At 40.5% G+C, this 256,719-nt stretch overlaps 16 protein-coding genes across 20 annotated transcripts; 6 read left to right on the top strand and 10 right to left on the bottom strand.

The window, feature by feature from the left end:
- Positions 1-13,230: 13,230 nt before the first annotated feature.
- On the top strand, positions 13,231-36,347 carry tbl1x (transducin beta like 1 X-linked). Its single transcript, XM_083908314.1, has 15 exons — positions 13,231-13,467; positions 29,249-29,354; positions 29,865-30,010; positions 30,130-30,349; positions 31,215-31,347; positions 31,517-31,658; positions 31,756-31,819; positions 31,948-32,045; positions 32,549-32,609; positions 32,735-32,856; positions 32,939-33,013; positions 33,120-33,247; positions 35,265-35,430; positions 35,533-35,634; positions 35,722-36,347. Exons 2-15 carry the CDS (start codon positions 29,297-29,299, stop codon positions 35,746-35,748), a joined length of 1,542 nt encoding a protein of 513 aa, XP_083764440.1. The 5' UTR covers positions 13,231-13,467; positions 29,249-29,296; the 3' UTR covers positions 35,749-36,347.
- Positions 36,348-39,728: 3,381 nt separating this feature from the next.
- gpr143 (G protein-coupled receptor 143) lies at positions 39,729-46,476 on the bottom strand (the record flags this gene model as incomplete). Its single annotated transcript, XM_083908906.1, has 9 exons — positions 39,729-39,832; positions 41,561-41,813; positions 42,842-42,959; positions 43,481-43,589; positions 43,699-43,808; positions 43,994-44,086; positions 44,414-44,508; positions 44,778-44,887; positions 46,221-46,476. 9 exons carry the CDS (start codon positions 46,474-46,476, stop codon positions 39,729-39,731), a joined length of 1,248 nt encoding a protein of 415 aa, XP_083765032.1.
- Positions 46,477-51,177: 4,701 nt separating this feature from the next.
- LOC310942957 (ankyrin repeat and SOCS box protein 9-like) lies at positions 51,178-55,670 on the top strand (the record flags this gene model as incomplete). The annotated part of the gene is made up of 7 exons (XM_083908431.1): positions 51,178-51,265; positions 51,382-51,461; positions 51,758-51,865; positions 52,755-52,905; positions 53,114-53,251; positions 55,240-55,431; positions 55,543-55,670. The coding sequence occupies 7 exons, from the start codon at positions 51,178-51,180 to the stop codon at positions 55,668-55,670; spliced, it is 885 nt and encodes a 294-aa protein (XP_083764557.1).
- A 2,988-nt stretch (positions 55,671-58,658) lies between these two features.
- mospd2 (motile sperm domain containing 2) lies at positions 58,659-72,458 on the bottom strand. The gene is made up of 15 exons (XM_083908905.1): positions 72,341-72,458; positions 72,168-72,225; positions 71,492-71,647; positions 70,123-70,209; positions 69,851-70,005; positions 68,786-68,846; positions 68,617-68,655; positions 68,386-68,510; positions 68,095-68,268; positions 64,240-64,355; positions 60,700-60,793; positions 60,268-60,364; positions 59,865-59,985; positions 59,638-59,740; positions 58,659-58,823 (listed from the first exon to the last, which is right to left on the bottom strand). Exons 1-15 carry the CDS (start codon positions 72,371-72,373, stop codon positions 58,671-58,673), a joined length of 1,572 nt encoding a protein of 523 aa, XP_083765031.1. The 5' UTR covers positions 72,374-72,458; the 3' UTR covers positions 58,659-58,670.
- Positions 72,459-72,945: 487 nt separating this feature from the next.
- On the top strand, positions 72,946-80,671 carry fancb (FA complementation group B; the record flags this gene model as incomplete). Its single annotated transcript, XM_083908430.1, has 8 exons — positions 72,946-73,866; positions 74,090-74,245; positions 74,970-75,056; positions 75,520-75,648; positions 76,781-76,953; positions 77,928-78,379; positions 78,457-78,697; positions 80,266-80,671. The coding sequence occupies 8 exons, from the start codon at positions 72,946-72,948 to the stop codon at positions 80,669-80,671; spliced, it is 2,565 nt and encodes an 854-aa protein (XP_083764556.1).
- Positions 80,672-86,416: 5,745 nt separating this feature from the next.
- On the bottom strand, positions 86,417-97,325 carry glra2 (glycine receptor, alpha 2; the record flags this gene model as incomplete). Of its 3 annotated transcripts, none has more annotated exons than XM_083908564.1 (9): positions 86,417-86,698; positions 87,926-88,075; positions 90,161-90,375; positions 90,450-90,587; positions 90,676-90,758; positions 91,775-91,998; positions 94,579-94,781; positions 96,620-96,738; positions 97,240-97,325. In XM_083908564.1, 9 exons carry the CDS (start codon positions 97,323-97,325, stop codon positions 86,417-86,419), a joined length of 1,500 nt encoding a protein of 499 aa, XP_083764690.1. The 3 variants fall into 3 exon arrangements, with proteins under 3 accessions (XP_083764690.1, XP_083764692.1, XP_083764691.1); XM_083908566.1 differs by having other exon boundaries at positions 94,714-94,781; XM_083908565.1 differs by having other exon boundaries at positions 94,579-94,646.
- A 19,312-nt stretch (positions 97,326-116,637) lies between these two features.
- gpm6bb (glycoprotein M6Bb) lies at positions 116,638-146,764 on the top strand. 2 transcript variants are annotated; one of them, XM_083908874.1, is made up of 7 exons: positions 116,638-116,773; positions 139,423-139,609; positions 140,384-140,540; positions 141,475-141,643; positions 142,721-142,794; positions 143,004-143,069; positions 146,070-146,764. In XM_083908874.1, exons 1-7 carry the CDS (start codon positions 116,770-116,772, stop codon positions 146,217-146,219), a joined length of 807 nt encoding a protein of 268 aa, XP_083765000.1. In that variant the 5' UTR covers positions 116,638-116,769; the 3' UTR covers positions 146,220-146,764. The 2 variants fall into 2 exon arrangements, with proteins under 2 accessions (XP_083765000.1, XP_083765001.1); XM_083908875.1 differs by lacking the exon at positions 146,070-146,764 and adding an exon at positions 143,471-144,740.
- Positions 146,765-148,785: 2,021 nt separating this feature from the next.
- Positions 148,786-155,980, bottom strand: ofd1 (OFD1 centriole and centriolar satellite protein; the record flags this gene model as incomplete). Its single annotated transcript, XM_083908429.1, has 20 exons — positions 148,786-148,860; positions 148,974-149,203; positions 149,413-149,541; positions 150,315-150,406; positions 150,512-150,668; positions 150,826-151,551; positions 151,844-151,955; positions 152,509-152,639; positions 153,271-153,460; positions 153,582-153,673; positions 153,751-153,824; positions 153,952-154,071; positions 154,158-154,264; positions 154,387-154,560; positions 154,643-154,779; positions 154,873-154,980; positions 155,068-155,095; positions 155,193-155,261; positions 155,344-155,547; positions 155,885-155,980. 20 exons carry the CDS (start codon positions 155,978-155,980, stop codon positions 148,786-148,788), a joined length of 3,051 nt encoding a protein of 1,016 aa, XP_083764555.1.
- Positions 155,981-156,616: 636 nt separating this feature from the next.
- Positions 156,617-158,601, top strand: trappc2 (trafficking protein particle complex subunit 2). 2 transcript variants are annotated; one of them, XM_083908302.1, is made up of 5 exons: positions 156,617-156,652; positions 156,940-157,043; positions 157,243-157,391; positions 157,972-158,053; positions 158,154-158,601. In XM_083908302.1, exons 2-5 carry the CDS (start codon positions 156,951-156,953, stop codon positions 158,250-158,252), a joined length of 423 nt encoding a protein of 140 aa, XP_083764428.1. In that variant the 5' UTR covers positions 156,617-156,652; positions 156,940-156,950; the 3' UTR covers positions 158,253-158,601. The 2 variants fall into 2 exon arrangements, with proteins under 2 accessions (XP_083764428.1, XP_083764427.1); XM_083908301.1 differs by having other exon boundaries at positions 156,621-156,652; positions 156,937-157,043.
- A 64-nt stretch (positions 158,602-158,665) lies between these two features.
- On the bottom strand, positions 158,666-161,173 carry rab9a (RAB9A, member RAS oncogene family). The gene is made up of 3 exons (XM_083908255.1): positions 160,843-161,173; positions 160,382-160,501; positions 158,666-160,273 (listed from the first exon to the last, which is right to left on the bottom strand). Exon 3 carries the CDS (start codon positions 160,231-160,233, stop codon positions 159,625-159,627), a length of 609 nt encoding a protein of 202 aa, XP_083764381.1. The 5' UTR covers positions 160,234-160,273; positions 160,382-160,501; positions 160,843-161,173; the 3' UTR covers positions 158,666-159,624.
- A 988-nt stretch (positions 161,174-162,161) lies between these two features.
- Positions 162,162-170,052, bottom strand: egfl6 (EGF-like-domain, multiple 6). Its single transcript, XM_083908257.1, has 13 exons — positions 169,974-170,052; positions 168,631-168,737; positions 168,232-168,324; positions 167,908-168,027; positions 167,671-167,790; positions 166,673-166,807; positions 166,463-166,585; positions 165,943-166,005; positions 164,959-165,213; positions 163,449-163,523; positions 163,268-163,363; positions 162,893-163,155; positions 162,162-162,696 (listed from the first exon to the last, which is right to left on the bottom strand). The coding sequence occupies exons 1-13, from the start codon at positions 170,042-170,044 to the stop codon at positions 162,589-162,591; spliced, it is 1,629 nt and encodes a 542-aa protein (XP_083764383.1). The 5' UTR covers positions 170,045-170,052; the 3' UTR covers positions 162,162-162,588.
- An 11,531-nt stretch (positions 170,053-181,583) lies between these two features.
- Positions 181,584-182,764, bottom strand: tmsb4x (thymosin beta 4 X-linked). Its single transcript, XM_083908271.1, has 3 exons — positions 182,656-182,764; positions 182,042-182,154; positions 181,584-181,957 (listed from the first exon to the last, which is right to left on the bottom strand). The coding sequence occupies exons 2-3, from the start codon at positions 182,139-182,141 to the stop codon at positions 181,932-181,934; spliced, it is 126 nt and encodes a 41-aa protein (XP_083764397.1). The 5' UTR covers positions 182,142-182,154; positions 182,656-182,764; the 3' UTR covers positions 181,584-181,931.
- Positions 182,765-183,826: 1,062 nt separating this feature from the next.
- On the bottom strand, positions 183,827-186,661 carry tlr8a (toll-like receptor 8a; the record flags this gene model as incomplete). Its single annotated transcript, XM_083908428.1, has 1 exon — positions 183,827-186,661. The coding sequence occupies one exon, from the start codon at positions 186,659-186,661 to the stop codon at positions 183,827-183,829; it is 2,835 nt and encodes a 944-aa protein (XP_083764554.1).
- Positions 186,662-188,678: 2,017 nt separating this feature from the next.
- LOC310943087 (toll-like receptor 7) lies at positions 188,679-191,819 on the bottom strand (the record flags this gene model as incomplete). Its single annotated transcript, XM_083908598.1, has 1 exon — positions 188,679-191,819. The coding sequence occupies one exon, from the start codon at positions 191,817-191,819 to the stop codon at positions 188,679-188,681; it is 3,141 nt and encodes a 1,046-aa protein (XP_083764724.1).
- A 3,029-nt stretch (positions 191,820-194,848) lies between these two features.
- Positions 194,849-221,519, bottom strand: LOC310942839 (FERM and PDZ domain-containing protein 4-like; the record flags this gene model as incomplete). The annotated part of the gene is made up of 17 exons (XM_083908282.1): positions 194,849-196,074; positions 196,734-197,942; positions 198,433-199,413; positions 199,497-199,629; positions 199,783-199,965; positions 200,094-200,183; positions 200,427-200,553; positions 200,767-200,903; positions 201,071-201,190; positions 201,691-201,822; positions 202,156-202,263; positions 203,283-203,387; positions 204,381-204,426; positions 205,825-205,927; positions 206,220-206,380; positions 211,824-211,940; positions 221,479-221,519. The coding sequence occupies 17 exons, from the start codon at positions 221,517-221,519 to the stop codon at positions 194,849-194,851; spliced, it is 5,019 nt and encodes a 1,672-aa protein (XP_083764408.1).
- Positions 221,520-236,175: 14,656 nt separating this feature from the next.
- LOC310942953 (rho GTPase-activating protein 6) lies at positions 236,176-252,523 on the top strand (the record flags this gene model as incomplete). Its single annotated transcript, XM_083908427.1, has 12 exons — positions 236,176-236,322; positions 244,437-244,596; positions 244,976-245,044; positions 246,131-246,393; positions 246,566-246,761; positions 246,875-246,930; positions 247,011-247,161; positions 247,252-247,400; positions 248,698-248,874; positions 249,319-249,416; positions 249,520-249,767; positions 251,970-252,523. 12 exons carry the CDS (start codon positions 236,176-236,178, stop codon positions 252,521-252,523), a joined length of 2,268 nt encoding a protein of 755 aa, XP_083764553.1.
- Between the last annotated feature and the right edge of the window lie 4,196 nt (positions 252,524-256,719).

Genomic DNA, 256,719 nt, shown 5'->3' with positions numbered 1-256,719 from the left:
AAACTGGGTTTTCACTTCAGTCAGGAGAGAGGAGTGAATGACAATGATGTGGTGATGATGATGATGATGATGATGATGATGAAGTTAGTTTAACACTTTCAGTGGGGAGATGCTGAGAAGAAATAAGTCCCTCCTTGGTGATGATTTGAAGCAAAGGTCCCCAACATGGTGCCTGCGAGCACCTGGTAGCCCGCAGGCGCTTCACTTGCATGCATCCCTGTGACCACTCAGTAGAATATCATTGATATTGTTTATAAAAACTGTGATAATCATTAGGAGTAAGCACTATGCAATTGAATGCATAATATTCATAATTTAAAGGTGCATTATGTAATAAATCTAAAGCAACTGGCCATAAAAATCCTCCTAATATGTCACAGAGACTCAGGAATAATGTTCATATAACAAACTGAACTCACCAACAACAACAGTACAGACAAAATATTTGCACTAAAAAAATTTTTTTGCAGACTGCAAATCATGTTTATGATTTGAAATCATGTTTTGGCATGTGGCGCCACCTACCGCCATCTACCAATCATTGCAGTCAGTAGAGTCTCAGCTGCCGAGCAACCACGGGTTGCCAGTTATGTCAGAAAACGAAACCTAAAAGACCGTATTTTGAATTTGAATGTAGTAACTGTTTTTGGCCACATTCTCATTCATTACTTATGGCACCTAAATGGTAAATTGTATAAAATGTTATTATGGTAGCCCTCCATATTCAGGTAGCTCTCAGTCTCAAAATGGTTGGTGACCCATGATTTGGAGGATGAGGACTGTTGGATGGAGGGTATATGTGTCACAGCAGCATGAATGTCCTCAAGCAGGAGGAAAACAACCTATTTTAAAAGGGCATCACTAAAGTGATGGTGTGTTGCTCGCTCATGAACAGCTCATCACTCAAGTGACAGCCACAGCAAACACCATTGACAAGGGCACATGCATGCATTAAGGAGATAGAATGGATAATAAAGGGAGTTTTTCTGACCAAAATTATGCTGAAGAGTCAAAAAAGATGCTTCAGTGGTTTAGGATTACACATCCTTATGATTGGTTGGCTCCCGGAGATCAATTAAATTAAGAATGGGGGGGGGGCAAAGCAGAGCATCTCTGATCTGATTTAATGCCCTTAGTTTTCAAACTCTACGCCTCTGTTTTTGTAACCTAGGCTTAATATCAAAGTGTCAAAACAAACCTGAGGTTCATCACGTAACCCTGATGACGGCACTGTGAGCTGAGTCTTTGTGAAGCTCCCTGCAGATTGACTGAAGTCTGCTATTAGAGCTATTAAAGGGACACATAAAATGCAGATTTTAGCCTTTTTGAATTATTTAATCACATATTTGCCACAACCTCATTATGCATTTATGCCTTTATTGTTTTCATACTATTTAGGCGGTTTATTATGTTATTGTTCATAAAATCCAATACCAAGCCAATATGTGCCTATTTGTTCCCATGCATGCAAAAGTTTAGATCCTCTGCTATCTACTGATGACATCACTCATCAGCATAGACAGGTTTTTTTTTTATAAAGCTCTGTTATAATGGCCACGGTGGTGATGCTTGCCAACATCCCAGGGAAGCCCTTTCCCTTTAGCCCTAATCTGCCAGTTTAACGGTAGCTTGGAAAAACAACTCTGCATGGAAAACTATTAAAACCATCCGGACTAAATTCCTCAACATGGACTCCCAACTTCTGGCATCAGTCTGTAGCCTCAGGTGTGGAGAAAATATGACATGTAGGAAAAGCCTGAAATCCTTATTGGAGGTAAGGAGTGAGTACTTAATTAGGAAGTGCCCTCGAGGATTTACAAGACACTCCTGCTTTTGTCAGCTCATGCAGTACTTCCATGAACCCCATTACAGCAGCAGCATAATGGAGTTTAATAGGTGTTGCTGTTAAACTGTATTCGGGGGGGGGGGGGTGAACTCACGCTTACACACCATCATTAGATTTGGCTTTAGTCACCATCTTTGCCTTGGGCGAAATTACACATTGCACCAAAGTGCTTGACCTGTGCCTCACCACTGAATAATATATGCCCATATTAGTACGTCCTAAACAACAGGCGTGTTCCCCCCCTGTGTCATGATGTGGATCATGAAACCCGTCATTCATAAAGAAATTAATTAATTTTGTTCAGTGACTATAAGCGCGGGCCTGTTGAGAATTTGCAAAGATATCGTTCAATATCACCTCACAGCTCTCTAATCATCAGATGGATGTGCGTTCATTTCCCTGGTGGTCTCAGACATACAATGTAACTCCGGGGTGAGAGATCCCTTGCTCCTCTTAAAATATTTAAGCGCGGATGTCTGTGTACCTTAAAAAAACGGCGTAATGGCTTAATTTGTCGGGCTCATTACAGCCATGTGTGGTGTGGGGGGTTGGGCAGCGGGTTTATAGTTGTGCAGAGAGGGAAACGCACTGTGTCTGTGTGCGGTCCTGATGTCTCCTGCTGCAGCCGGAGGGACACGACGTATGCCTCTGACGCCATGCTTTCATTGACTGGGGAAGGCCTCTGCTGATGGAGAGCTCAGACTGTAAGGCGAGCAAAAGAGCATCGATTCACGCCTTTATTTACATCGGGTCTCCATTGGAAACGTGTGTTTACCTTCATAAATAAGACATTCATGTGGATAAACTGGCTCCTGAGCACATGCACATATGTTCAATGCAAGTTTTTGCCTGCAAGGTGCACCCAGTCTTATCCACGTGGCTGATGTCGACTCGTTTCCCAAAACCGTCCTTTAAAGTTCAGTCACCTCTGTAAGCCCACCAACAAACCACCTCCCAGCCACAGAAACACAAGTCTCTGTCACATGATCTGACACATCTCAGGAGATAACAGTGCAGTATCAGTTTTCAGCCTGCATATATACGCTGCCCCCCCCCCCCCCCGGAGAAGAATGTGCACGCCGATCAAACGCTCGACTCGCCGCTGATGCTTTAAGGCGCAGGTGGACGTTATTGTTCACGTCTTTGATGACGGAGCCGACCGGATCAGAGATGACAAGAGGGAAGATTAGCTGAGAGAGATAAAAGCAGCGGGTGTTTACTTCCATTTGTGCGACTTAAACGGATTATTCTCCCATATTTTTTCAGGACAGTTTGAAACGTAAACAAATAATCCACTGTATTCAAACCTTTTTCATATACGAGCTCAGACAACGATGAGTGTTTAGATGTCGTGTCGCCCTGTGACCGTATACAGGAAGTGATTTGTTTTATTTCAAAACAGGGAAGTAGAAGTAGTAACAGCAACATTGCGATAGTATTGTAAGATAGTAACACACCAAAAAATTATTTTGGTGTGTTATTATTCTGCTCAGTCAATGTGTTCAGTGGTTGACAGGATAATCCTTGATAAAACAAACAAACGCTCCCTCAGTCAGGTCTGATAGTATTGCTTCGTTGACACATCATGCAACTAATGTTATATCATTACTGTACACAAAGACCGAAACAAAGGCAGGATAATAAAATCAAAACAACACACAGCAGCTTTAATAAAGAGCTGGGAGAGTTTATATTTTCACTTGGTGCTGCATATTGTTTGAAGAAATTTAAAATCCATCCCTAAGAGCAAGTGAAGTCGCGACTAAAGCAGACAGCAAGTTCAAAGACCTCCCATGTGATGACAGCACAAACTGTGCTGCCTATAATTCCACCGCAGATGACATTATCACCATTTGCACAGACTGTGAAGGAGCACAATCACATCTCTCCATGTTAAAAAATGGCCTCAGGCTAAACGGCAACCAACTAAACAAAAACACATGCGATCCGTCCCCGAGAGCAGAGCTACCACAATGACATCACTTCAACAGTTATCATGGGCAGAATCGTAGAAGACGCAAGTATACAGGGACAAAAAAAAAAACACTAAAAACTCAGCCAAGTCAATACTCGCAGAGCGGCTGATTTAACACCTTTCATCCTGTGCCAAGTTAACAGAGGCCGTCGCTGTTCTTGAAGTATCGCAGAGAAGAAGATCAATTTAAACAATTAGTTTTGTTTATTGATCCTCTGTGCACCCATTAACGAGTCAGTCAAGCAAACGTGTTGTGGCAGGACACAGTTTCACTCTGAACGAAGACAGAATAATGAGCTCAGGCAGTGTCATGCTCCTGACATTTCACTGGCAATAGCAGGAGAACGTTAAAGTTAATTGCAGGTTAATTTTCCATAATCTTCTCCAGTTCTCCATCCCAGTGGCAGATTTATTTAGCGTCGATGTGCGAGATACAGAACAGAAAGAATGTGAGATAGACGTTGCGTGCGTCACTTGGGGATGAGAGAAGGGCTGAAAAATTGATTTACAGCATTCTTTATCATTTGAAACACAAGCTATACGTTTTAATTTTAGGGATGGTTGTATGTAGCCGTAATGTTCATATTAGTGATATATTAAAGGTGCATTACGTAATAAATCTAAAGCAACTGGCCATAAAATCCTCCTAATATGTCACAGAGACTCAGGAATAATGTTCATATAACAAACTGAACTCACCAACAACAACAGTACAGCCAAAATATTTGCATAATAAAAAAAAATATTTTGCAGACTGCAAATCATGTTTATGTTTTGAAATCATGTTTTGACATGTGGCGCCACCTACCGCCGTCTACCAATCATTGCAGTCAGTAGAGTCTCAGCTGCCGAGCAACCACGGGTTGCCAGTTACGTCAGAAAACGAAACCTAAAAGACCTCGGTATTTTGAATTTGAATGTAGTGACCGTTTTTGGCCACATTCTTACATATGGCACCTTTAAGCAGGTCAAGGTGAAACATCTTCAACCTAAGCTAGACTAGTTGTCTACAACTATGACTTGGACAAACCTTCACAGACACATACAGTCAGTGCTTAATTTGGTGTATTTTGTGTTTGTATATGTATATTTATATACATATTCTTTCAGGTGATTTATTAGATGTCTTGAAACTGATGAAATATAGTGTGTATGTTATTCTTTGACTTCTTTATAGTATGTTTTTTTTTGTCTTTAAATAGACTCAGCTCAGCTGCACAGCCACCTTTAGGTCTATTCATGATTTCATGACTGTTCACCCCTGGTGTGTTCACAAAGAATGTCGAAAATTTGCAGTAAAAATATTTGTCTTGTGTATGCGGTTGGAAAAAAATCGACTCAGTGTGGAAAACTTCTAAATAGATGCCTGTAAAAAACAATTTCCCCTCTCTTTCATGAATCATGACATCCCAAAACAATGCAGCGTTGTGCAATGGTGAGGGGGGAGCTCAGTACAAGCTGTTATTCACATATAAACCACCCAGTCAGAGATGGAGTTCCATTTTTCTCTCAGTTTAGACAGTGACGGCTGACTGACACCTCAGTGTCCCTCTGTGGTCATTAACAGGCTGGATGGGAAAACTGCAACTTGTTTTTTTTTTTACAAAATGGGTGTGGTTGTATTCTTTTTTTTTTCTTTATTTTAGATCTGATTAGATAAACAAACAAAAAATAGATTTGGCAAACATCTCAATGAGCTGAACCCATGCAATCACACTGAGAAGGATCTTCATTATTTTTTATTTTTGTGTATTATAGTGCCTTCACACCACTAGATGGCAATGTGTCCACAGATACAGTGTGGTGTCGCTCTCTCTCCTTCTCCCTCCCTCTCTCTCTCTATCACAAGATTTTCCAAGAGATGATCCAGCATTACCCTCCAACAAAGGAGAATTTAAAAGGGGGATTTTTTTTTTCTTCCTTCCCCGCTCTCATCTTAAACAAACAATTATCAGATATGACAGGAAATGGAACATATTCTGAAATTCAATGTCATCTCTTGTTCTCTTTTGTCTGTCACTTATTATGTGCTCTCACACATCAAATGCAAATCCAAACGCTTTTTTACACACAGCTCTCTGACACTGTGGCAGGATTTATCTGCATTTTATATTATCTCATTTGGTAGGGAAATGTTAACAGGTGTAATGCCCTCTGAATCATTTTTTTGTTTTACATATATATCAGATCACGGAGGTGCTTGACATCATATGAACGACTTTAACATTGGCCGTGTAGGTTTTATCACACGTGTATAATCCGTGCTACTCTGTGTCATCATCCTGTCAGCCATATTTAAATGTTGTTGTCTGAACCTGTAGTTGTGGAGGGTGATTATGTAGCGCGGCATGTCGCGGTAATAATGCTGTGTGGAGCTCGGTTTAGGCCCATTAGACAGCATTATGTTGCTATGACAAAGCAGAAGGCTGAAATCAGTGAGCCACTGCAGCAGACATGTCCACCCCCCCAACCCCCACCACCACCACCCAGCCTCCAGCTAAGTAGTATGTGTCACTGGGAGATCGCAGCTCCTGTGAGATTCTCCTGGCTGGATACATACAGTACAAGAAAGAATGTTAAACCACCCTCGGGTTGTAGGCTGAAAGCTAACCCCACCCTATTTTTTCAGGGAAACAGCTAGGTTTCTTTATTGACTCATCACATACTAAAGAAGAAGAAAGGGAAATAGAAAAAAGTGTAAGATAAGCTGTATTGTCATATGTTGATAAGTTGATCTTTCTAAACATGGAGGTGTTCTGGTTTAATACACTTTGATGAATATTTCCCATGAAGGAAATGATCTTTATTGTCATTATACAACCAAAATTCGTCGATCAGAGCTGCACTGCACCACAAGGGACCAACCTGACCGAATGTGTCTCTCTTCCAGACCTATAGTTCGATTGCTTTGGTCTGCACCAGTCAGAAAAATGGTACAATGTAGCAAACAGACGTGGTTATGGTTTGCTTTCACATATGCAGTTCTAAACGAACCAAAATAGACCACGTAGACAATCGGCACCGGAACCAGAAAAAAACATGCCACTTTCATGCATTAAAGGCACCATATGTAAGAATGTGGCACAAAACGGTTACTACACTCAAATTCAAAATACCGAGGTCTTTTAGATTTCTCCGCCATTGTAGCTCAGACGTAACTGGCAACCCGTGGTTGCTCGGCAGCTGAGACTCTATTGACTGCAATGATTGGTAGACGGCGGTAGGTGGCGCCACATGCCAAAACATGATTTCAAAACATAAACATGATTTGCAGTCTGCAAGAGATTTTTTTTAATGCAAATAGCAGCTGAGACAGGAAGCTATACAATGCCTTTTAAAAAACAAAAAAAAGAAAAAAAGATATTATGCATGTTAATTAGAGGGAGGTACAAATCCATGATTAATTCATGTCGATTCTCAATCTCTTCCTTTTTTTTGTTAGTTTTCCCTTCTTTTATCACAGAACGCTGTATGCATTTGCCAGCTCAGGATAATTGGTTTTATGCCATGACCAATTTCAATTTTAAATTTGTATTTCTAAAGATAGGCTTCGTGGCATTCATGATTGATGAGTTTTAAAATTCGGAGCGCTGACTTTGTTGTCTCTGTCAGGACTATAGCTGCTTCACCCCAGTTTCAAGTCTGCAAGCGAAACTGGGCAAAGACGCAACATATTTAATGTACTCGAGTGTTGGGATACTACCTTTCTAAATGTCCGTTGTGTTTAAAATAAAAAGGTTTATAAATTGAGTATTTAGTTCAATTTTCACATCCACTGAAGCTTCAAAAATGGTGAAACTGAGTTTCAACATGGCCGCGTCTACAGATTAAGAGGGAATTTCAAAACTGTGTTAACTGAAAGATTTAAATGTCCCTGCGAAAAAAAAAGAAAGAATTGTCACTGACTGCCATTGTGCTGGAGGACAAGGAGGATGAGGAAAGGGAAGGCAGCCCTGCTGGATGCCCAGGTCACCAACCCTTGACCTCTGTCCTCGACCTTTGAATCTATGACATCTGTCTGATTTTCCCGCCTTCTGCCCCTCCCCCTCTCCCGTCAAAGGAATTTTATTTTGGTGGTGGAAGGGGAGCGGGGGGGGGGGGGGACAGTGGCTTCCTAAAGTAGCATGCATTTTTTTAAATACTATTTTAGAAAAGGTCACGTTGTGATATTTTTCACATATTTTTTTCATCACACCTCCACTTTGGCAACTCCTAAATGTGCTTTTTTGGTTACGTTTAAAGGTTGGATCATTCGCACCGGAAATGTGATTTTTATTTTTTTTCACTTCCAATGATCTGCTTGGATTTAGTCTCAAAAAATAGGTCTGTAGGTTATGACATAACAGTGTTTTACAGCCTCCCGCATCTCTCGCTCTCTGGTGTGGACGGCTGCAGAGGGGGAGGGGAGGAAGATGTAGTGGGGGAGGTGTTGTGAACAGTGAGTACACAATGCTCGCCTTTTCTCTCTAATGCCACGTGCTCTTATGCGCACACACACGTACACACACACAGACACACACACACAGAGGTTTCTACTGTTTTTCTTCTTAGAACACCGTGTAGACATAGCATTCATTCAATGCTATTCAACAGCCTAAATAAAGTGTTATTAACCAGTTAATGCCTAACCCTAACCATAACATAATCACACATTTCAAATCGTAGCCTTAAACTCAGCCAATTTCTCATTAATGCCTCAATATGACCTGGTTTTAGAAACAAATTAACAACACACACACTGTATCTATAGTAAAGCCTTTTACCAGTGTGAGTGTGATGGCCCAGCCCCCATGCTTATGCTGCCATACACTTTACAGTGTAAATAAAGCAGCAGGGCTTAAGGGACTAAATCCAATATGTCAGTGGACACCAAGGCACAATGAGGAATTGATACCCCATTGGACATCCCCCTGCTACAGTCTGAGCTTTCCCCGCTCTTCCCGGGGCCTCGGAACGCCACAACAAGAGTCGTGTGACTCACAGCGCCCTTCCCCCACCCGTACATATTACCACTGCTCCTCAGTGCTGTCTAGAAAGGTCATGTGACCCTCATCGGCTTCCCAGCTTGGGGGAGGGGAAGCAGATTGAACCTGTTCTTTGTTAGGAGGTCAGACCCAGCTCTATGGCAGGAAACACTCTTACCGTACACCATGTATTAGAAGTGCAAGGCGATGGCGAGGTGAAGCAGTGGAGGAGATTTGGAGCATTTGAGTTTAGTGTCGGTGATCATTTGACGAATTCAGAGCCAGCGGTTCTACAATGACAAGAGATAAGGAAGAAAGTTAAAGACATTTATTATATTTGCCTTTATGTACAGTGTGTAACAGTTAAAAGGATGCAAAATATGTTTGTATTAGGGGAAATAAAATGAAAATCATATAGTCTTTATAGCCTTGGTACATGCTTGACAGAGGCAGCCCAAAGAAACTACCCAGCCAGAGCATGCATTTCGCACTATACAGTAGGGGTGGGGGAAACAGTCGACTCACACACAAGAATCGTGATTCTAATCATACACAATTCTGAATCGATTCATAAACTTCAACGTTTGTGTTATTTGGGTACAGTTTATTTTTGTAACTTTTGGGAGAAAAAGGGCAGCTAGTCTAAGCTTTTATTTATGCTATTTATGTTATTTTCTTTGTACGTAAGTTTTTATTTGTTTTGAATGAATAGATGTTAACTTTTATCTTAAGTTTGCCGTGTGATTGTTGTGATCATTGGAATCAGTTTATTTAAAAATCACATTATCTTATACAAACTGTATTGTTTTGATGCCAATTTGCCTTAACACACTATGTATAGTATACATTTTTGAATCGAGAATCGTTTGAATCGAGAATCGATTGTGAATCGTGAGACACCCAAAGTACAATAACGTTATGGCGCTTTTCCACTATACAGTTGTAGCACAGTACAGCACAGCTTGGCTTGGGTTAGGGTTACTTATTTGCTTTTCCATTCAGGATAGTTCCTGGTACCTGGTACAGTTTTAGTAATCTGCTCTGGCGAGGTTCCAAGTGAGCTGGGCTGAGTGACGACACTCTCTGACCAATCAGTGACCGGCAGTTGCTGACCTCACATTTTAGTATGTGAGTCGTGAGCGTGTCGTTCAACCCAGGAATCAAACCGAATCAATGACATCTGTTAAAAAGTCTTAAAAATCGTGAGAACATGAAGACATTTCTAAAATCTCAATATTTAACAGATCACACCCCCTTCTGCTGTCTTTGAGTTCGGTGACTGTGTCAGAGATAATTAACTAATTCTAATGATTCAGTACACCAAAAACAACTGATCTGTGTGTCGCGTATAGACGTCACGGCAGCTTTGTGCAGCCACGCCAAGACGAGCTGTGTTCCAACTGTACAGTGGAAAAGTGCCCTTAGTATTATTTCAACAAGTGTTTATTTAAGTAAATGGAAAATAAACAGTTGTGTAATTATTCAGAATTTCCACTACTAATTGCAGAGGACTTTGTCCTTCTGGCACAAACTGTAGATCTTTGGCAGGGATGGGATGAGAATCAGCGCTTCAAAAATTCCAGCGAACGGTTATTTTCAAGGGAAAATTGGAATGCTCCAGCTGCATGGGGGGGAGGGGGAGCAGCTGTATGAAATGCAGGTATCTATTTCAACTAGGATGTTATAATCGGGATAAAATGGGCCTTGAATAAAAAGTTTTATTTGAAACATGATGCTCAGTTATTCACCTTATTTCTTTGTGTCTTTTGGTGTTGGTCAGGGTGTAATTGTTGTTGCTATGACAGTTTTTACAGTGTCATCCTCTGAAAAGCAGAAACACTGACCCACTGAACTGCTTATATTTTGTTATGTTAAGAATTAGGTAAGAATCCTTGGAATCCAAGGAAGAGTGTAGTACTACGATGTGAGGCAAACACCACCCTGCACACCCTGCAGCAAAGCAACCAGCAAACGACTGATTGAGAAACATGCAGTGAGCATGAAAACACAGATGGGTTATATATATATATATATACTATACACGGCCAGATGTGTGAACTCAGCAAAATCTCGAACTTTTCCTTTTTTGGGGGGGGAAACGACATGGCTCAATTCCTCGCTGATATCTAAATGACAATTTGCTGTCAGGCCAGGGCTGTGAAAGAGTTATTTGGCCCTAGCGATAAGCTGAGCTCATATGTATCTGCTCGAATCAAATATGGATCGCTCCAGAGAACAGCTTGAACAGGACACTCGCTGCAGCATATGGTCCCACAACATCTGCACATCGGAGACTGGCTGGATGACATCTGCGTGTTCTCTGCTGTGAACTGTTTTCATTCCATTTATTTCATTCTGTCTCTCTCTCTCTCAAACTGTAATACCAAGCTTGCATTCTTTGACGTAATACACTCTGGAAACTTTGGACCTTTACTGATGACCTTACACTGTACAATACAGAAATGTAAGTTCTCATTTAGCAAATACAAATAAATGATTTAACTTTATCCATCAATTTCACATGAACAGCACAGATGGAGGATGGGGGACATTTTCAAAGTTGTTTTCTTCTGCAGCATGTCAGACTCAAATAACTGCAGACACAACATGCAGATAACATAAGCGACTGCAGTCATGTCGTCTCACTGAGAAGATTAAGGCACTAAACCATGTTGGTGTGTAGCAGCATTAGGGATCTTCTGTGCAGCAGTCGCCGACAGGGCCAGTGGCTTTTATTTGGCCATTAAAGTTACTATGCACATGGTTCAGGAAAGGTTGGCTCTGTTCCTAAGTGCCCCGAGATGTGTGTGGACTTTTAAGATGGTGAGGAAGTAAAGTAAAGAAACAGATTAGAACACTCCACAGTACTGTATGACGCAATACCACTGCAATTAATGTATGTAGGCAGTGTTTTCAACAGCATCACATACTATAGATTAGTCCTATATGTGACCCGTAGAGAGACATGAAAAGCTTCAGAAGTAAACATGACAGTTTATCAGGTGGTAACTGCAAAAAAAAAAAAATAATTTAAAGGCCTCCTGTCCCTGAGACACGTGTCAAAGAGAAAAACCGGTATGTCTTTTGTGTTATGAGGCGGTGTCGGTCGTCAAAGACTACAATCTACGTCGGCATTTTTACACCAAACAAGGAGCCAAGTATGCCAAAGTTCGCCTTCAAGAAAAACAACAAATTGTCAAAGAATTCAAAGTCAAACTGTGATCGCAGCAGAATGTCTTCACAAAAGCCATAACTAAAAACGATGCGGCGGTGTAAGCTAGCTTTATTGTGGCTGAAGAAATCACCCATGCTTCAAAGTCTTTTTCTGAGGGTGCTTTTACTTTTAGTTACATTTATTCTATCTTACAGTTACATCTGGACCTTTGAGTGCAACCATTATGCTGATGTGGCCCTCAGTGAAAATGACTTTGACACCCCTGCTCTAAAACATCAGCGGATTGTGAATTTTCAAACAAACTGTACTGTCACAGTATCTTTCTATTTTTGTTACCACATCTGTATGTATTCTACACATAAGCTGAGAACCTGCAGTATGTATACATTTTCAGCTGAAGCAGCTTTAGCACAGGAATATGTGCGTGCGCATTTACTGCCGTGCGTACGGTAGCCAAAGGAATGTGTCACTCCAGTGTAGAGCCGTAATGATGTCAACTTGTTATTTACTTTCCAAATCTGAATGACTGAGCAAGGCGAAAGGAGAATTAATCAACCGCTGTGTGACCAGGCAGGCGAAAAATAGCCGGAGTGAGTGTGTGTGTGTGTGTGTGTGTGTGTGTGTGGGGGGGGGGGGGGGGGGGGAGGGGAAGTGGCTCAAGAGGTGCAGAGAGAGGAAACATGCACCACTGTAGTGTGTGAAAGTGAGTCCACTGCTCACTCTGGAGCACAAATATCAAAGTAATATTAGTCATGGCGTTTTCCACGATTAGCGCTATCAATAATGCAACGCGAATGCGGGGCTAAGATTAGCTATGTTAGCATACAATAGCCCAGGGTTTCAGGCGACGACATCATGTATTTGTCTCTGTATGTGTAAACAAGTAATATTTAAAATTATTATAATTTTTTTTTATTAATGATATTAAGCTAATTAGACGCAGCCATTCGTAGATAAGCTAATGATACAAGAAACTACTAAATGAACTCAAACCGTTTTTATGTTTTCAATATTCAGGTTTAAGGTCAGCTAGCTTTTACCCCTCAACACATACACCCCCCCCCCCCCCCCCCTCCTCCTCCTCCTCCTCCTCCTCCTCCTCTTTCCCCATTCTCTCTGTCTACGTCTCTGTCTTCCTCGGCTGCTACTACTGCTGCTGCTGTCTGTTCTCGGTGAAACTCCCGAGTAAACCCGCAGCCTCAGCCTCACACAAACCGGGCTTTATTTTCCTCCTCCTCCCCCCCTTTCTCCTCTTCCAACTTTACCGCCTGTTGTCGGTGTGTGTGTGTGTGTGTGTGTATGTCTGGGCGAATAACGCCTCGTTTGCGCAGTGAATTAGTCGACAGTGAGTCACAGCAGCAGCGGTCGGAACTTGAAATATGACGAGAAGTAAAATGGGAGGAAAGTCGTCGCTCGCCTGCTGAAGTTGGAGGCTCTCCTTGTGGAAGAGGAAGAGAGGCGGCGGCGGCGGCGCGGCGGAGAGCACGAGTTCACTCACAATAAGACGGTAAGCGAGTCCAAAGAGAGGGAAAAGTGGAGTGTTGTGTATGATTTAAGCTGCGTTGGTGTTGTTGTTGCTGCTTCTGCGTGTGTGTGTGTTTTTCTACAAAGAAGACAGTGACTTCCAGAAAGTGGCGGTTGTATGGCATTGATTAGGAGGTTGCCGGCACAGCTTACTCACCCATTGACTCACACGTGTGTTGAAATGACTGCATGCGTCTTTTAAATTTCCTTTTTTTGTCCGAAGTACTTTTCTCTCACGGTCTGTATTCTTCTGTCACACACTTATATTAAACACCAGTTTATTGCGTTGTGGACTACTTCACTAAATATAGTTAGTTTTACCGGGTGAAGGTTGTCCCATTTTTTTTTGATGGATGGCTTGGATATACTTTGTCATAACAACAACACATTTGAAAACATCCGCCACACGAAGTTCCTCCAATGCAGCTTGACTTATTTACTCCCTGAGAGTGAAATATGAATGATTATTTATTGTATGTCCCCTTGCAGATTTTGGAAGCACATGAGTGGGGGAGGGGAGACATTCAACTGTACTACATTGCCTTTAGTAGCTAAGGGACAGCTCATGTTACTCTATACCTCCAATGTTAAAGCTGTTTCCTGACTGTCTGAGCTGTGTGCACATCAGAGACCAGACACTGTGTTTGTGCACGACTTATCCTCATGAAGACATTCATACGTGTTGCGTGACCTCCAAATTCTGATTATGTGCCATTTAGTAGCTCTGGTTGTTCTTGGTATTTAATGCACTAATGTAGGGAACAACGTGTACAGACACATTTAATATGTCTCACCTGGCCTTTGGCCAATAAAGTGTTAATTATTTCAATTACAGTGAGATGTGTGAGGTGATGACCCTATTCTCTGGTTGAACTTGTGGCTCTTGGTGTGTGTGCCCTTGTTGTTTGTTTACACCAATCAATGTCAGGTAGCAGCTGAACTGATATCAAGGGTATTTAACAGATATTGATGAAAACATCTAGTGAGAAAATACTGGCTGGACTGGATTTGATGTTATTATTGTTGCTGCTCACACTATTTTTTACATCAAAAAAGTACATCAAAATAAGCGAGTTGACCCATTTATTTCTTAAATGGAGGAAATCGATTCCTCCACAGAGTCGTCTTTGACATTTCAACATAAACAACTGATGTACAAGACACAACAGAACAGAGGACCGTGGAGAGCACTGTCGTGTCACAGTGGATACAAATTGATATCTTTTTACGAGGTAATGGATAAAAATTATTGCCAATTTACCAAGTTTTTGTTAGCTTGAATGATCTCTTTTTCCTTTTGAAATTGAAAGTGCTTGGCCGATTAAATGCGATTGAGACACTGCTACTGGTGTCCATTTGGGGTCAATCACACAGTGACTTGTCACATAATAAGGCGGTTACTTCAAACACACCTTGGGAAAGTGTGGAGCTGAGCTGTTTTTTTTGATGAGTAGGAGGTAAATGTTCATATAAAGCAGATGATTTGGGTTGTTAAGCTCGCCTCTTGCTTTATTCAATTGGCTGTAAGTGTGACATTAATGAGCGCCGGGGTTGTGTGCCTTGCACTGAATTTTGTCACATTTAGAGTGACATTTCTGTGTGATCACCCTCTAAATATTGCCTAGATCAAATTGAGTTATATTCAATTTAAAAACGATTGATATTATCATGTTAAATGTGCCAAGTCTCACCTTTTAATAAAGAACCGTGTGGGAGATATTAAACAAGGGTTCAAAAGTAATTGGACACTTGGCTACTAAATTATTCTTGGGAAGATGCGTGTCCTTTCAATAGTTAATGCACATAAACACACCATTCCACTATGTAGGTGTACTTGTGTTTTTGTCAATGATCAAGAGAAGACAAAACCCCAAGATGCAAACCCCAGGTAAATCTCAAGCACAAAAAGCCCACGTTGAGGTTCACCAAAAAAAGTAGAAATTAATCTTGATCGGCATTATGAAGAGAAGAAAACATAGAGAAAATGAAACCCACAATGGAACACAATGGTGGCTTTCTGTAAAGGCTTGGGCTTGTGCAGTATATCTGCCAAAGGAACTGGCACACTGGCATTTATTTATGATTTCACTGCTGATGAATGCAGGGAGTTGTGCTCCGATTCAGCAAAATGCACCAGCTCTCACTGAATGATGGTTCATCATTCAATAGCACAAAGATCCTAAATATGTGGCAAAAACAACCAATGAGTCTGCAGACAGTTGTGGACGTGTTCCACTCACGCATACACGCCTGTGGGTTCATTCATTCTAATCAGGGTTTGGGTCAGACTGGCATTCCACACACATGCATACTTTATCTTCCATTCCATTCTATTTTGAAGTAACGTGAGCATGCACAAAACTGTTCAGTCTGCACAGTCACACTTTTTTGGGTTACACATGGATGACTGCATAGGGTCAGCGAGTGCTTAAACGACATGCACATCATGCAGACCACAGCAGACATTTGTGAACTCGGGGATGCAGAGAGTATGAAGTAGCCTTAACTGCAGATGCTACAACAAGCTGGAGAGATGAAGGTGGCTGCAGTGAGGCTCAAGGGAGATGCATCACCAATTTTGATACTCTCTACTGATTTCTTTGCATCGAAAACAAAGACTGTAATTAGCCATTTGTCCGTGGCTTCTCCTCACTTTCTCTTGCTGGGTTCTCACATGAGCTCACTGGAGACTGTATTAGGGAGCTGGCAGGAAAATCTCCAGAGCAACTTCTACGGACATATGCATTTACACTCTCCGAACTTTCTTCATTGGGTCTCCAGAGTTTATTGCATCTCTGAAATGTATTTTGCACTAATTAGTTAATATCAGGCTTTTTGTGACTTCATGTGTATCTGCCATACAGGGGATAGGGTGAGATTGAGGCAGATGATTTGCAGTGTTGACCCCTAAAGGGAGAAGCAGGGAAAACATGGCACTATTTGTCGAAAGGGCTACTCTGTAGTTTTTATATTTACAAAAGCTGCTGAAAGAATATCTCTGCAAGTACTGTATAGTGGTAAACCTGGGCCTATAATATTAAAAACAAAACACACACTTCATTCGTGTGGTGAATTGTAGTAGCCCCTGGTTTTGCTCAAATGAGTTATTGATAAGTGATTCAAATGTGACTCCTGCACTTAACACAGAAGAGACAACAGTAAACCCATTGTACATTGTGTCTAACTGTGTGTTCTAAACAGAAATCTGTCACCTGATCATAAGTAGGCCAAGGAAGTCCCTGAGAAAGGCCATGTCAGCCCCCTTGTGCTGCAAAGTTCTGTATCGAGTTGTCCAAATATTTCTTCAGTGATATTTATTTATGGTGTGTTGCGGCAGGAGGTGAACCATTCTCTCCCTCCCTCAACAAACTTGCGCCGTTTGTGGGCTTTTTGCCAACTGACAGACTAGTGGTTTCTCTGAAATGATGGTCATACAAGTACTTGGTAGTCAGTCCAAGGCTGCAGTTATTTTTTGTTATTCAGTTTGGATTTAAGGTGGCTCTGTTTATCATTGTTTGAACTTGTGTCTGTTGTGCCCCTTGCCTATTGAAGGTGTGTCAAATATTGTCCTACTGTCTTGCTGGTAGATTCTAGTTTTACTGTATCTGCTTAATGACCCAGTTTCCTGTTTTATAATCGATAGAATATGTTAATTGTGTGTGTGTGAGTGACTGGTTGTACGTCTCTGGATGCTGGTCCTGCGGTGGACTGGGGACCTGTCCAGGGTCCACCCCACCTTTTGCACTATGTCTCCTAGAATTGGCTCCAGTTCCACATGACCCTCATGTGGATGATAAAGTGGTAGTGCAAATTTATGAATGTTAATTGCATTTACAGAACATCTCGTCACTGTCAGGTTATGTGTATTCTCAGTCGGTGAACATAAACATCATCTCAGTACTGTAGTATTCCTCTGAAGTTGGTCTGTAATTGGGAACCTGACAAAAGTTGTCCATTGTTCAAAAGGTTGTGCAAGCACATGTCAAAGTGAAATTATATTTTGCTTAAGGATGAGAGATGTTTTTTTTTCATTTTTTGGAGCCCTTAGTCGGTCTTTTCACTTCCTGCTGATTCAGCAATGTAAGAGGAGGAAGAAAATTGTAATTCAGTGTTGCACATTAACATGCAGTGAACACCAACAAGGATTTTGGTCCTTTTCATGTGATTTCTTTGGTTTATCTGACACGCGGCTTTATGAAGTTATTTCAGACTCTTGCTAACATTTTGTTAGCATGTAGCTTGTCACGTGATCAAATGTCCCATTGCCAAAGCTGCTTACAGGATATCTGTGATCAAAAATCGAACGTCCTTGGGCAAGACACTTAAAATAGAATAGAATAGAATAGAAATACTTTATTCATCCCCAAGGGGAAATTGTTGTGGCACAGCAGCAAAATACAATACAAGAAAAGAATTCAACATAAATAAATGAGTGTACAAAAGTATGTAAAGAAAATAGTGCAAAAAGTGAAGAATGAATGACCCATAGGATCAGGTGCAATGACATAAAGGAGAGACTAATGTAGTCTGTCCAATATATTAATATAAAGTATACACTGTGCTGTTGTGCAATGGAGCAGAGTCAGTTTTACAGGGATGAGTTGTAAATCCTGATGGCTGATGGCAGGAATGACTTCCTGAATCTGTCCTTGTGACAGCGGAGCTGTCTGAATCTCCTGGAGAATGTGCTCTCCTGAGCCTGGAGGATGTGGTGGAGAGGATGATCAGAGTTATCCATGATGGATAGCAGTTTGTTCAGCATCCTCCTCTCCACCACCGTTTCCACGGTGTCCTGCTTGCAGCCAATGATGGAGCCGGCCTTCTTAATCAGTTTGTTGATTTTGCTGGTTTCACCGGCTCCCATGCTGCTCCCCCAGCACACCACAGCAAAGAACAGTGTGCTGGCCACAACAGACTGGTAAAATAACTCCAGCATCTTGCTGCATACATCAAAGGATCGCAGCCTCCTCAGAAAGAAGAGCCTGCTCATCCCCTTCCTGTACACAGCACTGGTGTTAGCCTTCCAGTCCAATCTGTTGTTCAACCTCACACCGAGGAATTTGTAATCCTCCACCATCTCTATGTGCTCCCCCAGCACCGTCAGCGGTTGTGGAGCTGTCTTCTTCCTCCTGAAGTCCACCACCATCTCCTTGGTCTTGGTCACATTCAGAAGCAGGTGGTTCTCACTGGCCCACTTCACAAAGTCAGCTACCACTGTCCTGTACTCCCCCTCATGTCCATCCTTTATACACCCTACCACCGCAGAGTCATCTGAGAACTTCTGCAGGTGGCATGACACGGAGTCATACTGAAGGTCTGAGGTGTATATGGTGAACAGGAAGGGGGACAGCACAGTTCCTTGTGGGGCTCCTACATCACTAACCACCACATCAGACAAACCACGACCCAGTCGGACGAACTGTGGTCTGCCTGTCAGGTAATCAGTGATCCAGGAGATGGTGGGCATGTCCACCCCCACCTTCCGCAACTTCTCCCCCAGTAACAGTGGCTGAATGGTGTTGAAAGCACTGGAGAAATCAAAGAAAGTGATTCTCACAGTGCCTCCAGCACCATCCAGGTGAGACTGAGCTCGATGCAGCAGATAGGTGATGGCGTCATCCACCCCCAGATTGGGCTGATAAGCAAACTGAAGCGGGTCCAGTGAGGACTTAACCTGCGGTCTGAGGTGAGACAAGACCAGCCTCTCCAGCACTTTCATCACATGCGACGTCAAGGCCACTGGACGGTAATCCTTGGGTTCACATGATGATGACTTTGTCTTGGGGACAGGAACCAGGCACGATGTCTTCCACAGTGCTGGGACCATCCCCTGTTGGAGGCTCAGGTTGAAGAGGTGCTGCAGGATCGCAGCCAGCTGGGTGGCACAAGCCCTCAGTAGCCTGGGGCTGAGACCGTCCGGGCCCGCAGCCTTGTTCTGCTGCAGTCTCTCAAGCTGTCTTCTGACCTGGTTGGTTGTCACTGAGAGGGGTGGGGGGGAAGAGGGGAGGGGGGGAGGTGAGACTGTGTCCAAGCAGCTCTCCAGGGGGGGCAGAGGGTGGAGGAGCAGAGGCAGGGGGGGAGGGAGGGAGGTGTGAAATGTGGAGGAGGCAGCAGGGGGCTGTGTTGAAGTCTGTGTGCTGAACCTGTTAAAGAAGAGGTTCAGCTGGTTAGCCCTCTCGACGGTGCCCTCTGTCGGTTTCTCCTTCACGTTGAATCCGGTGATGGTCTTCATTCCGGACCACACCTCCCTCATGTCGTTCTGCTGGAGTTTGGACTCCAGCTTCCTCCTGTAGGTGTCTTTGCTCTGCCTCAGCATCTCCTTCAGGTCACGTTGTACCTTCTTCATTTCCTCCCGGTCCCCATTTCTGAAGGCCTCTTTCTTTTTGTTGAGGAGGGTCTTCAGATCCCTGGTGATCCAAGGTTTGTTGTTGGGGTAGCAGTGGACAGTCCGGGCAGGGAGAACCGTGAGTTCACAGAACCTGATATATTCCGTGATGCAGTCTGTCATGGAGTTGATGTCCTCCCCATGTGGCATGCAGAGCGCATCCCAATCTGTAGACTCAAAGCAATCCTGCAGAGCCATGTCAGCCTCCTGTGTACTCCTTCTCACTGAGCGGGTGGCAACAGGAAGCCTCTTCACTACAGGAACATACCTGGGAGTCAGCTGGACCAGGTTGTGATCAGACATGCCAAGAGGGGGAAGGGCAGTAGCTGTGTATGCATCCCTAGCATTAGCATACAAAAGGTCTATTGTTTTATTGTCTCTGGTGGGGCAGTCAACATATTGGTGGAAGGTTGGTAAAACAGAGTCCAGGTTGGTGTGGTTAAAATCCCCAGTAATTGTAATAAATGCAGTGGGATGCCGTGTCTGTAATCTGGACACAGTAGAGTGGACACTGTCTACTGCTGCCATTGCATCAGCTGAGGGAGGGATGTAAACAGCCACAACAATCACGGAGGTATATTCCCTGGGGAGGTAGTATGGGCGCATTCCCACAGCCAAAAGTTCTATGTCCGGGCTACACAGACGCTCCTTCTCACAAACATGTCCGGGGTGACACCACTTCTCATTCACGTACACAGCAACGCCGCCCCCTTTCTTCTTACCGCTCAGCGCAGCGTCTCTGTCCGCCCGCACAGTCTTAAAGCCCGGTACTGCCACGCTGTGATCGGTGAAGTGTGAGTGCAGCCATGTCTCGGTGAAACACATGAGGCTGCTCTCCCTGAACACCCAGCTGTTCCTCACAAGCGCGCAGAGCTCGTCCGTTTTATTTCCCAGGGATCTCACATTCCCCGTGATTATTGCAGGTACTGCTGGTTTGTACCTCCTCGCTTTGGCTCTCCCTTTGGCTCCGGCTCTGCAGCCCCGCCGCTTCCGCTGCAGTTCCTTCGGAATTTCAGGCCGTGCTGTGATCAGGAGAGCCGGCTCCCTCAGCGCGATCAGCTGGTCGCGCGTGTAAACAATGCCCTCGCTCCGCTGTGCGTCTGCCACGCCACCAAAAAGCAGGAAAAAGTAACAGACGAGCCACATAAACCGCGCAAAATTAGCGGAGTACATGGCGTAACTGTTAGAGAAGTGTCACTCCTAATGCGAAAAATAATAAATTAAGAAAAAGGTGCTTAAATTGAAGAAGAACTAACACAAACAGAGAGCTGCTGTATCAAGCTGCCGCTAGCACGGCGCCATCTTTGTGTAAATGCAGCGCCTGAGCAAAAAGAACTCTTAAAAAAACTGTTGAAAGTGCCCTCAGTGCTTGGACTCATGCTTCTCCTGTGACACGAACACAAGTAAATAACAACTACATGAGCAGCCCTGTCAGTGTAATCAAAGCCAACAACTTTATCCTTTATCACACCACATCTTCGATGAACTATAACTACACACCAAAACCACTTAAATAAGTTGAAGTGATTATTACTAACGAGCTAATATGAATGTGTGAAGATATTATTTGTTTAATATGCTTTTGATAGGGCCGCAAGAAATGATAATTTTCATAGTCAATTAATCTGTTGATTAATTTCTCGATTAATCAGCTGGGTGTTTGGTCCATAAAATGGTGTTTCACAAACCTTGAAATGATGACGATCTCAAACATCTTTTATTGTCACTATTTAGGTGTAATCATTTCTTTGTTGTATGGTGCAGAGAAATCAGTAAATACTCACATTTAAGAAGCAAAGAATTCAGATTAATTGACTCGGAAAATCATTCAAACGGATACCTTGATTATGTCATTGCAGCCCTAACTGTCGCACATTATTTTTGCTGCTTCAGACACAAATTGCATATATTGTAATGTTTTGAAATTGGGGGTTGCGTTTTAGTTAGGACTGCTTTTGGAAGTCCAAAAAAAAATCGGCTGTGCTCATAGCTACCAAAATATTTCGGCTCACGTAGTTGTGGTTGGAGCAGAGAAGCACTGGAGATGCATCACATTTACACCTCCCGAGGTGGTTTGGCAGATCGGATAACGATATATCCTCGGGTGTATTTACACCTGTACTTACAAGTGGTCAGGTGCTTTCTGATTGCAATCAGGTCACAGAAAAAAGCAATTCAATGCCAGGTGTGAAAGTAGATCAGTTTTGTTTCTAATTAGTGTGAGGTTAGCCTTAGAGAAAACCCTGTACTTACACATTCAGCAGGACTATATCAGATGGATCTGACGTATCAGATGGAGGGTAGGTTCCAGTTAACTGTTAGCTACCCTCAAATGAATTGATGTCAGTTTGGTGGTCACTCTTGAGGTTACCTTGCATGATGATGAAGGAAGACAAGAACAGTAAATATTTATCATCACAATATTGAACAATGTTATCACACATTGCAGATTTTCCTCACAGCGCGTAGGCTTGGTTCTTTTACGGAGTGCAGTCATGAGTTATCAGTGTGACGATGTGTTCAGGCAGGCTGCAGGAGCAGTAAACTTTAAAGTGTGTCAGCGTTGTACAACATACTGTGATTAGCACGCACCAATAGAGTGCATGGATCTTTGACAACTGCACTACATACATGTAATTCAGGTACCATAAAGACATGCTTATCATTATGCAGTTTATCTACAACAGCATATAAGTAAAAAGAGTTTGTGCATGTGTCACTGCCTTAAGAAATGTTACAAGGACATTTTTTATGACCGGAGATTATGTTGTATTTTTTGCCTCCTCCTACATTTGATCTTTTGTGTTCATTAAATGAGGCAATTAATGTGCAGGAATTAGTATATGTACATGCGTTAAAAATGTTGGCACTGGTAAATCCATGATTGTCATTAAGTGTGTGTGATTCCATAACACAATGATCCATGCATATTTTAACTTGCTGTTGAAATCTAGAAATTTAGCAGACACATTTTGCTATGAAGGGCAATCTTTTATGTTTTTTGTTAATGTTGTATCAATGCTCGGATATGTCAAGGGACGGCTTAAAATGAAGATCGGTATTTCAGCCCACTTGTCTGCTTTGTTTGTTTGTTTGACCCTGATATCAGATGGAAAGAAAGCTCAACAAGAGTGGGGGGTATTTGGGGTGGCATGAGCTGCTATTGACAGAGAATCAAGATCTTCTGGTCACCATAGCAACACTTGTATTGCCCACACTGGTTTGTCGCTGTGTTTACAGCTTATTTGTTCAACCCCCATCTCATTGAAAAAAATAATTGCCTGGTGGAGGCCTTTTATGGTGTTGTTTTCTTTCTATTGAATAAGCATAGAAATATAAATGTATTCTCAAAAGATGAAGGCAGTCAGTAGTTTCCCTCATTGTTCAATTTTCGGTTTTAATGTACAGATAATTTAATCTCAGAATTAAATGTAATACACAGGAACATTGCTCGTTATCATGCAACATGAAGATGCACAGCAGAGTACATGCACACGCACACTGGCCTAGATTTGAAATGGTCTAAAATGAACAAACAGTGATGAGTTTGAATTCTCAGGTTCTTGATTAATTAAAGTCGGTCAACAAAGTATCATTGAGCAATCTTTATTTATACATGTAGTATTATGAGTACCAAGTCAGAGTATTGTTTGTTGGATAACACATGACATGTAGACAATGTCACTGTTTTTTTTTCTTCTTTTATTCCCACAGTCTCATATGTACTTGCCAACCACCCCCACTCAGGCTTATGCATGTACATGCTCTGCTCTGCAGTGACTAGTTCTTTGTTTGCTTACATTCAAATATGAAACCACATTTGTGATATGTTTAACAACTGCCTGGCGATTTGGTGTTAAGGCCAGCACTATCACTGTGTTAAAATCTGTGTGTTTGTGTACATTTTGCTACAGGTTCAGGGTGAAACTACACGCTTTAGTTCAACGACTTATGAGTCTATCCTAGTGCATACTTAGCAGCTATGAGCCTTCTACACAAATGTGATTGGTTGTTGTCTTGAATTAGGATGTTTTGGTTTAAGATGAATTGGAACTCATTGTTAACTCTGACAGTGTGTAAAACAATTTCCTCTTGGCGTCTTTTAAACTATATAATGACTGCTTATATCCCTTTTGTTTCCACTAAGAATACAAAATGACACCAGTGGGCAAGTGGGAGTTGTAAATTTTATTTGATTCTAATGGATTTAGTGTGAGTGTGGATCTTGAGTCTTGGTGTCCTCCTTTTAAAGGCCACATTATACTTCTCCGACTGCGTATGCGTTATCCGTCTGCGTCACCACGGAGACGCCTCGAGCATTTATACTTCTGCGTCGTGGTGACGGACACTCGCTGCAATTTCCCGCCCGATCAGTAGGGGTCGCTGCGCAAGGTTGTTGTGCTTCTGGCTACAGTGAGCAATGGCGTCCGAGAAAGAAAGAGAGAGAAAGACTGTTGTTGTTGAAAAAGTGGCCGTTTCTCACTTTTCTGTGTCACGGAACGCAGTTTTAAGATAATTTGAGGCGAGAAATTGGCCATTTAGAGTCTAAACATGTGCTGTGTGTGTTAAGATATGACGTATTTATAGTTCGGCAGCGGCGTTATCGGCGGGGATCTGCTCCGCCTCTGTCAGGACGCCCGGAGCGCACCGAGAGCCGGCACAGAGCAGCTTAGCTCAGCCTGTCCTGAGGACCAATCGCAGCTCTTGCCGTCTCCGTAGTCCCTTGACGGAGTGACGGACACTTAAAAAATATTTCGTGCAGACGGAGACTACGCAGAGGCTCTTCGACAGTCTCTGCGTCGACGCAGAGTCTCTACGTAGCCTACGCAGAGCACTTTACGCAGAAGTATAAATTGGGCTTTAGATGCTTTCATGATAAATCCTTTCATCGATCTTCTCTAAACATCTCCCAATTATTCCCCTGGGAGAAAATGGAACTGATGTTGGGGCATATGAACATGCAGTTCTCTGGAGAGATAAAAAAAAACATGTAAATAACACTGATATTGCTGAAAGTCTGTCACGGTGCATATTAGTATATACGTGTTGCACTGGACTGCACTAATATGTTGCCCTCCCATGACCTAATTGATGTTTAACTGCTGGGGGAACCATTAGGGTAAGCCCTCCAGTGTGTAGTGACCAGCCATGTGGCTAGACTCCAACGGATCACTTCAGAAGATAATGTCACGTATGGATTCTTATTCTCTACCTAAGGAGTGTTAGTCAGTGGGGTGGAGCTGGAATAGAAAACCTGCACACTATTGTTTTTCTTGGCACACAGTTGGCAACCACTGGTTAATAGTGTTGCAACCCATAGGAAGCGTGGGAGAAGTGTTTCCCCCTGTAGACTGAAGTCTACCATCCCCCATCGTGTGTTGACCCACCATCCCCCACTGTATGCGACCTACATTGGCTGCCGCTAAGTGACTCATTGAAAGAGCCAAGAATAATGCTCAAATGGTTGTTGTGATTACCTGTGTGGGGATCATTATTTATCACCCTGCTCCCATTCCACCCCCCCCCCCCCCCCTTCATAATTCCCCTCCCCCATGGCCCTCTCTCTCCTTCCCCCTCCCCCCTCAAGACTGCAGCCCAACCAGAAGCTTCAAAGGCGGGTTTTACTCAGCAGAGCAGTTCAAGAGAAAATGGCTGCTGTTTCCAGGTCTTGTTTGCACATCTGTCAGAAGGTGACTGTTCAGGAGAAAATGGGGTCCCTGGTATGCTGTTTTTTTCACATAATTCTTTTCAAATCGGCATGTCTAGGACTTGGGTGGTTGTTGTTTAGTCCTCTTAACTCCATTACTTCTGAATGATTAATGTTCAAAAAAGCATTTCAGCCGATTAATTTCAGCGATGATTGGATGATTACACATGACGAGCCTATACGAGTGTGGGTGTCTGGGAAAGATGATGTCGGTGTCAGTCTATTTAACATTTAATTTAAAGTTGATCAAGCACAGGTTTAATCTATCTTAGTGAATATTTGTAATGAACAAGCCTTTAGTTTAAGTTGGTCTCTAATCAGATTTAGAGCAAGCGATCATTTGATCTTCCGCTGGGTTTTCCCTGTCACATTCATGGCCTAATTTATACACTGCCACGCAGGGTTGTCATTTTATTAGAAGGTGCACATGGACTGATTCATTGCTTGGCTTCAGCGCAGTTTATAAATGAATCATACTATCTGTCTGTATCACATAGCTTTGAATAGATTTATTATGCAATCATATCACAATAATATTTAAGTTCCAGGTACATTGTCTAAAGATGGGGTAATCATAGTGATGGTTGGTTCAGGGGCTATTCAGTTAATATTTTCATTCAATTAAACTAAAGGGTTTGAAAGTGCAAGTGCTTTTTAAAGATGGCATTATTGCATGCAATTGTTTCTAGCTTGAATTAAAAGAACGCACTCTGCGGCAGTTGTGTAGTGAGAGCCGGTTGTCCGTAATAGCTACAGTTCTGTCCGTGTCTGTTTACACTGACAATAATGAGCCACCGTACTGCTGTGCACTCAGAAGTGACAGGATTTACAGCGCAATACACAGTCTGGGTAGTTCAATGTCAACTGTGTGAGAGAGGCATTTGTTGGTGCATTGCTTGGTGTTACAGTATGATGGGTTTTTTATCATTCCACCACAAGTTTATTGTTAATAAAAACTGCAAAAGTACATTACATATCCTAAAGATGGTTGTAATGAGCCTGATGACAATAGATTGTTTACATTTAGCACTGCATAGTAATACACTGTGTGGGGCTGCAACGAATGATTATTTTCTATAATGATTAGAATTGATTAATCAGTCTATTTTTTCTTTTGATAAATCGTTTGGTCAGAAAAAGTTTGATCAATTTTTTTAAACGATGCTTTGTTTTGTCCGCAAAGCAGGTAATATTCAAATCTAAGCAGCTGAATGATATGAGAACTTGTTTTATTTATAACAAACCCTCAAACGGTTGAATCAATAGATCAAAATAGGTCATGGTTAACTTGGTAATTGATTAAAAATTGATTAACTGTTGCATCCCTAATACGGTGTATGTTGATTGAGATAATTGATGAAACTCTCAAATGCTTCAGTATCATTTTTGTTTTGATGTCTTTATGGGTTCACATTTTGTGGTCATACCAAAAAATCCAGTTACGCTAGGATATGCGTATGTTTTCATTCATCCTCATACAATATAGTACATTTGAAAAATATAAAAGTGCAGTAATGGATGACGAGTACATCAAACATTCTGGGTAATTTGTTTTACCCCTAATATGCTGCCACTGCACAGATGCAGAATTGTCCGTGTTCACATCACAATGCATCTTAAAAAAAACAATTGTTTTCAAGACCTCTTGCATAAACACGTGTTCACTTTGATGTTGTGTGGGCTTGAATGTGGAGAAGCGCTTTCTCAGCTGGGGCTCATCTGGCTTAAATATTCACTTAATGGCTGTGGTATTTCTGTTACCTTAAAGGCATTCGGCATGATTCATTTGCCACAGCAGCTTCATATCAGTGAGTGAGTTGTGTGGGGAATCGTTCAGGTTCTTGTGTCTAAAAAAAAATATTTTAATGGTTGATTTATTGGTGTCCAGGTCTAATATTTTGTCCAACCAATATCAATGAGGACTGACTATGGCTCAATAGAACATCATACTAAATGCCATGAAATGTGTCCATTCATCTCCAAAACCTCATTAAATCTTTCACATCATCACAATGACCACAATCAAGGATGTGTGGTTTTGTATTTGTATGTCCTTGTGCATAAACTGTGTCGTGGAAAGTGTTTTTTTTCCTCTCATCACAGCCACAGCAGCAGAGGTTTGCACATTTGCTGAATTGTTGTATGATCAAAGGCTCTGATGCCCAGTAAGTTGGTGATGTAGCCATCATTGGCCCATCTGTTAAAGGGATTATTTCTCCTTCTCTGCACACTGACGGGACCAGGGTCCCTCTAGGCCGTCTGTTAATTACGTTTCCAGTTGTTTGCTATGTGTCTGTCATGGCCTTGGGTGCAGCGGCTGCCTACCTTTTGATGTGGCTAGCCCTGCCTAGTCCCATATGTAAGCTAATTAGCCAAGAGTAACATGGTGACTGTGGTCAAATCAGGGCACATGGGCCAACCTTTTTTTTTTTTAGGAATATTAAGATTATATTTGATTGAAATTCCATTCAGTTCTTTCATTCAGAATCTCATTTCCATCACAGTATGGCTGCACCATGTTGTTAGAACTCCAACCCTTATGTACAATAAAGGCAGAACGCTATCTGAAAGAATATACCAAGGTGAAAGTGAATAATTCATGTTGTGTAACATGTTCAACCTTCCTGGCTCTGTGCCCACTGGTAATTGGGACAACGCTATTCTCTGTCTATTTTTTGCGATCGCTCTTGTTGCTATGCTACCAAAGGGAAACTTGAGTGGACCTGGACAGTGTTTGAAATGAAAGTTGGATGGCCATGCGGTCTTCATACATGACACTGACTCACTCCCCCTTTATTCTTATTTTCAGATAACCGTCTGTCCCTTTATTCTCCCTGTTGGAGAGCAGTTTCAAACTAAATATAGTTTGAAACGTTTATTGTTATGACTCACTGTCAGGTTGTAGTATGTTTCTTTATCATTTTATGTGCTTAAACCTGCACACAAGACACACACTTGAGTTTATTCACTGTATGTTTACCTCCTCGTGTGAGTGGGGATGTAAATTATCTCATTCCAGCTTTATTTAACCTTTTCTGGAAAATTGAAAGCTTGTATCTGTGGAAAATATGTTATTGTTGCATTCTTCTATCAGCCTGAGGATAAAAAAACTTGATGGAATTTAAAATGTAATTGAATTTTTGTTTCCTTTGTTCCCTTTGTTTGAAAATGGTCTCAATGTTGAAATGTTTACACAACCTCTGTTAAACATGTCAATTTGTTGCAAATGACTCAGAAGGGAAGGTCGGCCTGGCCAAATCATTTGGTTTGCGCTCTGTAATTCACTAGATGGGCTTAGATTTGGCATTTGCTGTCCTTAATGCTTTATTAGCACTATTTTTAATTTAGCTGGTTAAGTGGGTCACTAATGAGAAGCACCATTCATTTCTCTGTAGATGTCACTCTCATTAAACCAAATTTTGCTGAAATTCAGTACTAATCATGTGATTTGCAGGATAAATGATCCTAGCTATTGACTTTGTCAAAAGGAATTGTGCAGCAATGAGCGAGCATGTTGTACGAGGGACAAGAAAACAGTGCCAATGTGTTTGTGTATAGTAAAATACATGAAGGTGTAATGTATTTATTTTTTGTTGTTAAAATGTCCTAAGAATGTGCCATTTGCAAGATTACAGACCTAAATATGAATTGTTTTTATTTTTTTGTTTTCAGGAGTGAGCCCAGCCTTACAACATACCTCCTCCCTTTCACTGGGCTAAGATGAGTATTACCAGTGACGAAGTGAACTTCTTGGTCTACAGATATCTCCAAGAATCAGGTTTGTGGGCGACGAACACTAAAATATAAATAGCTGATAGCTGTCAGTTCTGTTGAAGCACACTTGTTTGATATGTGTCTTTTGTTTTGAATAAAACACATAATGTGTATGCATATTTAAACGGTGCATTGAAGATATTTTCCCTTCACTTCCATTTACCCTGTGTGTTGTGGCTGTATTTCTTTGCTCCTTACATACTGCCATTGCTGTGCTTTGAAATGATTTGAATGTTTGATATCAATTGTAGCTGCTGTGTTTTATTACTGTTTATTGAGAGCCGTCTGGCAGAATAAGAGTTACGAGCAACTCGGAGGTCAACACTGACATTGGCATGCCTCACTATTCTCTCAAATGTCATTCTTGTTATGCCACTTGGCTTTCGTGTGTAATTACTGTAAGCTTTGTTTGGTCCAGACAAGACTTTTCTTTGAATATTTGTGTTTTGTGTTTGTGCACATCTTATGCTTGGCACCCAGCCATTATTGAATGTGAATGGTGTTTTGTTTTCAGGTTTCTCCCACTCTGCATTCACCTTTGGCATTGAGAGCCACATTAGCCAGTCAAACATTAATGGAACACTAGTGCCCCCTGCAGCCCTCATATCCATCCTGCAGAAGGGGCTCCAGTATGTGGAGGCAGAGATCAGCATCAATGAGGTGAAGGCTGATAGCTGCTTGTACTGATTCAAATGTTTTGTCTGTTAAGTGATAATGATAGACCTCAGGAATACCACCAGAAAACTGTGCTTAATCTTTGTAATTTCTCCTAACGACAGGATGGTACAGTGTTCGATGGTCGACCGATCGAGTCGCTCTCCCTCATCGACGCGGTGATGCCTGACGTTGTGCAGACACGGCAGCAGGCCTTCCGCGACAAGTTAGCCCAGCAGCAGGCGGCTGGTACCATGGTGGCTTCAACCTCCGGACACCAGTCTAATGCACCAAAGAACGGAGAAGCCACTTTCAATGGGGAGGAAAACGGCACACACATCATGAGTAAGACTGAGCTCGACTTTAATACAAGTGTCTGAGTTGTCATCATACAAACTGACAGAAATCTATGTGGTCATTAAAAATATGATTATTACGAGGGGTTTAAAGAAAGACAAACAAACACAGATGAATGTAGATGGCTCCACTTGCAGTGTATATGGAAAACATTTACTCTCTATATACATAAAACAACCTGTTTTTTCAATATATCTCATTTTATTAGTGGTCACCGACTACTAACTTGTCCAACTCCTCATGTCTCCCCAGTTCTGACTAAATCAAACATTATTTCAAACTATATGAATCTGTGCCAGCTGTGTGGTTTTCACACAATGTGATATTATTAGCAGCTTCTGTGAGTGAAACCAGAGAGGTGTAGATCAGGTGGAGCCCTGGACAAGGGGAGGAGTGGTTGTTTTTTGTCATTGTGTCCCTGAGGACCTTAATGTGAAGGTGTAGATGGCAATAGGGAGAGAGCAGGGTGTAACAAGGGGGGGGGGATTAACATGGTAGACTTGAAATGAAAGCTCACCAGCTTTTCCCCCCCGTTTCAAAGTCTGCATCCGTTTCTGCACCTTGGTTCTTATCATGCTGTGATGTTTGTGTGCACATTAACCGGATCGGTTTCTCAGACTGAGATGAATATAAATAGCACCAGCAACAACATGTTATTGATTTTCTTGGGTCTCTCTCTGTCATTAAAAGGCTACACTTCACCCCGTTAAACATTAATTTCCAATCAATATTCATTAGAGATGCATTTTGAGGTTTATACCACCCATGAGCTTGCTGACTATTTATGCTTGCAGGTTTAAGTTGATGCATATATGTGCAACTGACCATCTGTCTGTGTGCTGACTTTTCTCAGATAACCACAGCGAGCCCATGGAGATGGATGTAGATGTCGCGATACCAGCAAGTAAAGCCACAGTGCTCCGAGGTCATGAGTCTGAAGTGTTCATCTGTGCCTGGAACCCTGTCAGTGATCTGCTGGCCTCTGGGTGAGTCTCTCTCTGTGCAGAAATAAATCGCTAATTTGTGACACTGTGTGAATACACTTTTTTGGCTCTCATTTTTAAAGATAAATGGCTTTATAAGAATCCTCACTGACAGCTTGTAGTCCGACAGCCTTTTAACCCCCCTCTCCTGCGGCGCTGTTATTCTGTTTAGCTCGGGAGACTCCACCGCCAGGATCTGGAACCTGAACGAGAATAATAGCTCCAACTCCACCCAGCTGGTGCTGCGCCACTGTATCCGAGAAGGTGGCCAGGATGTCCCCAGCAACAAAGACGTCACCTCACTAGACTGGAATGTAGGTTTTCCAACCATCAATCCATATACTCTTTAACATTCACCATGAGCAGCTGAGCCCAGTTACGTGACAGTTTTGCTATCTTGCCGTCTTACAGAGTGACGGGACTCTCCTGGCCACTGGGTCGTACGATGGATTTGCCAGGATATGGACAAAGGACGGTATGTTCTCCATCCTTCCAGCACAGTGTGGTGTTGTTAGGATTACGCCATTGTTATAGTGAATAATGCAACTGAAATTTTCTGAAGGATCTTTTCTAAAAGAAATGGATATGGCTCTTATCCATTAGGAAATCTGGCAAGCACCTTGGGGCAGCACAAAGGGCCCATATTTGCACTCAAGTGGAACAAGAAGGGGAACTCTATTCTCAGTGCTGGCGTAGATAAGGTACTTTATGAAGTTCCCTGAGCATGGACTTACAATGTAATAATAATATCCTCATGTTTTGTTTTTTTACCAGTCCTAGGGCTTAAAATAAAAGTTTTTCTCAGATCAGCAGCCAAAGTGTAAATCTGTAACATATCATTTTCCTGGTTTCCACAAACTACAATCCGCAGGTGTCCAGTCGAAACTCATGTTGTTCAAGTTTTTTAACAATAATTTGTATAGCTGCAACTAAAGATTGTTTTCTCGATTCATCTTTTGGTCCTGAAAATGTCAGAAAATGTGAAAAAAAAACGTTGATCAGTGTTTGTCATACCAGGAAATGATGATGTTCTCAAATGTCAATGTCAATTAATGACTTATATGAGCTCTATCAGTTAGATTTTTAATTTCAAGCCCTATCAGTCTGTTAGGAGTACATTTGGAAGAATGTGTCATTTGTTAGGTCATTTATTAAAAAGTTTTTCAGTTGTGGTGGTGATGAAACTCTTGATTTTGTTTCCCAGACGACAATCATTTGGGATGCAAACACAGGAGAAGCCAAGCAGCAGTTCCCTTTCCACTCAGGTAACGTGAGTTCACTACAAACCCGTGGTGCAAAAATGCATCCTGCTCAGTTCCGATCATATTTGTGGGCTCATTAACCACCTGTCCGCCTTTTAATAAGTGTAGACTATTAATATATTCCGCAGCCCCAGCTCTGGATGTGGACTGGCAGAACAACACCACCTTTGCCTCGTGTAGCACAGACATGTGCATCCACGTATGTCGACTTGGTAGCGACCGACCTCTCAAGACCTTCCAGGGCCACACGGTAAACAAATAGCTTTGTTCTCTCGACTTGACCTCATACCACCTTTTCTCCCTCTGATGCTGATGAGTCTTGTGTTTTGCAGAATGAAGTTAATGCTATTAAGTGGGATCCATCAGGGATGCTGCTCGCCTCCTGCTCGGATGACATGACATTAAAGGTAAGAGACAACTCCTCAGTCCCAGAGATTAAAGAGCACAGTCCTGAGTGGTGATGTCATTTTATATTCAGTCGTAATTTACTCTTGCTGTTTTTATTTCACACAGATCTGGAGTATGAAGCAGGAGTCTTGTGTGCATGACCTCCAGGCTCACAGTAAAGAGATCTACACCATCAAGTGGAGTCCTACAGGCCCCGGCACAAACAACCCCAACTCCAACATCATGCTCGCTAGGTGGGAAACCTTTAGAGCTCCTTATCGATTAATCGTTTGGTACATGAAATGTCAGAAAATGTTTAAAAAACATTGATCAGTGTTTGTAAAACCTGGAAATGATGATGTTCTTGGATGTCTTGTTTTTTCCACAAAACAAAAGTGATTGATTGAACAAAGAAACAAAGAAAATATTCACTTTAAAGAAGCTAAAATAATCAGAAATCTTCTTTTAATCATGAAAAAAAAAGCTTCAAACAGATTATTAGATTAATTGTTTCAGGTCCAGACACCTTTCACATTCCATACACGGATAACCACCTGCATCACCTGGTTTTGAGAGAAAAGTCGATATTTGTGTGCAGTATATGTGTTTAACTTTTGTCAAGGGTTCAAACCCCTTGAAATCCTTTAAAGAAAATTTCAAGGCCCTTTTGAAAATGTCCCTAATTAGACTTGGGTGTGCTGAACTGCTTGAAGTTGATATTTAGTTAAATGTCTTCCTTGTTTGTTATGGCACCACCTACTGTTTCATGCACCCTGCATTGCTTGTTGTACGTAGATTAGGCCTAAGAAGAACAAATGTAGAGTCATAATTACTAGAGGCATTGTGGACACTGTACACTCTCTCTCTGCTGTTGATGTGAAATTCCATGCAGAACAATAATCAAATAACATTAAGCAAGATGGAGCAAATTATGTAATGCCTGGGAAATGCATATTCAAAGATCTACCAAAGAAAATGACAAACACTGGTCTGCTCAAGATACCAAGTACAATCACTTAGCCAGATGCAGAGCGTGCTGCAAATCAATAAAAATTGATGCCATGAGCTGAGTGGCTCTTACAAATTGCCCTCCCGTCTTAACCCATTGGCTGCCAGCCATTTTCAGCCCCATACTGCCAAGCGTTTTACAGCATTTTGACTGATGTAAACACCAAAACTACCAAAAGAAAGCGTAGACTCTCTTCTTTCATCAGATGTCAATGGCAGTGAGCGGTTGTATTTGAATTGACGTCATTGGCACCCAATGAGTTAAGCTGTATCGGAACATTCAGTCCTTGAATTTGAGGGAAATTTGTCCTGGAAAGTCCTTGGAAAATCCTTGAAAAGCCCATGAATTTGATGTCAAACCAAGTTGTGGGAACCTTGCTTGCCATAAACTGGCATTCAGAAGAGACAATGTTCCAGGCACAATCTCAGCACGAGTAAATGTCAGTGGCCCACAGCCTCACCCCCTGATCCAGTTGTGCGTGAAAGTTAAAAATCTTCTTGTTCAAACGTTGCTAAAATTTACAGCCCTCACTGACGACCCCAGCACACTTGCCTGCAATTCACAAAGGACATAAAAGAGCCATTATCATTGCAGTCATTTAATAGCCATAATAATTTGTAAATGCTGTTGTTATTCAGTATGTGTGAAGATATTATTTTGGGCTTTTTGCCTTTTTAATAGCTAGGAGAGAGTGAAGTGTGAAAGGGGGCTGACGCGCAGCAAACTAGGCCTGCAGGTGGAATCAAACCTGGGTCACTGCAGTGGGCCCTTTGCCCCACGGGTGGCAGCTCTGCCAACCGCCAACAGCACCCTGTGTGCAGAGTATTTTTTAATGACATTCTTTGTGCATTTTTATTATGTCATTGATTATATCCTTGTGATATAGATGAACTCTGTCTATTAATACTTTTAATTACAACGTGCTACTTCTCTGTGAGGTAGACGTGTTAATTGACATCAGCCTCTATCAGCACTGTCTCAGTTTTATGATCGCATGTTTGACACCGTTTGGCTTTTTCTGTTTTGCTATGAAAAGTTCACACGTTTTTCTATTTGCACTGTGTTGTGTTACCGTTTTTAAATGTAATGGAGGGATTAATAATTCATTAAGTTTTCAGGATCACTTCACTGCATCAAAAATGAAGTATCATATTCAGTAGCATCTTGCAGACACGACACAGGCACTATGTATATAGATTATCTTTTATGTTACAATAACAGATGTTTATGACGGTGGTCTCACATCTTTTGTCTTTTCACAGCGCTTCTTTCGACTCAACAGTGAGACTGTGGGATGTTGAGCGAGGGGTTTGTATTCACACACTGACCAAGCACCAGGAACCCGTCTACAGCGTGGCCTTTAGTCCTGACGGCCAACACCTGGCCAGCGGTTCCTTTGATAAGTGTGTCCACATTTGGAACACCACGGTAAGCATCTGACGTGTGTTTACAATGTTTGTAAAAGCATAGGAGAGAAGATTTCTGTGTTCCTCAGATGGAGTTGGTCATGTATTTGTCCTGCTGTTTCAGAGTGGAGCCCTGGTGCACAGCTACAGAGGCACTGGTGGTATTTTTGAGGTATGCTGGAACAGCACTGGGGATAAAGTTGGTGCGAGTGCGTCAGACGGCTCAGTAAGTATTAGCCTTCTTAGTCTTTGTTTTTTTGTATTATGCTTCAAATGTGTTATTAATCAATTATCAAATGTCTCCACCTTCTAGGTATGCGTTCTTGATCTCCGAAAATAGCCGACTTGAGACTTTGATTATGAATCCTGGAGCGTGCAGCACATTGCATCAGCAAACACACTCTCTCTCTCTCTGCTCAAGAAGAGCTGATAAAGGTGGACTGAAACAGAACCTTCACAGGATTAAAACCACATGACTGCAGCAGCTGCTGATGAGCCGACACCAAATGAATTCAGTGCACCTTACAGTCTGTCAACGTGTGTTTTATGACCGACCTGTTCCAGACAACGGAATCAGGTTAAGAGAGATCCCCAAGATTGGATCGAATCCAAATCCATGGGCACGTCCGTGTTTTTAAAAAAGGTTTCGAGAACGAGGGCCTGCTGTCGATTCCCTCCGGGCCGTTGGTCCAGATGTTGTCGGGTTGTAAGGGTCGGAAACACAAAGTTTTACAGAAAGAGAAAAGTGTTACTGAGACACGTGTTGAGCTGTAAGAGGCAACGATTAATGAAAAGAAAGGTTGTGGTTTCAGAATTCCTTTTGTGCAAATGTTACTTCATGTCCAAACAACATACTCTGTGACATGATGAAAGTAACATCAACACTGAAGCACTGCTATTGTCTGTTGACAGTGTGCTTAACTTCTCCTCAGTGGAGAACTGTCTGTTTTCAAGAGTACTTCTTGGATTTTTTTTTTCCACAGAGGGACTCAAAATCGAATGTGGCGATACGAGGTAGTTCTTAGCTCGCGTTTAATATCAGGTCAACATCAGGAAATATAATTGCCAAGAAATAATCTCTTATCTCTTAAAAAAAAAAAAAAGACGACCTGCTCCATTCACATGAGATTAAAAAATGTCACTTTGTGGACAAGATGTGAAAAGTGTGGTTTACAAAGAGAATTTTCTCCCTTTTTGGATGTAAATTTAAAGAATGTAAAGATATGTAAATTAGATTAATACACAGACTTATATACTGTGTATATATGTTTATATACAGTACTCTTTATTGTCATCCTGTAGGGGCTCATTAACGGCAGTGGAGTTGCCACATCTTTTACTGCTAACGTGTGACGAGGCCTCTTTTTAAACAAAGTGCATGTCCCCATCAGCTTATTTTAATACGGTCTTTTTCACCTCCAACAACCAAGTAGTTCCCCCTTTTTTACACTGATTTACAAATGGCATGAAGGCAGGCTCATATTCAGTGAAAGCCGCTGCCGAAATGTGCATCTTGTTGCCTGCATTTAGGAACTATTGGGAGCAAACGGGTCATCACAGTTGCACGTAGAACACAAGGTTTTAAGGAGAGTACAACAACGAATCCCCACCTGTGAGACCTCCTCGTACAGCTTTCATTAATGCTGTAGCTTCTCTTTGGCTCTTTCCTCTGATGGAGCTTCTGAAAATTCAGAGCACATTGTGTCCACAAGGGGGAGGTCTAGCAAAATTCCCACGATTGGCTAATAAAACTTAAACTAAAAACAACAGTCATGATTGGTCTTGTTCAGTCCCCATGAATGCTGCCCATTGTTTGTGGGTTAAGCTTCAAAAGTGAGCAGTAAGTCTACCTCCCGCTTCATACTGGGATCTAACGTAAAAGACAATATCTATAAACTAACACAGCATCACTTTGATTTGCCTTTTATTCAGTTTCTTTTCTCTTCGTCTTGTTTTTTTTTTTTTTTAGCCAGAACAACATGAAGTGCACTTTTTGTATCGGCTGGTTAAGCAAACATTCAGGAAAGGGCCAATTTATTTTTGTCCCGATCTTATCTCTCGCTCTCTCCGTCTCTTGTCTTTTTTTAAAAGTCACTCTTGGATGTTGTTTGGGTGGTTCATTGTGTTTTTTCATTCATTTGCTGAGAGCCAATATTGTCTGTGTCAGACTGAGAATCAGGCTGTGTGTGTGTGTGTGTGTTTTGGTGGCCATCGTTGGCTTTGCTAAAGGAACCCAGTATGGAAAAAGTGCTGTGATGGCTACTGTTTCTCCGACACACCCTGGTCCAGGGTGCACTCGCCTGTTTCGAGGACAAAAACTTTGAAGTTGTTCTGTGTCGCAAATAAATCACTCTATTTTGATATCAGAAACAATGAATTAATTGAGTTATTTTCAATTCCTCCATACCAGGCTATTGTCCGTCTGATTGTTGTAAACATGATCTCTCAAGAACACCATTTGGTACAAATGTTCACTTGGAATCAAAGATGAATTAAATAGATTTTGATGGTCAAAGGTCATGGTCGGAGTGACCTTTGGTTGAGTAAATATTAGATCTGCAACTAATGATTATTTTTGAATCGATTAATATGTCGTTTATTTTCTAGATTAATTATTTTGTCCAGAAAATGTCAGAAAATATATATTTTTTAAATGTGTCAACCTTGGAAATGATGTTCCCAAATGTCTTGTTTTGTCCACAAAAAGGAGACATATGCAAAATCAACTTTTTAATCATTTAAATCCTTATATTTGGGACTCTTGGGATATTTGGAGGTCCTATCAGTTGGCAAGTGTGAAAAAAAGATGACTCACTCATGTTTTTGTGGTCCTCCTCAGTCTAAGTAGAGGAGATGAAAGACGCAATGTTTACTTCCGTGCTCCTTGGGACGTCACAATGCGCTAAATTCCTGGAATTGTTGTCTCGCGGAGCTCCGATTTGTCCGTCAAACACACGAGTGCTGGCGAGGGCAACGGTTTCCGAAAACCAGAAGTCCGTGAAAAGTTCTATTCTTGGCTCCACAGTGCAGCACAGAGTTCTACACAAACTTCCAGCATCAGAGGATTTATCTGTCCAGTAGATGCATGTTATATATGACGGCAATGTGTCTGCTCGAGCCTGCAAATTACCACTTTTCCAAATGCTAACTGCTGTTAGCTCCCAGTAGCCTCTGTGGCTGAGGTCAGTTCCTGTCCCTTAAGTTTTGCTTTTTTTAAGGTGGACCCAAAGAAATACTGTTAACCAAGCGTTCTGAACAGGGCTGTTATGGCAGGTTGATTGAACTGCTGTGGTGCTTCATCCTTATGGTATTTGGACCAAAGCATGTCACAGACATGTTCATTAGGACACCAGGGAACTAGTTTAACTTGGAAAAATAGGGTCCAATATGACTCCTTTAATTATTTCTTTGTAATATAGATCAAAGAAACAAAGAAAATATACACATTTAAGAAGATAAAACAATCAGAAATCTTGTTTTAATCATGGAAAAAAGCTTCTAACCGATCAATTGGCTGGTCAAAGGACGGAAGTTCACACAAAGATTTCACAAAGCTAGTTTTTGGCCTGTTGACTCATTGGCTGCCAGTCATTATCAGCACAGAAATGCCTGTTTTACAGCATTTTGACTGATCATCCAAGAACCCCCAAAACAGTGTGTTCTATGTAAACACCGAAACTACCAAAAGAAATAGTAGACTCTCTTCTTTTATCAGACGTCATTGGCAGTGAACGCTTGTATTCTAATTGACGTCCAGAGACGTCATTGGCAGCCAATGAGTTTTAATAGCTAGTCCTTTAAAAAAAGAAAATTACTTCAAGAAAGTCTCACAAGCAAAAGCTTAAGAAATATTTTGGTTATTTAATATTAAATAGATGTGTGCAAAAATACAAGGTGGACAGCTGGAAATATGACCTATTACATTCTTTCATTACATTCACAAATCCAGCGTGCATTCCTCTAGCATTTAAGGCAACGTCAAAGCACGGCTTATTGAAAAATAAAATCTTATTTTCTTTAAAATGGTATTTGTTCTGTGACTGACTTGCGTGAGACTGCAGTGGTCTTCTGACTGATCGGTTGAGGACTGTGTGGAGCAATAGTACGCTGTGCTGCAGACAAGATTTAAAAAGCTTAGAGGTAAATGAAAACAAAAAGGCTTAGAAATAAGGACAGGACTTATATCGTTGTACCAACTAATGAAATCTTGATCAGTTTAAACCTCGAGAGCACAAAGGAGATTACGAGGAGACAATGTTGGAACAGAAGTTACACAAAAGCACAAAAGCAAAAAGGAGGCCGGTTTGTTGTTTGTCGTATCTAGTCCCTCACAGAGTTCTCCAAGGATTCTCCGTCAGCGTCTATATCCTCATAGTCTCGTAGCTCACTGGAAATGTTGATTTCAACTGGACTAGAGTCTGAACCTAGCAAGACAAGATAGGGGTAATTACTGAGTGTTTCTGCACACGACAAACAGCAGCTGTCTACTCAATAATGCACTGATGCACGACCTGAATCACACTCGTATATATACATATGCATGTGCATATATTGGAAAAATGTATTTTGGGAGTTGGAAATAATGTACAACTTTATAAAAGTGACCTACCTCGGATCGATTTATGCTTGTACATGATGAAAAATAGATTGAGGTTTATAAAAAAAAACAAGTTAAAGCAACGTGCAATCCTTTAAAACTTTATTTCAATTAACTTAATTCAAAGGTACTGAACGGTGACACACACACAAAATTGGATAGCCTTGCACAAACAAGTGTATCAAATAATTTACAAAATCATCCCAAAATACATTTTAATAAAGGCCTTTTCATATCTGGTATTTTGGACAATGCAGGTGCATCTGTACACGTGCCACTTTGTGAGGTGCAATTACTAGTAGTACAATAATTCAGTGAGATTCAGTTTAATACAACAGTTGAGAGTGAATCTACGACTTAATGTTGTAAGCATAAAATGGCAAATGGATGTATTGTATGTATGTAATCCGTAAAAGTACCAGCATTGTTTTTTTCTTTACATATCATATCGATAATGATATTTAAGAGTCCAGTGTGTAACATTTAGAACAGGCAGAAATTCAGTATACTGCCCATAATCGCTCTAAAATAAAGAAAAAGTAATACCATAGCATCTCCACAAAGATGTTGTCACCAGTTTCTTAAAAGAGTTTGACTCATAGACTGTATATAAAAAGTGGACACAGTCTTCCATCATGCCAGATAAGAAAACCCTGAAAGTGAGAATATACTATGTACTATAATATACTGTAAACATTTGCCCTGAGGAGTTGATGCTTTTAATCACTAGTTTCAGGTCTTCTCCAGTGAAGCTTTATATCACTCTTGTTTCTCTCCATTTTGGAGAAAGGTAGTTGATAAAGCATGGGCACACATTCAGTAAGTGGACACCAGTGTGATTGACAGCTGGTATCGTCCAATAGGAGCCTGGTGTCAGGCGAAAACTGATGTCAAATGATTTGTTTATCTTCACAAAAATATCATATTGAGTTCAGAGGCTTTTATTCTGAAAAGGTATGAACTCATTCAGATAGATTATGTTGCTAGAATTGACAGTTAACCTACACTGAATGTTTGTTTTGAAAAATAAAAGCCTTGGGGAGGTTTGGGGAGTAAATAACTACCTGCATATGTTAGTTCTCAAAGAAGGAGCAGTAATTCTTAAAACTGAAATGACAACGTCCACATTATTGTTATCTTAAGGCATCAAATGTGGGTTCTTGTTTCAGAACTGAAGATGCTTTAAGGCACTTTGCCTGATCAAGATACGACGTTTTGGCCCAATATTCAATTGCGTACAAAAAAAAATGAACTAGCTGATCCCTTTTGTGCAGTGCAATGCTACTGTAATGATGGAAAAACAAGTTTGCAGGTGCAGTCGAGACCTTTTAACTTTGCCCAACTCATTCAAATCAGTATCATTACAAAAAAAAAAAAAAAAAAAAATTCCTCAGTGGTTGATATCGCATCATAATGAATGTGATCATAGTAAAAAGAGGCAGGGGTCCAGCCATAGCATCAGGAGTCACTATGTCTGTACCACAAATGATGCTGATGATGCGTCACCAGCCCTGATACATAGGTGAGCTGTTACTGCCACCTAGGGTCCAATTACCTTCTGAGAGGACACTGATGGCGTCCGAGTGGTGCTTTCCATTGACTTTGGTCTTCTTGGCTTCCTGGACGTGACTCTGGTAGAGCAGGTCGTTCCCCACTACTAGGTTACCGTTTGCCGGGTGGGCCACTGACGTAGACAGGGAATCCCAGGCCAGCTCCCTCCTCCGCTGCAGGCTCAAGTCAACGCTGAGGCCCGTCCAGCCGTGGAAGGCCAGGGTGTTGAGGAAAGCCTGCATGGGGTTCAGGATGCCCTGAAAGAGCCGTGAAAGAGCAGTGTCAGATACTGATGAATCCCCAGCTAGGAAGCAGGCGACAGTACATTAGTGTCATAATAGCTGTGTAATAGGAAAGCAAAATTATGGTAATACCATCTTATTTGTTGAATTAACTTGGTAATAACAAAGGTACTTTTAAAAATGGTAATTATCAGTTTGTTGTCATGTCATTCGTCTGTCTGTCTGTCTGTCTGTCTGTTGGCAACATAACTCGAAAAGTCACAGACGGATTTGCAGGAAATGTCAGCAATGGGAACAACCAGGAACAAGTGATTAAATTGGGCGTGATCCATACACGCTGTGCGCCAGCATGGTGTATTTTGTAGTCACTGAGCTGCCTTGGCGGAGGTCTGCGCTCTCCAAGTGCTTTTCTAGTTAATGTACTGTAATGTGAAATGTGTTGTCCTGAAAACACGAAACTGCAATTTCAAAACAACACAATTAAGAAATTGAATGCGACTACAATTTAATTCTTAAATTACCTCTGCCAAGGAGGTGGAGTTTGTTTGTCTGTCTGTTTGTCTGTTAGCAACATAACTCGAAAATGCTATCACTATTTTTATCGCTATTTTGTAGGCACTGAGCTGCTTTGGTGGAGGTCTGCGCTCTCTGAGTGCTTTTCTAGTTTTTTTTCTTATGCAAATAATTAAAAAATACTTGAATATATATATATATATACATATATGTATATATATATATATATGTATATACATATATGTATATACATATATATATATATATATATCTATATCTATATATATATATATAGATATAGATATATATATATATATATCTATATCTATATATATATAAATAAACCTTTAATATACATGTTGTAAACAATTGGGATCGTTTTATCTTGTATTGGCAATAGTAACATTTTGCAAATTATTACACAGTGAATACTGAACTAAACCATGACTTAATTCTATAAATTCTATCTCAAATCAGGGAAAAAGGATGCTAGATTAGATTAGATTAGATTTAGATTTAGTCCGACCCACCATGATAAACCATAAGATGAGGACTGCGTTTCTGACATTCCTCAAACTGCTGTCGTTGATGTCCGTCTGCATCTCCAGGTAAAAGAGGAGGATCTCGTTGATGATGTTGGGAGCCCAGCTTCAAAAAAAAAAACATACGATTATTTTCGCAATAGATTCATCTGTCGATTATTTTGTCGATTAATCGTTTGGTCCATACACGATGTTCTTGAAGTCTTGTTTTGTCCACAAACCAAAATGATTGAGTTTGAATGATTTCTTTGTTATATGGAGCAAAGAAACGAAGAAAATATTCACATTTAAGAAGCTAAAACAATCAGAAATCTATGTTTTATTCATGAAAAAAGCCAAACTGATTAATCGATTATCAAAATAGTTGACTGTAAATAACATTATTCTTTTCAGTATATGAACACACTGAAGCTTTTGGTGTGTTTGCATGTTTCAAGCCATTTTTTACTCAGTTACACATAGTTTAGATCAGAGCTCAGCACAGCTGTGTTCCATCAAAAAACTTAATTTGTTCCACCTTTTCCAGCATCTACTGGTTCTCATCATAGTTCCCATTGTGTTTCTGATTCATCACAGTCTGTTACTCACTCTTAACTCAAGAAAAAAGATAAAAGTATCGTGACGTACCAAATGAAGAACACCAGCATCATTTTAAAGAAGCGCAGCTTGATGTCGCTGGCCAGTCGCCTCTCGTTCTCCGTGTAGATTCCTTGTCGTCCTTTCAGTAAAGAGGTCACTAGACGGAAAATAAAAAATAAATAGATAAATGTGTGGTTGGTTCTGCCTGTGCTTGTTGTTGTGGTGAGATGAAGTCTACAGATGTGAGAGAGTGAGGAGGAGCTGACCTGCAGATACGGTGCGGTTAAAGAAGATAGGGTTGGCTATGAGGACGAGCAGCATGGGTGCATACGTGGTGACATAGTGAGGGATGGCGTGTAGGAGGCCTTGCTCGCAGCTGCGTGGGAAAAAAAGCGTCAAAATTAGGCTAATAATTATCAAAAAAAGGGAATAAATGTCCCTTCAGAAACATGATAGCTTCAGACTGTTGCAGATGAAACAAACAAACAAGCAGTCACACAGTAATCTGGATATTTTTTTTTTTAGCACATTGTGTGACATGGTTTGCGTGGAGAGTCTTACTTGGAAATGGATGGATAGTAAAGCATGGTGACTCCTTCCACACACAGCAGCACAGCCAGACCCCATGTAATCATGTGGTAGAGAATAATGGTGCTGATGGGGGGGTGGGGGGTGAGAGAGAAACAAGTCATGAGACTGAGATCACAACACATTCTGCAGCTTTGTGTCTTGAGGATGACTTTTTTTTTTCTACTCCAGAACAAATTCACTGCACTAAATCAAGGCAGATTGAAACACAAACAGATTTCAAACACGACCTGTGTCTAATTAGTGAAGCTTCAGCTTTCAGGAGGAAAAACGCATTAGCAATGGACAGTGAAGCGAAAGTGAGAGAACGAGGTTGTTCGGCTCAGAATAAAACTCTGTCCTTCAGGTGATAATGAAGTGTGAGAGGCGGAAAGGTGGTGAGGAAATGAGCACCTGATTCCTGCAGATGTTTTAACCACGAGGAAGACGTCGACGGCGTAGCAGAAGGTCCACCAGAAAGAAGCGCTGTAAAACAACTGGATCCACATCTGCAACACAGAATTTTGTTTTTTTCCCCTTTGTTGCCCTCACGGCTACAAAGGATGAATTGTGATAGATATTTTCATCGTCAGCTGTTCACGTGCTTGTGCTGAACACATCAATCCGTGAAATTGAGATTTTCTGCGCTCACACATGATGACATGACTTTGGATTGTGTTTCTGCCGCGGCGCTTTGCCTGAACCGTATCTGACATCAGGCCACGCATAAACAAGTTGGTTCAGCTCACTTTAAATGAGCGTTTTATATGATACATACTGAACTGCCGACGCAGAAGACTTCTGGCCAGACGTCTGTGCCGTTGACCACTGAGATGTTCTCCACGATGTTCGGTAAACCCAGCCACACTGACGACCTTATTGCGATACCTGCAGGTGAAAAAGAACACATGTTCTCTAACTGCAGAGCGGAATACATGTGAACCTTAGCTTACAGATGTGAAAATTAACATTTAAAACTCTCCTAAATGCCCTTTTTTTCCCCCACTCTCTCATTTCTATGTGCATGCATTAATTACAATCAATCACCGTGACCTTTAAATAGCAGTTATACATCATGGAGCTGCCTCCACGTGATTTTTATGACTTTTATTTCACTGCATCACAGTGATGTGGAAATGCAGAAGCTCACCATTTATGCCTGCTAATGCATTTCATTAGTGATCTGTTAGTTTGCAGCAGAGGCTGAATCTCATACTGGACACAGAAACGTGGCCTTATCTGCCCCAAAAGTTGTTGTTTCTATAGCATCTGGACTTCGTGAAGATGTTTCCTCTCACGCTTTACATTACATTACAGTACAGCAACAATATGGTCATAGTATAGAGAAAATGTCAACATAAGAAAGTATGTTGTGTTGACACAATCTTATTTCTATAGTAATTGCCCACAATCGTTTGGTAATAACAGTGGAAAACAAGTGTGAGACAAAAGAGAGGGTGGATTTTTTTAGACACTGCCTTAATCACCTTCACTGCCTATTGGCCTGTATACTTTTATTATGTCTCTCTCTTCTTTTTTTTGTTTACTTCCTTTTAGCTTTTATATTCTGTTGTGAGTTTTATAACTGGAATTATTTTGTCTCTGTAGATATTCTTTGTGCTGTTATCTTGACCAGGACTCCCTGGAAGAAGAGATCTGGTATCTCAATCTATGGGAACTTCCTGGCTAAATAAAGAATAAATGAATAAACAAACACATAAATAAATAAATATATATATAAATAAATAAATATAAATAGCAAGTTATTACCTGTATACCTATGGACATAACTGTCCCATTGTCTTTGTTTCATATCACTATTGCCATTGTTATTACTACAAATGTCATTAGACATAATGAATGAATGAATGAATGAATGACATCTGGCAATTACAAGGATTTGTTTAAGAATGAGGAATTTCACAACTATGTCACTTATCTACAGATTGATGAGTCTCTGATTATCATTTACAGTTTGCTACCAAGTTTGTTATTAAAATAAAAAAAAGTGAATGCTCCTTTAATAGATGTTTTACGTGCATAATGTGTGATTTACACTTCCAGCTGACAACTGAACTCTTATTATATATATGAATATTAACTATAGAGCAGACAGTGGAATGAAGAGCGACAAAAGGGTTAAGACGCGTGCGCAATTATAGCGTCAGCAGCCACACTGCGCCATAAATGGTTCCATCTACTTTTACAGAGCACGGTTTACCTGCGCATCCCAGAATGTCACAAACACTGATGATGAACAATATCCGCGAGGAGGACGCGGGTCGCGGCAGAGGATGCTGTCCCAGTCTTCTGTAGCCGTTGCTTTTGGGCAACATCTGTAAAACGGCGAACAGGAGGCTGAGAGCCGCGCTGGTCACACTCAGAGCCCCGAACAGCTCCGGCTGGAAGGTCAACACGAACTCTGTCGCTGCGTCACGGTTTGGACAACAGAAGGTCTCCAGCCGGGGAGACGCCATCACAGACAGAGACAGAGACAGAGAGACGTGTGCTGCTGTGCGCCGTCAGAGAGGGAAAAGAAAGGGTAGAGGAAATGGCTGAGTCCATGACCCAACAGCCTTAGAAATCACGGGGCTGAATCGTCATGTGCTTCCATTTAATCCCTGCAGTTATAGCTCGACTGTGCCACAATGCACGAGACCGACAAAGGGCTGCTGTGTGGTAGAAGTTGGTAGTTTGTCTCATGTTTTGGTTTGGTGATTCTCACAATCAACTGTTCACCAAGGCCCAGTGTCTCACTGCACATGGCCTGTGAGGATAGAGTAAACACACACACGTAGTATATATATATATATATATATATATATATATATATATATATATATATATATGTATATATATATATGTATATATATATATATATATATATATGTATATATATATATATATATATGTATATGTATATATATATATATATATACATATATATATATATATATATATATATATATATATATATATATATATATATATATACTATACTATATACTATTGCACCTGTTTTGAGTTAACATGTAACAAACTGTCATCAGAACAGCTTCAGGTGAAATTAACAACATATTAACATACAATTCACATAGAAAATGTTTTTTTCTGTTCAATATACAGAATATTCAAATTTACTATGGCACATGATAGATAGATAGATAGATAGATAGATAGATAGATAGATAGATAGATAGATAGATAGATAGATAGACTCTTAGAAATAAGGGTTCCGATTCCAAAAGTGTTCTTCTACCTGGAACCGTTTGTTTTTCAAGGGTTCTTGGTAACACTAATGGTTCCAATAAGAACCATTTTGATCCAGAGAACCCTTTAAAACCCCTTTCCTGAATAAAGGGTTATAAAAGGTTCTACCTGGAACTAAAAAGGGTTCTCCTGTGAGGACAGTACCTTATATGGTTCTAGGTAGCACTTTTATTTCTAAGAGCGTAGATCACATGTGTCAAACTCGAGGCCTGGGGGCCAGATGCGGCCCGCCACATCATTTTATGTGGCCCGCGGGGTCTATGCTGCTTTAAGGCGTGTGTTGACCATAAACTACATTTCCCACAATGCATGGTAATGCCGATACCGTGTATCATTGTATACAATATTGTATCGTCAAAGACTACAATCTACTTCGGCATTTTGACACCAAACAAGGAGCCAAGTATGCCAAAGTTAGCCTTCAAAAAAAACAACAACACATTGTCAAAGAATTAAAAGGCAAACTGCGATCGCAGCAGAATGTCTTCACAAAAGCCATAACCAAAAACGATGAGGCAGTGAAAGCTAGCTTTATTGTGGCTGAAGAAATCACCCGTGCTTCTTAGTCTTTTTCTGAGGGTGCTTTTACATTTAGTTAAATTTATTCTATCTTACAGTTACATCTGGACCTTTGAGGGCAACCATTATGCTGATGTGGCCCTCAGTGAAAATGACTTTGACACCCCTGTATAGATAGATAGATAGATAGATAGATAGATAGATAGATAGATAGATAGATAGATAGATAGATAGATAGATAGATAGATATATAGATTATATCTTTGAAATGACTCAGCACAAATGTGTTGTTAACCTCTTCATAGTTCATAAAGTGTCAACAATGGCTGTATCGGTCTCTCTCTGATCTCATTGCACGTGTCACGTCATCATAATCAGCCATTTTGCAAACAATGCATAAACTGTGTAATAATTGCTCCGTTGCACGCAACTATTTTGCTTTCATCTTCTCTTATCTGACCACAAGTCCTCGCAGTCGCCGCGATCGCAGCACCACTGTGTTCCAGCCTCGCTCACATTCTAGTCACACGGCATATCAGTTCTGATGTCAGCAGTGAGTGCTGTATCAAATAGATTGATAGATAATTAAAATGCAAAAGAAACTGGGACTGCACGCAGTCATGAATGGACCCTCACATTCCCTGACCTCACTGTCTCTCTAAAGTGACCGTAAAGCCACAGAATAATAATAATATGTATAATAATGTAATATAAATAATAATTTATACGTGTTGAGGGTCGGTCTCTTGTGTCACCTATGATGTTTCGAGGCAATCGGTCAATGTATGGCGCAGTTGCAGAGCACTTCCTGTTTGGTGGCGAATGGTCGAAAATTGGCCAGACTTCCGTGGCCACACTCTTTTGAATACGCAAAAACTTATGAAAATGTTTTGCCTTTGATGTGTCTAGTATGTCTAGTACAAATCGACATGTTTTTTTTATGATGGTAGCCTACAATAAACACGCTAAGACGAGTTTGTTAATTTATAAAGCAAATTACAGGGAACTTCCTGTTTCAACCGACTTCCTGTGTGCAGGTCATGGCATGCAGCAATGCTCAGGGCGGGCGCTTGGTCTCACATATCAAGTTTTGAGCAGTTACAAGGCACTTCCTGTTTCACGGCTAAATGGTGGCTAAATTCAAAATCGGCGACTTCCTGTTGGTTCAAGTTTGTGTCCGTAGACGTGTTTGCACTTGTTTTTTGTATGTCAGATACGAAGTTTCGAGACAATCGGTCAATGTATGGCAAAGTGATCGGGAACTTCCTGTTTGGTGGTGAATGGTCAAAATTAGCCAAAATTCCGATGGTTGCTGTGGCCACGCCCCTTTTGAATCTGAAAAACCTTTCGACAACTTTTTGCCTTTGATGTGTCTGGTACAAATTGTCACATTTTTTAATGTCTCTACAATCGATAAACACGCTCAGACTAGTTTGTTTATTTTACGAAGCGTGCAAATTTGCAAGATGAACTCCAAATTCAAAATGGCCGACTTCCTGTTGATGACTACTGTTTCGGCCCCTGGCGTTCATGCATTGGCCCTAATTGGGGCCTATCATTTATAAATTTAGTTGTTTTTTTGTTTGAGCAACAAAGAGCTCAAAGTCAACAAAAAAATCCTAAAGCTTGATAATAAAAGAAGCTCAGCGTCATGTGGTCCACTTCATTACATAGTCTTGCACTAGGATTTATACGAAATGTAATATAAGCAGTGGATGTTCACTGTGACCACTGCTGCTGGAGATTTAAAAGAAAACATGAAGAGGTTTTATCATTTATACCCACAGAAAGGGCATCATTCATTAAGTGGTATCCTAATCTACATCTTAATCTTAATTCTTCACTGGCATGGCACAAAGTCAAATGTATGGCGAGGGTTGAAGCCTGTTTTATTGACTGTTTTGGTATTTTAACATTTTTGCTCTGTTGCTGCCCTCTGCTGGTTTACAGAGAATGTGACTGTGGCTCTCTCAGTATTTACTGTATATTTGAGTGAAATTCACACAGGGTTTAATAAAATAACATTTGTTTTGCTCTTTTTGTGAAATCATATTTTAGATTTGATTTGAAAGGTTCAGTCGAACAAAGATAAGTGTTTATCTTCCATCTGTTGAATGTGAATCTAAAGGGTTGATTTACCCTTCAGATGTAGAAGTTCTGCACGCTGTTCTGATGGTGAAAATCAGCAGAAAAGAGAGGCCTGCCATTGAAATTGAAATTAAAAACAGTTGTAATTTGAAGTGATATTCATGATGATATTCCACAAAATGTCAGATTAAAAGTGTAAAAAAAAAAAACATTTATGATGCCAACTGAAATGAACTGTAAACAAATACACACAAAAACTAAACATGCTCATATATATGTATACTTTTACATGAAATACATTCAAAAGTATGATTCATATATTACTATTATTATTGTTGTTGTTGTTATTATTATATTGTTCACTGTTCATGACAATAGCTAACACTCATATTAAAGGTGCCATATGTAAGAATGTGGCCAAAAACAGTTACTACATTCAAATTCAAAATACAGAGGTCTTTTAGGTTTCGTTTTCTGACGTAACTGGCAACCCGTAGTTGCTCGGCAGCTGAGACTCTACTGACTGCAATGATTGGTAGACGGCGGTAGGTGGCGCCACATGCCAAAACATGATTTCAAAACATAAACATGATTTGCAGTGTGCATAATATTTTAATGCAAATATTTTGGCTGTACTGTTGTTGTTGGTGAGTTCAGTTTGTTATATGAACATTATTCCTGAGTCTCTGTGACATATTAGGAGGATTTTATGGCCAGTTGCTTTAGATTTATTACATAATGCACCTTTAAATATATTTTGCATAAAATCTACTGCAGGTCAATAGGTCATGGGCCAGTTCTCATCATAACTTGATATTTTAAAATCAAGTTTTCCTCAGACCTCTGACTTAGTTACCAATTTAAAGGTCATTTCTTTGTAGGGTAACCGATGCTATCTTAAATCAAGAAAAGATAAAGAAGAAATAAAGCAGATATGGAGTGACGACTGAGTTTTAAACAGTAACATGATGCATTTAAAGGGCCACAGCTTTCCATGCAGATGACTAATTAATTTCCCTTCATTTTACTTGAACCAACATCCTCCCCCTCAACCCTCTTGCATAGGCGTGGGTGTGTGGAGTCTCAAGTTACAGACCTGCTCCACAGGCTGCTCTGCCTCTGCCTCTCTTTCCCCAGTTGAAACCCTTTGGCTAATTTCAACCAGCCTCCTTCCTGCATGGCAAAGACCTTTGTGTGCGAGGAAATGACATCACAGCACCGAGTCCTGCCACAGCCGCAGTGAAAACAGATGAGGAGCAAAACTTCGTTCTTTTGGGAACAACAACACAAGGACAAGGACAATGTCTGCTGGTCACAGAGAGACTCTGCAAGACACTACATGTCAAACTGGAGCTGCTGCTGTTTTTCTCTCAAACCCTTTGATGAGCGGTGAGTCACGCTGCAGCTGGAAACTATTTACGGCTTTACACTTTCACCATGTCAGTTGAACTCTTATTTATGTGATTGAAAAGTATGCGCCATTGTTTTTATGTGTCTTCACCAAGATGTGGAATCAGACTGGTCTCCTATTCATGATGCAGCCTTTAATGGACGAGTCCTGGCTCTGCAAAGACTCATCACTCAGGTGGGATTTTCAAGATAAAGTGCATCATAACATGCAATTTACACACACACACACACACACACACACACACACACACACACACACACACACACACACACACACACACACACACACACATATCATTCAATAGTTTTGGATTATGAGAATGAGAAGGTGTGTCCAAACATTTGACTGTATTAAAATATGACTTATGTTATAAGCAAAGATATTGAGATGATAATATCTTATCTGCTCTTGTAAACTTGTCCTGTACATACATACAGTTTTGGTGAAACTACCATGTCCTCTGTCCTCAGGGTAACTGTGTGAACCTGAACACACTGGACCAGGTCTCTCCCCTCCATGGAGCCTGCACACAGGGACACCTGGCCTGTGTCAAACTTCTGATGGAAAACGGGGCAAATGTCAGGATAATGTCATCAGCTGGTTATGCGATTTTATTATTGTTGTTGTTGTTGTTGTTGTGATTGCAAATTCCCAAGTCAAGCTCTATAGTTTGGATCAGGGGTCTGCAACCTGTGGCTCTAGAGCTACATGTGGCTCCTTGTAGCTTTGAAAAAAAGGCAATAAACGTCCAGTGTCTACATCAAATGTGAGATTAAAAAGCCTTTAAATTAAGTAATGTGTACATGAAGAAGTACACATGTGGAGCCACATACTTAAGAGAGGTACATGGACTATACATAAAATCCAAATATTGCTTTATTTATTGTAAAGTGGCTTACTTTTTAATTGTATTACTCAAAAATGTTACACTCTTAGAAATAAAAGTGCCAAGTAGAACCATATAAGGTTCTTCAGCTTGTCCTCATAGGAGAACCCTTTTTGGTTCCAGGTATAACCTTTTTATAAAGGTACACTAAGGTACCAAGAACCCTCTTAAAACCCCTTATTCAGGAAAGGGGTTCTAAAGGGTTCTCTGGATCAAAATGCTTCTTACAGGAACCATCAGTGTTACCAAGAACCCTTGAAAAACAAATGGTTCCAGGTAGAACCTCAGACCTTGTAGAAGAACACTTTTGGAACCTTTATTTCTAAGAGTGTATAAACCTGTAGCTGTTGCAGACCCTTGGTTTAGATGAGATAATTATTGCTGGGTTTAACTTTCTTAAGGTGCTTTTTGGGTAAGAGATTAACCTGCTGCCAAGTATTTGGACTCATCCATGGATGCACAATAACACATTAACAGTCAAAAATGTCCAGATACGAAGTCCAAATTGCTGTAACACTGCTACTCTATGACTGTGTATTAATCTGACTTAATCTGACACTTCTTCCTCTCTCTGGTATCAGTTAAACAGTTCAACTGTGGACGGACAAACTCCTCTGACAGAAGCCTGCGCCCGAGGCCACTTGACCTGCGTCTCGTTACTCCTTCAGCACGGAGCGACTCCTGTGGGGACAAGTTCTACCACTTCTCCGATCCATAGAGCTGCAGCCAAAGGTGAGGCATTCACATTCCTCTGTACACGCTGATGATAAACGCTGACCCAGTACAGTGCCGCAACATCAAAAAAAAAAACACCAACTCTTTGAAACACAGTATTTTAACAGAGCATTTTGTCAAATACAAGCGGGATTTTCAAAGCAGCTGCTTTTCAAAGTGCATCGTTTCTCTGTGTGGTGATTAGTTTTTTTTCCCCTGTCAAAAGGTCACCCACAGTGCATCGAGCCTCTGGTTCAGTACGGCGCGGATGTGGATCAGCACATTGATCAGTCGGCGGGTTCCCCTCTCCACGTTGCGTGCTCTAATCAGCACCTGAGCACGGCCAGGAAACTGCTCCAGCTCGGTAAGAAAAGCTCTGACCTCTGACCTCTCATCAGAGTTCAGTAACCACAGCAACTGAGCGCACGTTTCAGAATAATGTACATGCATCAGATAAGAACAAGGTCACTCACACTATCAGTATCTAGTGGTGGAAGAAGTCACTACACAAATCTGTTTTTACTGTAAATAATAATGTAAAAGTGCCTCATTTACCCGTTTCAGTTCGACTTTTAATTATGTCATTACTATTTACTATGATAAGAAAAACACGTCTTAAATGTACGCTTGTAACCTTGAAAAGAAGTGTATCATTTTAAAAAAAACAACATTCAGGTCTCTCTTGTTTTGTTTTTACAGAACTTTGAGAGTAAACCAGATTATGTTTTATTGATGCCTTCAGTGTTACAGTGTTTCCAGATGGAGGCTCGGTGAAACCTAATCATTTGAAAAGTGGTTCAATATGAGCTTGTGAACAGAGAGAGTGTTATCTCTGCATCTGCTGCTCTGATCCCCATTATTTATGAAATGTAACTTCACAGACAATAATGCACAAATGCACTTCTCGAGGAAAATGTTGCCTTTTTTTTTTTGCACGACTTAACAGATTTTCACCTTCAGTTGTGTAACATCTCTGTGTGGAGTTTGCATGTTCTTTCTCCGGTTTCATTCTACCATCAAAACGTGTATGAATGTTTTTGACACATTCAGTCACAAAGATGCATGCTGAAGCACCATGTAGAGCGGTAAAAACATGAAGTGCCTTTGGCCCCATGGTTGCACTTAAGCGTACTCGTGGCACCTGCCTGACCCACTGCGGCACAGTAGGTGCTCTGCCCTTCCAAATGTTGGACACCCTAAAGATTACTTTATTGTCATTTCAAATATTGTTGTGTAAAGATAGAAGATAATATATACAGTGTTTGTATATATATTGATATAAATTGTCTATACCTGGGTTCGATACCCGTCAGACCAAGGACCTTTCTGCAGTGAGTTCCCTGTGTGCGCGTGGGTTTTCAGTCCAAAAACATGCAGATTTGGGGATTAATCTGGCAATCTGGTCACTCTAAATTGACCTTATGTGTGAGTTTGAGAGAGAATGTTGTTTGTCTCTATATGTGGCCCTGCGCCGGGCATGTATATTTATGAACGAATAAATTGTCTATACTCTGAATGAGCAGGAACAAAAGCTTCCGTGCTTGTTTCCGACTTCTCACCTGAAACATTTTGACGTCGCTCCCAGTTACAGCTTCTATTACTTTGGAAATGACATGATATTACTATGAAATGATCTGTTTATTACCTTTATCTTGTTATTACCAAGCTGCACTAAATATAAGATTAGACCGTAATACGTACGTCATAGCAGTGTACTGTACTACACTGCCGTTCAAAAGTTTGGGGTCACTTAGAAATGTCCTTATTTTTAAGGAAAAACACTTTTTTTTTCTTCAATGAATATAACATTAAATGAATCATAAATACACTCTATACATTGTTAATGTGGTAAACGACTATTCTAGCTGCTAACGTCTGGTTTTTAATGGAACATGTACATAGGTGTATAGAGGCCCATTTCCAGTGTTCTAATGGTACATTGTGTTTGCTAATCTCGTTAGAAGGCTATTGGATGATTAGAAAACCCTTGTGCAATGATGTTAGCACAGCTGAAAACAGTTTTGCTGGTTCTTTGACGAAAGGGCAAAATGATTGACTATATTTTCTATTCATTTCGCAACTCTTTTGATGAATAAGTGTGAGTTTTTATGGAAAACAGAAAAAAATTGTATAGGTGACCCCAAACCTTTGAACAGTAGTGTATATCTGTCTTTATTTGCCTTTATAAACCAATATAAAGAACTTGAAAGGAAACACCATAATACTACATACTATAGCCATACTGTTACTGTGTGATGGTGAAGAAAAGCATTCATTTCACAGTCAGAGAGGCTCCTCACCAGTTATGTAATGTGAGGACATCATCCCTCATTAGTCTCCACTCTCCCTCAGGTGCTAACGTGAACAACAGCGTGTCCGGTGACTTGCCCTTGCACATCGCCGCACGTCTGTCCAACCCCGAGCTGGTGTCTCTGCTGCTCGACCACGGGGCCGATCGCTCCCTCAGGAACCCGGAGGGGAAACGGGCTCAGGACCTCGCACCTCCCAAAAGCCTGGCAGAGCGACTGCTGAGACAGTCGGGAGGTATTCAGTGACTTTCATCGTCTTTACATTGGGGCTGGTGCCAGTCGCTCATAATCAAAACATCTTTCTGTCATGGTTCCTCCTCCTCTCCTGACGTGCGGGCCCCTCCAGGAGTGTCCCCTCTAATGCAGCTGTGCAGACTGAACATCAGGAAAACTGTGGGCAAACAAAGGCTCAGCAGGATTCATCACCTTCACCTGCCCACAGAACTCAAACACTATCTTCTCTACCTGGTGTGATCATGCACTGAAGAAGTCAGCAACCTCTACCTCACAGTCACTGCAATTCAGGAGGACATCCACAGGGGGCAGACTTGCACAACTTTACTGTGAGATGACAACAACATGGCTCATTCTCCTTTATAACAGAGGAAGACCACTGTCTAAAGCACTCTTTACATGGAGCAACATTTGATCATTGAATATTTCAGTGTTTAAAATGAGAATATGAGCTAAAAAGATCCAATAAATGTTGGATTTTTATTTTTTTTACCTCAATATACTGTCATTATATCAAGCTATTATTGTTTTCTGTGACATTAACACTGAATGTTTGTATGTAGGGATGATTTGTACACTTTTATTATCATTTTACACTGCTGTTGACTTTTTAGCCATTTTTATTTACGAGTTTGAACTTGTATGATGTGCTAATAAAATCCCCCTGCAGAATTCCCTGGAATTTTTTTGTTCGTGGTCATGCTCTACCATTTTCTGAGAGCACAGATTCACAGAAATCATATTATCTAAGGAAATGACAGCAACAGTGACTCAAACCATTATTATACCATGACATGAACTCACCATCACGTACATTCACTTTTATTATTATTGAAATATATCAACCATTGTAGACAGATATGTCCATGTTTCATAGACGTATGTGTGCGTCACACATACGTCTATGACATGTATAATGTCTTTCTGAAAAATCCAGACTTTTAGATAAACAGAACCCATGGTGCAGCATTCATTGCACACACACTCCATCAAGGTTTTGAACTGCAAAAAAAAGAAAATCCCTTCAACTTATTCTTTTGTTCTCTTTCTCTTTCTGTTCATGTTTTCGGTTTTCAAACGCGTTTCCCCAAAAGAAGTATGTGTGACGTGGACATTTAAGACAGCATCGTATCCGGAGAGGAAGGGAAAAAAACAAAGAGTCTAACGTGTTTGTGGTTGCGCAAGGGCTATATCGAGATACCGTGCAAAAAGTTCTGAGAAGAAAATAGCCGTTTCCCAAGAGTCTAGATTATATTTTCAAAAAACAAGCACAGCAAAACAAAACAAAACCCCGCACATGAACACTGAACGCAATGGGAATTCGAAGTAGACCAATAATGTATATACATGAAGCTTAGCTTCTAATTTTAACACCTTTATTCTTCATATAGAAATCTTATTATTGTTATTATTTCTTTCAAGTCCTCTCATGTCTTCTTAAATATCCCCTTAGTTCTGTCCACACACATCCTTATGGAGTTAAAGTGGGTGAGACAGCCTGTCAGCTGTCAACATTATGAACTAACATTTATAAAGGACTCACTGACCTTTGACCTGTGCGTTAGTCTGCAGATTCTGTCAATAAACTCACTCCACAGGGACAGGAATGCAGGGGAAAAAGAAGAAGATGGAACATTTCTAGGGCATGGAGAATATAATCTACACTTCCAGATAATGATTTTTTATTCATGTCACGACTGCTGTGTTCCAAGCATCGATTCCAATCTGTCATTAAGAGAAATGATGAAAGAGCGCTGCCAGTGCGGTTCACTTGGCGAAACATAAACGTCCTCTCCACGGTGACAAAACAACAGTCGGGGACACCCTTCTTGTTAAATGCGGCACTCATTAACTTCCCATCGATCTGCCCGTCCCAATTTGCCGTTTAAACTAAATCATTGTCCCCTCAAACATCGCACGAGTGCAGGAGGGGGGTGAGGAGGGAGGGAGGGAGGTGCAGCCACACATTGAGCCACGTTTTTCGATTTAACTGGTGTTGTAATGTTTAATCAATACTGTGGAGGAGCTTCTAACTCCAGAGGCGGGCTGGTTATAAAAAAAAAAAAAAAAAGATATAGAGGCGGTTACTGCCAGTAATTATCCACACACACCTAGACAATCAGGTGAGACAAGTCTGTCTGGAAATGACACGAGTCACATGATTGCCAAATAACTTTCCCCTTCAGCCGCTGCTTTGCTATTTGAAGAGTATCTGAACAAGCGCCCAGGTTCAGTCAGGTGTCGCTCTCACATGCACTTATGCATCCACCCCCCCCCCCCCCCCGCGTGATAGCAAAAGCTTTTACTTTCAGTCTCGAGAGGAAAAATACTCCATTAACCCTCATCCTCTTTCACTTCACAGGCACTTACTGTCCAAAATGCCTTTCTTACTGAGGGTTGTGCAAGTTTTTACTTTAAATTGATCCTTTTTTCTCCCTTCCACAAGCAGCTTTTAATGGAGAGGTTTAACATGAGTTGCAGAGTGAGAGAGAATATGCTCTTTTTATGCAGCATAGGATTAGTTTACTCATTATTATCCCAAATATTTCTAATTGTCCTTTCAGTGCGAACAGTCACCACCTACTACAGAAAACAAGCAACAAATGTTGCAGCCAGCCAGCCAGGCCCCTTCTGTGCAACTAATAACAAAAGTGTAATCAGGCCTATTGCGGCTGCTTGTGTCCTGATTGCTGTGGGCTGGATCTTGTTATAGATATCAGCGATTCCCACTAAGCTACGAGTGAGTTGAGCCACTTCCTTGTACTCGCCAGTAATTGCTTTGGTATTTTTAGTTTGCGAGAGTCGGGGTAATTAAAACAAATGAAGGAGATGTTGACGATGGAGATCCACCAGTGCAGCAAAGTTTAGTTAGGTCATACATAGGACAATGTTTTCAATTTGATACCACATGCAAAAACTTTTTACATGAGAAGAAATCTTGTCAAATGAAATAAGTTGGAAAAAAAAGTTTATTTTATATTCTCTCGATTTATATAATGTAAAAATTGTACATCGTGATCCAAAAAAATAACTAATATTCCCTAAACAGTGCAATAAATACCCATTTATTTTTACATGATCGCTTTTTTAAAAAAATACATGAATTATAGATATCACACTGACAACAGTGTCTGTTACAGAAACAGTCAAGTACACAAGTCCTCTACGAAAGCAGGCTGTGGGGGGGGGGAGGGAGGACGTGAATGATGACCATCCCTCAGGTGGTCAGACGTGGCGAGGTCAAGGCGGCCGCGGGGTCGCGCTCAGCAGGTGAAGACACAGCAGGTTCAGCATCACGAGGACCAGCACGAGTCCGGTGAGAACCTTCTGCAGCCACAGACTCGTGTTCAGCTTCTGCTCCAGCCGGGAGTTGTAGGCCATCATTCGCATTAGCTGGGCGGGGGGACAGAAACAAAACAATCAGTCAGGCTATTAAGAGTTATTTAGGAAAATGAAGGAATAGTTTGGGATTTGGGGAGATGAATATGAAACAGACCGGAACCTGGAGCAAGAAGACAACTAGCTTAGCTTAGCATACAAATTGGAAAACAAGAAGAAACTACTACTCAAGAGCAAACCGAGAATATATTAGTGCATGTTAACGGCGTTAACGTTAAAACGCAGTGCGTTTCCATGACGACTGACCGGAAAAAGACGCATGTGACGTCATGTTTGCGTGACTCGGGATTGTCAGAGTCTGTAAAGTAACGCAAAACTTTAAAAACAGAGGCACACATACGCAGTACACAGGTATGCTGGTTATTTGTAGCACTGCTCTTTTCATTTAATAAACAGACCGCTCCAGTTCGACTGTAGGTGCGCTAACAGCGCTAAACAAGCTAATGCAGCTAACGGAGCTAACTGGTAAACACTGACTGGACTCTGGTATCGCGGCATGTAAACATGATGCCACGCGCGTCTTTTTCGGCTCAGTCGTCATGGAAACGTGTCACGTGTTAATCTAGTGCCCAGCACTACTTTTAAATAAAAATAATTTGGTATTTATAGTGTTAGAATGCATAATGTGTATTTTGCATTTTGAAGAGGAAGTTTACGACACACTTAACTTTTTGTTTGTATTTTTATGTATTTCTTATTGGTGCATTTCTCAGATGAGACTGGGGATGATAGTGCCACTATCATAGTGGTGTTAAATACATCTGAATATAAATATACACTGTGAATTGTAATAAGCACTCAAACTCACCACCGTGTCTAACTCTGTCTGCCCGCTGGTCCCTGTATCCACAGGACTGTCCCTGAGACATCCTGCTATTGTTTTACTGCTCTCCAGAACATGGCAACGTAATCTGTGGGAAAGTACAGTTACAGTATATTGATTCACGAGGAGTCCACCGTCACAACTGTGATAAGGACTGTACACAAAGAAGACATCACCATGGGGTGACCAATACAGAGTACAGACGTGCGTACCTGTGTTCCATGATCTTAGGTTTTGGTACTTCTTTCCAGAACTGTGCAAGTTCTTGTGATCCAGCATTGTCCATCTCTGCAGCCATGACCAAAAATCTGTCCTGTGGTGAGGCCTGAGATCCTGCAAAAAAGGACAATAAAATTCAGTCAAGCAAATTAAGACATTGCTGCTTTAAATGCTTGATGGATAGCCTATATTGTTGTGATAGAAAAATTCCTTTGAATGCAAAACAAACAGAAAAAAAAAGCCTTATTGATTCAGTAAATATGAGAGAAGGATTTAAGCTGCGAACAAACTAAAGCAGCTGCTTCAAAAAACCGAGGGTCTACATGAAGAAGTGTTCGAGCTGATTATTCTTTGATTGTGCGTTTGGGAACATCTGCTGAGAGTTGAGCGAAGTACCTCCATGTAAGGACACCACGATGTCCACTGAAGCTCCAGGTTCACAGCAGCTGCTGCTGGGCTTCACTCTGTACTTCTCAGGTGCTGTGGTCCGTACCTGCAGGAACACCACAATCATCCTTTTGATTGATGTGTTCATTTACTCATAAAGTCCATGGAGTAGGACACAGGTCAAGTTGACATCAATATTAAACCAAAATGAATTCAGTATAATGATAATGAATGTAACATAATCCTCACTCTTAAAGTGAATATCTGGTAATTATACTTCACAAAAGATTCCAATGACAAATTACTCGTCCAAATTACAGATCAATTAGCAGAATCCAACAATGGCATCGTGTAATTATCATTATTTTTCGATGTGCAGCAATCATCGTGTCAACCCAGACATCCTTCACATACGAGTGCCCGGTTTGCCTTCACACTCACCTTGAAGGCCACTTGATTTTTGGTCACATTGCTCAGGATAATGAGACATTTCTTCTCAGTCTCTCCTGAACCAAAGCTGAGCTCCTCTGCAGGGCTGGAATTTGATGGAAATCAGAGATGTTGGTCTTGAACACATCACAGTAATTCTGCGCTATAAAACGTCTGTAAATGTATGCACTCCACAACTCCCACTGAAGTAGCAACATGTGTCTCTGTTTTATACAGCGTATGGATACAAATATGCCGACTGTGATTTATGCGCCCTGCCGTCTGTGTGGGCTACTATTATTCAGGGACTTGTTGCTTTTCCTTCGGCACATCACCTAAAATAAGAACCATAGCGAGTCTTAAATAGAGGATGATGTTCTTGCAGGATTCTCCAGTGAAAATGTTCTTTTTCTTGTACAGTAATTACATTGAGATCGAAAAGTCAAAAAAAACCCAATACAATTAACTATCTGGAAGTGCTGGTGGATGAGTTGCGGCAGTTTGATTTAACACCAAAAATCAGACGTCTTTGATGAATCACTTCAACAGATAATTGATTTGCACAGCGTCTGTGCCGCATTGATCGGGTCAAACAACAGTATAGTGGATAGCACTGTTGTCTTTCTATGTCCTCCCCGTGCGCCATAGGTGTGAACGTGAGAGTGAATGTTTGTTCGTCTCTTTTACGTCTGGGGACCTGTCCGGGGCGTTAAACCCTGCTGCCTTTCACCATATGTCACCTTATATTGGCTCCAGCATCCCCACGACGCTCGTGTGGAGGATGAAGCGGTAGAAAATGACTAAGTGAGAGTGTTATGTTACGGTTGCAGATCCTGACCCTTAAAACAAATTTCCCAGCCTGTGATAGCACAGGTTAAGTTCAGTAAAACCCAGCTGAGCTTCCTTTAAGACTCAAATAGGAATGTAACAGTATTAGCACCAGGTTCAAGCCAAACCCTAATCCATGATTTCAAGAAAAATATGTCTATTGTTTATATTTAATGAGGGGAAGAGGAGGAAGGGAAATAGATGTGTATATGATTGACTGATTGACAGCAGCAGAGCATCAGACAATAGGTTTTCATACTGTTTGTTTTTACAGAACACCATTACCCATCAACCTATTGGCTTTTAATCTCATTGAATTCAATAAATGAACGCAAAACGTCTTCATCTTCTTAAACTCTAGATTCTTTTTGGGTCTCATGAACTTGACGCGCTCAATGAACAATGTTTATAATTCGATAGGAATCGTGTGTAATTGATTCATTAAATTTTTGTTTTCCTTATGTGTTCTTTTCTTTGATAAAACATCTTTAGAGTCTGGAGCTCAGAGTGAGTTTTCCAACTCTAAAAACCTTTGGCGAACACAAGATCAAAGGGCCAACACAGCTCAGAAACATAATTGTATTTAAGGCTCATTTAAATCTGTTTATCAGTATTCTTCACAGCCCACAGCTGTCAAAGTTCTCACATCAAAGCTTTTACTCATATTAGTCATGAAGATGAAGAGTAACTTCACACGCTGTATGGATCCGATGTTGCACCAAAATCCAAACACATTACGTCTGTGATCGCCGCTTTTGAAGTCGATCATTGGCTAGAACCTCTCGCTGATTACCGTGGCGCCATTAAAAATTAACACCACCAGCTCATTTCTTCTTAATGAACAATTGATTGGTAGCATCCTTAATTCCAGCCTGTGTGCGACCAGATCAATTGAGAGCTATAAAGGGACAAACACATCAATAATGACTTTCTGCTTTAAGCCGATACACAAAAAGAACACCTTAGTCAATATGTACAAGGCAATTTAAGAGTCTTATTGCGAAAGGCTTCTACAACGTACATACATACACGCAGGGTATATTTATTGCACATATTGAAATGGTGTAAAGTGAGCCACAGTGTAGCACCTCAACAAGCTTTGAGATGTCTTGTACCAATGCAGGGAACAAAGGATCATTCACCTGTTGGGTGAATAAACCCTCACTTCCTGTATTATCCTGTCCAGGCTTCAAGCCTTTATGTAACTCAAACAAAAACAAGTTCTAATAGCAGTGATGGAGTTACTAATAGGTGAAAAAGAAAATATAAAAAAAAAATCGATTGATCGTGATTTTTCGTCCCCCAAATATCATATTTCTACAATCTTGATGAACAGAAAGCTAAAAGTAGCAGTTGCTATTTTACCTCAAAAAGTATCCACAGCTGTGTTCATCAGTGTTGTCTGCGCTCCAGGGTTTTGAAAAGACCTTTTCAGTTTCATTTAGGCATGTTAATTTGATGGCTCACATTTGGATTGTGCCTTGTTTTGAGAGGTTCTATTCATGTTTGTCCCAAATTGTTTTCAACTTTTCTTTCCTTACTGCTAGGGATGGGACTTTTTTGTCGACAAATTGACCGACAATCGACACGTGCGCACCTCGACAATTTTTTTTTAAAAAAGTCGAAGTGTCACAAACACGTAAAGTTCACAACCACGGAGGTTATAGAAGCTGTGCACGAAAAGGTGATCCTGCTGTCCAGGCTCCCTGCGCTCTCAGATGATGGTGCACAGGCTCGTTCTCTCGAGTGGCTGTGCGCCTCCAAGCGTGTGTGTGTGTGCGTGCAGTGCGAACGAGGTTGCGCTTAAGTTTAGGACAGGGGTGGGGGACATAACACAAGCGCTACACAAATGAAGACGGCATCTCACCCAATCAAGATCACTGTTTTTCACTCTGGTGGACACCTAACGAGCGCAGGTGTGCCGTTGACAAAAAATTCGACACGTGGACCTCGACAATCGACTATAAAAATGTGCGAAATTCCCATCCCTACTTACTGCCCTAGTTAGCTCAGTGACCATCGATTAGGCAAAGCTAAAAGGATTTTCCACTGATTGTTTTTATTTTATCATTGACTGGCCGATTTAGATCTATGACTGGGAGGTTATCGTCTCCAGAAATGTATCATTCAATTTTGGTTGAACAAGGACAAGAAAATCACAATTATTGAAACTTGAAAAGCACTCGGAGAGCACAGACCTCCGCCAAGGCAGCTCAGTGCCTACACAACAGCGATAAAAATAGTTATCGCGTCAACGGGTCATGCCCCAAAATTGAATCACTTAGTTATGTTGCTAACAGACAGACAAACAAACAAACAAACTCCGGCGAAAACATATACCTCCATGGCGTAGGTCAACTATCAAATCACAATACTTGCACCCAAGTATTGTGATCCAATGGAATCAGTACAAAAGCATATTGTCCTTGCCCCGTCAACCACTATTAACAGAATCAAATCAAGCCAGCCACTAATGGAACCAAAGCTGACATGTTATTATACATCAGAAAAAAGGTTCTCCTTTTGAAACCAGCCCAAAACAATATTCAATAAAATGCAGTAAGTCCATGTGTTCTGTATAAATATGCATCAATATAGTTTAAGGCAGCTGCACAAACTGATTGTTCTTTTCTTTACTTCTCTACAACATGGCCATGATACGTTTTAAGTAAACACATACCTGAGTCAAAGATAACAGATGGAGATATGAGCAGGGTGACATACCTAACATCCAGTAATGGGCCTTTAAAGGTGGTCAGTGGCTTTCTAGCTCCTTTGATCCTCGCACTGTCCCCTTTATCGTTTTCCTCTGCTTTCACATTATCTTCCAGGAAATTCACCTGAAACAACAAAGACCACTTAATTAGTAAAAAAAAAGGTACCACTGTATACTGTCAGTGTAATCACATGACCCTCATTTGGTTCTTTTTATGAAAACCATCCAGCAGAAGTTATCAGTTAATGAAGCCATCGACCTATAGAATGATTAATCAGCAGTTCATGTGATATAGTGCGTCAATGAAACAAGCTCTTTCTCCCAAACTTTTCTCAGAGACCCACGTGATGATCAGGCAGCGTGTTCATTCGGAAATGCAGAACAAAATAAGCTGTGGACTCATGACTTTTGACAAAAATAACCTTGGTCGAAAGTCGTTCAACCAGGTCAAAGGTCATGGCTAAACCTTCCCTTCAGCACAACTTCTGCAAACCTTGCCACAGATCATGTGCAGACAGACCACATGGCTGTATATCATCGAAGATAACGGACATTGAGAAACATCTGTATCAGTGTTTTTTTATTTTCTCATGAGGAAAGTTGGTGATTTGGGGATACTGATGCTTTCACGTTGAGGATGGCAACATGTGTGTAATCACATGCAAGATCATGAGTATCGTGGAGGGGGAAGTAGAGCGGGGGGAGGGGGTGCAAAGGGAAGTGGACTGTAGACTAAGAAGTGCAGGTTATGTAAGTGATAAGTAACACAACATGTCATCTTCATTTTATGGCTGAAGGTCAAACTGCAGCTGCCACAATAAAGACATCAGGAGATAATTAGCTGATGATGAAATGTCTCTATTTATTTGTCATTTTAAAGAGCAGGATTAACACAATTAGGTGGAAAAGAAAAAAAACAAGTAAAAATCAAGCTCAAATTTTAAAAATGGACCTTGAAATGCTAGGTTGTTTTAAACAAATATCAGATTTGAAAGAAATGCTTTTGTGAGAAAAACAATGTCAAACATTATTGATTAACAAAGAACAAAATCAATTAATTTTGTTAAACAAAATTTTAAAAAAAGCACAATCAAGTACAATGCAATAAAATGGACCATAATAAAACACTACAGTTAGAAAATGTCTTAATAGTTTCTAAGCATCGTGTAAAATGGAAAGAAAAAAATATGTCATCAGTCATCATTCTATCAGAAATGTTAGAGAAATGCTCAAAATGAGGAGTGTTTATTCATTCGAAATAAATACATAATTAAAAAAAGAAAGAAAAAAAAAAGGGCACAACCCCTGGTTGTTATTAGCAATCTCCAGGATCACAAATCTAGTAAAGACAGTGTTAGTCGATAAGGCACAGGAAGGCTTTTATTAAAAATGTGCCTCAAAGGCAAACATGGTTTAGTGCTTAAGTCTACTGTAATAAACAGTATAATTATCTTGGTAGTTGTATAATGTGAAATAATAAAAGAAATGTTAATGGTAGTAGTGCTGAGCTTACTGCACATTTCAGCTATAATTAAACTGAAATGAGTACTTCACTTGGTTCAGTTAGTGTAAAATGTAGACTATCCATCATTTAGCCTATATCCTTCTCTTTTGTGGTTTTTAAAAACATGTTTAGTTTAGAAGATGAAATTAAAAGTATTTAGTCCAGGATAGGTCAAGGAGTGACAAATGTCAAAGGGTTGGCGAGGACATCGGTTGACTGCGAGGGAGGTGCACTCACGAAAAAAAGGTTTGAGTGCACCTGCCTTTCCAGCCTGTAGAAATCATCCGGACACAAAGCTCCTTGTGTGGGTGTGATCCTACACTGCCTTACCACCTCCAGCCCTTGTTTCAAAACAGAGAGAGAGGCAATTAGCTTTCTGGAGCCGTCACATTTTCAGCACAGCGCTGCCTGGAACCGAAGAAGAATTCAGGTCAGGATGGGTGGTCGTGGTGGTGGTGGTGGTGGTGAAGGCAGAGAGTCTCTTGTTTTTTCTGAGAAAATGGGATCAGCTCTTGACGCGAGCAGGGCTTGATGTGAAGAGTGGCTGGCAAGTTATTACAGAGGTTTAATCACAGCAAAGGCTACGAGCTAATCTAGCTCATCTCATCGTATCACTGGAAAAACTATGTGCACGTTTGTTCAGTTTCTATGGTGATCTTAGGTAGTAGATAGCATCTGGCCAAACAAACGTTGTTTTAAATGCGATTAAATATGATACACCATTCAAAGTTACAGTTTATATAGAAAAGACTGCTGATTACTGCTATTACCTCGCCTCGGATATTCCTCAACAAGCCATTTACTTGTATTCAGGATTAATAATACAATTACTTACAACACATCATACCACGCTCAGTGTGTGTGGACTTTCAAGATCCTCCTCCTCCTCCTCCCCAGAGCTGACTCAGAAGTGTTGATATATAGCCTAACACCTCAGGGAACTGTGGCGCTCGTTATAATACAGTTATACAAAGGTTTAGTGTCTTGAGATGAAATTAATCCCTTTGCTCCAATACAGAGCTTTGCCCCTTTTCTCTGTGGTTATGCAGGGCAAAGCGCAAACCTACTGTGGCCAAGCATGTGTGAAGCGATCCTGTGTTTATATTATAGCACAGCAAGAACCTTGGCAAACCTCACATGTGTGCCTGTACTGTATTGTTCAGGCTAAATGACAGATTTACATACCTCTGCTTTGTCATTTTTAATCTCTTGTGCATGACCGATATGTTATTTGTTGACAATAAGAACACTGTTTATTTGTTGGGATTAGGAGGCTCAATGGAGTAGCTCGAGTGACACAGCACTGCTAGGTCTTTACTGTAGATGGAATTTGTGTGCTATAGACTAGTTATTTATTAATCTCACATTAAATATGGTTTAAATCCAAGTTCCCTGATAGGACAACATATTTGTAAATAAAAGCTTCAATAGTTAACACTAATAATCTAAAACCCATGGTTGAAAACAAGATGTGTAATAGACATATCCTGAGATGACTTCTTTACCAGCCATCCATTCAAATGCAGGCTTCCTTTGCATGCTCCTAGCTAGAAAATAAGCCAAAAGGATTTTGAAGTGAGGGTTGCTCTGCAAGTATGGAAGAGAATCTGTGACATTAGCATCATTCCTACTGCAAAGTAGGTGAAATGCATTGACATCAGAGAGAACAGGAGGCAACGGGTGCTGCAAAGATGAATCCTGTATCTCCTGAGGGGGAAACAGAAATCCAGCAAGAGCAGGGAAAAGCTTAAGTGACAGACTTGACAAGCTCTGTGGATCATAAGAGAAGCCGGGAAGATGAGGGGAGCGGTGTGCTGACTGTGGTGGCATGGGTTTTGTTGGCAGAGTTTAATTGCAACCAAAGACATTTTTGAGTCACCTTCACACAGACAATGAGCGAGAGCTTAACGTCGATCAAATCCAGACACTGCTTGCCACTTCATTCACAGTTGTCTTGTCAGAGCGGCCTGATTACATGGTGTAATCACAGGCTCCATTTAAAAAGGAAAGAGGGTACACAAGGAATCTTTGACCATAGGACATCTAATTTAACTGCAAGCAGTCAGAGGAGGACACCACCGCACGAAATACCCAGAATCAGAATGGCTCTTTGCTCAATCACTCTGAGCTTATGTTACACATAAGCATAACTGCAACCAACTGTAATTGTTTTGACATCAGCAATACTTATTCTCATACATATTCAGATGACAATGAATCGCATAAAGAACCCATGTGTGTCCTATCAAAGCAGATACACAACACACAAGAAACAGTCCTACTCTATTTTGTGTTGAAGATAGTAAAAATAGGAATAATAAGATGATGTATAAGATTGAAGAAAGGAAAGAAAATCTACCTTCTTGGGCTTCACTGCAATCTCAGAGTTGAAACTGGACTCGAGCGTATCTTTGCTCTCCATTTCACCCTCTTTGCTCTCCGTGTCATCCTCACTAACAATGGGCCCGTTTTCACAGATGGGTGTTTGGAAGTCGTCATCAGGCAGTGGTGGGTAACTGTACTTGAAGGGGTCCTGGGGTGATATCAGATACGTTCAGTCAATATTACAAATTCAGTGCATCATAAAAAGTCTGTAAATCATTCAATTACTACATTACATATTACCAGACTACTTTGAGGAACTACATACCGTTCCACCCATGTGCAGTGGCAGGTACTCAGGGCCAATAAATGTCTGGACCTCTGATCTGGATGCAAATTTCAGTTTGCTGATTGCCTCGGGACCCAACCACGACCTCACAATCTTCCATGCAGCTGAAATAAAGTAGTGTTTTACATATGAGCAGAATAATATGAATAGATAAGTTACCAATGTACATAACACATACACATTTGTATGGAGTGTTTGGCTCAGTCTTACCATTCATGATCCAAGGCATATCCACAATGATCATTTTGGCTGGAAATGGTGAGTGAAGACAATTTAATATCATTAAATTGACTTGAACAGAACTGAAAATGACTATAAGTTAATGTAACATACTGGATAAATGTTTATTGCATTGCATTTTACGACATTTATTACTTACACAAAAACTTTGGATAGTATACTTTGAAGCAATTAATAACATACTTCACAAACTCCATGTCCTGAAAAACAGAAGGGGGAGACAGTGATTTAAAATGAAGAAGAGCTCAACTATAAAAGCTGCTTTATGGATTTTCAGCACATTTTCACACTTAACCAACACTAGATGTGACGTGACCTACTTCACACAAAAGGAAAATAGATAACAGCCTTTCCGTGACCCCTGCTTTAGGACTGTATCATAATTCCTGTAAACAACTTGAGAATATCATTTGGCTATCCTTTTCACTTTTATTTTGACGGTCACTATTTACAAAATAGATGCAGTGTTGTTTTGTAATGATTTAACTACCTACATCAAGCAACTTCTATCTGTTTGAAGACAATCTTCCTAAAAAACCCTTTTGTGATAAAAACAGAATTAAATCAGCATCACAACCTTATCACAGCTGAGAGATAGCATTCATATTGTAGATCACATTAACAGAGGCAGCCCTTCTATCCTGACTGAGCTTCATAATTGACTAGAAGCCTTGTTGCTATGCAGGAACCTTACTCCTGAGCATTAATGAGATCATACTGGGAGCTCTTACTCCCGCTCCTACTGTGGTTCAACAAGCCTCAATAAGGCTGCTTTCAATACCGATCTATTCATTTCATATTTGGTTTGTGACGCTATTCATCCTTCCTACCTTGGTTTATTTTTATCTAATTGAGTCACTTCTGCAGGAGAGAGCAGAGCCAAGCAAATTCGCTCAGACAGAAAATGCCATCAAGGAGCTAACGCCTGTGACACAGCGAGTTTACGGATTAGGCAACCCACTCGAATTGACCAATTGGATTTAAAGGTTACTTTAATCTCTGAAGAGCAGAACCATTAAGGGTTATCAGTCCCTGCAAGTTCACAGCTAAAACTGCAAGAGATATAAGGACACTTAACAGCATTTCTATCACTGCAAATAAATGATCTGAGTGAAGCTAATTAAATGGAAAGTAAAATATATATAACTATAAACATGTATTAAATAATAACAAATGTTTTAAAATAATAAAAAAAATGACTTACTATATTGCTGAGGCCAGACTCACTCATGTCAAATATGACAGTTAGTGGCATCCCAGGTTCTTTATTTGCATACCGCTCCAACCAGAAGGCGACGTACTTCTTCTTGTCAATAATTGTTTTTGCATCCTTGACGTGTAGCTTGACTTTAAACCAAACTAAAAACAAGAAACAAAGTTTTATATAGACAAACACTTCATATCTATTTTAAAATAATAAATCAAAGTTTGATTGTTTGAAGTAAGTTTGTTAAAAAATAAAAAACGTGTACATACACAGCTTGTTGCCCTCTTTGTCATAGCCATGGAGGTAAACAGCACCCGTCTCAAACATCCACCTGGGGATGGAGCTCTCGGTAAGATCTGAAAATAGAGGTAGACGTTACGTAGTTAACTGATGTTCTTTAAGCATGACTGTAAATAATGGGACGTTGTTGCACAAGGGTACACATCTTCACAGTTTCTACAACATTTGTTATAAAACTTTGCTGCCATAACCCCCTTCCAAAGCTGAAAATAAAATTCATAATAGAAGGAGCTAATAAATAATCATCAACATTTTCACATGGTACCTGAGCTAACTCCTACCCCTGGATAAATATGCCACATTTCCTACAAACTAATGAAACTAACTAAAGTTAAAGACCCCAAGGTGCCACCAAGGGTTGACAAACCTGGGGACTCCCACACGAAATTAAGAACTTCAACAACCTGACAGAGGCCCTGTTGTTTTTGTTTTTATCACTTAAAGACGACAATGATCCGGATTTGATGAATGAAAGAAAAATCAACAGTAAACAACCAAGACTAATTCATCAGAACACCAAAACACAGGGGGCTGTTTTCTCAGGGTCAGTCTATGCATAGAGATATGGGTGTTTAACACACAATGACACACTGTGTGTGTGGATTCAACCCAGAGCAACACAAAGGCAACCAGTTATATGTGGGTTGCTATGTGACACACAACTTAATATGCTTACGTCTACATTTGCTGTTGTGCAGTGTTTTAATTCTGGTTATTTGTGAAGTTGTGATAGCTTTTTTAAAATGTCCTACATGTATGGCTTCCAACAATATTAAATGTTCATTATTTAGAGATTTTGGTATACATCTTTGATGCAGCTCTACAAAAAGCAGTGTGGTGATGGCTAACACTGAAGCTGCTGCTTCAGGTTCCCAGATGCCAGTCAACTTTTGGTTTCCACCATGCGAGGCATTTTTTATTTTATTTTTAATGCAGTTTTATGTTTTGTCTGTACGAGTCCAAGAACACAGCAAAGAAGCTTTTGCTACTTGTCCTCTCTCAGAAAACAGTGGTGAGACAGCCTGTATATAAATGATATTTCATGAATTATGCGGTAATAATCATCTATTACTGTATTTATATGTTTAGCCTGCTCTGGGATTTTTTTATTTTGAGTATTTAATCAAATTCAGTTTGAATATGAATTGTATATTCTTACACTTCAACCCAGTAATTACTAATTAATATGTTGCATAAAGAAACTTTTTTTAAATGGACTAAAAATAATAATAAAAGTATTGAGTTACTCAGATATTGTACCATCGAGGACCAAAACAGACTAAATTACAGGTAAAGTCCAATTGGCATATTACAACAATACCCAGCATGACTTCTTACCATTCACACTGAACTCTTTTCTCCACTGAAGACTCTCGTCTATCATTTTTAAGGCATCATCAACAACATACAGTCTCCATGTGAGGTAGCCCTCCACCAGAGAATCTTCTGTTTGAAGCCTCTCCACATCTCGGGAGTCGTATTTATCTGTTGAATCTGTAAACACAAGACGTATGATCACACAAACTGAAATGCATGACATTCACATCCACACCTTTTCACCTTGTCACACCTTACAACTGTTAACAACTCCATTTATGTCCTATTATTTCACATACCTGCCCAGTTACATGGTGCAATGCATCCTTTATTGTTTAATAAAAAGTTCATGTTTTATTGTGCCCTGTCTGAATAATACATACTACTCTAAAATACTGCTGGACTGACACTGTTGTGAGGCACTGTGATACACCTGAAGGCCATAACAATATATTAAAACGCTGCATTGAGTCTCAATATGTGAAAATACATGGCTCTTTTTAGCTAGTGATTTGTTGTGGCTTATCTAGACTCCGATCATGTGGGTCAACATGACGTAAGGTCGCAGTAAGTGAACGGTTAACCTGTCACATTTGAGTTAACGACACAAAATGACAACATTCAAGCATGTGACTGAAGTCAAATGAGCATTTTAAGATATTCTTATCCACAAGGATGATGATGTGTGTGTAGTCACCTTGGAGGAACTCATTCTTGAATCTCTGTCTCGTGTCCTCAATCTTCTTTTCGAGGTCCTGTGGTGAAAACAGAGTTCCTCTAAGTTAGAAACGTCTTATAGACGTTTAAATGAATACATAGTTAAACATTGTAACAACCCGAACTGAGTTATATCAGTCTTAAAAAACATACCTGCTCTCCTTCGTGCTGGTCAAGTTCAGCCATATTCAACTGCCCCCCTCTTGCAGATCTCTGCCTGTCTAGTTCCTTGTTGCGCTAGTAGCCAGTAGCCACCTAGCTTAGTAGCTTACGAACGTTTCGATGAATCAGTGCGGAGTGAGAAACTCATGCCCTTATAGTCGCCATTTTGGCTCCGACTGTGGCCACGCCTCTCTGCTGTGCCGGTTGTTTTTAGGGGAAGAGCGAATGCAAAGTGTGTGTGGTTTAATTAACCGCTAGCCACGTACACGCTTAAGACAATTCAAATACAGACACGCAAGCTCACTGTATTTCAATATTGTCAACTCACTTTTGTTTACCAACTGTCACCCACAATGCACCTGACCGGAAGCTTCGAATTTGTGTATTGGCGCGCAGCTGGAACGAGCGAGCAGCAGCGAGGCAGTTCGGCGACAGTTGAGTTCTCCCTTGTAAGCAAATATTGTGAGTGGGCATGACATTTTACACTCCGTGTCTGGAACGGGACAAACTAGCCCCCTTTTCTTCGCGTTAACGTTCAGTCAAGCTGTCAATGTTGAGGTATCTGAACATATAACACACATTTTCTCTGCATTATGATGGAGATATCGCACCCGGAAATGCTGTATCGAACTCGCAACCGGCTTTCCCTGTGCGGGAATATAATCTTGTTTAACTCCAAACCATCTTCAGGCACGAAAGACGGTGGTGAGAGAGGTGAGCTCACATTCTGCAGCCTTTCATTTGAACCGGAGAGAAGCCGGTTTCTGCAGGCAGCGGCTGGAGCAGCTGTCATTGGCAGGAAAACATCCCCTCAAAGTGTGGAGATAGTGAAATGTAAATGTGTCACTGACTTTCAGAAGAGAGTCACCTCAGCGTGTGTTTTGGTGACACAGAAGAGTGTGAGGAGAGAGAGTTTCAAGTATACTCTGCTTACACTGAGCAGCTCTCACCAACTGGAAACACGTATTGAGTTTAAACTGCCTTATGAACTAAAAGGGGATGATGTGTCCATCCTCCAGGGCCCCTCTGTGTTATGGAGCCACGCTGGCCATGTCTCCTATACATCTGTGCAGGCAGGAGAGGTGACACAAATGCCTGCATGGTTCTCCCATGGTGTTGTTGGAGAACTCCCCCTCCCTAAACAACAAACATTTGCTCTTCAGGTGCAAACAGAACACAACCTCACCGGAAGCCAAACCCCAGGCTACTTTATTCAGAGTGGACATGAGTTTGATGGCACCCTGATCTTACCTCACCCTTATGTTTGCATCACAAAGTGCATGTTGGTGCTGTCAGCTGACAGAGTAGAAGGAGCCCTGAAATCTGCTGTGGTGGTCGCAGCCACTTCTAATCAACAGTTAGTTTATGTCCAGAATGGAATAGTAAAAGACGTGTGTCCGCTGCCTTTTGAGGGACCAGAAGATATTCAATTGGTCAATGCTGGCGGGAATGGCTGTCTGTTGGTTGTGTCCTTTCACCAGGGACATGTTTGCGCTGTGTGGAAGGAGACATTTCAGGTTTGTAAAATAAATTCAATAATGCTTCCTAAAGCTATCCAAGTTTACAAGTTTTAATAAGCCTACTTTACTTTGTGAACCCCCCATTGTTGCTGACATCACATTTGAATGAAACTGTTGTCTAAGATCTGAATGCCCAAGAGCTGCTAAACTGTCATTTGTTGTTTGTCTGTTTGTTTTTTCCTAACAATGACAATAAAGATCTACTCTCCTCTTTTCCCAGATTGCCTCCCACTGGTCAGGTGTTAGCTCTGTCCATGTCGATGACTTCCTGGGATGTGGAACAGACCAGATACTATTGATTTTTAAGGATGGCAGTGTAACGGGGCAGCCACTGGAAAGTTTCCTCATCACTGATCTCTGTGGTATTTTATACTCTGTAAGCCATACCTTGATTAGGGCTGTACTTAATGGAGTTTTATTATCAAATAATCTGTTGATTGTTTTAGAGCTGGAACAATACTCGATAATCGATTCATCGGTTTGAAATTTTTTTCCTGATTAAAACAAGATTTCAGATCCTTTCGGCTTCTTAAATGTGAATATTTTCTTTTTCTTTGCTCCATATAACAAAGAAAACACTAAAATGAATTATTAGTTTATGAACAAAACAAGACATTTGAGAACCTCTGGACCAAACAATAACTTGATTCATTTTGAAAGTAATCAACAGATTAATCGATTATGAAAATAATACTAAATTGCAGCTCTGCATTATTTCATCTATTCCAGTAGATTCATCCAGAAAATGGTACAGAGTGTTTCCCAAACATCAAAATGAAGATGTCCTCAAATTTCCTGTTTTGACAACAAACCATAGATAATCTGTTAACCATCAAAGAGGGTCAGAGAAGCCAGACAATATCCACATTGAAAAAGCCGAAATCTGAGAGCATGTTTTTTATTTTTTTATTGTAGGGAACCGACTCAAAACAATGCATCGATTATCAAAAGATTAATTTTGTAGCTGTTCAATAATCAATTAATTGCAAACTGTTGCAGACCTAACTTGTTATTCACTAAAATCTGATCATTCATAGCTGTTTTCATAGTGACACTAGGTGAAAGTGCAAATGTGACTCATTGGAAATACATGTTTCCAGCGTGGACGGGACACTGGTGCTCCAAAGAAATCTGCTCCACCAGAGAGTAATCTTCTCACTCTTCAAGCCTTAGAGTCCAGACTACAGGTGAGCATCCATAAACTATCACTGGATCACGTCAGCACAAGGTGTTAATTGACCTCTGCCACGAGGTATATGTTTTCGCCGGAGTTTGTCTGTTCGCAACATAACTCGAAAAGTCGCGGACGGATTTGGATGAAATTTTCAGGAAATGTCCGCAATGGGACCAGGAACAAGTGATTACATTTCTGTGTGTGACCCGTATATGCTGCGCGCCGGCAGGGTGCATTTTGTAGGCTCTGAGCTGCCTTGGTGGAGGTCTGCGCTCTCCGAATGCTTTTCCAGTTCACCATTTGAGTAACCATATTTCATCATGTTGTGTTTTTTAAATTCCTATAAATGATTAATGAATGACGCACAAGGAAAAGATAACACAAGTCTGTGAAAGTGTTGTTCAGTTTGAAACTAAATTGGTAACTCACTGACTGTAAAGAAAGTTGCCATCAGTTCTATATGATCTGTCTTTCAGAGTGGACTGACCGTGCTTCAGGAGCTTCGAGGAGAAGCGAGAGTGAAGGAAAGAGTCTTACAACAGTCCGTCCAGGCCTTGACTGATGCAGTCTCAGACAGAGAGCCTGTTCTCACGGAGCCCATGCAGGTACTGTATTTAAATTTACATCTACATACAACCAGCACTTTATGCACTTTCTTTGTGTATTGCAGTTAGTTGTGCTTTTAGAAGGCTGAGGGAATACACTGGGGACTTTTCATGGGACAAACATTTGGCCTCCCTCTCATCCTGAGGTAGAAAAATAAGAAGTCTTATGACTCAATACTGATAACATTGAGATTCTCATTTTAGCTCTTTGTTTGTTTTTAAGAAGCAGTATAATAATTGTTGATATTGATGTGCCTGTTATTCAAATCCTCAACCTAAAAAACAGGGAATTGTATGCACCAATTATAATTTTAAGGTCAAGCAACATGTTTTTGTTTTCCTCAAAACACTGATGTGTATTGCTTCTAATCCTTGCCCAGACACTTGGCCACGTTTAGTTCCAGCACTTCTCCCTTGTTTGTCAAGTTGTCTTGTTTGAAATGCCTCATCACATGAGACTGAGGCCACGTTGCAAATGCTGCCAAGGGCACGGAGGAAGCAAGGCCAACATGTTGGAAATGAAAACAACACGTCACAACTGCTTTCTTGTCTTCTGCTTTGTTGCTTTTTGTGTCATGACATCATTTAGATCCATGTGTTCTCACGCTCACAGTAAATTGTGTAAATGGCCTAGAGCTGCAACTAACGTTTATTTCCATAAAGTATTAATCTGTTGATTATTCTCTCGAGTAATCGTTTGGTCCATAAAATGTCAGAAAACTTTAAAAAAACGCTGATCAGTGTTTGTCCAACTTGTAAATTATAATGTTCTTGAATGTCTTGTTTTGTCTCCAAACTAAAATGCTTCACTTTTAATGATTTCTTTGTTAAATGGAGCAAAGAAATTAAGAAAATATCCACATTTAAGAAGCTAAAACAATCCGAAATCTTGTTTTCATAATGAAAAAAGCTTCAAAGCGATTATTTGATTATCAAAATATTTAATAAATAAAATAGTAATGTTATTCTGTACTATATCAATTGTATTGGTGCAACACTGTTTTCAACCTGCGTTTTAAAGGTCCATGACAGTCCTACCTAAAGGTCCATTGTTATAAACTGAAATGTCTGTCACTGTTTTCACGTAATGTGTCATTGCTGGAAAGAAAAACTCTTTGCCCTTGCTGTGCAGGAAGGCCTCGTTGCTCTGTGGGAGTGTGACGATGAGTCAAAGGATGAGGCCTCCGATGAGAAGATGCAAGACACGCCAGCAGGGTCTTCCAAACCTCGCATTGACAAGCTGTGGCATCGCATCGCAGACGACCGAATAGTTGTGGGATTGATACTGACGACTGACAGCTCTGTGTAAACAGTTTTTTTTTTATTATTATTATAAAATGAAACTGTATTTATTTTTCTGCCTAAAAACTGCTGCTTGTCTGCTTCATTTAGTGAGGCATCAATCTTTCTCAATGGAGGAAAAGCACAGGTGTTAACAATTACATTAACAATGGCTTTATTATGTTCAAATAGTTGTGTGACAAAGAGCCAGTGCGCACTCTGACACAGAGTTAGCCGAATGGAACTCAGCCATCGTTAATTTTATTATTTACTTAAGTGCTTTTTTTCCCCATCACCTGTCAAAATAGCTCCAGTGAGTCACGTTCTGTAAACGCGTAACAGGGATTCTTCCAAAATTACAAATGTGATTGATGTCATGTCAAGCATAGGTTCATCTGGTTTAAGTGGACCCAGCTGTGCGTGATAAAGATACAGGTGGGAGGTGCTGTGTTGACGAGCTGTTGGACCTAATAATTGCTGCCTCATTAGGTCACAATTACTGTTGTGTTGCCAGAAATTAAAGTGATGATTTTTCTTTCGCTGTCAGTGAGGCAGTTGTTTAAAAAGACTCACAACATAGAGCCTTTATCAACAAATATCACAAATTAAGGATGACATTTGCTTTGATTACCTATTCTGTGCATATTCATTAGATGGTCACCATGGCAACATGTCCTTAATAACGTTCCCAGTTCAGTTTATGGGAACAAGAAGCGACCAGTTCCCTCCATCCACTTGTAAGTGTTTTTAATCTAATGTGGAGGAGATGGACTTGTGGCACGACTGCTTCTCCGGAGCCTGTGTTTCCTGTCATGATTGGCGCACTTGTGCAGCTGGTGTCATTTAGCCACTTGCTGATGTTAGTTGGTGTTAATCGGTTTCCATACTGCCACACATTCATTCACACAATACTGTCGACTTTTGTATCTGATTCCCAGTCTGACTGCTCAGTGTCTGTGTGATATTCGATTGTTAGTGATGTTTTATTTTTGTTCCAGACCAGCGGCCAGTGTGAGCTTATCCATCCTGACAGAGACGGGCCAGAGCTCAACGCCCGCAGTCATCCAGACTCAGAGCCAAGTGTTGTGTCTCCCCACACCCTGCCCCTCCTCCTCCTCCTCCTCGTCCTCCTCCTCCTCCGCTGCCTCCTTCTCATCCTCTGCCTTCACATTACCAGAGCCTGCAGCCAAAAGAAGCAAGCAGCACAATGCCAGCACACCCAATGAACTCACCACATGCAAAATGGCTGTGACTGCAGTGACCAGGCTGAGTCCTCTGCTGAACTCTGGCTGTGTCAAGTGCCATGTCATGCTTCATTATGTCCACAGACAAGGTACTTTTTCCTTCATGAGCAACCCAACACCAGTTGTCCTGCATTGTGGTCAAGTAGCTGTGGATATCCACGGCGATTTCCAAACCCAATTGCTGCGACACCCCAAACTCAAAACAGGTAAAGTCACCCAGATTTAGTATTTGACTCAAGACGGTGTGGTTATAACAATATTGTCCTGTTTTCTTTGTGCGCAGATGAGGTTCAAGAAGACTTGCTGAGTTTGTTGACGCTGCTGGATCGATGGGTTTTCCACATAGACTCACATGATCAGAGCTTAGGTGATATAGATGGCTGGATTCAGAAAAGAGTGGGTTGTGAGAGGATAGATGTGAGCCCTCAGTATCTGCTTTTAAATTCGGTGAGACCATCTTCTATCATGCTGCTGCACTGGCATCAGATAAACCCTTTCTGTGGGGAACTGTCCGTCCACTCCAGGTATTTCCTTTTTTATGTATTACTGACCTCAGAATTGTAGTTTTTTGTTGTTGCCATAATCATATTACCAGGTCATGAAGTAAAGCAACATTCTGTGTATCCCTGAGACCTAACAGTGAAGGGTTGCAAAGGGGTGGAAAATGCCCGGTAAATTCCCAGTAAATTTCCAGTAAATTTCCAGAAACTTTAATTTGGGAATTTAGAAATGTTCCACTTTGGGAACTTTCCACATCAATTATGGGAATTAATGAGAATTAACAGGAATTTTGGGATAATTTTAAGAAACTGAGTCATATTTATTTGTACGTATAACTTTAGGAGCCCTTCATTCTTTCATCCAACAATCAATTCTATCGCTGGAGAACAACAAATGTGATGAATGAATGTTGACAGGAAGATTTAATACAGCTCAACACTCCCCTCCCATCTAAAAAAAATAAAGCAGCTTTACCCTCCCTTTGGCTCAAATGTGTAGCTTCAATAGTGTGTATTTGTGGGCTCAGAAAAGTACAAAAAAAAATCCAGTTTATTCTGGCTCACTGTGTTCCTATGTGTGTATTAGAACAAACACAAGAGGGAGCCACTCTGAGCAATGAAATAGAGCGACCAGTAAATATGGTAACATTTTATAATAAGTACACACGATTAAGCATTAGTCGAGCATTAATAAATATTGAATTCATCATGTATAATGCATGAATACTCATTATTATGTACTCAAGCAGCCAATCAGCATGCACCTCCAACAAACAAGCTTCTTGAGCAACTTCACAAGCGACTGCTCTCTCACCTCTCTGTGTCCAGCAGTCGCTCAGTACATGCCAACACTTCAGCACGCTGTATATGTAATTGGCTTGCTTATAAATGACAAGTAAAACATTTATAACTGCGTTTATAAACTACATACTAATGAGTATTTATGCATTATAAATGATGAATTCAATATTTATTAATGCTTAATAGTGTGCAATTATTATAAAGTGTTACCCTAAATATTTCTACCAGGCTGCTAACACCTATATTTGTTCATATCTCTTTGCTGCTTTAAGTCTTGCATGGCTCTAGCGTAGCTCCTTTACCCAGGAATTGCAAGAGTACCTCAGACATGTTTAACAATCGGGGGAATTGCATTTTCCAGGCAGTTGCACCTCCCAATAACCTTATATTATTTGGGCTCTCTTTGTTTTTATTACTTTGATTATGAAGCACTCTGACTTGTGTAGGTGAAAAGAAAAAGACCTTTATTTCCTGCCTACAGTGCCTCGCTTACCAAAAATAAGTTAAAATGACCTTTTATAGTCTATGCTCTGAATGTTGTTTTGTATTTATCACTAAAATCTTCCTTTTCATGTGAGATGCTGCTTGTGTTGATAGTCAGTTGAATTGTGAGAATATTATACAGAAGCCAACAAGGATCTGGGTTCAATGAGGTTGCATGCCACTGATATTTTATTGAATATCAACATATGAAACAGCTAATAGATGACTAATACCTGTACATAAACATGAGGAACCTTCAATACTCAATGTATTGTATTGATCTGCACATTTTCACTCTCCATTTGCAGCCAGCTACAGACGCTTCAGTTCCTGGACTCTCTCTTGCCTTACCTCCCTGTGTCTTGTAATGTGCAGCCTGCTAAAGGTACAAGATGGCAAAATGCAGCTCAGATATTTTCTCTGGCATTGGAAAAAGAGGTGGTGTCACTCAGAGACTGCGTGTCATCGCTTCTGACTGAAAAAGAGCAGCAGGAGGAGGAGGAGGGGGACACAAAGTTCCCTGAGCCAACTTCTGTAGAGGGGCTACAGAGATGTAGAGATGTTTGGCAGCAAGACAAGAAGAGGATTAGGACGATGTTGAGCCACCTGGTGGATATGGGGAGGTATCGTCAGCTGATCCAAAGCATGTGCAAAGTCCAACTGGATGGGGACACGGCAGCTCTCTTAGAAATACAAAGAGCTTCGCTCTATTAATCTGTAATTATGGCCAAATTTCATTGGTCTTACTGGGGAGAAAAGATATTTTATCATGTTGGTTCTGCACATTTTCCTCTGACTGAAGAAAGAGCTGTGCCTGTTGCTGGCTTGACTCTTCTCTGAACCATGCTCCTCTCCTGTCAGGAAGCCTCTTGGGCTTCATATCTTCTAAGTGCCTGTTGCCACTACCTATTTTCCTGGGATCGCCTCTTGGGTTTCACAGCTTGAACGTGACACTGATGCAATAGTGCATCTCTGATCAACTTATTCCTCTGTTCACTTCCCATTAGAGCCTGTGTTCAAAGATCTGTTTGTTTGCTTTTCATTATGAGACGGATCCCACTTTCATCCTTGAGTGAGAAACTCTTTGTGTTATAAATTAAGACACAAAATGACAGCAGTACAGAGGCTTATAGGTTTCCTCACTGGGTATAGTTAACAGAGGGCTTTCAGTGTTATTTCCACACACTGATCAGTTCTTTTTCTGCCTGTGAAACGATGTAAAGAGCTCAGTAGCTGCACAGGCTGTCGATGTGAAATGCCATTTGTCCAAGTAAACATCAAATGGCACTTAAACGGACCAGTCTTTGCTGGGTACATAAAGTCTGGCAGATTCAGAAGTCATGTTTACTGAAATGGCTTTTTTGAGTTTATATCCCAGAGGGGGGAGGCAACGAAGATGTGCTTTTTTTTGATTGTTTGTTTGTTCCAGAAATGTGTGTGTCTGTGTGTGTGTGTGTACAGTATAGTACTCGTTCATTCCAAGGAATCAACACCCCCTCTTTTACACCTTTTAATCTCCGTGCTTCACACTGGTCTCACTTCCTGAGTACTCCCCTGAACAGAGCTGTAACATAACTATAACATGATATTGTAGTAATGCGCCCGGATGACAAAGCACTATAAGCACTATACAATCTTTTTTTTTTATGTTGTGATATCTCATCTTTGCACCTCAGTTAGCTTTTTTCCCTCCCGATTCTCCTTGCACCCTTTTTTCTTATTACAGCTTCACATACAGATACAAATCTCCCCTCAGTCACAGAGCTATGTCACCGCGAGCAACAAAGAAGAATTGTGAATCCCATTTGGTAAATAACACCAGTAAATGGCCAGTGGCAAGGTAGATCACATGTGAAAAGAAAAAAAAAAGTCATCTGTATTGGTGTTACCTCAGAGCCTCCGACTGCCACGCGGTGTAAAATATAGGTTTTGTCATCCCATTATTGCCTGTGAAGTTCTATTAACTCTGAGTGGTGGAAGTCGGCTGCAGGGTTTCTAGCCTTTGCGGAAAACCTTCTCGTCTTAATGGGGAAAGAAGATGTCGTAGAATAATAATAATGTCGGTGTTGTTATGAAGCATCTCAGACATTTAAACAATTACATCTAAATGGGCTGTTTATATGACTCACAGGCAATTTGAAATGTGACAAATTGACATATTTGTTGTCTTGTAAATGGAAGAATATAGGAGCCGAATGAGAATATCTCATTTTCATTTGCCAAATCAAACATTGCAAATATAATTGTCTGTATTTTTTGTCATGGCTAACTTGTCATCTTTCATACCTAAGTTAAACATAATTGTTACTGATTATTGATGGTTAAATGATCCACTGCATCTCCAGGAGGCATCATGTTAAATCTGGTTCTAATGTAAATTGATTTAACCTCTTTGTTTACATGTGAATCACAGATTAGGCCTTCAATAATGTGAAGCTGAGTCATCCATTAAAGTGAATGGAACCACGAAGCCATGTTTGTATTGATGCTGTATGACGAGGGCACTGGTCTGGTGTTTGCCTCTTCGTTAACTTATTGATTTAGGGTCAGAGTTTTTTTTTATTTTTCCTCCTCTGGACCTGGGTCAACCAAACAGAGTAGGAGGACATTGATTATACCTACAATATAAGTGAGCGGTGTTCAGTGGAGCTATGGTGATGTTTGACTTAGCAGCGTTTAAGACTAACTAAGCTACACTACTATTCAAAAGTTTGGGGTCACTTAGAAATGTACTTATTTTTTGAAGGAAAAGCACTTTTTTCAATGAATAGAACATTAAATGAATCGGAAATATGCTCTATACATTGTTAATGTGGTAAACGACTATTCTAGCTGCAAACGTACATTGTGTTTGCTAATCACGTTAGAAGGCTATTGGATGATTTGAAAACCCTTGTGCAATGATGTTAGCACAGCTGAAAACAGTTTTGCTGGTTCTTTGACGAAAGGGCAAAATTATTATTTTGAATAAAAATCATTATTTCTCATCTTATCAATGTCTTGACTATATTTTCTATTCATTTTGCAACTCTTTTTATGAATAAAAGTGTGACTTTTAATTGAAAACACAAAAAAAATTGTATAGCTGACCCCAAACCTTTGAACAGTAGTGTATTTGTTCATGTATCAACACATTAGGCTGAATTATGCTCGGATATACCTGGCTATTGTAAACACATTTTTACCATGATGGTGAAGTTCACTTCAGCAGATAGTTGCTCAGTTGTTATGTAAAAAAAAAAAAAAAAAAAGTGAAGTTGTACCAAAGTTTTTCAGCTTGTGCCACATTTGCAAACGGCCACTGAAGTTCTTCGTTTTTATCTCCCGAGGATACAGTTCTTATTCTGAGTTCTCAAACACTCATGAGGATACTTGTAAAGAAAGTGTGCCAACCAACATCCTGTACATAACAGTGCCAACCTTCGCATTTCGCACGTGCAGTTTTGAACAACGCCATGGAAGCGTCGCCGCGTGAATATTCCCCACAGAAAACTGGTTCTGTTATTTACATAATTCTTTTTTTTTTTTTTTATAATGTAGTGCAGTAATAATATCCAGGCATACACTTTAATCAAACTCATACACCACTGTCCTTAACTTCATTAATGGCCTGCTTTCCCAGTCACATAAGCCCACCCATCGCTGTGCAGTTGCCATGGCAACCCTGATTTCTTGCCTCTCTCAGACCTCTCAATGCCGTTTCCCCTAAACCTTAATGAATGAGGGAAAGTTGTTTTCCCTCTTAAACACACATTAGATGCTGCAGACAATGTTACTTCGTTTTCAGTTTAATTGCATACAGGCCATTGCGCTCTTGCATATTAAAGCAGCAACGAGAATGGATTGTGCCGTGAGGCTGTGAAGAGAATAGTGTTTCAGTGAGAGGATTAGTATCAATGAATAGTTTATAATCTCTGTGTTTTGAACATTAAAAAACACACTGGATATTTATTTACACAGCCTTTTTTTCTGTGAACATTTATCTTTAAGACAAGTAATTGTTGAAGGATCATGGGTTTACCTAATGAAATGATCTGCATTATTGCTTTAATAACACCATTATATGAAATCCATCTGCAGTGCTAAGTGGAACCATATAAGGTTCTTCGGCTTGTCCTCATAGGAGAACCCTATTTGGTTGGAACCCTTGGTGTTACCAAGAACCCTTTTAAAACCCTTCATTCAGGAAAGGGGTTTTAAAGGGTTCTCTGGATCAAAATGGTTCTTACTGGAACCATTGGTGTTACCATTGAACACTTAAAAAACAAATGGTTCCGGGTAGAACCTCAGCCCTTGGAGAAGAACACGTTTGAAACATTTACAACAGTACAGTAAGAACAATTTTGATCCAGAGAACCCTTTAAAACCCCTTTTCTGGATAAATGGTTTTAAAAGGGTTCTCCTATGAGGACAAGCTGAAGAACCTTATATGGTTCTACTTAGCACTTTTTTTTCTAAGAATGTATGAATGAAAGATTCAACAGATCGACAAATACAAAAAATAATACAGGTAATAAAATAAGATAAATAAACTCCAGCGTATTAACAGCTACTAACTCTTCCTTCCAAAATCATATCCTCAACAATAAGGGTTATTTTAAGTGAAGAGCTTACGTCGTCAGTGCTGCAAATATATTTGTATTTATCTGAGCTCACGCTCAGTAATGACCGGTTTAAAGGATTAAGAATAATCCCTTTTTTCTGTGTCTATATCAGTTGTACTGTCACATATGTGAGCGCCGCACCAGTATTCAACTGGTTGGAGACTCCCAACTGATGGAATCTCCACGCTCGTGTGAAATCCATTATCATGCATTAATGGAAACTCGCTGTCAGATCATATCTGTCACCCCAGGCCGCCCAGCGCTGCATGGCATGTGTCATCACCCTGACTGTACACGCCTGGTCGGCAACCGAGACTGTGTTTGTCATTTTCTTTGATCTAATCGGCAACCAGGCGCAAAAAAGCATTTTCATGTGCCTCACTTGATCAGTGTTTTTCTTTCTTTTTTTTTACTTTTTCTTGAAATGCATCCATCTCTTCATTGTGTCAACGAGACCAAAGCAAATAAGTATAGTTTAATCTTATCAAATAATGCGTGGCAATAATGTAACATGACACGACAGGAGAAGTGGGAGTAAAGTAAACGTGTTGCACAGTCAATTTTATTGATGTACAGGGCAGTTAATAAACTTGTTTTTTTTTTTCTTCACCACAGTAAATCAGGAGTTTCCAAACTGTGACTGTTATGCAGATCTCTCCTGTTCGATCCTTTACAAACATACGTCACATTCCAGCAACAAACACGCCAAGTGCAGGGAAACTGTCTACAGCAGAGGTTAAAGAATTATACATAAAGATTTTAAATATGTATATATATATATATTTATATCTATATATGTAAACAGAATATTTCCTTCATTACAGTAAATATTTCATCAGACTAAATCTATACAAAGACGTAGTCTCAAAATCTAAAACCTAAAGATACCTGGAGTATTTACCTGGAATATAAATGAATTATATAAATGGATGTAGACGTTTAACAACACTGAGTAATGCAGCGTGTGTTCACAGTTTGGAGGCTTACACAACATGTTCAAAAACATTTGTTAACCTTTGAAACACATGACGGTGTATTTTATCCATGACATGAGATTGAAATGGAGAATGAACGACTTCTAAAAAACATCTGAATGACCTTACGTTGGTTTTAGGTGACATCATTTTTATGTAGGTATGATTTATAATACATTTAGAGAACACAAAAAACAACTCGGAATGTTTGGCCACAGGTAGAAAAGCTACCAGAAGAGAAGATGCTTGGAAAAATAGAGAAACATAGAAGTTGGTCTTACCATAACATTTGATATCTAAGGCCTCGGGTAGTTCATAAAAATGCAGTATCCGATTCCAACTTATCATCTGCTTTGTTCGCGCTCTTGCCTGAGACGTACGCTGATGCCTATAATGTTTGAAAGATGCTGCTGTATTTTGTATAAACACAAGAAGAAAACACTATAAAACAAGATAGTTTTTTTTTTTTTTGCAAATCACAAAAAGTCATCAAGGGTCCCAGTAAGCTGTACAAATCGATTTAAAACTTGGAATGTTTACTTGTTTCGTTCAGACGCCAAAGCAGAACTGATAAAAAAAAAAAAAAGGATTTTGGTCCGTCTTCTCCAGCATGTTACGTTTAAGCCATTTTCCCCAGATACTTTAGGAAAACATTATGCAGCACTAACAACAACAAAACAGCATCTGTGTCTCGAAAAGCTCCTCATGTGATCAGAACATGAGCATTACCGTGTGGCGCGAGAACACTGTACATTATCCCTGAAAGAACACATCACCATCGCCACCGCGGTGCCTCTCGAAGCACGCGTGTGTCTTTTTCAGAACGTTTCTCAATCTGAGAAGTCCGAAGTAATTGTCATTTTCCCCGGCGTTTAAAGTCTCTACTTTTGGGGGATGTCCTCGTGCCTGATGATCTTGTAGGTAACCCAGTAGAAGACGTTGAAGATGAGGAATGCCAGAGGGAAGGCGGCTCGAGAGACCGTGTCTATCCTCTTGGCTCGGTCCACAAACTTCTTCTTCATGGTGTCCGTGTCTTTCGGGACAGACGGTTGAGGGTTCGGCGCCGGAGCGGCGTTCTTAACAGCTGAGCCGTCCTTTGTTGACAGACACTGACTTATATTGTAGCCGGCAAAATGAAAGCGGCCTTCGCGCATGTCTTCATCCTGAAAACACATGAGGATAGAATGAACTTTTGATATTTTGTTCTTATTTTTAATTCATCAGTTCAACTGCTTGCTAATGGGTTAGTGAAGTTCAAACTGAGCATCAAAATGGGCAGGAAAGGTGATTTATGTGACTTTAAATGTCATGATTGACATGCTGAACTGAGTATTTCAAACACAATCATGCACAACCATCTCTAGGGTCTGCAGAGAATAGTCAAAAAAAAAGAGACAACATTGAAATCACCCCAACCGGTCGAGGCAGCACGTCTTTGAGTCTGGTTCTGTCAGAGATTTCTTCTTCTGTTAAAAGGGATTTTTTTCTCTCTCTCAACTGATGCATATTGGTTGCTCATTGTGTGAATTGTTGGGTTTCTCTGCTCTCCATGATGTTTTCTATGTACAGTGCCTTGAGATACTACTCAATCAGAATTGGATTGAATTGAATAAGAAGTAGTTCTCTGCGCCAAAAATCCATTGTTGATGACGCAGAATGGGAAGACGGGCAACAGTATCTCTGAATGCACAACACATCAAACCTTGAAGCAGACAACAGTCTGTACCTAATAAAGTGACCAGTGAGCGTAAATTCACCAGTTCATACGGTGCCTTGCTCAAAGACCAGGTTCAGAACAGGAGGAGCAAAAACAAACGGCTCTACCTTCTGAGCCACAATTACCCAAACTCAGCGTGGCTGTATGCATACAGAATTAATATAGACGTCATCATCATCATCATCATCATTGCAAATAAATGAAACTAACCAAATCCACAAAATAATCTCATGCATTAGAAACGACAGCCTGGGCAATGCATGAATATTCATTTCAGGAAAATAAAAAATGACCTATGTTCCAATATTCCATCAAGAAATGACAGCTGTGTTTACAGCTCTGACTGTAGTGACAATCATCATGTTCATCATCATAAATGATAGCAAACTGATGATGAAGATCACTTCAGTCATTACAATGAATTAGTCGACCCCATTTTTCATTTGTCATTTTCAAATTCTTAATGGATAGTTTTAGTTTAAACACTATACGACACTTTGAGAAGAAGTCATGTTAAACTATGCTTGATAGACTCTTTCACGCCGAACATACTGGACAAATGTGTACAGACCATGAATATTTGTATTCTCGTCCCTGAAGTCACATGTCTGACCGTGGCACAACACTTTGACATCCAAAAACAGAATCCATTTCAGGGCTCGGACAGCCTTACCTTATGATTCCTCCTTTGCCTTCGCCTCAAGCGAAGGAACTCTTTCTGTTGCCTGGAGACAAAATTAACCCCGGCGTATTCAAGCAGTGCAGCAAATACAAAGAGCAGACACACAGCCATCCAGATATCGATGGCTTTCACGTAAGAAACCTAGGAGAGAAAACAGATGTCCTTTATTAGACTCCTCCACAGGAACAACATCGGATAGAATCTCAAATTAAATATGGATTTGTGCTTTGAAATACTGTATTTTTCCTGCTCTCTACCTGTTTTGAAAAAAAGACCTACATCACCAGGTCACCTGCACTTTTATTATATTATAATAGATCAGTTCTCTGAAACTATGTTTGATTGATTGCTTGACCATAAACATTAGGCATATTACTGTAATATTAGTCTGTACCTTTAGCACTCATTTCCATCTGTTTCTTTTGAAGATGTAGCTGAAAGCAGTTATTACTCTTCAGCGCGACCTTGCATTTTCATTGACGGCTGATTAGCATGGGGGAGAAAACAGCTCCGCTTGTTCAGGGCTTTTATAGGAATAGTGTTATTGTTTTCATCAGTCAAGACTCTCGAGGGGAAGCTCTTTAAATATTTATTAGCATACATGTCTTTTATGTGAGAATCTCTGCTGTGGCTGAGGCCTGAGCTCATCTGCAGACGGATGCGTGAAGAGAGACCGATCATCAGGATCTGACTCTCGGTGCCTGTAGGCCCCTTCATGAAATATGTGCATGGGCAGTTTTTTTTTTCCCTGACTGAAAAGAAGCTGGCACAGACCACAGCTGATGCTGGGAATTGATATTTCCTTTAGACGACGGAAAGCAAAGATTCACACTGTAAATTCAAAGATTAGAAATGCAAGGATTTGCACCATGTTGAGTTGAGAGAGTTGACGTGTTTTATCCTTTAGTGACTTTCTAGCAAGAGATAGCATGAGAATAAGGGTTAAAATGTTGGATACACTACGTGAGCATGCTTTTACATGTACTTATATGATGGAGCCTTTTCATCTAAACATCTATCTGAGTGACTATATTTACTAAGTTAAAGGTGCATTATGTAATAAATCTAAAGCAACTGGCCATAAAATCCTCCTAATAATATTAGGAGGATTTTATGGCCAGTTGCCACTTTGCAGGTGAGCTTCAGCTTGTCACCTTCGTTAATATTCATCAAGGGCTGCATTTCAACCGAGAGTCCACTTTCTGTCACAAAAACAAGAAAAAAAACTAATGGTATTACAGTGTTTGGAAAAAAAACGTGATATATCAGAATTAAGTGATTAAAGATGCAAAATCCGCCTAATATGTCACAGAGACTCAGGAATAATGTTCATATAACAAACTGAACTCACCAACAACAACAGTACAGCCAAAATATTTGCATTAAAAAAAATATTTTGCAAACTGCAAATCAGTCAGTAGAGTCTCAGCTGCCGAGCAACCACGGGTTGCCAGTTACATCAGAAACGAAACCTAAAAGACCTCGGTATTTTGAATTTGAATGTAGTAACCGTTTTTGGCCACATTCTTACATATGGCACCTTTAATTGTAACTGTATCAGAGAATGGGTTGTGGGAGATTTTTTGGGAGGTTGGCGAATCAATTTAATTGTTTCAATATGTTTTTGACATACGATTAGATTATAAACGATTAAAAATATCTATCCATCCAACCACTTTATCCTCCGTAGTGTCGTGGGAGGTGCTGATGCCAATCCCAGCTGACATAGGACGAAAGACAGCCTGGACAGGTTATTAGTCCATGGTATACAGGGCCACATAAAGAGACAAACAATCATCCAGGCTTACGTTCACAACTGCGGTCAATTTAAAGGGTCAAATTAGACTAATTCCCCAAATCTGCATGTTTTTGGACTGTAAATATATCTCTTGGAAATGTCTGGCTTAAAAAAAGTTTTGGAAGCAGTTATGTACCATTTCTTTAAAATATCTGCTGTGGTGCTTTGTCTTTTTATACAATTTTATTTGCTTTAAATGAAGACCTTCTATAGCCATGTCATGGACTGATGAACTTTGATCCAGAGAACCCTTTAAAACCCCTTTCCTGAATAAAGGGGTTTTAAAAGGGTTCTTGGTGGAACCCTCCAAAAGGGAGCCAAAAAGGGTTCTCCTATGAGGACAAGCCGAATAACCTTATTTATTATTTCGAAGAGTGTATACGTTTACCATTCCTGTTGTAGACACTGAAAATAATAGTGACGTTTACCTTTGGAAGAGAAGCTCTGGAGCCGGAGCTTTGTGTGGTCATGGTAAGCACAGTGGTGATGCCAAGTGCCACTCTGGCAGGAGCAGCATCCATGTTGATCCAAAATGACACCCATGAGAGGATGACAATCAGCAGGGAGGGGATGTACATTTGGATCAGGTAGTAGCCCATCTGCCGCTCCAGGTGGAAATTAACCTCAATGCAGGTGAATTTACCTGGTCAACAGCAAAGGAACTGTTAGCACCGTAAAACAACTCAGAGGTGTGTGTTTTTGTGTGTGACCTCTGACCTGTGTTGTAGTGTTTGGTACAGTAGCCCAGCTCTTTCTCCTCCCTCATTATAAACTGAGGCAGCGTGAGTCCCTCTGACACCTGCACTGCACCGTCCTCCAGCCACTCAAAGATCAAGTCATTCATGGTGTAACCAACTGAAGACGGACGAAAACATGTCATCCAATATACATATATTGTCACTTGGTGAGTTTTAGAAAAGGACAAAATCAAGACCATTCTTACAACTTTCCAGTTGCATCGTGCAAGTTTGCACATCCATCGGGAAGTTCTTCAGATCCATTGGGCAGGACAGAATCAGAGTCAACCTTTGATCCAAGACAAAGATATAATGAGTTATAATATTCAGATACTTTTAACCCTGAATTGAAAATAATTGGTGGCGTTTTTCGTTGTCTTAGTGTTGTGTGCTTCTTTCTCCTGTGTGATGTCCTGTCTGACACATGGTTCCCTTCAGCGAGTTCCTATCACACTTTCATTACTGCAACTTATTGCTTCTGTGATGCCTTGTGCTCCACAGTCTGCTCACTCTGTCATTTCTCTCAGAAATAGAGAGTGGCTCAGCGCCACTCATCCCCCTCCCTTTGTCGCACTCTCCCTCCACACCTGCGCTCCGCTCAGCCCCGAGCTGCTCCCTAAATGGACTCAGAATTGATCTGCTGTGCAATGGAAGTTGTATTGAAATGAAATTGAACATATTTTCATATCTTGTACCTGAGTTTTGCTCAACATTCGAGCCGTCAGACCTTTAAAGTATTGTCTGTGCCAAGTTGGTTGCGTGTCTCAGAGTTTTTCTGTACAGACACGTATACAAGAATTCGCATCATTCCTCAGAGATGAGTCTACACTCTTGCAATCAGCGATCCTTTCTTTAAAACATCGACAATGCGCCGATAATGTGAGAAAATTAATTTAATACCGTGTGCTTCAGATTGACAGTCTGTGAAGTTGGAGAGGAAATGTAACAAAAGCAATAAATGAACACACGTCCTCGGGTGATACATTGCGTCAGAGGTCTTGCTTCTCTGGATTAACCTCTTTCACTCGCCGCAGATTTCTTCCATCATTAACAGCAGCCCAAATGGTGTGGAAACGATTTTCATTACTGACTAATCCGCTGATTGTTTTCTTGGTTAATCACTTGGTGTGGAGAACAATAGCAGTGGAAAAAATGTCCATCATGGTTTTCCAGAGCCACTGATGACCTGTTGTCCTTCTAATAGACAAAAATAATAATAAGAGAACCAAAAATCCCCAATTGTTTTTTGACAATTTAAGAAAAGTAACTAATTTAAATTCATTTTTATTCCCTCTAAGGCATCACCTGATACTGTAGAGGACAGTCCCATTCTTGAAGATCCGCAGCAGCTTGTTGTCAGTGGTGACATCATGGAAGTTGGCTCCTTTCTCGTTGGCAAAGAAAAGGTCAGGCTTCCATATGGAGTCCAACATGGACGGATCCAGGTCAAGGGAGAAATCTGGGTATTTACTGTACGCCAGCCGAGGGTCATTCCACTTCTGCCGCAGGAAGATGTTCACTCTGTAATCCTGCGGAGATGACAAGCAGCTTTGCATATTTTGTCTCTCAGCAGTCGGGGGGGGTTATGAGAATACATGCTGGCGATTAAACATCAATCATCGCTATCTAATTATAGTATTATATAAACAGGAAATCCTCAAGGTTAACCTAATACACAAACATACATTTAAAGCAAGCAGTTGTACCATTTTCTTAAAAAAATATGTACTTTTACTTAATCCCTTTAAACGTGGACATTTTCACTTTATACTACTGACTATACTATTTCTACATCACACTATTAAAGATGAATAAATGTTTTACAGACAAAACATGACAAAAAGTGATCGTCACCATACATTATGTACAATACAACAATATAATACATATAACAACCTGAAAGAGACCTTAATGCATTAGGAGTTCATCTTTATTATGATCATTTAAGTATTAGTATTCAGGAGAATATGTCAATACTCCTTTATTTTGTGACATTTACTCAGAACGGCAACTGATGACTTTGTCAAATGTGTCCCATAATTTCAATAATTAATATAATTTTAAATGTTGTGTGTATGATGTTGATTTTACAGCGTTTGCAAAACAGAGACTTTATAATAAGTTCTCATGGTGCTCATGAATATCTAATCACCACAACAGAAGCTGAACGATGTATTTGTCAGACGTGGAGGCTGATCAGGGAAAACTGACAGCTCAGTTAGTCGTAGACTAAATGTCACAAAGCTCAGTTTGCTCACAGTAATTGACATGTCATGATGATCAGGAGCCCTTATGTTGTTTGACATTTCATCAGCATATTGGCGGTTCCAAAAAACATTACTGTCGTGTAATTCCCTGGCAGAAATTAACATTTTATAATCTTATAATCACTCACTGTGAATGTTTTTTTATCATGAGTTGTTTTTTGAACCTGTAGCCGTTTCACACTTAAAGGTCCACAGTGTAAGAATTAGTGACATCTAGTGGTGAGACTGCTTGTCAGGAAACTATGGTGGCCTTCACATACCAGAAAGGATGTCATTGGTCTTTTCTGTTTAAAACAATCTTTGTCTATTTGGGCTGTTGTACAAACATGGAGGCACAAAATTGTGGCCTCCATAATCCATAAATTAAACAATTATACAAACATACTTCTGGGTAGTACATATTAGTATTTTTCTTTGTGTTTACATTAGGAATTGTACCATAATAACCAGCCCCAGCCGTTCCATTTTTTGGTACCCTTCCCTCATGGTACTAGAGCAGTGGTAAGGTACGGTGTATATAGATCTACACTTAGAAATAAGGGTTCCAAAAGTGTTCTTCTACAAGGGCTGAGGTTCTACCTGGAACTATTTGTTTTTCAAGGGTTCTTGGTAACACTGGTGATTCCAGTAAGAACCATTTTGATCCAGAGAACCCTTTTGGAACCCCTTTCCTGAATAAGGGGTTTTAAAATGGTTCTTGGTAACGATAAGGGTTCTCCTATGAGGACAAGCCAAAGACCTATATATGATTCTACTTAGCACTTTTATTTCCAAGAGTGTAGTGTGACACTGTACCGATGCGCCGACAATGGACAATGACATTGAATGCGACACAACAGCCAACAACACAACAACAGAGCAGCTCTTTGTTTCCTGCTCGGTTTGTGGCCGTCTCAACAAGAGAAGAGACTGCAGGTGTTGAAGAAATACTGTGAGGGAGTGATGCTTTTCTGTCGCTCAGACAGCTGATTGTCATGGCTCTACACTCTTACAAAGTGCCAAGTAGAACCATACAATGTTCTTGAGCTTGTCCTCATAGGAGAACCCTTTTTGGAGGGTTCCACCAAGAACCCTCTTAAAACCCCTTATTCAGGAATTACCATTGCTCTAGTACCATGAGGGAAGGGTACCAAAAAATGGAATGGTTGGGGCTTGTTATTATGGTACAATTCCAAAAATACATTCTGAACTGAACTGTTCCACTTGGTGGAAACACACCATTACTGTACTACACTCTTAGAAATAAAAGTGCCAAGTAGAATGATATAAAGTTCTTTGGCTTGTCCTCATAGGAGAACCCTTAGTGTTACCAATAACCCTCTTAAAACCCTTTATTTAGGAAAGGGGTTCAAAAGGATTCTCTGGATCAAATTGGTTCTTACTGGAGTGTACGTATCTCGCTGACTCATGTGGGCACAGCACACACCCCGCCGACCAACTAAAGGTTCTCAGTTGAAACGCAAGCTTTACCGTTCCAAACTGTACCTTATCATGATGGAAACACACCATTAACATCAATGCCAGTAAACCGTACTCCTTGATATTACACATTGGACCTTTAAAGTGAGTTTCTAATTGTTCAATGAGAGGGGCAGATGACACATTTCTCATTTGTAGAATCTGAGGACTCAAGGAACCGCCAATAAACTCCTTGATGGCAAAACACAAAGTCTTTTTTTAAACAGGAACACATAAGATAAATGAAAAAAAAATGTTGGTTATAGGTTGGTTTAAAAAAACAAAACAAAAAACAAATCACAGATAAAACAGAATGATTGAGTTTTCACTCCAAAGCAAAGGATCGGGGCTTCAGAACATGTCCGAGCACAATGCTCAACTCACCATGGTGGTTTCTGCAATAGAACCAAAGCTGTTGATAAATATGTTGCAGGTAACATTAACGGGTGGACCTGCAGGTTGAGGGGATAAATAACACATTGACACATAGCACAGGACAGAAATCACACACAGTGTCACCATAGTTGTCTCTGTGACAGAGCCGAAACTGTTGCTAAATATATTGCATGTAACATTTACAGGGGAACCTGTGAAATGGAATGACAATAACACGACAGGGAAAAAAAAAACAAAAAAAAGACCTTAAACCAAACTGTCAAGGATGACTGGCTTCGGAGCAGTGAAGATGTTTCATTCATATGCTGAGACTGAATTGGGTAAAATGGGCTTTTGCAGAACGACAGGAAACTAACTGACTTAATTGTGTTTTCTGCTTGTGTTTTAATTGTGTACATTTGTAACTGATGAGTGTTTTGTAGTTTGCTGCTGCCTATCTTGGCTCCCTTGAAAAAGAGGTTATTAGTCTCAATGGGATTTTCCTGGTTAAATCAATGTACACAACATGGGAAATCTGTTAGTTTACATGTATGTATGTATGTATGTAAATGATTCAAGCAATCAGTCTGTTAGCTTATTATCACAGTGTTTTATGGATGCTTGAACCACAAAGCATACTTCACTGACAAAGGAAATTATGCTAAAATATGCTGAATATTATTAAAATGCAACTACATTCAATAGGAATGATATAATGGTCAATAACTGATGACTGTATGGTGATGTTTTTGCAGTTATCGCAGCCTTCTCTCTCCTATATAATCAAATAACATAACAATGGTCTTAAACATCAGCTGTAATCAACAGCTATATCGTTTATTTCTGAGATCAAACTGGAGCATGACTGTCAGCGAGCTAAATATATAATCAGCGTGCGCTGATGAACTGAGTCATTATTACTCCAGTGGCCTGAACTCAAATCTGTTTGTGAAGCTTGGCAGGTTGTTGCCAAAACTGAAGTTGTAAGCTTTTCCTTGCACAAACCCTTTCCTCCTATGATTCCCTCGTCGGTACTGCATGGTACCTGCTGATGTTTTTTGGAGGTATCACCCCCTGACAACAAACTCAGCAATTAATTCTTGGTCAGCCCTCAGAAACACAGCTCAACACTCTCTTTCATGTATGACCAGCGGCTTCACAACAGAAACCTCCTGCAGGGTTCATGTAAATATGTTGATTTTCTCACTACAGGGCACTTTCATATGCATCTGAAAATACAGCACCATTTAAATGCCAAACTGCAAAAACTGAAATCTAACAAAGATGAAATGTCTTCTTTTTTTTTTGACTATCTTTCCCTTTCTCACAGAAAAGGAAGATCTGGGCCACGGATTTCCTTCCTTCCTTCGTTCTTTCCCTCCTTCAAGTCAATCCCTATGCTGCACTGTCTAGATGTTTCAGCCCCTCTGACCCAGCCTGTCGAAGGCCTGAGCCCAAGTAACTCTGCTCTGTTTCAGTGACAGGTGCCGTGTCTGACTCCAGCATCACAACATGCAGCAGCAACAGCGGCAAACAGAGGAAGTCAGAAGCCTGCAGCCAAGCTAAGGAGGGGGGGCGCCATCCATCATTTGGCCTGTCAGGATGGCGGGTGGCGGTATCCTTATCCTTGTCTGCTGAAAGTACCAGTCTGAGACTAAAGACCACGTCTTATTTGTTCTATCGCACACAGTTTGGTGTGGTTTCATAATGAGGACTCAGATCATGATGTAACTGAAGCCAAGCAGGACACAGTGTTGTGACTGTCAATTGAAATGATTGATGGTTCTTATCAAAGGACTTCCAAGTGCATTATCTTCCCAACAGAGAATGGATCTCCAGATAAGTGATAATGCCAGAGTGGAGTGTGTGTAATTACAGTTATGGGGGATGGAAATGCAAAAAAAAAGAAGAAGAAAGAAAGCATGAGCATTGGCAGATGTTGACAAAAGGTGTTGGTTGTGTGGTTTCAGGTGGAGACGAGTCTCACTGTGAAATGTGAAGAAACAAAGATGATGACGATGGGGATGATGATGGTGATAAACAAACACACCTTTAAAATTCGGTCTTATTCGTGCATCATATCCTGACGTGCGACCCATGAGTGAGTCCAGAAAGTCTGATGGAGACATGGAGGAGGATCTGGAATCGTGCTCCTTGGCATCCACACGTCTGGAACAAACACAGACACACACACGCACGAGAAAAAAATAAAATAAAACATTACCTGACCAGCCTGAAATTTCGTGTATTGTCAATCAGATGTTTGGAGTAAAATGTGTTAAAACGCGCGCACAGGTAGCGCATAATTCGACGTCGTGTGGTTGTAAAATCCCGAAACATTATTAAATGTCTAAACTGACACAGGAATATTGCTGCGTAAATGTCACTATTCAAGACACTTGTCCTCCAGACGAAAATACTATTTATTAAAATATTTATTTAAATTTAGGCAGGCAATTCATACATGGTTAAAAAATAAAAAGACATAATTCGTCAATCCAAATCAAAGTAACATCACAAGCAGTGAATGTATGTGAGTAAAAGATCCATCTCAACACGTTTGTTGATAAAACCATTAAACACGATGTCTGATCAGATTTCCCACATTGAAGAAAAACAAAAAAAAAACATAGTTTGAAACCAACTCATTTACAAGATAAATATTCTTACCTAAAGTTGTTTGTCTCCATGAAATATGTAAATAAAGCTACCACAACCTTAATGAGGCAGCGCTTCATTCCCGGTGGTTTTCCCATGTGCTCACTTTTCTATTTCCTCCGTATGTTTACATTGGTCAAACACATAATCCACGTAGGGACGCCGCTCTCTTCATGACCGAGTCGTGGGCGTGTGGCTGTTCTTGCAGGAAAACGCACAGAGAGACATTCCTCCACGCAGCCACAGAACATAGTTTAGTTTCTTCAAACTCTGACAGCCCCAAAACAGCGATGTGGCAGAGGAGGTGTGAGGAAACATCAGTCCTGCGGTGGTCACACGTCGAGGAGGTGAAACTCCAAAAAAACAAAAAAAAACGCGTCCGTTGGGCAATGTTGGATCAGATGTGGGAGCTCGCTCTGTGGAGACAGTGAACCATGTTGGCTCGTGAAGTGAGATATTTCGCAGGTGGACCAACGTTCTCTGTTTAGAAATGGAAAAGGAACGCCTTTTTTTTACCTCATTTCAGCACTTGGACAGCTCCCGGCTCCGTTACGCGCAAGCGCAGGGCTAAAAAGTGGTGGACGTGAGTTGGTTTTCAAGCCAAAAAAAAAGCCCGAAACAAAAGAGACAAATTACAGAAACAAATCTAAACCCTGTCTTCAGTGTCTGGAAACATCTACATTTTAAAATTTAAACGTTTTGAGTGGTGAAATCAAACTCATAGTGCGCGCAACGAAGCACCAGGAGCTACTGCGTTTGAAATATTTATGTTTTTCCAGTGGTGTAATTAAGAATATTAAATTATAGGCCTGTTGATAACGAATCATTGGACTTTAATACACATACACTTGGCTTCAATCAGCTCATGTCTCATTACTCTTCTATGTTTAATTCTAACCACAATTTACATCTTACCTCTTCTTATTAATCTCAGAAATGAGCTTCGACCTCATTAGAACATGGCTTTGGTCCTTGTCTGGTCCTGAAAATGTTGGTGTTTATACCAAAAAAAGATCCCAGGGAGGTAACAAAAATGTGTATAAACACACACACACAGAGGTCTGCTCAGCTATTCTTCTGAGGACACTGCATTGGCTTCCATTCATTTGGGCTGCCTAACCAAATCCTAATCCTTTAACCTAACCACAATTCAGAGTACTCAGCCCTTAACTTTAACCCTTTCCTCAGACAAGAGATTCTGCCTCATTAGGGCCAGATGTTGGTCTCCATGAGCTCCACTGGCCATGACAACATCAGTGCGTATGCCAGAAAAGGTCCTAAAGAGGTAAGAAATACAAGCACACACACACGATCCTCTGATTGACGCTTTTTCCTCTGACATCACCCTTGTAATTTCACACAATATGTTTATTTTTGTGTCCCCCATCATTGTCTGTTTGGAGCGACACGGCATCCTCATGGAGATATGAAAAGTGTAAACAAAGGACACACCACAGAGGAGCCGCTGGGAGAGTATTTGGTACCCTGGTTGCCCTGGAAACAGATTTCTGAGGCACATCATTGGAAATGCTGAAAGGTTGGCCTCCCAGAGCGAGACGGGGGAAGAGCTGACAGACAGACAGACAGAGTCACAGGCAGAGACAGCGGGAAATTTAGCAGAGGCATGGCTGAAGCCCGAGGGTGAAGGAATAAAGGTTCAGGAGCCACCACCACCACATAGATTCACTGACTGTTAGTCTACATACATGTATGTATGTAAGCTCCGACTATTGATAGAGGACCTGGAACCAAGCAGCGTGTGTGTGGATGTGAGTGGGCTGTGAGGCTTCACAAACGCAGGCATGAATGACTCATTCCAGGCGAGTACACAGGCATGTGCTGTGGAGGAACCAGCTCAACTTAGTGAGGAGGAAAAGTATTTCATTCACCATCGAGCGAAACCGCAGGCACCGCGTTGTGAGGACTGAGCTCAGTAATGTGACGCGCCCTGGGCTGCATTTACACTTTTGTCTGACATTATAGGTTTCAGTTTCCAGATTATCTCGGCGTGTCACGACCCCCCTTCCCCCCCCCCAGGAACGAGTCACACAGCACTTTCCTCTTTTAATGCTGACATGCAAATTGCAAAGTGTCACATTCTGTCTTGGTTGTATGACTTGCTCTGGATTGTGGATTTAACATCGAGTTCAATTCAAATCTGATTCATGACTGATCAACTTTAAAGGTGCATTATGTAATAAATCTAAAACAACTGGCCATAAAATCCTCCTAATGTGTCACATTTGTATTAAAAAAATATATTTTGCAGATTGCAAATCATGTTTTTGTTTTGAAATCATGTTTTGGGCATGTGGCGCCACCTACCGCCGTCTACCAATCATTGCAGTCAGTAGAGTCTCAGCTGCCGAGCAACCACGGGTTGCCAGTTACATCAGAAAACGAAACCTAAAATACCTCGGTATTTTGAATTTGAATGTAGTAACCGATTTTGGCCACATTCTTACATATGGCACCTTTAACAGTTCACATGCAGAAATACAAATATCTTGTATTGGCACATCATATATATGATTATGATGCATACATCATCAACAACAACAGCAGTTGTCATAAGACTTTTCAGTATTGGCTCCCCTCAGAGTGGCATCAGATGTCCATGTTTTGCTTCTAATAAACAAACCCTGCATGACTTTAAAGTTGCTCTGTCTGACATAAGTCAAAAAAACAACAACAACATGGATAAAAGCTTATAATTTTTTATGAAGTCTGATTAATGAATACATCGCCTGCTGGTATAAGAGCGAAAATCCTCTTTGCACTCAAGTCATTTATTCGCCAATCTCAGAGACACTTGGCTTGTCTGTGTAATGACAAGCAACCCAGAGCTGCAATTGGCCATTAGTTTCCATAAGGAAAGTTTTCTGGCCAGGTGGGTCACATAATTAAACCAGAGCAAGTCAAATGTGTGTGTCTGAGTGTGTGTGAGTGTGTGCCATTAAGGGAGAGAGATGTAGTGAACGTCTCTGCCTGTGAAAGGACGGAATAAAAGAGTGCAGTACGTTTGACAAGAGCTGTCTGTCGCTCTCATTTATCCAGCGGTTCTTATACAGCCATTAAAATTACAGGCTCTAGACGGGCTATGGAGGTATTTTAATGCTGCCCACACACAACAAAGATTGGTTGCTGCTGCCTGTTATTCTGTGGGGAATTAATGGCTTTTTCATCATCTGGTTTATTGTGTTGTCTAAAAGGATTTCCGTCGCAATTTATAACTTACAAAAAAATCTAAGATGTCCTCCTCCTTGTGCGGTCCGTCAGCTGTAATGCCACGTCTCAAAAATGACTTACAGAGCAGTTTAGATCCCAGTGTTTGCGCTGGCATTGGTGCACAATGCAGTCGAGCAGCGGCCGTTTGTAAGCTGTGTGTAGCTGTGGGCTGTCGTAATCGATCCCCCTCAATGTAACAGAGGAGTTGTGAACCAGCTGAAGAAGTCACCTGGAAACTAAAAGCAGGCTCCAACGCCCCGATGCTCATGTGCACTGGACTGGAGACGATTGAGATGTGCCGAGTATCCATTGCTCCATCGATTCCTTGTATCTTTATCCCGCTTAATGACTTTTTCGGTCCATCATTCAACTCATGGAGCTGAGCCGTGGCCTAGCAGGGATACAGAGGAAGCAACTTGTGGTGGTGGTGAGCTGTTTTGATGAGAACATAGAACATTCCTGGGGAAGAATGCAAAGGATTTAATGAGTGGATTCTTGAAGAAGAGGAAGGATTTTCAAAATCTGTTATTGAGCCAAAAAAAAACAGACAACACAAACATCATAAGCTGTTTTTGTCATGATTTAATACTTGCTAGAGACAGACCGATATGGTTTTTTCATGGCCTATACCAATTATTTGTCAAGGAGACCGATAACCGATATTTGGAGTCGATATTCATTTGCAGCAAAAGTGAAAATATTGGTGTTAAAATTTTGAATAATACAAACACCTTAAATTTAATGTTTAAATGCTTTTAACATATGTTTATTAAATAGCTTTTCAGCTTTTTTATCTTAGACAACAGACATCTTTGTTTTAAAATACTAACCAAAAGTTAAATGAAAATTTAAACAAACAAATAAATAAATTGATCTCTTATCCTGATAATCCCTAATTCTTGTTGATTCGATTAGTGTTTATTCTTTCACTTTCACTTTATATGCACTGTATGAGAGTTCATTAACAACGCTTATGGTTAAGGCATATTTTGTGCTGTAAAATACTTGCACAAAATAAAGAAATGACTGCGTAGAAAATGTCATTTGACTTGACACAAAGATTGTCCTCACATTTGAAGCAAAGGGAAAGAGAGCGGTTTCCCACCTCTTCAGGGACTCTTGGGACTCTGGAGGTCCTATCAGTCGGCAAAGTGTGAAAAAAGATGACTCACTCATGTTTTTGTGGTCCTCTTCAGTCTAAGTACAGGAGATAACACACGCAATGTTGACGCTCACTGGGACGTCACAATGCTCTAAATTCCTGGAATTGTTGTCTCACGGAGCTCCGCTTTGTCCATAAAACATGCGAGAGTGCTGGCGAGGGCAACGGTATCCAAAAACCGGAAGTCCACGAAAAGTTCTATTCTTGGCTCCACAGTGCAGCACAGAGTTCTACACAAACTTCCAGCCTCAGAGGATTTATCTGTCCAGTGGATGCATGTTATATATGACGGCAATGTGCCTGCTAGAGCCTGCAAATGATCACTTTTCCAAATGCTAACTGCTGTTAGCTCCCATTAACCTCTGTGGCTTATGTTTCGTTTTACTTTTTTAAAGGTGGACCTAAAGAGATACTACTAAACAGAGTGTTCTGAACAGGGCTGTTTTGGCAGGGTGATTGAACTGCTGTGGTGCTTCATCCTTATGGTATTTTGACCAAAGCATGACATACATCACAGACATGTTCTTTAGGACACCAGGGAACTAGTTTAACTTGAAGAAATAGGGTATAATATGAGTCCTTTAACACTTTTAATTTCGCCGTGCATATTGTATTTGCTATAGTTTCAGTCATTCAAAAATTAAATGACACATTCCTCGAGACAGCACCCCCCCCCATGAGTCATAATTCCAAAATGTCACATGTCAACACACATGCAGTGTCAGTCAGTCAGTCTGACATTTATCTAAACTGAATGGTCCATAATATGTTGGCAGAATGTTGTTGTTTATTTTTAAGTTAATGGCTACATTTAACTGCCCCTTTCTAGCTTTGTCTACTCGGTGTTCACTGAACCAATGCTGCAAAAAAAAATGTCTCAATGTAGGAGACAGCACGTGTGTGAGACATCAAATTAACATGCAAATGAAAGTGTTCATCAACCTATTAGAAACATCACAGTTCTGGATTTGAAAACGTACAAAACGAAAATATTTATTTTTCTACATTTTCTCCCCTCCACCCTTAGAGGATATGGTTTAAGAGCCACAGAGTGATGTGAAACATGAGTGATTGAACAGTGTTAATGTCCATAGGTCATTTTCCCCCCTTCAGGCCAAGAGAAGACAGACAACTGCGCTCTTCGCCGAGGCTCATCTGTCCATCACAGCTTTCCTCCATCAGCGGGAGCACGCTGACAGCCACAGAGCCTTTCTCCATCACTGAGCACTGAAAACCCTCTGATCCCCAGTCTAGACCCCCCCACTCCACCCCCACTCCCCCCCCCCCACACACACGCTCCATAGTCACTCTGTCTCCACACATTCAATCAATTCAATGAAACGCCACAGCACCCGTACAGGATGTGTACGTTATATTGAACATGAGAGACTGTGTTCAGTTTGTTAACCAATTATTCCTCCAGTGAATCCATCGTGTGTGTGTGTTTTTCATCCACATCTGCATACCAGGATGTCTCCTCTGAGTTTCTGTGCAGTCACTCACATCTTAAACCACACACACACACACACACACACACATACGCCTGCTCCATGTTGACACTGGCTCACAATTTATCTATTCCCAGCTTGCAGGCTTGTCTCACTGAGCGTTGTCAGTGGAGTCGCGCAGCTGTCAAAGTGATGCAACAATAGATTGAAGATCGAATGAATTTTCAATTGCTTAACTGACTTACATCAGTTTTTTTTTTCTTTCAAGGGAGCTCGGTGTATGTTATGGGAGCAATTATGCATGAGGAGGACATTCATTGTATGAAATATTAATGCGTATTTAATGGTATTCCACATTAATAGGGAGATTCCTGTGGCAGGGAAATACAGTCAGAGCGTAGCTGCGTGGATGCCACGTCTCAGCAGATCTGGAAGACAAAGACGAGGAGCGTTACATTTGTTGTCACAGAGCGAGTGTGTGCAGCTATACGGTAAACGGCTGACTGTTTAAATTAAAGACATGATGTGCTTGCACAAACATGGCTCCACAAAAGTGATTAGAGTGCAGACTGTCACACGGAGGAACGCGTTAAAGAGGACCGACTGTCACGTTTAAAGTGAATCCAGTTGTGTGGAAGTGAGCAGCAAAGGGTGATGGTGGCGTCTGTTTCTCTGTCCCACTGTCTCTGTCTCTGTCCTGCAGTGAAGAAGTGAAGCTTTGCTGGCTGCCCACTGAAACACTTTTGTCTGCATCAAGCATCAGTAAACTCTGACTGGACACTCATCGTCATGTCTCTTCTCCTGCCCGTCATGTTTGTTTGCCGTCTACTACTTTGAGCACGACTTTCTTCCACTTATCCAGGACTGGGTTACGCAGGGTTTCTCCTTTAAAGGTCCAGTATGTAAAGTTTAGGTGAAATTTTATGCAGAAATAGAACATAAATTATTTTCAGTGATGTTTACCTGAAATATGATTACCTGAACATATACCTGAACATATACAGTACATTCCTGTTTTCATTAACACAGAATGTGTAATCTGTGGAGGTTTTATTGGACAAACTAAACACTTTTTGGGTTTTAATGATCACTGGGTTGCAAAAAAAAAAAAGTAAGTTGTCTAAGGCTTTTCAACTGAATTGGGACTGTTTTGCACCACTGAATCCAAAAATGACATCCATTTTTCTCAATTGGGTCAGGTTTTGATGCTAATTTGAATTTGAAAAATCCGATCTTCTTCCTGCAGAATACATCAGGCTTAGTTTTGCAAGATTTTTTAGTCGAAGCCATTTCATTCACTATAAAAAAAACAATTAGTCAAACGTTGGCACATGCAACATCTTCAGAATGTGTTTATTGCAAAAAATATCAAATAATTTTGCATCATATGACGTGAAAATTCCCGTACCCGTACGTAAAAACCCCCACAAATATGTAGTTTTGTTCAGAAAGTTGACCTGATTTTGGATTCAGCACATCACAATTATCATAAATCAGCTAAAAAGAACTTAAACAATACATTTGGTGCGGACCAGTGAATTGAATGCTACCATAGGTTCTCCAACATGCTCAGAAGAGAGCGTTGGAATGCTAAATCTTACACACTGTAACTTTAAAACCAAACAAGTCATAAATTGAACTACAGTTTTGAAACATTTCTATTTTTTTATGAATTGTTTTAATATAAATATCACCAGTCCATCACAGGGCCACATATAGAGACTGACAACCGCCCACTCTCACAATCACAATCACAACTACGGTCAATTTGAAGTGTATTATTAACCTAATCCTCAAATCTGCATGTGTTTGGACTGTGGGAGGAAACCCACGCACACACGGGGAGAACATGGAACATGCAATTAATCATAAAACATTCATGGAAATGTAGGTCAAATGGTTCTGTTAAATGTTTTTGTTGGATTTAATTTTCCCAGAATTGAAGTTAGTAGTGACCTTTGTTTGCAAAGGTTGTCATTCATCCAGGTCATAGTTATCTATAGTTCTCTATATTAATCTGACCCAAAACTCATTATCCATTATTAATGGTTTACAGTTTGCACATTGCTTCATCAGAATGTAACATATTATACTGTATACACAGTGTAGAATACATTTTTACATTATTTGGTTTTAGCTGTGGAGTGGTCAGATCACCAAGTGATGAGAAATGGTCAGAGAAGATACCTGACAGCTTCCAGGTCTTTGGAACAGCTCTGCTCTTCATTAAGTCAGCGGTGGAGTGGCTTCACTCTGACCACTCTGTGGTGTGGAATTAATAAGAGCCCTCTATCGCTGCCTTCTCTTTCACATTATTCCCGACCATGATTCACAGTAACGTGGGAGCATCACACAGTGTCCAATTACTTGAAACAATACTCTTTTAGCTGCGCTGCAAATGCTACCCCCTCACAAAGAGAAGAAAAAAAAACACACATTTGACATGATTTAATCCCCTAAAACTACACTCTACAAAAATATAAACGCACAAAGAAAAACTTGTAGTTATCGTTATGTGACAAAACAGAGTAACTATCCAAAAATAACAGTACAACTTTATCAATAAAGTGGCTTTAATTTGCGAGCATTAGGATCAATTTCAAAACAAAAGTCCTGGAGTAATGGCAGGAAGAACACAATGGGGGTCGATGATCCAAGTTCACAAACTTCAATAACGTGTGTCCACCATTCACGCAGAGCGGTACACCGGCAACGCATGGACATCGCCAGGTTGTCGATCGTGGCCTGGGGGATGTTGTCACATTCCTCCTGCAGAGCCACTAGTAGTTGGTGGCTGTTCTGGGGAACTGGAGGTGGAGCTGGAACCCGCTGGCGGACACGCCTATCCAGAACATCCAAAAGGTGTTTGATAGGTCATTCAGTTGTGTTGCCACAGCTGTAACGCTCAACCACCCTCATGATTTGTGACATCTGTGGCATATTGACAAGTGACAAAAGTCCACATTTTGGTGTGCCCTTTTATTGACCAGACCATAAGGAGTGTCTGTGTACTGGTCACGCATATTGACCACCACTCTGCCATGCTCCATGACTCTCGTGAGTTGAAATACTCAATCTGAGATTGTAGTCAATAGGAGTGGCCGAGTGACACTGGACTACTGGGTTTGAGCAAAACAAATCATTCCATAAACAAATGCATCAAAAATCTGAGCAAATGTCTTGACATTCTATTTTTGTTCCCCATTTCAAGTTTGTGCGTTTATATTTTTTTTGAGTATAAAAGGAAACTTAAACTTAACTGAATGAAAGGTTCACACTGATCACGTCATTCAACAATTCGGCTGTGAATGTGATGCAAAGTTGAACAGTAATGTAGCTGCTAAAGGTGCCACGGAGTATTACAAAAAATGTGACAAGAAAATCATATAGAGAATCTGACAATGTGTACTTTCTCTCATCTTTTGAACATTTTTAATCTTCACTTTCACGTGAAAGTGTCAGCGTGGGATAAAGAGGACATCGTCCCAACTGGATGAAACCTGCAAATTACCTTTTAGGAGTCCTGCATGTGACTGCATATTATTATATAAGCAAATATTAACATAGTAATTCCTCTATTTTACTGTGCATGGATTGACACAAGGTCATCCTTCAATTCTGATTTGATTTCAGAATTTCTGAAAGAGAAGGAAAGACGCCTAGAATAAATCTGTTTTTTTTTCAAGAATGAAATGACAGTAAAAGTAAAAATTCAGTATAATAAAATAAACATTACACACAATGACAGGACAATAGAAATTGAGGGTAAAATAATGATAATAAAATAAATAATTCAGGGGGAAAAAAGGCTTCAAAGGCTTCAAATAATAATTGGCTCTAAAATGTGTTTCATCCAAACATTTTGACAAGCCAGTAGAAAATTATAGACATTTATATTTCACCTTTTTGTGTAAGTATTAATCACCGTCATTGTCCCTCATATCTTTGCACTGCTTTCGCTGTAGTGTCTGGCACCGTTATCACTTTGGAACCATTTTTAGAACACTGTGGGGCAGTAAACACAGTTTCCATGGAAACATCTCAGAGACACACACATTGATAAGCCGATTGGAGCAGCTGTATTTTTCTGATGACGAATGGAACCTCAAAAGCTGGGAGGGCTTCAGCTGGGCGAAAAAAACAAAACAATTAAACACCGCCAATATATTTGAGAAGAGGGATTCACATACGCGGAGGAATCTGGCTGATTTCTCATTATGTGGCAGATAACAAACGACTCTTATCAGGTTTGGCCAAACGCTGCCTCTCTGGCTCTGGCTCCGCTTCAGTGTCTGAGCGCAGCCACAAATGGGCAACAGTTTACAATTAGATTTTACTTTACAAATGGATATATTGATTAGGTGCAGCTGTTCTCATCACGCTGAAGAGAAACTAACAGGCACTGTTTAATTTGGCGCCGAGTCAATATGGTGAAACGGATGAGGAAGATGACAGAGAGAGGTCAAACAGGATGAATTTAAAAAAAAAAGAACACATTATGTCATGGGTGATTTTTAAAAGCATGGACTAAAATAATGCCAAAATGATTTGCCTCATATGTTCCTGATTTAATGCTGAGAATGAAGGATTCCAACACTTTCTTGTAACAAGTGTTTTCAGATCAGATCAGACACTTCACTTTAATCTCAGGTATAGTGTATTCCAACTGTCTGAAGTGGATCTGGGAAAAGTGGACACCTATATTTAGTTAGTGTCCCAAGTCTCCCAGGGTTATGGGCTGAGACGCAGCTGTTGGAGGGACACGCAGAGAAAGAACAACTTGGTCACAGAGCAACTGATGTTGTTGTTGTGAAAGATGTTTTTGCCTGACAGCAGCAGAATTCTCTTTTTGTGGCTTCTCTGCTCTTAAAAAGGCTGCACCGGCACACAGAGGAGCATGTTGTACTAAAGAAAAAAAGCCTTTTTCTTTCACAAAGCAGTCTTTTATAAAATACCTTAAAGGGGATACTTGAGTATTACGCTAAGTAGCTTACCGTAAAATGACTGTGATAGAAGTTGAAGTCACTTTTTATAATATTACGTCTTAAAGTATATGACATTTATTGTACTGCATTTTTTAAAAAAAGCCTAAATATATGATTTATAAACCCACACCCCCAGGATGTCCATATAAGGAGTTGTGTACCATTCCCACTGCAATTTACCATGGGTGCACCTGCGGCACAGATCCGTGCCGCATGAGCACTATGGGTTAAGTATCAAAAGTAATTTTCTGATATAAAATGCACTTAAATTTTAGAAGTAAAAGTGTAAAAAAAAGTGAGGAGATTGAGCCATGGTGGCTCAGTGGTAGGGTCGTGGGTTCAATTCCCAACCCTGCTAGTCTTCATGTGTCCGAATACATGAGATTTAACCCCATGTTAAATGTTTAACGGCTCATTAAGACTAGAAATGCTGCTCTATATAAATACAGACCATAACTCTTCTGATTTTATTTGGTTATAACCATGTGACAAATATAGTTTTGCCTCATGTCAGCTGGGATTGGCTCCAGCCTCGTTGTGACCCTCGTGTGAAGGATACAGATACACAAATTGCTTTAAATTGTATATTGATGCTTAAAATGAAAATGTTCATGGGTTACGTTTGCAGATTCTCTTGTAAAACTCTGCTTTGGGCCAAATACTAGACTAAAGTGTCTGTGTTGTGTTGTTTTTGCTTTGTGTAATCAAGTCACTGAATAATACCTTTAAAATAAACAGCGGCTTTGTGTTGTTAGGTTGTTTCACACCTCCAAACTTTTTGTCTCATATGGCAACAACTACAGAATTCTTATTGTTTATGATACAGTCCAGACTTTGCTTCATCCACATCATGTGGGTTGAAGTGTAGCGCTGAACCAAACATCATTAATTGCCCTATATTTAATAGCAAAGTCGTACAAATTATAAATTGTCACAAGGGAAAAGGAATGTGAGCACAGTTTTTTATTTAAAGGGACACTGTGTAGTATTTATGGGTTTATATAACCCAAAATCCACTTTTTTATACATATTATGTGCTCCTGCATTGTCTAGTCGCTGTATAATATTTTTTGTTTCATTTTCGTAGTGTTTCAAATAGTCATGTAAAATAACATGGTCGCGGGCCGCGGTTGCATAGCCACTGTTAGCAGCAAGACGCCATGTTTCTACGGGAGCCTGTAAGGACAAACGCGAGAGAACAAATCAAGCGTCTCTTTACTTGTAGCGGAAGTCCCGCCTCCTCTCTCTCCGCTTCGTCTGCTACGGCCGCGGTAGCTCGCCCTCTCCCTCACCTCACGAACCTCATCTGCTGACACGGAGAAAGACGACGAGGACGACATTTGACCAGCTGAGGATACCGTAGCGCTCAGGGAAGGGAGGGGGTGAGCAGTTCTTTGTTGTAAATTTCAGCCTCTCCTCTAGATGGCACTATAAACTACTTACTTCACCTTTAATACATTTGTTTTGCATTAGAAGCTGTGATAAAGTCATACATACACACGTATCTCTGTGTTGCTGCAATGACTTTGGATCAGTGTGACTGAGGTACGGTGAGAACACTGATGGCTGTATTTTCTAATGAAACAGAGGCCTGAAGAGGAAATAATGACACTTTACTGGCCTTTGTTGCTGAGTAGAGCCCACATTTGTTCCTTTTTCTTTGTAAACTGTGTGCTGTGAGGTGAAAATGGACTAATATTGTACTACTTAACACCCAAGTTCCAACATCCTAAAAAGCACGAGGACGCGTGTATGGGGAGTTGTCACATCTGAAACAAAGACATCTTGGTCAAACTGGACCAGTCAGCCAGACACTGAAATTGTCTTCAGTGAAGCATTGATAAAATAATTGAAAGCGGTAATGGATCCCTGCTATTACTGGGTCAACAAGAGACAATCTACCGTTATGTTCACACTAAAAGACCGCGTTTCTCTGACAAAGACGAGCTGGAGGCAACGCGTGCCCAGCAACATCAACACAAACTGCATGTTATTATTATTATTAAATCAGCATAATATATGCTGAACATCGTGTTACGGCGTGCGTGTCAGTGTGATCGTAAAGAGGAGGAAGAAGAAGAAGGTGTGCTGTCGCTAATAAAGGCTTCTCTGTGTCACTCTGACACAAATGTGGTGAATGTCTCATCATAGCATCTGCCCCTTTTTTCCTTCTTCTCTCCAAGCAGAGAACAAGAACTGTGGCAAAATCCATTTAGCAAATAAATAATCGAACTTTACAAGGAGCTCGCACTCTGCAGCAAATCAGTGTGAGAAGATGCACTAATGTCTAATTAATACAGAATAATGGTGGGGTAATATGTCTGCAAACGTATTAATTGTTTATTTACAGAGCTAATATTGAAGGTTATTCATTTACCAGAATACTTCAATATATTGATTTTATGACTATGTTTGTGAATTTTACCGTTACAGCACATCTTGTCATTCTTTTGAATCTGCATGGAAGCTAATTGCCAGTTTCAGGGTGGACCCAAAAAAAGGAATCTGCAGTAGTGATTGACAATAGACGTGAAATTAATAACATTAAAAAAAGGAACTATTGCACTGATTAGAAAGGAATGTTACCCTTAGAACACAGAGCATTTCAGCTGCTTTCTTCCCCATTACTATGTTTAAATGTATAGTATTTACAGAGGTTATAAAAAAGTGCAATATAGAGTGTTACATTCTTTTTTTAAGCACAACCTTGGCAATCTAAAAATAAAAAACAAAAACTATGAACACACCCGAGCAAAACATACTCGTAATGTTTAAAAGCAGCTTGAATTTGTGAAATTTGGAAACACATCACAGTTCAGAGTTCACTCGGCTCGTGGAGTATGGACAAAAAGAAAAGAAAAACACTCTATTTTGTGACTTCTACACACTTATTGCCAACTTTATATCACTACTAAAAATGTAAAATGAATCATAACTTAATAAGAAGACAAAAAAAAAACCCAGGATGTCCATATAAGGAGTTGTGTATTATTCCCATGGCAATTTACCATAGGTGCACCTGCGGCACAGATCCATGCCACGTGAGCGCTAAGGGTTAATAGAGGTATTCTATCAATACTTTAACCTTTAACAAAAAAAAAAAAAACACTTGTTAAAATGCTAAATAATGCTATAATGTCCAAAAACATTACAGTATACTTAAATGCTATGTCACAGTTCCTTATATTAAACATGGTAAAATAGCAATCAAACAAATACATTGATATAACTTGAAAAATGAGCACATTTCCATGAATGTACATCTTTTTTTTTTTTTTTTTTTTTTTATGTTAAATGTTCAAAAAGGACAGAGATGTAAAGTGCACACACACACTCTCTCTCTCACACACACACACTCAGACATAACGCTTTCATCCCAGACTCAGAAGAGTCAACAGGAGAGCAGCTGCTCAGAGGCGATACAATTCAAACATCATGAGTCGCCTGTCATCCAAGGAATTGATAATTTCCCTCAGGTAAACTCAAAACTGCTTTTCATAATCTATCTGGTAACATAGCAGGAATCCTCCAGAGAAATTTGACTTTCAGCATTTGTGATAGGGAAGAAAAAAAATACATTAAAGACATTTATTAATTGAAAAAGCCTCATAAATTTCTGACAATAGGACAATGACCAGCTCTGTTAGTGTGTGTGTGTACACTTTTTTTTTTTACCTTGTCAGGACCAGTCATATTATGAGAAACAAAACCTGGTCCTAGTGAGACAGAACCTCACATCTGACCAACTGGAAGTTCAGATAATGGATGGATAGTTGCATTATTTACACCAAACCAGTATCACTTGGGCTTTTTAACCTTAGAGGGCAGTAAAATCTCAAAAGTTGCCTTGTATTGATTCGCACTATTCAAAGTGAAGCATTAAGTTTGGTGATACTGAACTTGTTAACACGTTTAATGACTTTGTTTTTAAAGACTTCGAACAGGTGTGCAACTCCAACTTCAATTTTAGAAATGAATATATCTCAAGATATCTAGATGTCTTTAATATGTTAAAATATAACATGTGTAGGAGCTAAAACCTTAGTTTATTTTATATTTCTGATATTTAAAGATGTCAATTCTTAAAAAATTCACCTGTTCATGTGCACATTGTAGTTTTTTTTAGACAATGTGGGCAAGTTTATGTCCATTATAGATCTATTTGAATTCTTGTCTGTTGCAGTTTGTCAATGATCATTTTCTTTAATAAACTGCATACACATAAATGGACTTCAAGATGACCTATATAGGTTTATTTATTTTTATATATGTTTATAGATAATTATAACACAATATTCCATTAATAAAGTAATGTAAATATTCATGATGATATTTCACAGAGATTTCAAAGTAAAGGTGCTTGTTTTTATATTTAAAGATGTATACTTCAATAAAAAACATATTTATGATGCAAAATAAGTCAAAAGCAGATAAATAAATCTACAATTAAGTAATTAAAACCATTCATTAAGAAGCTTTATATATGATACATGGATAATTGCAACCATAACTTGGTCCACTAGATGGCAGCATGGTGTTTACTTATGCTTCCTTCAGTTGACTAAGGCTCTAACAATGTACATGCAGACATGTTTTGTCCAGCTAAAACAAACTCACACACACACACAAACACACACCACATGTGTTAGTGAAATTGTTTCAAACAAAACACGAGAACATTTGTCTCTCACACTCAACTTTGATCTTATTAAATGATTTACTGTGTTTCTGTCCCTGTCTGTGACTGTAAAGGCGGGAATGGTTGGAAACTCCAGCGTCAGTGTTCAGGCAACTACTATTTTCCTGTGTATATTAACTAACCTCCACTGAGTGAATTCCCCTGTTTCTTAACACATGTTTAGCCTAAGAACTGTAACAGGAAAAGAAACTGGAGTAATCAATGAAAGTCCAGTCAGCACTGGACTGCACATCCTCCCTGGAAAATGATGCATCCTGCTGGAGCCAATACTTGCTGAGAAGAGTAACAGAGTTGACCCAATTATCTCCAGAGAGTGAGTCACAAGTGTGTGTCCGTGCGTGCGTGTGTGTGCATAGTTTGCTCTTTGTTTTTCCATGACCAACGTTAAAGTCTGTGTGGTGAGTTCTTCAGAATCTGGCCACTCCCAACTCTTTTCACTCCAAACACCACCAGAAATGAGCAGCAGACTTTTTTTTTCTTCTTCTACTGTTTATGGAAGTGGCAGATGTTAATGTTTCTTGGAGTCTGTTTTGTAGATTCTGACCTTTGGTTGGATTTATTTTTTTTTTAATGCTCAACTTTTGCACATGGGCTTGAGAAGATAGCTGGCTTGGATGTAACTTCCTGTTCAGTCCCCAGCTGTGTTTAAAGCCTCTCTGTGGCTGCCCTCTGCTCGGGGGCCTCGGCGGCGATAAATAACACGAGCCTGGTGCTGCTTATATGTTCATCACTCCCCTTGACCTGCTGCAGTCGGTCACCAGACTCACCACCACTTCACCGCTCTCTGTTTTGTCTCATGTTAATGCAGCGTGACGTGACTTTTTTTTGTGTGTGAAAGTAATAAATGTGCCTTCTCTGAACACATTTAATAAGATTTGGCGTCATCAAATACCCAGTGAGTGTAAAGGGTTAGTTTGGAACTGGATGAAACACACTTTGTGTCTGTTGGGCATATGTTTTCAGCTCGTACACAGGCAAATTGAATGGTTAAAACTCTATTGACAGCCTTTTTAGCAGACAGTGGTAAACAACATATTCCCTCTGTAGTTCCCCTGAGATTGCAATGAAACGTTATTTTCCACTTCTTCTCAAATACTAAACCAGATGTTAATTCCAGACTTAAGCCTCACATGTTGTTCCCCCCCCTCACTACAACATCAGGAACTGTTGTGGTCAAAGTGATTTAGTTTTACACAGAAAATGCATATTGTTAAGTTGTTTTTTTTTTGCTTATGTTTGAAAGTAGTGTAAGGTTTTCAGAAGAGCAGCTAATCCCTGAGCTTATCTTGAGACGTATACAGTAAACGTTGTCATTGTTTTCTTACACAAGAAAGGTATTTAAAATCAATTAAATTATCTTTAGCACACAATCACTGCAGGGGTGTACCTCTGTGCGGGGTAACGATATCTTTTGTGAAGTTTTGTAGTACTTTGAGAGTCTTTTGTTTGATTCGATCACCTTTACACACAGAAAGATTTACACAGAAGAAGTCATGTAACATTCAGCCTGAATCAAACCTCACACTGAACATGTTTTCCACTGCCTCCCACGATCCCAGTGACTCAGTGACTCAGATCCTTTTTCTAATTAGTAATTAGATGTTGTGGGATGACCTCAGTTTGCCTCTACATTGCCGTTCATCAACAAACATGAATGAAACATGAATGAAGAACAGTGAAATTACACTGACACATGTTTGGTGACCTTAGCCTTTAGTTGAAAAAAGTTCATCACAGATAGTGATACTGTATCTGATGCTTGTGTTCTAGTTTAAACCAATCAAATACTCGCTGCATTGCTCTGTAAGTGATACAACACATATGTGCAATTATATGTCGAAATTAAGAGTCCATGCCCGGTGTGTTTTGGTTGATCACGGTCCACCCTGCAAACAGTTGCATGCCCGCTGTCTGCCAGCTGCTGTGCAGGGCATGAGGAAAATCATCTCATGACATTTACATTATCATATATAGCTTGAGAGGGAAATGAGTACTGTTTATCAAAAGTAAAAAATAAAATAAAAAAAGAAGTTGTCCAGTTATATATCTGTCTCTCTGATGTTTTTGTGTTGTTGGGCCATGTTGGGCAGACGCCCTGTTTGACCATGAAACAGCCCATTGAGAACTGCCCACTTGGCAACCAGTGAAAAGACTGGACTGGATCAGAAAGGAACTCAGAAGAACTCCTCGGGTACCGGATACCAGTGAGCTGCACTAAAGATGACTGGCGTTGTGTTTGTAAAGGCCCACGTCTTTGTGAAAGACTGTCCTTTATGTCAGTTTTCCACAAAATGATTTTTTTGCAGCCGTGTTTACTGTTAAGCTACAGTAGCAACTGCGTCTGTGGACGCGTCTGTTCACCTGGGTCAAGTGAGGACCAATCCTAGCTGACAATGTGTGACAGGACCTTGCAGGTTAGGGTCATATTATAGGGTCAACATAAAGAAACAACTGACAGTTTCCAATTAACCTTAGTCTGATCTGTCCTGGGTGTACCCCGCCTTTCAACCTATGTCAGCTGGGATTGGCACCAGCGTTCCCTGTGACCCTGATGTGGAGAATAAAGAGGGACCCTTATTGTTGTGCTAACCATGTGCCTGTCACCACTTGACAAACTGTACATGGAAAGATCAAACTTTACCACCCTTTACTGGGGGTGTTTTGGGGAAATATTATAATTCTCTCTAAATCAATTAAGTCAATTTATTGTAGTTTTTATGTATCTCTGACCAATTTTTATTTAGAGGACAGCAGAATTAAAGTTACCCAAACGTATATCTGCAAATAAATTCCCAGTTAAATGTTCTCCATAAAGTGAAACAAACATTTAATGCAGACGGTTCAAACTCACGGCCCACGGGCCACATGTGGCCCCTGAATTTATTTCATGCGGCCCTGCCACTCAGTGTTGTTTCTGTTCGGTTTTGTCATTTATAAATCCTTTTTTATTGCAAACAATATTTATTTTAACCAGATAAAAGACCCATTGAGATCAAGATCTCTTTCACAAGAGTGACCTGGCCAAGAAAGGCAGCAGCACACATCAAAGGTTAAATAAGAAGCAGGAAATGCAACATTTACAAAAACAAAACATTGAAATATAAAATTGCAACTAGATAAACATAAAGTGCAGTTGTGATCGCAGTAACAATTTAAGAACATAGACACTGTTCAAAGGATTTCTGTTGTCTGTCAATATGCAAACAATATGCAATTCCAAATCAAAACAAACACTGTTATTGTGAAATAATTTGGAATATTATAATGAATATTATAAAACAATTTGAAGCTCATTTCACCCACCCTTACTGGATTGGTTTCCCCCAAAAGGTTGGACTATTTTTCTCTAGACCTGCCCTCTCCTGACCACACTAGACTCTCATTGATTTAATTCATGGATGGTGCACAGCATTATTTTTTATTTTAAGTTAACAGAAAAACAGTTGCAAAAGGTTACAGATTCTTCAAAACATGAGTAGATATTTACTAATTTAATCCCCAAAACAAAATGCTCTGTGGCTTGTATGAAGTAAATGAGTGTCCTCTGACCTCTGCAAATAAAAATGCATGTTTATTGTGAGTTTTGACGCCTGATAAAAGTCGTGGTGGACAATATTAGCCTACAGAAATACCTCAGTTGCAGTTGTGTAATCTTGATTGGAGTCAGTTTATTTAACAAGATGTGAAGTGAAGCGTAAATCTCTCTCCTCTGTGCACTGGAGAGGACTTTGACTTGTAAAACTGCCCAGAGAGATTTCAGGTCGAGTCATCGGTGATACATGATAAGATTTGAAGTGACCAGTGAAAACTTCGAGTTCCTCCGCGGTCCTCCTCCCATCAGTAATCCCCCTCCACGGTGACGTCACCGAGGCTTGTCTCCAAAGGGGACGCAGCGTCGAGAGTTGGAGCAGCCAGGCGGCCAGTACGCATCCCAGGACGCAGCATCAGTGTATCCGGGGCTAAAACTTTACCTTCTCTTCGCTACGATTCGGACCGCGTTGGAAACGTATTCAGGAAGAAATGGGTACGTTTTTCACTCACAAATCCCCTCAAACATGCGCTAAAGTATCGCACACGCTTCGCAGTTTGTGTTGTTATTGTTGTTGTTGTGGCTTCAGTTGTGCCATGTTCCAGGGTGCGCCGACGCGACCGATTTCTACTTTTACTACTACGCGCTGCAGGATTAGAGCCGTTTACGTGACCCGGTTCCCCGAGAATGAGCATTAACCACCTGTGGAAAGCGATTAGTGAGATTAAGTGTGTCAGGATTCCTTCAGTCAACACTGTGTTTCAGTGCAGATCAGCTGGATGAAGTCTCCTGTTCCTTCACTGCTGTGCTGAAGAAAAACCTGATTTCATTCTGTTTAGATTATTATTGATGATGCTGCAGTTGCCTTGTTGAAATAGTGCATTTCAAATGTACTTATTTTCATGGTTTTATGGTTTTTCCCCCTTTTAAATGTTTGTATTCTTTTGTTCTAATTTAAAAGTGGCTGATATTTATTTCTGTATTGTTTATCCAACCGTAAATGTTCCCGAAATGTGTGTTTTGTGGGAAAGCGATGACTTTAAAAGGAAAACACATTAGTCAGACTTCATGTGTCATTGCCATAGTTTTGTAATTGCTGAAGGACTGAACCCTGGCTGTCTCAGATCATGCACTGGAGGGGTGAGGTGCCCCTGACATGGGCGTCTGCTCCAGTCAACTGTAAAACTATGATGAACCGTGAAGCAGAAGACACACCAGAAAAACACCCAGTTTTCGCTCCCAAACCGACACAGAATAACCATTTTCACTCTCTCTGTGTTGGCTTTGTGCGACGTCTGGGGCTGAGCTTTGTGTTGTTTGCCACGGTGCAGCAGCTGAAGCCAGTGAGAAACGCAGAGTGTGAGAATGTGTATCTGTGCTCATTAATTTGCTCTGAAGTTCTCACAGAGGCATCTTTGTGCTTCTAATTTGGAGCTGCGCCTTTGTGTCGACTTCAGTGGCTCTTAATGTAGGAGAGGGAAGTTCAGTGAATTCAGAGTGGATGCCATGTGAACTAATTCCCCACAGGAACCCTTTTCACTTTCTCACAGAGGATATAAACTCTGGCAAAGTGACCTTTGTGCATTGTCCACTTACTGAAGCTCCCATTTTATATTCAAAGATTCTTCATGGGTCTGTTATGAGAGTGCAGCCTGTTGCTGTGTATGCACAGATTCATTTGGGCACATGTGAGTTGCTATAAAGTCCACTTTTTGTTGTGTAAGATGCATGGACATATCCGTGTATAGCTGTGCTGCGATTGGCTGATTTGTTAAATACAGAAAACAGATCCTCAAGCCCAAAATAAACAGGATGTCTTGTGTGCAGCAGCGCTGCGATGCAGTGAAGATGTCAGTCGGAGGCTATATGACTTACGTCTGATGTGATTTCATGGTGACCCTCACCTCGCAGAGAGATTCCCCCTCCGTCCTTGGGGGGGTGAACAATATAACAGCGGACAGGCCTGTGCTGAGGATGTGGGAGGGTGATTTGGCCTCAGTCCAATGAGCTCAGTTCAGAGGTCGACGGCGAGTCATTTCGCCACAAATATCTTGTTAGGCTCGGTGTTCGTCCTGTGATAATTACCCAACTCGCAGCATTTGGCTCCTAACAGTCAAATATTGCAATATTTAATGATGTGATACTCTGACTTGCCTCTATTGGCAGCAGGTGTTCAGGAATTTAACTCTCTCCTTGTCCTTCCACTCGTCTCTATCGCCTAAATTTCATTGTTTATGCAAGTAACAATTATTTTTCTTTCTTAAACTAGATTATTTCAATTGATATGGCCTTGTTTATTTCCCAAAATACCTCAGTATATCATATTGTCACACCTTTATCAGGATATGTATCATATGAAGCAGATTCTTGCCAATACACCAACCTAAGATGTTGAAAAACTGACGATAAACAGTGTCGGCCCAAAGATGAAAGCATTCCGTCTTATGATTGTGGTCATTTCATTAAGAAAAAGCATGACGTACTGCAGATGAAAGTGTTTCATCTTTTCCTTGCGGCAGTTCTGCGTCCTCGGAACAAACGCGTCAATTGTTTTGTTTTTATGCTGCATTTCTTGGAAGTGTTTATGACTGGATTTGGAAGAACAGTTTAGATGTCCCCAGCCTTAACCAGATTAATAGTCTTTGCGATCATCTTTTTTATAAACACAATTTAATTATGTGCTTATATAATCTGAAGCCATCTTATGACAGGAGATGTAGCGAATCAATTACGGACATCGCTGTGAACAACCTCTGTTCTATTTGGAGCCAAATCCTGACTGGGAAAAAAAGAGGGGAAGATTGTGTTCTCATATGGAAACTCATCAACTTCTGCGTTTTGTTGTCTGTGAGCAAAGGAAAGGTCAAAGTGGCTGGATATGAACCAGAAGTCAGGGTAAAAAAGAGAGTTAATCACAGCTGACAGTTTTGATGCGTCTTTAAATAAACCTCTTGCTGTTATTGACCTCATGCACATGCATGAAAGTGATCGTTACATTATCATAGTGACGACTGCATTACTAAATATGATCCACACACACACACAGTCTTCATAATGACTTACATGTGTGTCTGGGACATGTCTCCAAGGTGTCAGCTGTTTTTGTGCATTCCCTCTGTCTTTTTGAGTAAGGATGTCTGTAAAGTGTCTGATTATTAAGTCCACGCATCAGCAGTGATAACTGTCCCAGACACACACACACAGTGGACAGTGTGTGTTGTGACCCTTCATCCTGAGTGTGAGGAGGAGAGGAAAGGCTGCTCATGCTGAGTCAGCAGAGGTGTGTGTGTTTCTCTGCTTTTGCAATCAACAGCTTGTCAACTTTTGGCAAAGCATTAACACAGATAAGTGGGAGATTTCCACCCGTTCTGCTTTTCTTTCTTCTTTTTAAACTTGGTTCATGTGATGTTGGCGGTTATCTGCACATGCTTGTGCTCCTGAGGGTGCTTTCATACCAAGCTTGTTGTTGCACAAATCGGGGGCGTTTCGCCCCTAGATCTAGGGTGGCCCTGAGGTGCAAAACACATATGCAAATCAAAAAACGCAACTCATAAAGCACAAATGCAAATCACAAAATACAAACGCAAATCAAAAAACACAAATCATAGTGATTTGCACCTCAGGGCCACCGTATAGATCAGTTCTAGTTTATGCTTTATTCATAGTGTGGACCCTCATAGCCCATTACTCTAACCTTAACCATCACTTTTTAAGATGTAATGACCAGCCAAAATGTCCTTTATGAAATTTTGCAGCTCTAGAAATGAGAGAAGATGCCGTGTGTAACTCTTGGAGTTTGGTTTTGTTGTTGTTGATGTTATTTTCCTGCCTCTGTTTGATCTTCAGGAACAGAAACTATTTGTGTGTTGCATCCTTCGTCTGAAAATAAGTTCTGTCAAGCAATACTATCAGAACTGTCTGTATGGGTGTTCGTGTGTATACAGCAGCAACACAGGGGTAGAAGTCACTTGTGAAACTTTTTTGCGGGGGCTTCTTTGTGTCATACTTAAACATGTTTGCAACAATCTGTCTTGAGGCAGAATGAATCACAAAGAGAGAGTCAGGTGGTGCTGTGTGAACTCCTTTCACAACAATGTAACAAGCATTTGTTTACATGTAAACGTTGTGCACAACAGTCAAGATTTCCTCTCCCTTGTCATAATGTTTATTGGCTGTCACTTTTACTTAAAGTCTTAAAAGAATTGAACGGGGGGAGCACAAGTCAGTCCATGGGTGACTTTGCGTACGTGTGTTCGTGTGTGCAAGTCCGCCACACTGCCACATGCTAGAGAAAAAAGGGACATGATTTAAATATCTGAAAATACTCGCCAAATATAAAAGAGCCAAGCATCTCAGTTATGCAGAGGCAGCTGAACTCTGGGGTTATATGAAACATGCCAGAGATACAATCTGTCCTTTATCTTATCTGCAAGACTTCAGGAAAACACCCATGACTATCGTGGTTAAACTGTCAAATATATGCATAATAAGGCCTGATTCTGATTTGTTTTTTTTTTTGGGACAATCTTGGCGTCAGTATGCAGCATATAGAGTGCAGAGGTGATATTTAGCACAGGAACAGCGATCTGTAGCAGAGTTTTGTTCACAGTCAGATGACTGTTCCAGAAAGCCTGTGGGGAATAATGGGGTTGGGGGGGGGGGGAACCAAAGAGTCTCAGGCAGCAGCTGACAAACAATTAACCAACTCATTCAACAGTCCTCCAGCCCCACTGCAGGCTTTTATGTATTAAACGCCTCCGTAGCAATGTGCATGACTGGATTATGTATTGTGTATATATATTTATATAAATCTGGTCTGACTTGAATAGTTGAAAGATTAAATACAAGTCAAAAAGTGTGAAAAGACGGGTGGCGAGACCATGATGCAGATTCCACACTCTTCATATCACATGATTCACTGATTCCATGGTCAGTACTGATTTCCCAGAACAGCCTAATTTATCTTGATAAACAAGTTGTTTTGTTTGGTTTACTGGATGATGCACTTATAATACTGACAATGGACTGATGAGGAAACCACAACAATTCTCCACTTGGTACAAGAAGCCAATTATTATGAAATTATTGATTTACAAAGCCTAGTATTGCATTTAGCAAATCTAAATTACCCTTTTTTTTTCTAAAACTGTGCGACCAAACAAAATATGACTTTCTAGCTAATTGCTCACAGCCTGCTGTGGTCAGGTATTAAAATCCAATCCAATCCATTACAACTTTATTGACCTCCGCCAAGGAGGTATATGTTTTAGCTGGTGTTTGTCTGTCTGTCTGTTACCAACATAACCTCGATAAGTCATGGACGGATTTGGATAAAATATTCAGGAAATGTCCACAATGGGACCAGGAACAAGTGATTACATTTTGGCCGTGATCCGTAGACGCTATCACCATTTTTATTGCTATTTTGTAGGCACTGAGGTGCCTTGGCAGAGGTCTGCGCTCTCCGAGTGCCCCAAGTACTCCAAGTACTTTAAAGACAACACAGTTGGCCAAAGTGCTGTACACAGACATCTACAAATAAAAATGTAAAAAACAACTTAAAAAAAGCAAAAAGAAAAAACAGGTTTTGAGAGAGGACTTAAAAACAGGAAGTGAGTCGGCCTGATGTGCAAAGGCAACTTATTCCACAGTTTCGGGACAGAGACTGTCACCAAAGAGTTTCCTCTTTGTCTTAAGTACAACTAACATCTGCCGACCTGAGAGAGCATGAAGGAGCGTACAACTGAAGCAGGTCGGACAGATCACTGTGGAGCAAGACTATGAAGACGGAGAATTTTAAAATCAATCCAGAAGCGAACTGGGTGCCAGTGAAGTGCTGCTAATTAATAATAAGTAATGTGCTCTGGATGCTGCTTGTAATGTTTGTTCCCTACAGCAGCTCCATTAGGCCTTCACATTGTATGTCAGAAACTAAATCCAGATTCCAGGACTGATTGTTTTTATACTCTCAGTGAGCAGATAAGGCCGTGGATGTGCACCAGTTAAGACGGTTGACAAACACTTTAGCTGTGAAAGAAGGAGTAGGAGAAAGTAGGAGGAGAAGTGAGAAGAAATTATAGGGAGCCCAGCTAATTCCCCCTCTAAGATTATCTGTGAGGAGTGAAATCAGAATGCATTAGTCTGCTTTTCAACTGTGAGAGTCTGTAGGATTGAGCTTTTGGCCGTGCGCCCAACTGAATGTATTCAACCCTCCACAGATAGGTCTTTGTCCTCAGCGCTTTTTACGCAGCTGCTAAACAACCGTAAGACAAAAGCATCTGGGGTACCCCAGCAGACCAATGAGAAGTGTTCACCATATGAAGAACTGTGCCAGAAGCCATTTGGATGCAGCCAAATGCTACGCTTGGGATCAATTAAGAAGGAATTTCAATGAATAGTCATGTAACCCTTGACTTTTCCGAAAATTCCGCTTGATAATATCTGTGCAATAATACCATCACACGGCGAAGCTTGCGTCGATTTCATCACGGCTTGTGTTGCGTTTATCTCAGATGAGGAAGACGACGCACACGGCTGTTGTTTGTGTTTGTTTGTGTTGGTTTGTGGTGCCGCATGTGACACAGTGAAACTCAGTGAGTTAGAGGCCACTGGGGGACAGTTTTCTCTCCTGCTATGAATCATATTCCTGCCAAAGGAGAACAATTTTCCGAGTGACAGTTTTCATTCTTGGTGTTATTATCCTCCAGAGAAGAGCCTGATAGGAAAGGAAGAGGCGCTTCTGCCAAGCAGATGAAAATCAGCAATGGCTGAGCTTTTCATAAAGTGACAGCTGAACCCCATGGCTGTGAAAGAGACTGTTAGGGCTTCAAAGGCAGGCTGTTTGGAGGGATTTAAAGAGATGGATTTAAATTTGACTAAAAAGCTGAAAGCAGGAATTAAAGAAAAAACTGTATCCGTTTTATATGCAATACCCTAAACCCACAAAAGTGAATCATTATTTTATAGTAGTGTGATGCTTTTACCATTTGCACATGTTTTTTAGGGGACTACAGCAAAGACACACTCGGGGAGGATAGGAAATCTTAGATGTTTATGTCTGAAAAACAGCTTGACACCATGACACTGTATAACCACACATAAACCTCAGGAGAGATCAGTGAGCTGGAATAATAATAATAATAATAATAATACAGCTCCACCGCTGAGAGTTCTCATAAGTCATCTTAGCTTTTGACCTCCACACTATGGGAAAATGGTATTGTAACAATAGACGGGGGCCACAGCTGAACGTATAGAAGTGATACTGTGACGGTGGAGCATCTGGAGCGCACGGAGCAAGCTTTCTGCAAATGTGTTTAGAGAGAAGGAGTGTGTGTGTGTGTGTGTGTGTGTGTGTGTGTGTGTGTGTGTGTGTGTGTGTGTGTGTGTGTGTGTGTGTGTGTGTGTGTGTGTGTGTGTGTGTGTGTGTGTGTGTGTGTGCGTGTGTGTGTGTGTGTGTGTGTGAAAGTGTGTGTAGAAGGCAATCCTCAGTTTCTGTAGATTGCCGTTTGCTTGCTGTTGTGGGGCATGTTAAAAAAATACACATTTACGAAGTACTTCAGGGTTCAAATGGATCAATATTATTATGTACTTTTGTATATTATTAGAGCCAGATATATATAAGTGAGTTGTGTTTTCAGTATGTGTAGAGTTGCAATAAGTGCCATTCATTTTCTATAAAGTCCCATGGAAAGTTTCCAATTTGGATTATTTCCCAAATTCCCAAACTAAAAGTTTCTGGCAAGTTTCCTCCCCGTTGTAACCCTAAGTGTGTGTGTGTGTATGTTAAGCGTTCATTTGTGAGAGTAAATGTTGACACTGAGAACGGTGGTAAAGCAGCATCACTTCACATTAAGGTTTCCACTTTGCACACAAGGTTTTTACATGCTGTAAAATGTCTGCTCCTAAGGGCTTAAAGTAATAATATAATGGATTGACCTATTTTTGCAGAGGTCACAGGGGTCAGAATATACAGTATACCAACCACGAGAAAGAGAAAAAGCCTCTTATTTACTGTATTTACTTTACTTGGTTAACACTTAAAGCTGCAGTCTGAGATATTTGTTGTGTCATTATTTGTGGGCTGCATCCTTTTTATTAACTTCTCAAACGCTTCGTGGACGATTCTTTGTGTTTTACTATTAGTTTTACGATTCTTTACTAGCATAATGCTGCTGTTGGTTCCGTCTCTCTTGAGTTAAATGAATCATTTCATGTGTGCAGCGATGGCGTCATGAGATCTTAAATAGGTCTATACTGAGAAACCTGGAGAGAGTCGTGTGGAGCTGCATCAGCATTCAAACAATGGTTTGAATCTTATAGACTTTTTTCGTCGGGATGAAAGTGTCAGGATACAAACAACTCTGTCCCTCCAGGATCCAGCCCCCAGGACACATGGACTTTGAGACGCAGGGAGCAGCCCCATGTAGAAGCATTAAAATGATCTGTGTGCCGGCTTCTCTGTTGTCATAGCGTCAGCAATGAATCCTGACACTGTGGGGTCTGACAGACAGACTGACTGACGGGTCTGGATGAGTATCACCGACTGGGGCTGAAAAGGGGAGGTCCGTGCTCCTTCTAATGAAGGAGAAAGTGCTAGAGGTTTTCAAATGTATAAGATTTTGGGGTCAGGGGTGAGAGGTTAGCAGCGTGGGGGCAGAGAACAATAGGACAGGCGAGAGCAACACAGAGAAAGCGATCCCAGCAGCTGGGGGAGACACGGGGGAGGGTGGGGAGCTGTTCATGGGAAGTAACCCCAAGATTAGCTGGAGAGTCTGGTCTGCTGTCTCCATGTCGCTGTGCTTCATTATGACTCTATTGTGTGTGTGTGAGAGCGCGAGTGAGTGCGTTCACATGCCGATGCTCTGTGCAACAAGTAGGCTGTGAAAGACTGTTTCCAATCCTCCTCCTCCTCCTCTGACATGGCAGCAGATGTAGTGTGAGAGTCAGAAAATGTGATTTGTGGAGAGGAACAAAGTGTGTGACGGCAAATATCTGATGTTTTCACACTCTTTATCTGCCTCCTGATGCCGCGTTCCATTCCACATTTTCCCCTCATAAATACAGCGTTAAATTAATTTGTTTCACAATGCAGCAGTCTGGAAATTCCCTCTATTTCGACAGATAATTTCCATTTCTTTGTGTCAGGTTTGACATTATTATTAGTGTAATAATGAACCCAAACAGGATGCTCTTGTTGCCTCATTTCCATAATATCCCAATTGAATTGTTACAGTATGAGATCAAACAAACAAACTCACTGCTGCCTTGTCAGTTAACGCACAAGAGACAACTCAGTTGTCTTTGTTTTGCAGCTAAATATAACAAATGCTTATGTCGCTAGGTTTTGTATTTAAAGGATTAACACCAGTCGCGTGCTGTTAATTGGTTGAGATAAAGAGACATAAAGGTATGCTAATCTGATTAGAGGAACTTCAGTGATTATATTTACATGAAGCAGTTAAAAGTTCACCGTAAATAGGTGACGATGTAAATGGGAAACTGATTGCAAGTGTTTGTCGTGTCCTTTAAAATTGATGTTTGTGTTGTTGTGTACTGCTTATTTCAACGGACGTTTTATGAATCACAGACATTAGTGACCAGCCTTAAAGGTCCAGTGAGTAAGAAATACTGACATCTAATGGTGAGAATGCAGAGTGCAACTACAGGAGGACTCTTCTCCTCAGCCTTCCTTCCCTTTCCCGAGTACGTCAGGTTACTATGGCGGCCTTCACACATACCAGAGAGGATTTAAACACATTCACAACTCACTCCTCTGTTCCGCTCTCCTTGTTTCTCTCTCTCTCTTTGCTGGTTCCTACTTCTTCTTCTTTGGTTGGTTTCTGCATCTGATTTATGTTATTCTTTGTTTGCGTAGTGTACTTACACTTCAAACTGCATGTCCGCTTGGGCTGCTGTACCCATGCGGTGGCATAAGATGTAAAGCAGGGCCCTTGGCCAAAGTACATACTCTGCAAGAACTGTCCCAGGGCTGCGAGTAAAAAGAATGATGTCGTTAGTTTCCGTGTCTGACAACTATTGTGTGATTGGCCAGAAATTATAAGTGGTCATGGTTAATGCATAAAAACATTTAATGCGGAAATGTTGTCATTTCCTCTGAGGAATTCCCAGGAGTTCTGCACTTGAGTTTCTCATGAAGTATGAACTGTAATGACCAGTTTTTTTTGTTTTGTTTTTTTAAAGCAATCATATGCTTATTAAAACACACACCCTCCTAAATGTTACACACTGGACCTTTAATGTGTGTTTTTCTCTGGATTAAGATTACTGTTTGGTTGCTTGTAAAACAGCTGAATAACACCCCAAAGTGTATTTCTGAAGCCCTCTTTTTTTTTCACCCACAGGCGCCTATATTTATGTGTATTTTCATTATTCTTGGCCAAAGTGTTATCACAGTAGAAATGAGGTTATTATGTAGCATTATTCTAACTGGATAATTGAGTTATAATGGAGGTGTTTGTTTGCTATACCTCCTGCCTGGTTCACTGGCTCCATCATGTGAGATTGGCGAGTGGATCACAAAGACGGCAAAAGCAGACCAGAATATTTTTTTGAACGCTGAAACAAAACCACTATGATGCAAAAAAAAAAAAAAAAAGTTACTTCTGTGTAAAATGGCAGAAGTTCATAGCCTGAATGGGGGGTTACAAAATATAAAGAAAGACTTCTGTCTCCCTCCCTTTTGTCTGCATAACTCTTTTGCAGGTTTCCGTTTCAGTTTACCTGGCAATGGTTTTATTTATTGACTCCAAGTTGAGATTTCTGAGACCCGTTCCAAGCGGCGGCTTTCTGCGCAGCCAAACCATTGTGGCTGTTTCCAGCTTACTATAAGCAAAGGAGCCACGGTAATATGAAGCATCTGTGGCTCTTGTGCTCCCTTCAACGCGCTGAGGCCAAAACCACAGTGGCTGTGGATGTGCCAGAGAGTCAGCGATGTGAGGTCATTTCTAGAGGGGAAAAAAAACATGGCTGCCAGCATCGCTAGGCGAGTGTTAAGCGCTGTTTCCAGACCTGACACGTTAGTTACACAGACATGCAATTAGAGAAGTGCTGAGTCAAATACTCTCGGCATTGTTTGGTCAATCGCTTATAATTACAGTGGAGACGCACACGCGAAATCTATGTGGAAATTATATTGTGGAAGAACTGCCAAGAAACAAAGTATGTCTCTGTTAATAATGGTTGAAACTGAAGAGAGGTTGGATTTCCACCATGCGCTGAAAGAAGAATGTGTACGTGAGGGTCTTTTCCTCTTGTGGTGAAGTTCTCCAACAGGAAGAACATTGTGACGCACCAGATGCTGGGGTTGGAGTTTGTTTTTTTCGATTTTGAATCTTAAATATGTCATCCTGGGCTCATAAATCCTCAACTATAATATCTGAACTCTCAATGAACAATATGTACAGTATATCGTCTCTGTCTCTATGCCATATATAATATCATTTCAAAGTATGGGGTTGCAGATTATATTTGATTTCCAGACATTGTGGGTTTGCAAAAAAGGGAACTGCACACATAAAAAAACTGAATAATTAAAGTGTCTAAAGTTCTCTGATTTTTTCTACTATTTCTATATTTGGTATATATCTGGTTTCTTTTCATTTTGGTTTGTGGACAAAACAAGAACGGGGGTTTTGGGCAACACAGATGGACATTTTTCAACATTTTATGGACCAAACAACCAATCGAATCATTGAGAAAAGTGCTGATGAAAGTAATCGGCCTAAATGTGGCCACATTCTTTGCAAGTTGACTGGTAGATGGAGGCAAACGGGCGTAAAACGAACAACCGTTCACTCTCACCATTTAATCAACCTCTGCATGTTTCTGGACTGTGAGAGGAAACCAGAGGAGCTGGCGAAAACCCACACACACATCTTTTTCCGACTGGGTCGTGCACCCAGGTCATTTTGCCGCAAGGCAACAGTGCTAACCGCTACACCGCTGTTTGGCCCTGTCCTTCGAACCATTTTTCCTCATTTACAGCTTTGTGACAGAGCCAACAGGGAACCATGAGGCTCATTATAGCCCACTGTGGTTTTCCTCTCTTACTGTCACATGTCTTGCCATAGTGAATGATTGACATTAAGCATATTAATGTTTTCATTGCAGACCAAGGATTACATTTCCTTCGTATATGAGAGATTTGGTTAGTCCCTGTCATCGTATGGCAATATGTGTTTAACTCCATCCAACATCCATCCATCACCTACCTCTTTATCCTCCACCAGAGGGTCACAGGGTCTCAGCTGACACAGGGCGATAGGCGGGGTAAAACCCTGGACAGTTCGCCAGTCCATCGCACATAGAGATAAACAACCATTCACTCTCACATTCACACCTATGGTTCCCAAATCTGCATGTTTTTGGACTGTGGGAGGAAGCCGGAGAACTCGGAGAACCCGGAGAAAATCCATGTGCACAGAACATGCAGAAAGGCCCTTGTTCCAACCGGGGCTCGAACTAACCACTACGCCAACCGTGTGACCTTTGATGCAGAAGTTATTTAGCATAAGTCGTATATAGATTTGGTAAAGCTCTTGTTCTGCTGTAGACCCACAGCAGAGGAAAGTGGGCCAGCAAACAAGCGAATAGATCTGTGTAATGGCTTAGTAGTGCTGTGCTTTTGTAGACCAATCAATGACCAAATTTAAGCGCTCTAAACATGAGAACATAGAGAGAACATTGACCTACAGTGGGACTGCGCTTAGATTTAGGTCAGTGATGCTGTTGACTGCATTACAAGTGTTCACTGTTAAAAACAGTAAAGGGAGTGTTTTAATCCATTATTTTGACTATCGTTTCGGTTTTCCTTCTCTTTTACAGTGCACGTACTTTCTATTTCACAGTCAGTCACACCTCGCATGAGCCACTCCACACGCTTCTTTGAGCTTTGGTTTCTCCTCCGGTGTAGTGAGCCTGCGTTCTCAGACTGATGTGAGTGGTGCTTAGGTCTGGACCACAGACTTGAACTCCCTGAGAAAACCATTCCTCAGTGTGAGCCAAGCTGTGCGCAGGTCCTCACGGGTGACTGAACACTGAGGAGCCCTCGGGGCCCCCAGTCTCTCGGCATAAATGGTTGACCCACAATGAAGCTCTCCCCGTCTCCATTTGTGTGAGCTTCATCATCATTCAGATTGTGTCCTCGAGTAGGGGCGTGGCGCTGTCTCGCACTGTAGCTGAGAAAGCAGCGCTCGGGCCTTTTCCTCCCTGCTTTCACATGATTATTCCCACAGCCACTCTTAGCTTGTCACAGTGTTGGTGACACCGGCATGGTGGTGTCGCAGTCTAATTAGGCCTTTTCTCTTCACGAGTCTTAACATGCCTGTCTTTTAATTCATCTCGTACTTCACATATTATGCCTGTCATTAAATTTGCATGACAATCATGACTACTATATATATATATATATACATATATACACACGATGTGAAATAAGCAAAACTTTGATATAGTTAGTGAAGAAAGTCAAAACCTGATCCGTAAATACTGACTACTGAATCGTGTAGCATTAGTTGCATCTTATGAATTATTTGTAAGCCTATCACATAATTAAATCAATAATATTCAATTGTTAATCCTGTAGTGCATAACTTTAATATATGATCTCTGTTACATTCAAACCAGTGTCAAATGAGTTTAAACAATACTGATCAAGCCTGTCGGCTCCACATGAGTGGACCTGGTCACGCTTCTGTTCTGCTGCTGTATACACACAAACGCTCCCACAGTCAGGTCTGATGTATTGGTTAACTTAGAATACTAATATTGTTACCAAAGTTGACCAAATAAGAACAGCGACAGAATAGTAACTACAGCAAAAATCACTAAACTGACACCCGACAGGAAACAGACAAAAAAGACAAAATACTGTTTATTTGATCTGTATAGAATCAGGCAGGTGTACACTCTTAGAAATAAGGGTTCCAAAAGGGTCCTTCTATAAGGGCTGAGGTTCTACCTGGAACCATTTGCTTCTGAAAAACCCTTTCCGGAAGAAAGTGTTTTTAAGGGTTCTTGGTAACACTAATGGTTCCTGTAAGAACCATTTTGATCCAGAGAACCCTTTAAAACCCCTGTCCTGAATAAAGGGTTTTAAAAGGGTTCTTGGTGGAACCCTCCAAAAGGGTTCTTGGTGGAACCCTTATAAAAAGGTTCTACCTGGAGCCAAAAAGGGGTTCTCCTGAGGACAAACCGAAGAACCTTATATGGTTCTAATTAGCACTTTTATTTCTAAGAGTGTAATGTCAAATCATATCCATATGCAGTTGAACTGTGAAGAATGACCATTTGTCACATTGACATTGCCACACTCCTCCTTTTGTGTTAAAACTCTCAAATTGCTAATTTTTTAACTAAGATCATGTTTATACTAGGATTATTTCTGAAGACGGATCAGATTGCATGCATGTCTTTATGTGAAACACATGTTGAGGCCAAGGTGAAGGATATAAATACTGTTTCAACATCACAAATTAAATTGTGTTCATAGTTTGCCTTTGGGGAGAGAGCAGGTTTTTTTTCCCCCTAGAGTTGTCTGAAAAGATCTGACCACGCCTGATGCACAATGTTTCTCACAAAACTTCAAATAGAACACTTGTGACTTCTACCATGTGTAGTTATATAAAAAAGACAAAAGTAACCAGAGTCAATGTTGAGTCATAGATGCAGAGAGAGACGAGGATTTCCCACACTCATGTGTTGTCCATGAAGTCATAATGTACTGAATAACAGTTCAAATGTAAACAACTTAAATCTCTGTAATTCTTTCCCTCTTTTGCGTTGGATGAGGATGGTGGTTTCACATCAGCTCTTGAAAGGGCCCCCCTGATGCTTATGTTTGCCTCTGGTCAAACATCTTGCTGTCCATATACACTCATGCATCACTACATAGTCTTTACGCACACAGTTACTTGGAAGTGCTTGAGTGTAGTGCTGTTTTAAAGCCTCTCATCATCTCGCAAGCCCGGCTTCCTCTGAATCAGCTGCATTTCTCTCACATAAAGTGTTCAAAGAGCTATCTCTTCAGTGTCCGGGGGGGGGGGGGGCTCTGTTCGCAAATTCACGAGGATGATGTCAGCTTGCCTGGTGTTTTTTTTTACGGGGCCTGTCGGTGAAAAACGCTTTCAGATTAGTGCAGCATTTGTTGTTGTGGGATCCCCGCTAAGTTCACTTCCCTGACCCCTAAGGCTCCCCCTCCCCTGCTGATCCCGCTCCTCTCTGAGGTCTGGTATCCGTGAGAAGCCCCCTCTTCATCGCCACTCCAGCAAACCCCCCCCCCCCCCCCCCATCACTTCACCACTGAAAGACCATTCTCTCATTAGCATGCCCCTGGGGCTCCTCAGCCTGCTGTTGCCAAACAAACCCAGCCAAGATTTTCTTCCTCATCTCCCTCTCACTGTCTGTTCCTCCGGCCATCGCTTGCCATCCATCTCCCTGTGTCCCTGTTATACTCAACAAATAGTTTCGCACTACATCATCCTCTTTGCGTTTGTTGTACTCTCTCACTTGTTATCAACTCCTTCACCCTGTCTCAAATTTCATCACGTCGTGTCTCCCCTTCACATCCTCTCTGGATCTTTTGGTTCATTCGCACATTATTTCCTCTGTTGTTTTACGTCAGCACCGGAGGACACATCCATTTTTCCCCCCCTGTTTAGGAAATGTTGATCTGCCTCCCTCTCCTTTCCGGTGTCGTTTTATGTGTGTGTTAAAAGCCACCAGATGGAGGAAAGACAGCGGTCAAAGTTTGCTATAATGCATGCTGAAGGAGCAGAGGCCATATGGTGCAAATCAGAAGATGAAGGGCTCAGCCGCGGTCAACTTACACACACACACTTACATAAGAACATGGTAATTGCGTGCCTATATGCCACAAATTCTGTCCACAATCCACTTTCTTCACATCGCTCTTCGTGGTACAATGAGGAAAAAAGTACACATTTATGTGAGTCAAGATGAATTCCAATACAGTAAACATATAATTGGTAGATTAAGGAACACACAAAATAAGCCTCATCTGAAGAAAACCCTGCATCCAGGAAGTGTGATTTACAGCGGTGCCTTCATGAGGCAGGATGCGATGGGAAGAGTAAATGTGGAGGAGAGACCCAAAGCGAGGGAGAGGGAGAGAGAGAGAGAGGGAGGGAGGAAGCAGTAGAGGCGAGAGTAAGGGAGAGATAGGAAGAGAGACTTTGCTGCAAGAAAGCATTTTTGCTGGATGTGAGAAAAACAACCATGGAAACTCCATCAGAGGAAAACCAAGACCAGTGGCCGGACAAAAGAGGTACCAATGAGCGCTCACAAAGAGCCAATGCAGTTCTTTTCACTGCTGTGTTTACTGGGGCTTTAACCTTCCCCTGACTGCTTGGTTTCTCTGGTAGATTTTTTTTCTCAGCATTGGCTTTATCAGTTGTGTTCAAGTCTGGAGGTGTCAAAATGAAAAATTTGCATCACCCAGCTGTGGATGTCAGGGACCATGTGCTCTGCTTGTATTGTATCTGTGCTTTTTCTTTTACTGTATGGTCTAATTAGTTGGAAGTGTTTCTCGTGCGATGTTTTTAGCAGACCTCGCTCCTGTTGCCGCTGGCCCGTCATCACAATTCTGTCACTTTTAAGGACGATAAGCCTGTTGCAGAATCAGCAGCAGATCAATCAAACCTCAGGGTGCATCTGAGCTGTTTTGCCCGGGGCGGACCGATGATTAATGAGGTGGATGGGGCGCTGGCAAGGACGATGATAAATGAAGCAGACATTACCAGTCTCACAAATAGACAGTCTTGAGGGCTGTGCACACGAAAGCCAGAGTGTCATTAACTTGTTCGCCCCTTCTTGTAGAAATCAGCAGGAGTCATTGATTTTTCGTTTTTTTTGCTCTTTCTATTGAACCAGTGGTAAACTGTGCATCTACAGTTATGGGTTAAGGGTTGTCATCTTTGAGCAGTCAGTAAATAGAGAACACGCTCAGCACACCCAGAGGTGAAGCTGGCTTTGTTCAACCAAGTGATAGAATCAGTAAATCCTCACATTTAAGGAGCTATCACTGTCATTTTCTGATCTATGGAACGCTAAAGCACTCTTTTATTTCCCCAACTACAGACTTTTGTCGTGTTTAATTGCGTTTAATTACCTCTGCTAATTTTGTCTTTATTCTGTTTGCTACATAACTTCCTAATTAGTGGAAATGATGTGGTTTTATTTTGAAAGTAGGCATGAAAAAGTGATCAAAAACGGAGGGGGAAGTGGGATGATGAAAGCTTCCCCACCCAGACTCTAACTCCAACCAATGATACAATTATATGGCTGGTGTTGTAAATTATCAGGCCATTGTTGGTGTCTCAATCTTTCTTTTTTTATGTGGAGCTGTTGATGTAGAAACCTTAGAGCAGGTTGGGAATGGAAATTAAAGGTTGGAATTTCTCATTCTGCTTGTCTCCAGATGCACATTAACTATCAGCTGTTATGGCTATCACAGCTCCTTTATCAGTGTGTTATCTTTGCACGTCTCGCTCAGCTTCTTTCACATGCAGCTGTCTGTGAGCTGCAGTCAACGGCTATTAGCCGACTAAGTTTCCGATGCTGAATACGTAAACAGTGGCACCACTTTTGACAGATTTGCAGGCTCAGCTGTATCCTCGTCCCTCGGGGGTGGCCATTATAGCCATTATAGCTTTTTAAAGTTGTGTTCCTCTCAGAGTGTGTAGAGTGTGGAAAATGAGACTGTTTCTCATAAATGGTGTTTTGGCAGTGTGCCCCCCAACGGAGCAACAAACAACAATACTTAACGTTTGTTGTAAACATACACATCTGTGAGCAATGAGAGGCTCAATGTTAGATTAAAACTGCATGCCAGTTTAAATGGAGGTGGAAGTCAGCTTGTTGTTGGGGGGCTCATGGAAGAGTGAGATGGAAGAGTTGCAACGTCTTCACGTCAAATTGTGTTACGCATGTGCTTGTGTCAGGTGTGGACATCAAATTAGGTTTTTGCCAATTTCTTTTGAAATAAAGAGAGAACAAAGGCATGCTTTCGACTTTACTCCGATGTTTTCAGCTGCTGGAGGATTTCAGCTTTGTAGTGATGATGGTTCCCTAATCACATCCCGATGGCTGTTGATGAAGGATGCAGGGGGTGTGGTGATGAAGCAGGGTCAGCTGCAGGAGGTTTTTAGTATTTTATGTGATTGAAAAACGACTATGCAAGCACAACATGCACTAAACTAAACAACATGTAAATAACTGTAATAATGCAGTCGTATATCGGCTAGTAGACGTTGTACTTTAAGTAGTAAAACATGAAAAACTCAGGTTGCCCTGTGGGTCAATGGCCCAAACATGAACTCTAACCTTCCTGACTAACATCCAGATGGGGGACATTTGTTACTTGTCATTTCACCTTCCTCTCTTTGGCTGTGTTTGCTGCTAGTTATTAAACTAAGTGATAAAAAAAACACCAAAGTAACTAAAGAAATACTAAAAAAAAACACCTGTGGGTTTTGGGGCTTCCACTTTTTTGTGTCCAATACAATACCACTATCACAACCTTGATTCCTTTGTCAATCCAGTATAATCTTTATTACCTCCCTTGAACAGCTTAGTTGTTAATAAGCTGTTAATTTGTTCTAATGCATTTACTACCTACTGTAGCTATAACCAGCCATTTAAAAAGTGCAACACTCAGCTCACTCCTGTTGACGACCACTTCGGCCAGATTGGTGATACTGCGTTGTCAAGCACAGTGATTACATGTTGTGGTCACTTGTCTGTCTGTATGTCTGCAGCTTACTTTACCTGTTACTCATGTCGGTCTTATTTCAAACACTGGCTGATTAGACTAACAGCATCCTCCTGGAGTGTGAAGTGGCTGCTCTGATGCATTGTGGCCAAGTTGTGTGCAGCACACACAGAATGGAGCTCAGCAGTGGGCTCGTCCTGGGCCTCCAGCCTGCTCGCCGGAAGAGCGGGGGGACTGTGTGGTTCACTGCAATTCTGAATGGCCCCTGAAAGTCCAGTGTGATGGACAGTCTCGGGCTGCACACAGTGGCTCTTTGTATCAGGACGTCTTGGACTCTCTCTCGCTCTCTTTTTAAATATCTCTGTCTCACACAATACCCCACATGCACACACACACACACACTCTTCCTCACACAAGCAGCTTTTTCTTCCTCTCCCCTCGTGATTCTGATGTCACAAAGTTTGTCCCTGTGACTCTCCTTCGGGCTCTTTTTCAAGCTGCTCTTCTCATTATGTCTCGCCTCTCATGCGTGTTTCTGTTGCAGGCGGGTGTGATGTTGAAGTCTTGAGGTGACTGGAGGTCTTACCACGTCTGTAGTCGGGGAGCATGTGAAAGTCATCGGGGGGGGAAGCATGATTTTCATTTACAGTGCTCTGCTCTGAGCGAGCCAGCGAAGATCCATTGAGTACAAGCCTGTTGTTTGAGTCACCAGCTCCTCCTGCTGTTATTGCCTGTGGAGGAGGATGCTTTATAATATGGCTTACGCTGCAATATCCTGTACTCCTGTACTAAGCCCACGCAGGATGCTCAGAGAAAACACCGCCTAATTGCAGAGTTCATCATCCTCCTCAAACTATAGGACTATAACACTCATTCTGGCATGGTGTTAAATGAAAATATTAACACCATTATCATATTTGTTATATAGTTATAGAAACAATATAGCCACCAGGGGGCAATGTAGCTGGTTGCAAAAAGAATGAAAGTCTATGACAAAATGACTCTTACTTCTCACTGGATTGGTGACATCAGTAAACAATTTCCTGAGGAGTTCATCACTCTCAATCACTAGTGTTGTGTTTTCCTTAATAGCACATGAAGTCAATTGTGTAAATTATCTTCCCATCCATCTGTCTTCTACCGCTTTATCATCCACATGAGGGTCACAGGGGGCGCTGGTGCCAGCTGACATAGGGTGAAAGACAGGGTCCACCCTGGACAGGTCGCCAGTCCATCACAGAGCCAGAGACAAACAATCGTCCACTCTCACACCTACGGTCAATTTAGAGCGTCCAATTTGCCTAATCCCCAAATCTGCAGGTTTTTGGACTGTGGGAGGAGACCTGAGAATTTTGAAATTGAATCCAAAAGCATTACCCCCACCTCCCCTCAAAGAAAAATATATTAAACAAACCAAAGCTGTTGTCAGGAGTGAAATCTACAACCGTCTTCTTTAAGCTCAGCAGATTCATTAAATACGATATTTCACAGATCCCATGATTACTTCAGAATGAGTCTTATTTCACGTAGGTGCAAACTACTGTGTGGAGCTTTGATGTTGTTTCTCTCTCCCCTTGTGTCTAATTCTGGGACTAAACCTTTCCACAGAGGTTCTTTTGTGAATAGAGTAGTATTGCTGAGGTTGCTAAGAGTTGAACAACTGCAGTGGGTCCGTCCGTGTGCCAGAGTTGTTGCAGTCTGCCAGAACAGACTTACATTAACCTGCCAAAATGCTCAGTCAAGCTGTGAAAATACAAGCTTGGCTTTATTGTATTATTAAGCCTTACACCCAATAAGTGAAAGAGAGATAGCTGACCAACATCATGCACAGTGTGGATGGACTGGTGGACTCAAAGGCAGAAGAAGATGCTTCATTATGACTTTAAAACAATACACTTTTCTCTCTCTGACTGCAATAGGGCTACGTTTACATGATGACGGTCTGAACAGCAGACGCAAAAGTGCCGTCGCGTTTTTCACTTTTTATTCCGCGTTTAGATTTTTGGGGAGGAAATCTGCGTGCATACGGTGACGCAAAAGTGTGTGGAATTCGATTGGGTATGCATGCCAGGCGGCTAGTTGGTGCTGTGATACACTGTGATCACACAACACCGCCATGTCTGAGCGCATGCATAGAATCTTCCTTCTTCTCTTATGTGCGTCGCGAAAAACCAAATCATGGCTGCCGCCGGTAGTTTATTAGAGCTGCCAAAGGTCTGACGCATGGAAATAATCCGACATGTTTGTTGATTTCCCTGTACTGACGCATGTACGTGACGTAAAAACGCGTACGCAACGTGAGCAGATCGGAGCACAGTTTTGCGTCCTGGTAGTGTAGACGGAAACGTTACGGCGGAGCATATTAAAATTTTCCGCTCTGGAGGATGGTTTCAGATTTTTGCGTTTTTTAAGCCCCAAAAACGCAGTCACCGTCTAAACGCAAGGTCTATAATATATTTTGTTGGTTTTACCCGCAAGCGTCCTCTTATAAACGGAAAAGCATGGCAGATAGCAGGCATGTTTGCGTGACCTAGTTAGTGGATGTTTTAAAACAACTCATGACATTGTTTCCCGTTACATTTAGGACTTCAACTTTATCCATCTATTTGTTTTTTTTTCCAGTAAAATTCAGGAAAATTAAGTAGACCATCTGGTGAACCATGATATCAGATTATAGACCATTTAAACTATTGGGAGTACTAGTGTCACATTTCAAAAGATGGTTTAAACTCTGCACACATTTAATTAAATGCTGTGTGACTGTTGGGGAAACAGATCTCTACAGCCTTCTTACTAAAGGAGCGTGTTGACCTGTAGCTGAGATGTAGTTTGTGTCTGGATCAGAGCGACCAGACACTGACAACCACTACAAGAGTGACTCTTCCTTTAAATGGGCCGTATTTACTTTGCAGCTGGGCTCAATATCCTGCTCTGGCTCCCAGCGGCCCACTCACCCTCCTCAACATACTCATCAGAGAAATGTGGGCTGCGGTCAAAGTTAGCCACTCTGCTGCGGGCACAGCTCATTGAGTTGTGGTTAACGTGCTGCCATGGCAACTCTTGTTCACCCACCATGGGGCAAAAATGTTTTTTATCTCCCTGTGCTACACAAACAGTCAGGATAAAGCGTCTGACTGCAAAAGTACTGGCTGAGCCACAGTATATCTGCTTTAATTTCCTTTGTCGTGGGCAAAGAGCACAAACACAGATGAACTTTCGGGGTTTCTCGTCTCTCACACAGGAAGCAAAGCAAAGTAGAAAAGAATGTTATGACCTTTTTTTCATTGAAGACAAACACAAAGTTGTATTGACCTAAGATGTACTCGTGTTGTCTGCAGCTATGTAATTCCTTTTTCTAATACATTCAAGAAACCAGTGTGAATTCAAGAAGAACACATGGATATATCTTTTGTATCTTTATATACACTCAATTGGTGATTAGATTAGATTTTACCATCCCAAATTATACATAGATTTCCAAAAGATGGTCTCTTTTGCTATGGAACAGAATGTGTTTTTGTGTCATTTTTGAAGTGTGAATATAATGGCTTTGCCATTTGCAGTAAAAGTATAGTGTGCAAACACTGCAAACACAGAGGCTAAAATGCTTCACAGAACTGAGAAGGTAATGACTTTATGGGAGCAATCTCTACCTCTTTGCACATACATTACTCATCTGGTTAATTGTAACTGTAAAAACATATATATTACAGCAGGTTTAAAGACTTCAGCTGTGGCCCGATTTGAGGCATATGGGAGATATAAAACGTAAACAGCCACTGACCTGGATGTCCTAATGACTCTACAACATCCTGTCAAACACATGTGGATTTGATTGGAGGCACTCTGGGGTTGTTTTGTGTCCGCTACAGCCACAGACAGAGAATTGTGGTGACTAGCTCCATTTCACAAAGCATAAAAACACACACTGTGTGTGTGAGCCGGACTCATCTGGGTCGCTTCATCCCCCTCATTGTGAGCCGCCATTGATTTCCATTACTGTTTGGCAGTCACTCATTGCGCTGACCTGCTGGATGGCCATTAATGCCCTTTAGGTATAGTGATGAATTGTCAAATTAAACATTAGAGGCAGAGTATGTGCACTGTGAAAAATCAGTGGCGCAGAGCAGGCTGTTCTGTTTCTGCTGGTTACAGCATATATAAAACAGATTCTTCTGCTCCGTCTTCATTGTTTCCTTTGGAGTGTTAAAAACAACTCTTTATAACACCAGATGAGTGATGGAATTATGTCCAGAATGTGTCTACCTCCTGTCCTGCAACTGAAACATGGCCATTTACATTGAGGCTGATGTTGACATAGATTTTACTGTATTGCCTTTTAAAGTTACTTGTCACTGACAGAGCTTTTTCCTTTTTTCTTTTTTGTGCACAGGTTGCTTTGAGTGCTGCATTAAATGTTTAGGCGGCGTGCCATATGCGTCGCTGGTGGCGACCATCCTCTGCTTCTCGGGAGTTGCCTTGTTCTGCGGATGCGGCCATGTGGCTCTCACTGGCACTGTCACCATCCTGGAAGCTCACTTCTCCAGGGTCATCAGTGACCACGCCATGCTGACTGAAGTGTAAGTGACCTCAAACTATGGTCTGGCTTGTCTGTAAAATGTCCTGGTAAACTATTATTATAATAATAACCTTTATTTAACCAGGAATAAAAAACTAATTTGTCCTGGTCCTGATGTATGTGGTTGGTCAAAATATTATATCTTTAATGTCACAGTAAAGTCCATGACATACAATCCTAAATGGAAAGTACGTCTTTAAATAACCATCACAATAAAAAAGAGGTCCAATCTCAAGTCTTTTCATGAGGGTGACTTTATGTCGGCTATTTTTAGCTGACAGTGTCTCCCACATTCACCTTATCCTTCAGAACATTCCTAATATGGACATTTTTTTGTTGCAGTGCATCCATTAGCTCCAGACAATAAAAGAGGAATTGACAAGACACAGGAATGCACAAATGTTTTATGTTGGTGTAGACTCGGGAGTGCACTGTTTAATGTCTACATGGGCGATCTGGATGATTTCTGGAGACATGCATCACCTGTTGTCTCCACATTTGGTCTTAGCTTCACTCCTCGCGTCTTTGGAAGTTCTGCCGTCTCAATCATAACATCTGTTGATGATTAATCAGCCACCCCAGATTACTGATGTCTTAACAGAAATGATTGCATGCAGCAATCTCTTCCACAGACAGTGGTATGTCATGCATTTTTAGTGGGGCCCACTCCAGGTGTTACGTTGGAGGCTATGAGACGATGATTTGCACTCACAGTTTGACCCACTGCAGCTTTAACAGCATAACTTATGTGTAACATTACATGTTTCCCAAACAGAATACAGCTGATGCAGTATGTCATCTATGGCATTGCTTCATTTTTCTTCCTGTATGGGATCATTCTTCTGGCCGAGGGCTTCTACACGACCAGCGCAGTGAAGGAACTGCACAGCGAGTTCAAGACGACCATCTGTGGACGCTGCATCAGTGGAATGGTATGTCCGTATACAAACACGTGTGTAATTCTAATTTCGACTCACAGATTGCTTTAACACATGCCATGTGATGGAAATCTAAATTGTATACAAAAATAAATAAATGCACATACATGTTCACGACAGGAAACAAAGAGTGCGTCTGTTAGGCATAATACCTCATTCCTTCTAGTCAAAAAAACATGTTTAACCCTTCTGTTACCATCCCGTCACCGATAGTATTTGGCACGCTTACTCCTCATTCCTAAACGGTTGAATAACTGCGGCAAAAGCACTCACTCATTCAGCATTCTTTGACAGTTCTACAGCCATAAAATCGAAATAAATCAAGGGTTAAGCAGGTTTTTGACCAGTTGAAATGTGTTTAATCTGCACTTCCTCCAGGGTCAAATGCTTACAATACATGGGTTTTCCATGGCTTTGGCTCAGATCAACGTTAGTGTGTCCTTGTCTTCATTTTCACCAATGTAAAACTCCTACATCTTTCCTGGTCCAAAGCTATGATGCGCATTCATTGGCACTTAGTACAGCCGTTAGCCATTAATGCTTGTAGCAGTTTCTACTCTTTACAACTTGGTACAGCGCTCACTATTTTTTACTTTATCATATGGAGCAACATGCAACACAGCTTGTCGGGGATCTTCTCCCTATTTCAGGTGAAGATTGTACATTGTTGCTTGTTTTGTGCATTCATGACATCACGAAAAGCACAACATGGCAACCTAACCTCTGGCAATAATAATGGTGTTGATCACATTTTTAGTGGGTTCATCTAAATTAAATTAAAATATGGAATTAGTCCTTTATCAGTCCCTCAGGGGAAATTCCTTCTCTGCATTTAACCCATCCTCTACTAGAAACCCTCTGAGAATTAGGAGTTTTTTGACCTGGCAACCCATCCATCTCCAACACTGTGCCGTGTCTGTGTCCCCAGTTTGTGTTCCTCACATATGTTCTGGGTGTGGCCTGGCTTGGTGTGTTTGGCTTCTCTGCCGTGCCGGTCTTCCTCTTCTACAACATGTGGTCCACCTGCAATGCCATGAAGTTTCCCACGACCAACCTCACCAACATCGACTCCATCTGCGTGGATGTTCGTCAGTACGGTAAGCAAGTAGCGCTGAGTCCGAGAGTGTTTTGATGTAACATCAAGGCGGGCTGAGAAACAAACGTCTCCGTTAGACGATGAGTTGGCGCTCGGTCTGTGAGGGTTTACACTTCATGTCAAACTCTCATATACAACATAAACAGGACTGATGCAGTGACCCAACAGCCTGACAGTGTAGTCGGCTTAGACACTGTATGATTGATGGCCAGTGTGTGCCAGTATGGCATCAGTTCGGACATGAATTATGACATAATTGGTAACTTTGGGGTGTGGTTTTCATCTATATCAGCTGTTTTTTGGGCGTTTTGTTGGTTGGAACGAAGAGGGTGAGGTTAGTCGCCCATATTTTATTTTGTTGACCGCCATCATCGTCGTTATTTTCTTTAATTTTGTTAAATAAAAGTCAGTAAACGGATTGAGACTTCGGTGATACTTTACGTCACAGACAAGAAACGCCTTCTCAGCCTCTATGCAACCGATTGTTCATGGATCAAGGTCAAGAGATCTCCTGTTTTTAAAAATATTAAATGAAAGTTCAGCCCTAATGGCTTCAAATTCAAATTCAAACCTTTCCTAAAAGGTGATCTGATTCACCAGACTGTCAATCTTACAGTTTTATTGCTTTCTCGGTTCTCCTCATCATCAAGGAGCACTCCTTTCAGAGCAGTTAACGGGTGTGATTATTGTTAGTATGGCACAAAAGGATTTGAGTGTAATTTAAAGGTGCCGTATGTAAGAATGTGGCCAAAAACGGTCACTACATTCAAATTCAAACCAAGGTCTTTTAGGTCTCGTTTTTTCTGACGTAACTGGCAACCTGTGGTTGCTCGGCAGCTGAGACTCTACTGACTGCAATGATTGGTTGACGGCGGTAGGTGGCGCCACATGCCAAAACATGATTTGTAGTCTGCAAAATATTTTTTTTAATGCAAATATTCTGTCTGTACTGTTGTTGTTGGTGAGTTATATGAACATTATTCCTGAGTCTCTGTGACATATTAGGAGGATTTTATGGCCAGTTGCTTTAGATTTATTACGTAATGCACCTTTAAATCTTTGACTTGTACGGCTACAGGAATTATCCCATGGAATGCCACACCAGGCAAGGCCTGTGGATCGACACTAGGTGACATCTGCAACACCAGTGAGGTAAGACTCTCCCGTCTCATTCATTCTCTCATCCGTGTTCATTCACACATGAGCAGATCGGGTGATGAGTAAATCACATTTTAACTAAAGTTACAACCTGACTGGTTGTCCAGTTTAAAATTAAGTGGCAACTAAGAAAGAAGGGGGACAGGACAGAAAAATAAAAGTCTAAAACTGAAGACTAATCTCTCTTGCTTTTCTACTTCCAGTTCTACTTGTCCTATCATCTGTACATTGTAGCGTGTGCTGGGGCAGGAGCCACTGTGATCGCTCTGGTAAGTTCTCCCCTCCTGCCTCCTTATCATTTTGCCTTTAGCTCGTCTTTGCATGGTTTGTATCAACAGATCATGTGTCAAGTGGCCCTGTCATCATTCCCATTTTGGTTTATGTAACCACCCTGTGACACGGGTTTCCATTTGCTGTTGACCATGTGCATGGCCCTGTGTTTATGTTAGGATGGATGTAACTAGGTGTTTTTTTTTTTTTTTGTAAATGTGTCATTCTTTAAAAACTTGATTTAGAAGTATAAAACCAGCCAAATTAACAGTGTCCCCTTTTCTTAACTTTTACTTCTGGAAAATGATGAGTCATTTTGCTCACTTGTCGGAAATACTCGTGACAAGGAGGTCAAGCAAGGGCATGTTCTCTTACAACCTTTTCTGTTCTCTTCCACCAGCTGATCTACATGATGGCTACCACTTATAACTTTGCCGTTTTGAAGTTTAAGAGTCGAGAAGACTGCTGCACTAAGTTTTAAAACTGTTTTGAGGCTGCACTGATTAGAGACAGTTGCCACTGACAACAAGTGAACTAAAAAAAACAAAAAAAACAAAACTGAGAATAGAAGAGAAAAAAAAAAATCAAAAATTCTGTATTAGTAATCATATGAAGTGTACATAGCTGGTATGTTTCCTTAAGCATTTAGTATCCAAGAATATTTCTTGCCTGAGGACATAAGAGTTATCTTCAGTGGGAGGGTGGGGTTTCACTCGACTGGTTTGTTCTGCTTTCCTTGGCACTGACTTACAGAAATATGTCACAGATTTTATAGAAACGTGCACAGCTACAAATCCACACTAGTGTTATTTATATTCCTAATATGATTATTTAGTATGCAGTATTTCCATTATTAAGAGGACAGGCATCAGTTTGACTGCTTACAGATTGAAAGATATTGAGTGCATTAATAACTAAATTTATTAAGACATAGACTGCACCGATCCCATACAGATATACAGTATAAATATGTACAGTATACATTTTTCAAAATTAATCCACATGGACATTTGATGACAAATAATGTGTCAGATTAGCAGTTTTGGTGAAGATTAATGCGACGCACTCACATCATTTGTTCAAGGATTAATAATAGTGGCAAAGTGAGTATTTCTTTGGTTTATTTCACTTAAATATTTTGGTACCATGAAAGTGTTATTTTTTCCTTGTCACGTTAGAATCTAAATAAAACCTTTTTATCAACTGTAATATAATGCAAATCAGTATTATGGTGACCACTTGTGTATTGTAGACTTCAGAGTAAGAGCACATATCTAGCACAGCACATTACGGAGGGTTAGGCCAGGACGAGGGTTACACTTCTGTATGAGGCCCTAAGCCTCACTGTAAGAGAAGAGAAGAAATGTTCCTATTTCAAAGTAGAGGATTGTTTTATCTATGAGCGCTGATGCTGGTTTGGCCTCAGCTATAACGTTGGTGGTTTTGTTTCATACATTTTCCTTTTATTCTTTCTCAAAGTGCCATTAAAGGAGCCATTTGTTTTTTATCTTAACACTGAGCCTGCATGCTTACATTTTCCCCAGATGTTTTTGATCTGTTTAGAGTTACTTACACTCCATAAATACATTTTCATATATTTAATTTTCTTACATTTTTGAAGACTGTAGCTTTTATGTTCTATATAAAATAAACAACCTTTGTTTACAAAATATCCCTACTTGGTCTATTTCTTATCCTAGTCTTGCAAAGGAGAGTGCTTTATTTAAATACAAAAAGAGAGTTGTAACATGTAGCAGTGTCAGTGTTTCATGCTTTGCACTAACATTATTTTACAGCCGCACTAAAAGGGTGCATGTTCAACTTTTGGTTCTTCCTTTGCTCTGCTCATCATCACGCTTTAAAACTGTCATTTCTGTTATAGCTAGTGACTCCAATACTAGTCATGGTTATAATTTTACACGAGTAGTAACAGTAATGTCTTTTCCAGTGATGTCCTCCCTGTGTGTTAGGGTGAATTCCAATTCCTTGCTTAACCCTCAATCTTAACCCTCAACCTCAAAAATCCCGATTCTCAGAAAAATTAAGTTGAGGGGCAAGTTTAAGGGCTGTATCGCCCTCAATATTGAGATTTTCCGAGTCCACCTACCCAGAATGCATTGCCTGTTTTGTCATAACAAAGATGGCGCCGAAAGCAGCTAAACGAGTATGCTACAAATTAAAGGTGCCATATGTAAGAATGTGGCCAAAAACGGTTACTACATTCAAATTCAAAATACCAAGGTCTTTTAGGTTTTGTTTTCTGACGTAACTGGCAACCCGTGGTTACTCGGCAGCTGAGACTCTACTGACTGCAATGATTGGTAGACGGCGGTAGGTGGCGCCACATGCCAAAACATGATTTCAAAACATAAACATGATTTGCAGTCTGCAAAATATTTTTTTTGAATGCAAATATTTTGGCTGTACTGTTGTTGTTGGTGAGTTCAGTTTGTTATATGAACATAATTCCTGAGTCTCTGTGACATATTAGGGAGGATTTTATGGCCAGTTGCTTTAGATTTATTACATAATGCACCTTTATAAAAATTATGAAAAACCATTGTATTATCTTAGTTTAGGCCCATATTATGGATTACTTACCTCAATGTTGCGGAACATTTATTTTAATTTTACGGATCGTAATAAATAATCGTGACGTAAATGCATTATTCTTCTTCTTTTTTGGAGTTGACAGACTGGACACAGCTTTCGCGTTATTCTGCCCCCCACAGTCTGAAGACGTATCTGCATTTAAGGGGTGTCCCATTTCTAAGTGACAAAATAACCCTCAACACTTGGTTTTGAGGGCCAGTTAAGATCAAGGGTTGAGCTTGAGGGTTAAGATAGGAATCGGAATTCACCCTTAGATCTTTTTTTTTAAAAGCTTAACTTTTTTTTGTGTTTGTCTATGATGTACGTACTGTAGCTCTGAGTCCTGTAGCTTGCTTTGCATCTCTGACATGCTCACCGGCCATCCACCCCTCACCCTTCTCTTCCAGATCCACTTCCTCATGATTCTCTCAGCAAACTGGGCCTACCTTAAGGATGCCAGTCACATGCACACCTACCAAGACATCAAAATGAAGGAAGAGCGGGAGCTGCAGGACATCACCTCACGCTCAAAGGAATGCCTCCATTCCTACACATAAGGATATGACACGCTCACAGTCCACAGACACACTCACACACACACAGACACAGACACAGACACACAGCAGCCAATCACTGTGGCCCCTTTGGACCAAGACAACGCTCGGCTAAAATAACCTGCCAACTGCCCCTAACACTATGCAGTACTAACCATACGCCTAACAAACTAATGCATCAGTGTTGCTTTCTGCACTAAACTAAACCAAGAAGTGTTTTACATGTGTAGCTTCATTCATGTTGATTTCCTAGAAGAAAAACTTCATATTGGTGTTGTCTGTCATTTTCTCTCGCCCCTTTTTTTTTTCTATGTATAACCAGCATTTGCTGGTAAAGCTTGAGACATTGCACTATTCTTTACAACACAGTCTTGCTCTGTCTTTTCTCTGAGCTGATGGGGCAAAGTCTTCAACAAGGGAATGTATGTTTGTTTGTCCCCACCCCAACCAAAATGCAAAGGAATTACACACATGAAAGGCCTTACATCCAGTCTGAGTGTGTCACACAGTACTGACGTCAGATGATTACAGTTCAAAAGGTGTTCTACGTGATAAAAACAATCACCACAAACTGCGTTTAAGTGGTGATTGTTTGTCTTCTCTACTGCCAGGATCCGTTAAACTTAAGTAATTAACTGCATCATTTAATTCTTGGTGATTCTAGATTATAGTTTCCGTCGTACAGCCTCTTTGAAAGTCCCACAAGACTTTCATGGCCTACATTAACACTACCTCAGGTGTGCACTAGAGCCTCTGGAACACTTTTTTTTTTCACCTTATACTTATTCTAGCCCTAAACACAGTAATATTCAGGTACCTGCAAAGTAAATTAAGCACATATAAACACAGGCTCCTATTCAGCACGGCATTGCTGTATTTCTCTTCATGAATAAAAAAACAAGTTTGCTAACTGAACCACTGCCAATAAAGAGGCAGAATGATATTTAATGTATTTGATATGTTTAGTGAAAAAGATCAAGACTTGCCAATTAAGAGATATTACCGTTCCCTTATATACGTCTGTAAAATATGAAATACCAACATTCACCTGAATGATCTCCTTAAACTCTCATATAAATCATAAAAAGTTATGAAATGTAAATTGCAAGACAGGATTTTGTCTTTTGTTACTAAAGACAAAAAAAAACAAAAAAAACTTTTCCTTAATTTCTATAAATGCATCTTTGTTGATGTGCTATTGTGGTAATGCTGACAACCTTGTGTAATCTTGTGTTGGTTGAGTTACAGGGATGACTTGTTTGCTGCATGAACACGAGATGTACAGACATGTATACTGATATCAGTAGTAGGCAGTGTTTGCCCGTTTCCTTATTTCTTTATAATGATTACAAATTAATCCATTTTATGTAGCTTGTTAGTTGTAGTTGTTTTTAGCTTCTTTTAATCAAGTGTACAAGTCCTATATTGTTTTGTTGCCTCATAGTATGCCTGTATTTTCTGTGAATGTCAAGGGCTTCCACAACAATGACTAAAATTTAGCATTAAATCCAACTTGGAAAGATAATCCAGATGTATACAAAATGTATGTCAATGTGCAAAATGGTGAATTTAGCTGAAGTCTGACTGCCATTTTGACTGTGTCCTGTTAAGTATTTGTAGCACCAAATCTGCATTGTTCCTTGCTCAAGAACCACGGGATGATGGGCATTACTGAAGATGGGGTGTATCGCATCTCATCTTTGTGTGTGCCACGTTTCCTGTTGGATGAACCAAAAACGAAGAAAAAAAAAAAACTACCTATCAATTACCAGAAGAAGAAGAATCCAGTATCCTGTCTGACTGGAAATCCCCTTATGACACGACGCAACAGACGTGTTGACTGTTTTTATGAAAATTAAAGTAAATAAACAAAATTCTTCCCGTTTTTGTGTGATCTTTATTGGAAAAGATAGTGTGGTATATACATATATCTAAAAAAAACAAAATCTAACTTCAGAATGAATTCATACAAATGCAGTCGTTGCAAAAAAGTATCAAATATACAAAAAAAACAAAAAACATCACACTTTGAACGGAACACAGGGCGATGATTTAAATCATCAGCACATCATAGCAATCTGGGACGTTCAGCTCACCAGAAATCATCATCTTCATCCTTGGGTGAATATGCTGCAAAGCTGGGAAAACAAAAAAATCTAGTTGAAAATCAACAAAATGAAAGGTAGTAAAGAATTTCTCAATAAAGTCTGCAATTATTGGGCAACTTCAGTTACGAAATGCCAAGATATACGCTAAATCCAAGATGGCCGACTTAAGGTAATGGTGTCGAGAGGATTTTTTGTTCGTCCTGGGCCGTACAATGTTCCCACCGAATTTCACGAAATTTGGCGCTACAAAATTTTGGCCTGCTCCATAGGGGTTTGACTTGTGGGGGTGCTACTGAGCCATTAAACACGCATGTTTAGCGGGTCAAAAATCGAGATTTTATGGAGAGAAAGAAAATGATAATAAGAATTCTTAGAATTACAATAGGGTCCCTAATAAAGAGCCATGGTAAGACATTTGAATAACTTTATTTAAAAAAACAAACAACTTTATGGAAGATCAGTTACCTGTCGTCCTTTCCCTCAGATATACTCTTGTCCTCTGGGCTTGTATGTCCTGCTTCTTCTCCTACATGGCTCTGGAACAAAATCAACAAACAAAACAAACACACCGTGGTGACTTTTGTAAGCCTTTTATAAAAGCCTTACAGCGCAGTGCAGAAGAATTCTTTAACACCTGGGTGCGACTCACCTGTGCATGCTGCTTCTCCCTCGCCTCCAGAACCATTTTCATGTATTTCTCCAAAGGATCTTCACCCTTACACTCCTTGACATCCTCCTCCTCATCATCTTCATCCCCTTTTATCTCAGTCGCTGCTGTTGCCTCCTTCTCCTCATCTTCTTTGTCTTTTTCCTCTTGTTCTGGTCGCTCCTCCTCTTTATCTTCTCCACTCACAGATCCACTTGTGGTTTGCGAGACATCTACAAAAACCCATTGACACAAGTCAAATGTTATTTGCTCGTCAAGTTCCTGACTTTCTCTTGGTTTGCATGGACTAGTTGCATTGGACAAGAGATGATAATCGGCTGAAGATAAACCGGTTATTTCATGTTGGCTTACTGTGAAGGGTACAGATCTTGTCGTTTGGAGTCACAGTTATAAATCAGTAAAGGGCGGGCTAACAACTCACCCGCCTGGTCCTGTAAGTCTGTTGGGTCTTCTGGGAGGTCCTGTGAGTGGGGGACAGTGGGTCCATCAGGGGCCTCCTCAGTGAGAGGGATGGCAGTGTCCAGGAGAAGCTCTGGAATGTGGCCGGGCTCTGGAGGGAGACATGCACAAAGAGATCTTTTATGCTGCACCATAATGCAACAGGGACAGAGGACCAGCACAGAATACATAATCAGCTGCCCTTCATCTTCACCATTGTGCAGGGCTACTGAAAGGACACTTTGGAGGCCAGTCACACACTCATTAAAAAGCAGCCTTTCAAAAAAAAATAAAAAAATCCAAAACCATCACACCGGATATACAGCAGGGATTTTGTTTTAATTAGTAACAAGAATAGTGAGGGCCAAAACTGCAAATGTACTTCCCGAAGCAATAGGTTAAAAGTTCCCTTTTGAGAAATGTGACAAGCAGGTTTCCTGTAAATCACCCTACTGTATTTATAGAATGGAAAATATATTAACTGGATCTCAGTCTAGGTTACATTAATGAAGTAGGACTCAAGCAGTTAGCCACTATGGTGACTTTCACTTGATTTATAATGTCAGTTAACATTTTCCTGCAAAGATAATGGGCTCCATCGCTAGTTTAAGGTCTTCAGTAGAACATTATATCAATATAACTTTAGTAGATGAAGCACAGCACGTGGGCATACACTGGTGTGATTGACAGCTTGTACTGTCCAGTGGATGCCTGGTTGCAGGTGACATCTGTGAATTTCAAAAACGTACCTGGGGGAAGTCAACTCATGAATCTCGAGGCTTAAGGGAAAGACTAAGTACAGTTGATGGTCCCAGTCAAGTATCAATGAATCAAAGTTTTACAACACTTATATTTGTAGTATTGCCAACTACTCGTCCATAATACCTGACAGAACCCCTGTGAGGTCCTCTAGGCTGATTTTGTCAGGTTCTGGTGAAGACTCACAGCTGGTTAGGACCGGCTGCATCTTTGGTGGACTGAAAAAGAAAAAGACAAGAAAACGATGAGATCATTGATATTCATCATCTCTTGTGTGTAAATGACGCACACACTGTCCTTTTCAAAGTCACGGCAGATGGTACCTGGGCTGGTCTCTGACTGTGCTCTTGAGCTGAGGACTTAGAGGTGGACTAAACTCGGGTGAAAAGTCACCCGAGGTCACCATCTCCTTGTGAGGGAAAGAGGGGAGCTGTCTGTCAGGCAATGGCTCTGAAAACAGCACTGGAGTCACAAATGCCTCTATCAGGGGACATTAGACATGAAATCATTAGTGGAGAGAGACTATAGTTCAAAGAGTGACATTAAAACACAGGAAGTGACTGTTTTAAATGTGTTGTTAAATGTAAATGCTTTGTGTTTGTCATAGAAACGTCAATAAATTCATTTTTATTCATACCTTCTTCAATCGCTTTCTGACGCTTTTTCCTGGGGGAAGCGTGTGGCGTGGAGGACAGACGTCTGGATGAAGTTAAACTTTCATCCGCAGGGTGTCCATCGCTTAGAACGAGAGGTTCAGAATATGAATGGACACTGTGCTCAGTGAAAACTGTGGCCTTTAGTTGGTTTGGGGCTTCTGAGAAGGTCACCCTTGGCTGTGAACGTGGTACAGTGTTTCTGGTGTCATAGGACGACGAGGAAAGGGGGGTTTGTATAATTTGAGGAGACAATGGTTTGTGTGAGACCTTCGGTTTGTGGGGGGAGTGGGTGTGAGAAGGGTGAGAGAACCGTTTCCTCGGAGGAGAGCTGGGACGCTGCGAAGGATGTGGTTGTTGTGGTGGAAGTCTTGGGGGAAGCATGTGTGAGATGGAGGAGTGCACTGCCCTCTGCTGGTAGTTCCTGTAGGCTTCCTCCAAGGTCTCAGCCTCTCTTTGCAGCTCCTGAAAGCGAGCCATGGCTTTCGCCACCAACTCATTTTCAGAATCTGAAGAGTCGGTCCAAAGCGTCCTTGCGTGTCCTTGCAGGGGCCCATCTGCTTTAGAAATATCACCGTCACCCACACTGGCCCTCAGCAGGGTTCTGTCCACATAGAAGTCATGTGGAACCAGTTTGTCTGCACTGAGCTCCAGCACTGAGCGATCGACAAGCGAGGGCTTGGGGTTACGCAGCACTTCGTTTTCAAGAGCTGCCGTGGTCACACAAAAGGAAGGGACAGAGGAAAGAAACAGAAAAGCAAACAGAGGAACTGAGCACTAATAGAAAAAGACCGACCACCATTAAAGAACACAGGATGTCTAATTTCTATTTACATGCATTTACACCTAGAATGCAACTACTATCATTATTTCTGTTATCAAGCCATTTATGGCAAGCAGAAATAATGTGATGTTGCTGATTGTAACACAGAAAACCCCTCAATATGAATTAAAGTGACTAAACTAAGATCTGATGCACATGCATGTCCGATTATAGGGTACCTCGCTGTGTTTGCTGAAGCTGCATCTTGAGGTCTTCGACGTGGTTTGTCATCCACTGTGACTTCTGCTCACACTCTGTCAACTGAGCCTTGAGCTGAGCGCAGAGCTCCACCTGCAGAGACCCGCAGAGACCCGCAGAGACCCACAGACAACAGGACAGCACACACACATGAGTCAGCATTCACACAAATAAGTCGCTGTAGGGGCACATGTTCACATGCAGCATCTTTTGTGCACACATGTATTATTTTCAATTAGAATGTGCACACAAGCGAGAACAATACAGTTACAAAGTGCATCCTTGACACATTAAGATTAAATTATCTCAACTTTTTAGAATGCAGTGAGCAAAAAAAAATTTTTGATGCTCGGGCCAAAGAAGTGGGTCATACTGAGCTTTGTCCACTCTGAATTAGACGGCAAATTATAGGATTAAAGCAGACATGATGAGATTTTTCTTTATTCTCCACACAATTATTAAGTCATCTCAGCTGCTCCCATTTTATGGTTATCCTTGGTGAAACCTCTGGCTTCTTCCAGGCACTTTTCAATCATGTTAAAATTTTTAAATGTGAACTGCCCCTTAGGTTTGAGGCAAGATGAGACAAAAACAGCAAAAAAAAAATTGTTTTCCACACTCAGTGAGAAATTATGATGTCACTGACCTCCCGCTGGAGCTGAGTCTGCAACACCTGTTTCTGGTTGTCAAACTCTTCCTCTTCCAGTCTGCGAGCGCTCTGCAGCCTCCGAAGCTCCGTCTGCAAGGCCAGATGTTCTTTGGACGGTTTGCCCAAATCTACGAGAGAGGTTAGATTAGTCAACACAAAATCTAAAAGCACAGCTTAGGATATTCCAAACCTTCTTCAGATGGAAAAAGGTGCAATGAAAAACAGGTGTTGATATCCAGATAGATCACATTGAAGATATTATTAGTTATTTGATTTAGTTCACAATTGTGGCTGCATGGGAGTTTAGCACATGGTCCTTTTTAGTAATAAGAATAAGAATTTTGAGAGGGATACAATTTCCTTACATCCCTCATCCTCTAGTCTCCCCGTAGTCTCTTTTAGAGTGCTGTCAGCCATGCTATAAACACAGCAGTGATGGACCACATTGGCAAACAAGACACAATGAAAATCATTCAGCTGGCCTTGAGGCAGTGATAAAAACAAACTGAAACCGATGAGTGCTTCACAGTACATTGCCTCTTCTTACACAATGAGCCCAGTCAGATCAGTTACTAAAGTAAAGCAACTACAAATATCCACAAGTACTGATTAATAAGGAACACATAAGCAAAGATCAGAATTCAAATTCCCCCATCTGCAAAGGAATCAAAGAGATAACACTAAGAATGTTATTCCCTGGTGGTAATCTGGAATGGGACTCCTGACAAGTACTTGGGAACAGCAGCCACTCCTCCTCACCTGCAAAGAGGAGCCGATTCTCCTCTCGGGCTTCATCCAGCTGTTTCTTAAGCAGCCGCAGCTGTCCCTGCAGCTCTGCTTTCTCTCTCTTCAAACTGGTGTAGTCACTCATGGTCTCCAGCTGCCCTTGTAACAGCTCTTGCCGTTGAGTCATCAGAGACATCTGCTGCTGTGTTGTGTCAAATTCAACCTTGAAAAGAAGAAGAAGAAGAGCCGTTAAAAGAAAAATGTCAATGAGAAGTGTATCACACCGAATCATACTGCATGATACACACTTAGAAATAGTGTGCCCAGTTACAGCTGCTGTTTACCTGCAGTTTTTTCAGCTCTGAACATGCTCTACTGTGTTCCTCTAATTTGGAATCAATTACAGCAGCCTCCCTTTGAATACGAGCTGTTTCAGCTGAGGGGGGAAAGAATGTCAACGTCAACAAAGGCAGTAAAAAGCTACTCAGTAACTGCCTTCATTTAAATACTCACCTTTGCTTTGGTTCTCATCCTCTGTTAGTTTTTCTGTTCTCCTGATGAATTCCTCCTTCAGTTCAAGCTGATATCTAAAGACACAAAACTGTGCTTAATAGAACTTCAGAACAAAGGAGCTTAGAATGTTAAGTATATTGTTCAAACGACAATAATCGTCTGATGTGAATGCAACACATTTTGGGTTCAACATGAAAATACCTGGAGAGTTCATTCTTCAACCTTTGCTCGTACGTGTCCTCCATCGTCTTCAAGGCCAGGTCTCTCCTCCTCAGCAGCTCTTCTGTGGTCTCCACCTTCTCCTTGTGAACCTGACAAGTTCTGTTGTCGTACAGGAGCAGAGGCATCAATCACAATAATTGATCTCCTGTTGCTGACACTAAATGGTTTAAGTCAAAAGCTCTTACTTTTCAAAACCCTCCACTCTCATCCTCAGGTCATTTTCTCTGTTACGCAGCGTTTCCATTTCCTTTAGTACTGATTGTCTCTGATTATACACATTTTTTTCTTCAATCTGAAGAAAGAACATAAGTACACTTAGATTCAAGCAAATTGCAATGACAATTTAACAATTAAAACTGTTTTTGCTTAAGATTTATCTTTAGAGAAAGAATCAAAGAGCAGCATTATGTTTACCTCTTGCTGCTTTTGCAGTCGATCAATGGCATTTTTCTCCCGATCCGCCAACGCCTTTGTCTTCCTTTCGTACGTCCTCTCCAGCTCTTGTTTCAGCTTTAGAAATTCTTGATTAAAAGTCGACTTTTCTTCCATCCTCACTTTAGCAATCTCAACATCTTTAAAATGTTTCAGCTTAAGAAACAAAAACACACAAGTGGTTACACATTTTTACAACATCTTTTTACCTCGCATGCGACCAATACACTGCATTTACCTTTGTGTTCATTTCTGCTTCCAGCTGTGCTGCCATTTCTTTTCGATATGTCGACAGTTGTGATTGGAATGAAAGCCATTTGTCCCCACTGTGACTGAAGTTCTCATATTCCTTATCGATCATTTTCATCTTCTGAACTGTTATTTAAAAAGGGACAAAAATTTAAAAAAAAACTGCAGAGAAAACCATATGTATGAATATACAATTTAAGACACCACTTTTGCACATACCAAGAGACTCTCCATACGTTTCTGTACTAGTTGTCTGTGTGTGAGCATCATGATACAGGTCAGGAGTATAATGCTGAGTTAGTTGAGTTAGGAGCCAGATCAGGAATCCTGATAAACAACAAAAAAAGATGCACAATTAAAATAATGAACAGTTGCAGAAGCTACTTTATTGAAGGAAAAATATATTGTACGTACCTTTATCATCGCTGTCCTTATTTGCTGACTGTATAAAAACAAATATATTTAATATCAATGCTTATGTTTTCCATTCTATGCTTTCAAGAGAAATATTCAATGTGCTAATTCATGCTTTTATTTACCAGGGATCTGTACAGGGAGGAGGAAGGATGGATTTTAAGGAGACGAAGAAGCTCTTCTTTTGTGGAAACCTGTCAAATTCGATCAGATCAAATCATTTTGTGCAACAATGTCCTTTATTTTCAGTGAAAATGATGCAGAAGTCATGCTAACCTTCTCTTTGCACAGGCCACTTTCAGGGTAGAATACAGAAAGAGTGTACTCATAACCCGAGGTGCTCAGATGATCGGCCACTATGCTGTTACAGGCGGAGACCAGGAGAGGTTCAGACTGCACAGACACAGGTCTGGGCACAGGTTCTCCTGCAGCCAGAGGTGGGTGTTTTAACTCCTGAATGAGCTGATTCCGCATCTGTGTCTGAATCCAAGAGGAAGGAAACAAGAATGAAGAACTGATTGCAGCTGACTGAGCAGATTTTAGAAGGTCCAGGGTGTAAGAATTAGTGACATCTAACGGTGAGACTGTATATTGTTCCAAATGGAGGACTCCTTATTAAGCACTTATTAACACATTATTCCACATAACCTTATTCTACCTCTATTACGACATGAATTGTTCCTAAATAATGCTTAATATTTACTAATAAAGGGCTAGTATGCTACTTATACGCATGTTAAACATTGAACCTCGAGCTTATGCTCGAGGTTCAATGTTTAATCAGACGCAACAAACAATAATTTGAAGCAGGACTTACTTTGAGCGTATTGAGCACTCCTTTATTTTTAAACGTTTGATAGAGTCTTTTCCTAAGCTCATCCGAGGACAGGGTGTCTTCCTTGGCCGCGTACATGACTGCAGACTTGAAAGAAGAGAAACAGAAGCAGTAAATAACAGCACGACGAAGCCGATATGCCCATCTATATAGCGTTGTTGTTTTCAACAACTACCATATCTGGTGTACAACCTATATAAAAGCACAACATAATAAATACACCATTCATAAAAAGACAATACTTTCACTCAGTGCTAACCTGACGACCAGAATGCGTCCCCCTGTGTTTTTAAATCCAACGGAAACCAGGACGTGACGTCACCGACGTGTTGACTTCCGATGAAAATGCAGACGGGAATGATGAGAACTCATCTCATGCCTTTGATTAGATGCCCCTCACTTCATTTCATATTATTATTATTATTATTCATGCGAGAAATTTTTTACAAAACGAGGACGAGTCAAACGCTTTTAGTAGGAGTACTCGACTCGGTGTTCCCAACAAATGTTCCGGGTGCAGACACAGTTATGACGTAATTGTCCCGGAAAGCAGTTTATTGATCGAAATTGTGTAATTTATGATACGCAAAATACAATTATGAATTCCCGAATGTTTCCAAAACGATTTTTCCAACCCGTTTTGTGAAAAATATAAATCTATTATTAAATAAGGCAACTTTACAAGTGTATGTCGTCATCTTTTCGCGACTGACTGCTGCTCTGTTGCCTTCCAGGAAAGGAAATTGACGGGTAAACAAACTTCGATTCATCACGTTATATCGTCGTATTTGTCGTAAACATGGCTTTCTTTTGATTGAATCAATTCTTGACAATTGGTATATTTTCTTCATTATAGTTTTACATGCGCAAAATGTCGGTCGTGCGTTGCACATCGCGTTAGCTTGCTAGCTGAAGGGTTTACACCATGGTTTATATTCATATGGGCGATAATAACAGTGAGGTTTGGTAAGATTTCATTCTTTAACCGCTTTCTTTTTCTCTGATTGACTTTATTGCCGCTTGGCTGCATTAAGAAGAGGGGAACACGATGTCTGGAAGTTTTTATTTTGTCATGGTTGGTCATCAGGACAACCCAGTGTTTGAGATGGAGTTCCTGCCATCTGGGAAGATTGAATCGAAGGTAAAGTTTCATTATTACCAGCAATCATTCAGTCATTTATTATTAACTTTTCATCATTGGTCAGAATTAATGATTATTTCACAACTTAAGTGCTGTCTGTACTGTCAGTGGCACAATGAGTTGAGTTATTTACAGGAAATAGTAATCCTTGTAATTTTTAGTATTAAGTTTTCTAATCCATTTGTTTCACTTGCCTCAGGACGACCATCGTCACCTGAACCAGTTCATTGCACACGCAGCCCTAGATTTGGTGGATGAAAACATGTGGCTGTCAAACAACATGTACTTGAAAACTGTGGACAAGTTCAACGAGTGGTTTGTCTCTGCCTTTGTCAGTGCAGGACATATCCTTTTTTTATTCCCATTTTATTGCCTGATTTTTTTGTATAATTTCTCATACAATATTCACCTGGTCATTGCAGGCGAGTATACAGTATACATTTTATTAGGTGCACCCAGTGTGGTCTGCTGCTGTAGTCCATCTGGTTTAAGAGTAAATGGTTTGCCTTGGTTGTAATGAACGAATATTAGTAGTTGAACTTTACTGTCACTGTTGAAGAGATAAAAATAACACAATAACATGGCTCACCCTGCACAGGACATTTAACCAAGAGGAAGCATAATTACCTCACAAGAAAATACATGCATACATAAAGTGCTTCAGTAATTAAAATAGTTTTTTTCCATTATCTGTTACCTGAAATACTCAGAATTAAATGTTTGGTTTTACAAGTAGTTAAAACGGTGTACCTAATAAAGTGGATGCTGAGTGTATGAGCATCAAGTGGTTATTGCAGTCCCAATGTTATGATGCAGTGTAAAATAACGCATTCATTGATAATGAGAATAATATATCATTGTTGCCCTGTTGTCATGTCAAACTATGTTCTGTCTGGGTTTATTCTCTTTAATTATTTGCTCTACATATAAGATTTATCATGCTGCATGATGCGCGACAAGAAGATGGAATCAAAAACTTTTTTAATGATGTCTATGATTTATACATTAAGGCAAGTTGACTTTCATTCAGTGAAAATTACTTGAATACTCTGTCTGGTTTATTATTGTCATTAAATTGTATATAAATTAACTATTTATTCTGTCTTTCAGTTTGCAATGAATCCATTCTACGAAATCAATGCACCAATCCGCTCGACAGCTTTCGAGAGGAAAGTCCAGTTTCTTGGAAAGAAACATCTCCTGAGTTAATCATGTCTCATGCACAGGAATGTAAATACATCAGGTCTGTGTTGTATAGCTGTCACACTTGTTTCATGTTTATTTTCACGTTTGATGTATAGAGCACAAATGTGGATTTTCTATAAAGCCTCTCGCTCCGATTTACCTTTTGAATCTAATATTTATTTCTTTATTTCTAAATGGTGTGGGCAGTTTATATGGCTACTGTATGTTCATCTTAAACATTTGACGCGAAGCCCAAGAAATGGAGTGTTTGATCAGTAATGAATACAACATATTAACAAGAAAAGTTATATACCTCGCCTTGTTACTGTTTTCCACTGCTTAAATAAATGATTTAGCTTATTAGGTTACAATAATGGACTGACTTGGACTCTTCAGGTGATTAAAAAAAACACATGGCAATTCACAAGGGGGTTTATTTATTGTTGGGTATACCAGGAGTACATCTTAAAGTACAAATGAAATCCAAATGAAAATCAGTTTATAATTGGTTCATGATTTGGAACAAAACAAAATTCAATTAGTTAATTAAAAAAAATTGCCCAAATATTAAAACAAAAATGCACTCATGAAATTAATGTTGTTTCTTTTATCATCACTAGAGAAAACAGTAGTTTGAGTCAATGGTTTTTAAGGTAAAAACTATTTTCAAAATAAGTGTTTGCAGAAGCATAAATACACCAAATGTCATGCATGCAATCTTTGCTTAAATATTTATCTTCTGTCAGGGAGTTTGTCCCTCGGTGCTTCCAGGATGCAGCCATAATCTATTCACTATCCAGACTGTGCACAAACAGAATCTAAAGGTGCAATAATCACAACAAGCCTTAATTTGTTAGTTACAAAAAGTAGTGCCTTAGAAACCCTATAATCTTGAGAAATAAGGGTATTTTGCTGTATAAATAATTTTAATGCAGTTATTTTCTAAATATAAGGCTAAATATAATGGCTATCTGTATCCTCACAGTCTGGAGGTACACGTTTAGTGCGTTAATGACGGAATGGAACATAAAATCATTTGAGAGGGAAGTGAAACTTGACTACACTGCTTTTGTGCAGTAATGACATTTTAGGTCCCCACATGTCCTCAGTAACACAAAATATTACTTTTTCTGCAAAACTTGACATTTGAATGGTGATACAGCTGAGTGAATGATTCAGTGCTTTCGTGTTTATTTGTCTGAGGCTGAAATGAAATTTAGTGTTTCGGCTGACTCTTTCAACCAAAGGCATGTTAGCTTTTATCACATCTTTTAACAAATCACAAAGCCAGTAGCTTAATGTGTTTAAATAAGATGCTATTACAGCATTGTTCACTTACAGCCTTGTTACAAAACAGGCATAAAAGCAAATTCCTGTTAGTGAAAAATCCTGGACGTTATGAACAGCAAGTGCCAGCAGAGCGAGGCTTTCTGTGGAGCTTGACTGTGTCCGTGGGGATGAGGTGGTCTGTTCTTTCATCCAAAGCCAACACTCTACGTACTGCTTCCTCAAAGGCCACTGCTACATTGGTGGCATCCTTGGCACTGGTCTCATAATAGGGGTAGTCGCCATTTTCCTGGCACCATTGCTGCGCTTCCTCTACAGACACCTGCCGCTCTGTCACATCCAGTTTGTTGCCCAGGATTACAAACGGGAACTTCTCGGGCTCCTTGACATCCGCATAGTAGATGAACTCCTTCTTCCAGTTCCCTAAATTGAGAAAACTCTGGTTGTCGTCTACACTGAAAGTGAGCAGGCAGCAATCAGAGCCACGATAGAAAGGAGTCCTCAGGCTGCGGAAGCGCTCCTGTCCGGCAGTGTCCCAGATCTGCAGGGTGACCTGGTGGCCATCAACCTCCAAGTCCTTGTTGAGGAACTCAACGCCAATGGTGTGGAAAAGATGTGCATCAAACTTGTTTGTGACATAACGATTCATGATGGAGCTTTTTCCTACACCACCATCGCCCAGCAGAATGACTTTCAGGAGGGATGTCTTAGTTGTCATGATTATTCACTCCGGTTTCAAGACTTTGAAAATAATTTACCTGATGGGGAAAGATGCAATGTGTAAAAAATATTGTGCACCACAATAATATATCTTTAAAGAAACATTTGTATTTTTTTTAACCAAAACACATTAGTGTCTAGCTCACCCCTAATTGATTTTAGCCTCCTCCACTAGTCCAGATCATGTGCTGTATATCCAGGTCCTCGGTCACATGCTCATCTGTTTAATGTTGATGTGAATAGCCATGTAGGTAACGTTCAACCAGCTGGAACACAGTGATAAACAGGTTTCTAATTAACAGAGCACAGGACAACAGTTATAGCGGAGAGGCACCAATGAAACAAGACACGATCTGCCACCATACGTTCACTGCAATGGATGTACGTACTTCAGTAAGGTATAACAACATACCACGTACACAAATAACACTAAAAGCCTAAAAAATACGAGCACATTATGCTGGTATATATGATCTAAGTTAGCAGAGCTAGGACTTAGCTGTGCGATCATGAAAAAGGAAAACAAGATGAACACAGCTGGACTTTAGTCAATAAAATACATGGGCTAACTCGGAATTAATTGCTGTTAATATAACTGGTAACGTACCTTGTCGTTTGGGTCCAGTTCAGCAATTGGGAGATAAAACGGGAGACAATATTCAAGCATATGTTTGACAGCTAGCTGTCTTGGCGAGATGACATTACTTTGCACTGTTTCCTGGTAAGCTACAGCTAACTTGCTAACAAGCTAACAACAGCTACACGGACAGCCCCGGTATCATGTGATCTTTGTCAGGCACAAACGGCCAGCGAATGATGAGGAGGTAACGTTTCAGGCCCTCACAACTTTAACATGCAATGTAATTATTAACCACGAACTCGCAAATAACATTTAATACGTGTGTTAAACGACATACGGAATTTATTCGGTTGTTTACGGGTATTATTCAGCCTCAACGTCCCTCCATTAACACGCTCTCTTATTCATGCGTCACCACCAGAGAGCGACAACTAGCTGTTGCTAGCCGACACCCCAGTCGTTCATACAACCATTGACTGTACAGAGATGTTAAAATCAGAAAAAATGGTTATGAAAATATACGTATACAAGTGTGTAAACGCTAAAGACATGTTTCTTCAAACAACAACAAGTAAGTACAGGAGAGAATGATTGTTAAGGCAAATTTAGGCTCTTGGGCATCGAACAGTTCTGGCCTGAACCTGTGTCCCTATTTCTATGCACAGGTTATATTATGTAGATAAACTCTGGTTCCCCCTTTTCCTTTAGTAAAAAGGTATTGCTGTATGTGTTTTATACAAATGTATCGTAACAAAAACTAAAAAAAAGAAAGTCTGAAAAGAGAGGATGCAGTGACACTTACTTTACAGCTTATTGTATGTATGCATAGGTAAATTTGCATGGCACCACACAGTGACTGTACAAAGTTGAAGAGCTCAGGTCATTTACTCAAGCAAAAGTACCAGTAGCACAATGTAAACACAAACCTACTTCTACACAAATATGTGCATCAGCAGTAAAAAGTACAAGTTATCTAAGAGTTCTTTATTTCTGGGACACAATGGACACTGTTCCATGATACTTGTTGTATTTCTCGGTGGATTGGACAAGCTAATTTTCCTCTTTTATTGCGAGTTATGAGTGTACATTTAAAACATGCATCAAATTCCTATGATAAAATTCCAACACTGATGTCCATAACTTAAGTGTCATGATCAAGATTGCCCTTCCAGCTATACAATCATATCGTATGTGATGTGAACACAACAAACAGGGTTAGAAAAAATGTTTTAATGTTGTTGTATAATATGACATAAAAGCAAAATTTACAGCACTTTCACACTGGTATTTTTTCATTATTCAACTAGCCTTCAAAATTGTTACTTACCAAAGAAATGAATCTCGGCACTAGCTCACCAAAGAATTCCCATTACATTATATATGATCATTTTCAGTTAACTTCAGCAATGCACCATTGCATATACAAAACCAAGGACTAAGTACAATGCTGGTAAACTTAACCAACAAAGTTAGCGTTCCTACCTATTCCTGAGTTCTTTGTATTGTAAAAGAATGTTTAAAATCACAATGGAGATGAATCAGGATGTTGTGGTGCAGCAGCATAGAGACAAAGAAAGCATGCATGCACTGGTTGCACATAACCTCCCATTTGAAACGATATGTTTCTGTGTGTGTTGATGTCCCAAGGCTTCACCATGAGAGACCGCTGTAAAACTCCAGAATTAGGAGACCGTAATAATCACAGGAAACATTAATCTTTGACATGTGTCACGTAGAAGAGATTTTCAAGTTGTTCATCCAAGGTTGAGATTCCTAAAAGATTGGGTTCACATCGTCTTGACAGGGCCCTGAGGTCAGCACAACATTGTCCAGCCCTATCTCTCCGCCAACACCTGCTCCGCGCTGGGCTTCAAAGATAATCTGAAAGACATTCAGTGGTACCATTGCATCTTTAGTTTGTTCTGTGAATCATACGAAATGTCAGTTTAATAGAATAAATAGAGAATATGCTGTTTAATAGAAAACAATCCAAAAGCTCCTTTGTTGTTTTAGTATTTACTGTATTGATTAACAACTGTGTGTCTATAATACATTTTATGATAAGCAAATGACTCACAGATGCTGGTGCCTCCTCTTTCCAGGCCACAGTGACGAGTTCTGTCTGCCAGCCCTGGTCTCTGCTTCGGCTCTGCTCCCACACTGGGTAAGCATTGTTATCCAGCAGCACACTCAGAGTGCCCACATTGTGTCCTACCACACGATAGTCAAAGGTGAGGCAGAAGCTGCCCTGCTGGACCCGGTCATTGAGAAGCAACTTCAGTTTGGCCATGTCCTCCCTCTCCCCTAGGAGCCCACTCATAGCCATGTAATACTGTACGCCTGAAATAAATTAAATCAGCCATTATAAATAACTGTATCTAACTTTACACACATATTCATCCTAAATGGGTTACAAACTAATATTAATGGTGCCTTTTTATTAATGTATTACCAGTGTCATGGTAGGCTACACTCCAGTCTATGTCATCAGACTTGTCCTGGACCCACTCACATGCTCCCTGGTCGAAGTTGCAATCCATGATAAATTCTACATGGTAAAAACAAAATGTCAATGAATAACATGAACAGTCATTCTAAAACAATGGCTCTTAAAATAGAATATATTTGATTACCCTCCAGGACTGGTGTTACTTGGATTTCTTTGAGTTCTGTGGCTGGGCCGAATACCGACTCGAAGTCTTCTGATACTGTGGAGGTAAAGGGAAATTAATCCATGTAAATACATGAATTTAAGCCAAACATTGCAAAGCAAACATGATAATCAGTGGGTAAGAAACAACATTATCAGGTAACACCAAATTCCTGAGAAAATATGTGATCTGGGAAAAAAAACCCCATTCCAATCCAAATGTGTGCATGGAAGAAAGTCCCCTCAAAGAAACAAAACGCTAGAAAGGGGCTTTTAACCAACAGGTGTAGACTTGCACAGCTGTCATTCATGTCTTGAGATGGAACTACAACTTTAGGATACAGCTCCCCCAAGCACTTTAAAGCCCTAGCAGCAAACCACCCCCCTGATAAGCAGCCTTAGAGTCAAGATGATTGACAACTGGGGGTTATTTAACCTGCTCACCCGGAGTGGTCTGTGGTGTTAGAGAGGTCTCGAGTGCTGATGACAGACTTCCCTACCAGCAGTCAAAGTCTGTTTGCACAACAGCTGTTTTGGGGAAAACATAATAAAAGGCTTGGGGGCTCTGTAACCTCCCTCTCTTCCTCACCCTCCTCCTCCCAGGAGATGGGAAGAAGGCCCAGGATGACTTCTATCCTTGGGCTCTCTCACATACCGATAAGGTAACATTCCTCCCTGAAGGTGATGGTTGTCTTGGGACCTGTCTCCTCTTGCCAGTTCCTACACATACTCTATCTGTGTTTCCATGAAGATCAAGAGTAATGTTAACCACTTTCAGTCATGTGCGTCCCACCAAATAGACACACTGCACGCGCAACTCTTTTTTTTTTGTAATCTGATGAAAGTGTCATCATCTGTTGGAAAATGACATGTGTCGGGAGACATTTTATTATCTTATTAAAAATCTTAGAATGTTGGTCAGTAATAGGCATGGGCTGGTATCCAGTTTCAAGGCAAACCACTGTAACAATAAAAAGTCAGGGTGACAAAACCACTCACATTTTCTGTCATAGTGTGTCTAAAGGTATGATGTGTTTTCAATTACTTCAAAAATGGAGTGCAGGTTTTGTGCAACATTGAAAAACACGCCTCCGCCTCTGCCCCAGGTTGGTGCATTCACTTAGTCAGCAGCTGTGTTTTAGATGTAATCACAATACTGTGATACTGTGATGTTTTTGCTTAATTTGATCCTACTGTAGAATCTAGTCAGGCAAATGAGTCATTTATTTGTGTGCCACAAGTGTGTTGAAATGTGTACTTCTTTATTGGTGTTTCTAGGTCTTGGAGGCGCCTGAGGTTTTAGATATGACCTCCTGTTTTAAACTTATTTCAGCTGCCTCCTGGAAAATAGATAATTGTGTTCAGATGCTGTGTACACAAGAAGAAAATCTCTGTAGAAACACACTTGAGTTTGTTGGTCTGTGTGTGATTAATGCATTGCAGACCACCCAGGATACTAGAAACAGAATAAGTGAACAGCAGCCACACTTAACTGAAAACATCGCCCCTTGGATTGAGCTGGTTGTCTTCCTCTTCCTCTTCCTCTTGCTCTTCTTCCTTCTCAGGAAATCTGCTCTCTGGACGCTCCTCTGTGTGGGAGCCAATGTAGACCTCTCCATCATAGTCAAAGGGCTGCTGGCGTATCTTGGAGGGTGACGTAACGGCTGGTTCAGGGATGATATTTTTGATTTCCTCATTTTCTAGTTTACCTCCCAGAATTTCAGGCCTCACTTGGGAATCTGGGATGGCTGCAGGCAGGGAGAGGATTTAGATTAGACAGGTGGAACTGTAATCACGAGTAGGAAATGCAGTATTTCACTGGGATTAAGATCCGTTTGCTGTTTGTCGTCATGTGTTTTGCAGCTGCAGCTCGTGTCAAACTCCTCCTTGCACTTACTTACCAGTTCATGGGTTAATTCAAATCTATTGCAGGGTATACTATAAGCAATGAACATGCTAAAACAACACAACAGCAAAACAATATCTTATTCCATGCATATTCATGACTGACATTACATAACTTAAACCAAAAAAATGCACAAGCAGGTTATCACATACAGTACATTCAGCAAGTATTCAGATCCAGTACATGTTCACACTTTGTTATGTTGGAGTCTTATGCTAAAGTTCTTTAAATTCTTCGTTTTCCTCCATCAATAGAGTTCATGATGTTTTTAGAAAATTAACAAAATGTGAAAACAATAAATAGCATAAAGCTTCAGCATAACAAAATGTAAAAACAGTGGAGGGGTCTTCATACTTTCTTCAAGCACTCTAATGTCTCTATTAAAAGGATCATGCTGAGGATTCCAGTTTGTATATCAAGCCTGTGTGTGTGCACGCGCCTTGGGCGTTCAACATTTCCAGCCACGAGCAAGTCAGAGTCAGCGGAGGTGCTTTTAAGAAGTGGGTAAGAGGAGTAGACGAAGGGGGTTGCAGGGAGCGGAAGCTGAATCTCAGATTCCACACATTCTCACCATTGAGGAAATGATCTGCACTGCCTTTGTCTCCGTCCCACGACCTTTGGTAAAATGGCTTAACTACAAAACATAAAGGCATCTTCATTTAAGCTCAAACCCTTGGCTACACAAAATGTTTCACCTGTTACTTTCTGGGCCTGGTTTAGGGAGTGCACCACAACCTGTCTTTTCCCCCCTTCTTATTTTTCCGTTGGCTGGCTACCATGCAGTGTCCTATTTACACAGGTGTGTTTTTAATCTGTCTCTGTCCATTGCTAACATCTGAGTCTGAAAGCAGGAAGCTTCCCTTGGCAGTAATGTTACTTTCTGATGTTGGAAGAGTCCAAATGAAATATGGGGCTGTAAAAACATGAAAGAGCTCTTGACCAATCTGACTAAATGCTCTCATCTGGGGAAGGCCTGAGATGTGGGCCTGTGTAATCTGTTATTTGTTATGTTTTTAGCACAGATTATGAGGCACTCCTAAGATTAATTATTTCTATTCTGTTAATTTTGTGAAACTAATCTCATATCTCACCAGAGCATTCAAAGCCATTGCCTCTGAAGCCAGACTTGCACCTGCACTTGTAGGATCCTTGAGTGTTCAGACAGACAGCATGGTGGCTGCACTTGTGGGTGCCGGCTGCACACTCATCGCTGTCTGTAATCGGAAGAAGCCTATTTGTACCTTTTTTTAAGGAGAGTAGAATGGATCACAGAGGTTTCCCATGCAATGTGTATACCTTACCTACACAGTCATATTTGCCGTCTACATATTTCAAGTCGTAGCCGTCCTGGCACTTGCAGAAGTAGCTGCCAAACGTGTTCACGCATTGTCTGTTGTATGGGCAGAGGTTCTTCTGGGTAACACATTCATCGATATCTAGAGGGAAACAAATGCATTTAATATAATTCCCTATCTTTTACATGATGGAAATTTTTGTAATGGCTAATTTTCACTGCTTGGAGTTCTTGGTACTTCCTGCTGACTATTGTCCTGGTTAGGATGTAGCCGATTGCGTGCTTCCTCTCATGCACACTAAATCATTGGTTACTTTTTTCATCTGCCTGACCAGCAGGGAGCATCACCATCCTTTAAAAAACACTACTGATTTGTTCGATGCAGCTCCGAGGCAGACTTGAAGTCGTGTTTCCACTGTGTGTAGTTTTTTCATTATTTACTCTATCTCTTATAGCTCTGCAGTTCTGCTGCTAGTCCGTTTTAGAACGTTGCTTCTTTTCATTTAGTGCTGTTTCAAATTTGTGACAAAAAAAAGATGGTAGACATTTGGGTAGACTAGACATGGATCCTTTATTAATCTGAAATGTTATCTGGGTGCGCAGTATGATAAATTATCTTCTTGGAACATTTTGAGAGGAAAATTGTGTTTCTAGAGACATTACTGTTTCTACTTTTGCGTGTAATGATGATCTGTAAACTATTTAATGACGTCTCCTGTGAGATTAGTATGTCAGACTCTGTCTCTGTCACAGCCCAAACTATTTTGTGGGAAGACATAGCTATAATTGCATCCAAGCATGTAAAAGCCACATAATAGACGCAGGTTTTTCCTGCTATGCTAAAAATCCAAGTAATTCTCTCACTACAGTACTTTTAATTTAAATAAGGGTTATTTCTGTTATGTCTGATTTTTTCTTTATATTTTGTTTAGACCCAACTTCTATTGTGTTATATCTCACATTGGTTTTTCATGTAATCACAGTGTGAACACTTTGGCTTCTTACCCACACAAGTCCTGTCATCTTGCCCCAGTTGTAGCCCTGTAGATGGGCAAAGGCAGCGGATCTCCCCCTGAACTTCTTCACAACCATACTGACAGTGAGCAAGAGAGCACGTCCTGGAGTCTATATGAATTAACACACACACACACAAAGAAGAAAAAAAACAAACATTTAGAATAATGCAAACTGCAACTGTATTTTTTTATATGTGTATGAATACGACCAGGATAAAATACTCACTGGCACAAGCTCCATCTGGCATTACGGTGTATCCATTGAGACAGTAGCACTTATAGCTGCCATATGTGTTCATGCAGCGATGCTCACAGGGACGAGGTTTCAAGCCACACTCGTTTAAATCTGCAAATTAGACTCATGTTCATGTATTTGCCCACAATGCCATATTTTCTAAAGGTCAAACATAAAGGTTTCGTCTCCTCTTTCATGGAAAAACAGCAGATTCCTGTAGCAAGTAAAGTGAGTTATAGGCTGGGAAATTAGATCGCTCTGTACCCATTTTGACCCGTGTTTTCCAGACCCTCGACACTGACCCCAATGACTCACCTTGACTACACGTTTTTCCGGTGTATCCAGGGAAGCACTTGCATTTGTTGGGGCCAACACACTCTCCATGCTTGCAGCCGTGCTCGCACTGAGCTGGTAAAACATTTAAGAAGAAAGTACCATCAGAAATATCAGTGGTTTTGAGAACGATGTATTCAGTTCAAACCACACATTCTATTATGCAGGAGAGGTTTTTCGATCTAGACTGTGATTTTCATCTACATTTCCATGGTTAGGAAAAGAGCTCTCATGAAGAGAAGAACAATTGTAAAGAGTAGATATGGATGATTCTGTCCACAAATTCACAAAGCATTGTATGCTGTTGATGCTGAGACACATTTTTCATGACAATTATTATTTGCTGATAACAAACCAGTTATTTAATCTGTCAGACCTTACCCTCACACTGTCCTTTACTGTTTTTCTTCCAGCCATAGCAGCACTCCAGTCTCCTGCCATAGCGGCACACACCTGGTTGGTTTCCAGTAAGGACTTGTCCGTGTTGCCTTTGTGAAAGGAAGAGAAGAGCAGATGGTAAGATGTGTACTTTAATTGAGGTAGCTGCATTTATAACACAAAACTTGGACTGTATGCGATGTTACATTCAGGGCAATTTCATGCTATTTCAAATATGGGTTTTATTTTCCTATCAAGCTTCTAAAAGTAGCTTTTCAGGCATCCATTTCAAATGATGATGATTAGAATGATCCCGATGGTAGTGGTGTGAAAAAAACAACCCAGCCTAAATAAAGACTCGCCTCACATGCTCCCTTATAAAAGCAGGGCTCCCTGTGAAGCAACGACCATCTGACAGGATGTTGGCTACAGATGGAGAAAAACACAACAAATCTGATGTTTCCTGTGTTGCACGTTGATACCGATTGCTCGACTCTGCTTTGATTTTCATCTGACTTTAGTTGCTAGAATCAGATGAGAATCTGTAAAGCTATTCTCAGTTGTGGTCAGTGTCAGCGAGTCAGCATTACACTCAGAATAACCTACACTATGTTCACAGAGATTACATTGCATGTGCATATTTTTAACCTGTTAATTAGATTAAGATGTCGATGTGCTTTTTCCCCCTTTTTTGTGCTTTTTTATGTCAGAATCACACATCCAAATCAAATTTTTCAGCATCATCAATTCTTTCTATGAGCTCAATGGCAATTTCTCTTATCCCAGATGTTAGCGTATTATAGGGGCAGCATCCTAAAAGCAGCCTTGGCTCCAGTGGGACTGCAGGAATCTGAGACCTGGTAGAAATCCACCAGAATAGCTCACAGAAAAGGGACTCCGAAGTGTGACAGGTGCTCTTCAGTTATTAACAGTTGCCGTGCCACATTTAGCTGACACACTGTCATAGCTGCCATAGTTTCCTGTTGGCAGCAGTAGCAGTGTGTACATACCATCAAAACAACAGCCTTCCCTGTAATGATTTAAAGCGCACAGTTAAGAGTAAATCTCCACTTTTAACACGTGGAAGAACTCATTGTTAAAGAGGTAGTCATTCCCTTTATTGTTCACAGGAAAGCAGCATTAGCCAATTCCATAGGTAACATCTTTGGTTTGTTATTGGTATCAGTACATTTCAGTAATTTTATCACACACAGGGATCTGTGCAACGTTACTCTGCAACATCTTATCAGAGCAAATATCAAGACATAAAAGACACTTGCTGCAGGCCCCCGAGTTAGAAACACACCATGCAACATCAAACTGTCTTGCTGGGCTTCAGTACTTACCTATAGGCTTCTGCTCCAGAAGAGATGCAGCAGAGCAGGAAAAGAGCACTGACCAAGGCAAATGGCTGCATGTCTGTGACTGTGGGCATCCGGAGTGCTTTGTTTCCCACGAGGCTGACTGTGGTTGGCGTATGAGTTCCAACTATTCCTCCTGGGGGCTTACGCTCATTAAAATGCTTAGACAAGAACAGGTCTCAGTTGAGCCTTTGACAAAGCACACCAGATTTCATGTATTTCCAGAGCCCAAAGTCTCCTCCTAGGGGAAAAAAAATCCCTCTCTCACTTTCTTCAATGGAGCAGCTAAACTCTGTGTCCCATAATTTTCCACTTCTGTCTATGTAAAATTCCAGAGGTGGGTTGACACTCTGTGAAATGACACTGCACTGTGAGGGATAGGTTGTGACTTTTGGAGGTAGGAGTGTGTTTGTAAGGGGGTGGGGATTTTGTTTAGGGGTGCTGCTCTCCTCACTGAAACCCTATACTGGACCACATGAAACTCTTCATGTGAATCGCCATTCGGAAAAAACATTAATGTTAATGCAGGGTAACATATCCTTATGATTTAGTTTCTTTTTTTTAAATAGCACAAGCTTCACATCGTAAATGAGCCGTTTCGACAGGCTGCCCATGCTGCATATATTTTTGGATAATTAGTCGTATTGGCTAATTGTGGAACTGAGGCATGCACAGGCCTGTCATTAGCAGCTTAGGTGCTCTTTGATGTCTTACTCACAGGTAGCACATAAAGCTCTGCTCGCTCACATGTGCTAATTCCACGTTCAGCCATAAAATATTTTAATGAGACGTCACACTTTTAAAGCCTGCTCCGACATCTGGTTCATTTCCTTCATAGCCCTCAGAAACGAACAGGTGATGTTTTCTGTGCTGTGGGAACTTCTGGGTTTAGTTGGCATTTTTGGTTTAAATACAGAATAAATATGTGCAGAGAATCCAAAATCTGCCTCATTTACACTTTAAATGTGCAGAGCCATTCTACTAAAAGAGGTCCTTTATGATAGCATTCAGTTGAGAAGGATATCTTTTGTGAAACACTGTAGTTTATCCCCACAATCTGGAAGCAGAAATGTTACATATTGGTTATATCATATTTTGGTTTTACTGCAAGAGAACAAAATTTAATTTAAATTTAAATTAATGTATCAGTTTAAACACATAACAGCATACACATCCCGGCAAGTGTGCAGCAGCCAATATAGAATACAATAAGATATGAAAAACCTCAAACTTTAAACTTTTGTTTGATAGGTGGGTATACAAAAGCAAGGTTCTGGTGGATAACACAAGTGCTAAATGATTTCATGGCAGGTAAAGGATTCATTTTCATTCATAAAGTACTTTTAGGACATACCTTTTATATGGAGAGTGATTGATTAATAATCTAGGAGTCTAGGAGGATAATCTATGAGATTTATTCCCGAAAAAAGCAGTGTTTTCAAGAGACTTAATTTTGTCAAAGGTGTTTTACCTCTCAGTTCAAGGCTCATGCCTTATGTAGAGTGCATGACACTGGCCCTTGTTTCAGTGGATGTACAATATCTTTATAGAGCTGCATCTAACGATTATTTCCATAATTGATTAATTTGACAATTATTTCTGTGATCAATTGAGTACTTTTGGTCCATAAAATGTCCTCAAAATGTCTTGTTTTGTCCATAAACCAAAATGATTCTATTTTAATGAGTTACATGGAGCAAAGAAACCAGAAAATATTCACATTTAAAAAGTTGAAACATCAGAAAAAACAACACTTAAATTGATTAACCGATTATGAAAATAGTCGACGATTCATTGAATAATCGTTGCAGCCCTATATTATCTTTACCACCTCTGGTAATTAAAGGAAAGACCTCAAACTAACAAACACACTCACATACATATGCTTTATTGCTCTCTGTGTCCAATTTCCTGTGTGAAACTCGACTCTATATGACACCTCGAGCATGTGGGTCACGCAAACTATACATTATAGGGCTGTCTCCTTGTTGCTCACTGCTGTGAATGGACGTCCTGTGCACATACTTGCGCCATGTGACCCTGATGAAGACATTACTGTCACAACAACATTGTCCGGGACATTAAGTCTATGACTAAAACTTGTGTGCAATTTTGCACAGGGATTGCATAATTTATGGTATTTCACTGCATAGCACACTGTGTTTACACTCTTAAGATTTTACAAAAGCCTGATAAATGTTGCTGTATTTTTAGCTTTAGCATTTAAATGTAGTTTGCATAATTTAGTCGCTAATGTCTGTGTAGTTAAAATGTCCACGCTGCTTTGTGTGCATGAAGAGTGAGTGAATGTGTGTTCTTTCCTTAATCGCTTCAATTCTTCCTATTTCTTCCAGAAGGGGGGGACATTGTACTGCGCTTGCTCACAAGAAAGAGCCAAGGGGTAGACGGAGGTATTGTTACCGCAAACTTTGCCATCGACCTGTATTATTGTTGGAGATTTACCTTCATTCTTTAATGTCTATGTATCTCACTTTATTTATTCATTCATTTATTTATTTTTGACAGTGTAACATGATTTGTTGCTTGGTATGGTTTGTTGTTCTCTGCCAATTTAAGATTAAATCTGTATGTGAGTGGAATTTTACCACCAGCTGTGATTTATGGCATGCTTTGTCACGTTTCTGGCACAAGAGGTCCATATGTGTTTGGATGTAGATTTAATTTACTGAAGAAGGAAACAGATCCCGAATGAGATGACAGGGAGAGGTTGTTTTATCATTCCTTTTCCTCCTTTTCTTTCCTTGTCATCTTTGTCTCTTTCTGTTTTCAGACTGGTTACAAAACTAATTTGCAAGGAGAACAGCACTTTGTTGCAACATAACGACGGCTGGCCCACTTTTTGAAAGCTACCCTCCACTTACCGCCATCCTGGCCTGTAAGGTTGCAGACGTGAGTCGATTGAGTTATAATGGCATAATGCAGCTGATGCTGTTCATAACAAACCGTTTACTTTTTTAAAAGACAATTAGAAGACTCTGTGTGGGCACACAAACATCATTCACCCAGTGTCTTACTGCAGCTCATGGTACAATGCACAAGACGTTTACTATAAAAGGAGAGACAAGACTGTTGAAGAGTTATTTTGAAAGTGATATGTGAACACAACCACATCCTGCCCTGAGTGGGAGATGACATGAGCAATAAATGCACAACAAAGATCTTACTTCTCATCAAAGACACTCTAATATTTCAAATAATGTGTTTAAATACATTACAGCAACACTGTCTACATCTGTTCACATTTAGAAAGTTAGTTGGTATCACAGCTTCTCCAGAGTAAATTATTTTAACTGTGTGGTCATACTAAAACCCTAAACCTGATCAGTCATTTGATACACTAATAGGGAATTGCAGTTAGGGAGTTGTGACTTCCTCTTGCAATGTAGTGTTGCAAAATCTTTTTATCCATCACACCTCTCTATTGGTATTTTGTGCACACATCCCCATGTAAGAAAGTCAGTAATGATAGTCAAATGTCTGAAAGAGGTCTTAACTTTTGACTCCTTACTGTTGTATGGCCCTGGCCCCTCTGTGACCCAAGAGAAACCTCCTGTAATGCGCACACAGTAGCTCTTATAGGTCCAGGTGCTCCTCCTGGAACATCTGCTGCCTGCAGATTACTCACTGACAGGCTGCTTCTAAGTGGAGTGCTCCGAGAGCAAAAGCTTAAGGGATTCAGGGTGTGTGAGATCACACAGACACTTTTTCCCCTTCAGTGTGACGAGTGTGGCTGACTAAACACGGGCTTTGGCCTCAGCTGGGCACCCGTTGGCCTCTTATTAATTATGCAATGTTGGACACATGCTGTGAAGGTGGCCTGATGAAGAAGACATGGCCCTCAAGAGAGTGAATGTGTGGCTCAGCATTATTTATTAATGGACTTGTCTAGCCAAAGACTTTTTATTGACTTAATCAGTCTGTCAGTCCATATAAAATCTCTAATGTGGCCTCAATACTGCAGAACCAATGATAGTCCAAACTTGTTTGTTGTTGTATGTCAGTAGTTTTGTTCATTTCTTCCTGTATTAGAAGAGTTAACTGGTCTCCCTCAAAAGTCCCTGATTTGTTACATTAACACAAGTGTAGCACAACATTAAGGTTAACACATTTTTGTCCCAATAAATACACATTTCAACGTTGGTCAAAATGGTCTGCAATACCTCCAAGTCTCACCAGTGGTGCTGACACACAAACTTTAGCAAGCAGTGCTCTGGATGTCGCTGTTTCTTTTTCTTTTTTCTCTCTCATTTCTGTCAGCCTTTGTTTGGTTGAAATGGGGAACTTCCACTGTTCACTTCCTGCTTCATGACTTTATTTTAGTACATGTACTTTTCACTGCTGCTTTTACGAGTCTCTTTTTCATGCAGGGTCTTTTACGGTTGTTTCTTAAAGACCATCTTCTTCCTTTTCTATTTTGTTTTACTCCCTGTCTGTGTAAGTCTGTATGAAAATACACAATTTACTCACACACTTTAGTTCTGGGATGAGGCCTTGACAGTCTCGGCCTGTTGTTTTTTCAGGTGCAACACAAAACGTACGACTTCATGCGTTCCATGTATGAAAATGCACGTTTTCCATGCTGCTATTATCAAAGCTACAATTGAAAGAACACGACCCTGTGATAATGAAGCTGTAATTAAACTTCACATTGTTCTTTGATGTGTGTGCATGAGTTAAGTTAACCATTTAACCTTTTTAAAGTTGCGAGACGTTAAAGGTTAGAGTTTAAATCTGTTCTTTATTCTTCTTAACTAAGGAGCTTCATGCTGGGTATAATTACACAACTATGTACCTAAACAAGAGACTCCCCCTCCCCTTAGTGCTGTGATCATGTATGCTGCATGCCTAACAAGATACGACATGCTGCAGTATCACTTTTACCATACCATATGTCTATTGCCCCATTCACTAGTGTGTCCACGGAGCATAGGTTGTTGAAAACACCTTTTAAAAAGATTATGCTGTTTTTACAGACATAAAAGTCAGCCAAAATGTAAATAACCTCTTTTTATTTCCTATTTCTAGCTTTGATGAGCTTTGTAGAATTTGTTGGAGGAGTAAAAAAAGATAGATGGGGGAAAAACTACAGACATTTTTTACGTTGAGTACAGTACTGTGTTATTAAACCCGAAGATACGAGAGGAGTAAATGTATGTTTTGGTTTTCAAACAAGTTATGTAACTTGACAGGCACGTTTTGCTTGGGTCACATTTGTCCTTAACACGTGACTGACTGTTGACATACAATGATTTTACTTACTTTTAAAGCTTTAAATGGCCTGTCTTTTTTTTATATAGCTATCGATGCAATTGCAATTGATGCAATTCTGTTCATTAATTACTCTTATGTATTTTAGACTTCGACTTTAATATGTTTTGTTTTGTTTTACTACTTTTTAATCACCTTGTGTGCAGTATAAACATTGCTTTAAGTGTCACAGATTGCAGAAGTCAGTCACTGGGCCAGGACGAGATAGAGTAGATACAAGACAAGCACATTCCTTAGTCATCCGTCAAAAGTTTACTTGGTTTGCTGTCTGTAGTGATGTGTTACATACTTGCGTACATTGTGTACTTGGCATGTTATGTTCCTATTGGTGGTTGGCATTGACATTTCAGACTGCTGTGCAAAAATGACAAATCAGTTGAAACAAGAACAACAAATACAGGAATCGAGACGGAAAAAGTCACCATCTTTGATTAAACATGCTTAAAAATATACTGTAAGTTCATCAGCGCAGTTTCAGTTTTATCTGTGGAGCTTTGCTTCTCGCGTAAGGAACTGCAGCACTTTAACCACATCCTCTTACAAACTTCTGTGTTCAGACACGCTCACAACCAAGCTGCAGTAACACATGGTGAAGCTTTAAATGCATGAAGATGCAAAGTAGATCTAACCTTTGGGGACTCATCTGTCATCAACTGTTCTTTGTTGTCTTTTTTTGTGACGAAACAGTAAAAAAAATAGCACATCATAAATTACATTAGTTAGTTTGCAGAGTAACAAGCATTCAGGAAAACTACATTTTAAGTTTGAGAAACACACTTGTGACTACATTAGAAGTGGGAGGAGGAGACGTTGACACATTGTGGAGGAACTGAGGATTTGTCAAGAGCATTATGTTTCTCTTTTTTGATGAAGTAGATCAACCCTTAGACTTATTAGCAGGAGAGCAACATTGTTAGTGAAGCTTTAGTTTCTTTGTGGCCTATAGCAATGATCTGTTTTTATGATGTTGTTTCAGGGAGGAACTGTGAGGCAGACATGGTCAGAGTTTTACTGAACTTCAGTCTGAACTCTGGACAGATAGAGCCAATTCGTGCTTTTTTTTCCCTCAACAGGGAACTACTTTGTTTCCCTCAGTGAATAAAGCTCTCAGCATTTTCCTGACTAAACTTGTGACTGTGACAGCACGACGATAAAAAAAGCCCTTGTTCCATCTTTAAATACACGTATACTTAGCGGCATATATAGTCACTGTCCTGCAAATGTCAATTTATAATTTATTAGGACATGTTAATTTATGTACATGATGCTTTATGTGTCAGTGCCAAATGAAAATTTTAAGCTCACACAAACTGGCATCTCAATTCACACTTACTGTATTCCTATCCCTCTGTCACATATGATCCTTACCTTGTTGCCAGCACTGAAGCTGGTGATGCTGTACATTCTTCACACTGCAGGGGAGCATTTGGCTTTGCCAGGCTCTTATGTGATCATCCACAGGTCACACCATGCAGCTGTAAGGTTGCATGTGCGCTTGTCACATGGATTAACACAACTCTGCCCTGTGAACACATCCGTGTAGCTAATTCTGGCTGGTAACACAAAGAGTAAGCCAAATTATAATTAATTATAGTTATTAATATAAGTAAGTATAAGTAAATGTGGCTTGTGCTTTACTGCCTGCAGGTTAGTCTCAGGTTTGTTTGTCAAGGACTATTTTAATGCAATAATTTTAATGTTTTTCCAACCAATACACATCTGCCCATGCTTATCGCTTTTCGTTTGAGCATTCAGTGTGATTGTGATATAGTAACTCTATTTTAATGTTGCTCCTCATTCCATCATTTTCCTGCCCCCTTGTGTGTTACAGCAAAACAATGTCTTTGTTGCTTAATGACAAGTGCAGTCATTTGCTGGTACAATTTTGTTGGACTGATGCCATTCATGAAGGTACATTCTGGACATAATTAGATAATAAGCAACAAGAGAGGAAACATTGTCTTTATGTTTTACGCTGCCTCAGTATTTACTTGCTGTTTATAAGGTTTGCAAAGATAATAATAGCTTTTATTTTTTTTCTGTTCATCTAAGTGATCAGCCTCTAAGGCAGATAGATATTTGTTCACAACCACACTTATTAAGTTAAGTATGGCAAAAGGCATGCATCCAAGAGTTTCCTGTCGCCAGATTGGTCACCTTACACCCGCAGCTTTTGTGTCTGCCTGTCACACAATGGAAACACTTCTTTTTCCCACCAACACTATTGTAATGCAGACAAAGATGAATTGTTCGTTCTATGGTGTGTTCTGAAAATATAAAGATGCTGAACCCTCTTGGTGAAAACCCTCTCTCATTTAGATCAATCGCACTGATCGAGAGATCGTGTTTAAGTTGATTTTAAATCATATTTAACAAACATTATATCCATATATATACAGAGACAAAACAAACATTATATCCATATATATAGAAACAAAAATGTATAGTGTGATTGAATCATTGCCCAACTATACTTTATCTTCTTCTCACAACAAACTGCCAACTGGCACCTTATAGCGCTGATTCATTCATATCGAAGCACAACATAAACTCAAATGGTATCATTCTCAACTATTATTGCGTGCTGCAAACCTGTTTTGGAACAGGACAACCAGGCTTAAACAGGAGGACCATTTAAAATAAGCCTTTTTTTTTTTTGTCTGCACAATGTGAACTGAACCAGCTGCTGATTGTTCACAGGGAAGTTTAGTTTCTCATGTGTCACATCAACCTGCAGCTAATTCCAGAGGGACTAACTTATAACCTTCAATTTACATGTTTCCCATAACACTGACAACAGACCTGCAGTACAAACACTAATTTACAGAAAAATAAAAAGCACCGCATGTCCAGTAAGCTGTAGGAAAACCACTACATTATCCTTCGAGAAGAAGGCACAAGCTGATTTCTAAAGGCAGTTTCACTTCCACTGATTTGAACGAATCTCCTCCCTTTGTTTGGATACCGGTGAGATGTGATGCACTGAAAGTCACCGTATGAATTTGATCAAAACAGCACACTCTGATAATGTGCGAAAACCTAAAATCTCCTGTCTGCTACCATGGAAACGGAGCACATGAGAGGTGGAGTGGGTGCTCACGTTAAAGAATGAACTCAAGGAAGGAGCAGAGAAACACAGCGATCAGTCTCACCATGCTGTGAAATACTGTCACTTCCTCTTGCGTGAAACAATAATAATCCATAGGAACAGGCTTATTTGACACTGTTTTGCTGCTTATGCTAAGGGCTGTTATTATCTGATTGTATGTGTTTAAAAAATCTGAATTGTTTATTCAGTCATGGTTTTTGTCTATTTAAGACAATACAGCATCTTTCTTTTCATTTCTCATCATTTCTTCCTGTTAAGGTTACATTCATATTATATGCTGAAGATGGACATATAACATTGCTAGGCCTATCAAAATTATATGTATATAAAGATCTGATCTGAGACCTTTTTCTGTGTCACACAAAAAACACTCAGCTGAGGCCACACAGATTAACTTTGGTGCATGTGTATGTACATTTTAGTGACTTTTGTTGTTGTTGATGTTATTATTCAGCTTCTGTTTCATCACTGTGAACAGAAACAACGTAACGTTACGTGTATATCTGCATCCTTCTTCTTAAAACGCCTTGTGAAGCAGAGGTTTCAGACCTGACAGAAGGAGTGTAAGTGTGTATTCTGCGCGAGCCAGAAGCAGGTTTTCGAGCATTACAATTCACTTTAAAACTTTTTTCGTGGGTGCTTCTATGTGTTTTTACTCATATTACACTCTGTTTGGCAACCGTCTCTGAACCTCTATGTGTCAAACTCAAGGCCCGGGGGCCAGATGTGGTCCGCCACGTCATTTTATGTGGCCCACGAGTGATTAATTGGTCTTAAAAATCTGTGTTGAAATAGGTCTATGCTGCTTTAAGGCGTGCGTTGACCGTAAACTGCATTTCGTGATGGCACCGCCACTAGATCGCAGTGTATCATTGTATATGCATCATGCGATGAGTTAAATTGAATAAGTAATAAATACAGAAAGTTATTTAGCAATATGTTACGGAGTAGTTACCTTTATTTTACATTATATTTGGTTACATTTAGTTATATTTATTCTGTATGACAGTTACATCTGGCCCTTTGAGGGTAACCATTATGCTGATGTGACCCTCAGTGAGAATGAGTTTGACTCCCCTGCTCTATGCCAACCTAACAGTATGTCATTGTTGACATACAGTATATGCTCTTATTGTAAGTGCACATTACGCATGTAGCCATCTGTGCTCAACGTAGTGGGCTACACGCGGTCCGAGTCGCAGCGGGTGTCCACTCGTCATACTATGTCACACTATGGGCTTTATTGTGGTGACCTTGGCACCACAATAAAGCCCATAGTGTGATTCCAGTGTCATTTGCGTCCCTTTTCATGAACAGTTATCATTACTGCCGTTAAAGGGCCTCATAGACAGCGTGACAGAGCATGAAAAGTAACAAAACAAGTTATCTCGACAAATATTTGCTCTACCTCCAGCACAGGGAAATAAGTTTGAGCTCTCCAGCTTGTCTTTCCTTGGAATGTTCTTGAAAAACACACTGTGCCCTGTAGCTATGCACTTATTGTAAGGTCGGTGGATGTCTAAGGAGGACGCAGTGTGGTATTTAGGTAATCAAAGTGTGTTAAAATGTGCGTGTCTTGTCCTTTCACGCACATTGTTACAAATCAGCGAGAAGCCACTCTATGTGGACTTTGACGCACCGCAAGTGTAACGATAGTGTGGCCTCCTGGTGCTTCTTAAAAACTAAATTGACATGTCATTTTTGCCTCACATTAAAAATAACTTGAGATTAAACGTAGATTCATGGGGAAAAGGATGAATGTTCAATTACGCCACTCCCTCAGCAGAGCCTATTGTTGATGTTTCAGCACAGCTGTTGTGTTTTATTGTAAAGACACATTGCAGTTACGTAAACCTCTCTATCCCTCCACCGTGAGATAAAGCGGTCATTTCTGTGCAGTAGCATGAGGTTGTCCTCTCCCCACACCTTCTTGGTGCAGCCTTGCCAGTGCTTTGATTTGCAGCCAGCTATTTTTGTTTTAATAAAAACTCTAGTACCGCATGTATGGATCATATTTTATTTTATCAAATGCAGTTTTCCATAATGCAGTTTGTAGAAAAAAAAAGAAAAAGGCCGCAGTAACAGCAAAGGCCGTAGTGTGAAAATGTGTGACCTCAGACCTCAGGCAGATTCCAACATTCAGTCTCAACAGGCAAAGCAGTCCGTATTCTCTATAACAACAGAAGTTATATTCGATAAATAAACCCATAATTGAACTATTTACCATTTTACTGCTTATTCAAGCAATTCCTAAATGCTGATTTAAATCCAAAGTCAGTCAAAGTAGTGAAATTGAAATATCATTCTGACCTACTACAGCACACAAAATGACTCATGTGTCTCCTTGCAGTTTCACAGTGGGAAGATCTGCTGAAGCTACAACTGGATGCAGATCGCGCGGGACTGGATATGTTCCAACTCGATGTTTGGAAAAAAAACATGGCCCAGGTGCAGCTGCAGCAAAGTACATTTTCAAGGTACAGCGTTAAAGTGATGCGGTAGGAACATTTGTCTTCACTTTCTCCCAAATGATTGGCACGTGTCAGTTTGAAATGTTAGTAATGCAGCAAGATAGACAAGCTACGAGACACCATGATGGGAGATCAGTGGTAGAGTGGGTCATCTTTTAATCCGGTTGAAAGTCTACATGCCGACGTGTCCTTGGGCAAGATGCTGAACGAGACGTGTGCTGGCAACGCAAGAATGGGTGTGATGAGCGTAAAGCAGCTGTGAGTGGGGTGGATGATGTTCTCATCTACCAGCAGGACAGAGCTTTTATCTCACCTGGAGAAGTCTGGGAGCACTTTGAGGATCTTTTTTTTTTTTAATGCTTTCCACACCAGATAACTAGTATTTCTAAAAGGACAAACAGAAGTGGATCACCACCTCACATCCTGGATTACCTGACCAATCAACCCCAGTATGCGAGGACCTGTGTTTGGTTGTCGGACACGGCTGTGTGCAGTACAGGGGCGTCGCCAGGGAACCGTGCTGGCTCAGTTCCTCTTCCCCCAGTACACTTCTACAGCCGTTCTTACGTTCAGCCTCACAGATGCACAATTACTGTCACTGTGGCATTTTTATCTAGGTCACCAAAAAACATCAGCTCTCACGGAGTCATAGTTTGATTTACTTAAGAGCGTCTACAAGCCAAAACTATTGATAAGAGTGCAGAAAACCCACAAAAGACTCTCAAGTCAATTTACATTTTTTATTTTGCATATTTGAACATTCCAGTTTAAGTGGCCCACAACAAAAACAAAACAAATTTGCTTTGCAATCATCCACAGGTGGCCAGAGTAGAGTCGAGCTTCAGATCATGTGCATCGTCCCAGTTGTTTAATTTACACAAGACCGTCACCCGCAGCAAAGAACAGATGACCAGGAACCCACGCTTCCTTCCTGTACAAAGGGGACGTCTGAGAAGCGAGCGGTACACATTTGAGCAGCCATTATTTTGGTCAAAAGGGTACTCCAACTTGGAATGCACATTGGAAAGTCAAAAAGGGGGGCGAGGAATGTTCGGCATACAGCAGGACTGGCCTTCATCCTGACTTCTCCTGCTCGATGGCTGCAAATGGAAAGGAAGAAAGTTTGCATTATTAGTCTCATAGAGCTACACGAGTTATCATGTTAAACAGGGAGTGGCACATACTTTCGGTAGTCGGCAGTGTGTTTTTCTCCTGGGTCGCAGTCTTCTTCAGCTTCGTCTTGTCAAAAGACGTGACTTCTTCGACATTGGGTTTGTCAGACATGTTGGCAGATGGTCTGGAAATAAATAGTAAATATGATCATCTTTTAAATTAACGCCTAAAGCACACAGGAACGACCAATTAGAAGCCCACAATGGGAGAGCGTAAAAAAAAGCCCATTTGCTGATGTATAATCAACTCCAGCTGAGCGCGTTACACCTCATGTGTCTCAATGGGCTGCTTTGTGAAGAGATTTTGTTGTTCATGTGCAGCAGTGAAGGACCACTGACCTGCCTTTAAACACTCACAGCGATCTCTCCCTCTGATCAATAGTGTTAAATTTCATCTACATTAACACAGACTGTTAGATTTAAAACGGATTAGATTGATACAGCGTGCGCGAGCTTTCACATACCACGCAACAAAGCAGCCGTTCATTCAAATGTCTTTGTCGAACTAGGTCACAGTTTTCTGTTATTCTATTACGCCTTTCGCATTAAATCATAGCTTGCAACAGACACTCGCTGCACACGTGATTTGTTCAATATCACATCATCAGAAATGGAGAGGCACTTACCAGAGATTCTGTCGGCGTGCTTTAGGATGAAGTGTCTACGCTGCTGCAGAGTGTTCTTCTGAGCTGCGCCCACCCTATAAATACCGCTCAATATGCAAATAAACCCCTGACGTCACTCCCCCGCCTCCAAAACCTGCCTTTGTGCAAACAGGTATAGGGGGGGGGGACACCCCGTGACAGTAAAACATCACTTATACACAAACTGAGGAGGGGGTTTGACAAAATCTTCGTTTTAAATTTAGCAAAAATGTCTATGGTTTAAGCAGTGACCTGGTGTTTCAGGTTAGGCGAGAGCGGAAACCTGTGCGCTGAGACTCTCCTCGAGTATAAAAGGCCTGGATATCATTTTACCAAGTGTTTGTCCGTCTTCACAAAGCGAACAAAAAATGGGCTGCGATATGGATTTGTGAGTGGGGACAATAACTTTAGGATTCACTTTCGACGTGTCCTACTTACAGAATGAACAATGACGACACCTTGTGGGCAAGTGAAGTAATAACCACGGAAACATGGAATTTATATTATGATACTTCTATATGATATAGTTGGTTAATTTAGTATTTTATTTATTATATCCACCTCACAGTAGGCTCTTTATTATTGCAGTGTGTGCCAAGAAGTACATCTCCAAATGTATTGATGAAAAGAACGGAAGGGGTAGTAAAAACAATGAACATAATTAAAAAAGAAAACTCAATTTAACAACTGCCAACCTTTAGGCTTATATCATCAGGGAGGGACACAAATAGACCTGGAGAGAGGATACAGATTTCTGTGTAGCAATAATGGTTTGAAAGTTGGGGCAAATATAAGAACTGTTTTTATTATTATTATTATTATTATTATTATTGTTCAAAAGATTTAGACCTAAACCTACTTTGCCTTTTGTCTACTGGTCATGTCTTAGTTACATGTAGAACAGATGACACATTTAAATAATCATATGTGGCCATAGGTCTTACATCAGTTGATTATTTTATTCAATTTAATATTTACACATAAATTACCAAACAATCACAAATGTATGCCTCTGAAGTCTCAACCAAAGTGATAAGTGAAGGATTACATACGGACAGTGCTTTCAAAACAAACAAACAAACAAACGAAAGATTATATTGTCCACATACGATCTATAAATTACTCCCACACGTTTGCCGTAGAACTTCCTGCTTCACCTGTTAGTGAAGTACTTTGTATAGATCTTGTTGCACATAAACTGATTGTCTACTCTGACAACATTCCTCAGGTTTTGCCAAAACCAGGGCTCTGCGGCTGCTGTCTTCGGCCACTCTAAAACACTTTTCCCACACACCCTTCTCCTGAGGCGCAGGAAGTGAGAGTGCTGCAGGACTGGCTCGAGCATAAGCAGAACAATCACGTCCACATTTTCATCCAGTAGTCTTTGGTGGGCCAGATACATTGCCAGCTTGAAAATCCCAGTCTTAACATAGTCCTCTGTTAAGACAAATAGGGTCTTGCGACTGTATCTGATGCTATGAGTGAGGTTGTCCACCAGTGGGACTCCTGGGACCCAGTCCCTCTCCTCCAGACACAGTGGGAGATGCTTCTCTCCTTCCTCTTCCAGTTTCACCCGCAGATTTCTCATTACCCATTCAGAGACATGTGGATCTTTGGTGTCATATGTCACAAAGACACCATAATAACTGTCTGTTGAGTTCAAAGTTTTGTATCCCTTCAACTTAGCTTTCATATAGTGTATTACATATGACGCGTCCCAGTAAAACAGGTGAGCAACAGTTGCCACAAACATAAAAGCAATGATGAAGGTAGTGGTGAGAATGTATAACGGGAATGCCTGGTGGTCATTTACACACTGGCTAATGTCAAAGTATATCAATGCTAGACCTCTCTGGTTTTCCGGTGTGTCACACGTCACCCCAGTGGTCAGGCTTGGAATTTTTATTGTGTTGTTACTGTTTTCAAGCCACAGAATGAAATCTAAGGAATCACAGGTGCATTGAAATGGGTTTCCCTGCAAGAACAACGTATGGATCTGATTATTGGGTTTTGGTTGGAAGGTGGATTGATTGACGGTGGTGAGTCTGTTGTCGCTAAGGCTGAGAGTCTTAAGGCTTTTTGGCCCATTTATGAACCCATCATCCAAGTGGAAAATATGGTTATCGCTCAAATCGAGGAAAGTCAAAGTCTGAGTAATGCTTGAGTTTATGCCCCTCACATCAACTAAAGAGTTGGATCTCAGGTCTAAAATTTGAAGTTGATAGAAATAGCTCAGTGCGTCCCATTTAAATTCAGTGAGCAAGTTATTGCTTATGCATAGTTTGGTGAGGTTACGCGGTAAATATTTATAAACATCGTTTGGGATCATTTTAATGTAGTTTTTGGATATATCCAGATATGTCAAATTAGTAAGATTAGTGAAAAGCATATGGAATCTGTGGTCTCTGTTTTTCCAAATGTAGCCAAGTTTATTATTTGTATACTGAAGTTCTGTCAAAGATTTGCTCGACAGCTGTTTTGTTGTTAATGTGGAAATGGAATTGTGACTCATATTAAGCACTCTCAGAACTGGCAGATTTTTTAAGAAATTTAAATTATGCGTTATCCCGTATGCTTTGAAGTAGTGTGAGTTGTAACTGAGGTCCAGCACTTGTAGATTTTGTAGTTCTTTGAAGGCATTGTCATAGGCCAGATCAATCTTGTTAAAAGATAGGTCTAGGTATGTCAGATTCGGCAGCGAAGAGAACTCTGTGCCATTAAGTGCTGCTGAAAATCCATTTCCGGAGAGGTTGAGACATGCAATATTTCCATAGCCATCAAACTGCTGCGGAGAAATGAAGAAAAGATTATTGGAGCTTAAGATTAGTACTCGACCAGAGTCATAGCACACTGGATTGACAAGACTGTGTGAAATCTCATAAGAAAAATCTTTTGGATAGGATTTAAGTAGGGGTGAAATTGAAAGGCCTGACCTCAGCTCGTTGTTGTCATTCGGAGGTGGAGGATCTTTCACTGGAATGGGGTACAGCCTGTTTTCTGCAAGGTATATCATTTTCAAGGTGCGTAATCTGCTGAATATGGTCGAATCAGAGTGAATAATGAAGTTAGTCCCTAAGTTCAGTGCAGAAAGGTTTCTAAGCTCATACAGAGGGCTAAGTGTACCTGGTCCAATATTCTGGAAGACCAACCCTTCTAAATGCAAAGTTCTTAGTGAGACCAGATATGAAAAGTCATGTGAAAGATTCAGTGTTTTAGGGTAGAGTTTGAGAGCAAAATTGAAAGAGAGATCAAGTTTTTCGAGTTTGCAAAGATTTCTAAGAAATTTTGCGTCATTAACAATTGCATTTTGCAAGAAGTTAAATGACAAGAACAATTGTTTCAGGTTGTGCAGCCTCTCAAACCAGCGGTGCTCCAAGTATGTTAATGAGTTCCCTCCCAGGTGCAGGATCTCTAACTGTGTTAGATTGTGAAATGCTAAAGAATCGATGTGTAGAGAAATGTTTTTGCAGGGAACACAGGGATATGGTGCATTTTGACATCTTGGACAATTTCCTTGCAGTAAGAGTTTCTTTAAATTAAATAACCCCACAAAAGCATCTTCATTTATCTGTTGTATTTGATTAGATCCAATCTTCAACAACTGCAGTGACTGAGGTAATCCTTTGGGAACCTCGGTTAAGTTGTTAAATGACAAATCCAGAGCCTGCAGTTTGGTCATAACAGCAAAGCTGCCATTCTTAATTGTCACAGATCTGTGACAGGGAATCCACGAGTAGCAGTTTTTTGATATCCACAACTTTGTGATGTTTGCTAAGCGAGTGAGGTTCATGCTATCCAAAGATATATTGTTCATGTTTAGATCAAGGATTTCCAGACTGAGGGGGAGATTGACGGGGAGATCCTTCAGGCGGTTGCCAGTCAATTTCAGATGTTTCAGGTTTGTCAGGTTTTTGAAAGCGCTTGCATCAATGGGAAGTCCTTTGTTGTTGTTTGCCCAGTTCAGATTGAGTTTGGTCAAATTCAACATATTAGGAAATGCATTCACGGAAATATTTGTTATGTTATTTTCTGATAAGTTGAGCTCAGTTGCATTCGTCATGATCCCATGAGGTATTTGGTGCAGATGGCGCCCTCCACAGTCAAAAATCACCTCGGAGTCATTGCAGAATGTGACATCACAAGGGAATTGTGGTGGCATCCTCTGAGGGTCACATGCAGCAGGTGGGGCAGGTTTGAACTCACAGTGCAGACAGAACAGCAGCATGAGCATCCAACACGTCACAGTCTACAGGTGAACAATGAAACGTGTAAGAGGCAGAAGATAATACAGTATATTGTAAAGTTCATCTCATATTAAAGCAGGGTATCCGCGGAGTCTTAAAAAGTCTTAAATCCAATCATTTGAATTTAAGGCCTTAAAATGTCTTAGATTCTCCTAAAATCTCATAAAAGGTCTTAAAAACAATTTGGAAAGGTCTTAAAAATCTATCAACGTTACTTTTATTTAAAACATGCATAAACTTCAGTCTCGCTTTTTGAGGATGCAATAACATAACTACAAAACAGAACAAAAGTAGGCCACCGCTTAGCCGCTAACAGCTAAGCCAAATTCTTGCATATGGTTAAGTGCAAGTTCAACGATATGTGGCTCCAATTTTCCTTCATGCCTTTTGTACTTGTTGCACGTATGGATTTGAAATTGGTCTTAAATTGTATTCATTATGGTCTTGAAAAAGTCTTAAAAAGTCTTAAATTTGACTTGTTGAAACTTGCAGAGACCCTGTAAAGGATATATCCTTTCATTTTTTTTCCATCAATGCATGGGTAATCGTTTCTTCTCGTCTGACTGAACATTCACTGATCTCTCTTGAGTTACCACAAGGCTTCAGCCATCATGGCGACTCGTCATGGCACGTGTAACCAGCAGGTGGCATTGTTTTGTAAGTGAAATAACTGGATTGGCACTTCAAACATTTGAAAATTACATTATCGTTGTAGGGGCACAAAAACCGATGCATTGCGTCAACATGTAGCATTTCTGAGGTAAAGGTAGATGATTAAAATGCAGTCGCAGCGATAAATAAAAATTATCACTAATGTCAACACAGTATTAAGAAATAAAATAGTTGTCACCATTCTATGCATTTGCAAAACCATAAGGTTTACTGAACTAAACACCACTTTCTTATTTTTTGATTTCTTATTCTCCTATTTGTAAGTAAACACTTTACATTATTTACATTATTACGTTATATAAACTGATGTGTTAATCCCAAATAGTCTTACTTTGACATCCGTCTTTCAAATACGTAGCTGACACTTTTGAAACACAAAAAGACAAAAACGAATTTCTATTAGCACCACTGAAGTTTATGTCTAAAATTAAAAGGTAAAAAGGTGAAACAAATGATGTAATTTTCCTTCTCACACCTATAAAAAATGTAATGTTATATTTACAACAAATATTTAAATTATAAGTCAACTATTTTTATCGATTGTATAAACCCCCCAAACGTTTTCAATTCTTCAATAAATTCATACAGAGTATTATTAAAGCTTGTAGCACACAATTATAGAATAACAGCATCATTATATATATACAGTACATATAAATACATCAAAAAGTACAGATAACTTTGTATCAGTAAAACTCACCATTGTGCATGCATTGAATGTATTCCTCATGATCCTTAAATGGTAACTTTGAAAAAACTCACAGGTTACATTTGAAATCAGCTATCTATCGCTATACCTGCTTCTTGTGACATCAGCTATCTACATATTTACCATGCATAGGATTCTTTTAAAAATACATACTACTGTTTCTGAAGTCAAACACACGCAAACAAACTGGCCAGTTGACAAAGACAAGAAAGCCTCTCTGACAAAAGTAGCATGTGAAATGAAGAAGTACTTGTTTCATTTCCCTCTTTTGTGATATGCTGGCAGTTTCCCTGGTGAGAATCGTACACATTATTGTCAAAACACAGAAGTACATACAGAACAATCTGAAATTAAAGAAGTATTTAAGTGCACTGGAGCACTTACAATGTCTCTTTGAAAAGGTTGTTGTATTGTTTGTGACTTTCAGTTGCTAACACATTTCTCAGGCTGAACCAGAAGTATGGCTGAGCTTGAGGATTTGTCGGCCATTCCAGCACAGACCGCTTATACAGTTTCTTCCGCAGGCGTAGGTACTTTGAATTGCACGGTACTTTCTCCAAAAGGATCAGTACTATAACGTCGTTTTTTTCATCCATTAGCCTTTGATGGGCCATGTAGAAAGCTGTCTTGAATTTGCCACTTTTGATGTATTTGTTGGTGAGAATGAACACAGTCCTGTTGCTCCTGTGGATGCTCTGGGACAGGTTGTCAATTAGAGGAGTTCCAGGGATCCAGTCCCGCTCCTCTAAGCACAGTGTAACACTGTGGTCTCCGCAGCTCTCCAGCTGAACGCACATCTCCTTCATCACCCATTCTGACACAGCAGGATCCTCCTTATCATATATGACAAAGGCATCATAGACAGATCTTTGGGAGTACAGGCGGCCATAGCCTTTAATCTTGGCCCTACAGAAATAGTATATATACCAGACGTCCCACAGGAAGAGATGACTAGAGATGGACAGGGTGAGGAAGCTGAGGACAAGGGAAGTCATGATAGTGTAGAGAATGATTGGCAAATAGTTGTATTGGCAGGCCAGCAGGTCAACGGAGATTACAGGATGACCTCTTTGTGCACCAGGTGCTGCACAGGTCACATCTGTGGCCAGTCTGGGGATGGTTACATTGGTGGTATTGAGCCATTTTACAAACCATGTGACATTGCAATTACACATAAATCTGTTGTTATGCAGAAGGAGCATTTCCATCTGATTATCAGAATCTGGAACGCTGGATTCTTCAATGTGCTGTATTCTATTGAAACTAAGATCCAGATATTTTAAGTTGTAAGCACCTTTGAGGAAATCTTGCACAAGTTTTTGTATTTGGTTTTTATGTAAAATTAGTTTCTTGAGAGATTTGGTACAGTGCGATAGCACTGGAACGGTCTCTAAACAATTTCCACTGAGATCTAAGACTTGCAAAGATTGTAGAAACTTGAGTTTCTCCCAAGCAAAGGCTTTTAATTTGTTAGATTTGATGTAGAGTTCGGACAGCTTGTCTGGTAGACTGCTGAACACTTGTTCTGGAATGAAATTGAGGTTGTTATGAGAGATGTCGAGGACTGTCAGGTTGACTAAGTTCTTGAAATACTTAAAATATCTGGTGTCCCCGTCTCTCCACATCATATCTAACCGATTATCTCTGAACTCTAACCTCTCAAGAGATTGACTCTCCAGCTCTGTGTTTGTAGATGTCGAGATCTTATTGTGGTTCATCAGTAATACTTTGAGATTCTTCAAATTTCGAGTGAAATTAAGCATGTGGGTCAAGCCCTCAGATTCAAAATAATAGTTGTTGTTACTTATATCCAGGATAACCAGACTTGTTAGTTCTTCAAATGCAGTGGAGTAGAGCAGGTCCAGACGATTCAATGAAAAGTCCAGATACTGTAAATTGGACAGGTAGGTAAACTCAGAACCATTCAGGCTCTGACTCATTGCATTTCCAGACAGATTGAGGCATCTCAGATCTCCAAGATCTAAAAACTTTGACTGCAAGAAGAAGATGTTGTTTCTACTTACATCTAGGGTTTTGCCAAACTGACTGCACTCACTTTTAACAAAGGACTTAACAACCCCAAGTTCTCTGTCTTTGTTTTTGCAGCTGCGGGCATATTCATCATATCTGAAGTAATGTATTTCTCTTACTTCCTGACTTTGGTACTGAGCCACGGCTGACATTGGAGACCAGTCTAAGGGCTCTCCTCCAGTAAAACCAACAGCATCTTGGCTGTCAGTGGGGGAAGATATTTTGTTGTCAGACAGGCTGATTATTTTAAAGCTTTTAAATTCCATCAGAATACTAAGGTTTGCCATTTTAATGAAGTTTGTACCAAGATCTACAACCTCCAGGTTTGGGAGGTGTTTCAAAGGATCAATACTCTCTGCTTTTAGCTGCTGAAACACAAAACCCCTTAGTCTGAAAATTTTGAGGAACTTGAGGGAAGAGAAAGCGCCACTCAGTCTCAGTGTTTGAGGATACCGCCTCAGCTCATAGTTAAATGAAAGGTCCAGTTCTTCGAGTTTGTGCAAGAAATGTGGGAAGTTGGCGACTGCTATCTCTTTTGCTAAAAAGTTTGACGAGAGATCGAGCACTTTAAGCTCTTTTGTGTTGACAAACCATGCAGAGGGCACACATGTCAGAGAGTTGCTGTGCAGGCGGAGCATCTTCAGTTTTCTTAACATTTTAAATGCCATGTTGTTGATTTTGAGTGGTGAGTTATTTGGACATGGGTTGCAAGGGAAAGGTTCATTATAACATCGAGGACAATTTCCACTTATATCTAGAATCTCAAGGTCGGTTAAGTTTTTGAAGTCCTCAGCAGTGACTTCTTGAATGTTATTGTTATAGAGATACAACTCCTTCAGGCTTGTGGGTAGATAGTGTGGAATAAAAGATAAGTTGTTTGATTTAAGGGATAACACTGTCAAATTACTCAGCTGAGAGAATGCACCGTGCTCTATATCATAGGACACATTACAAGGATTACGATAATAGCAGTTTTGACCAAGATAAAGCTTCTCAACATTCCTGAGCCCAGAGAGGTTTGCTTTAGAAATGTAATAAATGTGATTCACTTCCAAACTCAGCAGGATCACATTTGAAGGCAGGCCTTTCGGTATACTGTAGAGCTGATTGCCGTCCAGATACAAAGCACGCAGACTCCTCATGCTCGTGAAGGTGTTTTCCTCTATTGTCACACTCCTTGTACACATGCGGTCTTTGGGACCGATTTTGATAGGCACACAGTTGCACCTCATGTCTAGCTCAGTTAGGTTATGTAGACCGTGGAAGGAGGAGGAGTTTAATTTAGGAATATGGTTGACGGTGAGTGTCAGATTGGTGGTTTCTCTGGGGATGCCACTGGGGATTTCTTTGAGGCCCCTCTCGGTACAGTCCACTTTCACCTCACTCCCGTCGATGGCCTCGCTAACATCACATGGCAGAGTTTTTGGGTACAAAACGTTGACTGTTGATACACAGAGACAACACCACAGGGCCAGCAGTGCCACGCACATCTGGACAGAAGCTGTGGCATTTCCCTATGAAGTTTCCAAGAAGACATTTCACAATACAGTTGTATTACTAAGACAACACACTCACAATACACAGCACACTGTGTGTTTGTGTTTTTTTCAATATAAATTATTCATGAACTGTTTACTGCACAATAGAGCTATGAGTATTCATTTTCTATTTTATGTGGTCTACAACCATGACAGCATTAGAATACATACAGATATTGCTCTACATGTTGCCGATATCAACAAAAATATGCTTACCAAGTGGAAGAGCATTGTTGGCGTGAAAGATTGAAAAGGGGTCCTGCTATGAGTTCTGTTGTCACGTTGCACACTGAAAGAACTGTAACATTGATCATTACTTATTAACTAATGTTATGAAAGTAGCAGGTGGCTGGGTTGGATCAATGTGTGTATAATTAGGCAGCATCACTTCCTTATTTTCACAAACCGCACATCTTCCAAAGTTCCTGTTTTAATAACGCAATTTGATAATGGTCGCTGTTTATTATAACAAGGCACATGTGCTTTAATGTGATGGAGATTTTTCCCTAAAAATAGGATTGAGTAGTCTCTCGTTCTTGGTATGTTTCAAAGGCACAGCTGGAGATTGTGGGTTATTCAGTTGCTACCACTGAGTGGTAGAAAGAGCAGTTTCATTTCTAATGAGCCTGCAGGGGAAACTGACATGTTGGGTTTCACTTTTAGGTTTGCCAGCTTATACTGTGAAAATGCTATTCTGACACAATGGGATCTCATGCTCTGGCCAAAAAGTATAAAGCACTGTACATAGTCCACCTTTATTTGTTTATTTATTGACTTGAACAGTCTTTTGCACAGGAACAACCCTTCACTCTCACATTCACATTCAAATCTCTTCATGTTTTAAGACTGTGAGGGGAAACTACCTGGAGAAAACCCATGTGCACACAAAGAGAACATGCTAACTCTTCACAGAATGGCCCTTGACAGATTCAAACTTTGGGTTCTATTTTATGTTATGACATGGTGTCTGTCTGTCTGTCTGTCTGTCATGTCGGAAATAGCTCAACAACTTTTGGATAGCTTGAAATGGATTTTCACGCAGTTGTCCCCAGAGCATGAAACCATATGATTTGATGTTTGGCTCGGCCTCAGCTGTATGTCAGTGAACAAATATTTCAACGCAGTCTGCTTGTCAGCATAACATTGTATTATTCATTAAAACACATTGTATTGCAACATAAAAGACAGCAGAATGGCATCATATATTGCACTACAGCAATCTGCAACTAATCGTCTGATGTTTGGTTTGACCAAAACCTAACATTTAACCTTTCTGTGTACAAATTGAATGCTTCCCACGGTTTGCAGAAAAGGAAAACAACATTGTTTTCTGGGAGACCAGACCAGGATGACTAACTAAACAGGCAGATTATTAGCATGCTAATGTTAGCATTTAGCTCAAAGTAATGCTGTGCCTAAATAAAACCTCACAGATCAGCATGGCTGTGTAGACTCTTGTTCAAGATGCATAGACATTACACATCTGCTTTGTCTACACTCATATACAATTGTGCAAACAATCCAGACTTTCCAGACCTGCAAATTAAATGGGCAATTATCCTCATTAATGCAAAAAGCAGTGCCACCACTCATGCATGAGAAATAATAAATTATTAACATAAGTAATACAACTATACATTGATTTACCATCTTCTCTGAATGAGTAATGCAAATGCGGAACTGAAAGTGTTCAGTCTAGAAAAGTCACTCTGCCTGCTTGTGGTATTCTGTTTTAAAGCTCCCATAGACCGGAAGTTCCAATTAATGCTTTCTTGGTGTGTATCTGCGCCATTATCTTGTGTACGAAGCCCTAAAGTTTCGAAACAAACAGTTCAGCCAAACGCTGGGTTTTATTGTATTCTCGGGCTCTGCAAGCGGTCTGAAAAAGCCTGGAATCGTGACGCAAGGATCCCGTCTCCTGAACAGCAGATCCTACTGCTCCGGGCACTAGTCTGGGCAAATCTGTTTGCATACATTGAAACGCAGAAGCAGAAGAATGTCCATTGTGGAGGTGTTTCACTTGTGACAGTGTCCTCTGACTGAAGGCATAAAAAAAGGGCGGGGAGTCGTGGCGAAGCCATTTTTAAACATTGTTAAAACAGTGTTTTGATAATGAGTAGCAGTGCATCCACCGTTCCAGAGGGGGAGCTGCACTTCTGAGAGCTGATGTGCTAATTACGTCACTTCCAGGTACCTGGCCAATCACAAGACAGTTGGGAAAGCTCTTGTTTGCTGACCAATCACAAAACAGTTCGCCTTCTGGGGGTGAGATTTCGGTCAAACAGCATGGCTGACGAGAGCTTCAGTGAGGAGAGATTTTGATCGGCTCGTTTGCAGCAACTAGGAGGTTTTTGATCATTAAAACAAGTTAATGTATGTAAGTAGACCTCCATAACTCACATATATTATGTGCGATAGGACCACTCTATGGGAGCTTTAATGCTTCAGTGATTGACTGAGATAACCACAAAATCTAAAACTGTGGCATTGTATGAGAGGCTGGTAGTGTGTTACGACTCCATACACAGAGTTCAGACACCAATAGACAGAAGTCATTTGAGATAGACAGTTTAAAAGTTTTATTTTTTTAAATGATGTTCACAAAAAATGACAGGAAAATACTAATGTGTCCATGTGTAAAGTAGTCATAAACGCAAGATGAATCCAGCAAATAAAAAAGTCATATGCAGTTCTTTTATTGGATCATGTATTGTCCTTTGCAGTGATTTGTCTACAGCTATATATATAATATGTGTGTGTGTGTTTGTGGGTTGTATATATAATATATTTTCGAGGGTTGTATGAGGCCTTCATATAATCTATTTCAAAGTTACAGGATTTATATAATTTTATTTCTACTTTACATAAAATATTGTGTACACAAGGCAAGATTTATTTTCACAGCAGTTCACATTGGTTTTTAAACCCATGTCTCTCATGTATGGCTTTAAAATCAATAATCAAGACAAAATAACTGCAGTTTATTTGTTGAGCAGTGTTTCCAGTGAGTTAATTAGTGCGGTAATAATAGCAGACATGGCGGCAGAGTGATGTGTCAATGCATTCACACTTTGGCCACTGGGGGAACTTCCAGAAGCTGTCTCAGCAGCTTTCAACAGAGACACATAGTTCATGACAATTTCATCTACCTTGGCCACCACCTCACACCGGTCCCTCTCTGTGCTCAGGCCTTCCACCAGTGACATGCAGGCTTGCGTTAGACAGCAGACTGTGTGAAAGCTGTGTGTCAGAGTGAGTAGTAACTCTTCTGGGCTGCTGTACTCCTGGGGCATCTGACTGCAGGAGCTGCTCAGCACTTTGGCCTGCATGATAAGCAGCTGGGAGCATGTTTCCATATCAGGGTCACAGACTTCATGCTTGTCCATTCTGGACAAGTGGCCTATGCTGGAATGCAACACACTGACCATCTCTAAGGCATCCTTCCTAGCAAGTGCGAACCCTGTGTGGAGACTATAAGTTTTTCCCTTCATTGAATTTACATATGCCAGCCTTGCTTCAAGGCTCACGTCATTCATAGGAGTAGCTTTATTACTCTGCTCAGCTTTATGGCCTGCTTTCTGCTTTGTTTTTTCCTCACAGCAGAGAGACACTGTGCTGAGAGAACACAGCGCATTGGGGGGCATGTTTCTGCTTTCTCTATCACCATCAGTATTTGTCTTTCTCCGGAGGAAGCAGTGGCTGAACGGCCCTCGGCACCTCCAGGTACCTGCATCCAACCTCGGCGCTGTCGACTCTGGCAGCAGCTGTGAGGCTCCTCTTTGCAGCCCTCCACCAGAGGTGACCGAACCCTGGGAAAAACTTTTGGGTAAGGTTTTGGCAGAGTACATTTTCTGCGCTTTTGGGGCTTCTTGAGACTGGAAATTCTGACCACCACTCTTCCCTGTAAGTGTGGCTTTGGTCTTCTCTATCAGTGCTTCTAAGCTCCTAGAACCTGGCATCATGGTGCTCCAACTCCTCCTGAGCATCCGAACCCTGTGTGGCTTCCTGATGCTGCCTGTTGTTGGGTCATATGACGATCCGCTTGAGGGGATAGCCAGGGCGTGTGAGTTGGGTTCGGAGATAGCCCTTGTTAGCTGGCTGGGCTCTGTGCTACTTTGTAATGACGGTGGTGACATGGTTTTGGTGGTTGTCTTGTTACAGAGAGCTAAAGATGAATCTTTCCCAGGCTTCTTCAGCTGTGTGCAAGCTACACTAGGGGTAGTAGGAAAATAAAGAGAACTGTTAAGCATCTACCTGACAACAAAACTTCTTCTCAGACATTTTTTTTAATTCTTTTCAATTATGCAGACAAATAGTATGATATTTTACGGAATACTCTTGTTTGCTTTTTATGATTACCAGATTGACAGAGTGAAACATAACAAAGCATAAAGAGTGTGTTTGTAGAAAGCAATATCTGCATTCTAATACTTGAAATTCGCTAATGAAAAAGTTGGATTTTATTTGCCCTCTCTGTAAAAAAAAACAACTTAAGAAAATATGACAGAAATTCATCATTAATTAAATTAAACGCATCAAAAAATTTGAATGACTTAATTTCCCATGGGGAATGTTGTCACAGAATACCTTTCTTCCAATGGAAATTGGAGACAGTGAATTCTGTGGCCCATACAAAGTATTCATTTCTGTGAGTAGCGCCAACACAATTCACTTCTATTTACTGATGTGAATACAGAAACTCAAAGATATCTCAAAACATGGACACATGTAGACAAAAGTCATCGGAATAGTTTTGTAAGTTGAACAAATTGTCTGCGAGGACTACATTCCTGCCTTTATTTTTCTATAATGAACAACTTTCTTACAGATATAGATAATCGGTAGCATACCACTGTGTAGTTTTACCTGTGGTTTCTTTTATCTTGGGCATCCGGTGACTGCCATCCCGTGCAATTGTGAAGCCTGGCTCAGCGCTGGTAGCTGCGTGGATCTTCCTCAGCAGGGTGGGATCCATGGAATGGCCAACCTTCCCCTGGCTTGGAGGCCCATAAGCCCTCTCCTCAGCAGCTACATAACTCATCCCCTTGATGGAGGACTCTGACAGTATGTGCATATTATCCGTGGCACAAAGGGGAGAATCCATCGGCGTGGCACAGCTGCTGCTGCCTGTGCTGCAGCCAGCATCTATAGAAGAACACTGCGAGCTTTGGAGAGAATGCATACCCTCATTCTGTATCAATGGCATACGCTTGCTCACATGGTATTCATATAGCCGTGTGGTGTCTTGCTCTGACACTGGAATCTTAATTTGCTGCTGCTCATTATCCTGTCTTGTGGCATCTCCCTGTGCAGAGATGGGCCCTTGGGATGGGGAGCGGAGATGGGCATTTATCTTTTGGCTTCTTTGATCCAAGTCCTGTTTCTCTCCCTTGATTTTCAACCTGTCTGTGAAGGGAGCCTGTGACTCATTCACACATTCTGGCGAGAGGCTCTCTGCCATTTTGTTTACAGTTGCTTTCTGCTGCAATGCTTCATGCATGTCTTTTAAATGAATCCTCCCTAGATCGAGTTGATTCATGTAATAGGAATCTCTCACAGTGAAAGCATTATACTTCCCAACAAGATGAGGGGGCTCCTCCTTCGCTGAGTCTTGAGAAGTCATGTGCGATTTAGCAGAGGATTCACAGGTATCGCCCTGCATTCTGCTGTCTGCCTCCCTCTGTTTTCCTCTCTGTCTGCTCATTACTGAGCCCATGTGCATCTTAGTGAAGTAGTCGCTGACAGATTTTATTTCCATTGTCTCTGGCTCCATCTCGCCTCCATCTGAGTGAAATATCTGAGAGGAAGCAACAGCAGATGATTTCACCTCGTCGTCCTGATGCTCCTGTGGAGTGTACTGCAGAGCTCCTGCTCTACCATCACTCTGTGCAGACACATTGGCCTTTTCATCATTCATGGCGTGGTATCCTTCTGCAGTGGCTACATGCATCCTCAGGTGGCTCTCTAAGTGCCGTTGAGCGCTGGCCAGCTCAGAGCTTTCAGTCATCTCAGAAGAGTTTGTCTCGTTGCCAGAATCTGAGGACTCAGGACTAAATGCTCGTGATATTTCTACACCTGTGTACCACAGAAAGACAAACACTTCATTAGCAATCTCATCTGACGCAAATGGAAATTATCACAGATTATGGAGTGAGTCAAATATAACTGATTGTAATTAAAATGTAAATGAGCGTGGGGATGAGAAAAGTGTAAATGGGTTCTTAAAAATAACAATTACCATACAAAATAGGCCTATAAATCACTACATGACAACATTTTACTACTATTAAATATTAACAGAGAATTCTCACTGACTCATCTGGCATTGTGTAAGCGTTCAAATGAAAAAAAAACAAATGGGAACAAATCTTGACAAAATGATTTACACTGTAATGAACACGGCTGATTGTATGTTCAAATGAATGAGTAAATAAATACACACACAAATGGAAACATAGAACAAAATGAACTTTATTGAAAAAAAAAAATCAACAACAAATCAAAAATGAATGGCTGGAACATGTGTGAGGTTAATGAATGAATGTTACAATGGTGAAAGGAGAACCTGTGCTGCTCTCCGCCTGTGCTGGACTCTGTTCTTCTGATGCAGCGAGGGCCTCAAGTGCCTGTAATGTGGACACCACTGCATTGTCCAGGGGCTCTCCATTGCCCTCCGCTCTGTGGGTGGGCACTGAATCTATGAGAGACACTGGGATGTCATTTCCAGCTCCCTGGGCTCGAATCCCTGCTCCCCCCTGCTGCTCCTCCTCATCAGAGCTGTCCCTAAAGCCAGGAGGAGGAGCAGCAATGGCCAGGTTAAGAGAGTGCAGCAGTACGTCATTGTCTTCCTCATCATTACCCTCTGGTGGAGGAGGGAGGGAGGTCAAGTCAATGATGTCATCTGTGGACCCTGAGAGAGATAGTAACATGGGCTTGTCAATGTCACTCATCACCATGTCCTCCTCACAGCTGATGTCATCCTCATCCTCAGCATCATCAGTTGTGTCTGCGTAGCAGATATCGTGTAGCAGTGGCTCCTCAATGCACTCAGTAGGACCAAAGATTTTGGTGGTGTAGTGATACCCATCCTCATCCTCTATGGCATCCATCATCTTATAGTCCTCCTCAAGACGCCTGTACATGGGGCTGTGATTCTCCAGAATCTCTGGGCTTTCATCCATCAGTCTCTGGTAGCCCAAATTTTGGGGGTTTACACAGTCTAAGGGAGGATCTCCAAATATAAAGGAGACCTTTGCACTCCTGGAGGATTCTTGGGATTTGGGCCTGGGGATGTTAAGATAAGTTTGGGTGCAAGGGATCCTGCAGCACTCTGCTCTTTCTGCCGTGAGCATTGAGTGCTGAGGCTGATGTATCTCAGTTGTGTATACTAGTTGGCCCTCACACCTCCCGTGGTTGACATATTCACACTCCTGATCACAATAATCTTGACTGAACCTCTGGTTATTTCGGTCCTCATACGCTGTATGAGGCGTGCTGTATGTACACTCGATGGCCTGATAGTTCTGCTTTGTTCTCACTGCATGGCCTGCAAAGAGGAACCAGAAACATGAAACAGGTCTATTTGAATTCACCTCTTGTTGAGTCATCGTGCGATCATTTGAGACATACTTGTTTCCATACTGTCTGTATTTTTGGCCACGTTGAAGATGGAGCGTCGGGAGTCCACCAGTAATCTGTAGTACCCAGCAGTCAAACACGCCAGATTCATGGCATCAACAGACTCCATTAGGAGAGTGATAGGCTGTGAAAAAGGCAGATAATCAATAAATGATACAGTGGGTCTGTGGGTTGAGTTTATAATGACAGAACATTTAGATTCATAGACAATGTAGAATGTACACAAAAAACTAGTCAGCATCGCATTTTGTTGTAAAAGGGCAGAAGGTTTGTTAACCTTTACATCCAGGACATGTAGTTCCACTCTAACCCTGTTCTCATCTTCCGTATACATCTCGATGCGGTTGACATGACTGAAATCAGCCAGAAGAGCCACCAGGTTCGTTTTGGTGTTAATCACATGACTGATTCCATATTTGGGCCCCACCAGCAATGTCACTTCTGTATGTTTCTCGCCTTGCTGTAAAAAAAAAAAAAAGGAAGAGAACACATGTTCTGCATGAAAATGAACAACATGAAACCTGACAAGTGTTATTGTTTCACACGCTAGCTGTGCATAATGTAAAATAGCTAGATGGTTTCACTCACAATTAGTGTGGATTTAAACACACGTCCTCCATACAGCCTCAGGTCACTGAGATACTTCAGATAATGAACCTTTGCTTGCAAGGCAGTCAGCTACAAAAAGCAGGAAACAAGATGCAATCATTTAAATTAGCTACTCACAGCCAATGGGCAACTGAGCCAATATCGTTTAATATTGTTTAAGCCATCGTCTTGCACCAATAATCTGAAATTGAAGACTCCAGTAGGTGGCATTTAAGAGTCTTATCAGACATGGGGCAAGGCAAAGAGAGACTGTGTAAGATACAAAGATAGAGATGAAGATACAATACATACATAGAAAGATGAATGCTGTACCTTTTTACCAGGGGGCACCAGGTTCTGGTTTGTTTTGAGGATGTGAGTGAGGGCTTTTTTGATGTTCTTCTCTTTCATGCTCGACAGCACTGCGGGAGGCAGAAACAATGCCAAACCCCACTCCTTTCTGCACACAATTAGAACATAAAAACTCTTAAAATGAGACTCTGGGGGGGATCAAATCATCATTTGACAATTGATTAACTGACAAGCTACAATCAGACTTAACTAGAAGTAGTGTGCTCTACAGCTAGAATAATGTCAAAATGTGGCTCTGCAAATGAGAGACATGACGTTGTTTCGAGTGAACGTGACGCAGTGTGAAATGTGATATACTTACTCTATATACTTCAGGGAAACTTTCTGGGACTGCTTGGTATTGATGGTTAGAATATACATTTGCAGGGCGGCCAGGCGCAGGGCTGTGTCATATTTCAGCTCTGACCCAAACCTTTCCAATACCACATCATTACAGCTCTGAAGGTGAAGGTGATAGACAGCAGGAAGAGGTTACCCTTCAGTCAATATTCTCATTACAACACATCCACAACAACCTGAAAGGATGTTATGAAATACTCAGGTCTTACTAACATGCCCCTCTTCATCGCCATACTTAATTGCAAAACATCTTTGTTTATGTTTACCTGAACATAGAGGTACTCAAATGCTACCGCGTCTCTCCGGAGTAGGTCCAGGGGATCCTTTGGGACAAAAGTGACGCGAAAAAAGCACTTCATCTTGTGTGACCCTGGCCTCTGTGTCACCTAGAGTACAAGGCAAAGAGGGGTCCGATTAGTCATGCAGTCTACAAAATGCCAGTTTAAGTATTTGCATACAATATACACCTAACACCCAAAAAAAGGTTAAATTGTTAGCTCAGTTTTTCACAAACAGTACCCGCTTTTTAAAGATGACAAACTATTGAAAAAATTAATTTATGCACATTATTTATGACATATTCTATACATTTCTGCAGCTTTGTTTGGGAATCCCTACTGACCCATTGGGTCCCAACCCAGGTTTTGGGGATCACTGGGTTAGCTTCAATCGATAAATAATTAAATAAGTATGTCAAATAATTTCACGGCAACATTGTTTTCTATGCACAACCAAATTAAGAAAAATAGCCTGCAAATGTTGTGTGTTAATGTGTTACTGCTGTACACCACAGTGCAATGCAGTAAAAACCATGAAAGGGGATATCCACCGTGTGTTTTTGCTGTGCCCCTCTCTTGTATAGTGTCACCTGACAGCGCTGTCTCACCTGAGTGAGCATCTCTTGCTCATGCAAGAGCATGAGTTTGCTGGCAGATCCATCAGCTCTTTGCTCCAGCATCAGGGAGAAGTGCTCGATGCTCTTAATGGATAGCTTTTCTTGTAGGGTCAGGATGACGTCCTTACACATGAACAAAGTCATTGTTAATATAACATGCAAATCATGCTCATCTAAAAGCCATTAGTACTGTTTTTTCACACCTGAGCACACACTACAGCATGAACACTCTCACACATCATTTTTTTAACTGAAGTGGAATAAAGAGGGAAATGTGGATTGCTGTGCCCGCTCTTGTTATCTTATGATACAGCTGCTGTTTGTGTAGCCACAGTGAAGTTTGCACTTTACGGTGAACAGTATAGCTGTGAATAACATTGAATATTTAAACTGAACTTCAATTTACTTTGTGTCACAGCACTATGTGAAGCAGGGTTTGTTCGTTCCAGCACCTACCTTAATGGATGTGTTGCTGTCAAATTTAAACGATTTAGTTTGCCCATTCTCCAGGTACACCTTTAGAACATTTGGCATAAAAAGAAGGGAGTTGTCCTTCACAGTTTCCTGAGGATGGGATGAGAATCGTGATAAGTCGATTTCACTTTTTTATTCTTGAAAGTTCATACAGCATCTGTCATGAGGAGGTGCATTTGAAATGTTTGTAATTAACCACTGTAACTTTGGAAATTTAAGATAGAAGTGTTGCAGGATTAAATGGAAATTGAAAGAGCAATTCAGCATACTGTACACTCTTAGAAATAAGGGTTCCAAAAGGGTCCTTCTACAAGAGCTGAGATTCTACCTGGAACCATTTGCGTCTGAAAAGGGCGCAAATGGTTCCAGGTAGAAAAACCCTTTCTTCTGGAAAGGGTTTTTCAAGGGTTCTTGGTAACACTAATGGTTCCAAGTAAGAACCATTTTGATCCAGAGAACCCTTTAAAACTCCTTTCCTGAATAAAGGGTTTTAAAAGGGTTCTTGGTGGAACCCTCCAAAAGTGTTCCAGGTGGAACCTTTATAAAAAAGGTTCTACCTGGAGTCAAAAAGGGTTCTCCTATGAGAACAAGCCGAAGAACCTTATATGGTACAAATTAGCACTTTTATTTCTAAGAGTGTGGTCTTGTTGCTGAGATGAAATTGTCAATGATACGATCAGGAGATGGTTAGCTTAGCTTAGCATAAAAACTGGGAACCAAGAGATCAAGCTGGCTCTGTACAAAATACGCACAGTCTGCCCACCAGTGAAGGGAACTCTTTAGTAAATAAACAGACCAAACGGTCGGTTGCTGGAATACACATGTGATCACCTTATGTTCAAATTAGTTATTGATTATTTTCAATGAATTTCTACTATGTGACAAATCCAACCAATTGGGGAGGGTCTCTGTAAAAGAGGCCCCCCTTTCCTTAAGTCACACATGTTCTCTCTTTCAGCCTAGTGCTGTTTTTCTCATGTGTCTCTTTCCTTCTGTTCGTAAATTATAATGTTTTCACTCTGCTCTGTGCTCTGGATTCACTACGAGTTATAGTCTGTTGTTGTAGCTTCTTCAGAACCTTGATGTGTACAGAATAAATCGTGACTTACTGGAACCTGGCCATTGATGATGACCTCTTCAGCAAAGCGGACTTTAACAGGATTAGTCTTTAACTTGGCCTTTTTGGCTGCGCTGATGAATGCCGATTTGGGTGACTTTTGGAAAGAAAAAGAAAACAGAAAATAAACAACTGAGATTTAAAGGACAATCCCTGCCATCAGAGATGAGTCACATTGTGTTTTTTCATCACACAAGTCAAGGATGAGTCCCTCTTGAAACACGGCGACCTCCTATTTCTCCCCGCCAATGTAATTAAGGTGGCACTTTATAACACAGCATATGATCCGTCACTGCTGTCATGTCACTGAGCTTGCAAAGAAGCACCTGTTAAATGGAGTTTACATGGTTGAATAACTCTAATCCCTGGCTGATCCTTTGAGTAATGTGGAATTATAAAATCTCTGTTTCCCTGCATATCAATCAACTTAAACCACTTGTTAAGACATTCATCGCACTGAGCCTGGAGAATTGACACTATGGTTGAATTCAATGCAAGATGAAAGGATGTACTAATATCAGACTTCCAAGATTTAGGAAATGTTTTTTTATATACATTTGCCAGCCACTTATTGATGCAAATATATAGCCAGTCATGGCTGCATTCACTGCATTTAGGCATTTAGACCATTATAAAACACCATCACTGCTATCAACCTTCAAATACCCTGCCATACTGTACTGCTACCTACACTATGTGGTCCTGTCTGAGAACACACATTGATTTTTTCGGGCTATTTTTGGAACTGCAACTACATTTTCGCTGAGTTAGTACATGAACTGTCAACAAATGCCAAATATATGTTCCTGGTGCTGTGTGTCCACCACCACCTAGTGACTCTATGACATTATATGTCAGCTTCATCCAAGCTTTTGTGAAGATCTTGTGCTACAACATGAGAGTGACCAAAGATAATCAATTGGACTCAATTTGAGTTAGCCCCAATCCATCACACAGCTATAGGGCTTTGCTGATACAGTGCCAGCACAATATGGCATGATTAATGTCTTGCCTTCATACAGTCAACAAAATAATAAGCTCTGAACGCCACTCATGAACTGTACTGAATATAGATGACGGAGAAACTTACTGGGTATGGTTGAACAACGGTCAACAAAATGGATTCCTTGCAGCTCCTGCAGAAAGAAAAACAATATTTTAATTGTTGCGAGGACAATAACATATCCCAGTGATTGCCTGTGTAATGCAAAGCTTTATTGTCGAGACAGAGTTTACACAAGGCCACGACAACTATGATGCAGTGTTAACATGGGGATGTTTTACCTGTGGTGTTTACTGTTTACTGACAGCTGCTTCAGTGACACTAATTTGATGAGATGCATGAGAAAACCACCAACACTAGCATGCAGGTGAATTGTAGCAAATGGAACGAGGGACTAAAACAGTTTGGTTGAATTATTTCGGATTGGATTTCAGTTTTTGGATCCCGTGTTTCTGCCTTTTATACAGAACAGAGGCAGAATAAAGGCACAAAGGTGGCCATTTTGAAACAATACTAACAAACTAATGCACAAATTGCCTGTAGGTGTGAGTGTATGAGGGTCTCTATATGTTGGCCCTGAGATGGACTGGCGACCTGTGCAGGGTGTACCCCGTCTTTCGCCCTAGATACAGTATGTCATCTGGGATTGGCAGCAGCCCTGTGACCCTCATGTGGAGGATTAAGTGGTAGACAATGGATGGCAGAAATCATTCAAAGACAGCAACATATATGTAGGTACCCAACAGCTTGACCATGTATCTATTATACCAGACATAAGATCAGATGATGCACCACATCTGTAGAATATTTTGTCACTGCAAATGCATTCCCGCCACTGCATCTTCACGTTTAATTCATTCAATTAGCAAAACACAGCTTGGCATTTATTTTAAAGTAGTCACATGAAAGTCAAGTAGGTCAAGGGAGTTCACCAGTTACCACCAAAATGTTAGTGTCCACAACAGCTTTTTTTTTTTTTTAGCACATACTGCTTAACTTTTTTCTTGCTACCTGTATTTATCTTAGATGTGAATGTTTTGTTGAGAGCATTTCATATATAGGGTTAATATTTCTTATAATATATATCATATAAGGATGGGTTACTTTAAAAAATGATTAAAGATAAAAAAAACGTGTTGTCATAATTAAGTGTGTGAACCTTTGTTTACCTTATATGTCAGTGTGGCAATGATGCCAACTCCTGAACTAGATCCAAGGTGCATTATGTGCACTACAATCAACTGGAAGCAGTAAAACCTTTTGGCTGCATCAGTGATGATTTACACATGCACCATTAAAGGAGATGGATGCTTTTGCAAACACATATTTTGAAACTAATTTCATTTACAGACCTCTTTTCTGTCAAAAGGTCACACTTTAATGTACTTGACAGAAATGTTCTGAGCTAGCGTTTCCCAAACTTTGGGAAGCAGCGGATTAAAGGCGGGGATACTTTTTCAGACACTACGTTATCAACAGCAACAGATTTAACAAAAGGCAAATGGCATCTGATCTTGATGTGCTGTCATACCTGACAAGGTCAATAACCCTCTCCCTCGGAGCTGAACTGACAGGCTCCTCATTAATCATGATGATCTCGTCTCCTGGGATCAGTTTACCCTCTGATGGACCCCCTGCCAACACACACCAAACAAGTATTAAGTGCAAAATGTGCACAGTCATGTCATTCTTCTTCATTTTCTTGGTTTCCTGTCTTGTTCCTCACAGCTCAAATGAACTCTTAATGACTCAGTGCTGCTTAAATCAATGAATCATCAAAGTAAACTACAGCTTTTGAGCCTGTGTGCTTTTCCTCTCACTATATTTTTGGAGGTTTTTTTTTCTCCCTTGGGGATTGTGTTGATGATGTCCAGGGATCGAATGAGTCACTGCTGCATTCGAGCTTGTGCCGCTGGTTCACTTTACCTGGTGTGACTGAGCGTACTACTACCGGTTTCTCACTGCCTGCCACAAAACCAAAGCCGAGCACCGGGTCTCGTCTCATCTCCACCTTCCGGGGCGCTGGTGGCACAAATTTGTCTCCGTCCAGACGAATCTCCTCCAGGGAGCCGCTCTGGGAGATGTGGCTGTGGGATTGACAAAAAAGTTGCTCTCTGTTTTTGCCATCATGTCTGGTTGCTTTTGTTACAGTCATTTTGTATCTGGAGCTGTGAAGCTTGTGTTTAATTTCACTTGAATGTGAACCCTTATTCATTACAACAACAAAAAAACAACTGAAGCTGAAGCAGTTAGCTCGTTAAAAAAAATAATTTTCTGCTCTGAAACATTTGGCATAATAATTTGCACTGCTTAGCATCTCCATTAAGTAAATGTGTGATGGGTATTCTTGTTCATTTACAGAATATGAATAAGTAATTGATTAGTCAAGAAAATAACAAGCAGATTCATGCAAAAAATGGTATATAAACGGTATATTTTTTCTTTTACTAAATAAATCCAGGATGCCATCATTAAAAAATAAGACACTAGTGCAATGCTGCAAAAATAGATCATGTGGGAGAAAGCATTCAAGCTCCAATGTTTGTGTTCTCACGTCGTAAATATCCACTGTGCGCTTCGCTGAGAAGCAGTTACAGTTTTCCGTAGTACTCAAACCATAATGTGTTACAAATGACACATGCTGCATTTAGTAAAGATGCAGAACAGGTAAAATGGGGAGCATCGTGCCATTTCCTCTCCCCATAGCTTCAAACGCTTCAGCCATTATTTGACCCCAGTCACTGAAATGTCTGTGGTCTTGAGCTCTTGCACAAACTGAATGCTTCAACATTCCCTGCAGTGATCAGAGATTTTACTGTGCGTCTCCTCCCTCTCTCTCTCTCTCTCTCTCTCCCTCTGGCTGCAAATGCAGCAGCAGCTCTGTGTGTTGCCAACGCTGTTGGTTAATTAAAGCTGTGGGCAGACTGTGTAATTCACAGTTATTCTTGACACATGTACTATTCACCGCTAAACACTAACAATTAATCTTTCATGGCACAAAGACCCAGTGAGATCTGTCAATTGCAATCCAGTGTGATTAAAAAAAATAGCAACAACAAGGGCAACAATAATGCTCGAAGCTTGGTAATTGTCAACTGATATTTGGGAATTCTCTCTGAGACCTGGGTAAATCAGCAAAGAAACAAACTGTCATGAGGACAGACCGTGAGATGCAGCTGCTGCTGTTGCCGCCACCATAAATGTTAAATATCCAATCTCTGTGATGAGCTCACCTTTAGTTTAAAGAATAAATAATACATTAGTCTGTAAACACAGAATTTAGTGAAATTGGGTCATTACTTGGTGTGTGAGTTTAGAGGTTTATAGTCTGTCGCTACTTGTCTCTTTGTCTTAGCTGCCTATAAATCTTTAATTTATGTCAATCAATTTTCTAAACCTCAGGGTAAAAGACTCATCTTTGTACAAGATCCAGGTCACAACGTAATACTTTAAATGTGCAATAAATAATTTGATGTAAATCGAGCTGTATGAGTTAGCCAAGGAAAATAAAAACAACAATACAAATGCACCAGCTTAACCCTTAACACCTAAGCCTCAAAATGTCCGTCTGGACTTTTTTTTTTGCTTATTTTAACCATAAAACAACGTACGTACTTTTGCCCATTTTTCCAGAATAACGTTCAATATCTGGCAGTTATTTACAATTTACTGCAAGTATTTAAAATAACATTTGTATCAGTCTTTGTCTCAATATAGGCCAACAAAATGGAAACTATGTACAGGCGGTTTTCCGATTCTCTCCTCTCTACACTCTTGGAAATAAGGGTTCCAAAAGAGTCCTTCTACAAAGGCTGAGGTTCTAACTGGAACCATTTGCCTCTAAGGTTTTCCAAGGGTTCTTGGTAACAATAATTGTTCCAGAAAGAATTTCTGCTCTTGTTACTTAGACTTAGACTTCTTTAATGTCCATAAAACGTATATCAAATGGAAAACTGCCGTCGGCGAACTGCGGTGGCAGCACAGCGAAATCAAACGGCAACAATCTCAATCTGAAATCTCACATAGACATTTGCTGCGATAGCTTCTGTTTTTGAATTTCTCATCGTGGCGATCGATAAAGGTTCATCTTCAAACACCTCCCCCTTTCAATACAGAGTGTTTACTGTTGTTGATCATGACCCACGCAATAAGTCAATCAAACACTGCTGGGGTGGCCAGTCTTTTTTTTTCCTTTTAATGGTAATTGAAGAACTATGCATTAGTACTGCACTACTAATTTGTTTTAAAATGGTGGTGCATGCTAATAAGGGAATCTTAATGCTAATGTCTACTGTGTTAATATTATGCAGTGGCTCTAATGCGTGCATTTGTAATTAATTATGTGCTATCCTGCTTTCAGTTAAAACTTCCCTCGCTCCGAGTCTTCCATTGTCTTCTCTCAGATGTGATGGAGTGCAATGTTTGGGGTTGTTTTTGTAAGATATATTTGACTTAATACTGTGGCTTGATTCTGTTCAGTTAAACTGATCTGTTAAGCACTTATTGCTCAATAAAGAATTCAATCACTTTTTTTTTTAAATGCCCTTTTTTGATGCAACCTTGATATCAACATTTTTTTCTTCTGCAAAATGAATTTAAGATGAATACCAGGCATCAACAGGCAAGACTCATTATTGTTGTGGCCAGATTGCCCTAAATTTGTTTTGCTGTCACCCATTGAAGACATTTCCCCAATTACCTACTTTATAATCACAGCGACAGTATAATCATGGACAGCACAGATTCTCAGTAGTATGAACAGGCAGGCAGAAGACACTGGTAATGATTTGTGAAAAGTAAAAAAAAGACTAACAAGGGCTAGATTATTTATAAATAATGACCAGTATTATCCGAGGTTATCCTAGAAGAAGCTCTCATTCTGTCATTTTACAGTAAAATTAATGAAAGGTGTGTCGTTCCCTGTAAAATTAGTTTAGGTTTACTGAACTTTGGCAGTGTGTTTATCAGTTTGATTGAAAGAACAATAATTCAGCGTGCACATTTTGTGATTAGTTTCTCAACAGGGTTCTTGATTCATATCCTGGTCCCTTCAGTCCAAAGACACACAGATTGGAGTCAGGATTAACTCATAGTATCAACTGCACTCTTAGAAATAAAAGTGCTAAGTAGAACCATATAATGTTCTTCGTCACCTGGAACCCTTTTGGAGGGTTCCACCAAGAACCCTTTTAAAACCCTTTATTCAGGAAAGGGTTTTTCATAAACAAATGGTTCCATGTATAACCTCAGCCCTTATTTTCTTTTTTTTCTTTTCTTTCCAAAAAAAAGAAGAAGAAACATTGAAAAAATTGAGCACAAATCCAAACCGTATGGACCTGTGCATCCTGGAAGTGTGCTGCCTCCTTCACTGCATGGCCACCTGCTAAACATGGCTAGATTCCCATTATGCAGGCAGTCATGCATCTAATGGTTCCTAATAATACCTATTAGTTGTAGCTCTGCAGTCTAGCAGTCATGAGCCATGCGGTGCTATACAGCAGCATGAACAGTGAGCAGCAAGAAGTGCCACTCTTACAAGTCTGGTATAAAGATTATAGACGATTTCACCGCTGGTTTCCAAAGGTAATTTAGTTGAAATGTCCTCTAACTGCTTTGATGCAATTTGACGCTGAGTGGATGTGAAATGTCTTTTTCCCGTTGGTGTGTACTGGATATTGATCACTGTGTATCAAATATTTAGAACCTTGCAGAGTGTTGTTTATGCCTTGAAGGCCACAACATTGAAGTAGACATTATAGTATGTGTACTTCAGCTTGTTACACGACTCCAATAAAAATAATGAAATCAATAATTGTGGTTTATCACATATTATGTTGTTAGTTTTTTTTTTTCCCCAATAAATTAATTGATTCCCTCTCCATAGCAGTGTCATAAAAAGAGAACAATTAGTAGCATCAAAATAATCCTTTGTTTCTAAGCGGTGTATTTTCCTCAACAATCTTTAAAGCAGGGGTCTCAAACCCCCTCTTAAATTTTCTCCAAAAAAAAAAAGTAATCCGTGTCTGTGGATGATCAGGGCTAATTTTAGGGTAGCAAAATTACAATAATTAATACTTAAAAGAAAAGAACATTATTGAAACTAAACGAAGCACTCGTTTCATCATGCACAGCATTTCACCAAGGCTGCTTGGTTTCTCGCCGTTTCAGTACACTCTCTCCTGTCTTTCAAGGTTAATAACAGCGTTTGTTTTTTTTTTAAACCCGACAGAATCCAGTTCCGTCTGGATCACCACAAAAATTGAATCATCGGGTCATAACCTACATCCCCCAAAATGGATTAACTTTTTGAGGTATCCAAAAAGAGACAGACAGACAAACAAACACGGACAAAAACATAACCTCCTTGGTGGAGGTAATAATCCATCAATTGTCTGTACCACTTATCCTTTGAGGGTCACAGGGGGACGCTGGAGCCAATCAGGTTACCCTTGTGTGCAGTATCTGCCTTAAAACCTCCAGTCTGGTCCGTCTGAATTTTGTGTCCCCACACTAAATATTGAACGCCTTATTTTTATGCGTGTGTTCCTGTCATTGCAGCCTCTACATGTGTTTCACTGAGAAATATACCAGTCTAGCGAGTATCAACACCCAGGAGTCTTCACAACCTTACATGGCCACTGAGAGTCACACAGACAGACAGACATTTGATTATTCATGAGCCTCTCTCAAAATTGGACACAAAATGTGAAGCCACAGCACCCTCCGTGAACTGCCTCCATCGCAGCACACTCTGGATCCAGCACTCTCGCTGCTCCATACTGCTTATATAACTCCTCTGACATCATGCTTCTCATGCTCTAACCCACGTGTGAAAAGTGCTCACCTTCAATTTTTCATTTTGAATGTGCATATAGAGCATAAAAAGACGTGTGTGAGTTATCTCAATAACAATAAAAAAACAATAATAATAACATATGAGAGGAGCAAAAAAGGACTCATGAATGCAACAATTATGTGAGAGCATGGACGTCTTAGATGTGGAAAAAGCTAAGCTGAACGAACAGGACAAATGAAACCAGCACATCACTTGTTACATGAGGACAAACATACAAACAATTGTTTTTTTTTTGTTTCTTTTACTTGCCTCTGCAGATTTCCAGAAGTGCCTATTATGTAGGATCAGTTATACTGACAACACTGATCCAGCCTCCTGTAAAGAACATGCAGCCTCTTGCATCCTAACAAATCCCCTGCACAGGTGGAATTTTTTTTTTTCTTCAACACCAATGTGTACACACTCACACTCTCCTCTTCTCCCTCTTCTGCATTTGGTAGACTGCATGAGAAGTGTTGTGGGTGTGTGAGAGCACGAGCGAGAGAGTGAGAGTAGGCAGTGGCAGAGTGTGCGCAGGCAGCAGTGGAGGCAACAGAGAATCAGTATTCTGAATGCACAGATGGAGACAGTGTGGAGGCAGTGACGTGGCAGGAATAATCACGGGTTGGCAAAGCGTCTGAAACATCTGGGACAGAGTAAGCTCCACTCGGTTCCTTTAAACACAGGGTACTTACTTGATGTAGCAGTCACGCCCCTCTCTATTAGTGCCCATGTCCCATCCATTGGGGGGTCCCTGCGCCGCGCTCCAGGTCCCTGAAGGGGGTGGCCAGCCCGATGATTTGGTCCTGTGGCTGCAGAGGAAGAAATGAGAGGGAAGTGAAGCACAGACCCCACTTTATATCAGAATCGGTGGTTACATTCGAACCTTCTTGCGTAACACTATCGAGCTCCAAGGTGAAAAGGAAATTCTCAGCGGCATTCATCATGGACGCATACATAATAAAACAAATTAGTTGTGAAGTTGTTCCACCCAGTGATAGCAGAAAGCCCCATTCCATCATGATGAACAATGTCCAACAGCCATAGTTCACCCAGTAAAATGCAAATCAAATTAATTACGTAAGCTCGACACACAGGCGGAGTTGTCATGCTTCACTCTTGTGCTTTGAGAGGCATGAAATTGGTTTTATTTCTCCATGTCAGCCCATTATTTATAAAAGAAGCCCAGAGGAGTTCTCTGATTAAGCTGCTCTTTGATTCGCTCACAGCAAAAGATTATTTGATCAATGTTCAGAGACTACAGACAGTTATGACTGACCACCATTAATTGAACGGTTTGTTATCCAGAGCACTCTAAATCTGCATTAACATGTCCCAAGTTGCCCAAGTACAGGTATTTGTTTTTGGAGAGTATAATTGGTGGAAAAGTATTGTCCTTTGTTTGTTGTTTTTTTTGTCTGCACCCTTGTGCTCGTCTTTGCGTCTGCTGCACACTGGTGACGCTGTGGAAGCGGCGGGCAGTAAGTTGTGTCACTTCAAAGGCTTGTCTGCTGTGTAACAGGGCTCTTCACATTCATTATTCAAAGCCTCTGTTTTCTTTGCCTCTTAATGTCCCCCCAGTTACTGTACTGCTGATAATAAACAGTGTGCGGTATGTGCATGTGTGGGTGTGTCCGTGAACATGTCTGTCACATGGCCATTTCATACATGAGATATGAATAATATATTTCCGTCCCATCAACGTTAAAAGACGGGTTACAAAATACCATAAAGCTCTTAACCTAAGCCAAAACGCAGCTTTTATGGTGCCTGAGCTCATAAAATCAACACATCTAAACGGGGTGCTTTGAATTATAATAAATAGTGGTGTAAGTAAGGCACCGACGACCCTCATGTGGAGGATAAAGAGGTAGAAGATGAGAGTGAGTGAGTAGTGGAGGTAGTAAGGCTGGTAATTGTGTTTTGCTTTTGTTCGCTGCATTGTGCGCTAAATTGGTCTCAAAACACAGGAATCAATCGGATTTCTTCCCTAGTACAGTGGTATGTTTGGGGGGACATTAGTGTTTCCACATGGGTATAGATTTATCTGACTTGCAATACATTAGCTGGGAGTGATGTATAACTATAGAACACATTTCCTGCAGCTCAAATGGACACCACTGGAGACTGTATGACACGTTTTTGGAGCAGTGCTCCGCTCAATGATGAATCCTTTTGTAAGCTCTATTTCAGATTCTTGGATTAAGGGCTTTCTTAATCAAATCAATAACAACACACCTCGTTTGATGACTTCAAGAAGCAGCGTGGGATATTGGGAATTCTTGTGTTGTCTTGTTTGGTTTGCACCTTAGCAGTCGATATTACAGAATGGACCATTAATGGTTGTTGTTATCTCAATACGGGAGTACACTCTTAGAAAGAAAAGTGCTAATTAGAACCATATAAAGTTCTTCGGCTTGTCCTCATAGGAGAACCCTTTTTGGTCTCCTTTTATAAAAAGGTGCTACCTGGAACCTTTTTGGAGGGTTCCACCAAGAACCCTTTTAAAATCCTTTATTCAGGGAAGGGGTTTTAAAGGGTTCTCTGGATCAAAATGGTTCTTACTGGAACCATTAGTGTTACCAAGAACCCTTGAAAAACCCTTTCTTCGGGAAAGGGTTTTTCAGAAGTAAATGGTTCAAGATAGAACCTCAGCCCTTGTAGAAGGACCCTTTTGTGGAACCCATATTTCTCAGAGTTTAGCGGCTTCACCAGAAAGTTTCATGTTTTTATATACGTGTGTTTTTATATATTTTATATATGTGTGTATTATTGCCATGGATATATGAACTCTACTCTGGATACTGGTGTCATCTACAGTATTTTGTTCATATTTCAAAATGTAGCAGTACAACTGGCAGTGTTGGCAAATGTATTCTTATGTAATATATGACATGTTACTCGCTGCTTGTGTTTAAAATGAATAAATTGTGTTGCGTTGGTTCACAGTAATCTGGCTCAGCAAAACTTTCTGGAAGAAAATAAGTTCAATCCATAACTTGTGTGATGTATTTAATTGTATCACTAAATCATGTGTTCATGTCACCACTGTATACCATTTTAAGAAGATTGTACGTACTCGGAAATTCTAAACAAAGGTCTATAATACAGAGAATAGACAAAGTAATTAATCCAAATTTTATTATTCGCAAAACCGGACGGATAAACAAGACCAGAAAATCATTATCCTCAGTTGTGTCACTGTTGGATAATATACACATACTTATAATAATAATCTTTATCTTAGAATCTTGCGTAGAAGAGAAAAAAATAAAATGACAGTACTGTTTTGGGACATTTTAAACCTTATGTTCAGAGCCTAATTTACCCTGGTGACGTGTCAAAATATCGCTGGCATTGTTTTACGCGGCCGCCAATGACAGCCACGCAACGACACATTCTGCCTCTCTATCTGTGATCAAAGCCATAAGCGGCTCATATCTGCAGTGGCACGCAACCAAACTGAGGAAGGCACAGTCACTGCTTCATTTTTTTCATACCATTTCAGCTCGACTGGTGGATGTGAGGTGCCGTGAATTTTCGGTAACCCATCACGTCGTCATTTTAAAATTATTTGTGACTGGCAACTGGGCTTATATGGTTGGAGTATAGTTTATGTTAAATAAATGGACAAGCTTTGTGGAACATGGGTAGCTGTGTGGCTGATTAGCCTCTGCTAAGCGAACTCAACCTTCTCAACACACACACCCCAAACCATTACAATGGGATTAACCTTGGCAGGAAAACATGGAGCGATGACTATGGAAAGTTGTTATCCTTTAGTGACAATATACTGACTAGTGAAGAAGTGAGTGTTACAAATGATTTCGCTAATGTAAGTAGTTCTTTTTCAAGGGCTGAGGTTCTACCCTTCCTGAAGAAAGGGTTTTTCAAGGGTTCTTGGTTAAATTAATGGTTCCAGTAAGAACCATTTTAATTAAGAGAACCATTTTAAACCCCTTTCCTGAATAAAGGGTTTTAAAATGGTTATTGGTAACATTAAGGGTTCCAGGTGGAAGCTTTATAAAAGGTTCTACCTGGAACCAAAAAGGGTTCTTCTATGAGGACAAGCCGAAGAACCGAAGAGTGTAGTATTCTCACTGATTCTGGACATTTTAATACAGAAATACATATTACATATTATAGTTTTTAGTCACTCACTCCCTCGTTATCTACGGCTTTATCCTCCACATGAGGGCTGCGGGGACAATCTCAGTTTTCAGTCAAGGTAAATTAAAAGAAGGTCAAGGAACTGCAGCATCTTTTGTCAGACGACACCTTAAGTGCTGCAGTTGTTGACATTTCTTCAAAGGTCTACAACATATTGAAGGATTTTGTACTTACAATTTGCTATGCCGTGTCCTCAACATAGGTTTCTGAACTGACCCATCGTTTCTCAATATCCATTTTTCTGTCTCTCAGCCACAGCCAGTCATAGACACTGTGATCTTTGATTTCTTTTGTCTGCGGGCGGGAGGCGTATTGTGCCTCTGAGATGCAGGACTCTGGCTTAACAGAGAGGTTGAAAAGGTTTACCGACTGGTGGACAGTGAAACTGATCTGCCCCAGGTAGCATTAATAAATGATGCCTGCGTGGTCACATCGGACTAAGTAATTGAGCGCCAAGTGGGCAAACCGTGCTGCACAATTCATGAACAGGTTACACAAGAGCTGGAGCCCAAGTGCGGACAGTTAGAGCAAGAAGTTGGAAGTACATGTTGCTTCCTAAATAATATCCCGATGGACAAGTTGCACTTCAAAATACAAAATCCATCTTGACTTTTTCTGGATATGGCACATTTCTTTTTATTTTAGAGTTTATCGTGTAGTACTCAAAAAAGCAATAACAAATAACAAAATCTTATGAAAGTAACAATACTATCATTATGGTATAATATCCACAAGCCTTTGCTACCACAACTAACACCGACATCAAGATCTAATTGTGTGCTATTATAGCATTTGTTAGGATGAACTGTGGCTCTAGCTTTTTATCCAAATTCATTAGTGGCTATAATTTGGACGATATGTGTGAACGTTCAGTTCTGAACTGTGCCGGGGGAAGAGATCACCTAACATCCTTCATAAAACTTGCATGAACAATGTGATCCCTGCTTTATCACTGTACTTCACTTTTACTTTCATCTCGATGAAGGCGAGCGGGGTTTGCAAAGAAGCGTCTCGATGTGCAGGGAAGGCAGAAATCCTGTTAATTTGGGGAGTAATTCTGCATGTTAAATAAGCCGCATAGAGTACATTCCCGACGAGGACACTCACACTTAGTCTGAATAATTTAGACAATCTCAATGTGGCTACGTGAAACCACGCTCTGGTGTGACATGCCTGCCATTACGGATGTCAACAACATTCTTTTGTACGTCACAGCTGTACTTATGTGCTGAATGTCAGAGCACCAAACTCCCAATTCCCTTATTCCTTCTTTTCCACCATGTATTAGGTATGAGGCAGGTTACTGTACATGTGCAGAGACATATAATAATCCAAATGTTGCTTTATGTACGTCATCATGAATGAAACATCACATCGTAGCTCTGGAAGCTCTCTATCTTATGCTTAACCAAAATACTTCACACAAACAAACTGCTACAACCACAGTGGTAGTCTTAATGAAGTTGAAAAAAAATGGATGGATTACGTAGGAAATCAGAAATGATAGTGATAATTAGTAAATACAGTTAGATATATACCTTGTGTGTCAGAAAGGGCTGTGACACTGCGCTGTGCTCTTGAATTAAAGAGACATTTATGCAGAAATAGACTGCTAATGTGATTGTGTTTGGATATGAAATCTGTCGAGAGACAGCAGATGAGATGGCCATCTCGTGGGAGGAGGCTGGGGAGCTGGGCAGAGAAGTGGCACAGACAGAGAGGAACCTCGCCGATTAAAGGCCTTATTCCTCTGCTCCTCTTTTAGACCGTTGAGGGCAAACATATGCTGCCTTTTGTTGAAGAAAACTTCTGCTTGACTTCTCTAACCACCACCTTGGTCCTAATCCTGTGGCCGCGGCATGACATCACATAATGATTACTCTTTAAATGTGACTATTGAAGTACAAGGTGACGATGCATCATGTCTCTTTATTCAGTGTACAGAAAAATCTCAGTTCTAAGCAAACAGTGATGATGTAACATCAACACGACCAAAGCACAGAGCCTTGATGACGAGGAATTGTACTTTACCCCAGTAACAAAGCATTGTGCAGCAATACTGACATTTTCTATAGTCACTTTAGAATAAGAGTCTATTTTACCCATCGTTCTAACCGAACACTGAATAACTGTGTTTGTCTTTGGAAGCACTGATATTGTTGCCATGGGCAACCACCCTATCCTGAGCAGCTTGCTGGTGCCTCTGTATAGAAAGGTTTTGGTTAGTTAATCTCCTCTGGGTGGGAATAAAGCAGCATTTGGGAAACAGCCACCCACCACCATCCTACTGCTATTTCACAGTATGTGAGTCTTATAGACTCCAGCTGGATGTGGTTTTACCTGTTAAACAGTGAAGCAAAGCAAACGGCGAACACAGGTGAGCTTATGTCGGAACATTTTACATATTTTAACCTGCAAACGCTTTAAACGTGGGAAACATATCGAGTCACAGCTCACATGTGCATTACACGGTCCACTTCTCTCATTTTATAAACAGCAAAAACAATCAAATGAAATAAATGTGTGTTTTGATTATTATGTCATTGTTACGTGCCCCAGGCGTCCTTTGCTCTACAGTGCTGTGGTAAAACACTAAGCAAATATAGTGATACACTTACCCTGGGGGCAATGAACTGGATTTTGATCCTCCTGCACCTCATTGTGCTACTCACTGCTTTTATGCTAAAAGCTCTTAAAGGACAGAACAAAATAGATGGCTGCTGTGGACCTCAACCACCAGCCAGCTGGCTCCCATTTCTGACCCTGAGCAATTTCTGATCCACTCTTTCCTAAGAGCCAATGAGTTGAATGGCAAAGTATGACAGATCTCTTGGTCTTTGTGTACTCTGGTGAACATTTAGGTTAATCAATCTGTATCCAGGCCACTGATTACCTGTGCAAAGTTTGCCATTATATAATGGATTTAAAACATACAATGTGGCAGAGCAGGGGGGGGAATAATAATAAGCAGTAGCAGCAGCAGAAAATCTTGGAGTCTAACATAATTTCATTGAATGTTGCCATTGTGACGCAGAAGCTTTCACTCATCTAAAGTTCAGCTTTTATTTGAAGGTGACTACAGGGGCACCAGCTCCAGGCTATCCAGAACCCTAATCTAGACCTAGCTCTTAATGCATGCAAAAATAGACAGTCACCTAATATACACACACATTCCAACCACCTTCCTGTACTGCAACTGAGTGATAATTGACACTTTTGACATAACTGTGTAATGTTCATGCTTATTATTGCCATAGCCAACTTGTCATTCACACCAGGTACATGATGTAAGAACATAATGAAAACACCACGAACACATTTCTCTAAAAGTTTCTCAAACTTTGGTACATGTTGCACCACCAGTGGTGCACAAGCTTCTTCTGGTGGTACTTGGAGGAATATCAGAAATACTGTTCTACTGTATATACCAGCTTATATGATCGGAGTTCATTTAAATAATATTAATTAGAGTCTCTTGTTCCATCTTAATCCAATTTCGCTATACCAGTGTCTGAACTACATACAAATAGTACCTCCTCACTGCTGGGCTGCATGAAACTACCGTAACTTTGTTTTACCCACGACACACAAAGTCACTAGTGACTTGTATGGCAGTTGTTTTCAGTGTAACTGAATCATTAGAGTCAGTTAATTAAAAACTATTTGTTCAGTTCTTCTTCCATGACCGGAGCACAGACTCTTGTCTGACAGAGTCACTGAACTTTCAGCAGTGCTGTCACTAAATATGCCGTACTCCTCTGTTAAATGATGAGATTTCAGAGATGAACCAATATTTTTACACTTGTCTAGTCTTTTTAACTGATCTACAGCTTGGCATTGTTCGATTTGATTCTTGTGTTTGGACGTTGCGATCATGCCTCTTCCTGTGACAGCACTCTGACCAATCAGTGGCCGGCAGTCACGACATCACACACAGCTCGTACTAAAAAAGCTAGCGTGCCGTACGAGTGCACTCTTAGAAATAAAAGTGCTAAGTAGAACCATATTAGGTTCTTCGGCTTGTCCTCATAGGAGAACCCTTTTTGGGTCCAGGTGGAACCTTTATATATAAAAAAAGAACCCTTTTGGAGGGTTCCACCAATAACCCTTTTAAAACCTTTCATTCAGGAAAGGGATTTTAAAGGATTCTCTGGATCAAAATGGTTCTTACTGGAACCATTAGTGTTACCGAGAACCCTTGAAAAACCCTTTCTTCGGGAAAGAGTCCTCCTACAAGTGCTGAGGTTCTACCTGGAACCATTTGCTTCTGAAAAACCCTTTACCGAAGAAAGGGTTTTTCAAAGGTTCTTGGTAACACTAACGGTTCCAGTAAGAACCATTTTGATCCAGAGAACCCTTTAAAACCCCTTTCCTGGATAAAGGGTTTTAAAAGGGTTCTTGGTGGAACTCTAGAAAAGGGTTCCAGGTGGAACCTTTATAAAAATGTCCTACCTGGAGCCAAAATCGGTTCTCCTATGAGGACAAGCCGAAGAACCTTATATGGTCCTACTTAGCACCTTTATTTCTAAGAGTGTAGCTGACTTTGCTCGGCCACTGTATTTGAACGTCAGCGATTATGGTGTTACTTCGAGAATCCAATATTTTCTTGCATGGTACTTGGTATAAAAAGTTTAAGAACCACTGCATTAGAAGATCAGAACAGAACAACTTCGGTCAAATGCCCAAATGGGTACGAGTCAGTCATCTTTCATCTTTCATGAATGCTCTGTAGTTCTAAACTTGACTTGACAAAGTATGAAGAAAATGAAAGAAAACATGCTTTGTCTGTTACAGCAGATATTATCTGGGGGCATTACGAGGCAGGAGGAAGAGACAATGAGGGGAAACGTTCCATTTCTTGTAGATCTCCAAACACATGCAGTGTGTTTTTGTGTAAAATGTTTTATCAGGCTTAATGCAACAGCATCCTGTTGAGCGTAACTCTCGCTGGCAGCTGAGAGAAAGGGGGGGGGGAGGGACAAAAAAGTGCCACTGTAACAGTGGTAACTCATAATCAGGGACAGCGTTGTGTGGCATTATTAACAGTGACAGGATGCAGTGACGTTAGTGGTCCACTGGAAGCTGCATCATAAACGCTGCCAAGGAGGGGGACTAACTGGAAAACAGCCTGATGAAAAATCTCTGCTACCAGTCTGATTTTCTCGAGGAATCCTATTTAAAAAACAAGCAGCTTTAAAACTGAATACTGAGTTAAAATATAATCTTTCACTGCTTCTAAAAGTACATTTATATTAATCGTTTTTGTTGATGATTCATAAATGAGATGAATGAAACGCATGCAAATATGACACAAACCGGTATATCTGATTTAATATTGCCCACTCATGATTATTTGTTTCCAACACCAGTGGTCTGTAGTGTCCCTGATGGAGCCAAATCCTCTCGGAGGATTACTGTTCACTGGGGCAGATCAGATAAATCTTGCAGACCCATGGGTGCATGAGGTGAAGTGTCTGCCCTGGTCATGAATGAATTACTCTTGACTTCATATCATGTACTCTACTTAATTTCGAAGCCAAAAATATATTTTAAACTACACTTTCCATGATTTCACGCACAAAGAATCAAAAAAGAGCAATCAATGTTGTTTAACTATGCTAATTTATATTTAAAACTACAAGGTTTCAGCTGTTTCTCCTGTTCTGGCCACATGTGAACTTCTCTCATAATGAAGGCCATATTCAGTAAAACATGTCTTATATCTAAACATGTTTCATACACAGTTAGTTATGTAAAAACATATATTTTTAATATACTGTTCCGACCCCTGATCCTCCTGACTGATGCTATTTAAAATCTGGAACCACTGGCAGGTCTGTTCATAGTCTTTCATCTATGACATAACAAAACACTGTCATGTATGAAGTTACTGTAGATGAAGACAGTTTAGCTACATGAACCGCATCCACTTCTGCATCCACCCCCACCTCTTTCCACCACACTTGCTCATTCACTTCACATCACACATGACTGCACAACTTGCCCTCTTGGGCAATCAATAACTCAGCATTTTTAATCACGCCGCTCCGGCGTTATCCCTGTGTCATTGTCTCAGTCATGCCTTTGAACACATGAAGCACACGCAGCCTTCTGGGAAGCAAACAGGCGCAGCCACAGGCAAACAGGCAAACACGCAGCAGCAGCATCCGTCGGACTCACCCTGACAGCTTTGGCATCTTGACAAAGCTGAACACATCCATGTGTGCTGCAGACTGCAGTCAACGCTACAAATGTACCATGTACTTCACTCTGGCTCCATTGTCCCAAACTGTCTTTCGCAGCAGGGAATAAATTATGCAGGAATAAAAGTGCTGCCTCTCTTCCACAAGTCAGGTGGAGAGATTAGTCCTGTTGTCTGGGCTTCTGCATGGCTGAGTGATTGCTTGTCCTCGCCTCAACAGCGCAAATCCACAGCCCATGGAAAAGGATCTGGCAGTAGAGCTCCCCCCCCCCCCCCTGCCAACCAACTATATCCTTCAAAGCTTGCCTCTATTAGCTGTATTAAGCCACCTTCATTTCATTTCTATCACGGTGGAATGATGAGCAGGAGCCGCACAGTAACAACAGCTGTGGAGGGGAGGCAGAGCGAGCCAGAGTGATAGGCAGAGGCAGGAAGGGAGGGACAGAGGTGGCAATGGTGGGAGATGAGAGTGGAGGAGTGAGGAAGAGGAATGTGCGGAGAGAGAGAGAGAGAGAGTGTGTGTGTGTGTGTGTGTGTGTGTGTGTGTGTGTGTGTGTGTGTGTGTGTGTGTGTGTGTGTGTGTGTGTATGAGGAATTGCTACCAAGAGATGCAGCCAGCTTCCAAGCATTCCCCAAAGGATAGTCTCATCAATCCTCAGCCATGTGCTGTGTTTCCAGAAAGCACAGAGGGGTTGGAAAGGCTAAATACACACTACAAGCACAAGCAACAGGGGAGCAGTGAGAGTATAGGAGGAGAGACGGGATGACTTAATGTTCTCCTTCCCCAGCTGAGGTGTTTGCCTCACAGCTGCACATTAGAACGTCTGTTACTGTACCCTTGGTTTGTTTTCGATTCATAGCATACATTATCTCGAGGTACTTAGCATGGTCAAGACCTGACAACTACACTCTTAGAAATAAAAGTGTTAAGTAGAACCATATAAGGTTCTTCGGCTTGTCCTCATAGGAGAACCCTTTTCAGCTCTAGGTAGAACCTTTTTATAAACCCTTTTGGAGGGTTCCACCAACAACCCTTGTAAAACCCTTTATTCAGGAAAGGGGTTTTAAAGGGTTCTCTGGATCAAAATGGTTCTTACTGGAACCGTTAGTGTTACCTTGAAAAAACTTTTCTTTGGTAAAGGGTTTTTCAGAAGCAAATGGTTCCAGGTAGAACCTCAGCCCTTTTAGAAGGACCCTTTTGCAACCCTTTCTCGAAGAAAGGGTTTTTCAAGGGTTCGCTGTAACACTAATGGTTCCAGTAAGAACCATTTTGATCCAGAGAACCCTTTAAAACCCCTTTCCTGTATAAAAGGTTTTAAAAGGGGTTCTTGTTGGAACCCTCCAAAAGGGTTACAGATAGAGCCTTTATAAAAAGGTTCTACCTGGAGCCAAAAAGAGTTCTCCTATGAGGACAAGCCGAAGAACCTTATATGGTTCTACATTTAGCACTTTTATTCCTAAGAGTGCACTAGCGCGCCACGCTATCTTTTTTAGTATGGGCTGTGTGTGATGTCCTCAGACTGCCGGCCACTGATTGGTCAGAGTGCTGTCACAGGAAGAGGCATGATCGCAACGTCCAAACACAAGAATCAAATCGAACAATGCCAAGCTGTAGAAGTGCTAAGTAGAACCATATAAGTTTCTTTGGCTTGTCCTCATAGGAGAACCCTTTTTGGCTCCAGGTAGAACCTTTTTATAAAGGTTCCACCTGGAACCCTTTTGGAGGGTTCAACCAAGAACCCTCCTGGATCAAAATGGTTCTTACTGTAACTGTATTGCCAACAACCCTTGAAAAACCCTTTCTTTGGGAAAGGGTTTTTCAGAAGCAAATGGTTCCAGGTAGAACCTTAGCCCTTGTAGAAGGACCCTTTTGGAACCCTTATTTCTCAGAGTGTATTACAGAGAATGTACTTGACAACAGCGGAGAGAAATTAAAAATTTGAAGAGATCTCTGACAGAAACAGACTCAGTGTACAGCCACCTTCCTCGACTGGTCGGGGTAGGAGAGAGGAGATAAAGGAGGGTGAATGGAAGGGGGTTAGTGAAGGAGAGGTGGGTGAAAAGAGGTTGCGCTGCTAAATGCTTTCTCCCAATGGGGCCTTTCACTCCGCACTGTATAAAGCTCCCAATCTCTTTAACAAGTCACCCAACAGAAACAAACAGAGCTAATGCAATGGTTTTTAAAAGAAAATGTGAAATGGGTTAGTGTTATTAATCAAAGATGAGCACTGTTGTGATTCATGGTGCTCCAAGTAGTCAGCTGTATGCATGACAGATGCTGCCAGCATGTCATTTCCACCCTAACATTTCTTTAGGTTGAAAATTCATTCACATAACATGTTCATAATCCTTTAGTTCAAGATGCAAGGAAAATCAGTATGTCTGGTATTCTTTAGTTCATGTTAGGGTGTTGCCTGTTGATAGATGAACAGTCATGAGTCATGAGAACAGATATAATTTGGCAAAAAAGAAAATCACAATCTTCCAATGAAAGATCACCATGCCTCAATTATCCCACAGAGCGAGCACCAGCCTTCATAAATCAAACACCACAGAAGAAGAGGCAGACACCTCTGTTGGAATAACACAATTAACCTCACCGAAGATATGGCGAGGTTTGATACTTGTTCGAGTGGCGGAGATAGTTTTTTTTTTTTTTTTTCTTAAAGGAAGTTATCACAGAAATCCAATGACCGTGACACTTTTCTTTTAATCTATGATGTGCTTTGGAAGCTTTCTTAAAAAGCATTTATCTAACTTTATACTTGAATATACTTTCATAAATAACAATGTTCAAACATGATACCTTCCTTTTTGATTAGTGATACAGTGAAGTCAAGATGACACCATGTAAATGGTGTTAACAGTGATAATTCCCCGTCGGCTCATATCCAGTTTGAATCCCCACTGGGAGCATCACAGAACGACAAACAGCCCAATCAATAAAGATGTCAGGTAGCAATGAATAGATGAATGCAAAAATATACAGAAAACAAATGCTTGTCGAATAATCCAGAATATGCAAGTCAGTATTAAGTATTAACCATCATTTATGAGTCAATGTGCCTTTGGTGAGAGTGAAACACACAGTAAGGAATGTTGTCTCTTCAACAGTATAGAACATTCCAGTTGTATTCCATGTTGCAGAGCATAGTATGATACTGTGGAAACTCTAACAGCACATTATAATGCTATAGCAGTGTCTTAATCAGACTATTGTCTGAATGGTTCCCATCAGAATACGAGTGTTTATGTACATGTATGTATCAGTTACAGTTGCTTAATCACATCTTGAAGCACGTACAGTTTTTATGATGTTTGTGTTTGGCACACCAGGCATCACTGACGCACTGATGGAGAACATATCTGGTGATTTGCTTTAAATGCAACCACTCTGGAGGAGGATTGAGAGACTCAGCGTATTTTGGACAGTTTATATTTGTCCATTTGGGCTCGCAGCCCAGAGGCTAACACGAGTGGCACAGCATATTAGGGTCAGACAGATGCAAAAAAAATCTAAGGAGACTATGGCTGAGGCTTTGACCAGTAAAACGCTCCTGCTCTGTTGATCCTCGTCTCTTCTCCCATCATTGTTTTTTTTTTAAAGAGCAAGTTTCAAGTTATTCTGGGACAATTAGTCACTGAAACACCTTATTGCTAAAATCCTGCCTTTGGTGACTTTGCACACATTCTCCATGTCCATGGAATATAGGTGTGAGGTCATGCTTTAATTCACACAATATGTCATACTCAAACTTGTACTCGTCTTCGCAGTACTGCCCTCTGATCTCAACTCAATATAAGTAGCCCCCTGGACATCATCCACATTTGTGAGTGTGTTCACTTCAGCAAACCGCCCCATGGACTACATTTTGTTTGTTAGTCAAGTGTTTGTCAACCTCGACCACTGGACTTTTCCAATTTGTTAGTGTAACAGTAATTGTGCCTGTGCTGCTGCTGATTTATTCAGTCAATTAAACAGCTTTTAGGCGGAAGTTTTAAAGATCTAAAGTGGTGTGTTTCCCCCGTGAATATTCTGCAATCTGTATAATAAGTGGCATAACAAGTGAAAGTGTTCCCCTCGCACTACGTCTTTGAAAAGATTATGGATTTGGGATGCTGGTTTCACTGCACCTGCTGATGAAGTTCACATTCATACTGAGATTACTGCTCTGTGTGGCGTGAATAAAAACACTAACAGGTTCTGTGAGCCTTGTAAGTGTGCAGTTGAAGCTGCTTTCATATTTCGACTGACTTTACTTCATATTTGTTGTTGTCATTATTCTCCTCCCCCTCTCTATATCCCCTCACTTGACTGGATAAAATGCTATAGGACACTCAGAATGTTCTCCTAAATTTACTTTCGCTTTCTGAGACAAACCAGTGTCAAGGGCTTTTCCTCGAAGAGGGAAAGTTCAAACTCAAACCTTAAAAAAACCATTCAAATTAAAAAAATACCGCCTAGAGTCCAGCAGAGGGTGCCGTGAGTGCAGCTTGGCCTCAGATCCTTTTTGAACAAAAAAAATAGTGATGTTGTGTTGTTTTGCTGTGAAAATGAAGGACGTAAGCAAGTTAAAGCCTGGTTTGTAGTCACTGCAGCACATGCCATGTGTCATGCACCTCTTAATTTTTGTAATTACGCATGAAACCGTCACACAAGAGGGAAGAACGGTGGAACTGATTTGTGTTTATAAGCATGGTCACAGAGATGGTTCTCGAGTCTCAGAGATGAGAGTTTGTGGAGTAATTAATGAAGTCAGGAAGAGGTTACGTGGAACAGACTTCCCTCATCTCTCACACATCTCTTTTACTACTTTAATGCCACCACCCACCCACCACCACCCACTCACCCACCAATGATATGTTCGCAGCAGTTAGAATCTTAAGTTAAAAAACCAAGCTGTTAGGAGCAAGAACAGACATGAACTGGGGTTCTGCAGTAAGTGACACTGCTCTCTTCATCGACACACAGAGGCTGTCTGCATGTGTCAGGCTATGAGGATGAGGAGGAATCATTTCGCGGGTGCTTCTTTTCAGACATTTTCAGACAACGAGGCAGCAGTGATTTCAAACTTTCCCTGCTCCTCAGGTGACTCTACACAGTCTTCCGCAACATCAATATCCATATTGTAACTGTTAGCTGCCATCTCGCCGTAGCTTTTATGCTTCTTGCCTTACCTCTGTCAGTCACGACATAAAATGCATCACTCTGTGAGCTGCATGGTACTGTCACCAGGCAACACGGGAACATAAACACTGCTATACTGACAAACACACAGAGAGTCGTGATGGGCTTAATCAGCAGCATGTGAACTCATTTGACATTCGTTTCTCTTTGAAAGTTGCGCACTACAGCTTTAAACATCACCAAAGTGGGTCACTGACAGGTCATGTTTAATCCACCCATCCATCTATCCGTCCATTCTCTATCTATCTGCTTATTGTGTTCATTGTGTTCGCTGCGAGCTTAAGGCTTTACCGGCATGGCACATGGTGGACATTGGCTAGACTGACTAGTTTATATCCAACCTTCAGTAATGAAACCTAATATGTTGCTCTATAATAATAATATGCACCTTTCCATGGCAGACTTTCTGACAATAAAAATAAAAAAATGCAACAGTGGGAAAAATGTTGCTCATAGCTTTTAGCTTGAAGTTTCACCTTGATGTCTAGCCACAACTTTGCTGTTCATTCTTCAACTCAGTGCACATTACCTGTCAAAGAGGTTGGACATAGATAGTGACTATAGCTAATGAACATAGTAGCCTAACCCTAACAGCCATATTTTCCTGCCAAGAGTTGGTAGAGTCCAAAAACAAAAACTCAGGTGGCCAGTAAAGCTACACTCTTAGAAATAAAGGTTCCAAAAGGGTCCTTCTACAAGGGCTGAGGTTCTACCTGGAGCCATTTGCTTCTGAAGAACCTTTTCCCAAAGAAAAGGGTTTTTCAAGGGTTCTTGGTAACACTAATGGTTCCAGTAAGAACCATTTTGATCCAGAGAACCCTTTTGGAGGGTTCTTGGTGTAACCCTCCAAAAGTGTTCCAGGTGGAACCTTTATAAAAAGGTTCTACCTGGAGCCAAAAAGGGTTCTCCTGTGAGGAGAAGCCAAAGAACCTTACATGGTTCTACTTAGCACTTTTATTTCTAAGAGTGTAGTATGTGGACATGTTTTCCAATGTGCCAAGAGAAAATGACCATTACAGATTTAAATGTCCCATAAACCAAGCCAATGAGTGAGCATACCTGCACTCTTGAACTGACATCTTAATGGCCAATGACTTATTACAGTTATCAAGACTATATCATGTCAAAATGTGGCTGCAGATTGCAAAGCTACATCCTGCAGCATAACTGTTAGCCTAGCGACACTTCTGTTTAGCGTAAAACTCTGGTTGCATTGTTCATTGCTGTCACGCAGGTGCAAAGACCATAAAACGGTAGCATTGAATCACAAAAGAAAGCCTTGCCAATTACACAGGCTCATATATTGAATCATTTCAGTCAGAGAGAGTGATAAAGTATAATCCGTGACCTTTACTCATGGCATTCGATTCATGGCAACGGTGAGACACACACTACTACACAAAATCAATTATTTGTTCTCAAAAGTATTCACTGTGTCAATCAGTAGATCTCATTATAAAGATGTAAGGCTGAGGTCAAAAGCAAAGCATAATAACTATCACACTCATCCTCGGAGATATGAGAGTTGTGTAATCAGTATCTGCATCAGCCCTGACTCAGTTCTAATATAAGCACAGCATCCGCCAAGCACACTACTCACTGAATGACAGTGAAGATGCCAAGTTCATTGTCATCTGGGTCCATTGCTGATGACGATTCTATGTTGCAGTACTCAGCTTTTCCTGCACAGGCCCGTTGAAACCTCGTCCACTGACGTGTTCTCTCGTCCTTTTCTCCCAACTCCAAACTGCTTTATTTGGTCTTCCCATCGGCATCTGAGCTTGCCTGACTAAGGCATTCAGTTACGATTACATACAGTGTCCAAGTGAGTGGTCAGTGCCCTGGGGGAGGAGACTGAGCTTGTCGCTTCTGCCTCAGTAATGAAACAACATCACATTACGGGCCAGTGCATCAGAAAACAAAGAGGGATCAATGCACAACAGCTGGACTGCAATAGGTTGCTATGCTAGTTAAGGCCGCCTCCACGAACCAGCTCTCATGGAAACTCTGAAATTCACAAATGGACTTTTCATATTTCAACTCCTCTGTATCATTTCAGGATAACTCAACAAACAAATTTGAGTTTCCCACGTAAGGCAACTGCAAACATGAGCATTTTACTTTGGTGATATTAGCACATAACCAAATTGCAGAATCTGAATGTTAATCTGCATCCCGTGTGTGTCATTTGTAAATGGCATGTGTTTTATCATCCATGAGATTAAGAAAAAAAAAAATTAAGCTTCAACCAAAATCCAGACTTTATGTGTCTGCGTGCCAACTGTCACCCTTAACACAGGCAAACCTAAGCCTTATATAAACCATGGAATTAACCTAAATGTTATACAGTAACATCATGCATACCTTTATTTGATGTACTCTGCATACATCTGTGTTAAACTAATGAATACGGCATATTTTAAATTTACATTTGGGGTGGTTTTAGGGCATCCTTGCATGAAGCCAGAGCACTTTAACATCATGATAGTTCACGCTGGATTATGCCACGCAGACTCTTTCATGCATGAACGGCATTACACAGTCTTCCATTAGTTATGAACTGAGGCACGTGTCTTCGCCTCTGCGAGCAAATGGAGCTGCTTGCGTAACACAGCCCAGGCCATGTATGGGACACAAAGCGAGCTGTGACAACAGAAAGTTCAGCTTCCTGTGCAGCACCAAGAAAATAGAACCAAAACACCTGCGCATCAAAATACTTCTTGTATGTGTAGCACCTTGTTATTGCTGCTGTAATAATCATTTACCCACTTTCCATATAGACATATATGGAAGCTGTGTGTGAACATAACGGCCCAGTGGATTGTTGTGTGAGGTTTAAAGCACACAACCTTTGAGATAAATTCTGCACATGAATCCATTCAATCATGTGGTCTGACACTTGCCCCTGGGCCTCGGTGCTCCGCAGCATTGGCCTGTTTTTTTTTTTCCGTGTCACACAGGACACCGCACTTAGAGTGGGGGGGGATGTGCAAAGTGCAGCAACCCCCTGTGCGTTGTACGTGTCTGAGAATCGCAGTCACTTTGCATGTTGGCTCGGGGGGGGGGGTCACCGCAGCCGTGATTTCAGATGGTGCTGGAGAGCAAGTGTGTGTTCTGAGACTCATTCTGTCAAATGTGCTGTTAACGGCGTGTGGGTGGATGGCTCATTTGCTTCTGTAGACCAATGTGAAGCTGCATGCTCCTTAGCACATTGCTCAGACAGCTTTCATGACTGCCATACTGTTCTAAATTTCTGATTAATTAGTTAACTACACTTTAGGGCAGAGGGAACCAACGTCTCCCAGAGTTATAAAATAAGTAATAAATGACAGTTAAGACAAATAACCCAAAGCAATCGTCACTTTCACACGCGATATTAAAATGCAGAACAAATTAATTTCCAGTGCATCAAAGCAGATTTGAGGCTCACATAATAACAGAGAAAGTGACTTTTTTTTCCCTGACTTTATGGAGCAGAACAAACAGTAAACGCAGTCATTTGCATAAAATGATGAGAGTCGCTCCGTGCAGAATAGGAAAACTCATAATAATATAATAAGAGCTACTGCTTGGCCCTCACTAAAGGTTACGTGCGTATTTGTAAAAGATGTCGACTCGCATCCATTCCAGTAATTTGATTTACACAATTTGGCAGCGTCGTTATCTTTTCTGCCATCACAGAGGAACGCCAAGCAGGCCGTTAATCATCATTAATTGAACCAGTTGGAAACCCATTAACAGCGTTGGTCACAGCCTTTGCTCTTATTAGTCAAGGTGTTCTCACCGTCAAATCAAACATTTGCATCAAGTTGCACCATTCAGTGAAACAGCTTTTCACAAAACATTGTAATATTGTACTTTTTTGGGATGAGCTTTTGGGATGAGTTAAAGTCTTTTAGCTGTAAATTTCAGTTCTTTGTGGGCACTTTCTTGTGTTTTAACTTATCCTCCAACCTTTTTGTACACTCTTAAGTAGAACCATATAAGGTTTTTCAGTTTGTCCTCATAGGAGAACCCTTTCTGGCTCCAGGTAGAACCTTTTTATAAAGTTTCCTCCTGGAACCGTTTTGGAGGGTTGCACCAAGAACACTTTTAAAACCCTTTATTCAGGAATGGGGTTTTAAAGGTTACTCTGGATCAAAATAGTACTTACTGGAACCATTAGTGTTACCAAGAACCTTGAAAAACCCATGGTTCCAGGTAGAACCTCAGCCCTTGTACGAGGACCATTTTTGAACCCTTATTTCTAAGTGTGCAGCTGTCTCACTTTACTAGCACAATGTTGCTGTTGCCGCTGTCCTGACATAAAAACAAATCACTCTATATTGAGAAATACAGAGAGAATCAAAGGGGAGCTGACAGGCTTGATCAGCATTGAGCGAATTCATTTGATAATGGTTTCAATGTAACAGACATGTGTTTATGTTGAAAAGTTAAGCACTACAGCTTTGAAATAAAAAAAAAAAAGTTGCTTGGAAAGCTGTTAAATATAGTCATAGCATAGACAGGAAGCACACAGAAGTCAATAACAGTCAATGAGAACCCAGGATATCACATTCCTCAAATCAGATAGCTACTCTCGTGTCAACACACAAACGAGGCTCCTCCCTGCTGCCCTGGGAGGATAGGATTCACAGCATCCAGCAATTATCTGTAATGTGGGAGAAAAATCAATGTGCCCATGGACAGTGGCTAAGGTCACCGAGCTGACGTTGTCACTTGAATCAGAAACACTGCGACGCTGTAGGCTGGGCTCTAAGTCTATCAGGCAGAATCTCATCATTTGTAATGCTGTGGATTAAGATTATGCCTGACAATAAAGAATATAATTGGTCACAGTGGGATGGAAAATTGATCACTGATTCCAGTCATCTATGAGATCATAGCTATCATTTTACATTTAGATGATTTCAAAGAGTTTATCATACCTTTATAGTTAAAGCATACATTTAAATTGTAAACCTTGTTTTTTTGTAGTTTGAGTGAATTCTACACTTTTTTTTAAACTTGAGCTTGAAGAACTAAACTTTTAAGTGTTGACACATTCTATACAGATACAGTTATGAATGTAGCATATATTTACTTCCAAAAAATAAACACTGCATTGACTTCAGTTTGTCACTAAACATATAGATATTATCTGATGCCAATCACTTAAATTCGTGAGAGGAAAAAATAAGTGAAACAGCCTCAGACTCACCTCTGCTCTTCTTCATTTTCATCCAAATCACTGCTAACACAATTTTCTATTTCACTTGCATTTTCAATGTCCATGTCTTCTCTCTCTCAGGTAGTTACGCACAACTGAAGCTCATGGAGAGCAGGCTTCGAGTGTGCCCTTTCAGAGGGTGAGAGTATCCCGGCACTGCTGTCCGGGGAGGGGAGGCCTCCTTGAGATTTTGATAGTCTGGTGTAAATTCTATTAATGGCAAGGGGATATTGAGAACAATGAAAAATCAATACCGTGTGGCCAGTAATGTTTGAAGGATGAGGCTTAGTGGAAATGTGAGCTGGCATGGCCTTACCCTGATGCAGAGACTACCTCTGAAAGTGGTTAATCAAATGCTTGTCTGACATCTTGATTGCATTTTCCCTCTCCCCATTACTATCATTTTCCCCCTTCGCTGTAGCGAAGATGCGCTATCAAATGTAGGGGATGGTAATCAGAGTAATAATAGGAGTCTCCAATCTGATATAGCTGCACTAAAGCATTGAAAAGTGTGTTTTGTCTCGAGAGTCTCAGTTTTCAAAAGACAAATGCATCATGTTTCACTTCTGCACCAGATGCATCAACACGAGGGGTGGAGCGTTGGGCTGCATCAGAGAAATAAACGCACAATGCAAGCAAATTAAATTTCCTGTTTAACTGCCACGACTTATGACGCTTCATAATAAGTGTTTCTCAATAACCGTACACACACACACACACACACACATAGCAAACAAACAGATACAGTTACCTCTCAGTCTCCTTTGTTTTCCCACTGGAAGAGATTAGAGCTTTAATCTATTTAACATCACTGAGACTTCATAACACCATAATGCAATGTGCTAAACAGTGCGCCAGCACAGACAAGTGACAGAAACAAGACACTGCATCAGATCACACGGCTAAGCTAAGTTATTATGCCAATAATGAAACATGCATTCATTTACATATTTTCCATACAGTTGACACAGAGATTTTTATCTCTGGTAACTCACAAGCTTTACCTGCAGTACAATGAAATATTAAGTCCCCAGGGACAAAATTCCACCATTGTTGCATTTACGGTTAATTCTGCTTTAAGATAGTGTTCATCAATGCATACTAGAGCTTTGAAAATGTTTTTTAATCAATGCATCTGTTTCAGTGCATAAAAGGGGCACAAATTATTTTAAATATAAGCCTCACTATAGAAATCTGCCACTATTGTGTTGAATTGCTTTTCATTTAGCACGTATTGTATATATCAGATGTCTCCAATCAATTCTATAGCGGCACGCCACTCAAACCTCCTCTTTCTTGTGCTTGTTAGTAACATTTTCATCATAATAAGGAGACGTTCGCTTGTAATTATCACACTATTAAAGGCATTACATTTGGTCGACATGTTTGTGTTATTTATAGAGCCATTTTGCATCATATATATGCTTTATTATGAAGGGAACACCATAAAAACAAGCACTATTAATTTGAAATTGTGTATTATTGTATTATGTCTTATGTCTGATCTGTGAGCTAAGCACCAAGTTCACTGTGACATTCTTACAAAATGATGAGTCACTCTGTCTCAGACTGGATTCTGAGGCCGTCTGGTCAACACAAGTCTCTAAATTAATATAATATAATTAGCACTGCAATGTGTGCATTGCTGCCATCTAGTGTTCATAGTCTAGTAGTCTGTGAAGTGGAGGATGTTGCCCACTCGGCTCATGCCATGCTGACTCATCCACAGTTTATCAGCAACACAAACAAGAGATTTCCTTTAGCAATTACCAATAAGGACCGCAAGTAAAAACCACTCACATAGAACTCTCCCAAGTGTTGCTGATACACATTCTAATATCATTTTTCATCCTAAGTCTTAATCTTATAGAGGAGCGATACAATGCCTGTTTTGCCACAAGCCTCAAAATGTAATAGCTTGACAGAAGCGACCTAATAAAGCACAGGGAAATTATGCTCCACACATAACCAGAAGCCTTCTGTGGCTCCAGTGTGACAGCATTCCTGCCAGCAGGCTGCTCAATGCAGTGCTAATTGTATTTATAGTGGATAATATTACACAGTAAAGTGTACCTTGGAAAGCCTGCAATGATAATTTACTTTAAGAAACAGCTTATAAATTATATTGTTATTATGGTACCTACGTACATGGAGAGTAATTTCCCTCTGTTAAAGTACAGAGTCGGATACCTAAAATCTCTCCTAAAGGACCAGCGTGGGCCAAATCTCTGTGGTGATATCCCCTTACAAGGTTAGTGGACGTGGAAATGACATTATGAGAATTGAAGGAGAATCTGGTCTAACTTTTACTGTAAACTTCATGGCACCACCAAATAAGTGGATCAAACGCACAAGCAGCCCTCTTATCACCACTTCCCCTGTCTGTTTGGTGGACGCTGGTATCTGATGAAGGCTTATCGTGGCCATACAGTACTGGTTCACATGTCATGTTATCGCACAGGTCCCTTCCCTGGGGCTCCCACAGGAAGGCTCTTTTCCCAGGGCACGACATGCCAAGTATCTCAACTGCCTGGAGTGTGGTCAAGGGAGGACTGTGAATGTGGGTACAGTCTGTCCAGTGTTTCTCTGACTAACTCTGAAGTGTGTTTGATGTTTCCTCCATGGGCCACGAAAAAAACCCTGCATTTATCACACGTTTTTTGTAAAACCCAAAACACATAATTAATCATACATCTAGACACAGAGAGCAGCAATATTATACAGGACAGTGAGTTTGATGACCGAGACACATGAGAGAGTTTTTTACTTTAACATTTTTTAAAGCCTTTTCATATACAACAATGGAATCCATTCTTAGATACGGTATCACCTGCTGGTTCGGAAAACCTGACAGTCAAGGCTAAAAAATCTCAGATTAACATTTTGGTGAAGACGAATAAGCGAATAAGATTACAAGATCGGTATTAACAGGCTACCATCAGGCATGCCACTAAGTTGTTTCCCTACACTCTTAGAAATAAAATGCTAAGTAGAACCATGTAAGGTTCTTTGGCTTGTCCTCATAGGAGAACCCTTTTTGGCTAAAGGTTCCACCTGGAACCCTTTTGGAGGGTTCCTCCAAGAACCCCTTTAAAACCCTTTATTCAGGAAAGGGGTTTTAATGGGTTCTCTGGGTCCAAATGGTTCTTACTGTAACCATTAGTGTTACCAAGAACCCTTGAAAAACCCTTTCTTCTGGAAAGGGTTTTTCAGAAGCAAATGGTTCCAGGTTGAACCTCAGCCATTGTAGAAGGACAATTTTGGAACCCTTATTTCTCAGAGTGTAATATGTTTTATTGAATTCAGGGAGGAAGTACAGGGTTCCTCTATTATGCAAGCATAATCACCATAAACACTCGTTCATCATCATGGGGGGAGGAAGGTAACCACTGCATGTATGGAGGTAGGTACAAATTTGTATGCACTACATACATTGCATATAGTTCATGTTTATCTATTTATTATTATGGTTTTTTTTTTAAGTCTTGTATTGCACTGAAGCGTGGTCCTCTTGCCCAAGACAAATAAAGAAACCTACTGTATAACGGGTGAAGAAACTTTAAAATTTGATACAGTAATCCAGAAATTGAAATACATACTCATTTATCCATCTGTAGCATGTTTTCATAAGCTGTAAAATTAATATACAGTAGCTTGTTCTATATCTATCTATCTATCTATCTATCTATCTATCTATCTATCTATCTATCTATCTATCTATCTACACTACCGTTCAAAAGTTTGGGGTCACTTAGAAATGTCCTTATATTTGAAGGGAAAATTACCTTTTTCAATGAATATAACATTAAATTAATCGGAAATACACTCTATCTATCTATCTATCTATCTATCTATCTATCTATCTATCTATCTATCTATCTATCTATCTATCTATCTATTATTTTTACAGTATGTGTATTTTTTATTTTTTTTACAGTGTGCGTAATCACCTTTTAAAATAAATAATTAATTCCTCTTCGTACACTTAATTACTCGCTACTTCTTGTTCATAGTATATAGAGGTAATAACAAATGAGAAGTTAGTGAAGCAGTGAGTCAGTGTGTGTGAGTGTGTGTGTGTGTGTGTGAGTGTGTGTGGGAGGATGAGGAGGAGGTGACACGGGACTCCAGGCGCCTATTTCCTAATAGCCGCACGTCAGTCCGGGAACCCTGCCGCTGTCGCCGCTCTCAGTTCCTTTAGTTCCGTTCGGACTTGTGGCAGAGACATGACTCTTCTCTTTCATCACTTCATCCACAACCTGAACAGCCAGTAGAGACATGTCGGCTCAAGGACTGCTCAGCAGCGTTTTCTCGTGCTCCCGAAGCCCCCAAACTATCTCCAGGCGCAGACTGAGACAGACCAGGAGCCTGGACCCGGCGCTCATGCGATATTATGGCACCGAAGCTGAGGAGCCGCTGTACAAGGTCAGTTTACCTGGAAGCTGCAGCAGCAAGTGAATGTACCTGTTTTCACGTTTGAGCAAGTGTGACATGTCAGACATGCACACACACACAAACACTGTGTGTGTTATTTCTAATGACATAACTGTATTTTTGGACTGAACCTGATCCAAACCAAGTCAATAAAAAGTCATAATTTGGCAAAAAAAAAGAAGAGCTTTAATAGTCATGCAGCATGTACTTAAACTTGGCTAACAGTTTGAAAATAATATATTTATTTCTGGACTTTTACTCATTACGGTAATTACACAGCACTCAGGAGCAGCTGTGTACAGTATCCAAATTCCGGAAGTGGGTGGAATACTTCTAAGTAGCACAGTGCTGTAACAGTGTATGACAGTAATTACAGTACAGTGTTGTTTTTCCTTCAGATGTTCTAGTTTATTTTGTATTATTTGCTGCACATGCTGTATGTTCATTTATTTGTTCTCAAGGGGAATGAATGGAAAAAACAACAGCACTTGTCTTCCACTATTTCAACACCAACACCAAGTCTGTGACTAATAAGGACACAACTGTGTGCGTGGATCTTTGATTCAGTCATTCCTTTTGTTGAAATGATGTAGACAGGAACTATAGTACTTGTGCGGACTTGCTGTTTTGTAGTGAAAGAGGTGCGACTCTTGTCACATCAATGTGGCAATAAGTGTTTCTCATTCTTAAAAAGACATGGCTATTAGTGATTAATGATTTCTTTAAAACTGTGAATCTGTGCAAAGCCCATTAGTTAAATGAATATTTAATAACAAGGTGGAATGACTTACAATAGTCCTAGTTGTTTTTCAAAGTTCTCTGTATGAGGCTTTCTCTTTTGACCCAGATATTCGAGGGAATAATTTGATTTATGTACTTGTTCAAAAGATAAATCAGCAGTAAAAGCACATTTTTTTCAGTTAAATTATCCCTGCATTTAAGTGCAATGAAAGCATATAAGTATATAGATTTATAGCATTTACATGTCACATGTTCACAATTTGAGACGATCTTTACTGCTGTGCTTAAATCGGTCCTCATGGCAACGCTGTTTGTTTAGTTTAATGGAAATGTATCACAGATGTGACATTAGAATAGGCTTCTAATGAACACCAGCGGGTATCTAGTCTCTTTTGTCAGTCGTCAACAAGAGCCCAAAATCCTACAGCCAGAGCTCGCAGAAATGTAATCACAGTAAATCTGATTGAAGCTGATTAATCCTGGAGACAGCTCCGCGTCAGAGAGGATATTGAAGGTGATTTATAACTCGGGGAGCGCTCGTGTGTGTGCTGCCTACACTCTTATCCTCAGAAGGTCACGCGTTCTGCTCAGCTTTGCAGAGCTGTTCGAACATTTTGAGCTACATTGCCTGTGACAGCGTCAGCTATGTTGCAATAATGTTGTGGTTCCAGTTGTTGTCATTATGTATACTGTTTGAGGAATGTGCAGACCGTACAGCTGTAAAGTACAACTCGTACTAGTTGAGCTGTAGTCTTGGGTGTGTGTGCGATACTTCCTCACATGATCTCACTGTCAGCTCACACTGACAGCTAGTAAATGCCCCTTTCTATGCAAAGATCAGTAATGAGGCTTGTGAGTGTGCAAATATCCGAGTGGCAGTACACTCAGTGACAACCCTTTGTAATATACAGTCACAGTAACATCTCTAAAGTCGGGGTTGACAGTATTTCACCTTTAGGAGAAAAACTGCTGCAGCAGTCAGCGACATGACTCTCCTATAATGAGATGTATGATATGTCTTGGGAGTTAACTCAGGCCATCCAGTTGGTCTAAATGCATACCAGGAGCTAATGCTAATGGTGAGTTTATAGTCACTTCAAATATATCATTGCAATGTGCGTGCTCACGCAGTAGTGTATGTATACAATTCAGATGATAACAAAGTGGTTGCTGGCGGGAGCACAATCAAACGCAACTTGTTTAAAAGCTGTGTCAGAGTGGTATTCTTAAAATGAACTTATGTTTTCCATAGGCCAAATGTCACTGTGCTCCATTAGAGGTGCAGTCAACCGGGGTCTGAGCTGAGATAAAAAGCAGAGACATCTGGTTTACATGAAGGAAGGCTCCACTCTTATTTCTCACCATGCAACAGCATGACCTGATCCTTGGCTGCAGTCCCTCAGGCACATATTTCTGTCTTCCTACCACAGTCCAAAGACATGCAGATTTGTGTATTAGGTGAATTGGTCACTCTAAATTGACCGTGGGTGTGAGTGAATGGTTGTTTGTCTCTATATGTGGCCCTGTGATGGACTGGCTAGCTGTACAGGGTGTATTCCGCCTATCGCCCTATGTCAGCTGAGGTAGACACAGCACCCCCCACGACCCTCCGGTGGAGGATAAAGCGGTAGATAATGGATGGATGGATGGAATACGACCATATACCATCTGTAAAAATGGACTTTGTCTTCTGGTTTCCTGCTGAAGCAAACCCAGAGGTAAAAATATGACTTTCCGTTCCCAAGGAAAACAGATGTTGAAGTATGACCCATACGAGTGGACACCAGTTGGATTTACAGCTGGTGTCGTCCAATAGGACTAATCTGGTTGCAGGTGATGGTTCTGAACTTTTATTTGCATTATAGTGCTGGCCAGGTCTCAGATATCAGAGCTCAGATTCTTATGGGTGACGGTTGGTGTAGTGGTTAGCGCTTTTGCCTTTGCAGCAAGAAGACCCAGATTGGAGCCCCGTTGGAACAAGGGCCTTTCTGCAAGGAGTTTGCATGTTCTCCCCATGTGTGTGTGTGTGTGGGTTTTGTTCGGGGTTCTACGGCTTCCTCCCACAGTCCAAAAACATGCAATCTGGGGATTAGGTAAATTGACTCTAAATTGACCGTAGGTGCGAATGGTTGTTTGTCTCTACATGTGTGGCCCTGTGATTGACTGGCGAACTGTCCAGGGTGTACCCGGCTTATCGCCCTAGGTCAGCTGAGATTGGCACAGCACCCCCCGCGACCCTCCAGTGGAGAATAAAGCGGTAGATGGATGGATGGTCACTCGAATACGACATACTGTACAATCTACGTGTCAAAAAGTGATAAACATGAACTCCATACATAACCATGCAAGCTGAACAAAATTAACCCATCAAAAAGAGTGGTTTCCTAACAAGTTACTGTCATTATGCAATCTCTGGCAACCTGCCTTTGTTATGTTAATAAAATTGTAAAATATATAAAAATATACTGGGGTTGAACAGTCAGTTTTGGTTAGGTTAAATTAGTCTTTGTGCTCTTCTCTACCTTTGATCTAAAGAGAGCTCTCATGTGCTTCCTCTTTTATTTTACACCGTGTTCCTGAAATGTTTTGCATGCCCTTGAACATTGTTAAAGGATGACTGTCGTGGATCACTTGTTGTTCTGTGCTGATTTTGCATTTAATTTTAGCCTAGACTACCCTCTGGATATGAAGACTTTGTGAGTTAATTGAAAAATAATGCACTCTGTTTAAATCCAAATGTTTCTTTCTTTCTTTTCCCTAGTCTGCATGAAATTGTGTCTGTGGGAGACCTAAAGGACCCTATGCAGTGTGCAATCTAATCTTCATTCATTCTGTACAAAGCAAAATACTTACGAGACATACTTTTCGCTTGAAAACAGCCAGATCAGATGCAACTTGAGAATCGTGAATGCCTGTTTCAGTTTGCTCAGACTCTTCTTGTAAACTGCAGGAACTTACAAAAGCCTTGGGAGGGAGTCATTCATCATTCTGATGTAGTGGTGTAGTGGCCAAATGAGGACATTAATCATCGGGACAAAGTTTCAGGGCTGAAACGAGATGGTATTCAAACATGTGTGCGTAGAATTTATATCAAGCAACATAGATGGAATGAATGTGTTTTATTTCAACCTGTGTTTGTGTGTGTGTGAGAGAGAGAGAATTCCTCCCAATCCATGCACAGATTAGTTTATTCTCTCCATACGATTTCTGATTTAACATGGCATAATAGTGGCAAGCACAATTAGGACATTAATATACTTGAAATATTACATTTCAAAAACCAATATTGTGTTGTGGGCCATAAGGCCAACCAGAGTGTTCCACTATAGCCTTTATGCCGTTTGAGGTGAGTGATGAATGATGCAGCCAGAGTGTGTGTGTGTGTGTGTGTTGTGTTTTGGTTGGAGACCCATCTGCATTAGTCCGACCTCAAAGGAGGAGTTTAAATCTATACATCCTGAAGCATAAACAGCTCACAGGAATCCGAAAACTTGAAACCTGAAACCTTAGTTATAAAGCCACTGCTGGAACATTGTGTTTTCCTCATGAATCTCAGCTTCTCCAACAATAACGTTCTTCTCTGTAACACACAAAGCCCAAAATCCATTTTGATGTTTCATGTACTTAATGACTTACATGTCTTTTTGACTGATGTACATACAGTTCAGCAGTAGTCTTGAACTTGCCCCGGCCTGATTTAGTTAGCATAAGCTAGACTTGTCAGACAAAGCTTTCATGTTTTCTTTCTTCTTCGTTTTTCTCACGGTTCTATCAGCAATGGTGGCTTGTTAAGTATCTGGGCACTGTCCTTAAAGACAAATTTAATTTAGATGCAAACACAGATACTATATGTAAAAAAGACAAACACACAAACAGTTGTTCTTTATAGGAAACTTTTATTGTGGTTGCTGGCAAACATCGTCAAACTGTGATAATGGTGCAAGGGTTAGGGTGCATCCTCAGCAACTGTATGGAGTGAACTGACTGAAAGTGAATTGTTGTTGTGGTAAATATGAGTTTTCTATGTGCAAAATGCACTTGAACACCCCTCGTGTTGTGATTTAATAACGAGATAATTTGGATACACAAGTTCCTGAGTCAAGCTAACCTTTGACATTACAAGATCGCAAAGAGTATGATTTTTCCCTCATTATAATTAGAAATAATATATTTTCAAAATACTACACCAGTGATTTAGTCTATAAAATACCAAGGCTACTCACAGTTTACACATTTCCCTTCATCCTCCCTTTACTCTACTCTAGCAGGTAAATTAACAAATCAAATATTGTTTTACCCACAACAAAAGCACTTAAACGTAACTCACCTGTACTTCCAATAGCACGTGAAGGCAGCATTAGTCTCCCCAAAAAGTGGTGACGTGCTCAGCTGTGTGAGAAAAACGTCGACCACAAATGAAATAAAATAGAAAAAAAAGGAAAAAAAAACCTTGAACTTTATTTTTAGTTAACTCTGCTTCCATTTAATAGAAACTATTGTATTTCCACGTGTGTCCTGGCTGTTTCTGCTGTCAGCTAACTTTAACATGCAGTCAGTCTAACAGGCAGAGAGAACACTGCCCCCTCCTGGTTTAATGTCCTCAGTGCTAGTGGGTGAGCTCAGCTTTTTTTCACCGTGGGTTTTAATCAGTACTCGCTCACGTCCCCGTGTTCTTGTTCTGTGGTGGTTCTTCTCAGACTCTCTGCTAGCATGTGAGCTATCATGGCGTCGGCTCAGTTATTAGCATTAACTTTAAAGTTTAAGTTTGTTTGAGGAGTAAAAGTGGAGTGTGTCGTCATGGAGGATCCGTGTCCTCAGAGGAGCATCGCCTGTCCTGTTGTGAGTGCACTGCTGCTTTTCTTTTGTCGATATGTCACGTCAATGTAGCACCACTTAGAAAAAAAGGATTTAAATTAAGACTGTATGGTTTAATTTAACCGTTTTTTTTTGTTTTTTTTTAAATTAACGAGCCTTTTAGGGAAGCTAGTTATTTACTAATAAGTGCACGAAAGCATGAATGACGTTGTGCTAACACTAACAAATAATTAATGACACCAATTCATTATTAATGTAATTCTGAAATTATTAATTGTAACTGTGCCTGTCATAAAAACAAACAAAAACCAACAACTATGTAAACATAATCAGATACATACTATCAATACTGAGTAAACAACATAAATAAATAAGGTGCAAAGAGCACTCAGTCAGTAGTAGTAAACTAGATAGATGCTCATGATTGTGACACAGTGTGTTAAAGTGTAACAGTTCATGTCAAACAGTGTGTGTCCTCTGTTGAAGAGGATGTGTGTGTGTGTGCGTGCGTGTGTGTGTGTGTGATTGAAGGACTTTGTGTTATTGTTGGTACTTTCCCCATCTTTGAAGGACACCCCAGTTATTTTAGGTTTGTCATCTCTGTATTACTAAAAAACAGGTGTGAAACAGTTGATGTAAAAAAAAAACAACCCAGAATTTAATTCAGTGTGTGGACGTCATCTACACAAAGAAGTGCACAAAAAGCAGCAAGGGCCCGTGTGGAAAACCTTTCCGTTCATGCCCCCCATTGAACGGCTTCCTGAACGCTGAGGAATATTCATCACCTCACTGGATCCAGTTCAAGTGCGGTTGATTGGTGCAATCTGAGCTTTCAATCTATTGTATGAATTACCTTGCACATTTCCTCTCATTGTTTTCCACAGCTCACTACAAAACAGTAATTGTGCACCTCGGTGTGTGGCCACAGAAACATGAGAGCTTTTAGGTGAATGCTAATCATTATAATATGAATTACTGTTGATATAATACATGCTAGTGTTGTTAAAAGGATAAAATTGGGATAAATTGATAAAGTAACATATTGCAAAATTACTAAAGAATATGTTTACAATAAGCTTTGATCATATTGACTTTGTCAGTAAATATGTAGATAGTGTGTATACATTAAAATGTCTTGCCTTAACATGACAGACTTAAGCCCATTATTATGATGGTGGAAAAGCTAAAGGGTTTTTTCCATGAACATTCTGTGCACATTACCTGGAATTCCAGCCATCGGCGTTGCTGTTAGTGACGTCACTTTGCTGATGATGTGGAGAAAGTGTGAGAACCCAGTTTACTATTGCATCAGAGTATAGTCACACCAGAGGAATGCGTGAGTGCATAAACCGCAAACATGACTTACTCTTACTTACTACAATCACCACTTTGTATGAATTACTGAATAACCGGAGGCTACACATTGTTGTTCCTCCAAACACATGTGGAAATGAAGGCTGAGGTGACGGATGTTCACTTGCAACGTGCACATTCAACCACAAATGTTGATACAGTTACACACTGTACATTTACAGTACTGCATGTTCGATCATCTGTAGCCGTGCAAAATTGAAGGAATAACAGAATGCACTTGTGGTAGATTTATGCTTGGTGCGGCCTCCCATCCACCGCCCATTCTGCTACAGCTGTGCTGGTTTCTGTTAGAGTCGGCTGTTTGTTTTAAAATGCATAGTTCTTCTTGTATAGGTTGCTGAGATACTGTACAATAGGTCAGATTAACATAAATTACTCACAGTTCAGATTCAGAAAATTGAAAGAAAATCCAAATTGATTGTCATTTTCTGACATTGTATATTCAGAATGATTAAGTGGCAGATTAATCTATAATGCAAATTATGGTCTATAATGGTGCTGATAGTTTACATACAGTACATGTTTCAATTGCATATTGTTGCCAACACAGCAGATGTTTTGTGCAGGAGAGAAAAAAAACGTGTGCTACTGTAGCACAGTTCTAATTCTCATTGAAAGCCAGTGAGCCACTTTAGTGTAAGCCTTATCCTTATAATGAGTTACTAAGCCTCTTTGGAACATGGCTCATATGACTGTGCTGGATCAAAGCTATGTACAGTAATCTTCGACATGGAGATGCTCAAAGGTTGAGGATTTCAGATACAGAATGGATAATCTATTCTGGAGAAACGTTTACAGATCAAAGTTGTTTTATTTCTATTTATCTTGATCGCAGATTATTCAAAATCCGGGTGAAATATGTACACAGGCCGTTAAACACATTCTATTCTGTTTCAAACCCTTATTAAAAACACCAAGGACAGTACAAAAGGCCCCTAATGCTGACATAAAGATGCTGATGTAGGTCACTTTGTGTCATAGACAACAGCAGGTGATTAATGTTCTCTCTTGAGCAGACAAGTGAAGCAGATAGGTCTGTGACTTCATGCATAGTGGGGGTCAGTGGAGAGACTGTGCTGGTCGTGAACTCCCAATGTGACAGCGATGATAAATGCATGAGATGTGTAGCGTGACGTCTTTTTTCTCAGTCTGTGTTTGTGTGTGTACGTCCTCAGGGTGACTACACCTGGAATAGCGTGTCAGGATGCAGAGTTGGCCTGAAGCCAGTCCATTTACAAAGCCTCTCAGAGCTGGAGAGGGTTCGTCTGCAGGATGTGGCCTTCGGACGATTGCTTCGGGATCGTGACCTCGGCTGCCACATCGCCATCCCTAAAAGTATGAGAAAACACACACACACACATAGAGCAATTTTACTACTCTTTTACAGCATGTGTGTTTATAAAACATGCATCTTTTGGTTTGGATAAATATACACAAAAGAGAAGTCAATATTCTGTTGATGTTTTTAAAGCAATATTTAGGATATGAAAGGAACATAAAACAAACATTTTCATTTTCATATTATTCACTGCAGTGCTTCGCCTGTGCTCCACAAGCCACAGTATACATTCTTGTGTTCTGACACTCTGCACAGCATTTGTTTGTTTGCTCTCCTGAATTATGTAACAGCTGAGGGAATTAGCCTGTGAATTTCTGGTGGAATGGCGCATGCTAAGATTGTGACAAGGAATGTGACACCTCGGTCTCTTTTCAGGCTACAAACACAAGAAGTCACTTAAGAAGAAGTTGGATTCTTTTTCAAAAGAGAAGAGCAAAGACAAAGGTAACACTGGTCATATTATACTTCATGTCAGGTTTAAATTGTAAGGCAGTATTGCTTAAATATTTTAAAGGTTTCAGTTCTCCAATATAGCACGGTTTGCCTGGGTTAGGCAGAATTTTCAAGGGAGTGCAGTGAAATTTTCACTGCACTCCCTTGAAAATTGTGTATATACAAGGGATTCCAACAACAAATTTCCAAACAAGTGAAGATAAACAGCTCTCTTTTATGTCTGTGGGAGAGCCACGGAGCGCTGTCAGACTTTTATTTCCTCTGATACTTTAAAAGATACTCGTCGATCCCTCTGGATGAACCTGTACATGTAGCGCTGTACGATCAGAAGTTTAACAGCCGACTAAAGTAGTTGCAGAGAGAGAGCTGAGCTCTGCCCCGCCTGCTGCAACAATCTGACAGGAAAGTGATGTTCTCCGTTAGACAGGCAGTCGAGGGAAATAACAAAAACAATCTTAAGTGGTGGTTCATTCATTATAGCTTATTCTCCGGCGGGGGCCTGCCCCCTCTTTCCTCTTTTTCTGCATTTGTTTACAAAGCCATTTCTGTGAGTATGCACTCTCTAATTTTGTATATTGAGTGTGTGTGCCCTTCAGAAGGTAGTGCTCCTACTCATTTTGAGCAGCATTTATTGAAGAGTTTAAGGGGGATTTTTTTTTGAAGAGAAAATACTACACTACCAGTCAAAAGTTTGGAAACACCAAAGAATGCTCAGAATCTCTGGGAACTCCTTCAATGCTGTTGGAAAACCTTTCAGGTGACTACACTGCCGTAATCAAAGAAAAGGGCGGCTACTTTGAGGAATCTAAGAGTTATTTCACATGTTTTTGTTTACTATATAATTCCATATGTGTTCATTCATAGTTTAGATGCCTTCAGTGAGAATCTACACTATCTACTATGTAAATAGTCATGAAAAGGTATAGTAGTAGTAGGTAGTGTAGATCCAAATGGGAATGCATGCTGTATACTGGCCGGACTGGCACACCTCAAGAGTAATTTGACCTTTCCCAGTTGACCTGAAGCGAAAGAGATGAACTTTTATGTCTTCCTGTCTCTCTCTGCCACCTCACACAGAGACTCTGCCGCAGGTGTTTGGCATACCGCTGTCGCAGGTTATTTCCAACGACCGCACGCACAAGCAGCGGCACGAGACCCCGCGGGAGGAGCACAGTGACCCCACGGAACTGATGTTGTCCTTCCTTCACCTCACCTACAGCTTCAAAAGAGCCAATAAAGAGCTGTCCAGCAGCACGTCATCTCTGAGCTCAACCTCTGAGACTCCTAATGAATTGCCTCTCCTCAGCTTACCAGACGCTGCCCCGCGGACTCACAGGAGGGTAGGCTGGTTGTTGGCGTTGTTGTCTGATTATACTCGCACGTTAACATTCTCAGAGCTTTTTGTAGCCTTTTTGGGGATAGCAGAGTGGACCATGCAGCTATTAAACGACTGTATTACATTTAACGACTTGAAACAGTGACTGTATATGTTGTCACCCATCTGCTTGACAGGGTGGTGTGTCTGTGGATTGCATCACTGACCTTGATGATAACCAGTCTCGGCTCTTGGAGGCCCTCCAGCTGTCTCTGCCAGAAGAGGCAGCTGGCAACAGGAAGAAGCGGCGTGACAAAAAGCTCAGCCTTAACCCCATTTACAGACAGGTGCCCAGGGCGCTGGATCTCTGCTGTCAACACCTGGAAAAATACGGTACACGTTATGAAAGTGTTAACGGCTTCTGCGTGGAAATTTACAGAGTAACACTCAATTTACACACTTGATGAGTTGTAGTCTTGTTAATGCTTCACTTTGTTTCTGCTCAGGCCTACAAACGGTTGGAATCTTCCGTGTTGGGAGTTCCAAGAAGAGAGTCCGCCAGGTGCTTTGATTTCCACACTTAAATAAATTCATCAACTATGGCTATTTGAGGTTTATTCATGCTCACAATGTGTCATCCAGCTTCGTAAGGAGTTTGACCACGGATGGGAGGTGAACATGGACGAAGAGAACAGTGTCCATGATGTGGCTGCTCTGCTGAAAGAGTTCCTCAGAGACATGCCTGACACGCTGCTGACCAAAGAGCTCTACACAGCCTTCATCAACACGATGTGTGAGGAGAAAACACATGCTGTGTACACGATCTGCACAAATACATGATTGTGTTGTTGTTGACTTACTTTGTCCATTTTTGTATCTGCAGTGCTGGATCATTCAGACCAAGTGAGCACCCTCCAGCTCCTGATATTTCTGCTGCCGACGTGTAACAGCGACACGCTGCATCGTCTCCTCTGCTTGTTGTCGACTGTAGCTGCACACGCTGAAGACAGTTTGGACAAGGACGGACAGCAGGTAAAGAACCTCATTTTTTAAATGTAAAAACTAAATGTAACCTGCTTGTGGTTACACACTCTTAACACACAAAATAATTAGTAAAATAATATATAACTAATAAAAATAGATTTTTACTGCTTTTTTTTTCACAACAATTTTGGTTGTGTTTTCTGACATCTGACATCATCTGACTCTATATCTATTTCTGTGGTTTTGGGCTGTTTCTTGCACATTTTAGTCCAACGTAGTGTCAGTGCTCCTGCAGCAGCATCTAGTGGCAGTTGCCAAAAGAAGAGTTTTACACGACATGACTCTGACTCAGTCTGTCAGACATTTTTTTTTACAATCGTTAATTTCACTCGAAATCTAAAAAAAAAACATCTTCAGGAAATGAGCAGCTGTCACAGACCGATGCTAGCAGAGTTTTTTTTTTTTTTTTTACAATTTTAATGTGATTATGATCAATGCAACAAAAGGCCGTATGACAGCTGCTTGTCAATCTGCAGCGTTCTAATTTGTAGACAGCGCAGTGCCAGAGAGAACAGCACCAGAATGGATGACTCTCCATAGTGAGTATCTTGAATAAATGATGCTCGACAAACCGATTCACAGTGAATACACAAACATGGTGCCGCTGTCAAACATCACATGTTGTTATTTTCCCCAGTTTATGAGTTTGTAAACAGGAAGTGAAGAATGTCACATTGTGGGGATACTTGTGTGTAGAATACTAGTTTAGTGATATGAATATTGAGTATATAATTATTAACCATCCTTTCTTCCTTTGTTACTCATCATTTGGAAGCAAAACCTGATTCATTTTAACACATGCATCAACTAATTTTCCCATTTTGTGCATCGTGACCATGCACTTTGCTCACATCATCGCACTTTCTTTTATTTTCTCATGCCTTTAAGACCAGTACTCTTACCTCAGCCTCAGCTGGATATCTCGAAACAAACTATGGAGACTCAGAGTCTGACTCATTGATAGAGGCAGTCCTGAGGTAGGTGAGCATTCCCAAAAATGTCCTAGATGCCCAGAGAGTGTGTTGACAGCGGAAATCAATCCTGTTTGTGAGCTCATGTGCACATGAAAAGATGAATTCAGCTCCCTTGTTTCCTTTTAAAGTAGTGTGGGGTAAAGCTCATGCAGACCACATGCTCATATGCAGTTTTATTATGGTGATCAATCCCCAACATACACTGGCCTGTCACAACACTAACCTGTTTTATTGTTTATTCTGTTCAGTGTATATATGTATACGTGTGTAGCTTTAAAACAAATACTTTCCATTTTTTTTGTCTTCTATAGATAATTGGCAACAAGATGACGTCCCTCAACTTAGCGACCGTCTTTGGACCCAACCTGTTACAGAAGCTAAAGAAAGACAAAGAGTTCGCAGTGCAGAGTTTTGCCCGTGCGGAGGAGAGCACAGCCATCATCAGTGTGGTCCAAATGATGATCAATACATATGATAGATTATTTATGGTAAGTAGTGCTGCGTTCAATCAGACAATCTCTCCAAGTTCAGGTCTTTGTTTGCCGTATACAGTTTAGTTTATTGTGAATCAGATAATACAGTGATATATGGAAATACACTGTTAAGGGAACTATGCATCAGTAATTTCTGCTTTTCCCCTGCTGTTGTTCATAATTTTTTCTTTATATCATACAGATATAACACTGTTTCTGTTATAGTAGGTATTTGAACTTAGATTGTACTGTGAACAACAAGGGCCCAGATGTAATTACCTGATTAAAAACACGCTGCTGTGGTGATAATGCTGTTGATTGATGACTGTGGATAAGTGCCTAATTGTTTACCTCAGGTCAGTTGAAGTGCGATAAAATAATTACGGTAACAAAGAGTATAATTATATGACTGTCATAAATTATTATGAGCTTCATTAAAAACAGCTTTTGTTATTGCAGGTTCCTGCTGACCTGCAGAATGAGGTGCTGATGAGTTTACTGGAGACTGATCCTGATGTTGTGGATTACTTACTCAGGAGGAAAGCCTCTCATGACTCGTGAGTTTCCAGATTGCACATTATATTAATAGCCGTGTAGCTCTTACTTGTCAGCAGCCATAGGGCGATGCAAAATTGATCTTGTCTTCTGTTGTTTGTGCAGCGATCCAGGCCTTCTCAGAGCAGAGGAGCCCTTCTCTCTGACTGAGCGCTGCATTAAAGTGTCCAGCGGGGAAGTGTCTCCCTATGACAACAACTCCCCTGACCTGTCAGATGGACCGCTGTGGAAATACACAGAGGACAGCAGTCTACTCTCAGACACAGTCTCCAGTCTTTCTGAGCAATACAAACTCAGTTTCCACTCGAAAGACAGATCTGGCAGTACCTCTCCTACAACCTCCACTGACAAAGGTGATCTAGATTGATGGCAGCATCGTATTTTTATACTATAGTTTGTATAATATATTATAGGTCAATTATTTGTACATTGATGGGACGATGCTTATTCACTTTAGATGTCAAGTCTGTATATTAAGTATGTAACTGGAGCCAGTCACTCTTCAGCACAGCCTGAGCATTAAATTCACAATATGTAATTTCTGCCACCAGAGGTCTCTCAATCAAAACAAAAAAAGAAATTAGAAAACCTAATTGAAATGTGGGATCATGGTAATCAGTGTCTAATTTGGTTTCTCTCTGTGTTCAAGGGCAGATCTAAGGAGGCAGAATACACAGAAAATGGCAATGATACTATAGTAATGAAATTACATTCACTACTTAATATTTCCTGTCCTCACTCTGAAGTCATTTAAAGGCGACAAAATTTAGTTATTTTGAACAGAAATAACGAGTGTCGGAAATGTTTTAACCAATCTTAGTGCACTAACTCTTCATATTGAGATGTATAAACGCAGAAACTTCATGCATTAAATCTCCAAGAATGAAAACTATAGAAGCAGCAAAGTGGATCTGTCCGAAGGTTACAACTTTTGGGAAATGTGTATCAAATCCGATTTATTTATAAAGGATATTTTTTAAAAGTTGTATAGAGTAGCAAAAAATAAATAGATTTCAGGAATCCCAGCAAATGTCATGAGTCCCGAATGAGTAACTGATTTAGGCCATTTTTCCAGAATAACTTCACTATCTGTCATCTTTGGCAATTTAAGATAAACAAAAGTTTTATTATAAAAACACTGTAACTGTACAGTAATGTAAGTAACATTAGTTTTTGTCTCAATGTCCAAAAAATGGAAACTTATGTACAGGCGTTTTTCCAATTCTCTCCTCTGTCGAAAAAGACGCTGATTTGCCGGCTTCCTGCAAAAGTTCGTGTGAAGTTACCGTAAAAACCACATGTTGGCTTTGACTTGCAACTTCACAGCTTTCAGAAACCGTTGGAATTTTTCCAATGGCACAAACTGTTGCGTAATCACAGCAAAGTGCACTTGCGCAATAGTGTCGTTTGCGATATGCACGATGTAAAAGGGTTAAAGTAAACATACAGGCTGCTGGATGTTGTTTCCTACTTATTGTATACATGTGACGGTGTCAATGATCTCATCTAACTCTGCGAGAACACAAAAACCATCTGTCCATAGATTGAACTATGTGTGTAATGGTGCGTGTGACCTGTAAACCAAACTCATCCATCCATTCAATGTGTCTTTCCCTCAGTGGCTTCAACAGTTTGTGACAATGATAATTTCTGGGGCACATGGTGTGAGCACTCTATATTCTGTACAACTCACTGATTCTTCCTTATTTAGAGTACTGTACAGAGACATGGGGAAACACATACAAAACTGCACTTCAGCCACTTTTCATAATGCAAAAAAGAGCAATGAGAATTATTCACAGGGTTGATTATGGGGCACACACCAATGACTTATTTTGGAAATCTAAAACTCTAAAATTGTTTGATTTGGTGGAGCATAAAACAGTCCAAGTATTATATAAAGCAAGGAACTATCTGCTACCAATAAATATTCAGAGAATGTTTCATGAAAGAGAGCAAGGTTATGATTTAAGAGAGAAATCAAATCTAAAGGTTGGTAGAGCTCGTACAACAATGAAAAGTTTCTGTATCACCATTTGTGGAGTAAAACTGTGGAATAATATGAGTACTGAAATCAAAAACATTTCGAGTGTAATCATGTTTAAAAAGAGACATAAAGAAATGATTCTCCAGAGGTACATTGAATAATTCACACAAGGTGTTTGATTACTTACTATTTGGATTAAAATGTGTAATGTGTAAAATGTTTAATTAGAACATATAGTTAAAATTATAGGGGTAGGATTAGATAAGTTTATACTTCTTCCTACTCCTTTTCGCTCATGTAAACTGCGTTGCTTATGAGATGTTGTGTATACATTTTTTCTGTTCACTTATTATATTATTATTTTATCTTATTTATTTATTATTATTATATATTTTTTTTTTACACTGTCGTTTACATGATCGAAATAAAGAAATAAAGAAAGAAAGCTGTTTAACGCAGATGTCTCTGCCAATCACATCGCCGGTAACAGAACCCTCTTTCCATATTGTTGCAGATGATCTTTGAGGTGCGTGAAGAAAGCTGGATGTTAATGAATGGTTTCTCCCAGGCTCCCTTGGAGACATGTCGGCATGTGAGTTGTGCGGATCGTCAGAGGGGCTGAGCAGTCGCCAAGGTAACCACAACTTGCCCATTAGGCCTACACACATCTCATTGGGTGAGCTAGAATGCAGGCCACACCTCCCGGTGACTCGCAGCAGCAGTTTTCCTCACGACCAGAGAGGACAGAGACAGCCTGAATCATCATTACATCAAGGAATGAGCAGCCAATCAGGAGCCATTAGGTCAGACAACTTAGCAGCAAGGACAGGACTCTCTGCTTATCCATTATTAAAGGTCGGAGTGAACAGTTTGTCTCCCCTTGACTACTTTCGACCTCTAAGTGACGCCCATATTTCACACTCCACTCCCTCCTCCCTCTTAATGCATCAGCCTGACCCTCAGACTCCACATCAGTCGCAGCAGAGCTCTGCCTCACAGACTGCAGATGTAGCAGACGCCTCTGGAGCTGGACAACAGAAGGACACTCGTAGGCCAGACTGGCAGACAGGAAGGTGGCACGTGTGGCAGATAGTGTCGAAGGAAAATGAAACCATGGTGTGATGAAGCCCTTTGACTCTGAACTATAGTGAGGATGTGTCACATCATCATATTTATCTAATTGCATTATCAGGTGATCGTGACACTCAACAACATTATTGCACCGACTTGTTCTCGGATGTGTTTTGACTCTTATTTAATTTTGTAGCATCTATAAAATGTTGGTGTATATTTTTAATACAGTTTAATATGCAGTAAATTCACAGATTGTTTGCAACACAATCGAGAACTTGTATTAGACTTGAATGTCATTGTTTCGGTTTGAATGTTGCTTAATTTAAAGCCATGAATGGGTTTGTTTGTTGTTTTTAATTTTTAATAATATAAAAACACCGCGGTGTGTGTTTTAACGATGCTATAGAATTTTCATGTATTGGAGCTACTTTAATCTTGTAAATTTACTTTTTTTTTTGTAAAACTGGAGACTTGATCTGATTATGGCTCCAAATAACATAATGTTGTACGTTGCTATTTTATAAAGTATAATTGAATATATGAAATATATAAAAGGTCACATTCAAGCACTAAGTGTATACATTTACTTTAGCAGCTTTTTTTAAAATGATCTATTTTATTTGTAAATTAAGGACGATGTCGATTTTTACCACTTGCACTTTTGTATTGTTCTCCTTAAATAGTGGCAGCCTTTTCCTCTGAATACATTCAAATTAAACAGAAACTATAGCACTCAAAGTAATGTATGACTTTCTCTATTTCCTATAGTCTGAATGCCTTTGAGATCGCAGCTTTCTTGTTAATCCAAATGTGTTCCATCTCCCACACAGTGTAGCCTGTGACTCATATCTCTAGTTTTTGAATCAGGGTTTTGGTTTTTTTTTGGGTTTTTTTAACTTAAACACTTCATCATTTTAGAATACATAACAAGACCCATCTGTTCCTTCAAAATTGGACAAAGCAGCAGCTGAATCCACTGTTGGTATAGTATGTAATAGAAAATATGCTGTGTAAAATATCCAAAGAAATACAAGCTAATTGTATTTATTTAAATCTCTACATATTAATTAAACCTAAACCTATTTCACTAAGAACTTAATCCATGAATGAGCATGAAGTTAAAATCAAATACTGACTCTGTGTAATCTGCCTTTTACAGAAATGAAACCTTCTATAACCACAAGAGGGCAGCAGAAGACCAGGTAAGTGTCTTCTTTGGCAGTCTTGTCCTTGCTCCTTCACAACATAACCTACCAGAATTATTATTATACGACTAATTATACATTCAAAATCTCTTGAGTTTATAGTGACGCGAATGATGGCTCTTTGTATCGCCGATAATGATCTCTTATGGGAGAATGTTTTTGTCTCGACAAAAAAAATCTTGAAAATCTAAAAGCTGAGCTGAGGCTGTAACAATATAGCAATAAATAAACATGTGCAAAGTGCTCACAGAGTGCTTACAGGCGAAGGTGATGAAAGATTCATTGTGACAGTGAGCATGAAGAAATAAATCTGTTCAATAAGAGAAAGTAAAATGAAGAGGTGCACAGTAAATGCATGTTTTTTTTTTTTTTTTTATGCAACTGTCCTGAAAGCATATTGATCAAAAATCAGATTACAAAAACATAAAACTCGTCCCTCGTTAACAAAATGTTCTAGGCCATATTTGGCTCCACTGTTGTGTGAATCGAACAGCATTTGTAAGAACAGAATATCTAGATGTGTTTTACAGAGAATCCAGCCGCACTTTTTTTTTCACTTTTCCATCTCTATCACAAATGGACCACATGGTGTTAACCATATAGGAGATCATTTTTGTCATTTATTTATGATCTGACGGCAAACCCTTGAGATGAAATGATTTAAAATCACATCCAGTCACTGTAGCACTGATGGATGGAACAATGGTCCTTTTGGCAGAGAGCTGCAACTGTTCCCAGCAGGAAGTCCATCCTGGTTGAGTCCACTCACGGGCACCAGGAGCAGCTGCGCTAAAGACAGAGGAAGGTCATAGCCAAAAATGTGGCTGAATGTCCAGAAACAAGAAAGCAATGGTCCTGTGGTTTCAAGGTCGAGATTGACGTACAAATCTCTGCACAGCAAAAAAAAATATGCACTTTTAAAGAAAATGCTTCAAAGCCTCAGTGCAGCCTCTCATTTTAACATCCAACTTTGGACCATTAATATGCTGTAATTTAGAATGTCTCCGTAAACACAGTGAAAAATGTATTCCTGTAGCCTTTGAATACGAGGGCGATAACAACACGTGACAACTAGAAAATACATATATGAGGAAAGTGGGATTTCTGCACGAGCTGAACCACATGTGAACTTGGATGTGTACGAGTTGGCTGTGTGAGTGGTTTGTATTAAAATTTATTTTATGAAAAAAAAAAAAGTATTCAAGAATTAAAGGATTAGCAGTGATTGCATTAAGCCCGTGAGCTTAGTGCAGCACAACACTCCATGAACAAAAAATGTGAAGATTTAGATAGCAAGTGTTTCTCTGATAAGACAGGTTGGTGCAATTTGTGACTCAATTAGGATTCCGAGCGTCACTTCCCACCTCCTCGGAGAGAGCAGTGTCTGAACTAAACGACTATTTTTGAGCTGAGGTAGGTTTAATTTAATATCAGAGACTTTTTAGATTGTCAGAGCAGTTTACAATAAAACATTCCCCCCCCTATGTTCTGCAATCTCAGCGAACAGCGAAGCTCATTTTATTCACTTCATGTGCTTATTATTTCTCACTTTTTTAACAAAACTTTTTTATCATTTAAATCCTTATATCTGGGATCCTGGAGGTCATATCAGTCGGCAAAGTGTGAAAAAAGATGACTCACTCATGTTTTTGTGGTCCTCCTCAGTCTAAGTACAGGAGAGGAAACATGCGATGTTGACTTCCTCCCTCACTGGGACGTCACAATGCGCTAAATTCCTGGAATTGTTGTCTTGCGGCGCTTTGTCCGTAAAACACGCAAGAGCGCTGGCAAGGGCAACGGTATCCGAAAACCCCAAGTCCATGAAAAGTTCTATTTTTGCCTCCACAGTGCAGCACAGAGTTCTACACAAACTTCCAGCCTCAGAGGATTTATCTGTCCAGTGGATACATGTTATGACGGCAATGTGCCTGCTAGAGCCTGCAAATGATCCCTTTTCCAAATGCTAACTGCTGTTAGCTCCCAGTAGCCTCTGTGGCTGACTGGGCTGTACTTTTTTTTTAAGGTGGACCTAAAGAGATACTACTAAACCGAGCGTTCTGAACAGGGCTGTTTTGGCAGGGTGATTGAACTGCTGTGGTGTTTCATCCTTATGGTATTTTGACCAAAGCATGTCACAGACATGTTCATTAGGACATCAGGGTACTAGGTTAACTTGGAGAAATAGGATATAATATGAGTCCTTTAAAAAAAGGAACACGTTTAACCTCGAAAAAGCACCTTAAACGCTTTAGTGTCGAGGTTAACGTCGCGGTTGCTATAAATAAAAGCCACAAAACACAGTGAGGTAGTGACTGTTGCTTTCCCAAATGCACCGCGACGTCGTGTGCACACACTGCCAGCATTGTTTTCCTCTGCTCTCCCTGAGTTCATAGAACAGCAGGCAGCAGGGGTCAGCTGGGGTGCAGCAGAGTTTCAGGTTAGGACAGAGTTACGGTAACGGTTAACTAACGGTTGTTAGCGGCACACGTCCAAACAGACAACAACAACAGGGGAAAATAAGCTTTTATTCAACCTTCGAAGTTGCTCAACACAGAAAACGTGTCTGAAACAACAACTCCCAAGCAGATGTTTTTTTTGTACTCGCTTTTTTTGGGACAACGTTCCTCACACACTCTGTATGCTGTGTGATCTCATATCATTGCTGAATTATTGTGTCATTATTGTAATCTGTGGAAATACCCAACGCTCCAATACTTTACAGCTGCAACCTTCTTTGGCTTAAATGATAGGATACATACAAGTTTACAAGTATTTTAGTAAGTGTTTAATATTTAATATTTCAGTATAAGTAGGAGCACTTGTTGGGCTGAGAAGAAGATGCGAGTCAAAGAAAAAACATTTTAAACGACTAAAATACCTTTAACGCAATGACATGGTGATGTTTAAGCATTTAAAATGAGGCTTTTGGCTTCGACTAATGGCCATGCGACGACATTAAAGGCCTCTTAATAGTTTAAAAGACGGTGCCCGTGGAGTTTTTCTTTGACTTTGCTTCTTTGACTTCACCTCTAACAGAGG

The sequence above is a fragment of the Microchirus variegatus genome (genome assembly GCF_963457635.1).
Source record: "Microchirus variegatus genome assembly, chromosome: 22".
NCBI lineage: Eukaryota > Metazoa > Chordata > Actinopteri > Pleuronectiformes > Soleidae > Microchirus > Microchirus variegatus.
This window is presented reverse-complemented; position numbering and strand designations above follow the sequence as displayed.

Excerpts from the sequence above, each read along its gene's own strand:
- mospd2 (XM_083908905.1), bottom strand. The coding sequence starts at position 72,373 with ATGGCTGAACTTGACCAGCACGAAGGAGAGCAG. Across the intron at positions 68,656-68,785 it reads ATACTATCCAAAGTTTTTGT|CCAAAATGATCATTGTGGAT; the intron begins GTAAGTAATAAA and ends CACCATTTCCAG. Across the intron at positions 60,365-60,699 it reads AAAATCAAGTGGCCTTCAAG|GTACGGACCACAGCACCTGA; the intron begins GTGAGTGTGAAG and ends GTGTTCCTGCAG.
- tbl1x (XM_083908314.1), top strand. The coding sequence starts at position 29,297 with ATGAGTATTACCAGTGACGAAGTGAACTTCTTGGTCTACAGATATCTC. Across the intron at positions 33,014-33,119 it reads CGGATGACATGACATTAAAG|ATCTGGAGTATGAAGCAGGA; the intron begins GTAAGAGACAAC and ends TATTTCACACAG. Across the intron at positions 35,635-35,721 it reads CGAGTGCGTCAGACGGCTCA|GTATGCGTTCTTGATCTCCG; the intron begins GTAAGTATTAGC and ends TCCACCTTCTAG.
- gpm6bb (XM_083908874.1), top strand. Across the intron at positions 139,610-140,383 it reads CACGCCATGCTGACTGAAGT|AATACAGCTGATGCAGTATG; the intron begins GTAAGTGACCTC and ends TTTCCCAAACAG. Across the intron at positions 140,541-141,474 it reads GACGCTGCATCAGTGGAATG|TTTGTGTTCCTCACATATGT; the intron begins GTATGTCCGTAT and ends CTGTGTCCCCAG.
- rab9a (XM_083908255.1), bottom strand. The coding sequence starts at position 160,233 with ATGACAACTAAGACATCCCTCCTGAAAGTCATTCTGCTGGGCGATGGT.
- tmsb4x (XM_083908271.1), bottom strand. The coding sequence starts at position 182,141 with ATGTCTGACAAACCCAATGTCGAAGAAGTCACGTCTTTTGACAAGACG. Across the intron at positions 181,958-182,041 it reads CACACTGCCGACTACCGAAA|CCATCGAGCAGGAGAAGTCA; the intron begins GTATGTGCCACT and ends TTCCATTTGCAG.
- trappc2 (XM_083908302.1), top strand. The coding sequence starts at position 156,951 with ATGTCTGGAAGTTTTTATTTTGTCATGGTTGGTCATCAGGACAACCCA. Across the intron at positions 157,392-157,971 it reads TTTGTCAGTGCAGGACATAT|AAGATTTATCATGCTGCATG; the intron begins CCTTTTTTTATT and ends TGCTCTACATAT. Across the intron at positions 158,054-158,153 it reads TCTATGATTTATACATTAAG|TTTGCAATGAATCCATTCTA; the intron begins GCAAGTTGACTT and ends TCTGTCTTTCAG.
- egfl6 (XM_083908257.1), bottom strand. The coding sequence starts at position 170,044 with ATGCAGCCATTTGCCTTGGTCAGTGCTCTTTTCCTGCTCTGCTGCATC. Across the intron at positions 168,028-168,231 it reads CGGAAAAACGTGTAGTCAAG|ATTTAAACGAGTGTGGCTTG; the intron begins GTGAGTCATTGG and ends TCTAATTTGCAG. Across the intron at positions 163,524-164,958 it reads TCCAAGGGGCGATGTTTTCA|TATCAGAAGACTTCGAGTCG; the intron begins GTTAAGTGTGGC and ends TTACCTCCACAG.